This window comes from Homalodisca vitripennis, chromosome 2 (assembly GCF_021130785.1).
Source record: "Homalodisca vitripennis isolate AUS2020 chromosome 2, UT_GWSS_2.1, whole genome shotgun sequence".
Lineage (NCBI taxonomy): Eukaryota > Metazoa > Arthropoda > Insecta > Hemiptera > Cicadellidae > Homalodisca > Homalodisca vitripennis.
Window position 1 is genome coordinate 99,779,855 of NC_060208.1, and position 222,589 is coordinate 100,002,443.

The 222,589-nt window shown below is 34.2% G+C and overlaps 4 protein-coding genes across 6 annotated transcripts; 2 read left to right on the forward strand and 2 right to left on the reverse strand.

Moving 5' to 3' along the window:
* Positions 1-13,579: 13,579 nt before the first annotated feature.
* Positions 13,580-14,237, forward strand: LOC124356313 (huntingtin-interacting protein K). The gene has a single exon (XM_046807499.1). It carries the CDS (start codon positions 13,794-13,796, stop codon positions 14,172-14,174), a length of 381 nt encoding a protein of 126 aa, XP_046663455.1. The 5' UTR covers positions 13,580-13,793; the 3' UTR covers positions 14,175-14,237.
* A 13,009-nt stretch (positions 14,238-27,246) lies between these two features.
* On the forward strand, positions 27,247-86,949 carry LOC124355745 (protein timeless homolog). Its single transcript, XM_046806903.1, has 23 exons — positions 27,247-27,602; positions 30,537-30,690; positions 34,978-35,158; positions 37,629-37,760; positions 40,829-40,924; positions 44,543-44,706; positions 45,000-45,117; positions 50,684-50,830; positions 54,243-54,355; positions 55,268-55,400; positions 59,637-59,791; positions 60,920-61,047; positions 67,817-67,976; positions 70,893-70,973; positions 74,340-74,446; positions 75,778-75,819; positions 76,867-76,936; positions 77,862-78,060; positions 79,842-79,987; positions 81,552-81,643; positions 83,794-83,894; positions 85,877-85,967; positions 86,942-86,949. The coding sequence occupies exons 1-23, from the start codon at positions 27,506-27,508 to the stop codon at positions 86,947-86,949; spliced, it is 2,715 nt and encodes a 904-aa protein (XP_046662859.1). The 5' UTR covers positions 27,247-27,505.
* An 8,398-nt stretch (positions 86,950-95,347) lies between these two features.
* LOC124354432 (nucleolar protein 12-like) lies at positions 95,348-104,999 on the reverse strand. Its single transcript, XM_046804877.1, is given in 4 exon segments — positions 95,348-95,544; positions 97,841-97,946; positions 104,769-104,809; positions 104,811-104,999. Coding segments are annotated over 4 exon segments (387 nt in total). The 5' UTR covers positions 104,880-104,999; the 3' UTR covers positions 95,348-95,373.
* A 5,981-nt stretch (positions 105,000-110,980) lies between these two features.
* Positions 110,981-214,955, reverse strand: LOC124354433. Of its 3 annotated transcripts, XM_046804878.1 has the most exons (6): positions 214,687-214,955; positions 140,651-140,830; positions 123,920-124,120; positions 120,309-120,462; positions 118,598-118,742; positions 110,981-116,707 (listed from the first exon to the last, which is right to left on the reverse strand). In XM_046804878.1, exons 1-6 carry the CDS (start codon positions 214,775-214,777, stop codon positions 116,291-116,293), a joined length of 1,188 nt encoding a protein of 395 aa, XP_046660834.1. In that variant the 5' UTR covers positions 214,778-214,955; the 3' UTR covers positions 110,981-116,290. The 3 variants fall into 3 exon arrangements, with proteins under 3 accessions (XP_046660834.1, XP_046660836.1, XP_046660835.1); XM_046804880.1 differs by lacking the exons at positions 140,651-140,830; positions 214,687-214,955 and adding an exon at positions 140,421-140,470; XM_046804879.1 differs by lacking the exons at positions 140,651-140,830; positions 214,687-214,955 and adding an exon at positions 139,961-140,356.
* Between the last annotated feature and the right edge of the window lie 7,634 nt (positions 214,956-222,589).

Genomic DNA, 222,589 nt, shown 5'->3' on the forward strand with positions numbered 1-222,589 from the left:
TGTAGCTAATTCTTTTGCTTTACTTTTCAAAGTTTTAACATCCATTTTTTTTATTTGATCCCCACACAAAAAATTAAACTTATCAGCAACGATTTTTAACGCATCATATCTGTTAGTTAGCTCACTAATAATTCTATCACATATTTGAAAAAGTGATCTTTTGAAAAGCTCTTCTTCTTCTTCAGTTAAATTTGGCCCATCATCTTCATGTGTGTCTCCTGTCATTTTCTCTTTCTTGTTTCCTTGTACTCTGCTGTTATGCCCATATTATTAGCTAAAAATGTTGCCTCATCAATTGCCTCTGAAACAGTTAAATCCCTAGTTGAAGATAATACATTTAGAAGACCTGTATGTTTCTTGCAGCATTGTCTACTGTTGTGTCCTCTCTTTGTAGAAACTTGCTAACTCTATCAATTTTCTTGAGGACTGAATACCAAATCATGTCATAATAACATATTCAAACCTTTTCATGTTTTTAAGTAGCGATTTAGCTTCAGCTCTTGTTTCAGGAGATGAGAACTCATGGGTAGTTAAGTCTTCAAGAGAAGAGAGCACTTTGTCCATATGTTTATAAATAACCTCCACAGAATCAATCCTTGCTGACCATCTTGTTTTACTTTCTGATTTTAACGAAAGGGGAACATGTTGTTTTAAAACTTCCCACCTTGATGTAGAGCCATGAAAGAAGTTGTAGAGGCTGTTTATAATACCAAAATACGATTGTGCTTCAACACAGGCCTCTGCTGAATGAACCCCAATTAAATTTAAGGAATGGGCTGAGCATGGGACAAAGTAGGCCAGTTTCTTCTCTTGCACAATCCTTGACTGGACACCCTTGTATTTCCCAGCCATGTTTGCTCCGTTGTCATACGACTGGCCCCTGCAAAACATCAAGTCTAGACCATCTTCTTTGAGCTTTTTAGCAATGCTTTCAAAAAGCCCCTCGCCTGTTTTTTCACTCACAGTAAAAAAATCTAAAAAGCTTTCACATACCTCTGGCCCTTCGTCAGTATATTTAATGTAACGAATGACTTCAGTCATTTGTTCATTTTTACTTACATCAGGGGTACAGTCGAAAATCAATGAAAAATATTTAGCTTTTTTTATGTCCTAAATTATGTCTTCTCTAATTGCATTTGCAATGAGATCAAGAAACTCATCTTGTACTGTGTGAGAAAAATAGCTGAGCTGCCCTTTCTTATGGCGATCAATATGCTCACGCAAGGTCTCATTATAGTGGGAAATTAAATCTATAGTGTTGAGAAATTTTCCACTATTTGGATCTGCAAAGTTACAAGTTTTGTTTGTCCCTCTGAATGCACTACCCTGTTTTGCCAAAAATAAGACAGCATCTAGTATACAGCGTAGTACTTCTCTCCAGTGGGATTCCTCCTTTTTTATCTGATCCTGCAACTCCTTGTCGATCCCTCCTTTACCAAGTGACGTTTCTAATGCTTTCCATGAAACAAAGGTTTTCTTATGGTACTGGGAGTTTTCATGTTCTGGCAATTTGTCACTGAGTTTTTTCCAATTTGTGAATCCCTCCTTTCTTGCTAAAAACGAAATTGTTGATTCATGTTCTGTGTTCAAATGACGAAAAAGCCTGCATGGAACACAGTACAGAGCATTCATTGTCTCGCTGTAAGCCAAATAAGATCTTTTGACCTTTGAACCATTTTTCAAAATTTTGTAAAACCAATCTTTTGTAAGGTTTCAGCCCTCCCTACCGCTTTTACTCAAATCAGGATTATGATCATCGTTTTCACATCTCCTTTGTATGATGTAACATCTTTGTTTGTCACTAAGCTGAGTTGGCCAAGTTCCAGGGTCATTAAAATTAAAATTGTACTGACATTCACTCTCCTGTTTTTCATGGTTAGGCCCTTTTGAGTCTGAAACTGAAACGGCTTCTTGAAATGACGTAGAAGAGGCCCAAAAATCAGTAGCATGCGAAGTATGTGGTTTTTCACAAATAAAGTCATTGTTGTCTTCTTCCTCTGCACAAACGTCCATGAGATCTTCTCCTCCAGCGTTTTCTTCTCCCACCGCATCCTCTTGAACAGACGGTTTATTTCTCGTTGCTTCAGGTTCGGCTTCGTCTGTAAGCAACAGACATAAATGCACACATGACCAAACATTTTAATTTTTTAAGTAGGTTACATGTACAACATAAAAAAATTATTACATTGTGTAACGTTTTATAAATCATGTAGGCCTAACTAAAAACGTTACAAAAATATAATGTTGTTAAATAGTGCCAATAATGCTAAAAAACATGCTATCTTAATTGGGATACTATTACAGTACTAGCCTACAGCCTATTCGATATATTAATTGTTTTAGTAGTAAGGGCCAAGGGGATATTATTACAATCAATGTATTGTTAACATTTTAGTACGTATGTTACCGTATTAAAACTATCGTTAATAATAGCATAGAAAGTAAGTGAAAGAAGCATTTTATGTATATGTTTTTTAATGTATTTAGTTCTGAATATTTAAATGTGTTTATGCTACGCAAGGTGTGGTGGGCGTCGGCCGACGAATGTGAACGGGAGAGGATTTTCATTCAGGCAACGAATCTATAAAATATCTATAAAATAAAACTATATTTACAATTAATTAATGATCTATAACCACTATTTTTAACATTAAAACTGAAGTTTGTTGTTATTATGCCGCTACAGCGTATAACTGTTTTGTACTCAAAATGAATCTTAACAAATTAAAATACAACAAAAATTAGTTTCCTTGGTCCTTGATATTTTGCAACCATGATGACATTAAAGTTGACGATTTCGCGGCCTCTTGTTGTCTTGCTTTAGCTTTCTTTCTGTGGAAACACCCTGATGGTTTTTTCGACATGTTGATCTATGTTAGTCACAGGTAGAATATTCATACAACTGCGACATGAAATCTAACCTAAAACTCATCAAAAGTTCACGCTCACGTCAAGCGGGAACACTCACGAGTCACTAGTCACGAGCTCCTCACGTGTTAGATTTAATGGGGTGATCAACCGAGGCGGAGAGAAAGAGTGGGGATGGAGGGGCCCCTCCTGCCAACTACAGATAGCCCGTGTGAGGAGCTCGTGTCAGTTTTGGATCCATCAGTATAAACATAAACATAACCTAAATGTGATAGTGACATTTTTTCTAACCACAATTGTTTTAGAGTTTCTTTACTCGTATTCTTTTTACTTACTTCTAAATTTGTTAATCTAGTATCGCCTTTTATACTATTTTCTTCCATAAATAAAGGTAATTCAAAATCCCAGTCATTTTTAAATCCTTCAGTTTCCATGATGTTAGGCATCATTTCAGTTACATTATTAAATGACTTTGGTAAATCTTAAGACCAGCGGCACGTAATTTCACCGAAAAAACTAGTCCCGATTATCGCCGTAGCCGTTTACTCCCCCCCCCAAAAAAATTTTTGAAAAAATAAAATTTGAAAAACCTGACTGACAATGTATTTATTTGTTTTTTTGGTGTTATTATTTCGTAGGGCAGTAGTCCAGGTACTACTTCTAGTATAAACTCGTCTTATCTTATCAGTCATAAACGCGCGCCGGTTACCTTTTGCCTGTAATGAAACCTGCGTTAGTTCTGTCTGAGTTTTGTGTGTGTAAGCAGTCATGGCGTGATCTGGGCTTGGACTTTGCAAGCTCGAGTTAATTTTTTTTCTAAAAGAGCAAGCAGCGCAAAGCGCTGCGCAGCGGGCAAGCATCGCGTGATCTGAGTTTTGAATACGCAAGCTAGGGTCTTTTTAGCGTGTGACAAAAACCATCGCACGCCATTTCAATAACTTCACTAATTATTCCTTTCCTTGTCCATGTGGGTTTGTTTGTTTACGTCTGGCGGTCAATCGAAGCCGTCCTATAGGTCACGTGACCCTCTCGGCCAATCGGAAACTTTCCTGTTTGTCACGTGACTACTGTCAACTCATCAAAACGACCATGGTCGGCCATTGTTTTTAGTTTGATAGTCGTAAATCTTGTTATTTATGTGTTTTGTATTGCCAACATTTTACTGCTGAAAAACTGGTTGTTATATGTTAAGATTTACCATGACTTTATAAATAAGGGTAACTTTTTGGAGTTATAAAGAAAGTTCAATATTAATATAATTAATTCGATATAATTTCTATGTTTTGCAGATATGTTCGTGTAAAGTGTCTTTGGAGTTATAAAGAAAGTTCTATATTAATATAATTAATTCGATATAATTTCTATGTTTTGCAGATATGTTCGGATATAAAACGACTCATTAATTCGGATATAAAACGACTCATTAATTGGTAAGATAATAGAAATCAGAACCGTTCCGAACTGAGGTCGCTATTAGCCGCATGTACAGAGTTTGTCAGGAATTTTCGGGATTTATCGGTACTGCTCGGCTCTGCTCGGCTCTGTCCCCACTCTTTCTCTCCGCCTCGGTTGATCACCCCATTAAATCTAACACGTGAGGAGCTCGTGTCACTAGTCAGGGGCGGGAGCGGGAGACTTGCGCTTGCGCTTTCTAGTCCTAGTCAAGCCGTAGACAATGTTGCCAACCCACAGCGTTAGTTATGAAAATACCCTGCCGCTTTAAAGATATTTCTTACTAGGCCTATGTTCTTTTGGTTTGCGCAAATATAGTTTACTGAAGTAAGAAATTGTATGTACGTAGACTATATTGTGCTATTGACACTTGACAGTAGAAATGGTAAATGTTTTTTTTATGGTGGCCTCATCCCATCATTTGGCGCCCGGCGCGGCGCCCCCCCTAACTCGGCGCCCGGGTCACATGCCCCCTGCCCCTCCCTGGATCCGGCCCTGGTTGGGTTTTAGGATGATCTTCTTGCCAGGGGTCCATCAGGCCTAGTCTATCCCGAAAAGGTTTGGACCGCGGTAGACAGAGCCCATGACCAGGAGACACTTAATTTTTTCTAGTGTGTGTGAGTGATGTTATAAATTTCTTTTACACAATGAAATGAATTGGTTTATTTCCTTATATAACTCTATATCTTCTTGCGCCAGAATGCTACTTAATGTTACATTATCACTAACAATTAGTCTACTGATTTTCTTAAAACATAGTTGTCTTATATAATAATTACTGGGGCATTTGAATATGAAGTGTTCTATGGTTTCTGTTTGTCCTAAGGAGCATTTTAGACACATGGGGGTGAAATATTGTTTCATTTTATAGAGATTAAGGTTAACATTTGCATGACCCAACCGTAGCCTAATGATGTTTATTAGGTTTCCTCTGCTCATGTTCATTGTATTAAACCAAGGTTTATTATTAAATTCACTCTTAATTTGTTAATACCATTTTGCTTTGGGTGAGTCTTTTACATGTTGATTAAATTTGTTGATATATAATTTTTTTTGATAAGCTTTAAAATCTTGTGCACCAATGAAAAATTCCTCTTCTTTATCTCCATCTCCTATCGCTTCTTTGGCCAATTTGTCTACTATTTCATTGCCATCTATACCTGAGTGTCCCGGTACCCATTGAAATGTAATATTTTTATTTCCATCTAAAATAATTTTTATAATGTTCATCATTAGTCCCTCTGGTGTGTTTACCTTACTTGCATTTTCAATTGCTACAATCGATGATTGTGAATCTGAACAGATAACATAATTGTCAAAATTGAGGGTATTTATGTACTGTACTGCTTTATATATTGCATATAATTCGGTTGTATAGTTTGACATATATTTATTCAGAGAAAATTTTTTCTTTATGTTTATCTGTGGAATGAAGAAGGCAGCGCCTGTACCTCTAATGTCTTTGGATCCATCAGTGTAAACAATAATATGGTCTTTATAGGTTATGTGTATACAGTTGTTGAAATATTGTTTTAACATCATGGTATTTTGATCTTTTTTAATATCCTGATCATTTATAGTACTATTGCATCTTAGTGTTCTTTTTTCCATGAACAAGGGCATATTAAATTCCCAATGCTCTATCGGTAGCTGTTTTCCCTTGCACAAAGTTAGGGTTAACCACTTCCATAGTATTGAGTGCAGATATAAATAGTGGAATTTTCTTTTTCTGCCAGTAAGGGTTGATGTTGCACATCATATTCATATACATCATTTTTTCATATGCTGGATGGTTTGCTTCTGATACAATCTTGTGAACTAACCTTTCGTTTAAAATTTGGCGTCTCAAATTTAAAGGTAGTGAAACTGTTTCCAATTGTAGGGCAAGTATTGGTGAAGATTTTTGTGCTCCGGTGCAGATTCTTAGTGGTTGATTTTGAATTGTATCTAATTTATTTAGTATATTTTGTGGAAGGTGACCAAACAAGTGACAACAATATTCCAATTTTGAACGAATTAATGCTCTGTATACTTGTAAGACTGTTTTTGGATGAGCCCCATTTCTCCAGCAGGAAATTATTTTTAGTATGTTCAGATCCTTTTGACATTGTAAGTGTAGGTTATTTACGTGATGTTTGAATGTGAATTTGTTGTCAATTATAACGCCTAATAATCGTAATTCATTTACAATTGGTATTTCTTCTCCACCAAGGAAATATTGTCTGCTGTTATCAAGAACTCTTTTTCTTGTAAATATAATAATTTTTGTTTTGGATGCATTTAAATTGAGCCTTATTTTCATAAATGTGCTTTCCATGATGTTTAGAGCATTCTGCATTTTATCATGCGCAATAATATAATTTTTGTTAAATGTATATAGAAGCACATCATCTGCATATTGTAATGTATATATATCATAGGGCAAATTCTTATTTATGTCACTTATATATATAGAAAAAAGTATTGGACTTAATACACTTCCTTGCGGCAGGCCTCTGCTGGAATTTCTTGATAGAGTGTATTCTGAATAACTTATTGTTAGTACTCTGTCGGCTAGCCATTTGCTGCAATGTAAAATGAACTTAGCAGGAATACCTAGAGTGAACATTTTATTGTATAGTGTGGGGAGATGGACATGGTCATATGCGTTAGCTATGTCTAGGGATGCAGCTATTATATTTTCGTTTTGTGATAACGCATTATGCACTTCTGATGAGAAGGTGGTTAAGTAGTCTGCACATCCTCGTTTCCTTCTAAAACCATATTGTGTAGATGGTATAATATTAAGTTTATTCACAAACCATTCTAACCTATTTCTTATCATGGTATTCATAATTTTTATGAAGTAAGGGATCAATGAGATTGGTCTATATGATGTTTCGTCACTTTTATCTTTCCCTGGTTTCAATATACCAATAATTTTAAATTGTTTCCATACAGAGGGGATGTTAGATTTTCCATTCCATATATCATTATAATATATTCTAAGAATCATTTTGTGCCCATTTTCTGGTAGTAGTCGTATCAAGCTGTAATTGATATTATCCATTCCAGGTGATGTATCTCTTTTTTTGCTTAATACTGCTATTTGGAATTCATTCAATGTAAAGTTGGATTCAAGACTGTGGTTGGTATCAGTAATTAAAGGTGTAGTAATTTCAGTCACATGTGGGACATAATCTGGTATTATATTTTTAATAAAATTTTTCTCCAAGTTCTTCATTATTTTTTATGCAATTATCATAATAAGTAGTTGCATGATTTTTAGTTTTTAATTTATTTATAATATGCCATGCATGAGCTGTGGAGTTGGTAAAGGCCACGCTTTGGCAAGTTTCCTCCCATCCCCTCCTTTTTGCTAGCCTAATGACCTCTCTGGTATTCAGTTGTGCAATCTGGTATTTATGGTAATTAATAGGGGTCACAGCTAATCTAAATGTTTTTAAAGCTAATCTTCTTTTAGCTACTGCATGGGAGCATTCCTGAGTCCACCATGCTTTGGGTTTAAATGTAGTTTTTTTCACTATGGGTTTTATATCAGGAATATTTTCTTCTACAGCCTGGTAAATAATTTCATATAGATTTTCTATGTTGTGATTTAATTCATTTATTTCCAGTTTACTAATTTTCTCTTTTACGTGTTTAGTATACCCTTTCCAATTGTCTTGTTTATAATTTTTCATGTTTGGACAATTAGACTGTTGATTTTTTAAATAAACTATAGGCCTATTGGGGTTATTATTATAATGCTCTTGGAATTGAATGTAAATGGGAAAATGGTCGCTTCCCATAGGGTCATTTCCTACTTTCCAGGTTAGCAGTTGTGCATATAGTTCTGGAGTTATTAAAGTTAAATCAAGGGTAGATTGCCTTTTAAACATGTTGTTTACTGTTGTATAATTGTGATCATTAATTAAAATAAAATTGGAATCATTATAGACCTTAAAAATTGAATTGCCCCTTCTGTCGGCTTTAGTACAATTCCAGAAAGGATGATGCGCGTTGAAGTCTCCACCAATTAGAGTATGTCCACTATCTTTAGAAAATAATTCGTTGTACCAGAATTCTGGATTTATATGTCTATTGGTGCAATATATGTTATATAGTTTAATAGGAGAACTTAAATTATTAATACTTATAGCTAACAATTGTAATATATGATTGTTATATTCTCTAATAATCTTAAAACTTATACTACTATGTATAATAAAGGCTACTCCTCCATACGAATCGTTCCTATCTAGCCTGATTAGTTTATAATTATTATCAGTTAGCCTATCATTTGCCTGTAACCAGGTTTCTTGTATAAGCGCTATATGAATTTCATTTTGTATTAATGTATTAATTACCTCTGGCCACTTAGACTTAAGTGACCGAGCATTCCACTGAATAATATTGATCATAATTTTAACTTATTTTTATTTGTTTTTAAGGTTTGTTTTACCAACTAGCTGTAACGGTCGATTATTGCTTCTATTATTAGGTTTGGCTATTGTTCCTACTGATTGTTTATTGGTTTCAAGAGTGTATTTAAAACACTCTCTTATTATATCATCCACTTTTTTTTTGTTTAAAATTTTTTCTTCCTGAATTCGGTTGAGCAACTCATCAACTTTGCTGCGTAATAAAATGTTGTGTTGTTCCCTATCATTAATCAGGGTTTGATCTGGTAATGAAAGTTTACTTTCAACACTTGGACTTGATTGGCACGATTCCGTTTCTAGATTTCGTATGTTATGGTTAGATTTATTTTTACTTATATAAGTATGTTTTGGTTTATTACCATTACCATATCTATCTCTATTATTAGGCCTATTACCATATATTTCTGGACTGCTATTGGTTTTGTCATCGTTATCAATTATCTGTGACATAAGTGGAAGGTATCTATTATTATGGTTAAATTGGTTTGGTATGTTTCTTAGGGTGGGAAAAGAGCTATGATCATTAATATTAACTTTTGCCATTTGTGCGTAAGTTATTTGATTATGCCTACTCTTTGTATATTTTGATATATTGGGATGATTAAGGGGGTGATGTTTACTAGCTTCTAGATAAGATTCTTTATGTATGCTCATCCTCTCGAGAATACATTTTTGTCTTACATACTCTGGGCACTTTCTTACTATTCCTAGCATGTTCTCCACTGCAATTAATACATTTTGGTGTTATATCGCACTCATTTGAATGGTACTTTTGACCACATATTCTACATAGTCTATCTTTATCACAGGGTGTGTTGGCAACATGCCCATAACTAAAACATATGTAGCATTGTCTTACTGGAAGCATGTAAACATCTACCATCATCCTGACATAGTTTAGGGTGACAAAGTCTGGTAATTTTTCGGAATCAAAAATAATTTTCATGTAATGGGTACTTACCAACTCTTTGTTGATCCATTTTTTATTCTATTTGCACTTAAAATAGTATATTCACATAAACTCTCTTCCACTATTTCTTCTTCGGTCACATCAGGCTCAACATAAACTATACCCGTGCACTCAACCTTATTGGCAGGTACGAATACCAAATACTGTTGCAAATATTGTGAGTCTACAAGATTATTGGCAGCACAATATGTCTTACAAATAACTTTAAGGTTTTTACCTACCCTTATTATGTAGTCTATATCTTCACAATGATTTTTCATTATTTTTCCTACGGCAAATGGATTAATTTTCTTTTTATCTCTACTTTGGATAATAACTTCAAATGGTCCACTAGAGTGTGACTGATAATATCTAATGGTTTTTTTTGTTTTTTACTTGGAAAACTAAAGTTTTTATGAGTGTGTAGGCTTATTGGCGTTAAACAATTTTCATTATCACTCTTTTTCCTTTTTCTTTCATTGTTCTCCTCTACACTAGGGGTAGCCTGATCAATCATTATAAAATCTGATGTATTAGGTAAAAGTATTTTAGATACCGCCAATTCCGTTTCCATGTCGGCTATTGTGGCTAGACTTTCCGCCATGGCGTCCAGTCCAGCCTGACACAGTAATATTAATAGTTGCCTAGTGTATTACTTTTTAATTATTATTATACAATAATAAAAGGAAATTTCTAGTATTAATGGACTACCAAAAGGTAACTAAAGACAATTTAGTTTGGCAACGTCTAATATTGACAGGACACTGACTAACAGGAATAATCAAGTCAATTAAGGCAATCACAACTTAAACTAATTTGCTACTCACAAGTTACGATACTCTCTTAATAGTAGTCACTCGGGGAATGGAACTGCTTAGTTGTAAATATGAAGATTGACATACCGTTACATTACCAAGTCAACAATCGGATGTTCTCATGGTTGTATAAGCTGCCAGCTCTCTCTCTCTCTCTCTCTCTCTCTCTCTCTCTCTCTCTCTCTCTCTCTCTCTCTCTCTCTCTCGTCTAACAAAATTTCAGACGAGAATGCTTTACTTCTTAAATAAAAACAACCAGCTTTCTGAACATCAATTTGGACTCAGGAAAAATAAATCGACGATAGACGCGGTAGTTAATCTGGTTGATATGTTTTTAGAGGGGTTAGAACTTCAGGATCAAACATCAAGTGTGTTCCTTGACCTTTCTAAGGCATTCGACTGCGTTGACCATGATACACTGCTTGACAGAATAGAATCTCATGGCATCCGAAGCGTGCCGCTCTTATGACTTAGAAAATGTTTAAGTCAGAGAGCTCAAGTGGTTCAGATCTAAAACCAATTTAACTGAGTTATGGAGTTTCTCATGGCTCAATACTAAGTCCAATCCTTTTCCTGTTATACGAAAACGACGTAAATTCATCGCTGCTGCATGGTAAAATCGTGTAGTACGCTGATGACATGACTTTGTTTCACATATAACTCACAAGAAGGTTTGGAACAGCAAACCTTTATTGATATCAAGAATTGTGTACAATATTTCAACAGCCTCAACGTTCAAACACATTATTCGAAATACAACGTGCTGAATTTCGCTCTGCGCCCAGTGGACTCCCAATGTGGGTCAGCCGTCATGTTGGCAGATTCCGTATTGGAAGAAGTCTACTCCTCAAAATTCCTGGGAATACTCCTCGATCGAGGTTGACATGAAATAATCACATTGACCATGTGCGCGCCGAAGTGTCCTAAGGAATATATGTTTTGGGGTCCTTGGCCCGATAATGCCCCAGTCAGGTATTGATTGCAGCATTTTATGGGCTAATTCACCCCCACTTTTCCTATGGAGTGTTGTTGTGGGGAGTCTGTGCAAGCAATAATTTCCTGAGGGTGTTCAAATTGCAAATAAATCTGCTATAATTGATGTTGAAAGGCCTCGTGTATAAAATAAAAGTATTGGATAATTGTGACTTTTCTTTAACCAATTATTAGAAAATAGTGTATTCTAATAAGAAGAGCTCCTCCTACAATAACTTTAACACTTTAATGTACATTGTTAAGTCAACGAGAAAAGTACAAGTCAATATTAAGTCCTCATGAATAAATCTTCAGCCCTAAATTAAACGTACTCAAAATCATTAAATGCATTCACTGTTGCTGATTGGTTTTCGTCTAAGCTTCTTCGCACTGAAGCCGTTTGTGCAGTCATCATTGTCTACTTGTCTCAGAATGTCGTGTTCTATACTAAACAAGGGCTAAAAGTTTAACCTGTTTTCTGACACAGAAGTCCGGAGTCTGTTCTTGATCAGTTTCAGCTTAGAGAATGATGTTCCTGCAGAGAAATTAGTTATCATCAAGGAAAGGTACATTCTAAAAACCACATCTACATTAGGAAAGCAATCTTTCCACTGTTTTCCAACATAAGTTAATAAATTCACCTTTCTTGCTTTTTATATTCATTTTGAAACTGGCAGGGAGACTTCTTGAATTGTAAAACTTCATTGGCTAATTCTTCGCCGAGTTATTCGTTGTAGCTGTCTATTAACGTGTTGCTTGCTGCTTACACCTCATCATTAGAGAGAGTAGAAATTGTCAAGGAACCTAAACCTCTTATCGATAAGTTCGTATGCTTGAAACATCTCTGTCAGTGCTCTTTTAAGTTCATCTATGACTGTAATGAAGCTTTGGGTCCGGAATGAAACCGATGGGATTAGGCCAACTTCCGAAACTTGTAGAGTGTCAAGAGGAACTAAACTTACAATTGTTTTCTGTTTACGTTTAGATTAAACTTTAACTTGTTATTATACACAGTTAGTTAATTTAATAGCTTTTACTCATAATCCTCGAAACTTTCCTGTTTACCTTGAATCAGGCTTCTTAAAGATTTCAACAATGATGCGGCTGTCGTCAGGTCGTTCTAGTGTTTTTTCAAAACTAGTGTTGTTTACTTGAACCAAAATATCATCCCTAAAAAGACACAACCCTGCCTCCAACTTGTGTATTTTTCTAAACACAGATCAGCTACTTTTTATGTCCCTGAATTCTCCATATCTTCTTTAATTTTCACAAGTGCTTGCATTATTTCTTGATATTTTCGCAAAAGATCTTTGGTAGCATCGTCTGTAAAATAATCACCGTGTTGTTTTCGTCCTTTTTTGCACTAGCGCGTATATTTCAGTTCCTGCTCGGTTTATGCACTTGGTTAGATTCTGATATCTGTTGGTTAAGGCAGTTAAATATACAAAGATCTCTTCCAAAATACCGAACAAAAATACAAGTCAATAATCGGCTGCAGCTTGTAGCGCTGGAATTGAATAAATGTTCAGCTGCTAAACATTTTTCTTCTAAAACGAGGTCTTGCAACCCTTTGTATAATAACAATTAAACATGAACAGTAACATTATTTTTAAATGTAAATGTGTTGCAGGTCCCTAGGCGTATGCCTATATTGTTTATGCATAATCTGGCCCTATATAAACCATGCTTTGCAGGTCTTAATAGTGTAAAATTATTACAAACTATAATTTGTTTCATAATCTGTTTTACATTTTCATCTTGTTGCTACTATTAATGTTACTGGAAATATAAAAAAAATGTTGTTTTCCTGCAGAAACGAAAGGCATTTTTACCCTACCCATTTTAAGTTATAGAGATAATCCTGATCCTGTAGTGTCCCTTCAGCGGCAACATTGACTTCTGCAATTGCTAATTAACTTTGTCTTCACAACCAATGCTGATACTAACAGAATATCATCTCATTCTTTGAGACCAAAATTATTAAGAATAACCACAAAACATGTGAATAGCTATGCCTCATGGATAAAATCCAGGCTGCCAGATTGTTGACTAAAGTAAAAAAAACTTCTTTACCAGGTGACAGGTGACGCATTACTTTTTTAAGCAGATTTGCCCAATCCCTTCCCTATTCCCAACCTCAATGCCTTGGATGTTCGTGTGTTGTTTTCTTACAACAAACTGTTGGTGTGTTATATACCGTTGAGACATTATACTTCAACTTACGTTCATCATTATTTACTTTGTGGTGTACAAACGTGAACTGTGTTATAATATTTATAGGGCTTTATAAATAACACTCTTGAATAGTTAACAATGGCTGATATTCATAATACTAATGGAGGTTCAGATGAACTGGAATCTAACCTAACTGACGAAGATTTAGCACAGAAGAAAGCGGCCCGTTTTGATTCTGCTACAGCGGGAGATTTGGAAAAAATAACAGACTACGCCGAAGAAAAGGAAATTTTATCCACAGATGAATTTAAAGGTGCAATGACTATAATTGGAGACCGTAGGAATAAGGAAGCTGCAGAAAAAATTGCCAAAGAAAAGGATTTGCTCAAAGTAAACATTAAAAAGGAAGACGTTGATTTAATTGTAGAAGAAATGGGAATTTCTCAGAACCTGGCTGAACGCACACTTCGAGAACATTGTGGGAACGTAGTTCAAGCCTTAATAGCCTTAACAGAATGACAATAAAGTTACATACTATTTCTTTGTACAATTTTCACTCTCATTAAATTATTTGTAAGTAAACTTGTCTGAAGTGACTTATATAAATAACCTCAAAGGTAAGATAAGCTTATTTTACTTTAAAAGGTTAGAGCCTTTGGAATCGTACATATAAGTCTTCCCTATTTTTCATGTTAGTTTATAACATGATAGGATGTATTTCCCCTTCTTCATCTAGTCTCGCAGTTACTACGCAGATGTAGGTAAAAACTTATTATCACATATGTATGTATCAACATATAGACTATAAGTAGAAAAGGCAGACGTCAATAAGTGGCCTACACTCATTATTCGATTATTAGTATTGAACAATTCGATATATTACTCAACTTCGATACCTATGTTAAAATCATACACAATAAAGAGTTTCAAGACATTACCATAACAAAAAGAATCTCGTACATTACAATTTTAAAACCATAAATTTAACACTAACTTTACAAAATAACAGAACCATCTATGGCCTAGACTTAGTATCAAAGAAACCTTACAATATTTATAAGTTGCCCAGCTTGATATCAATAAGTAACCGCTTTTATGAAATGAAGGAAAGAATTCTTTCCATGGGTTACCAGGAACCAAACCCACATGTTGAAGCCACTTAACAAATCTCGGCACTTGTGAGAAATATCTCACATATTTTCCTCTTATAATGTGTATTGTTACATTAAAATTACTATAACTAATAAGTTGGAATCATGTGCTAAGTTAAATAAATTTTAATATTGAATTAATTCTATATATCAAAACATCGAACCATTCGATAAAAACAACCAAATGAGTGTAGGCCGCTTATTAAAGTCTACCCAGTAGAAATCAGCTGGTTTGTCTAAATCTATTATATATCCTAGGTATTACTTAATAATCTTAGCATTTTGAAATTCAGTAACATGTACCTTTAATTTTTTGAGTGCTGGTCACATTTTATAGATAAAGGCCATAGTTAAAAAAATAAGCATGCTTGTACTTAAAACACTAGAACTTTTTATTTTTTAAGCTATCAAGTTAATTATTTGGTTCCAGTTTAGGGTAGGGTACGATAAGCGGACCCGGTTTTTTTATATCGAAGAATGTAGTCATCGATACGTAATATTTGCATCTCAAATCCTAGACTATCAATCGATATAAAAGTATCTATAGTCCTCATTAACAATCATATGTTTTAAATTAAAATATGAATTTAATATTTACAGTGATCAAACAAATGATTATAACCAAAATTAGGAAAACTGAAAACTATCATATTTGCTCCTCTCACAGTTACAGTTTTTTCTTTCCCGCAAATTTCACATACGTTTTTCGGTACGAGTCCAACATGTTAAAGTCACGAAAAACATGTCTTATCATCTTTCAAAGCATTGCATATAGTTTTTAAAATGGACTGCCATTTTTAATAATTAAATGTTAGGCTACTTATATAAAATTGAAATATTACATTAAGAGTATTATTAGAAAGTGTTTACAGCTGTTGATATAGATTATTTATATTGTTCAAAATAATTAATCAGATCGATTGATTATATCGATGGTTATGATTAAGTAATATTGTTTGAAAATTTCGATATAAAAAACCGGGTCCGCTTATCGTACCCTACCCCTAGTTTACAATAACCATGCTAGCTATACGGATCTCAAACCACTTTTATCAATTTCTAGCTAAAGAAATTTTGGCGGTATGATTTATAATTGCACAATAATTGATAATGTGTTTAAAATTTTTTATTATATTTCAAATAGTTTATCAATGTAGGGGACCGATGATAATCAGGGTTTCTGGGTGGAAGAGATACCAAGCTAAGGAGGGGCAGGCATTGGTGGAGGGGATAATTGGGATACCAACATTCAGGCGAAAAAAATACAAGGAATTTTTGAGGTCAGAGTAGGGCTACCAACTACATGAGGATAATTAATTTAGGAGTTATTTGTTTTTTTCTCTTTACCCTCGTTTTTAAAAAATATTCTACCTCTATGGTGAAGATTGATTGACTTTTTTCCTCTATGATCTCAGTCTCATTTAACAATACGCATCGGATTTGCACATGTGGTTATTGAAATATTTTTTCCCGTTTTGTGATTGATCAGATTTTACTGCGTTTTTTATTTCAAATAAAGATGTTCTTTGTGTTTTGTAGTCGCTATTAGTCATTTTGGATAACAGTGAGGTTAAACCTTTGACTGTTGGCTTTTTTCTCAGTAAGAGTGAGTTTTTTAATTTTTATATTTTGTTTTTTTTATGTGATTTGGGTTTACTATGGAGAAGTGTTATGAAGAACACTAATGTTTTGAAAGCATTTTTTTGTATTTATACAGAAATTAATCTAATTATGCACAAAAGTTATTATATTTACAAAATATGAGTTTAAGATTAAATAGGCTATTTAATACTTTCTCATAAACATAGAAAGGTATACGTTAGATACAAGATAGTAACAGTACACAAATCTCCTCAGAAATATTTGATGGTATAAAAGGCGCAGAAACAGAGGGCACACATATCGGAACGTCGCAATCTTGGCACATCCTTGTCTTGTCACAGCGCCGCTGCGACACTCGTCCATCTACACACGTGAGAAGCTCTCCTTGGCTTGTCCACCAGCAGGGATGGTGACGGGAAAATGCTGAGTATTGAGCCTCAGGGGAGCATCTTGGCCAAAAATTCATCTGTGTAGTCTTTCTCGTGCCATTTTACACAATCAGTAATTACACAAACATCCACATTTATTTATTCATACAATGAAACGTTTACAATCAGGTCAACCGGTAACATAAAAGTAAGGTTACAACCTGTTATTCAATACACTAAGAGAAATAAAGTAAGCTGATTATTCGGAACAACTGATTGAATGCTGTCATATGGAAGTAAATTGGGTGTGAGAGAAAAAAATAAAAGAGTAACTGTGATTTAGTGGGAATAACGAAAACTACTTGAAAGAGTTTTTTATTTATTCTGCTAGACCGCATACGTATTCAGGTGAGAGATTATTCATCACAGAACATTATTGTGTAAATTGTTTAGCACCATAGCGCTTCTCGCACGTCTGTCAGGATTACTGTAGGAATCACATAGGGCACTAAAGAATTTGTGTAATGATTACTATTCAAAGGTTAATGGCTGGAGTAGCCAATCAAAATTAACATAATAATTATTTTAATTACTTTTCATGAGTGTGCAGTAATAATTCATTGTTCTGTGGGAGTGACGTAGGCTTGTGATCATGAGTCAATCTCGTATTGGTTACTGTTGACGTCACCCATTACGCCATCTTTGGGTACGTAAATTAACAATAATTCTGAAATCTGGGGAATTTGATCCAAGTTAAAGATGTCTTCGTTAACTTAGACCTTCTAAGAATAAAGTTTATATGAAACTGACACTAGTACCTCCGGTCATCAGCGTGACAAACGAAAAATATCCCTCGAGGTAGTACCTATCACTAAAAGATCAAATTTCGGATGGTCTGATCACTAATGCCATTACTGCTAGTTAGGAAACAGAAATTGAAAAAGCAAACAAATATCATATTCACCTAACCATAACTTCCTATTATCTTGCAAGAAAAATAGTTCCAGTTTTAATGATGTAAAATTCATTATTTGTCATTTTCAGCACCTTTATATTGTGTTGTTGAGTAGGAAGAATGCAATAGGTTAATCTCGTTACCAGTGTGAATAGAAATGAATTTGAAAATAGTGTAAAGAAATTGAACCAAAAAAACTACAAACGAATAGTGTAAAAAACAAACAGGTTTAATAAATAAGCAATAAGGAAGTTATAGTTACATTTATATTAGTGTGGCTGATTTAATATGTACTTACATACTACGTGGTAACTTCCGATCTCATAAAAATAGTTCTTGATTTTAAAATAACACGGTTACAAGACGAACTTTTACTCTCACTGTGAAAAAACAAGGTGGCTAATTTAAAAGTGATAAATTAATTTCCTAATATTTTAACTGCTCAAGCAATCCACAATAAAACATATAAATAACTTTCAAAATTTATTGATGGCATTAGAGTTAACGTGCCATAATCACTTGTAGTTACTCAATTACCTACAAATCACACAGCAGCACTGCTGATCAGAATTACTATCACTGTTGTCACCCTGCTATTTGTGGGTGTAAATTAATTTAAACACTCAAATCTATGGTTTCCACCTTCACAAAAAAACTGATAAGTGGTGGGACGGCTGGCTGGTGGTAAATAACACGCTCTAAACACCAATCTAACTGATCAGAAAATCCCATTTCATCAGAGACAATGTCTGCTATGTCAACTACTATACTATTGTGTGTTTCCAGTGATTTTGGGTAATAGCTTAGAATGGTATTAGCTTGATCAATAACATTGATTCATTCGTACTTGCCATGTCAAATACATCATAAAAGGCGCAATTATCATTTAGCGCTTAACTTATTCGTTCCCTCCTAATAAGGAATGTGTTGATTTCAATACCAGTATACCTCAATACTTAGTATTAGTGGGCATTCTCAATACAGCTCATTTCACTCAATTTTGAAATCAATTACAAAGTATTCTATCACTAAATAATGAATAAAATCTACAAAAATATACAATAATTTAAAATTCACGATATTTTATCTATATGTCTTCATTGTGCAATAAAGCAAATATTTAAAACACTGAAAACCCTGTAGAAAGAAGAACAATGATTAAAGAAGCCCTGTATTGAAGTCAAGTACCATATTACTGATTGGTAATGAAGTAGTCATTTTCAGTCTAGCGGTACCATGTGTAGTATCGATAGTTATACGCCTCTTTATTCCAAGAGAAAAACAATATTTATTTTCTCATTCATGTTTTTAAATAAAAGCTTAAAAAAAATTAACTGTTTGTATTTCTAGTAGCTATTAGAAACTATACAAATCCAACAATTATAGTATTCAAGCAATAAGTAAGTACAATTTTAAATACTAGAACAATTTTGTTATACAGGTATATCATTGGATTTTTTAATTGTGTTATGTAATGTTTATTTTTATTATACAATGACTGTTGATGTATCGAAGCTGAATCTCAAATCCACAGAAACTTCAAATAAGTACATTGGAACACATACAAGGTGAGGCAGTAAAATATGAGATTTCGACTCCAGCTGGCAAGCGTGGTGGTAGGTCATGAGAGTGGGGTAAACATAATGAGCGTCTAGACAAGTGGACATTTAAGTAGCCATGGAGCGTTGGATCAGTGCACAATGTGCATTTGCTATAAAGGCAAATTATTACTAAGGCATAATTATTATTAAGTGCTATTATAAAAACACAGATAGTGTGGTTGATGTTCAGCACGCTTTCTGTTGTGGATTTAATCTACTGCCACGGGCTCCTGTTCTATCAAGAAAAGCGTTGGTGAATAACTTTGAAGCCACTGTTAGCACGACAAAGAAAAGAGGTGGTTGTGTAAGAACAATCTGGACCCCGTTGAACATCGATCATGTGCATTAAGCATTAGGACAGGTTGGTCTGCTCGTTCACCAGATTTGATCGCTCCAGACTTTTTCCTCTGGTGTTATCTTAAGTGCAGTCGATGAGGAAAATCCGTCAAGAACAAAAGAAGATCTGAAAGAGCGAATTCAGTAAAAAACTAGAAACATTCCATTATAGATGTGACAGAACGTCATGGGTGGACTACTTTCTCAAACTCCGACAATATGTGCTAAACCAAAGATGCCACATTACTAAGACTATATTCAAAACATTATTGTTTTACGGTATATAACAATAATTTCCACTCATGTACTTAGGATTCGTATTAAAACAATCATCCTTTTTTGTAAATAAATTATTGGTGATTGTTCAAAATCGTGGCGTTACACTTCCTCACCCTGTATATTAGCAAATCAGCAGTACACAAATTAGTGATTATGTAAATGTATTATTGGTGTTCTTTGTGTATGAAAATACTGATATAAATAAAATAATTTGAAACTGTAGGTTTACAAATGATATTTTCTTAAAGTTTATATCTTAGACACTTATACTGGGTGTCCCATGAAGAGGTTTAAACATTTGATTTTATATGACTTGCCCATTTATGCACCGAACATTTTCAAACTCCACACAATTTATTAAATAGGTTTTAAAAATATTCTCAGCAAATTTCAACTCTAGCATTTGTTAAAACAAAACAACTACTATCTGTCTTAATAGTTTTGTTTTATAATTTAGTTTTGGATTGAAAAATTCACTTAGACTACCTTCTTTCACAAATTCTTTATTTGGCACAACATGACAATGATGAGTCACCAAATCTTTTCTGTAGAATCAAAATATTTTACTATCACTATAAAATACGAACACATTTAAATATTTTTGGATTGTCATTGTATTATAACATGTAATAAAAATTTTAATTAGTTTTATTAGTTTCTTATAAAATAAAAGATGGTCTCCTGAAAATATTTTCACACAGTTTACACTTGTAAAAATAATATTTTTTAGTAGATATTTATTTACAATAATTCTAAGAAATGTAGGCTTTTGTAAAATGTGTTCTTTTGTTATTTAATTAAAAAGGTAAAAATCATAAATAATGAGAATAAAAAATTATTATTTTTATATCTATTTATTTAAAATATAGTATAAATATTTAAAGACTATTGTACAGTCAACATATTTTCACATCATGTTCTTATTGGAATAATATACAGGGTGTCAATTAAGTCTGGAACCTCTTTTAAAATTTTTAAATCACAATATAAAAAAATACCAAAGTTCACACGTGCTTACTGGTGATAGTAACGCACATATCTGCCCAATTACCGACCAGATAATCCCTTTAGGGGACGGTCCACAAGGAGTCAGACAAAATTCTTAAATAGCAGCATAGGTCAAGTTTGGTATCAAATTAAAGGTCTTACTTAGCAGAGTACAATGCCGCAAACCGGACTTAAAAAGGTGGATTCATTCAGTAGTTATAGCTATTTGAATTTTAAAACAATTGAACAATGTAAATTATTAAGTATTACATGTAAACACCAATTTTTAAGTACCTGTGATCAAAGTAAGTGTTCAAAATGTTCCCCTACCATCGTCTGGCAATGTCCTAGGTGGTTGTAAAAGCCATCCACTGCATTTTGAAGGTAGTCACGAGGAATATCTTGAGCTTCTTGGACTATGAGATTTCTTAGGTGCGCCAAATCTCGAGGCTTAGTACAATAAACTTTATCTTTGAGGTATCCCCAAAGAAAAAAATCCAGCGGAGATAAATCAGGGGACCGAGCAGGCCACTATACTGCAACCACGTCTTCCAATACATCTGTGAAGGAATATTGTATCCAAGTATTCTCTAACAAGGAGAGCAAAGTGTGTGGTGGCGCGCCATCTTGTTGGAAATAAATTCTTTGAAATTGTCGACCAAGAGCAGCTTGTAGTGCAGGAATTATCTCATTTTGGAGTATTGCTAGATACGAGTCACCATTTAAATTACCATTGATAAATAATAGGCCCATAATTTGATTTCCTATAATACCTGCCCAAACGTTAAGTTTCTGTGGATGCTGTGTTTGACTCAATCTGCCACTTTCACATTCTAACAGTAGTTGTGTTATTGGTAATAATATATTATTGATTCCTGGCTTCGATTACTACATTGTCAGATGATGGGAGGGGAACATTTTGAACACTTACTTTGATCACAGGTACTTAAAAATTGGTGTTTACATGTAATACTTAATAATTTACATTGTTAAATTGTTTTAAAATTCAAATAGCTATAACTACTGAATGAATCCACCTTTTGAAGTCCAATTTGCGGCATTGTACTCTGCTAAGTAAGACCTTTAATTTGATACCAAACTTGACCTATGCTGCTATTTAAGAATTTTGTCTGACTCCTTGTGGACCGTCCCCCAAAGGGATTATCCGGTCGGTAATTGGGCAGATGTGTAGGTTACTATCACCAGTAAGCACGTGTGAACTTTGGTATTTCTTTCTATTATGGTTCAAAAATTAAAAAAGAGGTTCCAGACTTAATTGACACCCTGTATAATTGTGATATTATTTCTCATCTTAACATTCATTGTAATTTTTTATTCAACACTAGTCTGGCAATATAAGATGTAAATTATTACAGTTAGATAGTTAGTATTTATTTTACATACAGATATAGAGTGATAATAAGTTATCTAATTTTGGGCTTAGATAAAGGATTGTTTTGCCAAAAGTAGGTTTTTTCAGACTTATGTTTATAAGTATATGTTTATGTATATATATATACATACATCATACACCTGCTCTTTAACTGTCCTGCAATAGCAATTGAGCGGTACACCATCTTTAATAGTCTGACAATGGTGGCAAATTTCCTCAGGAGGGCCTGATCGGTTGTTTTGGCGGTTTGTAGAACTTATTGCAAGTACTGTTAATTACATCATTAAAACTGTAACTATTAGTTAATTAACATTCCTGAGCACAGGAGGTGGACAGTATTTTTGCAGTGAAGCATCTAATGAACTAACTCTGAGTCAGACACTGTACTAGACCACTATTACTCTGCTTTAGCACATCAGAATAAGTGAAGATGCCTGGAACCACAAACACCACTAGCTTGATCATCGGATAATGTCATCGAGCTCACTGAGGCCTTTTCACTGTTGTTTTACCATCTCAAGAGCAATGATTTCCATTGGATAACTATCATTGGAGGCAAGTGGACTGGGATTAGTCTTGAATTTATTTGAAATAATGTTTTTTATTTCCTCAGTGACGGAAACTGTTTTGGAACGTACAAATCAATAATAACATTAGCTTTTGTATATCGTTGAAATTTTATTCCATTATTTAGAAAATGACATAAATCTCCTATCTCTTATACAGCTTGTAGGGGAGCATATAAGGTGCTTCACTCCCCTTCTTTTAAAACTGTCAGACAGATCATGGAAAGCAGTGGTATAGTCCTGTTAGCTTGACTTTCCGTAATATTTATTCTTTGTTATAACGCTAAACACTGATGCACTGTTTGAGTTGTTTTGTAGAGACAGATGATGTGTCACATGTATGGTTCGCTAGTCTGGTGGACAAAGGCAGAGCAAGGTCAAAGAGAAACTTGCCACCTTAAAAAGACTGGCTTGCTTGTTAATAATAGAAGATTTAGATGCCCAACAGCTGTACTTGAAATTCTTCTGGGATTTCTACCACAAGACTTGCAGCTTATAAATCCATGTATCGAATTAAAGCTATGGGCCACTAGGGGACAAACTCGTTTTGTAAAGCTCACTGCACTATTGCTAAAGCTATATACCAACCAATATTACAAATGAAAATGAAAAATGCCTTTATTATAAGAGGCGGAGTTAGCCCTCTCTACCATTCAACCTCATATTGTATACAGTAAATTTACAATAGTTTGATACAATTTCAGTCAATTATAAATTAAATAAAAATAAAAGTGTAGTATGTGTGTGTTTTTATATATATATACATACATACATAGAGAGAGAGCGAGAGAACAAGAAGAATTTCAATCACTCTAACATCCTCTGACCACATGACCGCAACAAGCAGCACCACCCGTCACCCCCAAAGGCCCCCGAGCAGAAGGCCCCTAATCCCCGCCCCGAAGCGTGCACGGTTCTCAATAGATCTAATATCATCTGGGAGAGCATTCCAAAGACGACAAGCTTCAACAGTAAAGTACCTATTAAAAATTGGTGATTGATGGATTGGAATTGATAGTAATGTGGCTCCCCTTCTTGTAGGTCGTTCAGTAATATCAGAGATAAAGTTGAAATGATCGGACAGATAAATAAGATATTTTATTTTGATGGTTAAATTTAGAATTGAAAGCTCGTATGTAGAATTTACGTAGTTAATGAAGTTTCATAAGTGACAATTGCTGAAAACATTGTGTAACATGCTTATGACGTCTGAGATTAAAAATAAATCTAATACAGTAGTTCTGAGCACGCTGGAATCTGTCCGATTGCTCAACGGTCATTCATCACGACGTCACAGAAGTCAAAGTCTTATACATATGGTATAAGAGTTGGTATTTAGCAAATTCTTTGTATTAACCACTCGATCCTTGGAGGACTGTAGTAGGAAGGAGTGAGTAGTTTGGAGTTCATCTCCCTAAACAGCTCTCAGCGAATGTCTGGGAGAGCATTGTGCAGTCTTTCAGGCTGAAATATACGCTATTCTAGCATGCTCTAATATAGGATTGACTAGGAATTATGTCGATCAATAGATAGTGTAACAAATGAGAGATCCAGAGATAAGCACTAACGGTAGAGGTAGAATTTCTTTGAGAAAACACTTGCAAGAAGCTCATTAGAGGTACTAACATTCAGTTCACGAACTGGCTAATGAAGGGGCAACGAACGTGTTTGATTCTGCGGGCTACGAGACTGATTAGGTTTAGATATTATCCCTATATTGAACCAATTTGATAATATAGCATGCGTTACAGAGTAAGAACTTGTACTGTAATGTATCAGGTTTACAGATATCTATTCTTCTTTAGAATGAAAACCGCCCTCATCCGTAGACTAATGAACATTAGTCTCGGCTCTTTACCTGATGAATCCCTGTGAGGTTCCAACATGATAAGCAGTGTACATTGAAGCCAGCGTAGCTAAATGCCGAGGCTTAAAAGAGAAAATAAATAAAGAGAACCAAGAATAAAAACAAGGGTATCCGCTAGTCTGGTGTCCCGCAAAAGAGGCAGATGTTTCTTTTAACGATTTAGTGTAATTATAAATATTTTATTTGGGATTGTATAGATTTTTGTACTTCTGTCACGTTAAAGCTACTAAGTACCGTTGTGTTGACATTTCGCATTTACGTTTGGTTATATATTCCTCAGATAAGCCTCTTTCGTTTCAAAAATATCATTTGACTCATATTACTTAATAAATGGCCTCGCTAAGAAAGCTAACAGACCTTGACTTTAGAATTCATTGCTTTGATTAAAATAATTCAAGTGTTACTAAAATAAATGACTTGAGCTAACAAATTAAAAATCGTGGAATGTTGCGTGGATATTCAAATTGGAATGTCTTCCAATATATATCATGAGTAATATGCAATTTAAAAAAATCCTATGATGTCCCTTTTCTTGAATAAGACATTGCTTGCGAACCCGCGGGTAACTGTTAGTATATTGATACACTTTTGAACGGTGGTGGTTTAGGGCTCTTGGATAAGTTATACAGAAAACCTCGGTAAGTGCTATCATAAGGACTGTTAATTTAAATAGGCTGATTGTATATAAAATTGACCTAAAACATAAATAAATGGAATAAAAATTGTAATATTTCGTGAAAAAGCTTCCGGATAATTGTATTTAGGAGGGAGACAGCGTGTCATTACTAACTGAATGACGCTTCATTGGTCAGTTCCATTTATAAAATAAGTCAAACTTTCCTTTAACTATTAATGAAATAATAAAAACTAACACAAATAAATAAACATCTTACGTGGCTGAGTGTAAGTGAAACTTAATTGTCCACTGAATATGTCGAGAAAGAATTGAGCTATAGACTTGAAAGATTGTATATTTTGCTAAAATTCAAAGAGCTATAAAACTACTGCTTTATATGTATATCTGTCTATTTTCCGCAGGATGTGTCGAGACAACATTTAGCCGTATCATTTAAGTTTTGCATAAAACTTCATTTCTACATAGGCAAGATAGAGTTCAATGGTAATGCATATCCCTCGAAAGGATTTGGCCTAGCTATGGCAAAAGTTACTCTCTGCAAGATATCTCAAGAATGAATTGGGTTAGGTTTAGGTTTGACATGACACTTCATTTCTAAACAGGCAAGATCATGATTTTGATGATGTATGTTCCTTCATGAGAATTGGCTGAGCTCTACAAATCCTACTGTCCGCAACTTTTCTAAAGACCCAATTCAGCTGTAGGCTTACATTTGCTATCATTCACAGTACTGGCAAAATTCATCTTTCCTGTTTGTCTTCTGCAGGTCAGGATATCTCGATAACAGATTGAACTAGACTTTAAATCTTCTATGAAACTGCTATCAAGCATGTTTCGTAAAATTTGGTGTGTCATACTCGTGCCTTGTAAAATCAGTTACGAAAATATCAATATAGGTTATGGTATGCGTTGTATCAGCTGTGTGTGCCTTCGTGTAATGTAGGAGTTATTCACGAATATGTGACTGTAATGTATGAGTATTAAAGAGAAAACATGAAAAGCATTTCAAAAATGTGTGACCAGCAACTTCAATTTTATTCGCACGTCACTTTTTATTTTCCAAGATTCACAGTGATGTAAGAACAATACACTTAACAATATCTGAATATGCTTACTGTTCTAACATACAAAGCAAACCTGAATGCATTCCGGGAGCGAATATAAGGTCGAACTACAGACGACAACGCCCCGTATTTTTATTCTATCTTCGTAAATGCATGGTTTGGTTTCGCACCATTTCGCTTTGCTATTCTCTATAATGTGATAGCAGTGAAGTCATCCTGGCCGACCCCAGCATCAAAATGTCTGATTCCATTGACATACTAGAAGCTGCTATCTACACTTAGCTGCTTACTCACGAACATTACTCTCTCGGCTTAACTTAACAACTTCTACAATACCGTCTGTATTTATCTGGATTTCAATATTATCTTGATATAGAAGATTACTTTGTTTGCTTATATTACACGCATTATGGCTATAATCTTGATATCCATTTTTTAAAGAAACTGTTATCCTTTTTACTCTACAGAAACATAATAATAACCCCTATTGGGATTTTGGACACTTATGGTTTCATGGACATTTTTATGAAATCAAGTTGAAACCTTTATAATAACACAAATTTTCCATAAAGAACACTAATAATAAAAGATATTAATAATGTGACATTGAAAACAAATTACGTAAATGTCCACAATTTATTTATAATGGAACTAAAACATATTAGCTACAAACGCAAATCACGCCAATTGGAATTCTCCATCTTAGTAATCACCGTTCACCGGTTGACTCCTCAGCTGTTACTAAAAAAAAAGTAATTTTCCCGCGCTTTTAACTTTAACAGGGAGTGATGAGTAGGTTGGGCTTGTGTTTGTTTGGAATTTGGATTGGAAATTAAATCACTATTACTTAGTCAGAGGTAGCAAGGTAGTACATTAATAAGTTGGTTCATTGTTTTCAAGTACTATTAATGTCTTTCTTTTGTTCAATGGATCTATTTTAAATTCTGGAAGCTGTATGCCTAGTTTTAAAGAGATTATTATGTGATATAGAAAAACCTAAACTGCAAATACCTATATTGACATTACCTCATATAGCATCTGAAAATGTTGTCTGGCTTGCTGTCTGCTGAACTATCAGCGACCTGCAATGCTTTGGGATATTCTAGTGGATCAACATACTATACTGACCCTTATGTGAAAGGTAAGATGTACAGTAAATTAATTGTCATAGGCTAATTAAAAATTTTGTTGCCACAATTATTTAAAAACTACAGGTAGGGTACGTGATAAGCGGACCCGGTTTTTTATATCTCAGAATACAGTACTTGATACCTAATATTCAAATCTCAAATCCTAGACTATCAATCGATATAAAAGTACCTATAGTCCTCAATAACTATGATATGTTTTAAATTAAAATATGAATTTAATATTTACAGTGATCAAACAAATTATTATAACCAAAATTAGGAAAACTGAAGACAACCATATTTACTTATCTCACAGTTACAGTTGTTTCTTTCCCACAAATTTCACATAATGGGTTTTTCGGTACGAGTCCAACATGTTGAAGCCACGAAAAAGCAACGTCGTGTAGTTTTCTAAAATTGACTGCCATTTTTAATAATCAGAATTACTTATGTAAAATTGAAATATTATCCTACGTGTATTATTTTAGAATGTTTACAGCTGTTGATATAGATTATTTAAGTTATATTATAGATTAGGTAATTATCATATTAACCGCCGGGGCGGAAAAAATACGAGTTTTGCGTTCTTAACTTATTGGAATCGTCCTATATATAAAAAAAAGTATAAGGTTTGATGGGGTGGAAATGAGAAATAACGAAGTTCTAGAAAATAAAAAATTAAATAACTTTCCAGTAATATCTCCATGTTCTACATCCACGTCTAGCGTCACGTGACCTTTTGTGGCCAATGATTGAACCTCGTGATGACGTCATCGGTTGCGCCGCCATCTTTGCAAACGTAAATGAGAAATTACAGAAATGAGCAGAATTTTGATCAAAATTAATAATGTTTTTCTTAATTTCGAGAAAAAAAATTAATTACGAGTGCCTCCGGCCATCAGCGCGGGCTTCGGCTGCCCCGCGCTGATGTCAATAAAAGAAAAACATCCCTCGAGATAGTACCTATCAGTAAAATATAAAATTCTAGAGGGGCTGATCAAAAATATAAATTGAAATGTAATGCAAAGGCAATTATGTAAAGTTTAAAAACTAAATAAATCATTAAAAAACTCAAATATATAGATGGATATTAACAGAGAACACTTACCATTAGTGTGTTGGCGGATATAGCTAAACAGCAGCAACAAAAAAGTGGTCTATCACAACGAAACGACACAGTCTCCCGGTTTAAAAACACCACTCGACCGCACGACGAACAAATACACTCATTTTTAAAAATGCCCTGTTCTATTAAAAAAGAGATAATTTCGTTTCGGTTAAAACGTAAGCTCTTTACGTGCCCTACAAAACACTCCGACACACACAATTCACTAGGGTTGGTTGAACTAGTGGATGGTTGATTCATCATTGTAAACTCACTCACTCAATCCGACCTACTGAACACGATATCTTGTGTAGAACTGACCTATGCCCCGGACAACTCAGATAACAGGTATGCTATCAGGCTGCTATCAGTCCCGGCCGCAGATAATATTCAAGTAAACAGATTATCCAGACACAGCACACAAACTGAACATTAAAACATTAGAAACTTTACCACTTATCAATATACCCCCTAAAATCATGTTATTTGTCATTTGCACCCCATAGTACTATATATATTTTTTGTTCAGGAGGGTGAGCAGAATACGTTGGTAACGTCAAATTCGTGATTTGCCGCCCCGGCGTTTAATCTTACTGGTACCATAGATTATAATAGTTCAAAATAATTAAACAGTATCGATTGATTATATCGATGGTTATGATTAAGTAATATCGTTTGCCAATTTCAATATAAAAAACCGGGTCCGCTTATCGTACCCTACCCAAAACTACAAATGTAACCTTAGGCGAATAAACATCAAGTCGTATTAGGCCTATATATTTTAACTTCAATGTCCTGTAAACAGGCCCTATTATGGGTGGTGGCCAATTATCAAGGATCTGTATGTAGGTTAGATCAAGGTTTGCAGTCAGTAGCCCATCAAGAGCCTTCTTTTAGACCCTGTAGATTTTCAGTGTAAACATTGATAACGGGTGTCTAAATAATCAATTGCATTAATCGATAACTGAATTATCAAATGCTAGAAATCGATTACAAGAGTGCATTTAAAGGTAAAAATAATTTTAAATAACAAACGGGTGTTTGTTTATTGTGTGAATGGAGTATAGTATGCAGTAACCATCACAAATAAATGAGGGAACCAAATTATTGATTAGGAGTACTAAAACTTAATTACAACAAAATTCTATAATAGGTTAGGCTTATAATTATTTAAAATTAATTAGTTCTAGATCTGTTTAATGTATTGAATAACAATAATGACCAAAACTAACTCGAAGTAAAATTCTTTGCATGGTATTTGACTAATGTCCACAACTACAATGCTGATAAACATGCGTTATTTGTTATTGTTAATAAAAAAATCATATTGCGCAAACAAAAGTTAGCCTAGCCTAAGTAATATATAAAATTTAAGGTCTCTATTAGGAAAACACAATGCGGTAAATCTGACCTGTAAAGGTTCAGTCCATTCATTATAGTACAAGGGATAACAAAAATTTTTTTGCGTAGTTATGTTTTAATTATTAAAGAAAAACACATACTTAACACTCTATAATGTTTTAAATTTTATTTAAATAATAAATAGTGACATGTAGAATCATAACCATTTCAGGGTATGTTTAAAGGACTTATTGCTTAAAACTGTCTTTCATACTTTATATCATATATTTATAAATTAAGTGTAATTGAAACTGTACAACGTTTTTGGTTCAAAGTACAATGTTCTGTAATATTATATTACAGAGTGAAAACTTGGACAATACCCTCTAAGACTTACCCATATACCTAGGTCCAAATTTTCTTTAAAAAGCATCATTTTTAAATTATAAAACTAGTAATTTGAATATGAATAGTTAATGCATATATGAATTCATTGCAGAAACAATCACAGACCTTATTCGCTACCTGCGGAGAGATGACGAAGACCACACCATCAGACGGCATTTGGGGAGTGCGAAAATACTTCAGACAGATCTTCTGCCTATCCTGATCCATCACTCAGAGAAGGAAGACTTGTTTGACGTCCTTCTAAGGTGCTGTAAGCCTAACTTCTTGTCAGCTGCAATTCTTTAATTGTCAAAATTTTACATTCTGGCTATAACAATTCAAAATCCTTAATAATTTTATAACTGTTTAGGCTTGCTCTCTTGTATTTAATGAACAAAATATCTAAGCTGGGAAATCTTACCCTAGAAACAAATCTATAACAATGTGTAAACATGTTCTCCTCTCAGTAAAATGCTGCACTGGACAGGGTTTAGTTTTTAAAATTATAAGTACCGGAGCGCTAACTACAGGGCGTTCTTGAGGTACGCCCAGGTGAAAGGGAGGCCCGATGGAGGACAAAAGGTTTTAGATTTGGAAGTGAAAAAAAAGGTTTTTAGTCTATCTGAAATAATTTTAGGTAACCATTAAACACAACATACAAGCTACATGATTAAGAATTAGAATTAAATAATTGAGACTTTTGCATACCTGTAGGTCCAAGTATGGGTTCAAGGAACCAAATAACGTTCTTATAGTGTATTAGTATTATTATACTACGAATAAAGTTCATTAATACAAAGTATCACGTGAAACAATATTATAAAAGGCTATTTTGTGTTCATAAGCTTTATTCTTGGTACAAAATTGTGATTCCAAACATAAACTAAACACAACTGAAATGACTAATGAAGTAACTTGTATTAAGCAAAAAACTTAATAATTTATTACAGAAGTTAAACGTGTAATAAATTAATAATATTGTCTATGTTTTTAATTAAAAATTAATACATATACAGTAGAACCCCTCATATCCGGCCTCGGTTTTACCGCACCTCGGTTTATCCGGCCACTTCCCGGAAGCCAATATCGAAATTTATTTACCACGGCTTGCAGACGCGCAGTTGCACGTACTAGTCTCCCACGACTCTTGCGTTATTTTTGTGTATCTATTTGTTTACATTTTCCTGTGTTGTCCTCAGTTGAGCTAATAGGTTTAACCTGTAAACAGTTCGTTGATTATTTCCAGTGCGGTTAGTACAGTACAGTACAATTGTTTTGTTTCGTCAAGTGCTGTGTACTGTAGGTTGGTTTATCCGGCCGAATCGTTATCCGGCCAGGGACTCGGTCCCGTGGTGGCCGGATATGAGGGGTTCTACTGTAATTTATCACATCACACATAAAAATACATGTTTTTCTGCAATTTAAAATTATTCAAATGTGATATATTTCTCAATGTAGCATATTTCATAATTTTAAATAATATACAAATGAAGGAATATTTGTAGTTACCGTAGTTCGTGTTCTGAATGGTTTACACCTAAGACTGCCATTATGAACTGCAATTAACAATATTTTCTGTGTATTATCACATAATTCATTAAGAACTGTTAAACTTAAAATGTTAATAAAAAAGATTTCCACAAAACATATTTGTCCTACTTGAATTGTTATTTCTAATTGTTTTGTATGAAATTCATGTTATTTGCTGATTAATTCCTTTTGAAAGCCAGTGTTTAATGTGGCGTGCTAGTTTGTATTAATAAATTTGGAACTAACTGACTTATTAATAATAATTCACACATAATTTCAAAATATAATGAGTAACTTTTGTAAGTCATTCGTCAAATTTTTCACAGAGGAACCTCTTAAGCATTCAGCACTTGAAAGAGCAACTATTTATTTTAGAAATAAACTTCTTCAGGTGTGGAGGCTCTCCCTGGATAGTTTGTATGTTTTCAGAGAAAATTGGTTCCATGCCTTACTTATAAATTCTGAAATCTGTGGACTACATCTTGTGGATGTTTAATTTTGAATGTGTCACAAAGTTTGAAAATATTGCCCTCTTTTTAAGTAATTGGAACATTGCCAGGAACTGGCCAGTAACTAAGATAAACAATTTTACCGTCATTCAAAATATCCTAAAGCATTTCACTCACATTATTAGACCCGAAAATTCTACTAGTCCAATTATTGTTTCTGGTATTTTAGAAATGTCAGGTTTCTTTCAAACAGGGGTACCTTTAAAAGTCATATTACTTATTGCATACTCTGCTTCAATTGAACTTTTTCCACTTCTAGGATTATCGACTCTAATATCTAAAACCTTTATCATGTCTTTCTTGAATCAAGTTTAAGCTTAATTTTTATAACTGCAGAGAAAGATCTTCGAGAGCATCATGCATTAAAGAGAGGTTGTGAACAAAAGATACAGAAGAAAATTTGCTGGCAAGATATAAATATGTAGATTTGTCTTCAGAATGACAACTAGGGTTCCTAGAAGCATTTTGAAAATGCTGATACAAAACATTGTATTATCCCAAATAGCTTTTAAAGAAATAAGACTTGATGTGACCTAGCATATATATTCAGGACATGGCCAGTTTTAAAATTTGCTGTTGTAGGAGTTTTGCTACTTCCTTAAGTTGCCTACTATTTTTGTATGAGTTACTATAAACATTTCTGAATTTATCTATGGAAATTTTGAAATGGTTCACTCTTGATACCTCTTCAATTGGATCATGCACTCCTAACTCAAGTTGGTGGTTCAAACAATACCAAATTTTTATGTTGGGAAAATTCAAACTATTTAACACACCTAAACCTTTACCGAGCATGACAGCTACACCGTCAGTAGTATCATATTAAGTTTTTAAAAATAAATTCTTCAGTGATGCCAATGCGATACAACTGACTCAGGTGTTTTAAAATTCCCACTGCAGACAAATGAAACAGTTCATACTGGGTAAAAAAAGACTGTTTGGGTTTTCCATTCCTTCTATTTTAGTTCTGATGTATACAATCAAACATGATTTGTTGTTTCATAATGTGGACTCATTGATGATAAGAGAAAATTTATTATAATTTTCTAACAATTTATTTACCAAGCATTTTTACATTTCTCCTGACATATATGAATACTAATTTGAATTCGTGAACTGTGCTGCGAGCAGCGATAAGGCACTAGCAGTCAAGTACACTGTGCGTAGCACAAGAAAACTACTGAAAATTGACCTTTTCACTGTCAAATAGCAATACTAATTCCATTCCAGTTCTTTCCAAACATTTTAGATTCATAATAAACATCAATGTTATTTAAGAAAAACAATATCTTGCAGTATGTGCGAAGTTTTAAAATATGAATTTATTTTCTTAGTTATTCATAACTTACAAAGGATTACATTATTCCACAGTTCAAATAGTTAATGACTGGGTTTTGTTCATGATTTAATAAATCGGAACTCTGCTCCAGTACCGTGAAAAGTGCCAGAGCTGTTCTCCAGACTGTTCCAGCTGAAATTAAGCCCTGGCACTGAACGATATCTTTCTGTTATTTACTGTAACAATTTCTTAAATAATTATGAAATTCTGTCAGCACTAGAAATAATTATCAGTTATTAAAATTTCTTTAAAGTTGTAAACTTAATTGAGATGTTTAATCATTAAGTAAGTTGCAGTCATGAATGTAACTCAGTGAGAAAACATGAAAATTAACTAGATCCTAGAACAAGCACAATCTTTTACTCTTTAATGAAGCGTAATTTTACTTGCAGTTATTCGTAGATTGAAAACTGTAATTATTACCTTTTATCCATTTTTCTTTTTGACACATTCATACATTATCCATTACTCCACAATTATGGAGTTCACTGTGGGGTCTTTCTTTACTCAATAACTCAACAAAATAATGCCATTAACCTTAATTGTCTTTTGTACATAGTAAAATATTTTTATAAAAGCTTTAATCAAATAAGAATTATAACAAAAAAATGTATGTTGGATTTTATATTCAACCCCCTATTATTAAAGTTGAATAATTCAACCACATAAAGCATTTTCGTTAACTTCTTAGAGGTTAATTTCCTAGGAGTTGGTGTTTAGAATACTTTATTGGCAGTTTATATCATGACTGTGCAATGTTATGGCATGTTTCTGGTCAGTGTATGTGTACACAATAAAATGCTAAGTCTGGCAATGTGACATAATAAGATATGTTTGAAACAAACTGTTAATTTAACAACTATAGCTTCTTGTAGTGTAATCATAAATCTAGAAATAACTTTGAACTTAAATTTCAATATCTTAAACTATGTGAGATACAAAACCTTCCTTTGCAGTGCTGAATATGGGGAAATGAAAGGTTGTAGCGTGCTGGATTTGGCACACAAAGCAGGCAGTAGTGTACCCTAGTAAAGTTAATTTGTCTTCCATAGCATATTTGAAATAGTGCCGTCACTGATATGTTAAACGTGTAAACATCCTTAGGAAGAGTTTGTTTACTTAGTATACTTGTATAGGAGTTCACTAATGTTAATTTTTCTTGCTATCATTTTCAGGTTGTTGGTGAATCTGACAAATCCGGCGTTACTGATATACCAGGAGCAGTTGCCGACGGAACGGACAGCCAGCCACCACTTTCTGCAGCTGGTGGCTCAATTGCAAGGTTACAAAGAGGCCTTCACCGACCAGCAACTGTGGGAGATTCTGGCCAAGAAGTTAGCAGATCTGCTGCAGATTGTGAGTTGTCTGTTTATCATCAGTATCCACAGGAAAATACCAATTAAGTTTTATCTAGTTAATAAAACTGATGTTTGGGATATAAATAAATAGCAAATAGATTTTGATGTGTAATTAATTTTCCATTTAGCTTAAGTTGTCTCCTTTAGTTCAGGTTATTGAGGAATTTGTATGATGAATTATTTTTTTTTAGTAATAGTAAAACTTGATGTAATCTATAAACATAGTGAGCATTATTTATTTCAGTACTGCTATTTCAGTCTCACAATTTAACTATTACTGTTATTTCAGGCTTACAATTTAACTATCTGCCAATGTCTCTAAAATGTGACTACAAAAAAGTTTAAATGCACTGGCATGAAGGGCATTTATTTCTAAAAGAAAACTAGTTTCCAGAATTATCTAGATTCAAGATTTTATTCATCATTAATCATACAGTGATGCAATAGATTTCGTCAATAGCAATATAACATAATTTTACTTTTTTATTATTTGTTGAATTCTTCTGTAACTACTATATTTAAGTGAAATTTTAAATAAATATAGAATAACATAATAAATAGTTACAACACTATATACTCTACACTGTAATAGTTTTAACATTAAAAACATAAATTATCAATAGGTTAAAAGACATACTATATAACCACTATATTTAAGTGAAAACTAAAACAAATATAGAACATTATAAATAGTCATAACACTATATAAACTACACTGTAATAGCTTCAACATTAAAAACGTAACGTAACGTATTAATAGATTAAAAGACATACATTTACAAATAAATAATTAGACAACAGTTAACAACATAAAAAACAACAAACTAGTAAAATTTAAAACAATGAACAATGAATAGCCTATATACATTACATCAACATTTATAAAAATACATACATTTAACTATCTAATCTGAATTTAGCTTTGATTCAAAATTATTAAAAGATGTCCATAATTTACCATAATCAGTAGCTAGATAGTCATCAACCTTGTAGAAAACTTGTTCCTTTAACCATTTTTTCAAGCAATATTTGAATTTATTAACAGTGACAGTGTGAGCGGATTGTGGCAATTTGTTAAATAATCGATTTTTCATGCAAAATATGCTGTTATTTGTTTTTGTAAGTCTTGCAGGTAGTAAATCTAGGGCATGTTATTTCTTGTGTTATAATTATGTATATCAGATCTAATTTTATATTTATGCAAATTTTCGTTTACATTTATTAGACAGAAATATATATATATAAATATGGGAGAGTCATTATTTTTTATTCTTTGAAAATGGGAAAACAAGATTCACGGTTGTCCAGTCCTGTTATGGTCCATATAGTATATTTTTGCCATCTAAAAACTTGTTCCATATAAGTACTATTTCCCCACAAAGCAACACTATATACAATCTGAGAGTGAAAAAAAGCATAATACACATTGATCAACATATCACTACTAACACACAGTTTAAGTTTTCTTAGTAAATAAGTGATTTTAGATAGCTTTTTGCAAAGGTATTGTACATGTACATCCCATTTCAAACTGCTGTCTAAGTATAGGGCAAGTAGTTTAATAGACTCTGCTTCAGTTAATTTAGTTAGTGAAAAATTAATTGATTCTGTCTTTTTTATTTATATTTAAATGATTTGTTTTAAACCAGCTCTCTGCAATATTTCTTGATACATTCTGATCTACTTCCAATTTTCCCATGTCTTTTCCATTCCAAACTAAAGTAGTACCGTCTGCATATAATACTGATTTGCATGGTATATTACCTGGGTAATCATTTATTGCTATTAAAAATAGGAATGGTCCCAAGAGATATCTGAGGAACACCAGATTTAATTAATTGAAAATTAGATCCATCATTATTTTGATATAGCATTTGTCTCCTGTTATACAAGTAGGATGTCATTAAGCCAAGTTCCTTACCCCCCAAACCATAATGTTGCAATTTTTTCAATAATATTTCATGAGAGACATAATCAAAAGCTTTGGTCAGGCCAATCAGAGTAGTACATGTGAATATTTTATCTTCAAAACCGTTCAGAACATAATTAACAACACATTCAACAGTCTTAATTGTATTCAAGCCTGGTATAAAACCAAACTGTTCAACACGAAGTGGATGAAAGGGTTTGTTTTAGTTTTATCAGTTTAATAAGTGTTACTATACATCTGTTTAAAGTTGTAGTCTTAATAAGCAAATAGTCCTGATGATATATAAAATATTTATAAACAAACAGTTGGTCTATTTAAAAACTCATATTGAGATAGAAAAATTACAAGTTTTTATCAGTATTTTTTTTTTCAATATCCGTGAATTATTTAAGTCAACACTTTTGGCTTACATTTTTATGATATGTTTGTAAGTACAAAGGCAATTATTATAAATTATACTCTAGCAAAGAAAAATATATAAGTTTAACAAAATAACATACAAAGACAAGAGAAGTTAATTTGGATGATGTGTTAAAAGGAGTACCATGAACGTGATGAGGATCAAAGCAGAACGATGGAGCGAATTCTGATCCTGGCAAGAAACGTATTGCAAGTACCTACTGATGCAGATGAGAACAGACCAGATAACGATGCAAGCATCCATGACCAGGTGATGCAGCCTTTCACTTGTATTTGTCTTCAGTCTTATAATAAAGTCAGACTTGCAATTCAGCAATCTTGTTCACAAGTCCAAATTAGGTGAATACACTGCAATCCATGGGCAATTTAGATTAAGTATTATATATATATATATATATATATATATATATATATATATATATAGCCTAATTGTATGTTTTTAGTGTTTAGAATGAGGGGTTGAATTCATGTGTATCTTATTTTTATTATTATCGTTACCACGTGTAATAGTTTTGATTACCACAAAGTCTGCTTGGCACGGATTTCTCTTCAACTTCTATATTCTCTCCTGATACACATTTTGTATGTACTGTTTTGATTGCTCAAATCAGATTTTGAAGTCGTGTTTTGAAATTTAAAAAACTTGCTGTGCTGCATTTTAATATATCTCCACTACATGTTTAAATAGGCATAATTTCATATGAGGTTTGGTTTTCGGGAACAAAGAAAGATGCAAGAAGCAATAAGCAACTTTGCTCATCAGCAACTGGTGAAGGAGGCTTCACTAAACGCTCAGCCAATAACTACACATTCATACTGCATACTGCAGTTGTTAGACATTCCTATTTATCATAACATAATAATGAGAATAAAATTAATTGTGAATTAAATAAATAACTGTACAAAACATGTTTTTGAAATCATTGGCACTATATTTTGATAATAACTATTTTGTAATAGAAACTAACATAATCAAACAACAAATACAAATGTTATTCATGCAGATATAGTTATATAAACTTAACTACATAATTATTAATTAACTATAACTTATATAATTTTTACTTTTTGGAAAATTTTAAACTTTAGCATGATTACATAATTAATTGGTGATAATAATGGATTATTATCATGAAATAAACATAATTACAAAACAATGGTTGTACTTAGTCATAACAGCCAGAACAATTTTTTGGATTTGGCTGTAAATGTTTTTCTAGGCTTGATAGTGGCCAAACCATTAGTCTAAAATGTAACTTAGAAGGTTTTCAGAAATAAAGTGATCTACATTAGAGGTTCAGTAGTTTTGCCGTATTTCCAGTTAACCCATAAGACACTCATAAAGTCAAACTTTAATACAATTTTGTCAATTTTTCCATGCAGACCTTTCGTAAAAGACTGATAGTGGCCAATTGCAGGTCATAGTTTAAATTTGAATCCTAAAACAATTGGAGTGAATTTTTAAACAAAAAAGATTTATTTACTTTTTGTCATATCTCAATGGTAAAGCCATATAATGTACATAAAGCCATAAAATGTACACAAACTTGAAATTTGTAGCTAAAACATATTAGTATTTTAAATCCATATAAAATCACATCTTTGTCTATTTTACTATCCTGGTTCACTAATCTTTTATCAGATTAACCTTACTCCAATTTCAACTAATAACCTAATTAGGCATATACTGGAATCTGGAAGTACCCTCAGTGTAACATCAATCAAAGGGACCTAGGTCAAACTGAAGAAGAAATATCTAGCCATATGATAATATATTTTGCAATTTGAGATGTTTCAGTCTTGAATCCATTAATAAACATCTTGTCTACTTAACCCCTAATGTTCTAACACAATCTTATCCAAGATAATTGATTAACAATTTACTACTTCAAGTTTTCTCCAGGTTTTTACCTGTTTTGATACAAACAGAATAAACTATTTCTCTCGTTATGACACCAGACAGTATAAACCTCTCAAAATCCAAATATTTATGATCGTATTAACTCCCATTAAGCTTATCTCCTTGGTTACTTTATAATTCACCCTCCTGTATAAATTATAATTGTTTACGTGTTTTGTATGTGTATTAATTTATTACATGAATAAATACTATTTATTTGTACTATAATTTAACATAGTTGGTGTCAAAAAAGAAATCTTTGTCTGATTTTAGTTGGAAAATAATTTTTGGCTGTCTCAATTACTTGTCTAGTCAAATGTGGCAAAGATGTTGACTGCCCACAAAAACCGCCGAGTTGCTTCAACTTTGAGATTCCTTGAATTTGACATTCGGCCATCTTTAAACTTTTGATGTGATTCACGCACAACACCATCACTCATGATTTATCCGTGAACACAGCACATTCTCCGATGGATTTCTGCTCCCTTCTGCTTGCAGGAAACAAATAATGCTACTCAATTTGGCGGCAGAATCAATAGAGGCATGCAAATGTTTTCGACTGTAGCTCGGCGTAAACTGACTACTTGAAGGTAGTGACAAGTTGTATCAACTACTGCGCACACTGCTGACACCTCACTTGTCTGGCCGTCATGGCGTGAGATCGGAGGTTAAAAAAATTGCTCTTGTATTTCTTTTAGTCAATCTGACATTCTCTTTCAGCACTCAAGTTGGTGACTAAGATGTTCTTGCTCCTGTACCTTTGTTTCATCACTTAGTCTTAGCTTCATTTACATATTTTAATGTTAATGTTATTTCATAGTAAAAATAATAACTATTTTACTACAAAATGTATAAATTTAGTAAGGAAATGTAAACAATTAGAAAAATTTAATATTTTTTAAGTACTACGTCAAATTAAATTGAAATTATAAGATGGTGTCAGTCAATTTGCAGAAGACAATAATACATTTTTAAGGTGAGGCTAATCCCTTTTCAGCCTCATTAAGCCTGTCCTCATGGACTATTGGTATGTGCAAGGATTGTATCAAACAAAGTAAGGAAGAAAGTCAGTAAAGTACAAGGCCAATGGTAGTGATGAAAAGTTAAATTGTCACAGACAGGATTTTAACCTGCGCTATCTCTAAATCAGATTTAAAGCCCATTCATCGCCTTAGACTGTGAAGCAACTGGCGATTTTTATTTTAAAATGTTTTAAAAAGTATAATTTTGATTTGTGAATTATTATCCTATGTGAAAATAACCTGCAATAAAAACATACAATATTAAAACTGTCAGTTAGGGAAGAAAATAAATTTGGGTATGACATTTTGGAATAGTGTTTTGAGTGAATGTGTTATGGTAGGATGTTATTTATTGGGCAAAAAATTCGTTCACGTACTTTACCAAACAATTTACAGGTGCTATGGGCTCTACATCAAGGTGGCATGGTTGATCTGTTCCTGTACATTGCCTCCACGGATCACGAGCAACAATACTATATGCATATCTTGGAGGTTAGTTTTTCCTCTTTTTGTTTAGATTATTACCAGCAGTTTCACCATTTACATAAAATAATAATGTCTTAAGTTATTTTTCTGGATCCAAGAGCTAATTTGCATTGCATAAAGCACATAATTTAGCTTCTCATAAAATCTATAGAGTAAGTTTTCCTGAGAAATAAATAAACTGTGAACTTTGCTAGTTTTTGTGGGAATCGATATGATGGAAAGGTATGAAATGGCTTAAAAATAACAAACAATAATTATATCTCAGATAAATTTGTCTTACTTTGATTGACTTGAACCCAACCATCAGATACAAAAATTACAGTTAATTCAGATCAGAATTTATTATGCAGTTTTCATGATTTTGTGACTTTTCTATCTATTGAATGGTGCAAATAGATATTAGATTAACCTTATTTTTACATGGATGCAGAATGTGGCCATCATATGAACATTGCTCTCGGAAACTTTTAGTCAACTCAGGAAAATCTGGGAAGATTTGAAAGAAAATAACAAATAATTAAAATATAATGAGACTAAATAAAAAAAGTAATAAAAATGGGAAAAACATAAATAAGATAAAATTACAACAAATAATCATCTAGCGCATTGTGCGCTAGATTAACAAGAAACATATGACATTCAGATGAGGTAATGTGTCTCAAGGGTCTCAACATCTCACTATGTGTGTGAGTAGGTCTCATCACTGTGCACCTGTTAGAAGTCTCACAACCCGATTTTGCTGACTGTACATGCAACCGGACATAAATGTTCATTTGAATTTCGTTACATATACAATGTGATTAACACGTTCGCTGCTAAAAATTAAGTAATGTATGTTGCTAGAGGCTAATTTTTTTTTATTAGTATTCACTTACCAATTTAGTTGTTGTGACACGGGTTGGTACAGAAAGGTCATCAAACACCAAAAGAGCCGAATTTCGCCATTTTGAAAACGTGCAGTAGATCTACCGCACACGCTCCTGGGGCCAGTCTCTCTTCGAAGCGCGCACCGTTTTCCTTATTGTTTTTGAAAAACAGACCACTAACGATTGTTTATAATAATACTGGGAACAAATCACTTAGTATAACTAAAAATATATTGATAAAAAACACTAAAAACTACTATTTACAACCCAACCATCCTCCCCAAGGTACGCTTCATTAGTCATGGAATTGGTCAAAACAATGTGGGACACACAACCCAGGCTGTCCATCACATTCTAAACACTGCCACATCACGTATTTCTTTCTGCCATTTGCATAGCAAACTCTGCACCTCTTTTGTTTACTTCTCTTTCCACAAGCCACTTTTTCTGTAATCCGTGAGGGTACATGGGGGACGCGGCGGCGCTTCAGAGGTCGAGGAGGCTCGGGAACGTCCGGGAGTAGCTTGTCAATAACCTCCAGACGGAAGTCGTACAATGGCATTTTGTTTTCTCCACTTGATGTGCGAACTTCGTTATAGAGATAGTGTGCATTCACTAACATCATCTGAATTACGTGGACAAAAATCTTTTTATACCACCGCAGTGTTTTCCTTTCGCAAGGATAATATGACATCATTTGGTCACTGCGGTCCACGCCTTTCATAAAATGGTTGTATTGAACAATTGGTAGTGGTTTTAGTCTCTCCAAACCACCTCGATTAATTGAATTCACCATGTCATTTTCAAATTCAGTGGATATGTAAGAGACAACGCGTTTGTCTTTCCATTTGGCGACAACAACACTTTCGGCGTAGCGGGCGATGGTTTCACCCTTTTTCAGGGTTGCCGATTTGACTTCAGGAGATACGTATTTTCTGTCCAGCCGAAGAGTTCCAGTGCAATATGTATTCCTACGGAGCAGGCTTGAGGCAAGAGTAAAACTATTATAATAATTATCCATAAATAAACTGTGGCCACAATTGAGTTTCCCTTGCATCAGCTTCAATACAACATTGGCTGCATGCCCCTTACCACCGTAATCATCTAAAACTCCGCAATACATAAAAAAACGAAGTATTAGGCCATGGGGGTCACACAAACTGTACAGTTTGATGCCGTACTTATGGCGTTTCCCTTTTATATATTGCCTAAAGTACAACCGTCCCCTCCATAAAACCATTCCCTCGTCAATGCACAACTTTTTTTGAGGATAATAAATTGAGTCCATTTTATTGTTGAAGTAGTCAATTAGAAACTGTACTTTAGAAGCTCTGTTGTTTGGGTTAGGGTACCTTTCAAAATTAATGCATCGCAAAATAAGCATGAATTTGTCCCTGGCCATGAATTTGGGGAAGCACGTTGAAAACAGCTTACAAGTTTTCCAATAGTCTTGTATTCGGGGTAATTGTAATATTCCCATGTGCAGCAATAGGCCAATAAAACATTTGAGATCCTCCACGGTAATGTCTTTCCATTTATGGATTCGTGAGCCTGGGGTTGTAGTAGGTCCACAGAATAACTCCAACGCGTATCTATTCGTAGTAGCCACAATGCCCTCCAAAAAAATCACATCCACCAGCAACAAGAAAAAATTGATTGGGGTAATCTCATTAGGCAAAGGGACTAAAAACTTTTCCTCTTTTGTAAACGGTACATCTTTCATACCTATAGTTTGAGGACTCCATTGTGGTGGTCTTACGTCATAGTCTGGGTCTTCGACCTCTGACTCATCAGTCTCGTATTGTTCATCGTCGAGGTCCGGAGCATAACCAGGGACACCAGGGTCGTCTTCATAATCAGAATCACTATTAGCCACAAACTGACGTCTATTCTGGATTCCACTAGTTCCAGGAGGCAAATCCATGTCTATTGTATTATAAGAATAACACTAAACACACAACAAAAACGGTAAAATTTGAAGTAGTCTAAAAACAAACCACAAAACGCTAACTGAGAACGGCGACCACAAAAACGCGGGAAAAGTATATCCCCACGAGCGGCAAAACGGACAACCATACACGACGAGTGCTGAGAGCACACTGACTGGGTTTCTAAACAATGGCGCTGTGCAGTAGATCTACGTCATGCGCGCCTGGCGCGAGGCAGCCGTGCAGTAGATCTACCGCAACCGCATTGAACGTGTTAAAAACATCAATAGTAGGCTGATAAAAGCATTGTGGTAAAAGGTTAACTGTTTATCATTATTTACATCATGTTATACAACTTTTTTTATTATCAATTGGTATGTTTTTTAAAATAAACTTAAATATGAATAAATTACGATATATATAAAAATTACTATAAAAGAAATATCAAACATTTTCAAGATGAATTTTAGAAGTATACAGATTGTAATAATTAGAATGATAATGTTATTTCATAGTAAAAGTAATGATTATTTCACCTCAATATCTATAAATGTAGTGAGATAAGTTATAAAAGTGTCAGACAATTCTCATAAGACAAACAATCACATTTTTAAATATATTTTTTTAATTATTAGGCAAATTTTAACTAATATTGCTTTTTAACTAATATTTTAACGAAACATGAGACTCTGTTGACATTAACACTGCAGTATCAGCCTAATCCTTGTCACTTGTGTAGATAGTTTCTTTCATGCTTGAAGGGTGCAGAACTCTGCCACTCTGATTTCAGCAACTCTCCAGTATCAGTCTAATCTTTGTAAGTTGTATAGATAGTTTCTCTCATGCTGAGGGAGCAGAACCCTGCTACTCTGGCATCAGCAGCTCTCCAGAGGTCCCAGCAAGAGAAAGAGCGGGATGAGAAGGAACTATTGGAGATCAGAAGGCGGGAGATCAAAGAGAAACAGGCCAAGGTCAAGTTATACACCGGATCAAGGTAAAATTTTTTTATTAAATTTGAATGCAACAGGAATATTTCTAGTTTCTTCTATTCCAGAATATATACCTTTAAAATTTTCTTATTTGATGTTCTAAACTTTTTGTAGCCTAAATACCTTTTATATGTATCCCATGTTATGACATAGATTAAACATTTAACCTCAGCAAATTTTTATATAGTCATTAAATAGTTCATTTTGTCATACCCAGTATAATAAAACTTTTGGTAGATCTGTTGAATAGTTTCAGTACAAACCTGGGGAAAACAATAATATATTTTTTATGTTGCAGACATTCACGGTTTGGAGGAACCTTCATCATCAAAAACTTTAAATCCATCAGTGATCGAGACTTGATCTATCATAAACCTCCGACCAAGGGAGTGACATTCTCTGTTGGCAATGAAAAAGTATATTTTCAGATATGTAGTACTTTTCTATTTAGTACAAGTATATATGAGTATTTAGTATAATAGCACACACAGTCTTCCCCAACACCAACAAAAGCTACCTTCATTAGTTATGGTGCTCTAATCTTTTGAGGGATCTTTAAAATTGTAATGTGGTTAAGAATTTGGCTACAGATCACAAGTTTTTGATACTGGATAAAAAATAATAACCAAAAGCTTACGTACTGTCAGTGACCTATAATAGAAGTATACTGGTAGTGGCTGGTGAGATCAGTGGAACTATAGTTTATTCTAGCAGATCTATTCAGCTTAACAAGCTGTAACTCAGTCCAGCAGGAAGAGCAGAGTGTCCAGGGGAGGGTAGTGGCAAGGGATGAGGATGTGCGGGGTAAAGGGAACGGCACAGTACAGCCCAATCTAGGGTGGTCTGTCAACACTATGACAACTTCTACCATATGGATAGGCAGTATACTTCTTTTGTTGGCCTCTGGTATTGTATACAATACTACTGGGAATAACCCGAGAATTCAGCGCAGCTGAGAAAACCGGAAATTAGCTGAGGTTCTCATTATAGATAAACAAATTTTTCACTGTCAAAAAAATTATAAAATAAAGAAATAATTTGAACAGCTTCTTGAATAGACAGTTGAGTAATCTCAGACATTATATTTTTCGCCACATGATCCATGAAATAATGAATGAAAATGGATGATGTTTGGGCGATAATATCATTGAATTGTTTACTTAGTGTGTTGACAACATATGTTTGCTGCAATCTGAGGTGTGATCAATGATGTGTGTGCAAAACTCTACCTGACATCTTTTTATCCAAGATTGCCTCCACTAGTATAGTGGAATGTATCTTGGTTAGTCCTACCATGTTCCATTAGGTTTAAAGTGATGGTCCATTGGATGACAGTTGGCCAACTGATCAATTCGATTTGGTCTGTGGGCGATTATTTTGCACACACATTAGAATTGGTCATCAGATTACATAGGTCAAAACAAAGGAAAAATTTGATTATGTTTTTATACTAAAACCACGTCCAAACCTCGACTGAATAAATATCTTCGCCATCTGCAGAGAGCTGTCCTAAATTAATATGAAAATCATTTTTATTTTGAAGGTCTATGCATTTTTATTTCGTAATTGTCACGTGACATATCAGCTGACTGCTGCCAGTCAGTGCTCAATCTTTCGTTGTTTATTCTTTATGCTTCAGTGTAATTGTATTATTGTATGCTGGATTCTTCTTCATTATTTTACTTTGTGGTTGTAAATATTAGTAGTTTTAGTTGTTACGTGCTTAGCTATTGTGTGTAGTTATAGTTTGTTCTCGGTGCAATGAAGGCTGTCATGGCACTTGTTTTGTCAAGCAAATTTGTAAATAGAAAAAGTGTAAATAAATTTCAAATAAAATTGTGTAAATATTTCTTGGTAAATAGTGTTTTTTAACTGTATTGAAACTATGGATCTTACAATCATATGTTTACCGGTACATCCATAATGTGAGTATTTATTTTGTTTCTTGCAATGTAAGAGTCAGTTGCTTTAACACTTATAAAATGTTGCGAAGTACAATTATGCGTATTTCTACAAAATGTGTCATAAAAAATTTATTTATGAGAGAAATAAAAAAAATTTTGTATGGATTTTCCTTTAAAAATGTATAATATAATAAAATTTCTCGCATTAAAATTATTTTTACGTTTTTAATTATTTGCAAAAAAATAATATAAAATTTTTTAATGTAATATATTAAAACATTTTTTTAAATTAATTAAAACAACATTTATATATTTTTTGTTGATAGTATATATCTATACGAGTAATTTGGTGCAACTTTTAGGTCATAGTCTAATTTTTATGAATTTTAATCTAAGAGACTGCAAAATCACCAATTTTATCCTGGCACTTTTGACTAGTCACAAGGAGATATGAGATGTGAAAAAATTTTTCAACATCTCATATTTGCTCCTGGCCCTGAAAGGGTGAACTTTGTAGCTGCAATTTGTATTATTTATTGAAATTGGTAAATGTCTGGTGGTGTCACTGTGATTCTATTCTTGTGCAAGATATCATCTGTAGGCAAATATATATAATATTTAAGAGCCAATAATTTATTATACTTGCATTCTGAGGATACTGTACTGGTCAGTACCAATACCTACTTATCAAGAATTAACCACACTTTGTAGCAGTTAGATTTCTGATGCATTTTTTACAAGTAGTTCGGCAGTGTGACATATTCAGACCCATGGTACTTCTGCTAAACCATAGATGAAATATTAGCATTTTCTGCTGAAACTTAGATACATTAATATTATTTTGTAGTAAAGATTCTATTAAATTTACAGCTTGTGGTAATATATTATAAAGCTATTCTTTTAAATTAGATGGGTAACAACTACTTCTGGGTATATATCCAGTTATATTTTTATTTTGGTTTTCAATAACTGACGTCTACTAATCAGCTGTAACAGAGCAATACTTTAAAAAATTAATCTAGTTACATGTTCCTACTGAAGCTGGACTCAAAACAACGTTGTAATAATTATAACAAATTAAATATTAAGACATATTTCATTTGATCCTATAGTCCAATTAGAATTATAAAATTAGCTTTATTAATTTAGCACTTGGAGCAAGGGTTAATTACAGTATTAAAATAAAGTTTAATAAAAATGGACTAGAGAATCTGACAAACCCCCTATAAAAAGAATGGCAGTGATCATGACATAAATAACTTTCGTCCTATAGCTATTTTATCCACGTTTTCAAAGGTATTCGAGAAGCTCTTTCTTGCAAGTTTATCTTCTTTTCTGATTTCAAACAATATTCTTTATGCACATCAGTATGGCTTTAGAGAGGGTCTGTCTACAACAAACGCAATGTTTAGTCTTATATCAGACGTAACAAAGGCTCTAGATAACAAGGAACATGTGCATGGGCTCTTTTTAGACCTATCTAAAGCCTTCGATGTGGTAGATCATACTTTGCTTTTGAGGAAACTGGAGTATCTTGGGCTGAGAGGCAATGTGTTTGAATGGATACATTCTTATGTGACTGGTCGAAAACAGATGGTTGAGATTCCCTATATGGATGCTGACGGACTGCTAAAAAAAAAACTTTCTCAAGAACTAATTGTCAGAACCGGGGTGCCCCAGGGATCGGTCCTTGGTCCTGTATTTTTTCTCCTCTTTGTAAATGACGTAGCCGGGTGTATTTCGGACTCTCACTTGTACTTATTTGCTGATGACACATCCCTCGTAGTCTCCAGTAAGAGTAAACCACAGCTGGAGAATCAAATTTTCATAGACGGGAGCTCATTATTTCAGTGGCTGGAGGAAAACTCTTTATGTATTAATACAGCAAAGACCAAGCTAGTTGATTTTGCAATCAGAAACCAGTTGGATAATGAATGTTTGAATATTATCATAAGGGATACCGAGTTTAGTCCGTCAGCCACTGTTAATTATCTTGGTGTTGTTTTTGACCGTAATCTGAACTTCTCAAACCATATTGAGAAAGTTACAGGTAAGCTAAGTAGCAGTATTTTTTTATTGTCTCGACTTGCCTGTTTCAAAAGTGCTGACATCCTCTTGTTGGCTTATCATGGTTGTTTTTACCCTTATTTATCTTATGCAGTACCAATTTTTGCCATGAAAGCACCAAGACGCAGTATGTTTTCAGGTTGCAGAAGAGAGCTGTTCGGATAGTTTTTCACTTGGCCGGAAATCAGTCATGCAGATCGCTATTTCGAGAGAAAGGCATACTCACTTTTCCATCAATATACATCCTCAACAGCCTGACATTTCTAATCAAGAATTTTGGTTTATTTACTTCTCATATTACACATACTCATAGATACCAACTCCGTCACAACAATAACATAACCCTACCTCGCCATAGCACCTCTTTTTTCAGAAATAAAACATATTCCTCCTGCATATCATTGTTTAATTCTCTACCACAGTATCTAAAGAATGTTAAGGAGCCCAACAAATTTAAAAGCCAATTGAAAGAATTTTTAATTCAAAAGGAATATTACAGTGTCCAGGATTACTTACTTGAGAAGAAAGACTAGTTTTAGTATGTTATGTTTTGGTTCTGTATGTAATGTTAAATTTAGTAATTTAGATAATTTTACTTTAATTTGACCTCTGCCTGTGCAATCCTTGTATTGTTTGTGGCAATAAATGATTTAACTTTGACTTTGACATTTTTTAATGGAAAACCGTAACTTTTAGAAAAGGTTTTAAGTGGCCAGTCTCCAACAGTTTACAATTATTTAATGATACAACTTTTAATGGAAAATTATTGAATTTTCATTAAAAAAATTAACGTTTAAAAGTTAAATAAATGATGGGTTGACTCAGTAGTTATTTAGTGTAATGGAATGATCAAAGAATCACCAGTTTTGCTCTTCCATTGGATTAATGAACTTTTATTTCCTCATTTGTATGAACTTTCCTGTTTTGACAAGCAAGTTTAATGTAAATTTAAAATAAAGTTTTAGTATATATATATATATATATATATATATATATATATATATATATATTAATTGTAGTATCACTAGATAAAGGAATGCAACATTTTCCAATATATAATTTTTTATTTTGTGCAAGGCTTTTCTGAATCAAAGATTCCATCATCAGGCACTTCACAAATTATCAAATGTTTACATTTTTGTAATAATAATTAATTTTATAGTAACATATGGTAAACAATTTGGATGTACGGTTAGCCAGTATAAAATATTTAATCAGAATTAAACTTTAATTTTTTAATAAATTGTGATGAGAGTAAAACTGAATTTTGAATTGATCTGTCTTCGTTATTGATAAGTTTTTCTTGATTTATGTGAATGTAAAATGTTTCCCAAGCATTTAAGTGTATTGTGTTTGTAACTTCTTTTAATAATCGTAAATTTTTATTAGAGATTGTGTGTCCAGATTCAATACAGTGATTCGCCACAGCAGATTTTTCATGATGGAATCTTTGATTCAGAAAGGCCTTGCACAAAATAAAAAATTATATATTGGAAAATGTTGTATTCCTTTATCTAGTGATACTACAATTACTCGTTTTTCCAATGCTCCAAGATTTGACATACATATATATTAATGTTACATTAGTTATCCAAATGTCACGATTTGGTGTATTGAGCAAATAATATATCCAATTTTGTGACTATTCATACATAATTTGTATTATAGGCATCAAAGTTTTCTTAATTTCGTTTTTTTTTTTACACTTTACAATTTCTGAGACACCTAATGCTGTCCTCAGTGCTCAGGTATTCTTTACAATTCTTCATTTTTGGACAATTTTAGTTCTTTAAAGCCATTTCTGGGCAATATTATACTCTTAGATGACACTGTTGTTGTGTTAAGCCAATTCCCTCTCAGGTTTTCTTTATCTGTATGATCATGTGTGGTCTAATGCCAACTATTATCAAATAAGTAAATCCTCTTTTTGTGTAATTTCTCTGCAGCTAGTACAGTAATCTTCCAATCTGAATGAATGATGAAATTCTACTATCGCATTGTACTTTTACAGGAACGTTCCAAAGTTCCGAAGAATAAGCAGGCTCTTACGCACCATACGTCGGAGAGAAGATCGGCCTTCAGTGTTCGGCTGTTCTTGAAGGAGTTTTGTGTGGAGTTCCTCAATGGAGCCTACAACCCACTCATGTACAAAGTCAGAGTAAGTAAAAATATTTCTCAATTGTTTACGATGGGATAATGAAACAAGAAACATTTGCCTTTACAAAGCATTATAGAAGTTGTAGAGTACAGAATTCAAGATACAATTTTAACGTTTAACTCTATATCATAGATAAAAAAAGTAAAATTATCGTCTTAAATTAAAAAAAAAATTAAGAATGCCCTGCAAAACATTTTTGAGTCTTAATTTGATTTTAATAGTGCAGTTAGGTTCTCAATTCTGATTTCTTAGAGGGATTTATGTGTTGATTACCAGTCAGAAATAACAGTCAAGATTGGGTCAATTTGGAGATGATTAAAGGAACTGAATGTTTATGAGAAAGATGGTAATTGGGATTGAGAAAAGTTCTACACAAATATAAGATTGTCTATTTAATTTTGGAATTAATTTTTTAACTAACAACACTATTTTTAACAAACATTCTCTCAACAGTTGGTATGTGGGAGAGGATGCTACTATTCAGACAATACTACTGGTAGACAATACTACAGTGCAGACCTAAGGGTGCCTACCCTTTCATGAGTAGCGTTACCTGACATAATTAATATTTAATCATAAAAATAGTAATGGTTTTCATATTTAGTATTTCTATTAACAAGGATTTTTATAATATTGTTGTAGTTTTATTTCAGAATGACATGCAATTTTAATAAGAACATAAATACCTGAAAACAATGCCATTTGTTTTCACACTTATAATAAATTAGGATAGTGTAACACAGGAGAGAGAATGTCTGAGACAAGTTTCCTGTGTGAAAATTGTTGACTGATTATAACCATCAATGACCAAGGAGCCTTTTTCTCACTATCTATTAGAAACTGATACGAAATACTCTTCAAAATCTGAAGTCACATTCATTTATATTTTTAGAAATAGTAACTTTGTATTGTTCCTATGTTTATTATTCTTAATATTATGATGATTTAAGACAGTTACTTAAGTTAATTTTCACCTAAAATTAATACTGCTTTTTCAGTATTGTGTGGTTCCATTAAGTGTACTTTTATGAACCAAGTAATTACGTTCCAGAATGTCTACACTTTCTAAAGGCGTAAAGAAAGTGTTTTGTACACCGGCCAAAATTACAGACAGTTTGCAGCTATTGCAAACTAGGTCAGACTGAGTTAACGGCTGATAATTGCAGAACACCATTGTTGCATATTGTCAGTCTTTTAAACATTAAAATTTGTTACATAATTAATTAAGTTAATAATTAGCTGAACGCTAGCACAGCCTATCTTTCAAGGGGATGGAAAAAATTTGATTTCTGTCTGTCTTATCTGTCTGCACGATATCTGGAGAATGAACTGACCAATAGAATTCGTTTCTATGTAGGCGATATTGAGTTCGATGATGGTACATGTCACTCCATTGGACTTGGCTGAGTGTTGCGAACATTTTTACATTTGGTCTTAACCATGATAGCAACGAGAAAATCACAGAATAATATACGAGGTGTGATCAAAAAGTTCCAGGACTGAATTTTTATACATTTATTCACACAACATACAGATTATTCGAATTTGTCTCCTTCAAAGTACTTCCCTTGGGAAGCTACACACTTTTCCCACCGGTGTTTCCACTGATCAAAGGCCCCAGAAAACTCTTCTTTTGTAGAGGTGTTTAGCAGCTCCGTTGTTTTTTCTTTAATTTCGTCAACTGTTTGAAATCTTCGTCCTTTCAGGGGTCTCTTGAGCTTCGGGAAGAGAAAAAAGTCTGCTGGAGCCAGGTCAGGTGAGTAGGGGGGCTGAGGAATGACAGTCATTGCGTTTTTTTACACAAAAGTCACGAATAACTAATGCAGAGTGAACAGGAGCATTGTCATGGTGAAGGACCCAATCACCACTTTGTCACAGCTCAGGTCTCTTTCTTCTCACAGCATTACGCAATTTTCTGAGGGTTTCAAGATAAACAAAATGATTAATTGTTTGACCTTGTGGAAGGAATTCAAAGTAGACAACACCTTTACAGTCAAAGAAAACCGTAAGCATGACCATGAGCATCACACTTGATTTGACGTGCTTTCTTGGGTCTTGGAGAGCCTTTTGATGTCCATTGTGATGATTGGGCTTTTGTTTCCACATTGTAACCAAAAACCCATGTCTCGTCTCCCGTAATGACATGATCCAAGAAGCTTCGTCGTCATTTAGAAGAAGTTCCTCAGAAACATGAATTCGGTGCTGTTTTTGGTCTTCAGTCAACAGTTTTGACACAAACTTTGCTGCAACACGACGCATTTGAAGTTTTTCAGTTAAAATTTCCTGACATGATCCAAATGAAATGTTACACTCTTCTGCCATTTCACGGATTGTTAGTCGACGGTCTGATCGTATGAAAGCGTTCACTTTAGCAACATTGTCATCATTGATTGACGTTGAAGGGCGTCCGGAACGAGCATCGTCGTCTGTGGATGTTCGGCCATCTTTAAACCTCTTGAACCACTGATGGCAGCATGATCGGCTTAGACATTCTTCACCAAAAGCCTCTTGTAACATCAAAAAGGTTTCAGAAAACGTTTTGTTCAGTTTCACACAAAACTTCACACAATCACGTTGCTCTTCTTTCACATTCATTTTCATTAAACCAAAAAATAGCCAAACTCTATAAAACTAATCTCAAACAAACTGTGCTAATGTTACTTTCAGTGATGTTATGATTGATCTGCAAACACAGCTGTGTTACTGTTGAGTCAGGGAATACAATGCTGCCAACCGCATCGCTGTGAGACCCATAGTATATAAAAAGTCCTGGAACTTTTTGATCACACCTCGTATTTGTAAACAAACTGAGTACAGTCTTATGTTATTTGTTATGTGATAGTAATACAGTATATGCAGCGTAATTATATGTAAGATCTCTTGAGAAAGGTTTCATCTGTTGAATTTACATTTGTAATAAAACTTCATTTTTTCATAGGTAAGATTGAATTTTATGATTGATGCATGTTCATTCATGGTATTTAGCTGAGTATCAAAGAGCTGTGATAGATCTAGAAAAAACAGCATGCTGTTATACCGTCTTGCTTTTCCTGTGCTAAGGAATAAAAAATTATTTTGGACACAATTATCTCTGTTGTGTATTCCCACCTAAACATTACACCATCATTCTGTGCCCAGACTATTCTTCTAGTTGAAATGTCTGTCACATGGGAGAGTGAGCCTACTCTCTTAGTAAAATTAATAAAAATGAAACATTGGTGCTTGGTATGAGTAGTGTTTTTCTGTCAAATTTCTTTGTAGTTAAAGTAGGCACAACATGATTGCTGAAAGTCTCTCCTTAATTTTCTGAAAATTTTAAGACTGTCTAGGATTTTTCTGCCTGAGTATAATTTTTGGACTTCAAAAATAGTTTGTTCTGGCATCTTAAGTGGAATGTTGTTTAATGTTGTAGGAGAATTTAGTGAGAGCAGTTGGCCAACCTAATGATGAAACCTATTACTTCTGGGCTATGAAGTTCTTCATGGAGTTCAACCGTTTATACAAGTTTCAAGTAAAATTAATCAGGTAACCTTTTAGAAGTTTTGTTAACACAACCTAACCACTATAGTACTAAGATATAGACTACTAATATAGAATACTAGCTATTTTGTAAATAAATACTATAATATAATCTTTAAAGATGTAAAATGCACCCTTACGTTTTTAACCATGACATCTTTTCTGCTTATGATGTATTAAGATGCATTGTTGATTGGATATAAATATTTGATACATATTAATATTTGTAATTAAAGATTTGTCAAGGCTGGATTCTGAATCTACAGAATCCTCAACAAAAATTTGGATTCAAGAATCAATCAGCGGGATTTGACAATTGAATCTTAGTAGATCCACCACGTCATTAACTGAGCTACCAATACCAATCATACAAATTACCAATTGCTAAAACAACTCATGTTTTTGACGTACTTCATGTTTAAAAATCACAAATAAATAATCTGTTTGACAAATTATCATATTTTTGTCAATTATATTTTGCTTATTTTTATTAATTTCTATATTTACGTTCACACAACACCACAAGCTGCTTTATTTATTCGTGGATGACAGTTGATTGGCAGTATGCAACTTACAATTGCAAAACCGGGGTTTTGGTGGACTTAATGTGATCCGTTTATTAAAATGTGTTTGTCCTATCTCTATAAAGGTAGTTCTTTATACTTCAGAATTAATCCCAGCTCTCAAAAATTTGTTATTGAAGATTAAATGTTATTAAATATATTAATTTAATGTATCAAGTCCAATCGTAAATCCGATATAAAATTGTAATTTGAGTATTTAATTTAAAATAAGTTCAATTAATTAACTTTGTCTCTTGAGTTTTAGTATTCAGGAGAAATACATTTCTTATCTTCTCCCCATTTACAATAATTGCCTTTACTATAATGTATAATATCATGTCTGTTGTGATAACAGTGAAACAATGCATCAGCAGATATTCCACTTCGTCCAGACCCAGATGGAGAACTGGCTGGAGAATATGATTGTTGATAAGAAAAAGATTCCTCTTTGGTCACGAAGGATACATCAAGCGCTCAAAGCATACCAGGTTTGTTTGTCATTTGGGGCTTACAATGTAAGATACTAACAGTTCGGTTAGGTACAAAAATTCACTTAAATTCATATAACATTATAGTGGCACAAACCACATTTAATTTTTAGTTTGATTTTAGAATGTCCCTTTCTTAATATTAATTACTCTTTATTCTCTCACCTATGCTCTAAGGAAGACATTTATGGTGAAATGTCAGTGTTTATTATGACTCACTATATTTTGTAATTTTATTACTATTCAATTTAGTATAGTAAATCTTGTTGGTTTCTTATCATTAATAAAATAACATTAACCTTGTTGAAGTCTAGAGTGCTTGGCAGATGATAGTTGTTGAGTTATGTTATCATTATAATATATCAATCCACTTCAATACTCTATTGATATCAAGATATTAATGGTCATTTTATGTTGGTAACTGTGAAATGATTATAAATCTGTGTTAGTAAAAACAAAGAAAAGCAGTACATTTAGTGCCCTACACCTATCTTTTTACTTGGTGTAAAAATGAGCGCACAAAATTACAAACAAGAAAAATTAAAATGTTTGTACTAAAGCAATTTATCTGATTGACCTACTAGTTTATGCAGCATTAGAATTGCACAGTAAATCCTATTATTTTGGCCCAAAATGGAAACTTGTGCTTGAAATTCTGTTGTTTTAGTTGTGCTTTTTTAATATAGCCATTATAAGCTACATTTATTGTTAGACAAATATATAAGATATAGTGATAATTTAAATTTTGTGTTATAGCAATAAAAACATTGAATTTTTAATTTAAAATGATTTTTATGTATTTTAACGTCTTTAAATATTTACTAGTAAGGGTTAAAAATATGAAATGATAATTTTTTTCTCACACCATATATTTCCTCTCTATTTTGACACACTTACAAAATAAAATCTCTTTTATCTACTTATCTGACAGTGATGTAACTATTGTTTTTGTGTGTGACGGTCGGTTTTAAGTATCTCAAGATAGAAAAAATATAATCTGAGAAAAGAATATTCTATTTTTAACCCTTTTAATACCCTCCCTCCCATTTCGCCCACACCAAAATTAGCATGGCTGATTGGTTTGAGGACAAATTTCTGTATTAATTTGAAGAGTGTTATATAGTGCTATATTGCTGGTTGTGTACATATAGGCCTACAGTCCAAATTGGCTCATGGTTCCTACACTATAACACAATTCTACTGTTTTACTCAAGTAAAATAAAATTTTAGTTTTATTCATCGTTTCCTTTTTCAGTGGTAATTTAATGTTAGTGATTTTAGTTTTTTAAAACAAATGGATCAAAAAAATTTGTATCAAATTTTGTGTAAAAATTAAACACGTGTAACAAAGTGTAAAAAATAAACCCTTTGAGTGCCAAGGGCCGATTTTATCGGCCTAGCAACGTTTCCGCATAGTGCCAAGGGCCGATGTAATCGGCCCGATGGTATTGACGAAAATTGCCAAGGGCCGACTAGATCGGCCTTTCCAATATTGGTCATCCTGTTGCTAAATATTGACGTATGATATCGTAAAACGTATCAAATTAAAGCCCAAGAAATGTACGACATAATTCACGTAGTGATAGTTTGTATGTATAGTATACAATATTTTTATGTAGCTGATATCTAGAAGCCTGTGGCGCGAACCGCCTGTTGTCACGCTGCAGTCGTTTTGTTTACGTTCAGTTGTTTTTGCTAGCTGTCTATTGTGGCTGTGTTGACATTTTGATTAATGTTTTAAAAGTTTCCTACTTTTATTACTTCAGTTCAATTTCATTATTGAATAAGGTATAGTTTGCCGAAATGAGTAAAAGGAACGGATCGCCTTTAAGCGAAAATAGGTCAGATTCCGTTATATGCCCCCAACGCTTAAACTTTTTTCAATGAACTTAGAACGTTATAACACGATGTAGTTGAGGACAAAACTAACATCATGCCCCCAACGCTAATTTAACTAAACTAACCTAAACTTAAATAATCATGTGATGCCGCGCGCGGCCTGTCGTAATCGGAATTCTCGAGAAAAATAAGATAACAGCGACAACAATACCGATCGCAATACCTGGAAATGCTTGTTGATTGATGGAATGTTAGTTCTGTTACTCAACTACATCGTTTTATAACGTTCTAAAGTTCATTGAAAAAAAATTAAGCGTTGGGGCATATAACGGAATCTGACCGCGAAAATACATTAAAACACATTAATTTATTCTTGTGATAAAAACACTCATTCAGTTATTTCATCTGAAGGATTTAGGCCTAATGAAATAAGCCCAAAGTAATTAATTTATGTCTGTTCATAATAAATAAATAACAGTTGTATAATCTACCTTGATTTAATTTCTTAAAACTAGTAAAAATATATTTTACATGAACAAGAGTAAGCGTGCATGTTGGGGCAGGTTTTCAGCATTTTGCAGCAATATATAAAAAAAATTCAAAACTCAGTTATATATAAATGTATTTTTATGAAACTTGGTACATGTATTCCAACTAACATGGGGAACATAAAATTGGCACATAAAACTCATAAAACAAAAATAAATAAGTACTTTTTGTATCTTAAACAAAAAAAATGTGTTTTTTTATTTTTGCTTACACATATATATAAATATATTTTTTTATTTATGGTCAAAATGTATATACATGTATACCAATTTGTAGCCTGTATCTTGCCCTAAGTAATAAAGCAAAAAGTGTCCCATTATGTTAATATTTAAGGAAGGTGTTAATTTTTTAGTAAAATACTGCAGTAACATAAAAATAGTGCTTGGCACTGAGGGGAATGGCCTGTCACAAATGACTGGCACTGGCTGCATGACCTCCCACCACTTCGCGTGGCACTCAAAGGGTTAATAAAAGGCTTATTGTGAGTCTGCTATAAATAAAACAAGGGTTTACAACTGGTATGGACGTGAAAACATTGGATATGACGAATGCTCTGAAGGCTCCTCCTCATGAAACTTGAAAAAAGTGGAAGAAATGGTTATGAACGGTTGTCGTATTACGATCAGAGAAGTTGCTGATGATGTTGGCTCATGCCATGAAATTTTTTCAAATGTTTTAGGTATTAAACGTGGCAGCAAAATTTCGTCCAAAATTGTTGAATTTTGAACAAAAACTGAGATGAATGGAAGTTGCTCAGGAGTCTAAATTAACTCAACAACAATGCAGAATAACTGAAACATGTTATAATAGGTGACGATGGGTTTACGGATATGACGTAGGTGCAGTCAAACATGAAGGTTATACTGATTGTGTTTTTTTATTTTAATGACCTAGTGCATTATGAATTCTTGCCACAAGGTCAAATGGTCAATAAGGATTACTGCCTGTAAGTTAAATGCAAGCCAAAAAGAGTACTATAACGATCCCTCAGCCTCCATATTCTCCAGACATGGCTCCATGTGGCTTTTTTATTTCCAAAAATTAAGAGAACCTTAAAGGGCCGTTTTACAAATATAGTGGACATTAAAAGCTGAAAGAGTTCAAACCTATACCAAAGATCAAGCTTTAATAGTGTTTGAAGGAATGGAAGAAGCGTTTGCACAAATGCATAATATCTAATGGGGGACTATTTTGAAGGTGGTAACAATACATTTTTTTGAACATACTTCGTGAAGCTCTCATTTATATCATAGAACTAAACAAATAACATTTCATGTGTAAACTATGGCATGGCATTCAAAGTATCAAGAAATTGTACTATGTCTAACAGATTGTCAATATTGTAATAAACTATTATTGCCATTGTAGGGAAATGCCAACTATTTTTTTCAGACTATTTTCATTTGCTAGGTTGGGAGGCAGGTTTAGCACTGCTGGCTGTTTTCAGTTGTTTACACAGGAAAGGGTTAACTTCGATTTGCACAGCATTTCTCTAACACTGAGTTTCAGCTGGTTTAACATTTCTCAGTGGATAACAAACAAATCTCACAGTCGGATGGTTCTTAAACCGTTTGAAGTTTAATTATTACAGGAATATAAAACACAAGACAAATCAGTTAGTATGGGAGAAGAGGCGATGAACTAGTGAGACTCAGCATCATAATGAAATGATGTTTGTTTCTGAAGATACGTCTGATAAAGGATAGTGTTTTATTTCCCTCTACAATGATAACCTAAGTATGTTGTGATATTTTAAAACACTCCCACATTAGATCATAACTATGTTCAAGAAGAACAAATAACAGTTCCTTAGTGTGATCCCTGTGTTCAATTGTGAAACTGTTTCAGGAGCTGTTGTTGACTCTCCAGGCCATGGACAGAAGCCCAGATCAGTCGGTGAGGGAGTCAGCAAGGGTCATCAAAAGTAACATCTTCTACCAGAGCGAGTATCGGGAACTGATTATCTACCTGTTCAATGTCTTCACAGAGACAAAGTTTACAAGGTTAGATTTAGTTGAAATCACTAAAAATAAACAGTATCATAATATAGCACAAACCTTCATCTTTTTTACACACCAGATCACGAATTAAACAGTTTCTATTCTCTACCAGACATATTTTATTGGGACACTGTCCCATGGTTTTAGTAGCATATTTACAACAAATCAAAATAAACTTTTTATGAGAAAGAACTGTTACGTAAATGTGATTTGTATAATTTTAAATCTTTTAATGCCTTATAATAAATAATGGTATGGATTTATTCATAATTCATTGAACTATTTTATGCACTGCTTTATATGTGTGTAATTTTGCATGACAATCTTAATTGGTTTAAAACTTATTAGGTTTGATTTAATAGTTGTTAAAATAAGGTTCCTCCAGAAATGTTTATAAAATTTGACAAACTTGTTGAATTTGATAAAATCAGAACATTAGTATGGTTTCTACAATGGTTTTACTTGTATTTTACTCAATATTACAATTCAATTAAATCTTCTATAAGTTCTGAACAAACACGTTTTATAAAAATCCATTTTGTGTCATTTGTGTGTCTATAAATGGTAAAAATGTAATAAAAATCCACAGAACAGTTTTTAAAATAGTTTGGTGTTTATTGGTTGAAAAATTGAGTAATTTTTAATTTGAAAAACAAAATTATAGATAATTTTCTTGGTACTCGTGAACTTTAATACACCCAATTTGTTACAAATCTATCCATATGTTGGGCCAGGTCAGTTATTACAGATATCCAGATATCCAAACCTATATGAACATGTTCCCCAAAGGAAAATCCCATCATCGATAACTAAAACTCCTAAACTAGTGCATATGTGTGAAGTGACAACATTATTGCTGTGATGGTAGTACAACAAAAGGTACACAACAGTTGCTACCAGTGGTAGTGGAGAGAGAATGAATTGCCTAAACTAGTGCATATGTGTGGAGTGACATTATTGCTGCGATGGTAGTACAACAAAAGTGTCTGCTTGCCATAAATGCCTTGTACTTCAAATGTATGTTTTCCTTGAAAAATTTCTTTGTAACATTAAATAAGAGTCCACTCAATGTTTTGTAGCAACATTTATGCAAGTGTTTGGCCAAATATTTTATAGGCTGTTATTTTTCAGATCATATCTCAAAGATTTGGTGGAAACTGCCCACATCTTTCTGAAAATGTTGGAACATTTCTGTTCACGTCACCAAAACCTTATTGTTCAGGGCAAGGCAAAGAAGAGGAATCAAAAAAAGAAGAAGAGTAAGTGTGCTAATATTAACGTATTTACATCTGCTAGTAAACATTTCAGTTCTTTTTGAATACTATACTATATATATATGTTTGGAGATCAAAGTATCGAAGTAGAATATACGCTTATGATAAATCACTGTAATATAAAAACTCCCATGAACTATATGACATATACTGCAATTATATCACTGGTAAATGATGTATCTAATAGTGGATAGTAAAACACACTCAGTCATATTGCAATTAATTGGTAAACTTACAGCTCACCAAAACAAAAGAATCTTATAAAGCGCCCACTGGGTCGGAACGGTCGTCACGATATTTCTTAGAAGGGGTGCACGCACTGGATCAGGTGTTCTGTACTGTCCTCCATCCGCCTCCGCCAAAACAGATGTCAGCGTGGGAGAGGATCTGTTGAAAGATGGATGTGGAGGAGGAAATTGTGGTTGTGAGTGTGTTTTTGATAGAAGAAGAGAAGAATGTTAACCCTGGAACTGGCGGTCATATTTCTCTCAGTGGCAGAGTGTTTTAGTACTTCATACATTGCCTTATATTTATTTTATTATTACATGTTTACTATAAAGTACCTATAACTTATTATATATTTCTTTATTCAGCATTGTTCAAGGAACATTTTTCACATAATATAATTAAAACAAAAAAAATACGCTTACTCTACCTCTTCAGGAAAAAAATGTTTTTTAGAAAAAAGAAAAGTTAGTTCAAAGTTTTTGATTTGTAAAATTGTTGTTGTTAGTGATACGCAAAATCCAAAATATACAAAAGGAAGAGCATTTAATTCTGAGTAAAAATAAAACAACACATAGTTTATAAGGTATTTATTTTTACATGTGGTAAACGATACAAAAATCATACACTGACATTCGAAAGTGCTACTTACCAACAAAAGTAAGAACTTCAAAGCTCACTTGGACTTGGACAATCTTGTAACTATTAGTTTATATTAATTTTCTATTTTTTAATTTTTATTATATATTTTTTTAATTATGTTCTGATTGAATGTCTAAATCGGAATCCTCATCGTTGCTTATTTCATGTACAACTAGTTCTCGAATGTCACTTGAACGATCGTGGAAATTACGATCCATTATGTAAACACGCACAAAAAACTTACTATTATTGTGTCATATACACAATCATCATTACAACGACCTCAAACAAACAATAAACCAGACAAAACACCTTGCAGGTGACGAAATAACAATAGCCGAATGAACCAGTTGACCCATCGCTGCGCGCGCAACTAGCGCGGTAGGCGGGAGAATAATAATAATAATAATAATAATAATTTATTTGCCGTTAAGCAGGGAAGCATTGACAAAGTCATAATTCACATGTATACATACAAGCATGTCAAGTACAACTAAGTCTAATTAAAATTATAACTATACAAAACTTGAATAATATTAATTCAAAAGTCTATGATATTCAAATTAAAAAATTCGTCAATGGAATAAAAGGGATTATTTATCAGCCATTTATACAACTTTTTACAGAAGGTTTTCTCAGGATATTTAATGATTAAGTTTTGTAATTTATTATATATTTTTAGTGAGATGACAATGTGGCTATTCAATGTTTTAGTCAATCTACAAGAATTAATGTTTGACTGGTTTTTAGATCTTGTGTCATACTTATGACTGCTTGGTTTAAGCATATCAGAGTTTTTAAAAACATACAGGATCAAGTCAAAGATATACACATTGATCACTGTAGGAATATTTAAGCTTACAAATATGGGTTTACAATGTTCTAAGGGCCCTGCATCAGAAATGGTTCTGACAGCTTTTTTCTGTAGCACGAGAATTTCCTCTATCCTACTGCAGTTTCCAAACAGAATTATTCCGTATCTGAATACCGATTGAAAATTTGCAAAGTACACTGATCTAATGTAATTTTGATGAATGCAATAAGTTAACCGCTTTAATAAAAATATTACTCGAGATAATTTAATACTTAAATAATCAATATGTGGTCCCCAAGTAAGAGTCTTGTCAACATAAATTCCTAGAAACTTTACGTTAGTAGAAGGGTTATCTTTTAGAAAGTTTTCATTAAATTTTCTCAAAGAAAATGAGATTTTTTGTGTTTTTTCTTCGTTTAAATGGAATCCATTCGACATGAACCATTCAGAAGCCTCTTTTAAAGTATTTAGACAAAGAGATCTAAGTTCTTCAAGGTTTTTATTAGAATTAAAAAATGTAGTGTCGTCAGCATACATATAGGTTTTACCTTTAACCGAATTTGGAAGATCGTTAATACTAATTAAAAAAAGGAGCGGCCCCAGTACAGAGCCCTGAGGTACACCGTATGAGACCACTAACTCCTTGGACCATTCTCCATCTATACAAACCTTTTGTTTTCGATTGCTAAGGTATGATTTAAAAAAACTTAATTGTGACCCTGAAACACCATAGTAGTTCAATTTCATTAACAGTTCTGAATGATTTACACATTCAAAAGCCTTGCTCAGGTCACAAAGGGTGGCCTGAGCAAAAGCCTTGTTCTCAAAGGCTGATAGCACATCTTGCACCAACATATCTACAGCGTCAATAGTAGATTTTCCCTTTCTAAATCCAAATTGAGAATTACTTAAAAATTTGTTTCCTTCAAAATACGCATTTATCTGGTCATAAACCAACATTTCAAATATTTTGGATAAAACGGGAATAATCGAAATTGGGCGATAACTCTGCGGCTTGTCCTTGGGCCCCTTCTTAAAAACTGGACATATCCGACTTAACTTCAACTCGTCAGGAAAAATTCCCTCCACAAGACATAAGTTAAAACAGTAAGACAAAGGACTTGCAATGGATTTTATTATATTTTTTAAAAGGTTATTGGACATTAGATAAATGTCACAACTATTTGAGTTTTTAAGACTGCTGGCTAATGTAATTACTTCATTAGGAGTAATTGGTCGCCATGCAAAATTTTGAGAATTCACTGGCAAATTTTTAATAAGCTCCTCTGAACCATATCTAGGGCAGCCCATTTTATTTTTTATTTCGTTTCAATGTAAACAAACAGTTTAGAGATTACAAAACGTATGGACGTGTAACGAAACGATAAAATTATTTATTAGTGTATTATTTACATAAATTGAACCTTCCTCTTTCGATTGGTATCAATGTACAACTAGTTCTCGAATGTCACTTGAACGATTGCGGAAATTACGATCCATTACGTAAACACGCACAAAAAACTTACTATTATTGTGTAATATACACAACCATCATTACAAAGAACTCAAACAAACAATAAACCAGACAGGACACCATGCAGCTGACGAAATAACAATAGCCGAATGAACCAGTTGACTCATCGCTGCGCGCGCAACTAGCGTGTTACGCGGGAGAATGTAAACAAACAGTCAGAGATTATAAGACGTATGGACGTGTAACGAAACGATACAATTATTTATTAGTTTATTATTTACATAAATTGAACCTTCCTCTTTCGATTGGTATCAATACCGATACTCTTTGATCGTGTTTTAAGTACGTAATATTGAGAAATAAAAGACGTATTAAAACGCCCGATATCGGGCGCTGCCATCTAGGATGCGACTAAAACGCCCGATATCGGGCGTTTGCCAGTTCCAGGGTTAAAATAAGAAAAAGAAGGTTTTGGATTCATAACATTAACAGAAAAAGATTGATTTGTGGTGAATTTCACACTTTGTTCCCGGACCTTGTGGAAGATGACCTTAAGTTTTTTGAGTACTTCAGGATGACTCACAACAAGTTTAAACATTATTACTGTTGCTGGAAACAGAATTATATAGAGAAGGGACTAATCGAACTTAGAACAGATTATTGACTCCTAATGTATTAAGAAAATTAAAAGAAACCTGGTAGTTTCATCGCAGCTCCAATTTCTTCCCAGATTGTTAAAATATTCCGGGTGCCTGATATTGTATAGTTCTCTTCATTTTTTTCAACAAGCACTATCAGTGTACTAACATCCATCCTTGTTGCGTTTAGGATTTTAACTGACCAAAAGCACAACAAAGAACAGATTGCTTAGCACGCTAAAAATACTGTTATGATCGTTCCGAACGCCCGAAGTGCGGGCACACTGGATTGGTCGGCGGATCCGCTGTCACGAAAATGTCCTACAGTTCATAGCTCCAGACTTTCTATCGGACATGCCTAAGGTGCGGAACACCGTTGACGGCCATAACGATGCAGTGGGCGCATGGCCTCATTTAATTCAATGTTTTCAACTTTTGAAAAATCCCGTACCAACCGTACTGACTGTCCGTGACGACAATGTGCTGTCCAACATGCAAATGTTGCTTAACACATTCACTGCTGAAAAATAATATAAAACTCATGCACTATGCTAAAATATTTTGTTACAAATTATCATACCTTGTTGTCATTAGAATCCAGAAACAGCATGGAAATAATTCTCCGGCAACAAAATGGCGGCGCCGGTGACGTTAAGTTTTTGCCTCCTATCGGAGGCGTCCGCACATCGCACTATTCTTCATGTGCCTCCGATCGGAGGCGTTCCGCACATGGTACATAAATCCATAGGCCTCCTATAGGATGCTTACCCCCAATGACACGTGAAACACGATATATATTCACTATTGTTTAAGTAATCTTAGAATAAAATGTCACTAACCTAAATACAAAATTATTATTTACATATCTACATGTTCATGAACTGGTTTAGTTCTTCACGGGGTATGCCACTTATCGAAGCAAGCCAAGGCACATAATCCTGGCTCTCCAGGACACTGAGCACAGATACAGTCATTGTTTTTTTCTTGTCCTTTGCACACTGCCTGCACCTCTTTCTCAAGAACCTAGTTCCTTGTGTGTCTCTTCTTTCAGTTTTTGATAGCACATGTCTGACAGTAAGAGCTTGTCGGGGGCGAAGTGGTGGTGTAGCAACATTTGTTGTCAGCAATCTTTCAATGACTGCAATTCTGAAGGAATACAAATTTGTTTTTTTTCTGGGATTTGCTACAAGATACAATTTGAAACTGTTTATCATGACCATTTGTAGAAAATGAATAAACATTTTCTTGTACCATCGTAGGCTTTTGTGCTCACAAGGGTAATAGCTCATTAGCTGGTCATGTCTATCAACACCTTTCATGTGAGCATTGTAATACACAATGGGCAATGGCTTTTGTCGTGGTTCACCATACCTATTATTAGACATTGCCCAATCATTTTCGAATCTGGTAGAAATATACAATACGTTGCGTTTATCACGCCATTTTCCTACCATTACGCCGTCTGCGTAACGCTCTATTTTTTCTCCTTTTTTCAGTTTAGCTCCTACTACTTCTGCAGGGAGATGTCTTCTATTTGTCAATAATGTTCCTGTGCAGTAGGTATTATGAAAAAGAAGCTCAGAAGCCAGTGGAAAACTGTTATAATAGTTGTCCATATATAAAATGTGGCCAACCCCTAATTTTCCCTCCATAAGGTGCATCACAACTTTTCCGGCATGCCCTTTGCCACTATGCTCTCCCCCTTTCCCAGAATAGACCGTAAATGCTAAACAAAGGCCATCAGGCTCACATAAAGAGTACACTTTGATGCCGTACTTATGACGCTTTCCAGAAATATACTGTCTGAAAAGTAGACGGCCTCTCCATAGCACAGTACCTTCGTCTAGGGAAAGTTCACAGCCAGGGTAATAAACTTGTTTCATTTTATTATTGAAATAATCTATTAGAACCCGGATTTTTGATAGTCTGTCATCAGTTTGTTGTTTATTGTCTGAGAAATGGAGACATCTAAAAATTAATAAAAATCTATCTCTGGACATTTGTTCTCTTACGTATTGGAAATTGAACATTTTATCAGTTTTCCAATAGTCATTTATCCTATTGAGTCGAACAGTTCCCATGTGAAAAACCAAACCTATAAATATTTTTAACTCAGCCACAGTGAGGTCTGACCACTTGTTTATTCTGGAATTAGGTTGTAAACTGTCTGAAAAAAATACTTCCCAAGCATACGCATTTGTTTTGTCAACTATTGTTTGTAAAAAATCATCATCTAATAAATAATCCCACCAACCAAAAGGTGTATTATCTTCAGGAAATGGAACTAGTATTTTATTTTCCTTTGTAAAAGGTATATCTTTCAAACCTGCAGTTCGGGGTTGCCACTGTGGATCGTATACTACATCACCGGGATCAATGTCATTGATGGTGTCGTCCTCCTGGTCAGACGCGGCATATTGTTGGGCTTCGTCGAGGTCACTGTCATGGCGGATCGGGGTGTCCAAGTTATCCGAAGCTTCTGACTCACTAGAATAGTCAATATCGTCACCACTGTCTAATAGCATTCGGTCTATTTCACTACTTCGTTCTACTCGTTCCATGATCACAAATAACAGAAACTAATACACTAAATATATACACTGTGCATCATCAGTTATCTCAACCAGCCTAAACAAAGAACAATACGCATGTCAACTACAAGCTAACAACGAAACAACTGGCTCACACAACCTCTGAGGGAACAATGACTATTGAAACATGCTATTGCCGAATGCCTCCGATCGGAGGCGGACGCACCCGACGAGAGGCCTCCAGGCCTCCGATCGGAGGCACCCGCAGTGAATGTGTTAAGAGAGTCATGACCAGGAAATGTTCAATCAAGTGGCCACTCTTAGTATAAGGATCTGAGAAAAATCAAACAATCAAATTTGTTAGAAATATTTTCAACTTTGTTTTGTTTAAAGCATTATTTTATTAATGTGAACAATTAATACCTTACAGAAAGTACTCCTAAGACGAGTGCAGCGACGACACAGAACCTGGAAGCAATCTGGGATCAAGTGGGACCAGAGCTGTCGGCTGTACTGCAGGGCCAAGCTGAGATACCCTCTGATCTTACACCCTTTGATGCTGCCTCTGACCTGACCATGGATCAACAGAAGTTAGTACATATGGAGATAACCAATCTTGCAGACTAAATATCAGAATGTTTCAAGTTGGTTACTTTACTATTTGAATTTTGAGTCAAATATTTTGAATAGTAAATTGTAATTTAAAGTAAAAAGTGTCACTATAAAAATTGACGAAATCGTAACAAGAATGAGTATTGTAATTTGCTTGTTTTTAGCTGGATAATGTAAATTGCAACTTATTTCTACATTATGTTGCGCCAAACTTTACTTTATTCGTTCAAGTCAACTCTTGCCTCACTGATTATCATGTTGGGCTACGTTTCTGTCTCGAATATCATGTTACCCATTTAATTTATGTTGATTTTTTATCTATCCATTTTTTACCTTTCTGCCTGAAACTGTGTGACTGAAAATTAAATATCAACTTTTAAACACTAAGTGTTTGCTTAGGGCAATCAATTCACTGTCAACTTGATGAAAGGATTGATTCTATATTTGTCTTGATATAGTATTGTAAGCCCTTGCTTCTAGTTCATTAATGATGATGGATAAGTGAAATGATAAGAGAGTTATTGACACATTTGATGTGTTATATGTAACGAGAACAGAAACAATGTTTCAAGGGCTAGCATCTGCTTTATTCAGATATAAAATCCTAAAATGTGGTAACCACAACAAAGTCGATAGCATAAATGTTTTACCTAACATTAAAAAAAATATAAATGTATATCAGCTATTCAGTACCATTACAGATTGAAACACAAACAAAAAGTTACTACACCAAAAAAACAACTAAAGCATGTGAAGCATGCACAACATCAGACAAGTTGAGATTAAACAGTGTCTTTGCATTAACAATAAAATAATGCCTAATTCTTTAAATAAGTAATATCTATATATATAAAGATGAATGTTTGTATGTTTGTCCTTTATGGAATCGTGAACTATTGGACCGATCATGATGAAAATTTGTACGTATATGTATTTTTCCACGGAGAAGGTTTATAAGCTATGCCCATCCCTTTCCCGATTCAGGATTCCGCCCCACTGGTTACAGAAATACCCATAAGAAATGCATTGCAGCAAACATATGTTAACGTCTTTTCAAATTTTTAATCAGCTGTTCTTTGTAAACATATATTACACTTATAGTTTTAAAGCATAGAGTAAGCTTAAGAGAAACGACAAATTTTGTTTAAACTGTTTCTGCAATCACTGTTAAACATAGACTTTACTATCCAGATAATACAATTCAAATTTGACGTAAAAATTCACCTTTAACTGCAATATTTATTTAATATAAACCATGCTCATGCTTGATCAGAAGAGCAATGCAGATATCATAATTACTATCTTACGTTGGCTACAAATATAAAGAATGTTATAAAATCAACCTTAGTTGTTTTTTTTGACAGAAGTATGGTTCTCAAAACTCCGTGTGTACATATTCTCTCGATCGAGACAACAAAGCAAGCTCAATCGTGGCATCGGAGATATAACTAATTTAATCTAAAATTTATTATAGTAAAAAAAAAAATTTACTAAGTAATATAAGGACTTCGGTTCTTAAGATTTGCGTGCGAAGCCGTGGGTAACAGCTAGATAGAGGCAGGAATATGGTACATACCTTCATAATACGCCCAAGAGGCTCACGATGGAACGACTATCAATTATCTCAGCAATGTTTAGAATGTGATAGAAAAAGAATAAGTGAATATAGTGTACTGTTTTCAACGGGAAATTGCGTGCGAAGCCGCGGGCAACTTTTGCAAAAAATTATTGAAATGCGCAGCAAAGCGCGCCGGGCCCGCTAGTTTTTAATAAACTATAACAATTTGAAGTATTCATTTCATACTGTATTCTTTATAGTAATAATTTTGTGACACTACAAGATATTTATGGACCTAGCCTAAATATTTAACTGAATTAAAAGTAATATTAATAAAACTGGTATTGTGACTATAGTAAATTACAACTAATAGAATTTAACATAAATGAGTACATTGTTTATATTTCTTTACTAATTTGTTGGTGAACTTGGCAATATTTTATGTACTGTTCTCTTTATTAAAAAAAGAGTCAGAAATAATTCAAATTTGTTTAGTTACAAATTAGAGTAAGATATTGCTACTACATTATGTTTGGTGGTTTCGAGAATTAGAATGAAAATAACACAAATGAATTTTCTTTATTCATTTAGAAGCACATGACAAGTTATCAAATAATAATTGTAGTTTATACTATCCCAACAAAACCATAATATTTTCAGCTTGAGGTGACTTAACATAAAACCATAGGTTACATCAGATACCATTCTGACAACAATTTCAAAATGGTATTTGTGTTACGTGCATGCCAACGTACAAGAGGACCTCATTTTTCATATGTGAAATTGGAAGGTTCTATGAACATACTGGTGTATTTATTTGTAGTTTTTTTTATTAAAATAAATCTCTTAATATTTTATTCAGAACTGGTGCTCTTTTTGAATCACCCTTTATTTAAAAAAATGGTTGAGTTGCACATTATTTCATATTATTTAAATACAATGTCAAATTATGGCTGATGTTCTAAATTTCCAATTGATAAGAAGTTCTTATTTTGTTCTGTATTGAATGGTTGTATTATTATTTATAAATAAAATATGTTTTTTTGAAAACATGAAATAAACAAGGATAGTTTTGGAGTATTATCAGAAAGGTGGAGGCTGATGGTTAAAAATACAATGTTTAGCATTATAAGCATCTGCAAAGTTGCATAGACAACACTATTTTCAAGTTGCATGAGTATAATTTTGTAGTTAGTATAGGTAAAAATAACCTGTCAAATGTACTGTAACATCAATACTTTCTATCTTTTTTAGTTAACAACTCATTATCTGGTGTACCTCTTTAGTTGTATGACAACTTTCAGGTTTTTATTTGAAGCTATTTAAAAATTTTCAGAGTTGAAGCCATGAAAAGAATACAGTTGGAGCTGAAGCAAGGAAATTTTGAGCAAGCAGTTGGACTTTTACGGGCATCTCGGTAAGCGATACACAAACTTTGTTTTGTTCTTATGGGTAATTTGTCAATCTGTAAGTGGGCGTAGTAAAATACTGAGTACAATAATTATATATAATGATATACTTATTTTATGATATATATACAGGGTGATTCAAAACTAAACGGCAATCTCTCGAGAGCTTATTCTATAGCTAAACACAAGTAAAAAAGTTCATATAACCATATGCCCGGATACGCTTCGTTAGCGAGTTACGCCTAGCGAAAGATTTCGCCCGGATTTCAGAACCCTTGGTGAAGTCAGGCTGTATAAAAATGGTAAAGGTAGTTACAAAGATACAAATACGATTGTTTTTTATGTTTTTATATCTGACAAATTTATTAAAATTCGTCCCAGAGCTGTAAATGCAATACTTTCAGAGATATCTTACGTAAAACACAAGAATTGGTGCAAAGAAATAACACATTTTTGTGTTTAACGTAAGATTACTTCCATAAATGTTAAATAAAGGTCATTTTTTTCTTAAACAGATTTGTAGAACATTTAATTCTGAAAAGATTCATGTGAATTACTTAGGAAAAAAATTAATAATAGGTATTGAAATTTAGCTTTATTTAAAAATAAAACAGACGCACAAAAATGCATATTCTTATCTGCATAAAATATTAACTAATGTTTAGGTTGTGAGTAACAGCTGATCATTTATTCAGCACTTTTTATCGTCATATTTTCTTTGCAAAGGTTGGCAATATCAGCTGATCAACAATTAAGTTCATGAAGTAATATTTGAATAACCTTTATGGAGGTTTTTGTATTGTGGCGTGTAAAGATTGTATTTTGTGAGATCCTGTGATTATTTGGAAATATTTTATACAAGTGTATAATGTAAATGGTATGTATTCGTTTGAAGAGAACTGATTTACGGCAAAGTTAACAAGAATGGTTTAGCTGCAGTTCAGGAATATCGTGATACTTTTCCACATCGAAGAACACCTGATCGCAAAACATTTGAAGCTGTGGAGAGACGACTTAGAGAAACTGGTAGCTTTAAACCGAAGCGAATAGATACTGGTCGTCAACGTAGCGCAAGGAACTATAATAATGAACAAGCAATAATAAATGCTGTAGAATTATCACCAACCACAAGCACCAGACGATTATCACGTCAGTTAAATATTTGCCAGTCAAGCGTATGGCGGACACTTCATGAAGCACAGTTGTACCCATTCCATATAACACGTGTTCAAGACTTATTACCGCAAGATCTTAATAAACGGAAGATGTTCTGCCGCTGGTTAAGAAGAAATTGTTTACGACATCAGTATTTTCTTCGGCGTATTCTCGTTACTGATGAATCCTGTTTTACTAGAAATGGAATTGTAAATTTTCGTAATACCCATACTTGGGCGTACGACAACCCACATGAAACTGCGACGAGGCATTTTCAACATACATTTTCAGTCAATGTATGGCTTGGTGTTCTGGGTGATAATTTGATTGGTCCATTTTTCCTCCCTAATCGACTTAATGGAGTAGCGTACTTAAATTTTTTAAGAACAAACCTGCCTACCCTCTTGGAAGATATTCCTGTTCAAAACAGAATAAATGCATGGTTTATGCACGACGGAGCACCTCCACATTTTTCTAATGATGTGAAAAACTATTTAAATGATACATACGGTAGACAATGGATTGGTCGAAATGGACCAGTAAAATGGCCACCACGTTCTCCTGACCTCACGCCAGCAGACTTTTTCTTATGGGGTTGGATGAAGTCAATTGTTTATTCAAAACGGATTAACACCATAGAGGAGTTACGTAATCGCATTACAGAGGCGGCAGAAACTATCAAGAATGCTCCAAACGTTATGAAACGCGCTAGAAAAGAGTGGATTCGTCGTGCGAAAACATGCATTGCTAACAACGGAGGACACTTTGAGCAACTATTATAGGTGATTATTACAGTTTTATAAAGGTAAATACATTTTATGTTAATGTTCAGTCTAGAATAAATGATCAGCTGTTACTCACAACCTAAACATTAGTTAATATTTTATGCAGATAAGAATATGCATTTTTGTGCGTCTGTTTTATTTTTAAATAAAACTAAATTTCAATACCTATTATTTATTTTTTTCCTAAGTAATTCACATGAATCTTTTCAGAATTAAATGTTCTACAAATCTGTTTAAGAAAAAGTGACCTTTATTTAACATTTATGGAAGTAATCTTACGTTAAATACAAAAATGTGTTATTTCTTTGCACCAATTCTTGTGTTTTACGTAAGATATCTCTGAAAGTATTGCATTTACAGCTCTGGGACGAATTTTAATAAATTTGTCAGATATAAAAACATAAAAACAATCGTATTTGTATCTTTGTAACTACCTTTACCATTTTTATACGGCCTGACTTCACCAAAGGTTCTGAAATCCGGGTGAAATCTTTCGCTAGGCGTAACTCGCTAACGAAGCGTTTCCGGGCATATGGTTATATGAACTTTTTTACTTGTTTTTAGCTATAGAATAAGCTCCCGAGAGATTGCCGTTTAGTTTTGAATCACCCTGTATATATAGTATATGACACATTGTACAAGATATCAAAAACTGTTGGATATGAACAAATTTGACAGTCAGTTCCACGAGGGATACCCAAAAGAAGCCGGAACTATGTTTTAAAACCTATATAGTTTCAAATTTTTTACACAAAAACCTTATCCACTTTAAAATACTCTCCATCACAACTAACAGTTTCAGCAGCATGTTTAAACACGCATGCATTTCACAGCTGCACATTGTTCACTTAAACTTGTCATAAAAAAAAAACAAAAAAGAACAAAACAGCACTAGCGCGAAACAATCACTGGAGATTAACGGAACAAGCCAGATTGACAATACAGGCGGCACTAAACTGGCTATGACAATGCCATCATCAAACATTAAAAAACCCATTATAATCGCATAAAGCTTTTAAAATACAATCTATCAAATTGATAATAAACCTAGCTGAGATCAAACAAGTGTTAACATTCTCCTTATTGTAGACAGTGTTACTATATTACAATACCAAAAATTTTAAATTATAATAAAAATTAATGTAGTTTCTTGTGTGCGTTTATTTGTTGTACTTTTCAGATGTTCTTTAAATTTAGATAACTTTGTCTTTAATAATTTATTTTTAGTAAAAAGAACTTAATAATTATTATTATGTTGTAATGCTTCCAAAGTAACAAATTAGGTAGCTCATTAAAGTAATTATTTTTTTGCTTGAATGTTAATCTGTAAATTTATGATTTGTATAATATTCTATGAAACTGTTCTTAGCATAAAGAAAAACTAATGCTAAAAAGTTAGAAAAGTAATTATTACAAATCATTGCTTATTTGCAGAGAAATATGGCCTGAGAATGACAGTTTTGGGCATACCAATATGGCACCAGATGAAGAATTCCTGGCAATGCGGGAAATTTTCATGACTGATATTGGACTACCTGCAGGTAAGCTACTGAATCGATATCTAGAACTGGACTTGGACAACTGTTTGTGCCATTTGAATGGTTGATGGTTTAAGGTAATATAGAAGTATTTTTTTATAATTTCGTATAGAAAAATGTTTTAGATCGGATTGGTTGAGTATAGTAAGCAAGCTGATGTTGGTTATGTGATGGTGTGGAACATTTCAGTATGGTGACTGAGGTAAGCAAAAATCAAAATTTCATACAAGACAAAGTTAATGGTTTTAGCATTTTCATAAATGTACAAGGTTAGAATATAGCTGAGAATGTTGAAGGGATGTTGTCGGTACTGTCTGACCGCCAGGAGAAAGATAGCGACATGTGAGTGTACAGGAAGGTATTTCCAAGAATCAGGTCTGGCCATCTTAATTCACCCTTTACTCCTTTTCCTTCTCACCCCCCCCCCCCCCCCCGGCACTATTTCGCACAACCCTCCACTGCATTCCTGTCACCTACTTTCTCCTGGCAGTTGGACAGCAATGTTGAAGAAGTTCTACCTCACAATTTCATATCTTTGCACCTAATCATATTTGCAAGGTTCATGGACTTGGCAGAGGACAGGTAAGTGCTCTTGGTGGTGATGAATTTTCTTCTCTCCTCTGGTTTAAGGAAGTCATTACTATAGAAATGTGTCAGCATTAATTTATTTTATGTTTTAATTTTTCTAGTGCTCCATTTAAAATGAGTTTTAATTATTTTTTTTAGTTTGATTAAAACACATCAATAACACTCCCAGTTGCAGTTGCCTCTATTATTACAATATAAATTAATCGTGATGTAGGTAATTAAAAGGTTACCTAATTAAAAGGTTTTAGCATTAGGGTACTAATGCTAAAACACCCTCATGTTTAAGGTCATACATATGTATTTAATTGAATTCTTTTACTAAAACTAAACATTTGTTCTGAATGACAATAACTGATATACAAGTACATATAACAAACAGTCCTCTAGCTGGTCCTTTCTTAATACCATCATTGTGACAAATGCATATAAATAGTCATAGTACAAGTTTTCAGACTTGCCACAATTTTTGTTATTTGATTCTATATTCAGTTTTTGTTTGAGTTTTAAATATATTTTGCTCTATTCATACACCTAACACATTTAAATACAATACTTGTTTTTGTTTCAAGTCAACAAACAGATATTATTATTCAAGTATGTTTGAAAATGTCTTATATTAGCTTGTCAGATTGCAACTGTGTTTTAGTACTGTCATATTAATAAGCTCAGGTTGTTAACATTTTGCTAACAGGTGATTTTTGTCTTTGATTTAAAACTATGAATTAAAATGTCCTCTGGTTTTTCAGAGTCTGCAATAGAAAATGGAAACAATGAAGAAGAAAGTGAAGGTAATGTTTACACTACATCCTTCTAACATGACTAAAATTAATTTTTAGAAATATCGAGCCATTTGTCAAAAAAGTACAGTAGCAAAAGTCAGCATGTTTTTATTATTATTATTATTTTAATTGATAAAAGTAAATTTAGTTTTAGTTAAATGACTAAATTGTAAAGCTTAAAGTCAGGTGTACATAATAAATAGACTTAGTTTCAGTTCAATGCCTCTTATATACCATCATGTGTTGACTTCATTGACACTGTAAAAGTCAAAACAAAAACTAAAATAGTATGCCAGTAGTTAAAATAATTACATACTCTGCTTTATTATTTAAAAATCTAATTCGTGAATTTTGTTTGAAGTGGATGATTATCAGCTCATGTTAGGTTGTACTCACTTTTTATATGGCTTGGCAAAATATAACACAACAAATTTTCAGAAAATAAAATAAAACATTCATAATTCCATTAAGAAACTAGATTTTAAAATCAGTAAATTGATGGAAAAGACTCATTTGCACAAATGCAGATTGTATTGGGCTATGCATAGTTTTGTTGTCAACAATAAAGATATTTCTTAAAAACATTTAACAAAAATCTTTACATTCCATTTTAAATGAAAACTATGAATTCCTTTATTTAAAGCAGAGATGGGTTAATTCCTATTTTCCAAGTATTTTACAAAACAATGAATAAAATCAACAGTGTTTAAAATATGTCTGAAAAGCCACAATAGTGAATTAATGCCTCCATTATTTAACCTTCTGCAGAGCAAACCATCCAAATGTTGAACACAAGCTACATGTGCTACTCGATGCAAGATTCCAATAACGTAAATTGCTTGGGTTTGAGAGGTTCCTGCAAGACAATATTATTGTAAAAAGAGATTTGCTTAATTAAGCTTATACAAAACTTGTATTTAGGTCAATTTTTCTTGCACATATTCTTTATTTGGATTTATTGTTGTGTCCTATAAAATTACAATGTTTTAAGTATCTAAAAGATAAGACATGTTTTGTTTAGAGAATAGTGTCATTATATTTATTTTTATTTTCCAGATGAAGAAGAGGATCCAAGAGATATAGTTGTACCTGAACAGACATTCAAGTTTATGGATTTTGTTGGAAGGCAAGTAAAATCTTCTTGCCTGTGGTTTCAAAGTACCTTTCTATGAGTGCGGTGTGTTGCCATTGTAGCAGGTATGGTGGTTATCATGAGATAACTGAATCAAGTAATGTTGAGTGTGGCTGCTGCTTTGATGGGTGACCACTGAGTGTTCCTGTTCTTGCAAACAGTCTGCCTGACCGGACAATGATGGTGGTTCGGAAGTCTTCATTATTCATCTTCAAATTGTTTAATTATACTTTATAATTTTTAAGTCCATTATAAGTCTGCTGGTTTCACATCATCATTGAATAAAGTGCTGGTTTGCTATGTACTTTATTTACTTCATATTTTATGCTGTTATATGTGCATAAAGTAATTTAATTGGTCTGTTTCTTACGGTTTTACAATAATTTAATCGCATAATAGCTATTTTGGTAATTTCTACTAAGTCATACAAGATAATAATTTGCAATAAATTAAATTTGTTTTCCAGATTAAAATTAATTTCATTATTTATTACAAATTGAAAGAATATTGGTGAAAAAAATGAAGTTTGGTTTTATATATTGGTTTTTCACTCTTGACAACATAGCCAATAATATAATCCATGTTATTTACATCCACATAAAAATAAATACCTCTATGGTTACCACTAGTTTGTTGATGAATGAAGTTGGCAAAGAAGTAACAAGTTTAAGATTACATGTTATTTATCCTTTATACTCATTACTTGGTAATATTCACTGATTACTATTCACTATACTTGTGTATGGTGAGATGTCAAGTTGATATTGATAAGGTAAAATAAAATAGTAATAGGTTTGTTATTTCTGTGTTTATAGCTCTGTTAGACTACAAAGTCTTTCATTAACTACTTTTCTTTATAAACACTTATTTCTGCAATATTTTAATTTTAACAGTATTCCCGGTTTGTTGTAACCTACAGGTTTGCTAGCCCTCGAGTGCTAGCCCCTGTCTGCCTACTGCTGGAGCACTTTGAGAAAAACTCCCATCACACAAACCACTGTGCTGTGAAGATACTCCATCGTGTTGCATGGGATTGCAAAATGCCGGCTCTGCTGTTCCAGGCCTCTCTGTTCCGGACATTCCAGCGCATATTCCAGTCCAGTGTTCCAGAGCATAAGGTACATAGATCAAGATTGAGTCAGAAATACAGACTTGTTATATATAAAACATTACATTTTCTTATAAATATGCATACCAATGTTACCTTTCTATCTAAATTAGATTTTTCTAATCTTATGAGTATTTTGCTACTCTTAATGTGTTAATTTAAAACATAAACTAATACCAAAAGAAAACTGCATTTTTATATAATATAATACTTTATGTGTAAACGTTATCTTATGTTAAAAAAATGTTTGACACATGAAATGTTAATACTGTTGCTTATAGTTAATTAATTCATAGCTGAAAATTTTAATATTGTTATTCATTTTAGAGTTTATTTATATTATGTTAACTAAACATTTTAATTGAAATATTGTTGGTATACCAGTAATATTATTACAACTAATATATTAACAAGAGACCAATCAAACAAAATTGTTTAACATATATGTTTTTTATTCACTACATTGAGAACACACCAACCAAAATTAATAATCTTTTAAGATCTTTCGATAGCAAGGCTATCTTCATCAGACACATGACAAAAGTAAATACAAAAAATAAATTTGTTTTTAATGATATATTTTTATTTATCTGAGAATAGTATTAATGATACCAAGATTAGACAACTTTCAGTGATTATTTTATTAATGTAATGTGTATACAGATTTTATATGCATCTTAATAGTAATGTTTAGTTTTAAATATCATATAATATTATGTAGTTGTAACAATATTTATTATCTATTATTGATCTATTTCTGATTATGTCATCGGTCTTAGCAGCATAGCTTTATCTTGTAAAATGTAATATGACAATAAATATGCATTCATTCATCGTAGTTTGGTTTATTAATACTTACTTTACTTGCTTGGCCACTGAAACTTGAGTGGATTTTTGGCCTTACAAACAATATCTCTCAATCCCATTCTATCATTCTTTGCTGCTTGGAGTGTAATTACCATTCTATCAATGTCCTTATCAACTAGGTCACTCCACTTCATTCTTGCTCTGCCGAACAGTCTTCCTCCTTTTTGGTTCTCTTCATTATCGCTGTTTCTTCTCTCCTCCATACGTGACTTATCCATCTTAATATTCAGCTGTTAGCCAATGCCACAATGCTAATACATTGATGCGAATATATTGATGTCTCTTCCTGATTCACTAACCGCTTTCATCTTCCTCTGTACAAAAGATTTTCCTCTATACTTTATTTTAAAAAACAATACATTTTTCTCTGAGCCTCTGTTTATTACCCATTTTTCCAATACATACAATAATACTGAGATGATTATTGAGTGATACATATTTACTGTGGTTTTTTTGGAAAGCCATTTAAACTTGAACATCTATTCTAAAGATCAGTATGTGCTTGATGCTGCAGTTAATATATTATTGATTGAATGTAGATAGGGGAAATTTCCCTCTATAGTCATTTGTAATAATTACACTCAGATATGTCAGTTCTGTCACACTTTGAAATACCAAATTATATACTTTCAGACTTCTCTGCTCATAGGGCTCTTCTTGCTTCTTTCATATATTTTGTTTTGATTAACTTTACACTTCGCCTCTGCAATTAATGTCCCTTTCAACTTAGTGATGATCTCTACCATCAATGCTGTTTCAACATATTCTAATTGTCTAGTACATTTTTCTTATCTCCACTAATTATTCCACTACTTTCTCTTTTTTCTATAGGACATTTTCCATTATTAGATTAAACAATGAAGTTACATTTCTTATGTGGTTTATTAATTGCCAATAGAAATATAAATTCTATTATTTTATTAGGAATTGGTCAAATTTGCTGTCTTTATCATGAGAAAGTTCACTGAAATGGCAAAAAAGAACAAGAAGATATTCATGGAAATTTTATTTTGGAAGAGTAAAAAGGAAGAGGAAGAATTAGAAAATGGTTATGGGAATGTTAAAAGCAAGTAAGTGTGATTTTTCAATATGAATTGTATAATACTTCAACGATAGATATTATTGTATTATAGAAGTTTTGTAAGTGTGACTTTAAAAAATTAACCCTTAAAGCTCTGTAGAAAATGTGGCCTTGGTTCAATTAGTGTAGGTACATTTAGAGATTTTTTAAATAATTCTATTTTTGCCAAAGGTAAATTTATTTTTTGTTTCTTGGAAGAAGAAATAACAAGCAGCTAAATATTTTTTAAAAGCTCTACAGGTACTGGTGACAGTGTTATACACGTAAGCAAAACCTTGTACAAATATACCCGCATGACATGCTTTAAGAGTTATCAGTATTCTTGTGTCAGTGTGAAAATTAATATTGTTATTAAAAAATTAAATTAACTTATGAGACAGTAAAACATTATATCTCCTGGATCATTATTCGTTAGTTCTCTTCCTGTGAATGACTTCATGATTAATGGTTGACCCTACTCACTTTTAAGTAATATATTCATGTATTTAGTGTAATCTTTCATTTAATTTATTTCAAGAAAAGGCATTCTTTGTCAGTAACAAAATAATGTAGCCTTGAAGATTTATAATGGTAAGGGAATATTCATTAAATGATTTAAATGTTGTATACTAAATGTTATAAGCATTATTTGATAAAGAAAAACCAAACATTGGTTTAGAGATAAATGCAGAATAATGATGTTTAACCTGTGAGTGGTCACTAATCCTCGTGATGGTGTGAAATTTACGGCAAACATACCTGTTGAGAGTAAGGAAACACTGCAAGCATCAACAGTTGTGTAATGTATACTCTTTGGTGATACTGTATGTATTATGGAAAATAAACTGCATCAATTATATGTCAATAATAAAAAAATAAAAAAATAAAAAACAAAAAAACACACACATAGGAAATAGAATGTAAATCATATATCTACAACATTTTCTAAGTGAAAACATCTACATTTTGGAAAAATTCACACAGCACCATATTAGGCTCACAAATATTTTATAATTATACCGGATCATCACTTCATTGTCACATGTGTTGAGTAAAATTTGAGTACTTTCCTGAGATTATGTGCAAGTCAGGATATATCCACCCTCTACATCCATTATAAAACCTTATCTTCTTTGCTTGGTTGTGTGCTAAGGAAATTAATGAAAAAGTTTCAATAGTCATCCTTCCTTCGGTGTCTAAATAAGAATTTTAACATTTCAATTATCTATTAAGCTTTTCTGAGTTTATATAGAGTTTCAGAAGATTGTGATGACCAGTACTTCAGAAAATACTAACAAATCAAACTATAGTTGGATTTTTAAGTGAGATAAATTTAATGGGTTTGAAGTCCGTTATCGTCTTTTCGGCTATTCAAGCTTATACCCTTAGCTAAGACATTCGTTTGTACAAAATTCCACTGGATGTAACATACATTTGATACTTCCCTTATAAAGTAGGATATTGTGTGAGGAGACTTACAATCAGTTAAATGTTTTTATGTTGTTTAATTTTTAATAATTGTGATGTTTTACATAATGATAACATTGCTTTTTATGATTGATGAAATGGTACAGGTCACACTCTGCAAAGAACGTTTGGCAAGAAGAACAAGAAGATGAGTTGCGAAGGTTGGCCGCTGAATATGAACGTGACACTCTAGAGCCTGGTAGGTACCTTAAGGTTTCATAAAAAACTAAAAATTTAATTTTCTCTGAACAGTGCAGTACGATTTAGAAGAAAACGTCTATAGTATTTAGTATGGGTAATATGATAATGAACATTTACCATTGTTATATTATATTACAATAGAAAAATGATATTTTTAATACTTGTCCTGTATCTTCCCTCTTCTTCAGGTGTTAGATTTAAACACACAAGATTATTAATCCTTCAACAAGGTTGTTTTAGTGGAAACTGTGACCCCTATCATGATCTGACTTTTATAAACAAAACTAGAATAAAAACATAGTGGTTTGAAAAGCGCTTAATCATAGCTAATTTTGTCAGATTTTCCTAATTTTGTACTCAATTATTCACAATAAATCCATAATATTTGTTTCGTTTAATCATTTTTGTATGCTTAAATTATCCCTGGAACTGGCAGTCACTTTTTCTCATATAGCAAGCCATTTTTGAGTGTTTACCCGTTTTCTTTTAAATTTTGTACATATACATTTATTACTACATATTAATGTGTATTTATTAATATATTTTTGCTACATCAATACATATAAATAAAAGTAGCATTTTGTGTTTGTCTGTTTGTGCATCAATATTTTCTAAACTACTCTACGGATTTTGATATGGTTTTTTACCATAAGCTTCGTTATGAACTAGGGCAGGTTCCTAGGTATCATACGTCAATATTTTAAACATAGAAAGTAGAGAAAAGTTTGTGTAATGCAAAAATTGATATTTTTTAGAATGCTGGAAAATAACTATACCATAATATTTACAAAATGTACTTTTAAGTTAACTCACACAAAAAGCTGTTAGCACTGTTAGCTGAAGTTCACCAAAAAGGCAGAAATATTGATTTATATTTAAATTTTATAATATATTAAATATACAGTCTTGATCGTTAGTGTAATGTATATTGCTAGATAAAGTTACTATCTATTTTTTACTGCATATTGAACTAGTGATGAATGTAAACCGTCTAGTGCATTTGAAATACTATTTAAATGCTGTTATAAAACCCACATTAATGAACAAAACCGTAAATGTTTGCACTTACAATGCTTGAAACTGATTGGCTCCCTTGATATTGTGCATGACATTTTTGGAATACAAAGGGATGGCAAACTTTTACCGGAAGGATAGCGACAAAAGCACAAGCGACGGAAGTATATGATTTTCAACTGAAGTAGTCTTTTTATGCTTATGTATACATACATTTTCTTTATCGGGGATATATGTCTACTTATGTTTGAAAAGATCATAGTGCTCCATAATATTACATTATAATTGATTTCACTAAGTAGGTTACGTTCTTTAATCTTGAAAATTGTGTGTGAAGCTGCGGGTAACTGCTAGTGTGTAATACATTATTTTATTCAAGAGAATGTGGAGATAATTATAGTATACATCATGCGTAAACCATAAAAAAATATGACTACACTAATTTTTTTTAAAGGGGTGGGACTGCACCTGGTAAAGTGTGATAATACCGAGTGTTTCAAAAAGGACTTTAAAAATTTGAAAATTCATATAATTTATTCAAAAAAGGTAAATTACTGGTTTTAGTATTGTTTTAAAGGATCCCATCAAGTTTTTTTTACCTTAAACTAAAGATGTTCTATGTAGCTTCCATTGGTTATCCTGAAGACATCCCATCAGTAGTTGATTTCTTCTTAAACTTGCCACTAGCATTGTAGGTGTAACTTGCTCAGCGGTGGCGTAGATTCTTACTGGAAGTTCTGAAAAAGTTTTCTTCATGTTCAACTCACAAATTATGTTCAAATGGGGCTATCACGAGTATGTTGCAATGTTTCATATGGATTTTCACTGCCCCAAATCGTACAGTTATGTGTGTTAACCTTGCCACATAAGTTCAGAGAGTCCTCAGAAAAGACAATGTTGTCCAAGAAACATTCATCATCATTCAATTGATTTAACATATCCGCTCAGAAGTTCTTTTTGTTTCTTCAGAAGTGTCTTTAATTGCTTGTAAAAGCAACAATCTGTATGGTTTCAAATGCAAACATTTTCTCTGCACTTTCACTGCACTGCACTAAAGCTTATATTAACCTAGGATTACTAATTATCACATATTACACATAAAACCATGACATTTCTAATCTCTGACCTTACTAGATGCTGTTGCTTGGATTATGAAAAACATGATCGACCAGACTCGAAGCCGGAAAGCAGTTATCAAGAAATTGAAGGAGCTCTATCTTGTTGTTGGCAACATTGTGAGTATGAATAACAATGTCTTGAAACTACTGTGCCAAAACCAGAAAATAATGGAGTAGTTGTTATTTTAGAGAGGCGTTTGATCTCAATTTATTATTAGCAACATATTAGTTATGATGAAGTTACTTTTCTTCAGTATTTATTCTGCTAGCTGTACACTTATTTATCAATATGGAAACTGTGAAGCAATTAGAAAAATTATACAGTAAATTAATTTATAAAATACAGGAAAATGTTATTTAAGGTTTCATTCAATTACATTAGGATATCAATTGCCCAGCATTCAATAGTTTCAAGTGGTCTATAATTCGTATAATGTAGTAATTAATTTTAAAAATCTCTGTTTCTAGTGAAAACCTTGTGATACAACCATTTATGTTACACATTTTAATTATTTTTGCAAGTTGTTTTAATGCTCGTAACACTGAAATAATGTTGAGTCGAGTTAGGTGTTTATACCACTATGATTTGTTCCACATTAAACTTTATAACTCATTTGTCAGAATTGAAAGAAGATAGTTGGAAGTTGTTCTTATTGAGTCTCTTTAGGGATTATCTTCAGATTTATCATTAGAGGCTAATTTTTGTGTACTTAACTAGGATCAGAACCACTCAACCAAAGCCAATTCTCTCTTTAACATGAGAACAAGAAGAATTTACTTCCTCCCTCTCAGCACTGCACAAACAGATATATGTTCTGTGTGTCTATCTATCTGTCAAATAAAAAAATACTGAATTTTTTTAATTATTTTCTGAGCTTACTCAATGTAATATCCTTAATACATTTTTGTAATATATTTAAATCATTGATTCTTTCATTTGCCACTATAAGGCATGCAACTGCATTTCAAGTGATATTTTAGTATTGGTTGCAATACTTTCTCAGGCTATTGCATAATCGTAGGTAATCTTACAATCTTGTCATCCTTTCAGATCATCCATCAACAATAAAAAATATTAAATCTATTAAGGCTAGTTCAATTGATGCTGTTTGGGATGGTGGTGTCCTTAGCTCTCAGAAACTTCAGTAGTTGTGGTTGGTTTTGTTGGTTGTTGTTGTAATTTAGTTCACCAAGGAGTCATCTAAGGCTCCTGGAGTTACGGTCAGATGTATTTTGTCATGTTTTGATAAAGCTGCTTAATGTGAAACTCAGCCCATCAGCATGGAATGCGTAACACCTTTGTTAAACTTAATTTAAAGTTATAAGTCTAAAGATGTCTTACTGTACCATGTAAATTAGGGTTAAGAAGCCCTCACCAACACTTAACCTGAGGACCAACGGCTTAAACTTAAATTCCGGATCTCATCAGCAGCAGCATGATGAATCTTGTGATAACTCTGTACTCACTAGACTGCAACAGTGGCAAACACACATTATTTGTGGCTGAAACACAGGATAGAGAAAAATTAATTAGAAGAAGCTTTTCTCTGAGTTTATTCTGTCTATAGTTCAAAACCCCCAGAACATGATAAGATCAGGATATCAGGAGTCTTAGTCTGTCCATTGAGTCTTTCAAGACATCGTCCTAGATATATTGGGATTATAAAGACCAGAACTACAGCATTATGGATGTGACAAATTATATCTGCACAGTGACATAAGATTACCCAGGGAGACCAAATTTCCAACCAGCCAGCCCTTAGCCACTTCCCGGATTTATTTTAAAGTGTGTTGGGTTACTGAAAACAAAGAAACCTCCAAACCAAATCCAAGAGAACAGTCATTTACTTACTTCCAAACGTTATTTCTTCATGTTGTACATAATGGGTAATTCCACCATCACATGTGTATAGTTTTACTGAGTAAGTAATAACATTAATGAACTATTAAATCACATTACCAGAAAAAACTACTCTACATTGAGTTCTGAATATCTTTAAGAACCAGTATTAATGAGATGGTTCATTTATCTTCTACTTGTTTTTATCTTTTTTTATAATTTAATATGTCATATTTTAATAATAGCCACATGATTTCAGAAACCGAAACCAGTATCTAACACAGTAGAATTTAGTGAAGAAGAAATAGCTGAATTAAGAAGCCTATTTGAACAGTATAAAAATGCCCAAGGTAAGTATGTTTTGTTTTGCTCACTTGGCTTTTCTATTTGTATTTTTTTATATTCTTTTGATCTATCCATTTGTTTACGTTTAGAGTTCTAAATTACAGTCTAAGAAATAATATTGATAGGTTAAATTTTGTATTATATTGGTATTATATTTTTTAGACCTGTGTGCCATTTACAAGACATTGCCTAAGAGTGTTTTGTGTTTTCAAAAAACGGTTCTAATATTATATTTCCTGCCTACTCTTCTAATTTTCTCTGATAATTTTGACAATGCCTGGACTGGACTCCAAGCAGCTTTTGGGTAAATTTGAACCCTTTTCTTTCCCTTCTTTTCTTCTTTCTGTTCTTTATTTTTGTATGTATAAATACCTCCCCTACCTGATGAAGAATAGATTCCAGTCCTCGAAACATTGTGTTACACCTTTTGGAACTGAATTGAATTTATTTTGAATTGAATTGAATTGAATTGAATTTATTTCATGTCTTTAGGCCTTGTGAGCAATGGACACAGTCATCTTACAATTAATCAGTCAGCATAATATTATATACTAGAGTAACTTATAAACTAAACACCAACAATGTTGAGTCAACAAGAAAACAAATAATCAACAAGTCAATAACAAAAAATATAAAAAATCTATAAAATTAATAACAAGATAAAATCCAAAAATATAAAATTTAACAAGACAAAATCAACAAGATAGAATCAACGAGATAAAATTTAGTAGATAAATAAAAATGTGGACTTTCTTAAGTTAAAAACTACAATCTACATCTTTACAAGTCAGGTACTCATTGATTGAATAGAAAGGGTTTTTTACAAGCCAAATGAAAATAACCTGTTTGAATTTCTTTAAGTCTACAGAATTTGCCATACGACCGAGTTTATTAAAAAAGGTAATGGATAAATAACCAAAGTTCTTTTGAGTTTTGCTTAATCTACAGTAATCTTTGTCTAGTAAATGCCTATTTCTAGTATTGTGAGAGTGCACATCACTCCTATGGACAAGATCATTTGAATTCTTCTTAACATAAACAAGACAGGTGTATATATAAAGATTTATTACTGTAAGAATGGATTCTTGTATAAATAAAGGTCTACAACTAGCACTTCTGTCTGAGTTTGTTAAAATCCTAATTGCTTTCTTTTGTATTAGAAGAACTCTATCAATTCCAACTCCGTTTCCCCAAAAAAGTTAGCCGTATAAGAGTATGCTGTTAAAAAAGGCAAAATAAGAGTTTTTTAAGTATTCTTTAGGTACAAAGTGTTTTAGCTGTCTTAACAAAAATACAACTCTAGATAATCTAGAACACACTTGGCTAATGTGATCTGACCATGTTAGTTTACTATCTAAGACAATTCCCAACAGTTTGACATTAGGTAAAAAAGTGCACTGATCGGGTTGTAGTGCAAATAATATTTGTTGTGTCTTACATTCATTCAGAGCAAGTTCATTAGCCTGAAACCATGTCTTAGCCTCGAGGCAAGCCTCGTCAATAAACTTACATAAGTTAATGGTATTTTTGTCAGAGCTAAACAGAGTAGAATCATCGGCATACAGAATGGCGTTGGCCTTAACATTACAAGGGAGATCATTAATAACAATTAAGAATAACAAGGGTCCGAGTACCGATCCCTGCGGCACGCCAAACTCGACTGAGCGATAGGCAGAAAGAACACCACCAACACAAACTCTCTGCCCACGCTCAGCCAGGTATGATTTTAAAAGCGCCAATTCAGGTTGTTTTATGCCATAAAAAGATAATTTAGAGAGCAGGATTTCTCTCGGGACACAATCAAAAGCCCTGGTAAGATCGAAAAGAGTCGCCAAGGTGGCAGCTTTAGATTCAAAACCATCGAAAATCGATCTCACCAAAGCTCCGACCGCATCCAAAGTACTTCTTCCTGCTCGAAAGCCGAATTGAGAGTTTTGAAAAAGGTTGAAACATTTCAAAGTATTTACCGAGTTGATCATTCATGATGAATTCCAAAATTTTTGAAAAAACGGGTACCACAGAGATCGGTCTATAGGAACCGGGTAAATCTTTGGGACCCTTCTTATAGATAGGCACAGTTTTAGATGTTTTTAAAGATTTTGGGAAAACACCAATACACAGGCACTGATTTATACACCAGGTGAGAGGCAATATGATAGAGAAACAGATTCTCTTTAAAAGAACACTAGACAGGCCATAGATATCTTTACTATTTGAAGATTTCATATCTTTCACCACTTGCAAAACCTCATCACAAGACACTGGCTTCCATTTAAAGGTGTTAGGAGTACGTGGAGCTTGACCCAGGAGATCCTCAGCAGACACGTTACTGGGAGATATGCTTTGTCGTACCTCTTTCACTGTCTCAACGAAGAAGTCGGAGAAAGCCTCCGGCGAAATATCTGGACTGGATGGAGGGGTAGGGCTCCTTACTGCAGCAATAATGGACCATGCAGTTTTACAAGGATTAGACGCAGAGCTGATTAACCTCTCATTTGCTTTAAGCTTTGCCTTCTTCAGTTCATTTTTATACTTGTTTCTTTCACCGACGTAGGCCCTTCGTGAAGGTTCAGACTTGGTATGACAGTAGACTGTATAAATTGCCATTAGATGTTTCTTAAGATCCCTTAAATGGTCGGTATACCAGTTGAGTTTAACGCTTTTCAACTTAGAGTTGCTAACGATTTTAAGATTTTTTGTTTTAACAGGGCAACATAGATCAAAAATAGTTAAAAATCTGTCCAAAAAAATGTCAAATAATATTGTTTCCTTGTTATTTACTGCAAGAATGGTTGGCCAATCAATCAATGTCAGATGAGAGATTAAGTTTTCAATATTGCTAGGAGCTAAACATCTCACCTCGATTTGCTTCTCCTGACAATTCTTCTTAGTCTGGGGTTCAGGAACGAAAGAAATTTCAATCATGTTGTGGTCGGACAGACACTCATTTAAGACCTTAACTTGAAAGTAATTATCATCCCGATTAGTCACAATATTGTCTAGGCAAGCATTGCCTCTTGTGGGAGTATTTATAGTCAATTTACAGTCCACTGATCTTAGAATGTCTTTCAAACCACGAACATTGGAAGAGTTTACATTCAAAAAATCAATATTGAAATCACCACAACATATAATAAAACATTTAAACTTAATCAGGTGGTCAAACAATCGTTCAAAGAGACTCATAAAAGTGTCCATATTCCCCCCAGGAGGTCTATAGAGTGCAAGTAAGATAATTTTATACTCCGTTAACATAACTGCTGCCACTTCAATGTTCATCTCACTGCAAAATTCATCAACATCTACAACAGTGAACTTGATTCCCTGCCTCAGAAGTACACCCGAGCCACCCCGTTGACTAATTGATCGGCAGTACATGCTAGCTGGCACAAAGTCTTGGATGTTAACCATATCAGAAGTTAGCTCCGAGCACCAGTGTTCACTGACACAGAGTCCAATAAAGCAAGATTCCGCCAAAACAATCTCAAGCATGTCACGTTTGTCCATCAATGACTGAGCATTTAAATAAAGTATTTTAGCATTGAAGGTGTCTACAGATGTAATGCAGGAGACATCACTCGAACATACTGATAGGTTGGGTGAAGCCAAACCTAACCCCGTTATTGGCCTAAAAAATCGTTTTGGTAACGCCGAGGGAAAAACAAACTCCTTGACTAGAATTCCCTCCTCCCAAAACTCTGGATTCAAGATGACAGTAGCAGTGTCTTCACTTACGCCTATTCTGAAGGACTTGTAGTCGCCAAACTTAGGTTTGAGTTCCACACAAACAAAATCGGATAGATCAGAATCTCTAAGATACTGCTCCATAACCTCACATGTCACAGTAGTATTCAATCTAGACACAAATACCCACGACTTCCTCTTAACACTGGCTACAGTTAGTTTTCTGTCTTGAGTGGATTTAGTACCCAAAACAATCTTCTTTTTAGCCACAGGTGGGCTAGGTCTGACAGGTTTAAGAGAGTTGTTGGGAGCTGACTTAGACTTTTTGGGTAAATCTGCCTGATAGTTGTCATTGGTGTCCATACCATCCTTAGAGACCATCTCAATGGTCTGGTTTGAACCTTGACCGGAACTGTCGTTAGGCCTATGACTGAAGGAACTATTTTTTACTGCCTCTGAATAAGTTAAATTATCATTTTCACTATAAACGCTGTTAACTCTAGTCCCAGTCACTTGTTTAACGCTGGATTCTTTGACTGTCAGTGGCAAGATATTCTGTTTATTAGGCCTATCGCCAGAAGAGATGTTGCTCTGGTTAGAACCATGCCTCAGAGACCTGTCAGGTTTGACCAGTAACTCAAGCTGCGAATATTTACTCTTCAGATCCGTTAATTCTTTACAGACTCGTTCATATTGCTCGAATAAGCTGTCCATACGCTCACAAAGAGAAATACTGTTTTTACCTTGAATGTCAAGTTGGTCAAGTACTACATTTAATATACTAGGCCAATCACAGCCTTGGTCAGGTTTAATAGAAGAGTTGAATAACATTTCAAGCTTTGTCAAACACTTGTGGCAAAACCACTTAGTGTAGTCAGAAACAGGTTTGTCGTTAATTAAAACGAAAATGTCATTATCTATATCAACACAACCGGGATGGAACGAAGAATGACAAAATCCATCGCATAACATTGCAAAATCATTTGCAACTGGTTGATTGCAATGTCCACATGACATGTCACAGACTTTAGGGTTCTCTGTAATTTTTGAAACACCTTGTAGTTCTACTCCGTTTCCACTGCGAGTCTTCATTCTCGACCTAAGTTCGAGAAATGTGTGACTTATTACTTAAAGATTTAAAAAGACAAGACAAAGAAATATAAAATTTATGATTTTGACGAAGTCTACAAAGTAAGACAAAATAGTTTGATTTGCACCAATAAAAGATTAAAACGATGCACAGAAAACTAGAACAACTGTTACAAGGATATAGACATGCACTTTCAGCTGTGTCAGTAAACAATTAAAAACATGGATGATTAACTAGGCAAATATTGAGAATGTCACTTAAAATAACACACTTGCACAGTCAGTCTCAATAAAATAATATTTGATATAGATATGAACTCTCAAAATGAAATTAAATCATTTTGAATTTTCAAGCAAAAAGATATTGCCTTGGGTGGGATTTGATCCAGGTTCCTTGAGGTTAGAAGCAGGATACTATTCCCCTGAGCTATGTCAGTACGTGATAGCCAGTTGTCAGATGCTGGTAAGATTATTTAGTTATCCAGTAATGCTTACTTGTTATGACAAGACAGGCCATATGGTTAAAATTAGAGTTATCACTAAGTGGAAATAGGAAATAAAAGTGTTCACACGGGTATGACAATCTTTAAACTATTTCAAGCTGTTAGATTTAAAAATTTTCACTGTTCATAATCATTAAAATCTTGTCATGCACTTAAAAAATTCATGCAGTATACATTTTCTAGGTTATAGTTTTCATGCAATTGTCTTTGGAGAAAATAAATTCAATGCTTAGTAATTATGTGATACCTACGAATTCAGTTCGTTTATGAGATAAAACACTCACAAATTTGGCGCAAAAGTGAAAACTTTGAAAAGTTTTTAAATGAAAACTGTCAAAATATTGAGTACACACAAACCAGTACACACAGACGACAAGCGAAACATCTCTAAGCGGAACATGTAACGATGGAAAATATCCAATATCCTGTTATCCAACCATCTACATGTTGTTGTAGTTTTAAATTTTTAGCACAATTATAAATGTTAAAAACTGCCCAAACTGTCAAAATGTGGAATAGAAATTTACCGTAAAAATATTTTGTTAACACAATGTAGTTTATTTTTTAGGTTTGTAGTCCAGGATTTAGGGTGTGCATAAATAAATCCCCACCCCCCCCCCCCCCCACCCCCCCCCCCCCCCACCCCCCCCCCCCCCCACCCCCCCCCCCCCCCACCCCCCCCCCCCCCCACCCCCCCCCCCCCCATGGATTATTAACTTATTGAAGAAACTATCAGAAACAATTTCAGGTCGTTAGCCATGAGGATAATAGGCATGAGGAAACAAAATTGTTTGATTTGAGTACTCATTTTTTGTAATAAACCAAATCTTCAACGATTCTTAAATTAAAATAAAGGTGCTTAGAGAATGAAATGAAAAATGCCTTTATTTAAGTGGCAGTCAAGCCCTCTCTCTCTACCACTAAACGTTCTAGAAACTGACAAGGATTTTACACCTATACTTATACAGTTTTTAATATAATAACACTTTATTCCTATTAATCAATTTGAGAATAAAATTCCATTTGAATACATTTACATATTTTAAGTATCTAAACCTTCCTTCTTTATTAAAGAGAGGGTATCACTTTCTAGTCTGGCCAGGGGTACAAGTCATCTTAGCTACACCACTGGCACAGAATATGCATTAGAATTAACACAAACAAATATTACACGTACAATCTTATGGAATCTGCTTGTAACAGTTTTGTACATGCATCAGAAGTTTATAGTAGGTAATAATAATAATAATAATAATAATCTCTTTATTGCATTTTTCTATAGTAGGTACAGTATCCAAGTGCTTTTGCTGGATCTTACAAGGAAAAATAATTGTCATTTAATGCAAATCTTAAATTGCAGCAAAGGATGGGCTCCTTAGGGAATAAAAAACGATACTAGAATAAAAAAATGTTGTAAAAATAAACAAAAAATGCATTGATACAAAGAATTTTCAAATTAAGTCACATCACCTTCTCCCATTGGATTGAAAAAAGCTAAATTAGTTTTCAAACATTCTTAAGTTGCACTGAAACTACAGTGACGATTTACATGGACTTTAAACTCAATTGTTAGGTATACGACTATTTATAAGTGCCTTTAAGAAGCATGTTACTTTTAGAAGCTTGTTTATCCCAGAGGTTAAGTGGGACATTTGTTTTTTAAAGGTGACTCACATTCAAACTTCAAAACTAATTTCAGAAGTTTGGAGTATCCAGGAGCACAGAGCCCTAGCTCTTGGCCCAAAGACATACGAGGTGTGTCCAAAAAGTATCCGACCTTGACGTCTGGCATGAACTGACGGTTACTCGGCGGCAAACGGCTATCTGGTCCCCTTCAAAGTACTCCCCTCCACAAGCCACTACCTTATTCCAACGCTCCTCCCACTTCCGGAAACACTCCTTAAATTCATTTTTGCGGAATGGCTAACAGGTCCTTTGTCGCCATTTTGTTTTATTTGTTCAACCTCGTCAAATCTTTTTCCTTTCAAAGGAATTTTTAATTTCAGAAATAGCCAGAAGTCACAAGGAGCTATGTCAGGACTGTAGGGAGGCTGTCGTAGTTGGTTGATGTTGTGTTTGACCAAAAAAACGCTGAATAAGATTTGAGGAATGAGCTGAAGCGTTGTCATGGTGCAGGATCCAGTCACGGCTTGCCCACAGTTCAGGTCGTTTCTTTCGCACTCCATCTCGTAGCCGCCTTAGGACCTCAAGATAATACTCCTTATTCTCTGTCTGGTCTCTTGAAGCATATTCGTGATGAACAACGCCGTCCTAGTAAAAAAAAAAACTGTCAGCATTGTCTTGACATTGCTTCGACTTTGTCTTGCTTTTTTCGGCCGTTGCTCTTCGCAAGTTTTCCACTGTGAAGATTGAGCCTTTGTTTCAGGGTCATAGCCATAAACCCATGACTCATCACCAGTAATAACTTTTTTAAATAGTCCTGGGTCACTTTTTATCAAATCCAGATTGTCCCATGCGATTTCAAGTCGACAGTTCTTTTGGTTTTCTGTCAGCAGCTGAGGAACAAATTTTGCCGAAACATGGTTCATTTTTAAATCTTCGTGTAAAATGTAACAAACTGATGATTTTGGTATTCCTAAATCTTCTTCCAGCTCTCGGACAGTCCAATCGACGGTTTTCATTTATTGCTGCACGAACACGTTCAAACATTTTCAGCCATTTTTAAACTGCCTAAACCACTCTTTTATTTGTGTATCGCCCATAGACACCATAAACTTTCCGTATCATAGTAATCGTCTCTGATGCTGAATGGCCAAGTTTTTGGCAAAATTTAGTGCAAATGCGCTGCTCAACACGTTCAGTCATATTGAAATACGACGCACACACATGGCAGTACTGTACGGAACAGAGCACTGTGATTCACTGAGTGACTGGATCGTATTCAATGCCTAATATGGGAAGGAGTAGGCTCGCCCCTCCCCTCCAATAACCGGTTCGAGACGGTCGGTTACGCTGCGGCTGCCTACTGGTCGGCGGTCATACTTTTTGGACAGACCTCGTAATGAAACTGAACCATTTGATACCGTACAACCTGAAGTTTAAGTTGAAATTCCAAGACTTGTAGGACATACAGCATACAGAGACGGTCTCTAAAACCAGAGACATGTCATGAGATGCTGTCTGAGGACTTAGTATTAGTTTTAGGGATATTTATGAACTCAGAGAAAAAAGATAACTTGTTTTTAGAGAGCCAGTGAAAAGGGACATTCTTTACACAATAAATAGTACCTTTCAGTAGCCCACTAACTGTAAGTGGAACATCTTGATAATAGAAGTACACTAAGGGTAGGACAACCTGTGACTGGAAAATACCATAATTCAACATAATCAAAACAAGACGATTTCAGGTTTACAAGCTGTGAAAACCATGCAATTACAAATCCAATTATTGTGGGGGCTCTTTAGTACTGAAGACCTCCAAGAATGGAGAATCTAGAGGCCAGGGGACCTTAAATGTGAGGTTAATGGCCAAAAGGACAACAATCAGTGGCAATTTAGAGGGAACCTACAGGTTGAGGGCATCTATGAGTTAGAAAATCCAAACTCCAGTCAGAGGCTATGTATTCCTAAAGATTGAGGAGTGGATTGAGGCCATGACAATGAAAACCATGGGATACACCAGTAGCATATGCCAGACATCTAACAGGGAGGGTATGACAATTGCTGATCAATAGCTGCAGACTTTTAAGGGGTAATAAAGTAGAAGGTTGAACTGATCCTGATGCTAAGCAATTGTGAGCTCAGTTGTTTCTCAGTCTCTTTCATATTTGTAAATTAAAATAAAGTACTATGCAGCGCTGATGAGAAAATGTGTTCCTATTTGGGCAGCTTCTCTCAATAAAATTTGTTATTACTCAATAATTAATCATAAAAGTAAAATCTAATTTTATCTTATAACATTATGAGAAATCGCACTTTAAAGTTTTGAATACCTCTCAAGGACTATGTTAAGTTATTGCCATTTTGTTTGACGGTGTAATCAAAAATAGATGAGTGAGACTAAAAAGATTTGAACATGTCACACTCAATATCCAGGAGCTTTATCTACCATCACAACTTTATCACTTTTATGCAGATGAGTGACAACTCAGGCTCCAAGATTTCTAAGAACTTGTTATGTCACCTTGTTGGAGCCAATCCAGTGGTTCTTATTCTCCAGGGCGGTAGAGGAGAGCTCCACGATGCTGACGGAATGGTTGGGCAACTCATACTCTTCTGAGTGAAGGTGTTCTAACTCGGGAATAGGTCGGTTGGTCAGTACTAGCTTCTTTATTTCCTCCTTTGCCTGTAAATCAACAAGGATGTATTTTCCAAAATGTTAAATTATATCAATGAAATAAACTAATTTTACAATTTATTAAATTTAAAAAGTTACCCCAAAATTATGTAGCACACATTTTTAATGTTCTTTAAAATAAGGGATCACTTAACCTTTTCGGACAAAACACGGGTACCATCTGCTAGTGGACGAATCACAGGTACTGCACAACTTTCGTACTACATCTCATTTCACTGATGTATGGAATTAGTTAGGAGGGTACTACTGACTCTGCATTGTGCTGCTATCTTTCGGGAATAGTTTGAATTACTTGAAACAATAATGCAGCCATTTTTTCGCAGTACATTTACTGGTTTGTTGACGAGCAACAAAAGTTCCAGCTGAGTGAATTGTCTGCAGATGTAAACCAACTAGTCAAGCCACTGTGAATCGGACTCTTAGTGAAGGAAACAGGATTTTTCCGGACATTTGCCATCGTTCAGTGAAACAAGAAATCAGTAACACTACGTTTCGAGATCTGCAATCTGATCTCTTCTTCAGGTAAAGAACTAACCTAATACATAATATTACAAACTAGGTTAAAATAAATAAATCATACCAAAGCGTTGTGGCACGCCTAAGTCAGGAATCACAACCACCATGTTGTTTGTCAACTTCATTAATTCTAAAAACATGCACTTAATAAAAACTATACACAACACTAATCATTAAAACTGAACTACGGAATACAGGTCACAATACGTCTCTTGTAAAAACTCGTAGTACTTTTATTGTTGATTTCAACGTAATTCAAATTTGTTTTAGTTTTTAATCTATTGTAAATATAAGGGTTAAATTCAATTAAATAATGTAATTAGGTTTAGACCTGCTTTTCACGTGATAACACGTAACATTTATTAATTTGGATTGAGTTGCTAGGTTATAATGTTGAAAATTGTACTAAATGTGTGAACTATTCACTAGACAACGATTTAACATCCTGTGATGAAAAGACCGATTTTCCTCCACCTGATCCAGTAAGCCTACATATAACAATAGTGATTTGTTAAAATGTTATTTTTTGCAGTTAATTGGAATAGAAATAATATTACAAAACAAAAGAGATAAGTTAGATACACATATATTCAATAAAACAAATATGACTTGATGCATCAACATCTTTAAAATATACATTAAACCTGGGATTTTGGTTTAAATAGGGACAGATGATACATAATTAAAAAACTAAACTATTTAAGTTTTTGTACCACTCATTTTGCTCCGTAGCCCCACACATGAGAAAATGTTGAATTCTAAAATTTAAAAAAAATGGAAAGTGCAGTAACAAGATACTCTTGTTTAAATAGAATTTAATGCACAATTTAATAAAAATCAGATTCTTATTTAACAAAACTCAGGGGTTTTCACCAAATATTTAACAACAGAGACCTTATATTTATTTTTAAATGAATCTATTCTACAATCAAATATATCTGGTATCAGTTTGCAAGTAAATGTTTTTGGTAAATGTAAAAAAAGGCTTGGTGACCTCTAAAACGTATTTACCTTTATGATGAAGAACTTTACTAATATTGTTATTGTGTGATGTTGACATTCAGGTAGACATCTTTGAAGAGTTAGTTTCTACTACTTGTAAAGGTAGTAGCACTACTTTTCTACTTAGAAGATAGAAAAAAAATTTAAAAACCGATTGCTCAATCAAACCTCTATGTCTACTATAGTATTTTATAATTGTTAATGGGTTGTCAGCTAGTAATGTTAGAGCAACAGCAGTTCACTGCCATATATTGACAAGACTGCAAGAATGGTGTACATGGTGATGTAAATAATTAAATCTGCATCTGGATTTTGATACATTAGTTTATGTAAAAGTTATAGTAATTTTACATATTTTATAATAGTAAATAATTTTTTCACCATATAAAAAACTAACTAATAATAAAACATGCTTGACAATGTTGAAAAATAAAAAAAAACAATTTTTTCTGTTTTCAGAGGATTGATGAATTTTATGTTTTGTTTTCTATACACATTCATTTGTAAACATCCTGTTAAAAATCTTTGAAATATCACTTTCTATTTTTTTACTTCCTGTAAGCTTTATTACAGATTAAGAAGTAAACAGATTCCTGTAATATGTTATCTTCAGAAATCTCAATTCAAATGGAACTTAAAAAAATTAATATTATTTTTTTTTAAGAAAATTGCACACTAGGGGCAAATAAAGAAATTTATATTCAGAAGGCTTAAGCCAAAAATGTCATGCCAGGCTCCTTACTTCTTTTAAAAACTAAAACCTCACCTCTTTCTTTATACGCTTTTTTTCTTCTTTCAGCCATTGTTTTAGCTCTTCTTGTGCCTTCCTTTTTCTGCCCAATTTCCGTCTATGAAATCCAGTTAAAAAATCCCTGGTAAAAACAAAGATAATTAAAAGAAATTGTCATTCTTTAAAAATAAATTAATTTCTAAATACAAATTAAGGTGTATTGAACTTGTTTTGAGATCACTGATGTATATCTGCTTCTCTGTATTTTCCACTAAAGACATATTTTAGTGCACTACGTTATAAAATCACCACTTGGTGGGTCATATCTGGCTAATTAACACAATCACTACTTTACACGTTAAATTAATTAATGAAAAGAAAAACTGATGTTGCAACTAGCGTCTGTTAGATTAGATTTCATTGGTCATCAATCGCCCTTGGACCACAAGATCTAGGAGGTATGTAAAAGCAATACTCCCTTAGACCTGAAAACTTCCACGACAAATAGACGTGGTACTCAGGTTGGTTTGACACAACATCAGTGATTACTGATGATACAAGATCAATGATAACAAATCACCTGTTCTCAAAAAGAAGAAGAAGAAACGTTTTTTATTGCTGTTTACTTCGACTATACAATATCAAAATAATTAAGTGACAAAAGATAGTAGGTGACTGTTACCTACAATAATTCAACATCGGTTAGTTTACTTGATACTCCACACAGATCCCCATGGTTCTGATACTGATCTTTAGAACTTTTTATACCTGAATTGGAAAACCCATGTGGAGATTCCCCTAAACAGCCCAACTGGTAAAACTCTTGTCTTCTAAAATGTCTAGTTTTATTTGATGAAATGAAATATGCCTTTATTCAAGAGGCGGAGTTAGGGCTATTTAGCCCTCTCTGCATTTGATTGTGCAGATGGAAATTTAACATCTGTACTGTACCTTTAACACACAGCTAGCCCCAACGAGAAGTTATTCTCATACTTAACCACCTTCCAGGTGTGCAAACCATTAACTACTGTGTGGTGCAAACCATTAATCTATGGTGAACAATAATTGTTTTTGTGCTACACCTCAGCAAAGACCAGATAAAGCCATTGCTACTGAGTAGTATAATTATAACGTACTGTAGACTGCATCTGTGCTGTTTGATGCGATCACCATGTGTTTTGCAACAGTTTTGTATTATATGAACAGCAATCAATGTTTTCTGTGCAGGGCAACCCGGCATTGCACTTAATGTCTATATTTGTCATATTTTATTGAAATAACAGTAGCCATTAATGTATCTAAACTAAAGTACGGTAAAGTCAACTGACCAACAATGCTGAATTTTCTGGTTCTTTACAAAAATTTAAAGTGAATGTATTTTGCAGGAGCTTAGATATTGCTCAAATTACCAGATGTTTTGACAGCATGGTCAACATTCATTTAATCTTTTTAACCCCAAATTACTTTACAGAAAAAAGTGACGAACTATTTTTTCAGCCAGGAAGTTTTGTCAGAAGTATGAGGATGATGTTTTACATGCGTTAGAGACACAAATAGTGAGCTTCAGAAATATTGCTTCAAATGACAAAAAAAAGAGAAATGAAAAAAGTTAAAAGTTAGCCTCATTATAATGGTAGAAAACATTACTATATCAAGCATCCTTCCTGACTCTCCCAGTTATGCCAGTATCAGCTGAAAGGTTCGTGATTACCAAAATGTCTTAAAAACTCCTACAATTTTTCGAATACACATTTTTCAGATCACTTCATTACAAATTTGCATACGTTAAATGTAGGGTTTAAAAAAAATCTGTTAATTTTTATTTTGGAAATGTCATACTCGTTCGGAACAACGTTTTTAATCTTATTTTAACATTTCTGCTCAAAGTGATCAAGACTTATGTGAGAAACACGATGACCAATCCCTGGCTGAGTACTTTAGGAGTTTTGAACATAGAAAAAGTGGACTTGAAAAAGTTAGCTGAAAAATATTTCAATTATAAGAAAAGAACAGGTTTTAAATAGACATAAATAACCATCACCTACTTCATTATTACTTACATTAACTATTTGTTTCCTGTATCTTATGTTTTCTAAATTATATAACGCATAAATAAATCTTGATGTTAAATAACGTCTTTTAATGTTTTCTCTTCCTTCTTACAGAATCTATGCATACTGCAATTGTACATAATATATAATATGTTTGCACAACTTCAACGCATATATAACATCATGAGAACAAATGTAACCCAACAAGGATGCATATAGGCTACACATAGAAAGATACAGGCAGGTCAGAAGAGGTGGTGGGGGCTACTGGAACAGACAGGAGAGATGCATTTCACTACGCAGCGGGGAGGGGGGAAGGCACTCTGTCTAGCTATGCCACTGTTCACAGCCACCAAAAAAATCATGCAACGAAGCCTATAGCACAGATGTAGAACAGGGAGGGAGATAGCTCAGCACGAGAAAGTAGCTCTACTTTAGACTATCTCCTGCTGAGAGTGGATTTTTGAAGTTCTTTAGGCCTTTCCTCACTTTTATTTAATTATTATTATTACTAACCCAGTAACTTTGCATTCTATAAATCAACAATCCGGAAAAAAATATGAGAATTATAGTAAAAACTACTATTTAGTTTATGAAACCAACTACTTGTCACATCTACTCTAGGGTTTGTTTACCACCCTATTCAAGAGCTAACTGTTCAAACCGAGGGCCTATCACCCTATCCGAGAGCTAATCGCGAGCTAAATGTCCTATCTAATATTTTACCCAAGAGGATTTTCCCCTTAACCCTTTGGATACTAACTTTTGGATATCCGGACGTTTAGAGAAATGAAAATGTCCTGTTAATGGACGCACCTGTAACTGACAAGAAATACTAATGTCCGATTAACTGGACATGTACTTCTTTAGTCAAATTGATCATATTTTGTACTGGTCTAATCAAAAGATATATGTAATCCTAATTTATGTTTAGATTAATGTAATTATTTTCTTATGTTTATATATATACAGGGTGTAACTGAAATACACCGACAAACTTCAGGAGGTTGTTCCTGAGGTCAAAACAAACCAAAAAGTTCCTATAAATGTATGTCCTAAAATGCATCGTTTTCCGTCTGTCCGTCTGTTTGTGTTTATTACATTAAATTTTTTTTTAAACAACCATTAAAGGTACAAAGTTAAACTTTTCAACATATGCTAATCTAGTAAAGATTGTCAATTTAAAAAAAAATTGAAAATTTTTACTCAACCAAATTCAAAATGGCGGCTAGTTAAAATCTTTGATGGTGAATTTCTCAAAAACTACTTCCTGTATAAAAAATTTACTAGAATATAAAAAAAATATAAATTTATTTATAAAACGAACGGTACCTCATTTTTTGAAATCGCTCAAGAAATAAAAAAGTTTTGGCATTTTTCTTAACCTAGTAACATATCACATTTACAAGTTTTTTTTCTTGTTTCAAAAGTTCATGTAAGTATTTAGGCAGTATAAAAATAAAACAGTTCAAAGGTGCTGCCGAAGCCCGCGCTGATGGCCGGAGGCACTCGCATTTTGGGTGGCTGAGTGTGATCAAGAATAAAAACAAGTTTTGTGTGTTTTTTCAATAAAGAGTTTAGTTTTAGTTTGGTAATGTTTGTTTTTATTAAATTTTTGTGTTTGGAGAAATGTAGAGCTAAACACGGAAGTACAACAAAGCGACGCACCAGCTGAATGGGCGGCGAGACTCTGCAATCACGTTATCTACTAGACCGCTCGACTTTGACCTCTGTCTGAGGATGGGGAGGGGTTTGCGATAAGACAATTCCTGTTTTATATTGTTCTACGCTAATCTAGTAATCAGTAGAAGCAAAATGTCAGATAATGATTCATGTCTGGGTGTGGTCGGTATAATCCCAAAGTACCCATTTTTGGTTTTTATTTGTTTCATGTAGTATTATTTTTTTGTGGTACTAAAAAATGTCTTCTTGTAAACCTAAAATTAAAAAAATGACGAAATTTAACCAATAAATAAGGAACTAGCAGGCAATAATGTAAAAAGGTTTCTTTAACATTGCACCAACATTGTATTTGCGGCTATTAACCAAATGATTTTACTTTTTTTAAATGGTGAGACTTTAATAAGCGGCCTACACATTTGGGTAAATATTAAGATCAGCGACTACCGCTCCGATCGCCGTAAGGTTTTTCGTACTAACACAGGTTAACGTAATTTCACCGAAAAAAATAGTCCCGATTATCGCTAACATATAAAAACCAGTTTTACGGCAGTACAATGTTGGCAATACAAAACACATAAATAACAAGATTTTCGACTATCAAACTAAAAACAATGGCCGACCATGGACGTTTTGATGAATTGACAGTAGCCATGTGACAAACAGGAAGGTTTCCGATTGGCCGGACGGGTCACGTGACCTATAGGACGGCTTCGATTGACCGCCAGACTGCTTGCTCTTTTAGAAAAAAAATTAACTCGAGCTTGCAAAGTCCAAGCCCAGATCATGCATGACTGCTTACACACACAACACTCAGACAGAACTAACGCAGGTTTCATTACAGGCAAAAGATAAGCGGCGCGCGTTTATTACTGATAAGATAAGACGAGTTTATACTAGAATTAGTACATGGACTACTACCCTACGAACTAATAACATCAAAAAAACGAATAAATGCATTGTCAGTCAGGTTTTTTTTAATTTTTATTTTTTTTTTCCAAAAATTTTTTTTTTGGGGGGGGGGAGTAAACGGCTACGGCGATAATCGTGACTATTTTTTTTTTTCGGTGAAATTACGTTAACCTGTGTTAGAATGCAAAAAATTACGGTGATCGGAGCGGTAGTCGCTGAGCTTAAGATTTACCCACATTTGTTATTTAAACGTCATTATCAAATGATTCTGTATATTATCCAACTTCGATACTATGTATGATCGTACAACAAGAATTATTATACATTACTACAAAAAAAGTTAACAGTAGCATTAAAATAACAAAACCAACTTTTACCTGGGCCACATGTTAGATACTTTTCAATACTTACAGCCTGCCTGATAGCTGTGAGTAACCGCTTTTGTGAAATGGAAGGAAGGATTCTTACCCGACAGGCGCACTTCTCTGCGGTATAAACAATTACAAAGATAGTCAACTAGAAAGTCTGGTGATATTACACTTCTCAAGCTCTATGACTGTTCTCGAAGAACTTTCAATCTATATTCATCGCCATTTTCAAAATCTAAAAAAATAGATATTATACTCGTTGTTTATTGTTTACGTTAGACGTTATTATAATTTATCAATACGTCGAAGATGTTTAATTAAATAAATTGTAATATCAAACTATTAATTTGATGGAAACAATTGATGAAAATAATAGAATAATGAGTGTAGGCCGCTTATTAAAGTCTACCTGTTTAAATTAATTTGAACAATATTGTTATTAAACTTAAATACATTAAAAAGAGAGGTAGCAATAATTAATTGTAAATATCAACAATTAGAATGGGTAATTATCATATTAACCGCCGGGGCGGAAAAATACGAGTTTTGCGTTCTTAACTTATTGGAATCGTCCTATATAAAAAAAAGTATAAGGTTTGATGGGGTGGAAATGAGAAATAACGAAGTTCTAGAAAATAAAAAATTAAATAACTTTCCAGTAATATCTCCATGTTCTACATCCACGTCTAGCGTCACGTGACCTTTTGTGGCCAATGATTGAACCTCGTGATGACGTCATCGGTTGCGCCGCCATCTTTGCAAACGTAAATGAGAAATTACAGAAATGAGCAGAATTTTGTTCAAAATTAATAATGTTTTTCTTAATTTCGAGAAAAAAAATTAATTACGAGTGCCTCCGGCCATCAGCGCGGGCTTCGGCAGCACCTTAGGTGCTGCCCCGCGCTGATGTCAATAAAAGAAAAACATCCCTCGAGATAGTACCTATCAGTAAAATATAAAATTCTAGAGGGGCTGATCAAAAATATAAATTGAAATGTAATGCAAAGGCAATTATGTAAAGTTTAAAAACTAAATAAATCATGAAAAACTCAAATATATAGATGGATATTAACAGAGAAACACTTACCATTAGTGTGTTGGCGGATATAGCTAAACAGCAGCAACAAAAAAGTGGTCTATCACAACGAAACGACACAGTCTCCCGGTTTAAAAACACCACTCGACCGCACGACGAACAAATACACTCATTTTTAAAAATGCCCTGTTCTATTAAAAAAGAGATAATTTCGTTTCGGTCAAAACGTAAGCTCTTTACGTGCCCTACGAAACACTCCGACACACACAATTCACTAGGGTTGGTTGAACTAGTGGATGGTTGATTCATCATTGTAAACTCACTCACTCAATCCGACCTACTGAACACGATATCTTGTGTAGAACTGACCTATGCCCCGGACAACTCAGATAACAGGTATGCTATCAGGCTGCTATCAGTCCCGGCCGCAGATAATATTCAAGTAAACAGATTATCCAGACACAGCACACAAACTGAACATTAAAACATTAGAAACTTTACCACTTATCAATATACCCCCTAAAATCATGTTATTTGTCATTTGCACCCCCTAGTACTATATATATTTTTTGTTCAGGAGGGTGAGCAGAATACGTTGGTAACGTCAAATTCGTGATTTGCCGCCCCGGCGTTTAATCTTACTGGTACCTTAGAATGTTTATGTATGACAGGTACATATTACTAACTGAAAATTTGAGGGTACTTCGGTACACTGATTCAATTGCGATGGTGGCCACTTGCTATACTGTAGCATTTTCCTTGTTCCTAGATGAGATAGTCCTAGTGGTTTTGTATTTGTAACTAATGTAAACACAATTACTAAACCTATGGGTTGAAAGTCAGATTACTGTAACCTAACATAATTTGCAGTTTTATATCAAATTACTATAGCCTATTAATACTATTACTGTACTTACTTTCTAGCGTTTTCGTTGAACACTATACTTAATTTAGTTTTTTCTGTTTATAGGCTTGTGGCGTTTTGCGACACGTTTCTCTTCGACTCCTTCATCTCCAGAATCCATCATTTAGGTTATGTTTATCTTGTACTGCGTAGATATAAAACTGAACATGCATGCGACGTGACTCATAACCTGATATGGTTCACTTGTTTGGATCTGGACAGGATCATGCCCATGCGGTTGATTCTTTTTTTTCTAGTTTGTCGTTATAACAGGCTAGAAAAATAAAAATATGCAGCTGCGCAGTTGTCCTTTTTCGGTTGCCTTCTCAATATTTAAAAGTTATACATTTGTGTTATATGAATATATAAGTTGTGTTATATAAGATAGGGTTATATTACCCCTAACCACATCAAGAAAAGTTACTGAGAAGGATATTAAGAAGAATATAGCTAAACAGTAGAAATCCAAATAATAAGGCAAACTTCAAAAGGGTAGTTCAACATCTGAAAATATTATTGTATACTTTAAAAAACTAGTGGTTTGAAGAGTACACCCAGTCTCTCACCGCAACTGAAGCTACATATATAATATAAGTACATAATTTGATAATAATAAAACGAAAAAGGAACTGCTAGTAAAATTATATTATTTAAATATTGCACAATTACATTATAACAATAATTTTATAACTTTGCAAGAAAATTCATTAAATAAATTGTTTTATCTAATGTTTTTCTAATCAGCATTGCAGTTAGACAATTTGTTTTCTACGTTATTAATTACCTATAGAATAAGGCAGTGCATTTACGGCACTGGCTCTGAAGAAGCACACTAAACGATTTAGAAATAATGAATATATATGTGAATATTTACAATGGATACTTATATCTGAAAAAGTGAACGAAACCTTCAGAAAAGTTTATTGCATTATTATAAAATATATTTTATTGAAGTTTTAAAACTATAATTAAAATTACAAAACGTGCCTTGAGTCATATCCATAATTAGTTTCTTTTAGCATATTTTCGTCAGCAGTTGATTTAGTTAATGAACTGATAGTTCAAAACTGTTTGAGTTGTAAAACGTTGAAATGTTGCATTATTAGTCTTACTTCCACGTAACGTAGTGCAAGAAATAACACTTTTAAAACATGTAGAACACGAGAATCAATAAAATTATTGTTTAAAAACAATACAGATTATATTATAATTTGTTATTGAAATGACAAGAACTATTTTTATTTTTTCCTGCCGAATTTATATTAAATAAAAAAGAGATGTACTATATACGGTATATATATATATATATATATATATATATATATATATACATATACATACATAAGTACATATATATATATTATTTTTGAATATACTCGTACATTAAAATGATTTCATCAGGATGTTCTATTAACATTTTACCATTTTAAGATTGTGTAATGCATCGTTTTCGAAGAAGGATTTCTCTTGTCTGAAACACCAAATAAATTAAATTGTTTGTTAAAACCAGGATTAGCACAAGCAAGCATGCATTATTGTTAACAGAATGCAATTTTGTAATAACATTCGTATATTATATCATATTGCTAGACTGCGATCACACATAATTGCTTATATTGTATACTGTAGTTAAAAAAGTATTAGTATACTGTATAACGAATTCGCTATCAAAAAGCATAGTAGTGGTGTGTGATCACCCTCGCATTACCAGACATTGAAACTCTTGGTAGCTCAATGTGTTTACATTGTACAGTATAGCTAGAACAGTGTTGGTATTCAAATAATAAAATGTAATGTTCAGAAATAAAATCACCCAAACTTTTCAACTTGTTACAATTAAAAGTAGATCAGTGTAAGTAAAATGTAATTAGATTTCAAGAAATAAATGTTATAGCCAAATATTGGAAGTTTATTAATATCAGTTTTGTTAACCAATAATTCAGAGTTTCTTTAAAAACAAAAAATAATAATATGAACTAAAGCAGGAGTAAACTTTATTAATAGTATTTCTGTTCGAATACTAATTGAAGGTAAAAGAGAAGGTCTTAATAGTACATGGAGTTTTTGTTAATTATTATGTTTTTGTATAGAGAACAAAGGTAATTCGTTAAAATTAAAAAAAAGAAAATACGTACAGCTACGGTCTCACAAAGGGCGTAAATGAAAAACCGTGTGAAAGCTCATATGTATTTAAAATACAATACGTTAGTAAAATTTACAGCTATGTATACAGCCAAACTTTTCACACATGACACAATATTTAGAGTGCTACAAAAATTGAAATGAGAACAAGTTACCGTAATTATTTATTTTTCTATTGTAATAAGTCTACAGGCATATACTCTCAATTAATTACTGTTAGTAATAAAACATTGATTTATTCAACGTGGCTTATGGACAAAAACTAGTTATTAATTTTGCTGTATACTTGTCCCTTACTGCTTAGATTACGGAGTAAGTACACAGATCTTTAACATTGAATTCATTCTTCGGCGGCAATTGATCAACCTTCAAACTGTATACACATTGGAATAGCGATTCTTACCGTATTTAGATGGCTATTCTTCTCGTGTTTAAACGACGAAACAACTGTAAAAAGGACGTTTACGCTGAAAATTGGCCATATTTTTAGTCTATTTATATTGTTCATTTATTTGTTTATCGGGGTGGTAGTATGTAAATTTAATATTACCACAGTGTAATCTTAAAAATTACGCCAAATAGTGCTATCGATAGTAAGCCTTAAATGCTATACTGAAAAATGTTCTTATAATAATGACATTTACCCACGGCTTTGCCCGCAATTTCTCTGCAACATTCCACGTGTTTGATTAAATAGCCCCCAAAAATTCTCTTAAACTGTAGTGGAGGAACCCCAAAATCAAAGTCTGTAGCTTTCTTAATGTTAAAATCGTAGGATGTGCGTAATACAAAACAGGGGCCATATTGAAAACCTTTTGTAAATTAAAAGCTTCTAAGATCTGAGTTTTCTTGCAAATTCATATTACATAAAACAGTTAGGTTATTTATTATATTCTTTTTAGTTATAATAAACCAAGTAGAGTTAAAATTGTATTAGGTTGTTTAATTATTTTATATGGATATTTTTATAATATCATAAAATATGATACAATTTGAAACTAACATGTTATTGTGCTAATCAGTCGCAAACGTGTAAGTAATAGTTATTTATAGACTGAGCCTTTCATGTAATTTCTATGTTTCAGCTGATTCCAACACTTTTTTTTCTCTAATTGTTAGCTCTAGGCTAGTAGGCTTCGGGAAATCCCATGCCGCCTCAATGTACTATTTGTTTCTTGACGTAGGAGCCTTGTAAGGATCTAGGTTATCTTCTCGCTAAGGGTCCATCAGGCTTCCTAGGTTGAAGCACCTTATCTAGGTTACATTTAAGTTACCAATATGCAGATAGTTACTTTGTTTTAAATACATTTCTTAATTGAGTTCATAAATTTAAGTAATTCTTTAAAAAATCTCTAAATCGTTTGACTGGAGAATTTTAGTTAAGTTTTGAACATTCATCCCATACTTATTCTTTATTAATTTTAAACCTTGGCTTCTAGCTTGGTCATATGCAGGGCACGTAAAAAAAGATATGTTCCAAAGTTTCACTATGACCTAAAAGTACATCTCAGACATAGTGGAGTGAAATACTGACCAATAGTATATAGGTTTTTATTTATATTGGCGTGACCAAATCTTAGTCTTAGAATGTTGATTTCCCATCTTTTCATTTCAACATTTTTGAACCATGTATATTTTGGTATCGTTACAACAACCTCTTTATACCACCGAGCTTTATCTACTCCTAGAAACAGATCGTTAGTTTTTGAGAAGTATAATAAATTGTTCTATTTTAGTGCCATCTTTGATTGCCTCTTTTGCTAATTTGTCAGCTTTTTCATTACCTGAAATACCTATGTGACTTGGAATCCACTGCAGGACAATATTTTTCCCCCCCCCACCCCCCCCCCCCCCCACCCCCCCCCCCCCCCACCCCCCCCCCCCCCCACCCCCCCCCCCCCCCACCCCCCCCCCCCCCCACCCCCCCCCATTGTCACTTTAATTTTTGCTCATTTCGTCCTATGACAAGGTTCTAACTGCATTTAGGCATATTTTATATAAAATCATACAGCGTAAAACAATTTTTTCATAAAAACTAAATGAAATTTTGCACTATAACTATATTAGATAATGAGTAAAGTTTTGTTAAATTATATTCATAATGAACAAAATTCTAGCATTTTTTGAATTTTCAAAACTTGTTTCCTCTAAAATTTTGAGTTGGACCAGATAGAACCTTGTCAAACCCAAGGTAGCGATATGGCTGAACCATGAGCACTTATATAGTCAACCATTGGAGGATTAAACCTTTATATGATGAAAACAGTAGAGATTAAAAGGCAATCCAAAATGGCATGTCAATGAGGTTAGTAAATAAGACAAGTCATCAGAATTCACTAAGTACATCAGTTAGTAGTGGTTACTATAGATAAACCGCTCGAAAAGAAACCTGTACAGAAGCAAATATATGATCAGGAGGGCCCTCCTTCGGCGGAGGGTTGTGGTGGGGATTGGGACCTTCTTGTCTCTGTTTATCAGCTGTGTGGATTGTGTCTCGCTCCTACAGTTTTGTTTACACTGCAGCTACTTTACCTGCTCTATATTATATTTTTGTATGTAGGCCTATACAAATGTCGCTGTCTAAGCGTAAAATATTAATTGAACAGATTAATATAGCCATAGACTTATCCAGGGAGCTTGCATTTTGTGTGAGGTTAGCCACTCAGTGGCAGTGGTCATTAGAGATTTGTCATTCGGTCTGGACCCGTTCACCTTAAATGTTTCATTAACTTTTTCTTGCCTACTGAATAAATTTGATATTTTTTCGAATCATATATTATTTTTTATATTTTACACTAGGTCCCAGAAATCAATCAGTCATTCCTTCCGTTCACTGCTAACCGATTAAGAATAAAACCGTAATCATATAACTCAACGGGGGGGAATAGGGAGCCTGGGTATTATGAAAAAAGTGGTGGGAAGTTAATTGGTTGGATATAAAATATCTTGTTATTTATAAAAATAAATTATTTTCAAACGGGCAATGTGTCTGTTTAATTTTTAGTAATTTATTTAAAACATTTGTAAGGGAATAACTTTACTTATGATAAATCAAGGGCGTATTAATCAACAAAATCCATTAATTTTAAGTATTAACATTTAAAGTATTTAGTATAATGTATCTGGTAACTTACATCTAAATTTTTTTAATCAGTTGTAATAGATGTATTTACATTTACTAGATTTCTGAAACAATACATTTATTGTTATATCATTCATTTTATCTATCCATTCACTACGATGTGCTTTTTATTCCTCTATTCGAACACTTTATCTACAGGCGGATCCTTTCGTTCACTTGGTTGTTCATTATGTTCGGTTAACACGATGACCGGTATAACACGCTCTAGTGGGAAGGCTTAGTAACTCTGTACTGACCGGTTCAACTGAACGAATTGCAGCAGTGAACGAGATCAACTGAGCCAGATCAGTCAGATGACCCGATAGAGCTAATGCCAAGCAGTGGTGGGGATACTGGGAGAGGGCGGCAGAGGTGGGTTGGGATTTACCCCCCACCCTACGTGAACTCAAATCACCCAGAGTCTTTTTGTAAGCGGTTTACCTATAGTCCTAGTTGTTGAATTGTGCTGTGAACAGCTGTTTCAGTGGTACAGTTATTCTGTCAGGAATGCAACAAAAGAAAGCATTTTACACAGAACAACCCATTTTAAAACATATTTCTCTTACAATAGCCAGCCAGCATTTCTTTTTATATACTAACTGTAGTGTGGAGGGAGATTCCTATGTTAAAGGCTTTCAAATAAACTATTAAAGAATATGTCCTTCAAACTGAAATTCTTTTGATGGTCTTTGTGCGAATTTACCAGAAAATAATTAAGAGGTTGAATATCATACTTCACCTAGTTTTAGGTATATGTCACTAGTTTTAGTGCATTTATCATTATTTAGTGTTTTCATATTTTGACAAGCCTTATAACAGTGTAATGTTAATTTCTTCCTGGTGTCACATCTTCGAATTACATTAATTTATATAATGTTGTTTATCGAAATCATTAATAAAATTTGTTTAACTGTTCATTTTATATTGACTGTGCTGAAGGGGAAAGAAATTAGAACATCAGGTAAGTAATAATACTGTAATTGGTAATTATTTATCAATTGACAATAAAATAACAAAGGCACTAGAATATACAAAAGTATTTACACAAAAATATAAACAAACAACATATTATACAAAACAGTTAGTTTGACAATAACTATTATAAATATGAAAATAATGATACAAAATTATACAAGCGATTGGGATGAATTGAGAAGAGATTATTACTTAACAATTACAATGATCACAATAATGTGTCTTTCAAAGATTTGTTTAAAAAAATCACAACCATTTAAAAGTCTGTTACAAAAATTAATGTTACAACTTCTGAATGTTCTTAGGAAATCCTTTTATAATAACTAACTCATAAAAATACAAGCAACCCTCTTACATTTTATGTATTTAAAAAAATTTGTATTCTGTCGATAGCCCACTGAACACATATCACGGAATGGTTCCGAGATAAGTTCACAGCTTCTGTAATATTTTGTTCAACTTTATTATGCACTTAATTATATGTATGTAGAAAAATTAAATTCAAATACTGCACTATGTGTATACAACAAGATATACAATATCATTTGTTTTCTAAGATGAAGAGTTTTCAGCACTGTGTATATGAAAGATTGATATTTTACCTAATGGAACCTTTTGCTATATTATCGTGGGTGTAACAAAACCACATAGCAAAATAGTTTTATAGTATGATTTATTATTTTATTAGATAAAAAGTGTCAAAATGTAAAATTTTAGATTTTTTTCATGATAATATTATTCAAGCTTTGTTATTTTATTTTAGTTAAAAAAACTCCTTTCATATCATTTCTACGGTAGATTTAGTAAGTGCAAATGTTCGAGACTTCTTAAAGAAAATTACATATCATAAAATAACACATTAAAATTGGTTCGAGATGTTTTGCAGTCACATTTTGCTGGAAAATTAAAGATTTTATTTGTATATATTTATATTAAATATTAAAACTGTGTCAACATAAATTACATTTTGGTAAATTTTAAGCAACTCTTTCCAATTTACCATTTTAAATTAAATCTGTCAAGTAGATCAGAACTATTAATGGCCCTGTAGTTAGTCAGTTTTATACAATAATGGTAATTATAAAATGAATAGTTAATTGTTCTTTTTGGATGTATTTTACTTGAATGATTTTGATTAGCCTGTTACTTATCATACAATGTAATATTCATGTTATGCAGTTAAATTATATTGATTTAATTATTTTTTTCCATCATTGAAATCAAACTACAAAGAACAAACTTTGCACTTAATTGAATATGAAACTGCTACAGAACACCATTTGTACCATTAAGGGTGTTAAGTCACAATACAAAAAAAAATTAAAATCTATATTATGATATAACACTCAAAATAGTGAAAAAGTGTTATGTCCAATTTTAGAAGCTTTAAATAATTGGATACTTATTCAGTACCCAAAGTAACATAATTTATATCTTTTCAATTTTATCATGCTGATAGAAGTATGTGACATCCATAAAAATACAGTAACAACCACTAAAATATAACTAAATATTTATGAAATTTGTTTACACTTCAAGTAAATTTCAAAATTGAAACAATTAGATCAACTCAAAATTTTAGGTTTTTAAGTGAAATTGTTTTTGAAATTGGACAAGAAATGTGAAGCCCTAGAAATGATATAGGAACAGTAAATAAGACTGATTACATTATTTAATAGTATATTATTCAACTTTATAGTATATTAATTTAAAATGATTGAAATAACTATATTATATGTAAATCAAATGTCATAAATAATATATATATACATATATGTATATAATAATATATGTACATAATAATAAATGTATATATATATACTTTATTGAAATTTATATAAAAGAGGAATAATGATGATATAGACATTTACAAGATTAATTTGTTCAAACAGCAATTAATTACTTGTATAAAAAGGCTGTAAGGCTAAAAATTTAAATTTTTACAGTATAAAAACTTTAAAAATGTATCAAAAAGTACCATATATATGCTATATAAATGACATAAAAATTTGTAAAAATTACGAAGAATATAAGTGCACATATATAAAAGTGAGCAATCCATTTACAATAAGGTTGAGCTTTAATAGTTGTAGAAAATAGTAATAAGCTAGAAAGTTTTGATAAAGACATTATTCCCCACTCAGTCTGTATGGCAAAGATTTCAGATGTATTGTACCATATTTAATACAAATGATCTATAAGAAATAAACAATAATATTTAAACATTAATACAACCATTTTCATTTTATAGAACATAATATATATCAATTACTATATAACTGTATTATTTAACTATGTATGATTAACTATCATAACATCTAAATAAATCAATTAAATCACTGAATGAAGATGCTATTTTTTTAAAATATTTTTTAGTATTTAATTAATTTTTGAAATAAATAAATATATAACTAAATCAATTAAACCCTCCCAACACTGTGCATTTCCACCTCTACTCTTTTAACTATTTTCAACTTTTAGGAGGAAATGATCTAAATTAATACAATAGTTATGAGTAACTGTACAACATTACATTGCAGTTTTCCTCCATAAAACAATGTTACATTTTTATTGAATTTTTTATTATTCGTTGCAGACTTTATCAAGTGTTGTAATTTGAATGTGAAACTTATAAGAGTTCACCTTTATGGGTTTTACAAAAATTTCTTACATGTTTCATAATTAGGCATTTTTATTTTTTGTTAAATGACCGGAATAGTGCACCCAGCATGTTGTTTGATACTAAACAAACGAGCACAGCACTTGTCAATCTACTGCTGAAAGCTTACTTTCTTACTGATATTCTAGCTGAGTGTATCACTGTGTACGTATGATGATGTTATTTAGTAGTAATGATGAATCTATTCTACATTTAATTATTGGCATGCTTTCACTTCTCAGTGATGAGTTACTGCAGGGGATAGTGCACTCGTCGCAGGGTTATGGTTTGGTAATCAGTACAGCTGGCTCTTAACATGTATTGTTGTTACACACCTTTTTTCAGCATAAGATTATACGTTAAAATGTACAACTTATTTGTTCATTATTACCTTCATCATTATTTTTAGTAAAAAAGGAATGTTTTATACAAGAATTAGTATTTGGTATAAAAACATTCTGTACAATTTACATTGCATTAGTTTTTAGTCCCATGACAAAAAAACTTTTCTCTATTATCACAATTTTGTCTATTTGATCCATGTAAATTATATGGAAATAAAAAGGCACACATTTATGTTTCTATAATGTAGCTTGAATGCTATGAAATTTAAAATTATATTCTGCCAACATCAAAATGACATAAAAAAATGTTTAAAGACTACAAAAGGAACACAATTTCATTCAGTTCTAATTTCCAGTGGCGAACAAGTAAACAGAATGTGGAACACAAGACTAAGTTCTATATGATTAGCATCAACAGTGCACTGAGGGTAAATAGTAGATTAAATTAAAATAGATCAATATAATCTTATGCTGCCTCTTGCAATAGACAATTACAAGAATTGTGAAGTGTAAAGAAAGTACATCACTTCTCTTCATAAAAAACTGTTTTACAACTCGATATTGTAACTAATGTATGACTAGCATTTGTGATATATATTTATATATACATTTTACACTTTGGTAGTGTTCAAGCAACTAAATACAAAATTGATACAAAATACAGTAATATACAACGGCACTATATACAAAGTGTTGTACTCTGTGAAAATGACGGAAACTCAGATTTGTACCTTAAATTAATTATATTGCTAAATTATACTTTATGAAAATAAAGCAGAAAGAACACAAAGGAAAACATGGAATAACATTTTTACTTCTCTTGACTATCTGGAGTTCTCATTTCTTTAAATGTTTTTAGGCTAAGAGATGTTAGCATTATTAGATGCTCATTGTGATGTTCTGTTAATATTTTACTACTATTTTATTTTTCAAACTGTAAAAATGTGAATACAAACTAAAGTTACAAATATCGTCTGCAATGGAAATATAATATTCTGAAACCAATAACGTTACAAATTGTCTGTTATTTATATCTAGAACATCCAACTGATCATGCTTATTGATTTTTTGAAATTGTTTAAATGAATAAGTTAGAAACTTTAAGTGAATTATGGTGATAATGATACGCAAGGCAAAAAACGTTGATATAATGTACTAAATGACTATTTTAAAACACTTATTTTTCTTGCCATCATCAGCAGAAACAAAAAATAAAGATCTTGATAATTAATATTACTGTAAAAATATTTCAAGACAAGAAAACAACCTATAAACTGTTGGCTGGTTAAATTCAATATATACTAAATTCAGTCATACAAAATACTGAATTGAATTCATTCATGTATCGTTTAATTCCCAGTGATCAAACTAAAGTAAGCTAAATAATGATTAGCTAATTCAAGTACATTTAATAACCTGTTAAAACACTAACAATTATTATTATAATGATATAGAGTGTGTTTAAACTGATTTGAAGAAATACTTAGAATTCATTTGGAATACTTATTTCTGAAGAGCCATCATATCAATATGACTTCAAGCAATCAACCAGGACCAAACTCACAAAATGTAGAGCATAGACAATGCTACTGTGACAGACTTCTTCTAAAATACTTTTAATTCTTTGAACAAACTATAATTAAGAAGTATAAATTGCTTCATCAAGTTTTATAACTTATTATTTTGTAACATGTGTAAACACACACAAAGAATTCAATAATTCTTCTAACAAAGAATACAAATAGAAATTACAATAGTATGTTATACTTTGCATGTTACTAAAGATTAACTTTAGTAATTTTTTTAATAATTTTTAATCGAAATATTGTGAATTAACAATATTAAAATATACTTTCATGTGGTTTATAGTTTATACTATATTTTCTTCCAGTAATAGTACTATTATTAAATGTTTCTTTTGTGGAGAAAATATAAATCAACTCAAACCCAATTTATACTTAATATTAGTCTTTGTTTATTTCATATCTTAAGTTAAAACTGAATCGTATAGATTTTATTTGATATTAAGAAAATGGAGCAAAATTATTTTATCTAATCAATTTTGTCTCTAAACTGAATTAGCACAACTTGAAATGTATATCAGTGGTCTAGTACATCATATGATATTTATTAATATTTTGTATTATAAAATAATCTGTTATTTGCCAAGTGTATCAATCAATAAGTTGCTTACAATTTACATAAAATGTATTACTTGATAATTGGAAACTAGTTGAGAACAATTAAATGTCCACTTAACGACTAGAAATTAAAATTACAAAACGGATGAGACATCATAACTCTGTTGTGATCTCATCCTGCGGTCGGAAACCTAGTTGGAAAAAGTCATCATCGAACTCCGAGTAACTTGGTTCTGGTTCTGATGCTGTCCATTCGGCGAGTATTGTGTAGTTGGTGGGATTGAACTCCCAGGAGGGGTTGAAGTCCACTCCCGAATCCAGTAGGGAGTTCTGGTTGAGAGCGACGGCCGGCGAACGATCCTCTCGTTTCTCGTACTTGGCGTCGAACGCACTGATTGCCAACTGCTGCATGTTGGGCGATGGTGAGGAGGGAGTACCTGTAGAAGATGAGTCTGTGTGGGAGGGTGGCTTGTGGGTGGGAGTGAAAGTAGTAAGAGTGGGAGGGTACGGAGAGGGAGGAGAAGGGTGCGTCTGTACTGGCACCTGCAGGAAGTTCACCAGCTGAGCAACCTGCAATAGAAGACTGCTTTAGTCTTCCATGTCATCAAACAGATATCCAAAGCATTATATAGTTTACCTAACTGTTTATGTTCTAACTATTCTATCCTGTTAGTTATGTAACATTCATTACATCACATATGCTTTTAAGAGTCCTTAACTTATGACTGCATTATGATGATACAATATTTGAAGAGATTAATATAAGGCAAACCAAACTATCCATCAATTGCTAAAATATTGTTATCAATGTAAAAAAAGATTCTATAATCTATTTTTCAGCTTAACACCAAAAACATCTAAATTTGATACAATAGTTACATCAGAATTGGGTTTGAAATGTTACAGATAAAACATCCCAGTTGAATGTCTATGAAGGCAGTAGTGACACAACCGTTAGTTTTGGTTATATAATTAGGTATGTCTCATTTTAAAGATTACTCATCCAGACGCTGTTGAGTTTTTCTTGTAAAGTATGTTCTATAAGTCAAAAAATAAAGTAATAAAAGTTAAATTGATTTTTCTGGATAACCAATAATACTATGAATACAACGAATGTTGTATGTATGCGAATCATATCTTTAAAACATCTTCCACAACTCTACAACCAAAAAAATGGAGTAAAAGTGTTTGAGGTTAACATTATTCTTATGATGTTAAAATCTAAGTGGGTGCCAGTACAATATCTTCATTATAAAATGTTATGCAAATAAAAATTAAAACATGATGCTTTTAGGTTTGATATAATATGTTGTCTGACTGCAAACAAATTTTACTGATCAAATATTCTTGAAAAGGACCACTGTCACAGGTATCATCAATTGACAACATAAACTTAAAATGAGCTACCTGCTACTTAACATATTTCACCTTCATAATATATGACAGTCACAAAATTTTAAATTGGGAGAGAGTAACACAGGATTATTTAGACAATTTTAAATTAATTTTCAAACCATAACAACTCTTTATTGTAAAAAACAGATTATAAGATTCAGGGTGGAGATAAATGTGGTATCATTATGTGTTGAATAATCAATTATAGCTATAACTAATTTTAATCTTATTTTTCAAACAATGATGGAAATTAATATATTGAGGTTAAAGCTATTAAATATTTACTAAAAACTTTTATTGGAGGGAGTACACCTTTGAGGTGTGTTGGTATGCAATGGTATTTCTCTTATAAAAATGGTTTATTTTAGATTTCCTTACATGTTTTGGTACAGATGCAACTTGATTTTACACCACAATAATGCGTAGTCAATCCAAAATTCACAGTTTGTTTATAGTGTAAATTATCTTATTTACTGTTTTTATTTGTTAAAATAATAAAATGTATTACCCTATCTGGATGATTTGAGGAGAGAACATGTTTTTTCCTAATTAAAATTAAAGAAAAGCATAGCCAAAGAATTATGATAGTATAAATTGTAAATGGAATGGATGGTATGCAAAAATACAAATTTTTATTTGTTCACTATAACGTGCACTAATACATATTAGTTCCCTAACAAATTATGTAATTTTCTGTATTACAGAATAAGTGTGAAAGTTCCAGAGCATACAATGACGTGAAGCTGAGCATACAAGACAATTTGCTAACAGGCAATTTTATAAACATGTTTCAATGAAAATGTAACCTATACATATTAAAATTAATACCACTTATAAATTTATGTACATTTTTATCACTAACTATATAAATATAACTATCAATATGTAACTAAAAAAGTCAATTCAATAAAACATATGAATTAAAACTAAATGTATTAAATTCTTGTTTATTTTCTACTACCAACCTATATTAATATATTTTAATATTAAAAACCTAGCTATGATCTCTCAGCCAGAGTATTTTTGAAGGTATGGAATAACAATGGCAATGTAGTGAACAGTTACCTGGTTCGGATTGTGTTTCTTGTATCTCCTTAGTACTCTTTCCCCCCAGGCCAATAGTGTCTCCCAGTCCGGAGGAGGGGGTCCCAGTCTCTCCTCCCGCCTGTTGAGCAGGATTAGAATCCTGGACAGATCCTTCAGGACTGGCCTGGAACAGATAATACTCTGTAACTAAATTTGTTACATAAACATTTGTACTGTAGTACAATATTTGCAGAGAATCCAAATTGTGAAAATTTCTATCTGAAAACAACATTCTAATATCACTGGTAAGCTAAGGAATCTCTGTCACCTCAGTAACTACACAGAGACAGATTCTAATATAGTGACAGAAATGTAGCAAATGTTAAATACTGTGTATTAAATTCAATATAAAATACCCAAAAAGATAACCACTATATTTAACTTCAGTCTTCTGATTTACACTGCATCAAGACTTTGATTATACAATTATAAATTAGTCACCCATTTAACATCTATTGAGTGAAAAATGCTCTCCACGTCAAAATCAAAGTATTTCAAGAATTTAACTTTGTAAGCACTGTTCCGACAAGGTGTGGACTAGAAGAATTTGATATTGAGTTATAACATTGGTCTCATAAGTCTAAAATATAAGATGCATATTATTTTAATATTAAAAAGATAATGTTGAAATAAAACAAAAATAATAAATTCTATTTTTAACCAGTGGTACTGTTGTGAGTGCATATGTTCTTTAACCCATTATCAAGTCCACTGGGTTTACCTGAACTAATAAATTGACAGTACATGGGTCTTACAAATATTCCATACATTGGCACTGGTTTTTAAGTAGATTGGCTATTTATACCTGCATTCATTATTTATCTGTATATAATACAAATGGCAAATCCTTGGACTATGGTATAATATAAATAATGGCAACAGATCAGAGGTGGTTCATAAATGAATGAGGTTCATCTTTCTCTCCCATCAGTATGGGAGAGATCATACTGTCAAAATGGTAACTTGTTACAGGGAGTGAGTAAATTCATCAGCAAAATTTGGTAGAAGAGGTGAATGTCATAAGGCTTTACCTTATCAGTGTAAGTGTGTGTAGCTTTATAGGTATTTTCATAGATTTTTTATTTGAGAGAGAGAGGGGGGGGATTCCTCGAAAGGTAGTAAAACATAAGGCAGACTTTGTTCACTGCAGCAGGTATAACAAGCAAAATCAGCAGCAGCCATTTAGTTATATTCTAGAAGGCGAAAGCTAATCTGCACTGTATAAGCACGTAACCTGGTTTTCCTTGAAATTAATTTTTCCTAAGAAAGACATTTGTTGTCAGCCACGCTAATTTTGGTGGAGGTTGAAATGAGAGGGTATCAAGAGGGTTAATATGAAATGATAATGTTTTAGGGGAAATTTCTCGTTTTGAATAGAATCCAGAATGGGTGGAATAAAGAATATAAGGAAGAGTGGATAAGCTTTGAAAGAGAAATTTAAAACAGGATAATCACTAGTGTAAAGATGATCATTAGTGCAAGGAAGCAATAGTAAGGGGAGAGAAGTTTGTTAGGGTGTAGAGAAGTACAGGATTGAGGGAAAAGATTGAAGGTGAAGAGATTATAGGAAATTAGCCAGGTAAATAAACAAGTCAAAGCAAACAAGGATAAGAGGTTGGGGGAAAGGTTTTCAGCCAAACATCTTCCCCTAACCAAATGGATTTCCCACGGTTAACCAAGTGTTACCAACTTGTAAGCCTGAATGGTGGAATCTTGTCTGTTGGGCCGCCGCAGCTCCCTGACCTGTCGTCTTGTCTCGTTCAGCATCGCTAGGAACACCGGAGCGTCACTGCGTAGCGAGGAGAGATGCTTCAAGAACTCTGGTCTCTCACTGTCGTCGCTATCTATAGGCAGAATGTACAATAACCATGTTAGAGAACTGGTTTCATTCATAAATACATACAAATATTTAGTAAAGCAACAAAGCAAAGAGTTTCGGCTTACGTCTAGTCCAACTGCATGACGACACCCATCTGTACTGAGCGCATCCAGTACTACTGCTACCTGCCTAGTGATCCCATTGCTGTTGTCCCCCCCTCTAAAAAAAGATTCTATGTATACATAAAAGTCCTCCATGGTAATAACAAACCAACCCACATGCAAAAGCTGACCCACTCTGAGCATCCTGCCCACCCCCTACCCTAAATAGACACAGTTCCCTTCACAGTCCCTTTGTTGTTCCTGTTTAGTACAGAACTGCCTTTACTCCCTTTAATTACTGAAATAAATGTCAGGTTTAATAATAATAAATAAATAAACTAAGTAATAGAGTTTATTAAACTTTAAAAAATTCATAATTTTTATCGTAAATATGTTGTGACATAGAATTTTGCATCAAATTGTTAAGCTAATTTATCATTTTGCCAAAGTCTTTGTTTATCTTATTTCATTCTCGAGATATGGGAAAACATTCCAAACCCATTTGAAAATACTACTTCCCGAGAACAAGGGCTCCCCAAAATTTTTTCCTGGCTAAGGTAGTTCTTACCCGAGAATCGAATATGTCAGAACCTGCAACCTTGCCCCTACAAACAAAATGTGGCTAATAATTAATCGAAAGTTCACTGAAAATACAGAGCAATCCCAAATTTATAGTAATTATTATGTATCACTAATTTGTCTGTAAAAAGTATCCATTAATTTTGTTAATTATAAATAATACTTTTTTGAGGTTAGTTGAAAGAGAGAACTTCATAATTAAAAATCAACTCTAAACCCTCCAAATGGGCAGTAATTTTTTCTTTAGATGGCAGTAAGAAAGTTTTTGGTGGGAATGGTTTTTCTTCACATTTTTTAGTATTTTGTACCCATACTTTAAACATTTGTAAAATAAACTATAAACCTATGCATAGATCATATTAAAAGACTACACTAATTTTGTTTTTAATGGTGAGACTGCCCCTGACAAAGTGTGATAATATTGTAAATATTAGAATCTGAGATAGCCAATTTATTCTTCATTTTATCTAGTTTCAGAAATATATAATGGTATCCAGGTGCTCTTAAAGAAACACTATATATATTACATAATATATAATTTTTACATTAAACATTTTCAAATTTAGCATAGTATAGCCTAAAAGAAAGGTATAAGAAGCTATAAACCATGCCCATGATATATCACTAATTTTCAAAATGGCTAGATGTGATGAAGACGATCTTTCTGGGAAGTTTAATTACGTCACTGTGACATCACTGTTGCCAAAACAAGAAACAAATTTCATAATTGAAATCATCAATTCGTTCTATTTGAAATGGCATATAAATAGTGGTGGTAGTGTTGATTTATGTACTGCTGTATATGAACTGTCAAAACACTGCTTGTCAGATCAACATTATAGTGTCTATTACCAGTTCAAGGATGTTTTAATTGTATATAACATCCAACCACGAGTATTTAATAATACGATGAATAATAATACGAAATTAAAATAAAAACCAAAATAGTACGATATCAGAATTGAAAGCACGGGCAGACGTAGTGACTGATTGCTACGGAATGTAGGAGTGAGGCAAGGAGAGAGAGGAAATGTTCCGCACCAAGTCGTTACGTTGCCATTACATTACTCCGTCAACAGCCTCTCAGCCATTGATTCCTGGAAGTTGAGCAACTCAGAAAGCTGGAGCATCGGTTATGTATTTTACACCTACTTCCTCTTCCATCGCTGTAATAACTCGAATATATTCCAGTGCACGCCTAATTCTTCTCCCTACACTGCTCTACAATTGTGACTGTTACGTCGGCTCTCAGTTTTTCCAATAGATTCCAATGGATCCTTCATGTTTTTACTACCCGCGATATCTCGGTTAGAAAGCCGCAACCGTATCTCCCTACACTTTGGCGAAGATCTACAACTATCAGCACAATGTAGCCGAAATATCTTCACTTAATTCTATACTTCTTTCTAACTATACTCTCAATGATAATAATTTTTTGTATACTACATTTTTCGCCTTTAATGGCTCCAATGAAGTTCATTGGATTCTCCATTCTTTTTCCTCAACAGCCTCAACATATCTAGCGAGTTCGCCGTCCTTAGTCCTCAACGACAATTTATTCAGTAGTTACCTCATCTGTTGACCCTCATTGGCTCAAATAAATTCTGTGGTTCATAAAGAGTATAATTACAAGTAGAATGTATTGACTTCTTTAAGTACGATACCCATTTACAATTGATTATATTAACATTAACACGACTGTTAAAACTATACTGTACTAGTCGTCTTGCCAGATTTATTGAAGGACACCTAAACCCGTTCAACAGTAAATTTAAATTATATTTATCAACATTACGAAAAACCGTTATTACTTATTAATGGGTTTAAAACAAAACAAGTTTTTTTATTAAATTTCTATAGAAAATAATAGGATTTCCGAGGCTAAGCCCGTTCGGGACCTCTATCAATTAAGTTAAACTCTGATGAAATTTAGATATAATAAATATTTCTGAACCCTTAAAAACAGAAAGAAATTGTTAATTACAAAATGTTTTGGATGTGTTATGGAAGTATTCCAGAACACATAATATGGTATTTTCTCAGGTTCATAACTAGCGGAGTTGTAGATTTAAAAACATTTAAACGAAACTGTGTATAAAGTTTGCACGATGAACCTTTATTATATACTCGTAGTTATCGGTTCCACAAGCCGCGTCATACTGTATATAGCATACGGGGGTGGTTAGAGTTTTGGGGATCATGTTCGGTGAAGTTATGCAGAAATGTTCGGTAAGTGCTATCATGAGGACATTCGCAATAGGCTGATTTTATGTACAACATTTACCTAATAATTGTTTCAAATCTGATTTTCTTCGTCTCCTGGTTTTTAAATCAAATTTATAATATATAAAACACCTGCGGAAAGACTGTTCTAGAGCTTCAGGTAAAATGTAAAAACATGGACCATGTAGGCTACTTCTAACTTCGTCTCATAGTTTTAGTTGTCTCTTACAGCATTACTCCACAGCTTGGTTGTTACAGAGGAGGTTATCAAGCGTATATATCCCTACAAAATCTTTGTATGATTTTTATAACGTATTATGTTCATGTAAATATTATGTGCATATATATCTTTTTAAAGTGTTAATAACTTCAGACTCATTATAGCCTATCTATTTACGAGAACCGTCTATAAGAGTATGACTTTTCTTATCGGTCAGTTCTTATCAGTATATTTTGTGTTAAAAATACAATGTACATAAACATTTTTCACCCAGTTTTGCCGAAACGTTATAGGGATTTTCGATTAAAAGAGCTATGGCTGCTTAGGGTTGAAAATACAATGATTGTTCTGTACATTACCTTGACTCCTCTGAGTGCCTGTGAGATGTCCGAGACTGGGACTTTGCCTGGCTTTCTCGCGGAGAGTGCGGTAGCGGCGATACTTGACACAGACCCCAGCCGTCAGTACCAGTGCCAGGCATATGACAGCTCCCGCCAGAGACCCCACCACCACGGCCAGGGTCTGCCCCGACAGCGCGATACCTCCCAGGAACAGGCTCTCTGGAACACGGCACAGAACAGGTTCAAGGACTTTTTCTCAAAGCGTTTCTGCAACATCTTCCACGTGCCCCTTCTAAAGTAAGAAACAACAAAATCCATTATCTACAGCCCCAGAACTGTGTAAATAACTAAAGTATTGTACTCTACCTTGTATAATAATAACACATATAATTTTTTAACTTTGATAACCCCAAGTTGAGCACATTTAACTTTTTAACCGCCTGATGATGGAACGATTGTTCTTAAACAGTTAGTATGAAATGTAGAAATTCACCCAAACTTATAAAAAGACATGGTAAATTATTCTAAGATATTGTAAGGGGAAACTTGGCGCTTCTTTAATGCCCCTAAGATTACTAAAGTCAGTTAAATATCATAGAAATAAGGTAAAGGTTGATTTTGGGTAGAACAGTAAGATCTTACAATGCCTATCTTGTTTCAAAGAATCTCTTTCCTACACGTTTAAACAATGAGTATATTATGTACTTTGGAACATAGTATTAGGTTTCAAGAATAGGGTTATATAGTTGTCCACGGTAAGTTACAGGGTTTTAAAAATTTGTCATTGGTATAAACAAAACGGTTTAATATATCAAAATAACATACAGTAGATCTGAATTGATTCTAATATGGTTCAGTTTATAATTAATTCTAAAGTTGAATTCCACTGCAAGCCACTACAAAGTAGAACTATTCTTTTTATTTTTGCTACTATAATAGTGAAGTTATAAGTTGGATAAAAATACTAATATATAATCAATTAATACATTTTCACATAGTACATGTTTCATTTACATTTACATATTTTCATACCTTGCCGTATACTTTCAGACCATATTTTGAGATCGGTTAATTATATAGGAATGATAATTTAGTAGTTTTAACCATATGATTAAATATTTTCTTGTACTGCAAGTAAATAATGTACTAAATCTGCTGATCAAAATTGCAAATCAAGAAGAGAAACCCAGTTTTTCCAGATTAGATTATCGTAATGAGAAATGCTTTAACAGCCATTACGTACTCACTCCCTGGAAGCAATTAATTGGTCATCAGTTGCATCAGGCCGCTGATTACGACGACTATCAGTTGTGTGATAACTGATAGTTTATCAGTCCAGTTGATAATTGGCTGGACTTCACTTCCCGCGGTCTTCCCGCCTGTCCACAGCAGTAAGCTAAGGCTCCATAGGTGTTTATTAACTGTATTCCAGTGGCATTCGAATTCACTGATATAAAATAAATTCAAATACAGCACTGCATTGCACAAGTTTCAGTGTTAAAGCATGTTTTCGGATATACTTTTGTTTGTGTATTACCCAGTATCTTATAACACGCGTACACCTATTGGCCATAGTATCTAATTTCAGTTAAATAAATTTGTAAATCCCAATAAATACTGTTATCCTATTGTTGTTCTGTTTTATTTTGGTTCTGACCAAAGTCAAAATATGTATGAAATCAAGTTTTGTAGTCTTTAACTGTAGGAGTAATCTCTGAGACGACACAACAGGAAAAGTTCAATAAGGGTTTTAGTCAAAGCATCCAGACTTCAGATGTTTTGATTGACCTTCCCCCAGGGAAGATTATCAACAGTCCTTAATAACCTATGGAATGTAGACCAAAGAGGGCTATACAACTACTTCTATTGCTTCGGGCAGTAGACGAGAATGGAGTGAAGACGGGGAGGGGTTGTGGTGTGGTACGCCGCAAGGCTCGACGCTGGGCTCGCTTTTATTCCCCACAATGCTCCATAACCCCGCTGTAATTAAACGATCGTCCGGACAGTAGGGCCGCCCACGCCATCACGACCAACTCACCGCGCACGCCCTGGGCAGTAGTAATACTGGGCTGGACAAGTCGCTCGTGACCGTTCTAAATGGGCCGCGATTGTTTTTCGTTTCATAACTCCCAACTCAATAGGCGACGGTCAAGGAATATTCATTAGGTTCCGGCAATTATTTCTGGAGCCAAGTCTTCTCGGTAGTATGTACCCGTTTTTCTTGTCGAATAATGAAAGCTTCGGACGTAACGGAATTTAAATACCTTATTCTGTTTGTACACGAGGGTGACAGGATCCAGTCTGGCCACCACAAAAGGGCACGACTAAGAAGAATGTCGTGTTTAGGATAATATTAATATACACTTTATAGTTTCATTTATAGAATTGTCGTGACTATTATAATTTAAGATTAGTATAAGATAATAATCACATGAATGTTTAAGGGTAAAATTGAACTGATGAACCTGTAACCTCCTGTTCATGATGAACCTGTAAAATTGAACTGTAACCTCCTGGTTACACTCGTTGCACAGCGAATAGGGCACCCACCCATCGTTGCCACTGTACGTTTATTACCAACTGACTTTAAACCGCATTAAAACAATAGCTGTAAATCATGAATTAATAAATGTAATCATGAAGTAATAACAGTGATATTAAATATTTATCAACTTTTGAAGGATAAGCAGTAAACACCTTAAGAAACGAACACGTTTGGCAATAACGGGAGTTGTAGCACGAATAATTTGTGACCCATTTCTTGTTCCGCTTTTCAAAACAAACAATAAACAAGATAATAATTAACAACCGGTATAACGATCCATAAAACTACTTTGTTCGAAGCAAAACGGACCGATAGTTGAAGGCCGTTCATTGTTGCGGTTTACAAAACGGCACTTTCATGCAGTTTTCTCGCTAACGGCTCCATCATGTGCCGTCCATTCGTGTAACCTGTTGCACAAATGGGTTTTACAAATAATACGTTTGGTAGGGCAATACAATATCATATATTGGGTTATCTGCCCATTCAAAATGCAAACTGAAAATATAACACTTTGTTAGTGTTAGTTTAGTATTAATTGTTACTTTTTTGTAAATTAAGAAGCGCTGAATTAGAAGTCTAACATGTTATTTATAATGTTGCAATTCTTTTACATAATTACAAATCTTTATTTAAAAAATAGTAAAATCAAGGCAGTTCGGCTTTCATCATTGACATTTACGCAATGGAAGTAAGCACTTTGTGTCCGTCGTGTTTAGCACAAGAGATAACAGTATGTATACAGTATAACTTGTCTTATATGAGAATAGTGCGATAAATGGACGAGTCTAAATTAGGACTACTTTTACACGCATTTAAATTACAGAAGTCTCGACTCGTGGTCTCGCCCGATGCTCAGATTGCAGCAATCTCAGGTCACTACATTAAAGTTGAAATTTAATAAAGAATTTATTAAAGAGATGGAGTTGGGGATATCAAGTTCTCTCTACCACTCAACATCGTGTGTAGTGTTGAGTGGAAGTAATCAATAACAATGTATCATTTGCTAGAAATTATTTTGAGCTTCAAACACTGTGTGGAATCAAATTCTATTTAATACTCACGTCATTATCAAAAGTATGCAAATAAATTATTTCCCCGTTACCGGAACATTAGGATCTCGACTGGAAGCAGCGTCCTATGTGTTCATTCTGTGATCAGTGAAAACAGTTCTAGTGAAATATAAGTAACGTGCAATTTTAATTTACCAGTGACAACGTTGACTAGTAAAATCTGTTCAGCTTAATATTTTAAACTATTAGCCCGTGAACAGCGAACTAAAAAGGTGAACGGTGAAATCATTCGCAACTGTCAATATTACACTTTCACTGAATAGCGTTTTAAACTTCGAATAATTATTATATAACATAATTATTGTAGTATTTAGTATCAGAAATGGATGTTGTTTTGGAAAATCAATATTTTCCGAGATAAACGATTAATTATTGACATAATTTTTTATTACCTGTTTATTTTTGTAATATACATATTATGATAAATTATTGTTGACAGATTATGTAATGTTGTTTTAACTGTCGCAGTTCTTATCATTCAGCTAGTAAAATATCACCAGAGTAGTGGTCACAAATATATGTGTGAAGTTTCAGTATCGAGGTCCGTATTTCATTGCCCACCACTTTACCTCGCGGATCCTCTGGCACATTCCATTCCAGAAGGCGTGGAAGTCTAGGGCATAGAGCAGAATCCCATTGTGAAGGCCGAGTGTGGACGGACTGGTTCCCGCCATCTCCGCCAGACAACGCTTCTTCTTCTTTATATCGCCTTCTTTCACGGGTCACTGCCAACTCGATCTAATTGCCGGACAAATTCTCGCCTTTTCGTGAACTATGTAAAGTCCACCTACGTTACTGTCACCACGACAGAGCATTGGTGTTCTTGAAATACTTTCAAAATACTATTAATTTACGAATTTAAAATAAACAGAAAGTTGAAAAGTTACTTTAACCTTAATTTGTACCTCACTTTTGTCCATCGTCTGCCCGGAATTATTTGTTAGAAGTTAATACTAAACAGTTTATTAGCTCCGCCAATTTGAGATAATTTAAAAAATGTCACATTGTGATGTAGTTACTGATTTTCTAAGTGGCAATGTATATTGTTGTTACTCATGAAAATAAAAAAAATATTAACACGAATATTTAAAACCTGCAATTTAAGATGCAACATAATTTTTTACATAACATATTATTGCCAGACAATAATAGTTCCAATTCAGTTTGCAAAATTTTGGATAATTGTTTCCAAGCTTGTTAAATGAATGTCATGTTTATTTCAATGTCAAGGAAACTAGTTCTTTTAACGCTATTGACAAAGAAATAATCGATAAAATTATCATCTTCGTAAAAATGTGCTGTAAACTCCGGCGATTATTAACACTGGTCATCAACATTTGGAAACAAAACATCATTTTTATTTTGCCATTATGTTTTAATTCTTTAATTGTTACTGATTTTTTAATATATCGTATATGAGAATCAAGAGACTTGAGAAATTTATTTCTGTCTCGTATATGTCCGTAGGATATATCAAAAAAGAAATGATTTAAAGATCTGAAATGTTTAATGAAGCTTCATTATTATATAATTATCATTATGGTTTAAGATTTTCAATCTGATCTCCTCCACAGTTCTTTTCCGTACGATTATATGTCAGTATATCTGTCAGGTCGTCTCGAAAATGAAATAAGCTACAGATATGAAATTTTGAAAGTGACTTTAGCGAGGCCCGTTTCGTGACACGTAGTTTGGCGAACTATATACCTTGTATATAATATAGAAATAATATAGCTACAGTAAAGCGATTTACGTTGAGTACGGAGATCCCCTACCAATTCCCTTAGACCCAGGGGATACTGTGTCCCCGACAGGATGTCCATGGTTCCCCTAACTTCATTGATGACAACAGGAAAATTCCCCCCATTCCCCCGTGTACGATAACAAATAAGCAATCAAGTCAACAAGAGCGCGGGTTACTAGCGCAAGGCTGCAACTGGTCCTTTGAGGCCCGTGAGCATTTCAGTATTTTCCCCTCCCATCGAATCAGCAAAATTCTTGTACATCCAGGATCGGGTATTCTTCCTGGACTTTGAACTTTTTTACTACGTCTGCATTTGACCTAAGTCGCAAATATCCTACTCGAATAATACAGTTTTATTACGATTGGTGATCGTACAATTTGTTATAATTCATTATATTTAATTCCTGTTATTTTTACCACCCCGGCAGCCAAAACCAGTGTATTTTACGGTGTAGCAATAAACATTCCTAATAATAATAATAAAAATTATCCTTTGCAAAAATTACTTGATTTAGAAATATATATCTTGGCAACATTCTGAGCAGTATTATACTCGGCTATTTATAATACATGTCGAAGTAATAATAAGGCTAACAAAAGCACTAAATTATATACTGGGCATGATCTGAGTGAAATTGGTTCATTATTGATTAATTTAAACTACATCTACAACCCCGGGCCAGCCCACCCCTGCAGCGATTACCTGAACTCGGATCGCCCCCTTTTAAACAACAATCCGACTTGACAGCCCTGATTATGTTAAAACAGCCTGAGGCTGAGGGCGATGCCATTGCTGCCACCTGCTGACGCGAAAATTTACATACTGTGCTGAATAGTACCAACATGCTCACCAGAAATATCCCTTCACAAACCTTTTATTACCAATTTTCTTATGTTTTAATCTTATTTTGTCCATGTATGCCACAGGCATGTGTGAGTGTGAGCATGTGATCCAAAAGGATGGTTTTGTTGATGAGGGGGAGTGGGTGCAGTTCAAGGTCAACAAACCGACTTACTGATATAAAGTAATACTGTCACAGCCGGGATTCTAGCCAACAGAAGATAGGACCCAAAGTTCAGACAATGAAAGTCACTACATAATAAGTAGTTTAACGATTTAATATGTGGTGATTTAACGTATGATAATACGCAACGGTAGTACAACTGACACATGTTGGTGTACAACATGATAGAGCCTTATTATTGCAAGTACGTAAAAAGTGAAAGCTGTTTTCCGCACAATCTAGTAATCTTTCTAATTACTACCTGTCCTATATAACATTCTAATGTTAAGCACCTACATAAATAACTAAAAACCTAAAATTCTGCAAGTTTTCAAACATATTATTACGCAAATTACGAGCATTTCGGCTTATTGTACAAGTCAACATGAACCATGAATGTTACACGCCGATATTATAACTACTATATTACTATATCACATTTCGTGAGCCAAACTAATAAAGGCCCTGCTTCAGGCTACAGCTGTCTGTAGCTGGTTGGTAGTAGTCGGTAATTTGTTTTATGCAAGCAAGGTTTTACATTTAGTAGAGAAACGGGATAAATAGTTATGTGTCTGGTGACTGCACCACCTGTAGTGCAAACTTGACCTACTTCATAACATTCTCCTGATCAGCTGTATAGTGTGGGTAGAAACGGAATATTTTCATTGTATTCACTCATTTATGAGGGTATAGCGATGGTATATGCACGAGAAAAAGTTGAATAACTTACAAAGAGGTTAAGTAATAACAACAATGAGAAAATAATCGCACATTTTTTTATTTTACAAACTTGTAATCAGTTAGTTTAAATAATTAACACTTTTTGGAAATTCAATCGAGAAACCGGGCACAGTATCTAATTAGTCTTGGTTAGAAAGCATATTATTATAATAGTGTTAACAGAAGAGAAACTTTGAACTTGAAAATACTGTCTCCCTTTAAACCACCCCTCCTCGTAAATTAGGTACGCTTGATGTGTATCAGATTCGACCCCCTTGACGGCTTAATCCTTTATCGTATGCTACTTCCGGGAGGGGAGGCACGCGTCAGTGGTGCCACCTGCTGTTACATGAATATTGTATTACTGTGTCCGCTATTGTGGTGCCAACTTTACCGCGATAAAAATCCATCCGTGGATCGACAAGTCAGGGGTGTTGTAGACAATACCGTCCATTTGAAAAGAGGGAGAGGGAGAAGACGTGAATTTGAAAAACACATTTTATTTAGGGTGCGTGCACAATATATTCCTGTTCCAAGTTGAACGTTGTTTCAAGTTAGTGTTCGATGCTCGTACACGTTTTTAAACACACTACACAATTATTTTTAGTTAAAAGATCATCCAAACTGAGAGGATGATAATCCTGAAGAGGATGATTGACACTCTCTGCCACAGGCTCAATATCAATATCTTGTCGTGCCTATTTTTACAACAATAAATTTTGGTAAAAACTAAACTAAATTCCGATCGCTCGCCTGTTCGATAGTTCTAAAGTGTATATTTAAATGGGTTGGAAATTTCGATTGTTTCACATTTATTTTGTTTGGAACCTACTACACGACTTAACCAATTGTAGGCATTTGATGTTTGTTTATTGTTGTGCTACTCTTATCAAAGTACAGCAGTTTTAAAACGTTATAATGAAAGAAGGATTGTCAGCGTGTAATTCAAATGGTATGCGCTGTAAAGCCTGTGATTCATCATTTAAAGCCCTTAGAAGGTAATAATTCGGTGCATGATAAAATTGTATTTATTAAACTTCTGTAATCAGAGCAGCGCTTTGTACATGAAACACACGTATTTAATAACGCATTATTATTAAAGATGTATATCATAATGATACATGTAGTGCATTGACAATAATGTAATGATAAAAACATATACAAGGATTTAGTGTAAGACACAATAAGGCCGTGCAGCGTACTACTTAAATATGCCGCGCACATACTTGTTAAATAGTTAAAAATTTAGAAATTGTATAGCACCAGCTTACATATTAATAAATATGAATAGGAACTTGGCGTTACTTTTAAAATAAAAATAGTCAACCATTATAAATCAAACAAAGTTAGATATAACAGAGAAACATTTTAAAGCGCCTAAATTATACATATTTGGACACAAATAGTCAACTTGTCCGAATTTAGTTATGATTCCAACAACATTTGTAATAATGTACAAATTTAAAATGGGTGTCACAAGGCGTTCTTAAATTTGTGCGCGGGCGAAAATGTTAGATTCAGGTATAACAATATGTATGGCTCTAGATAACTGCAGAAACACGTATATTGTATTTTACACTTACTACACACAACAGAAATTTACAATGATTTAAAATTAAACACCCTGTTTAGACAAACAATGTTTGTTTGAAAGAGATGAAGGCCTAACAGTTTCAAAACCATACGAAGGATTAGCGAAAACGTCTAAAAGTTCAATTTATATCAGCATTTTAAATCTTTGGACAGATATAGTATTTGAGATAATTACTCGTTACAACACTTAAAGGATTCGCCCAACACATGATTCCTTGCCCCATGAATTTACTATACATCATCTAAAATAGTAAAGTATTACAATCTTCATGAAATCTTTTGTTTTTTAAACGTATTATATACAATCACGTGGTTATAAACAACAAACATGCATTTTAAAGCAAACAATTGCATAAGAGGCGTGTTTATCTATTTCTCATAACATGGTTACTGTAATATTGTCGTCAATAAATATCGGAATAAAGTAAATTTCCACAGTTAAAGTAGTATAAACCACCTAAAAAGAGAGCAACGCCTGACTTTGTTTAAAACAATTACGATACATTAGCGTATAATGAATAATGAACAAATGCGTTCAATACAACGTTATTAAATTACAAGACAATATTACGTACGACTACAGAAACAACATTATGCTTCGTTCTGTTTGGTGAGAGCGAACTCTAGTCGAACATAAACCTGAAACCGTCAGCAACGGTTGGTGTAGGCGAGGGAGCGGAAAGCGCAATGATTGGCTGTCTAATAACAGAATTGATAATCAGCTGGCCTCTGAACTCGAAATCTGTGCTCAGATGATAAGTTAATTGTTGCTAAATTACGTCATCAGCTATTCGAGCAGTTTTATTGCCTCAGCGGGAGGCCAGTCTCGGTGGGCTCATCCAGATGGCACACGAAGCGATTGAAATTTACGATGTAGTAGATGTCGATATCTCGCTTCCGTCTCGCCAAATGTTAATAGTGTGTGCTAGATAGCGATGAGAACATTTAAATTATTATCATGCGCTCTGTATCCTAGAGACAAATAGGACATGTATCAATCTGACTTGGATCCAATACAACATTAGTACAATAAATTTACGATGTAGTAGATGTCGATATCTCGCTTCCGTCTCGCCAAATGTTAATAGTGTGTGCTAGATAGCGATGAGAACATTTAAATTGTTATCATGCGCTCTGTATCCAAGAGACAAATAGGACATGTATCAATCTGACTTGGATCCAATACAACATTAGTACAATAAATTTACGATGTAGTAGATGTCGATATCTCGCTTCCGTCTCGCCAAATGTTAATAGTGTGTGCTAGATAGCGATGAGAACATTTAAATTGTTATCATGCGCTCTGTATCCAAGAGACAAATAGGACATGTATCAATCTGACTTGGATCCAATACAACATTAGTACAATAAATTTACGATGTAGTAGATGTCGATATCTCGCTTCCGTCTCGCCAAATGTTAATAGTGTGTGCTAGATAGCGATGAGAACATTTAAATTATTATCATGCGCTCTGTATCCTAGAGACAAATAGGACATGTATCAATCTGACTTGGATCCAATACAACATTAGTACAATAAATTTACGATGTAGTAGATGTCGATATCTCGCTTCCGTCTCGCCAAATGTTAATAGTGTGTGCTAGATAGCGATGAGAACATTTAAATTATTATCATGCGCTCTGTATCCAAGAGACAAATAGGACATGTATCAATCTGACTTGGATCCAATACAACATTAGTACAATAAATTTACGATGTAGTAGATGTCGATATCTCGCTTCCGTCTCGCCAAATGTTAATAGTGTGTGCTAGATAGCGATGAGAACATTTAAAATTGTTATCATGCGCTCTGTATCCTAGAGACAAATAGGACATGTATCAATCTGACTTGGATCCAATACAACATTAGTACAATAAATTTACGATGTAGTAGATGTCGAAATCTCGCTTCCGTCTCGCCAAATGTTAATAGTGTGTGCTAGATAGCGAGATGAGAACATTTAAATTATTATCATGCGCTCTGTATCCAAGAGACAAATAGGACATGTATCAATCTGACTTGGATCCAATACAACATTAGTACAATAAATTTACGATGTAGTAGATGTCGATATCTCGCTTCCGTCTCGCCAAATGTTAATAGTGTGTGCTAGATAGCGATGAGAACATTTAAATTATTATCATGCGCTCTGTATCCTAGAGACAAATAGGACATGTATCAATCTGACTTGGATCCAATACAACATTAGTACAATAAATTTACGATGTAGTAGATGTCGATATCTCGCTTCCGTCTCGCCAAATGTTAATAGTGTGTGCTAGATAGCGATGAGAACATTTAAATTATTATCATGCGCTCTGTATCCTAGAGACAAATAGGACATGTATCAATCTGACTTGGATCCAATACAACATTAGTACAATAAATTTACGATGTAGTAGATGTCGATATCTCGCTTCCGTCTCGCCAAATGTTAATAGTGTGTGCTAGATAGCGATGAGAACATTTAAATTATTATCATGCGCTCTGTATCCAAGAGACAAATAGGACATGTATCAATCTGACTTGGATCCAATACAACATTAGTACAATAAATTTACGATGTAGTAGATGTCGATATCTCGCATCCGTCTCGCCAAATGTTAATAGTGTGTGCTAGATAGCGATGAGAACATTTAAATTGTTATCATGCGCTCTGTATCCTAGAGACAAATAGGACATGTATCAATCTGACTTGGATCCAATACAACATTAGTACAATAAAAATTTACGATGTAGTAGATGTCGATATCTCGCTTCCGTCGTCTCGCCAAATGTTAATAGTGTGTGCTAGATAGCGATGAGAACATTTAAATTATTATCATGCGCTGTGTATCCAAGAGACAAATAGGACTAAATATATCAATCTGATTTGGATCCAATACAACATTAGTACAATAAATTTACGATGTAGTAGATGTCGATATCTCGCTTCCGTCTCGCCAAATGTTAATAGTGTGTGCTAGATAGCGATGAGAACATTTAAATTATTATCATGCGCTCTGTATCCAAGAGACAAATAGGACATGTATCAATCTGACTTGGATCCAATACAACATTAGTACAATAAATTTACGATGTAGTAGATGTCGATATCTCGCTTTCCGTCTCGCCAAATGTTAATAGTGTGTGCTAGATAGCGATGAAAACATTTAAATTATTATCATGCGCTCTGTATCCTAGAGACAAATAGGACATGTATCAATCTGACTTGGAATCCAATACAACATTAGTACAATAAATTTACGATGTAGTAGATGTCGATATCTCGCTTCCGTCTCGCCAAATGTTAATAGTGTGTGCTAGATAGCGATGAGAACATTTAAATTATTATCATGCGCTCTGTATCCTAGAGACAAATAGGACATGTTTCAATCTGACTTGGATCCAATACAACATTAGTACAATAAATTTACGATGTAGTAGATGTCGATATCTCGCTTCCGTCTCGCCAAATGTTAATAGTGTGTGCTAGATAGCGATGAGAACATTTAAATTGTTATCATGCGCTCTGTATCCAAGAGAGACAAATAGGACATGTATCCAATCTGCCTTGGATCCAATACAACATTAGTACAATAAATTTACGATGTAGTAGATGTCGATATCTCGCTTCCGTCTCGCCAAATGTTAATAGTGTGTTCTAGATAGCGATGAGAACATTTAAATTATTATCATGCGCTCTGTATCCAAGACACAAATAGGACATGTATCACAATCTGACTGGATCCACAAACAACATTAGTACAATAAATTTACGATGTAGTAGATGTCGAATATCTCGCTTATCCGTCTCGCCAAATGTTAATAGTGTGTGCTAGATAGCGATGAGAACATTTAAATTATTATCATGCGCTCTGTATCCTAGAGACAAATAGGACATGTATTCAATCCTGACTTGGATCCACTACAACATTAGTACAATAAATTTACGATGTAGTAGATGTCGATATCTCGCTTCCGTCTCGCCAAATGTTAATAGTGTGTGCTAGATAGCGATGAGAAATTTAAATATTATCATGCGCTCTGTATCCTTAGAGACAAATAGGACATGTATCAATCTGACTTGGATCCAATCCAATTCGTACAATCGATAAATCGATGATGTCGATATCTCGCTTCCCCGTCTCGCCAAATGTTAATAGTGTGTGCTAGATAGCGATGAGAACATTTAAATTATTATCATGCGCTCTGTATCCAAGAGACAAATAGGACATGTATCAATCTGACTTGGATCCAATACAACATTAGTACAATAAATTTACGATGTAGTAGATGTCGATATCTCGCTTCCGTCTCGCCAAATGTTAATAGTGTGTGCTAGATAGCGATGAGAACATTTAAATTGTTATCATGCGCTCTGTATCCAAGAGACAAATAGGACATGTATCAATCTGACTTGGATCCAATACAACATTAGTACAATAAATTTACGATGTAGTAGATGTCGATATCTCGCTTCCGTCTCGCCAAATGTTAATAGTGTGTGCTAGATAGCGATGAGAACATTTAAATTATTATCATGCGCTCTGTATCCTAGAGACAAATAGGACATGTATCAATCTGACTTGGATCCAATACAACATTAGTACAATAAATTTACGATGTAGTAGATGTCGATATCTCGCTTCCGTCTCGCCAAATGTTAATAGTGTGTGCTAGATAGCGATGAGAACATTTAAATTATTATCATGCGCTCTGTATCCAAGAGACAAATAGGACATGTATCAATCTGACTTGGATCCAATACAACATTAGTACAATAAATTTACGATGTAGTAGATGTCGATATCTCGCTTCCGTCTCGCCAAATGTTAATAGTGTGTGCTAGATAGCGATGAGAACATTTAAATTGTTATCATGCGCTCTGTATCCTAGAGACAAATAGGACATGTATCAATCTGACTTGGATCCAATACAACATTAGTACAATAAATTTACGATGTAGTAGATGTCGATATCTCGCTTCCGTCTCGCCAAATGTTAATAGTGTGTGCTAGATAGCGATGAGAACATTTAAATTATTATCATGCGCTCTGTATCCAAGAGACAAATAGGACATGTATCAATCTGACTTGGATCCAATACAACATTAGTACAATAAATTTACGATGTAGTAGATGTCGATATCTCGCTTCCGTCTCGCCAAATGTTAATAGTGTGTGCTAGATAGCGATGAGAACATTTAAATTATTATCATGCGCTCTGTATCCTAGAGACAAATAGGACATGTATCAATCTGACTTGGATCCAATACAACATTAGTACAATAGATTTTACTTCAAATTTACTTCTATTGGCGAATGCAACAACCGACCATGATAGACCGAATTCTTCAACATAATCAACATACTTGTAGAGGCAGTTAAATAGAGCATTTACTTTCAAATTAGAAGACACTTAGCACTGTAGAAAAAAAACAAAAACACCGGCACAGGTGGTCTAAATATCAACGACATATGCAATGGTGAGTTTTAGCTATTTTAACACTGAGTTTGTTAGTTCTCTTTCAAGATTCTTCGTGAACAATATCATATATCCTTCACAACAGAAGGCGATGAATCAAGTGATGGGAATATTACCATGTAGCCACAGATCAAAGCGTTATCTTCTAGATAAACCTATAACAAAATAATTTATATAAAGTACATGCGGAAAGAACTGACACATGCTTTTCAGCGCCAAATATTGAAGGCGGGAAGAATAAGTAATTAAGTTTTTAGAATTGTATCAAAAAGTAATTTTATCTAGATAAACTAAAATATCCTTGGATATATTCAATGTGTATACGGTTGGATGTTTGAATATAATCTGATTCATCAGTTGGTAACCATTTTACTGTCCATTGTTCATTTATATTATGACTTACTTATGTGATGTGTAGGTAGGTCATCTTCATGAATAGCAAGCGTTCATTCGACTTCATTTTTTTAATTCTCTAGTCAGTGCTGCAGAGCGTGGAACATGTGGTGGCAAGATATTTCTCTCCTTACTGGAATTGATTTAATGGATGCAGATATTATTATTATTATTATTATTATAGTGTAATTTAGTTGAACTTCGACCTTTTTGGTATGAGCACTACTTAGCCATGATACACCTCATTAAATTACAAACGGAATGTGTACAACCATATCGCGATGTGTACTAGGATCTTGTAAGGAACCTAGACAGTAAATGATGCATTCTTTTGTTGATACTAGATATTAAAATTGGTATTAAATTCTGCTTCCGACATAAGTCGTCATAAATTGCTGAAGTAAACATTATTTTCGTATGAAAATTGTACGGCTTTCACTCATGCGTTTTCAGTACATGTTAAACTTACACGGCAAGAACATCAATGGACTGGAAGACAGCAATCTATGCATAAGATTTATCATCCAGTTGACAAAGAACATACCTGTAGAACTGGATGAAAAAATTGTCGTATATATTGACTTCATTTTGTACACCTCTCGAAATATAGCAGAATAAACTTTACAATCCCAAGATTATAATTCCTCTAGAGCCTGCAATGACTGACACTCCAGGTAGACCGATGTTTATTGTAAAACTAACAATAAAGATAACAAGAGCGGCCGACTGTCACGACTGGAACGTTACAACAGTCATGTCTCAGATATGCTGATGACCCTGCGTCGGTATGGTTCTAGCACCGACCCCACTTTCTCTAACCCACATCGTTAGGCGTGTCCGCAGTTTAGGTTCGGGCGCCAACTGGCCTAGCTCAACTACTACAACAACAAGTGAATTAACACAAAACACCCATGGCCTATATGGTGAAATACATACTTAATGGCAGAGAAGATGAAATTGGTTAGAGTAAAACAAATCGTAAAGTCTCATGGGATCGTGGAACTCCAATGATCTAGAATAAAAGTTTATCGTGATAGCAGACATATGTAAAAATGTAAAATAAACAGCAAATTGTGAAAACTCAGAGCCACCACTCACGCATGCTGATTCTAAACGTGTGAAGAAATGGTTGAATGTCTGAACAAAAAAGTAGATTATGAATATTAATAGAAACATGTAATTTAACTAGACAGAAAAAGCAATTTCATAATTAATTATGTCCTTGAGTGGAATAAGCGAAAATTTTGCTTCCATGAAATGTATAAGGGTCTTCTAAACTCAATCACTCTAACACCTTTATGAATATGTGATCCAGACTACGACAATTTATATCTTTTTTTGGTTCACAACGTCAAGCACAGAATCGTAAGATCTTGTTTTTATCGACAGAACGAGAACGGACTATACAGTAAAAAATGACTGCGCAACTATAAGAAAATGTGCTCCACTCTTGCGAGTATCCGGGCGAATAAGAATCCACACACTGTCGCCTACCCAGGACTATCAGCTAAGAGTAACTTACCTCTGCAGACTTTGCCCATGTAGTCGATGAGTGTGCTCCACTCTTGCGAGTATCCGGGCGGACAAGACTCCACACACTGTCAGCTACCCAGGACTATCAGCTAAGAGTAACTTACCTCTGCAGACTTTGCCCATGTAGTCGATGAGTGTGCTCCACTCTTGCGAGTATCCGGGCGGACAAGACTCAACACACTGTCGGCTACCCAGGACTATCAGCTAAGAGTAACTTACCTCTGCAGACTTTGCCCATGTAGTCGATGAGTGTGCTCCACTCTTGCGAGTATCCAGGCGGACAAGACTCAACACACTGTCGGCTACCCAGGACTATCAGCTAAGAGTAACTTACCTCTGCAGACTTTGCCCATGTAGTCGATGAGTGTGCTCCACTCTTGCGAGTATCCGGGCGGACAAGACTCAACACACTGTCGGCTACCCAGGACTATCAGCTAAGAGTAACTTACCTCTGCAGACTCTGCCCATGTAGTCGATGAGTGTGCTCCACTCTTGCGATTATCCGGGCGAATAAGAATCCACACACTGTCAGCTACCCAGGACTATCAGCTAAGAGTAACTTACCTCTGCAGACTCTGCCCATGTAGTCGATGAGTGTGCTCCACTCTTGAGAGTATCCGGGCGGACAAGACTCAACACAGTGTCGGCTACCCAGGACTATCAGCTAAGAGTAACTTACCTCTGCAGACTTTGCCCATGTAGTCGATGAGTGTGCTCCACTCTTGCGAGTATCCGGGCGGACAAGACTCCACACACTGTCGGCTACCCAGGACTATCAGCTGACGGCACTTGACACACTTCACGTCGCTGGAGTTGCGCGTGTCGCACTTCAAACAGCTCCTGATGCCGCCGCACCCCTCTGCAACAAGAAACTCTGATTAGTTTTCGATTATCCAACCAAGTCACGAAAAGTATTGCACTAATTGTTCCGACAGTTATAGAACTATTAGAATAATTAGTTAACATGTTTGCCATACAATTCCATCGACTTGAAACTTTAGTAAATTGTCGAGGATTTATAAATCACTAAAAACCAAAAGGTATTAGACATCGACAGTTTAACACTGCAATTTCAATCATCACAAATAAGAAAAAATATATTTTCGTTTGGAATTTCATAAGATCTACGTCTTAATTTTATTGAACTAGTTTAGAATGTCGAAATCTTCAAGATTATAGGGACTCATAAGATTGGTATTCCAATGTAGAAAGCTCTACAATTGTGGACTGCGAACCCGGGTAGTTCTGCCTGTAACTTGTTCCTGCCTCTACTTTGAAAGCCTTGATTTATACAAAACGAAGCGTATTTTGATTTAATAGAATAACACGCTAACTTTTAAGTTACATATACGATATTAACAATTCAATTATTACTATGAAATATTCAGAGAAATTTATGATTTATATTTATAATGATTTTGAAATATTCTCTTTTATTACAGTGACGAGTCGTGGTCTCCAAACTACAATAAATATAGACGCACAATATATCACACTGAATACTTCAGTTCAACAAAGATTAGTGGAAACAGAAAACGTCTACATTGTTTTATTTTATATATCTAGTCTCGAATTGATAAAATCGAACCTATACGAACCTATTAGTTCATATGAAATCTCTAATTACCTGTTCATAACAAAATATTGACCCTGCTTTCAGTTGATTAACCGTTTATTAGCAAACAACCGATTAACCGAGCGAATCCTTCATGTTCCTTTACGTGAAAAAAAAAAAACGTAATTAGACAAGTAAATCATGTTTCGGTAACTCTTTTATAACTGAGAGTGGTTCGGGGTCTAAATTAAAATATATTGTGCCATAGTTTTTGTCATAGAGGTGAGGTAACGCTTCAACGAACACGGCAATCAAACTTTCTAGTTGTTACAACGGTCGCTAATCTAGTGTCATGGCAATCCAATAATCGTAACAGTCCAATAACAGTTTAATAATCAGAACAAGCTAGCGTCCAGCAACTCCGTGTAAACAGTTCTCGATCAGTAGATTGCAACTGTACTGTTAGACTAAGACCGGTCAGTTAGCGGACTGTGAGCTGTGACAGTAACCGGGTCGGTCGGTACCACTCCCGCAGATATCTGGACACAATGCTCTACTTGGCGGCACACTCGCCACACTGAATACAGATGTGCACGATACTGCGCCGTGCCGTCAACAATATACAGTACTTATTATAGTGGGTGGGCTAGACACGGTAGCATTAGCTACAATCCAAACTGGCCTGATATCATCACTATCTACTACATCGGAACAAGAGAGCGGCAAAAGAACTGTCGCAAGCGGTTGTTTTTACTTGATCTTGGCACAAATCTATTTAAAAGTGCATAAATTACAATAAAAACAATATGACATAAATTTCAACAAATATTTTATTGCGTTCTTAGATGAGGTAATATTACACATGACTGAAAACACAACAAAAGAAGTCGACACAGAAATGTCCATGACAGACTGCTCTCTTAGCTGATTTATAATCAAACCTACCTGAAAACGTATATTGGATAAAACTACTTCCACTACTGATTGTGTTTTTAGCTGAAAGCATCACGCCTTTTTTTTAACTAAAGATATCCCGAACATCAGAGAGATTGCCAAAAAGGAAAGTGCAGGGCATGGCAGATAAATATTGCAGACGAGATAGTTGAAGACTCAGATAGACTTTGTGAGCATTTCAAAATGTTTTACGAATATAACCGAGCAAACTCTACTTCAGAACAACCCATCAAGAGCCAGAATTTGTGTAATGTAAAAAAAGTGTATAACATAAATTCAACGACTGATTCCATTCTTAGGTGATCTTAAACCTGTTTTTAAACTATCAACCTACATCTAAACTCGTAACCCTAAATCGGAAGTAACGAAAACTAGGCAATACAACTTACAAGAGCCATAAAAAACGTACTACTTATTTATCAGTTCATTCTCGAAAATAAAACATTAAAAAACTCTAAAGAAACACATACGTTACTTACATAGAAATGTAGTCCAATTATTACAGTATCGAATCATAAAACAAACAACACCACAACAATAACTAACACAAACGAATAGACGGACCCACCGTTTGAGAACATACATCTCTCATGCTTTTACACGTTCTAACATTCGTACGGAAGTCATTGTTTTCTTTTGTCCTTAAATCAGGACGTCTATCCTTCGGCGTATATTCATAGGCGTCTTCATCTCAAAGAATCTAATTTGTAAAATGATTGTAGGCATCTTAAGCAATTTGCAGCATTCTACCAGGATTCCATTATTAGGTCTTTACTTGACAGTACATAGTGAAGGTGTCACGCAACACATAGTAGACACAGCCAGGATCATGTATCTTAAAGCACACATTCTACGTAAAAGGGTAATCAATACATATAGTATTCATTAAAGTAGTTTTTTGTGTTGGTCTGTTTGTACATAGATATTTTCTAAACTACTCAACAGATTTTGATACGGGTTTCACTGTTGGCTTTGCTATGAACTAGGGCATATTCCTAGGTATGATAAATCAATATTTTAGTCATAAAAAGTAGAGAATAGTTTGTATAATGGGAAAATTAATATTTTAGAGAATCCTGTAAATTAATTATAATATTAATAAAATGTAATTCTAAGTTAACAGACAAAAGCAGTTATTAGCACTTTCAACTGGAGTTTACCAGAGAGGCAGAAATATTTATTTACATTAACATTTTAGAATATATTAAATATACATTGCTTTATCATTAGTGTAATGCACATTGCAAAGGCGAAGTTACTATTTAATTCTTACTACATATTAAACCAGAAATGAATTAAGTAGAAAAACAGAGAGGAAGGTTTGAGAAGGGATTTATATACAAACAGTTTTTAACGTTTCATTTAAAAATTGTTTTGTTTCCCTTAAAAGAGAATTCTCCCCATTCTGAATACTTGACTTAATTGGTGGTACGAAATGTTGGAAACTTTATAGTGGACATCGGTTACTTACTAAAATAAATGCTGTCAAGGTTAGTATACGATTTCGAGTAGCTGTTTACGTCTCATAACAAAACAAGACAATTGGCCTACACAAAAACTCCATTCAATCACGTCATCGCTTCTGAGCAGCTAGGCTAGACAGGATCAATTTATCGAAAAGCTGACAGTATGTGATATAAAACCAATATTGGTCGTTCATTTATAGTTAATTAGTTGAGCTTCAGTCAATGAGATATCTTGGTAAACAGATGTGAATAGCCCTGTCAGTTTTGTTCTAAAAAGATCATTCTCACAGTAGGCAGAAATATTTCAAATTTTATATTTCATGCATTTTTAAATTCCATATTTAAATTTTAATTGTATTATCAACTTTATGTGGTGGTGCGAACCGGAAAATTTTGTCGATATAGTAATCATGATTACAATTAGCCGAATAAAAGCCAATTTTGTAGTAGTCCTAATATGAGCTAATCTTACACATTTAATCACTTTGCTTCTTAATATTTATATTTTCGTCTAATTGGTCAATATACGTTATAGAATTTCTTACAGCTGTTATGTATTGTTTGACGTGGTGAAACATAGATAAACATGTAATTAATTAGTCTACGTACATGGGTTTTTGCTAATTTTAAATCTCTTCGTGTAAAGAAAATAGAATTATAAAAAGCATATTTTGCTAACAGGGATTTAATTATTAGAATTTTAAAGTGTATTAATCGTGTCTGGCCAAATAACAACTGAGTTAGTGGTAATATCTGATACTAATTTGACAGTTCACACTGCCATTGTATTTCGGTACACAAGAATACAGTCCTTTAATTCTTAAAGTATTTTAAAATTTGTTGGAAACAAGTTCACTCATCTGTTGTTACGGGAAGAATCAGCGTCAACCTAGTCTTAGAATACACACTTTACATGACAATTGCTTGTCATTAATTCCAGAAGTTAAAGTTTCACCACGCGGAAATGCAACTATAAACTGTCATTCAGAACAACGCGCTGGGCGCCGGATAAAGGGAGTAATCAAGGATGGAGGAGAGCGACCAGAGCGGTTTCAAGGGTGAATATTAAACAATAGCACATTAACAGAAGTGATGCCGAATGCCACGTGTGGGGCGGCGGGATGGAGGGCGTGAATGTGAACTAACACACATACATAAAGCTATTATTTATACGTGAGTGGCATTCACTGTGATATAATAGAGCGAACATGTTCCTGGCCTTGAGTTGAAATCGGCTCCCCTTAGCCTTTCACTGCAACAGCTCAATCGTCCAACAAGTTCCTTTAGTTGGTCGCGATAGTAGAACTCCTTACATGTGAGTTTGCTAATCGCCGCCTCGCCGTGGAGATTATTACCCAACATATAAAGGATTAAGTAATCAAGGTTCTCGCTAGTGGTTTAGAAAACAACAGGCCGTACTCTAGGAAAAGTAGTTTGAACTTTAGAAAAGTTAGACAATATTCTATAAAAGTACAGTTCTATATCAAAGTTATATTCTATATAAAAGATAGGTTGTATTCTAGAAAAAGTTGCGTAGACCGTATTTCATAATGAACAAGTTATAAAAATAATTAAACTAGATCATGTGCTAGAAAAGCAAACCATATTCTAGAAAATTTAATTAACCACGAACGGTATAATAGTGTCAGTAAGGCGTTATACAGTTTTATGTGCTGTACCTAGTCAGGTACCATTATAAAATATCGCGAACGGTATAATAGTGTCAGTAAGGCGTTATACAGTGTTATGTGCTGTACCTAGTCAGGTACCATTATAAAATATCGCGAACGGTATAATAGTGTCAGTAAGGCGTTATACAGAGTTATGTGCTGTACCTAGTCAGGTACCATTTTAAAATATCGCGAACGGTATAATAGTGTCAGTAAGGCGTTATACAGAGTCATGTGCTGTACCTAGTCAGGTACCATTTTAAAATATCGCGAACGGTATAATAGTGTCAGTAAGGCGTTATACAGAGTCATGTGCTGTACCTAGTCAGGTACCATTATAAAATATCGCGAACGGTGAAATAATAGTGTTGGTGAAGCGTTATATCACATTACGTACTACATCTAGTGAGGTAAAACACACGTTATAACTATTGAGTTGAGTTGATGTACGCATATAACACTGTTTATTTTTCTGTATAGTTAGTCAGATGTAAGTTAGCACAAAACTTTCCAGTAAGGACACGTGATAAACGATGCGAAAGTTGGCAGTTCAAAATATGCCGCAGGAGTAAAAATTGCGATCAGCTGCATCTTTCATCCGTAAATGTCCAACAAAATTTGAAAACCAAACCAATGTGGCTCAATGTTCTATGTTTGAGAATAAGCTCCAAAAAGTCACAGATTTGAAGTTAATAGTAAATACATTATTGCGACTTTACAATTAAGCTAACGTTTTAAACAGAAAATTAGAGTACAATTTTTAAGGGATTACTTTAAAGTAATACAATGCTATGTAAGGTACAGACTACACAGGAAACTGTTAACCGCTTGAAGTAACCGTCTTGATTTTAGCCCTACAAAACAATGTTCACTCCAGACACTTTCAAGACCCAATTTTTAATCATAGAATAATGGAACATGTCCATTTTAAAGGTATGATCAATACGCATACACACTTTATATTTTAATGGTTTTTAGAAGGTTTCAAGATAAACTGTGACGTGTTTGGGCGCGTATTGACATCTCTCATTACTATACACACCAAAATAAGGACGTAAAAGTTTTTGTTTTCAAAAAGAGAAGGGAAGGCTACGTCTAAGAGATCCTACAGCCGGTGCGAACGGTAAGGGTATCCCGGAAAAGCAACAATCACGAAACCCTAGTGGCATTTCCGGCGCAATGGAAACTTCCGGAAACCGACACTTCCGTAACGTATTTCACTCACAATGGCTACCATCTGGTCTACACAGAGCATATACCCGGCATAAATTTCCGTGTTTTGATATGACAAGCTCATTCTGCACAAAAGACGGAAGTGTAACACTGTCATTTAAAAAGGTTTGAATTCTATATGATATTCTCATGGTAAATTAATACAATAAAATGAAGTTTATTTAATGCACACAGTAGTACTCTATTTCACTGTAACACGGCTGTTTTTAACTCCAAAGCCATTGGTTCATTTCTCTGCTGTTATTGTTACCCGGTTTAGAAAGTTTCAACACCACTTCTTCATTGTCGCTTTGTACTTTTAAGACGTGTTTTAGGCTTTAACACCATTGTTTCATTGCCACGCTGTGACAGTAGGACGCCTGTGTTATGTGTTTTAACGCCAATGCGTCATTGCTTTGCTGTAATTGTAGGTCGGGCCTTTTGAGAGTTCCAGAGCCACTGCTTAATTAACGTGCTATAATTGTAAGATGGATGTTTTGTATGCTCCAAATTCACTGTTTCATCGCTGTGCTGTAAATATAAGACGGGTGTTTTGTATGCTCCGGAAATCACTGCTTCATTGCTTTGGAATGTACGTTAGCTGTTTTGTGATTTTCTAAGCCACTACTTAATTAACGTGCAATAGATGTGTAAGACGGCTATTTTGTGAATATGAAAGCCACTGCTTCATTGTTGTACTGTAGTTATAAGACGGGTGTTTTGTATGCTCCGGAAATCATTGCTTCATTGCTGTGCTGTAATTATTAGAGGGGTATTTTCTATGCTCATTTCATTGCTTTGGAATGCACGTTGGCCGTTTTGTGATTTTCTAAGCCACTACTTAATTAACGTGCAAAAGATGTGTGTAAGGACGGCTATTTTGTGAATATGAAAGCCACTGCTTCATTGCTGTACTGTAATTATTAGAGGGGTATTTTGTATGCTCCGGAAATTCACTGCTTCATTGCTGTACTGTAATTATTAGAGGGGTATTTTTGTATGCTCCGGAAATCACTGCTTCATTGCTGTACTGTAATTATTAGAGGGGTATTTTGTATGCTCCGGAAATCACTGCTTCATTGCTGTACTGTAATTATTAGAGGGGTATTTTGTATGCTCCGGAAATCACTGCTTCATTGCTGTACTGTAATTATTAGAGGGTATTTTTGTATGCTCCCGGAAATCACTGCTTCATTGCTGTACTGTAATTATTAGAGGGGTATTTTGTATGCTCCGGAAATCACTGCTTCATTGCTGTACTGTAATTATTAGAGGGGTATTTTGTATGCTCCGGAAAATCACTGTTTCATTGCTGTACTGTAATTATTAGAGGGGTATTTTGTATGCTCCGGAAATCACTGTTTCATTGCTGTACTGTAATTATTAGAGGGGTATTTTGTATGCTCCGGAAATCACTGCTTCATTGCTGTACTGTAATTATTAGAGGGGTATTTTGTATGCTCCGGAAAATCACTGTTTCATTGCTGTACTGTAATTATTAGAGGGGTATTTTGTATGCTCCGGAAATCACTGTTTCATTGCTGTACTGTAATTATTAGAGGGGTATTTTGTATGCTCCGGTCACTGGTTCGTTGCCTTGGCTCAATGCTTAAAATACCTCCATATAATATTGCAGTTATTCTTATGGTACAAAAGGCTGCTTAAAACAAGAACTTATAATACAAATAATAGTAGGTATTGTTATTAGGTAATAAATGTATCGTGTCTGAACATGGACTCGATCTAGTGAAATAACATATTTAAAGATAATCTATAAGGAAAATCTAAAGGAGCCAGCCAGTCAGTGTCCTTTCTATCCTTCCTGTTATATAATAATAGTATAGGCTTCGAAGGATTCTGGATTTGGAGTTTTGCCATCATCATATATAAAAATCTGTAATATTGCGTTTCAAGAGTTGAAACAGAATTTCTTCCTCCGGTGTAAATACTACCACTAATATAATTGGAATACTACCCGACAACAGCTTGCAGTCCTGGGAGTTCGAGTGAAGTCCTGAGTGAAGTCGGGCATGATTCCAATGTTTGTAGCGACAGTCCGTTGCCGCACGTTACAAGTACATTTTGATGTTTTTTTAACACCCTGAGAAGAGGATATTTTTCAAATACCTTGAAACGTAGTGCTATACATTTCGTAAAATATAAACGATGGCAATTGTCCGAAACCATAGTATCCTTTGAAACCATCCACCGCAAATAAAGACATTGAAACAAAGAATCGTAGGCTTGAGTCTACTTTCCCAAGACATACAGCCAGATAGTCAGCCAGTCCCTTTTCGTTAAATATTCATTTTTCATCAACACTTCATTGCTCACAGTTCACCTCCGGCAGGTGAGGTGACAGCATCATTGCCAGCTGAAAATCAGTGAACACTGTACATTTGTTTGGTTACCATAGACTATCTATCTATGATCCGGCGAGAACCCATAAGGGAGGGGAGTATCTTACGGGTTTTTTTTTTTAATTACGTACAGTTACGGACTTTTACTGTTACAATATAGGCCTACACTTAGCAAAATTTGGAATTTTTACAATACCTAATAGAGTAGTTATTGTTTAAAATAGTTTTACTTAAAAACTTATTTGTTATCTTTGAACTATAAGAATGTTTATTTATTAACTTATTATTAAATCAAACTCTAATGTAAGTGTGTGTCATCGCTCTATACGATATGTATAGCAACTCTCTGAAAAAAGAAAAACAACGAGACGGTTTTTATTGTTTATTGTTAAAGAAGCAATAATAACAGGTCACATTAAATGATAAAATTATAGATTAGTGGTGTAGTTATATAAGAGAAGAGTATTTTTGAAGGCTGAAACAGATTTGTTTTTATGCACGCAATAGCATTAATGTTTTACCTTTTTCCCACATTACAGCGTTGATAAAACGGCCATTAGCGCGACAAAGGATTCCGCGGCGATAAACGGAACCGGCTCTACAGCAATGAGCCGTCAGACGGACGGACGGACAGAACAAGGGGTCAATCCGCAAAGGTCATCGAGGTTGTGAGGAGGGGGTTACCGCTCGACGGTATCCATCCACTGCCAAATACAAGGTCACCGACCCGAGTTGCCATTCATCTTTATACTCTTTGTAGAGCTGTGGTAATCTGTTATCCTCTTTGTTGCGGACCGTGGAATAGTGGCAAACGGCAGAGCTGAGTGGTTTCTCATCACGAGACCAAAACACACCGTTACAACATAACCCGACCGCGAAATGTCCACAGCTGTTGACAATTTTACTGTACAATAACGTTTTGCTAACGGTTCAATTTACCGCACATTAACGTGTGCTAGTTGAGATTAAAGTTCTTCTATATGTAAATAATCTACTACGTAATTAATCTCATACAGTATAAACCGGCAGTGTGTCGAGAGAAAGTCCCATATCGTCCGGAACAATGGGATTGGCAAGGTGAATCAATATTACAGTACTTTCTCGTCATCATTGGAGGTCTAAGAGTAATGTGAAATTCTTACTGTGCTTGTTATGAAATACAAATCTTTTGTGATGTGTCTGAAGAAGATATCCTTGATATCGAAAGGCCTCACAAAATAATAAAAGTATTAAATATTTGGTTTTATGTTTTAAAGTAAGTAAGTCATATCAATTGTGTATCCAGTAACCGCCCAGTGTAGCCATATAGACACTGTAGTTAACGCAGTACTTAAAAAGAACATGGTCATGGACTACGTAGTCATATCAATTGTATATCCAGTAACTGCTTAGTGTAGCCATATAGACACAGTAGTTAACGCAGTACTTAAACAGAACATGGTCATGGACTAGGTAGTCATACCAATTGTATATCCAGTAACTGCTTAGTGTAGCCATATAGACACAGTAGTTAACGCAGTACTTAAAAAGAACATGGTCATGGACTACGTAGTCATATCAATTGTATATCCAGTAACTGCTTAGTGTAGCCATATAGACACAGTAGTTAACGCAGTACTTAAAAAGAACATGGTCATGGACTACGTAGTCATATCAATTGTATATCCAGTAACTGCTTAGTGTAGCCATATAGACACAGTAGTTAACGCAGTACTTAAAAAGAACATGGTCATGGACTACGTAGTCATATCAATTGTATATCCAGTAACTGCTTAGTGTAGCCATATAGACACAGTAGTTAACGCAGTAGTTAAACAGAACATGGTCATGGACTAGGTAGTCATATCAATTGTGTATCCAGTAACTGCTTAGTGTAGCCATATAGACACAGTAGTTAACGCAGTACTTAAACAGAACATGGTCATGGACTAGGTAGTCATATCAATTGTATATCCAGTAACTGCTTAGTGTAGCCATATAGACACAGTAGTTAACGCAGTAGTTAAACAGAACATGGTCATGGACTAGGTAGTCATATCAATTGTGTATCCAGTAACTGCTTAGTGTAGCCATATAGACACAGTAGTTAACGCAGTACTTAAACAGAACATGGTCATGGACTAGGTAGTCATATCAATTGTGTATATCCAGTAACTGCTTAGTGTAGCCATATAGACACAGTAGTTAACGCAGTACTTAAACAGAACATGGTCATGGACTAGGTAGTCATATCAATTGTATATCCATTAACTGCTTAGTGTAGCCATATAGACACTGTAGTTAACGCAGTACTTAAACAGAACATGGTCATGGACTAGGTAGTCATATCAATTGTGTATCCAGTAACTGCTTAGTGTAGCCATATAGACACAGTAGTTAACGCAGTAGTTAAACAGAACATGGTCATGGACTAGGTAGTCATATCAATTGTGTATCCAGTAACTGCTTAGTGTAGCCATATAGACACAGTAGTTAACGCAGTACTTAAACAGAACATGGTCATGGACTAGGTAGTCATATCAATTGTGTATCCAGTAACTGCTTAGTGTAGCCATATAGACACAGTAGTTAACGCAGTACTTAAACAGAACATGGTCATGGACTAGGTAGTCATATCAATTGTGTGTATCCATTAACTGCTTAGTGTAGCCATATAGACACTGTAGTTAACGCAGTACTTAAACAGAACATGGTCATGGACTAGGTAGTCATATCAATTGTGTATCCAGTAACTGCTTAGTGTAGCCATATAGACACAGTAGTTAACGCAGTACTTAAACAGAACATGGTCATGGACTAGGTAGTCATACCAATTGTATATCCAGTAACTGCTTAGTGTAGCCATATAGACACAGTAGTTAACGCAGTAGTTAAACAGAACATGGTCATGGACTAGGTAGTCATACCAATTGTATATCCAGTAACTGCTTAGTGTAGCCATATAGACACAGTAGTTAACGCAGTACTTAAACAGAACATGGTCATGGACTAGGTAGTCATATCAATTGTGTATCCAGTAACTGCTTAGTGTAGCCATATAGACACAGTAGTTAACGCAGTACTTAAACAGAACATGGTCATGGACTAGGTAGTCATATCAATTGTGTATCCAGTAACTGCTTAGTGTAGCCATATAGACACAGTAGTTAACGCAGTACTTAAACAGAACATGGTCATGGACTAGGTAGTCATATCAATTGTGTATCCAGTAACTGCTTAGTGTAGCCATATAGACACAGTAGTTAACGCAGTACTTAAACAGAACATGGTCATGGACTAGGTAGTCATATCAATTGTATATCCAGTAACTGCTTAGTGTAGCCATATAGACACAGTAGTTAACGCAGTAGTTAAACAGAACATGGTCATGGACTAGGTAGTCATATCAATTGTATATCCAGTAACTGCTTAGTGTAGCCATATAGACACAGTAGTTAACGCAGTACTTAAACAGAACATGGTCATGGACTAGGTAGTCATATCAATTGTGTATCCATTAACTGCTTAGTGTAGCCATATAGACACTGTAGTTAACGCAGTACTTAAACAGAACATGGTCATGGACTAGGTAGTCATATCAATTGTGTATCCAGTAACTGCTTAGTGTAGCCATATAGACACAGTAGTTAACGCAGTAGTTAAACAGAACATGGTCATGGACTAGGTAGTCATATCAATTGTATATCCAGTAACTGCTTAGTGTAGCCATATAGACACAGTAGTTAACGCAGTACTTAAACAGAACATGGTCATGGACTAGGTAGTCATATCAATTGTGTATCCAGTAACTGCTTAGTGTAGCCATATAGACACAGTAGTTAACGCAGTAGTTAAACAGAACATGGTCATGGACTAGGTAGTCATACCAATTGTGTATCCAGTAACTGCTTAGTGTAGCCATATAGACACAGTAGTTAACGCAGTACTTAAACAGAACATGGTCATGGACTAGGTAGTCATACCAATTGTATATCCAGTAACTGCTTAGTGTAGCCATATAGACACAGTAGTTAACGCAGTAGTTAAACAGAACATGGTCATGGACTAGGTAGTCATACCAATTGTGTATCCAGTAACTGCTTAGTGTAGCCATATAGACACAGTAGTTAACGCAGTAGTTAAACAGAACATGGTCATGGACTAGGTAGTCATATCAATTGTATATCCAGTAACTGCTTAGTGTAGCCATATAGACACAGTAGTTAACGCAGTACTTAAACAGAACATGGTCATGGACTAGGTAGTCATATCAATTGTGTATCCAGTAACTGCTTAGTGTAGCCATATAGACACTGTAGTTAACGCAGTACTTAAACAGAACATGGTCCATGGACTAGGGTAGTCATATCAATTGTGTATCCATTAACTGCTTAGTGTAGCCATATAGACACAGTAGTTAACGCAGTACTTAAACAGTAACATGGTCATGGACTACGTAGTCATATCAATTATGTATCCAGTAACCGACCAGTGTAGCCATATAGACACAGTAGTTAACGCAATACTTAAAAAGAACATGGTCATGGACTACGTAGTCATAATCAATTATGTATCCAGTAACCGCCCAGTGTAGCCATATAGACACAGTAGTTTAACGCAGTACTTAAACAGAACATGGTCATGACTAGGTAGTCATACCAATTGTATATCCAGTAACTGCTTAGTGTAAGCCCAAATAGACACAGTAGTTAACGCAGTAGTTAAACAGAACATGGTCATGGGACTAGAAAGTCATACCAATTGTATATCCAGTAACTGCTTAGTGTAGCCATATAGACACAGTAGTTAACGCAGTACTTAAACAGAACAAGGTCATGGAATACGTAGTCATATCAATAATGTATCCAGTAACCTGCCCAGTGTAGCCATATAGACACTGTAGTTAACGCAATACTTTAAAAAGAACATGGTCATGGACTACGTAGTCATCAATTGTGTATCCAGTAACCGCCCCAGTGTAGCCATATAGACACAGTAGTTTAACGCAGTACGTAAACAGAACATGGTCATGGACTAGGTAGTCATATCAATTGTATATCCAGTAACCGCCCCAAGTGTAGCCCATATAGACACAGTAGTTAACGCAGTACTTAAAAAGAACATGGCCATGACTAGGTAGTCATACCAATTGTATATCCAGTAACTGCCTTTAGTGTAGCCATATAGACACAGTAGGTTAACGCAGTAGTTAAACAGAACATGGGTCATGGGACTAGGAAAGTCATATCCAATTGTATATCCAGTAACTGCTTAGTGTAGCCATATAGACACAGTAGTTAACGCAGTAGTTAAACAGAACATGGTCATGGACTACGTAGTCATATCAATTAAGTATCCAGTAACCGCCCAGTGTAGCCATATAGACACAGTAGTTAACGCAGTAACTTAAACAGAAACATGGTCATGGACTAGGTAGTCATATCAATTGTGTATCCATTAACTGCTTAGTGTAGCCATATAGACACTGTAGTTAACGCAGTACTTAAAAAGAACATGGTCATGGACTACGTAGTCATATCAATTAAGTATCCAGTAACCGCCCAGTGTAGCCATATAGACACTGTAGTTTAACGCAGTACTTAAACAGAACATGGTCATGGACTAGGTAGTCATACCAATTGTGTATCCATTAACTGCTTAGTGTAGCCATATAGACACAGTAGTTTAACGCAGTAGTTAAACAGTACATGGTCATGGACTACGTAGTTATATACAATTGTGTATCCAGTAACTGCTTTAGTGGTAGCCATATAAGACACAGTAGTTTAAGACGCAGTACTTAAACAGAACATGGTCATGGACTAGGTAGTCATACCAATTATGTAATCCATTAACTGCTTAGTGTAGCCATATAGACACACAGTTAACGCAGTACTTAAACAAACAAACATGGTCATGGACTAGGTAGTCATATCAATTGTGTATCCATTAACTGCTTAGTTGTAGCCATATAGACACTGTAGTTAACGCAGTACTTAAAAATAGACACTGGTCATGGACTAGGTAGTCATACCAAGTGCTAAATATCCAGTAACCGCTTAAGTGTAAGCCGATATAGACACAGTAGTTAACGCAGTACCATGGCCATGGACTAGGTTAGTAACGCAAGTAGTTAACAGAACATGGTCATGGACTAGGACATAACCGAAGTAACTGCTTATAGCCATATAGACACAGTAGTTTTAAACAGAACATGGTCATGGACTAGGTAATCCAGTGCTTAGTGTAGCCATATAGACACAATTAACGCAGGGTACTAGCACATGGACTAGACATATCAGTTAACGCCCAGAGCCATATAGACACAGTAACGCAGTAGTTAACATGGTCATACTAGGTAGTCTGTAAACAGTAACTCTAGTTGTAGTCAGTACTTAATCATGGTAGGTAGTCATCCAGTAACTAGTGTAGCCATTAGTGTCTCATAGGTAGACACAGTACTGCTTAGTGTAGCCATATAGACACAGTAGTTAACGTTACTTAAAAGAACATGGCCCCGGACTAGGTAGTCATATCAATTGTGTATCCATTAACTGCTTAGTGTAGCCATATAGACAACTGTAGTTAACTGTAGTTAACGCAGTACTTAAACAGAACATGGTCATGGACTAGGTAGTCATATCAATTGTGTATCCATTAACTGCTTAGTGTAGCCATATAGACACTGTAGTTAACGCAGTACTTAAAAAGAACATGGTCATGGACTAGGTAGTCATACCAATTGTATATCCAGTAACTGCTTAGTGTAGCCATATAGACACAGTAGTTAACGCAGTACTTAAAAAGAACATGGCCATGGACTAGGTAGTCATACCAATTGTATATCCAGTAACTGCTTAGTGTAGCCATATAGACACAGTAGTTAACGCAGTAGTTAAACACAACATGGTCATGGACTAGGTAGTCATACCAATTGTATATCCAGTAACTGCTTAGTGTAGCCATATAGACACAGTAGTTAACGCAGTAGTTAAACAGAACATGGTCATGGACTAGTAGTCATACCAATTGTGTATCCAGTAACTGCTTAGTGTAGCCATATAGACACTGTAGTTAACGCAGTACTTAAAGAGAACATGGTCATGGACTAGGTAGTCATACCAATTGTGTATCCAGTAACTGCTTAGTGTAGCCATATAGACACAGTAGTTAACGCAGTACTTAAAAAGAACATGGTCATGGACTAGGTAGTCATATCAATTGTGTATCCAGTAACTGCTTAGTGTAGCCAAATAGTAGTTAACGCAGTACTTAAACACAACATGGTCGTGGACTAGGTAGTCACAAATCATCAATCACGCTTGCATACAGTGAACGGTTGGAAATAAATAATGACAATACAAAGTTGTTATATCTTTTAACTATTTGGGCTATTCTTAATTCGTATTTTTAGCGAAAACTTTCCCTAAAATTAGGTTGCATTGCAGTCTTTGAAATAATAATGCATCGCTAAATGCTAAGCGCTAATCTCGAGAACGACTGGAACATTTTCGAAAATTCTAAAAAAAATATTCTTTGAAGTCTGCGAAAGGTTTAGTTGAAGAGAGATCAAAAAAGTTTCACGAAATAAATTAGAATTCGGAAGGAAATAATGATATTATGTTTTATAATCCAAAATTAACTGACACAAAACATCTGTTTACATTTAAATTTGATATAATACTAAGTATACAGTGTTTGGTCAGTAGTGTAATGCACACAGCAGACAAAGTTACTATCTAAATTTTACTCCACGTATTTACAACAGTTACGAATTCATATTAAATATTATTTAAACGCTGTTATAAAACCCACGATAATGAACAAAGCTGTGAATGGTTGTCCAAGGGAACAGAAAGGTAACCCAGGGGGTCTAAATAATATTTAATACGAATTAGATGTTTATATGTATATATATATATATATATATATATATATATATATGTATATGTATATATAAATTTCTTGATTAAGGAGCACTAGCCGGATATAGCTACTTTTTGAGCGGAGTAGACTTTTTAGTCGTATTTAAATATAACTGTATAAACGTACGAGTATTTCCTTCGTCAGGACAAGGCTAACTCATCTATAGCAGTGGAAATACCTTAGACCAAAAGTAGAAGATTATAAGGACTGGAAGTAGGTTTCCAAGAACTAAGTTATATATTTTTTTTCTTGATCAGGATAACAACTCAAACTCAGCTGTGGCGTTGGAAATATAATTTATTCGAACCAGAAATGCATGTACAAACCCAGGACATGCGAAATTAAAGCACTTCAATACCTGGTTTAAAGGGGTCCCACTGTATGTCGCTCATGTTAAATTAGGCTTTTTGATGTTCCGTTTCTAAGAAACTCTTACACTTAGAATCGTGTATTTATACTTCTATTTTTACTCCTAGCCTCATGTTCCTACTGAGTTTTTTCTGCTTCCAACAAAACATTTTTCTATACACAAAATATTTTCCGAAACATAAAAAATAACTTCTTATTTTATTAAATTGTAATTTTTTAAATATAAAAAACTTAGAGATACTTTTACAAACAAGTAGCTTCCCACTGTCTTAAACTTAACTAAATAACTGGTTAACATTTCAAAGATCTAGCTTGAGAACATTTTGAGATACAGAAGAACATAATATAGAAATATATTATAAACTATATTGTACCCAAAAAAGTAACTTTTGGAAACAAGAATTTTGTAAGACAATTATCTCTTTTAGTACAGTCCTCTTCCATAGGAATCTCCTGCCTAATGGCTGGACATTTTTATGGCTTCTAATGCATCCTTGGCTTCTAATGCTTCCTCTTAGAAGTACTGGGCTTCACGGTCACTTTTTGTGATACGGTATATGTCTAGTGTCTTCATTGATTTTGAGCAAAATTTTCCTGGACGGATCCCAATAGTCTATAGTAGATTGCATTATAATATTATTATCGTCATTGTAGGTTGCTACAGCCTCATGAACACCAAAGCTTAGAGTGTCAAACTGTACAAAAATGTGTTTGGGTATTCGGTTACATATAATAATATTCACTAGTAAAAAGTTCACTGTAGTCATACAAAGAAACTGTAAAAGTCCACAAACACAACCTACCTATCTGTTGAATAATTAACTACGCCAGCTGTTTCTAACCAAAATTTGCAACTGGCAATGTTGCCAACTACAAGAAACAATAATATTCCAATAACTATGTAAAGGTGTTAATATATAAAACGACAGCAAAGTTACGCCAATCAACAAAGTTCACCACTGCAGTGGATATTTCAAAACGAATTTGTGACATGGTTCTTTTACTAAAATAGTGCATATTATATATAACTAAGAAACGTAGATTAATAAAAAAAACATAAAGCAAAAATCAAGTTTTTCTGATTGAGATTTTCTCAGATTAATTGGAGTACACAACCCTTTTAAGAGTTAGTCGCAATTTCCCTTAACCTCTGATCCTCCTAACCATGAATACTGAACTAATATGTGCCTGATGTATGCCTACTTACGTTTGAAAAATATCATAGGGCTCAATTATATTACATCATAAGTGCTTTGGAATTATCCGTAGGTAACTATTTTTGGAACAATTTTTCTTATTGGCGACCTAATAAAACTATATTATTAGAAAGAACGGGGTTTATTAAACTTACTGTGGAAAAATACGTGTAATCATGACGAGATTCTTGTATTTTACCTCCCCAAAACGATGTCGGCGAGAAGTAGGCTACTAAGTTCCTATCTATTTTTTGTTATTACGCGATATAAGTGGGTTTAGGTTGTTATCATAAATATGTTACCAATAGTAACAAATATAAAGATAACCTTTACGAGCGCTTGCGTGTTATGAGCTTAAATTTAAGTACTACCTGAAAGAGGCAGAAAAAAGAATGCATCGTCATAATGACATGTAATCTTCACAGTAAGTCAAATAAGTCTGTTCTTTCTAATAAAGTAGTTTTTATAAGTTACCGGTAAGAAACACTGTTAAAAATATAGCGGCATCCGATAATACCAAGTATCTGTGCCTTTACTAAGTACACTACGGACTTCGATTTTTAAAATTGCGTACGAAGACGCGGGCAACACATCGTTTGATAACTATTTGCGTAAACATCTAAATCCTAAGCCAATGCCACAAAATGTTTAACACCATCGCACATTGCATAGTTATTGATTATCCTTACTCAATCTTAAGTGCATGCCAACTTAAGATTCAGTTCTAGATTATTCATCTATTTGAGAATAATCTTCGCGTACGAAAGTCAAAACTTTTACACCGTAGCTACAAAATTTCTGGAAACCTCCATCCATACAAATTATGGGACTACTGCACCCATCGTTTGGACCATCATTATTCATAACATTATTTAGCAAGATTATAATCCAATTCACCGAAAACAAAAGAGGAATATAGTTGTATCTTTAACCATACAGACCAGTGCAGCAGTAGTACAGCAGTATCGTAGTGAAGGTCAGCGTGCCACAGGGTCACACACTGCGCCAGTTTTTGTCTACAGTTCCTGGAACTGTGGCTCTTGTCCTGGACAAACTATTCCAGCTCCAGTGCAGCCTCTAGATCTACACGCTAACACGCAATTCTCATCACCATCACAAACAAAAATACCGAACTGCTTCCATATTAGAACCCGTTCTACTTTTGCTTCTAGAGATCACAATAGTAGTTAAAAAAAAGTGGTGTCAATATATTTTTCTACAGTTGAGGCGTTTTCCCTTTACCTATGGAGATTACATTGTTTTCTAACACTGCAAGACGTATTATCATACACTATTCTGTTCTAAAACAGTTTTAGTTTTACCTCTGTAGATTGCGCTACTTTGCAACTTTATATACATACAACCCTCTTCAATTACCTCTGGAGATTGTAGCAATGTGCAACTTTGGCGATGGTATCACACCCTCTTCAATACTAGAGACATTTATTTTTACATCTAGAGTTTGCACTACTTTGCAAATTGGACATAGTATCACATAATCTTCTATACTAGAGAGATTTTATCTTTCTGTCTAAAGATTGCTTAACTTTGCAACACTGCAGTGGTGTCATATAATTCTTTACGTTGCAGGAGTTTTATCTTTACTTTGGAGATTGCTATTGCAACTTTACAGGTTTCTACAAAATTCATTTTTCTCATTTCTTTGCAATTACAGTTTACCATGCTTGTGAAAGAGAAGAACAATTCAGGTTCCTAAATATTATTTTAATATTCCGTCCCTATTTTATATGAAAATTTATGAATATATGCATTGTTTTGTCTCTTTCATACAAACGTTTTTAATTTAAGTATGTTTTATTATATATTGCCTTATCGAATCAATAGCATAGCCAAAATACAATATCTGCAAGGTAAGTCTGTACTGGAGAATAATGGAGTAATTGCCCTGATACAACCACCATCTTTGGTTCGGTCAGGGATTGGTTCTTCTTACTATTAAAAAATCTACCACTGTGTGATTTAAAATGTAGGGAGATGTACACACATCCCGATATATTCTATTGCTACATTCCTTCGTTGAAGAAGTAATTATTATTCAAGGATCAAAGATTTGCCATAAAGTGTTTAAAGGCAAACCTTGCCAGTAGAATGAAAACCCCCATTTTAGGCCTGTAGTGGTGTTTTATGTAATTCCAAAAATAAATTTTTAATTTTAGTTTCAATCAAACATTTTTGTTTCGAACCAAGTTGATGTGCACTAACAAAAATTGGAAAGTAACTTACACAAAACAGCAAACCTTGCTTAGAATTCATCAAAATATGACTCTAGATTAAGAATTTGGCAAATGAAATTCAACTCATTCATACGGTACCATTATCTATCTAATCCCCAGTTCTTTTGTTCTAGCAAGTGAAGACCGCAATCGCGCCAAGGATTCATGTGGAATCCGACTCTAACCGCCCACTACACCCACTGACGCACGCGCGCACACCCACCTCACGTGGGCGGGTTACACCATACATCCTGGGCTGGCTTCATCCTCAGTCTGCGACTGTATTGTACTGTGCATCATCGCTCAGTCACATCGCTCATTGAGAGCCATCCAAGTGGAAATACCACCTCCGCACCCAGGACCAGACTAGGATCGGGAAGTGATCCGACCAGTATAGCGTCTGACTGCGTTACACCATACATCCTGGGTTTGCTTCATCCTCAGTCTGCGACTGTATTGTACTGTGCATCATCGCTCAGTCACATCGCTCATTGAGAGCCATCCAAGTGGAAATGCCACCTCCGCACCCAGGACCAGACCAGGATCGGGATGTGATCCGACCAGTATAGCATCTGCCTGGGTTAGACCATACATCCTAGGTTTGCTTCATCCTCAGTCTGAGACCAGGATAGCATCAGCCTGGGTTACGTCGCTCAGTCACATAGCCATTAAGAGCTATCCAAGTGAAAATGCCACCTCCTCACCCAGGGCCAGGAAGTGATCCGACCAGTGTATAGCATCTGCCTCATGCCAGCTGCAGATGAACAACAATATTACACATTCGCCTTTAACAATAAACGGTGTGTTATTAATTCTGCAATAATGAAAATTTTTTAACAGGCTATATGCTTTACTTATTTAGAAGATAATCCATCAGTTAACCTTCATCCACCCTTACTGGTAGAGCTCAGTAATTTGTCCATTAACAAGTACTGAATCCTCAGCTCGAGGTGGTCACACACTCCATCCACCCTCACTCTGCCCAAGCACTCAATTATACTAGTCAAGAGCAGCTGTAAGTACAAGCTCTGCTCTTGTTGCCTGTAACTGTAGGGTACAGTGTTATTGGACTTGAAGATGCGTTTTGATACGCATGGATACCAACAAATCTATTAACACAAATTATAATACCTCTACTCAAACAACCTACCCCTGACAACTGATCAGTGGATAATAGTAAATGGTGATCGTCAAGGCAGAGTGAAGGTAAATGACACCACACAGGAAGTCCCGGAAAGAATTTTGTGTTTACAGATGATATGACTGTTATCACATAATAAAAAAATTGTGATAAAAAAAAAGATGTGTTTGAGATGAATACCTTTGTAAATGAGGCACAATATTTTTCAGCTAAGAGACTGAAATTTAAAACAAACAATACAAATTAGTCTACATTGAAACAAGTGAAACAAGAACTTAATAGTCACCAAAGAAGTAGTTGACTTTCTGGGGGTATATTGGAGGATGAGTTGGACTGGAGTTAACAGTTGGGAAGGATTGAGAGAAAATTAGCCAAAGGAATAAATGTTAGGTTATGTTTACAAACAGACGCTGTTGTTAACAGCATATTAACCAGCCTGTCACGTACTACGTCACGGCAGTACAGGGCAACACACCACTTTCAATACTCGATGATTACTGCATAACTTCAAACCACACTTGTCCACAAATATCATAGCCTCAAACCATCCTCGCCCACAAACTCTAGTCTCAAACATCCTCATCCACAAAAATTCTAGTCTCAAACCGTCATCGTTCACCAACACTAGGATCATCCTCGTACACAAACACTCTAGCCTGAAACCATCCTCACCCATAAACCTTAGTGTCAAACATCCTCACCCACAAACACTCTAGCCCTAACCGCCATCGTAAAATAACACTAGGATTATATCATCCTCGTACACAAACACTCTAGCCTCAAACCATCCTCATCCACAAACCTTAGTCTCAAACATCCTCACCCAAACCTTAGTCTCAAACGTCCTCACCCACAAACACTCTAGCCCCGACCGCCATCGTTCAATAACACTAGGATTAAATCATCCTCGTACACAAACAATCTAGCCTCAAACCATCCTCACCCATAAACACTCTAGCCCCGACCGTCATCGTTCAATTACACTAGGATTAAATCATCCTCGTACACAAACACTCCAGCCTCAAACCATCCTAGCCTAAACTCATCCTCACCCACAAATACCCTAGGCTCAAACTATCCTAAATAATCCTACAACAATCCTAAAATCAAAACCACAAGTAGTTGGATTACCCAGCGGTCACTGATTGTGCGATTCGGTCATTGTATAGTTGTTTTTATTTTAGCTTGACAAGTTCTAACGTTGCCTCTGAAGATAGCACTACTTGGCAACACTTAAGGGTTACCATTAAAACGATTTTGAAATGAAATGAAAATATCTTTATTTCTTCTGAAACAGTACACTTCATGCATCATATAAAGTGGTAGAAATATACTCGACCATCCTACACAGTTTTGATTGCCGGCAGTCATACAAAATACACTATTATCAGTCACTAATTTATGACACTAAGAACTGGTGTTCGGCCTCTGTAGTGTTATCACTTGATTCATTGTCAAACCACTGTGGACAATCTGAAACCTTATCTATAACCATAGCATTAAGCAACCAACACGTAACTACTAACGACATTATTACACGCTTTTTATCAAATACTGTTACTTTCGTAGTTATTTATTTTATTGTAACCCCTAGAAACCTAAAATTCCCTATACTTTATGTAAAAAATGGTATGTACCCACAAATATACATTCAGAAATATGTTATTAAATTAATTTTCTTTTCATTTCTCCTATATCTATATATCTAATTAACATATCTGCAAAATCTTTAATCCATCCAAAATTATGCATTTGCTATGTTGCACGTTTAGGTTGTAGCCAGAGTTGTTTACAGAATTAATTAGTCAGATCTATGCACAGTACGTAGAGATTGGCTGATGAAAATCGGGATCGAGGGAAATGTTCTGGACTGTCAGACTTGTAGACTTAGTGACCTGTGGTTTCAACTAGATGATTGTTTGTTCCTTTTTACATTCCCGGTAAAGATGGTGGTAAAGAGATCTCTTCTGGTTCTGCAGGGATAGAGCCGAAGGTCAAGGACCACTTGACGGAGAGGGGACGGGGAGACAGTCGCTGGTCACACTTCTCTATCTGACCAAGGTCTCCGGTAAAGGTCACGTTCCTGCCGCAGTAGTCTGTAGCGGCCGCTGGAGTTACAGAAGAGACATGAAGCAATCTCGCCGATTGGATTACACTGGCATCTGGCTAACGTCTTTAAGAGACATATTGCGTTGTGAAACCCTTACGACGAAACACGGGCGCCTACCATAAAAGTCTACAACCCAATGGTATGACCAAGTTTATAAAACACATACTTTTCAGAGTTAGGTTTAGTTTATACGTTTAAATATTTTACATTTTGTATACTTTTGCAATAATGTAGTGATTCGCTAAAATCTCTTTTTATATTTTGCTAACTTATCACCAAAGGATTAAAAAAAAAAAACAACAACAAATAGCATATTCATAGTCACAAACGTTGCTGGCTAAGATGATATGTTATAGTTTTGGCAAAACATTCTATTGAGTAAGTGAAGTCCCACTTTCGAAGACGAAGTCAGGGAGCCAAGATAGAGAGTGAGACATACGTATGCTTCTCACACTGAAAGCCAAAGTGTATCTATATACACAATGTTGAAGATACGAAGTTTTATAAATGAATACATACAAATGCAGTGTCGTAATGTTGTCTCCCACAATATGGTACTTTTTTGAAGGAACACATTTTGACATTGTGGCTCTAAGCGCGCTGAGGGACCTTTTGAAGAGTAAAGATTTAGTTTTTTTTATCTTTCTTTCGCTCATACTGTCGATAATTTGCCGTAATTTATTACTGCTATTCTATTAACGAAATAGCATCCCGCGAGGTGGATTTGATGGCATCCAAGAACTTAAATAATGTTCTTCGTTCATTGTCAATGTGAAACGATTTATAACTTTATCGGGATATTGTCTCTTTTTCCCATGGAATCCGGCTGCAGTATGCCACAGTGTTGGATGGTCCACAACGTGTTATAACGTAGGGAACCACAGTACATAAGTGAGAAGCTGTTATTCCTAGAAGAGGTCCCGAAACACATCAGGCACGATGTCTATCAGGAAAGTTTTCGTAAATTCAAACCCGTGAACCTTTACATACTTCTGCTCAAATCTGTACATAGGTTTCCCTTTAGCCTTAAACAATACAGAAGTCGCCTACTTGAAGTCAAATGCAAAATTTAAAAAAATATTGACAATTAATCAACTTAGTTTCTCTATTTAGTTTTAAAGCTTTATACGAGTACATGACGAAATTATACTATATAGATTGTGCTACAAATATTAGTAATAGAACCACATTGATTTTATTAAAATTTGTAGGTTACTTTTTTAAATGTAATTTAATAAATTTACCATCGATCGACATAAATTTATTTCCAGAAAGCAGCACGAATACAATGCTAGAAAGTCTTCTGAATAAAGAAACTTTTTATTTTTTATTTTATTTGAATGAATTGCGTCAAAATGTTCATAATCACCTTACTTCAACACAGACAATAATGTCAAGATTATGGATAAAAAACAAATAAGAGAATAATATAAAATTACGGTATTTATTTACAATACCGTGACCATGGAAAATGGACTTTTTTCATGGGTTGGGCATTTATAGCCTAGTTTTATTATCACAGGTGCATATAAACTGGGGGGAAAGAATATTATTGTATTATATTGATGCCTTTCGGGCATTATTGCGTTAAGGAGCAGGGGCATCACGTGATCTGGGATTTGACTTTTGCAAGCTCGAGTTAATTTTTTTTCTAAAAGAGCAAGCAGTGCGCAGCACTGCGCAGCGGGCAGGCATCGTTGACAGGATTAACGTACAAGTCACTATCATTTCAGTAACTTATCACTTACCTTAATGTTCAGGTGGGTACAGTTTTGCAGCCGCAACCCAGAAATGGTGGATCCGCTCATTGAGGTTTGGGTATTTCGCTTTAAAAAGGTATTCACCACAATGCCTAGTCCGGATATAAGCCCTGTGGTTTACGTAAAATTGCAAACTCCCTACTCGTCTTTACGAATTGCTTCCACGTAAGATAACAAACATCCAACACAAAGGTGTGCCATTACCACTACTGAACTAGGAGGTTAAGAATAGACACGGAGGAACAAAATAGTTCAAAATGGCGTCCCTTCTTTAATTTAGAGAACCGCGGAGTAATACCAAACTGTCAAATATGGATAGTGTTGCCAGAGGTACTGTCAAAAACAGAGTTTTCAGAGAATTTAAAAAAATCGTAACTGCTTTGATTTTTGTTGCCTACAAATTTTTTCTTCACTATTGTTTTCAGGAAAAATTGTACTTTTCAGGAAAAAAAATGAACATACCTTTTCATGGTCACGGTATTGTAAATTGATACCAAAATTACAAATAAACTACCCACACTTAGATATCCCAAAACTCGATTAAGCAAACTTCTGGGTAAACATTCTTACTATTTCATTTATATTGAAACATTTTATAACGTCCTTACGATAAATAATGAATAAACCAAAGCTCTATTATCGTTTAAGTGGATTGCCTAAATCACGTGAAAGCCACGTGAATCACGTGTTATATGCGACTCACTCATTGTTATAAGTGTAACAATGATGCTCACCAAGAATTATGAACTTATTCATTCTCCAACGATCTCGACAACCATATAGCCCGATAATTATCATAAAATCTACTATAAACGTTATGGATACACTGCAAAGTGGAATTTCGTTTGTCCGAATCTGGACATCTTTTCCACTATCTTAAATGCCTTTTATCTACATCATATTAGTTGTTTTAAAAACATTAACAGTTTTTCTGTGGCAAAAGGTTTATTTACAAAAATCAAAACTATATAAATTATACAATCATCCAAAATTAGACCATTTGATTACTTGAAAAGCTACAATTATGCAGTGGAATAATTACTCCAAATAGTGTAGAATTTCCAAATTTGTTGGACCGGATCGCCGACTCTACACCTTGGAGCGAGTTGAGATAAGGTCGACGCCCCGCAACATCAGCAACTCTGAGCCTACGTCAGCAATAGGATCAGCAGTACACCGATGCCGTCACGGCCGAAGACGACATGTTTCATTCATAACTTCCGCCGCGGCGTATGTGCGACAATTGGCCATTATCGCGGCGCTACAACTCTCCCGTTTGTTCTTAGGGAGGTGAACGCCCGAGCAGTCGACACACGGTTTAAATGATCTTAAAATATTAGATGACTCCGTCAGCATGAAGTGAGATAATTGGAATAATCATTAGAATGAAAAACAAAAAGAGTCAAAGAAACCAAAGAGATCTTCAATGATGTACCATAGTATTATTAAGGTACGGATATAATTGCCCTCGATGGAAATCGCCGTGTTACAGAAATCTCAGGGTTCTGAACGGCACTGTGCGGCGCGGAGCGGTGGGACTACTTACACTACTACGTACCGTAGAGGATACCATACCATGTGGTCTCAAGGTCGTGGGAACCTCGCCCTCGCCCTCGCCACGACACATGCCACGTTTGCTGGAGGAGGAAACAGAATCTTCCCATCTCTATCTAAGACGGATCTCACAAACACGGAAGAACTTTGAACTTTCCGTTTCCATTCCATCTGCTTCTCACATGTGACTTACATATGTAATGAAATAGAACTGTATAGTACGTATGTGGAGTTGTTAATGACCATAATTAATAAAACTGGATGATTTGAGCACGCACTTCAACAGACGCAATAATGAAAATCGTAAAATGTTCCAAAAACTAATTTTAAAAGGATATTTCTTTATTTATTTATTTTTGTACAATGGCTACAGAAATATTATCCTAAAACAGCTATATTGACAATACAAGTTAATAATAATAAACAATATAATATATAAATACGTATACGAAGAGACTCAATTACAAAACCATTATTAGGCTGAGTAAAAATTAACCGTTTTCTATTACAGCACGAGAAAAAATAAAAAATGTAATACAATACATAACAATCATTAAACACTTAACAAAACTCGGTTACTACCTTAAGTTTAAAAAAATAATATTTAGCTTATTTATAAATGAATTAAAATTGTTATTAAATATATCCAATTCATTTTTATACATGTTTAACAATATAATACCTTTAAGACAATGAAAAGTTATAAAACTGCACTGTATGACAACGTGGTGTCAAAAACTAAGGAGGGTCTCTGATTACTTCTTGGAACATGCAGGAAAACCTCTCCAACTAAAAAAAGAGCTATCAACTAAGTTATGTTAAATTTTATAAATGTATAACATAATAGATCGGTCTCGTCTTGTTGACAAAGTTTTACAAGAACAAATACTTCTTAAGACAGTTGTTGACAATTTTCGCTCACAAGAAACATTAAATCTTTTATATAAATCTTAAATATAAATACCTTAAAAACTTGTTTTGAATTAGCTCCAGAGAAGCAATGCTATGTAATGAAAAATATGATATTGATGGTATTTTTATATTGACTGGTTTTGTCGATAACTGCAAGAAACATGTGGAAAGGTAAAATGACCGAAGAAGATGTTTCTAAAAGGAAAAGGAGAAATCACGATGGTTGAACGGAGAAAACATACTTCACATAAGATGTTAGTACAGTAATTAAATGTGGTAGTATTAAAGTAGTTTTATTCTTTCGAACTGAAGTAAAATGCCACCAAAAACTCTCCTCCAAATCAGTAGTTGATTATACCTAATGTTGCGTGAACACATAAGCAAAGAACACATGGATTTGTAAGTTAAACGGGAAACGTAGAAATACTTTGAAGGAATTATTGGGTTTAAATTTATTCGTCTCTAAAACCTTCTACTTTTCATAAACAATCAGAATGAATTTGGTAACAAAGTAAAACCATTGTCTATCCAAGCCTAAGAGTTCACCACAAAGATCAAAATAATATTCCCTATGGACTCATAACTGACAGTCGCAACAGTTTTTCTGGCACCGTCTTCAAAACTCGGTACTGCCAAAAGAAACGTTCTCCGGAATGCAGTCTGTCTGCCATCTGGGACTGATAATAAGCGACCTGCCGTCTAGAGGCCCAGATGCGTGTTGTTAATACTTCAAGTGGAGCACGTGGATTGTAGCCTCGACAGGTGCCAAAGTATGCAATCTTTGGTGAGTTCACGAGGACGAGAGTGCAGTGACATCGTACCCGAGTTATCAGCGCGAGTGTCTTATACGCTACCGACAGGAACATTTAAAAATGAGTAATTTTGTTTGTAATAAATGGAATAACCATTCACAATTAATGTATTTCTGTTTTAAAGAGTAAAATAAACATAAATATGCTAATTTTGGAATGCACAAGCATTGTATTCATCCGTATGAACGTAAACCTCTGACAGTTACGATCTCAGCGCAAACCCGAACACTGAGTCGTAATATTTGTGAATTAGCACGAATTTTACTCCGAACTTTATTTTAGATGTGACCATTGTTCGACTGTCGTAAACTCGTGTTTATTATATAAATGTGCAAGAATGAGAGTAGTGTGAATCTTTAAATCCATTGCCTGTATGATTAATTTAATTTAAATATACATATAAGCTTACGGATATTTACTACACCTCCAGGAAACGCACTCGGATATAGTTCCGTAGACAACCGCTACTCCTACAAATTTATCTAAAAGAGTATGAAAAATAAACATGGTTGTGTCCAGGTTAGGTTATTGCTATACATACAATAGGGGACGTAGGGAGAGGAAGAGTCATTAAAGAGAGCGAACTCATACAAGGCAATACAAGTTTGTTAAATTTTAAAATCCCGATGAGTTTATCCATATTTTGATACAATCTTATCCTCTAACACTCGTACATAACATTCGGAAGGAACATGTTCTACCGCTTGCCTTTTCCTCAAACCTAACCAATTATGAATGAGGTGATGAATTTAACCCCTCCACCTAAGACAAATCCTGGTTCCTTCCCTCGGCAAGCTGAATCGTCAATGGCATACATACAATTTCCCTGGTCCAGATCTGGTGGATCTAGAGGAATAGGAAAAGGTTGCCGATTACGGTACATTTATGTGTGTCACTTAGCCGGCATGATTGTGTGCAACCACATCCTAACGTCACACTAGTTCCGGAATAACGGGAAACCCTTCGACGTAGTGTGGCACGGAAGTCTAGCGAATAGATGAGGCGACAAGTAGCTCTACAGTATGTGTTCTATTGAGGGGGGAAATATCTCGAGATGTGGAATTTCGTTCGTGATACTGATGTAACCCACGGAGAAATAACAGAGACTCTCGCCCTACTTCCCGTTATCTACTGTGTATTGTATGTTTCATAAAACAGTAGAGTACTCAAGGTTTTAGTGTGGGAGGGTGACGTCTTATATTTTGTGCGATTTGACACATTGATATTATAAAATGTTTGTTATTATCATACTGTACTATTTACGACAAGGTGTTTGAAAATTGTGCTATCTGTCCACGTCAAAACACTGCTTAAATGTATTAGATTATACGAAAAGGATGTTTCTACAAATCTATAACCGATAATCTATTTAGGATCTACGAGAATTATGTCCTTATATCATCAGTAGTGAGCATGGAAGTGTGTCCCTATCGACTATGTTGTGATGACACAACATAAACTAAATAGCATATTAATATCATTAATGTTACATAAATCGATGTTCTACGCAAATATTTGACTCTGGTTGGGTACGTTTCTAAACTTAAACGTATGTAACATTTTAACCAATGATGAGCATATAACAACAGAGCTAAATTAACGTCTTAATTTACAACAAAGAAACACTTTTGCCAGAATAAATGTAAGGGTTTTTAATTAATTTACTATTGCCACCAATAATGTAGTATTATGATACTACGTCACTTCTGTCTACTGAGGGACTGCTCCGGCCTTAGGATAAGATAGAAGGAGGACATTAATACAATCCTATCATTCTTAAATCAATATTTTGTCTTTAGTTATGAACGCACGAAACTTCTTTTAAGTAATTCACGAAATTTACAGTTACATTTAATATTACAGTTCTAATTAACATTGCATTCTTTAGAGAGGATTTTATTTTTATCCCCAAAGGTTTTGGAAATATTGTAAAACCTCCCCTCTGAATACACAACCTCATAAACATTGATTTAATTTAACTAACAATGAATGGTTTCATTTTAGAATATATTTAAATCAGTAAATTTATTTATTTCTATTTAGCATTCAAACAGGCTTACTGCTAAACGGTGCCACTTTATTGAATACTTCAGAATTTGATGTAAAGATTACTTTTATAATAAATAATTTATAATAAAACCAAAGTATTTCATGAATTACTAAGTCTAACTATTAACAAGACCATTTGGCTTACCGGCCACAAGAATATAGGTATATATCCGTTAAAGTTTGAAAGTTCAGTACCTTGAAATTACGTCACTTAATCACCTGGTTCCGTAAATGTCACAACAATGTACGTTAAGCGAACTCTGAACACTCTAAGCTCCGGACTTCTAAGAATCTCCGGCCTTTTTGTCAGATCACTGACTTTGGGACATATTACGCTCCGAGAGCTAACAGCCTCTAAAAATTCCGTACATACCGGCCCTCTAGAAGCTTTCAGTCTCTGGAGGCACCGGTCTCAAACAGGACCCAGACAGCTTGGTGGATGTTCTTGCGCTGAACCAGTTCGAACTTGAATCGACAGAAACAGGGCAACACCGAGAGAAGAGAGGCTGGATAAGGTCAGCAATCCAAGCCTCCCGATGGTAATTTTACACGAAATTATAGGATTTAATTTCAAATTAACACTAAAAAACTTTATTTTGTGTTCTAAATGCCCTATCTAATATTTACTTAGAACAGTCAAATATAGACGTACTAGGCCAAAGTAGGCCTTTTTCAGTACATCCAACGAGCAGACTTTTGTTACATTGCTTGCAACCTTTGAGCAAAAGCTGTCGGTGTGGTCTTTCCAGGCAACTGGTAGGTCCCTTCCAGTACCAACTCCACACCTTTGATAGTTCCAGATATTTGGGAGATCTTCGCTTCAGATCTCCAGGCTTGTGGCATTTCTCGCACTCTTATAATATATTATATATATATATATATATATATATATATATATATATGTAATATATATAATATATGTATGTATATATATATATAATATATATATGTATATATATATATATATATATATATATATATATATAAAATCGTAAGAGAAAGTCTACCCACAAGGTTTTTAGTGTAATTCTACATACTACGGGTTTCATCCGAGGACTCCGACTCCCTTGTCTAAAAAGGCGCTGAACAATCATTCTTGGTTAACATCTATCATATAAGGTTCGTGCCAGTTATGGTGATATTATATCCAACCACAAGGTGTCTATAGGACTTGTAAATAAAACTGATTTGGCCTAGGAGCTCCGCATCTTTGGCTCTAAAGCCGGATATGAGCAATAATTTGTTATTACTTGGCCGCCTGGCGTAATTGTTTACACAATGGTTTTAACCCTAGGGCTCCACTTCTTTGTCTCAAAAATATGTCTAATAGTAGTTGTGTGGAAAAAGGTTTTGACCTTGAGCCTCCGCCCCTTTGGTCGTATAGGTCCCAACAATAATTGCCATTCACTTATAGAACGTTCATATTAAGTTTCAAGAAGATGCGTAAGAATCGCTGCAGTAACCGTGATGATACATACAGATGGTTAAACAACTACGGAACTGTACCTGTTCATTAGACTAACACACGATAGCTGCAATTCAAAGATTTTAAAAGGAAGTTACTTATATTGCCGTACAATAACCCATCATACTTCGTCAAGTTTTTTGAGCTTCACGACAACTATGTGTTTTTATTGGTAGTTAAGTTTAAGTTGTTTATTCTATTAAATTGTTTCCTGGTTTACACTGTCTTTGCTTAACTCTTCTTTTAATGTGGAAATTTAGTGCCGGAGGTTTACTAACACTGTTTTCATTGTTAACTTCTTTTAGCTAACCTTTTAACTTTCACAGTTCAACATATATTTTTAACTATTGGTCTATGTTGTTATTTAATTTTGTTTATTTTTATTAACCTGTTTAATGGGTTTATGATTGTCACTGCCTTATATTATTTCGTGTTGAATTAGTTCTTATAGTTTTCCGCACAGTTGTTGTTTATTTATTTATTCTATGTATTTCAAATACATAGAAAGATAAAATTTTATCAAACGAAAGAAATGGAATAGCGGTAGATTTTGAACTTTTAAATGTACAAATAAGTTTACGCTCTTATAAGTGTACGTATCTTATACATATTGTTATGTAACTGGATAAATAAAGATTGAACTCCATGGAATCCACTCAATAAAAGTAAAGATAAAAAAACATGAAAGATTTGCATATTAGATTATTACTACCCTCCCATACAGACGGGCTAACAAAATTTCTGATCCGTCTGTTTGTTTGATAGTTTGTTGTTCCACGATATCTCGAAAACTAACAGACCTATAGACTTGAACTTTTGCATAAAGCTTCATTTCTATACAGGCAATATCGGGTTCGATTATGTGCATGTCACTCTATGGTATTAGCAAATATTTTAGAATTACTCTTAAGGGAGTCGGATGGTGAAAGTTGTAAAAAATCAATATTTTATTTCTTAGCTTATATGAATATACATACTTTTTTGGCCAAATTTGACACAAAGATTATTTTAGTCCTTAGTAATTTCAAAAAGTTATGACCTAAAGCGTAAGTGCGTGCAAAAGACTTTTACACAGTACACATTTCATTTACTCTAGTAAGATATTTGTAGAGTTATGATGGCAGCATATGGATAGAACAATTGAAGCCTATATGAAGGACTTGGCAAACATTGCCCTGCTCCGCAGATGCTTATATGGCGGAACTCAAATTGCTAAATAGTAATATGGTCACGGGTGCCAAAAAGCACTTTTGTACAAAAATTACAATTACATTAGGTGTCTATGGAGCCATACATTCATACAACCAAGGAAATACTAAGATGTAAGATTCAGAAGGAAATTACAATATGTCCTCGAAAGAACCGCATTAAGCTTATGAAAAAAGCTGATGAGATTAGAATTCGGAAAGCAAAGAAAGCGGTAGAAGAAATTAAACAAAAACTAAAAAAAGCAAACATTAGGAAACTTATCAGCTTCAATAACTATTAAGAGGATCATTAAGAAGAGTAGCAGAAGCCGGAGAACCCATCATATGGTCCAGGCATGTACTAAGGTAGGTTTTTACTTTTATACGTAATTTCATATATTTTACAAAGAGTTCAATTTCCGAAAGTTTTATTTTTTTACAGTCAATGTACCTTGTCTCAAGAACCACTCAAGATATTAAGGTAATTTTTTTGTTCTGAAAATTAGATTTAACATTTTAAGCAGAGGAAAATAAAGAGTTTTGAACAAATTCTAAAATAAATTAAAATACAATGTTAGTAGTAAGTTTTATTTCTAATCTTTAAAAATAGGAATCATAAAACAGTAGCTTAAAAACTGTATTTTTTATTTATTGTATGATAAAAAAACTGTTTGCTCATATAAAAGATCAAGGCCTAAACTTTAAAATACAACATAAACTAACATTTTATCTTCTACTCTTTGTACGTAAAACGGTATACCAAACTTGTTAAATTTAATATGAGCAGGATTTGCAAAAAGGAAATCGCAGAAATAGATTTGTAAACAAACCTAGTACAATTATGAAAAAAAAAAATATTTCAGTCTGATTGTGTCTGTACTCAGAACATATCGAAAATGAAATGAGCCTGTAACGAGACATGGGGTCTTGGGTACTTCTACATTGTTATTAACAAAATAACAACTCTAGTGTTAAATTTAAATTCCTGAAAAATCTATATTAAATTTTATTTTATTTTCTAGCATTTTGAAATATATAAATACCTATTCGAACACATAACAAATAATGTCGAAATTGTTTAGTATACAAATTTCCTTGATTTGAGTTTAAGTGAACGTCGGAAATACGAGTATGTACACATACATTTGTTACTTGGAGGGAGATATACAGCGCGACCACTCACATAACTTTATCTATGAAACTGAATGGGACATCAATTTCCAATTTCTCGTTTCTTCGTGCACAGAAATACAAACAATACTTCGAACAAACGATCAGTCACTTCTAGAGAATGGGGTTTTCATCGAGTTTACCGCTATTCACTAGTATTCACCTCCGGCACTAAATGTCCATATTCTTCGTGTTAAAATGACCAGTAGAAAAACGAGTTAGTGAAAACGGGAATCAGTAAGAATCAAGCTACCATTTTACTTCAAACCAAATTTTCCATTCCAAAATATCACACAAAATTTGCAAATCTATGAAAGTACTCATTCATATAGTACACTTAAGGTTAATCTTGACTTGTAGATAGACCTCAGTAGGTAACGGTGTAAACTCAAATATAGAAATGGTTGTACCTGTCTAAGTATAACTGAGGCATGATCTTATTAGCAATAGTTTTAAAAAGATGAACCGGAAGAACTCATATTCTACAGTAGCTTGAGGAGATACACTGCCACGCTCAGTTCTCTAGACGTATGTCAATGTCCAATCAGTCTGATAGCGATCTACTGTATGGCCGAAATGTCATACGGAGACATCACGGAATCGGACGAGATCAAACTAAGACAGTTGGATGAGCAACTGTGTGCGTGTGTGACCGCGTGTGTCGGTCACATTGTTGCACAATCTCGACATCTGACCGAACACACTCCACGGTCTGGCCCCCCGACACAATGTGGGGTCACGGTGTCCGCTCTTGTCCCCATTGCTTGCCAACTTCCTCCACAATTGTTTATCCTTACCAAAGAGAAACGTCTGCTTTTTGCAATTGCCTACTGTGCATCAATTTATAATACTAGTTATAGGAGACGGTCTTATCGAATTATATACTGTAATTATTGAGACAAAGATAATATTTTTTTAACTATTCATGAAATAAATGTTTTGAGTAAGAACATTACTCCAGATAACACAGAACAAACCAAACAGCGAATTTCACTATTCCTATTATCCCCAATTTTTTCACGGTTTTTTGATACTTCATAACACCTGTTGCTAAAATGCATTTTTTATTTTCTTCACAGGAGTAAAAACCGAGTTATGGACAACCGCGATAGTGATGTCCACCCCGTTAACGTGTAAAAAGGGGCTAATTATACCATATCACGGTCCATGACCTTATCACTTGTGTATTTACTGCTGTATCACATAATGTTTGCTTTTCGTGCAAATTTACAAGCTGTCTTTGTCACCTGTAGAGTTTAATACTGCTATAATGTACTTTATGATTGTTGTGAAAATTCAGATTCTTCTTTACTACATCACAAGTTACAGTTCTTGTTTCTTTGATAACGTAAAAAGAAAAGTATATGTCTATATTGTTTTCCTTTTTGGAATCAATACTATCTATGCTTATTTCAGGGATAGTGACCACGACTCCTGTAACTATGTTTTCAATTTGTTTATTTTACTAAAAAATTTTTTTTTCCGTTCATTTAATTAACTATGCAGTTTGTATAACACGAGCTTAGAGAGCATTGAAAAGAGGGTTTTTACTCAGTTAATTCATGATAAAGGTGGATAATTCATTTAGTCAACTTAGTGTTTTCACCTTCAATACAACCTAACGTAACTTGACAGTGAACACTATCGTTAGACTCACTGTTCACTTTGCGTTTATTCTTTTGTTTCCGGTTGTTATCACTAATTTATATAGAGGAATATCAAGGCATTCCCAAAATACAAGTATACACATATTTGCATTTCCTAAAAACAGGGTTCATTGAAGAAGAGGGTTAGAAGCGTTCAGCCAGTGAGTTCACCCTAATACTTGAATGAATCAGCTGAGCGACTAATCCGGGATCTTGGCGGGTAATAATAAAACTGGCGCTAAAGAGAGCCGAGTTCGTGCGTGAGTGAGTGGACAGAAATAATCCACTGCACTGCCCAAAAACACTGCATTACGTTGTCCTAGTCGCACACATACCCACGTCTCCTATATATGTCCTCCTCAAAACTGCATCTGAAAAGTCAATTTCCAACACACAAGAAAGATTTGCTTGTTTGGACATCACAGGTATATCTTTCTGTATATACTTTAATGATGGCCAATGTTATTATTTACACAAACAACAACATCAATAACGATGATGCAAATAATAACTGCATATGCTTCATATTAACTGTTGAAAAGTGAAGTCTCTAAGCAACAACTCCTGTTTATACGAAAAACGGAAAGTTTGAAAACAATCTCCGAGACTTATTTAAACAGCAATTAAAATTCTCTTCCTCCTCGTTTTTCCTCCCCTACCCGTCAACAGCACGCCTGGACCACATTTTCTCCCTGAAGGTTTGCATCTTTATTTTAGCGCTTACTACAAATCAACTCCTCCCCTTCCAATTCCCTCGGGACCCTTGGCTCCAATCCCGACATATTTATTGCTTCCACTGCACTCCCTTCCGGCTCAATTCCCTCCCTTGTTCCCGCATTTATTTATTCGGCTTCTCATTACATGTTTTCCGCATTGCTGCAAAAAAGCGCACGTGCTAACACAACCAAAGCCCTAACAAAATAAATGTCTAAATACTTATGTGTCTGAGTTAAAAACTCACTCTTTACTGAAATAATTGAATAAAATTGTCACGTTCAACAACCATAGAAACAGTCCCGTAAGGATTGTCCACTGCCACCAAACGTCTACGCCCTCGCTGGAGCCACTACATCAGCAACTTGTTTTGCCTCAAACAAACGAGGGACTGTCAAACTGATTACTTGTCAACAGACAACAGTCATTAGTAAAGAGATAGCGCCCCAAGTTTACGGCTACTTCATCGCAAAGCATCTCTTTCCAAATGAAATAAGCTGAAGTCTGTAGAAAAATAGCACTATAAAATATTTCAATCTTATATTGATTGAAAAATCAGGCTTATCAATAAATAAATTTTAAACCTATTAAAGCCTGGTAACACCCAATAAATACTCAATTAGAAAATTAAAACATTGTATACTTCCATTACGGGTTTATTGTATTTTTTTTAACCTAATCATTAATGTTAAACTAAATTAACGAGTATGATACCGCTGTCTTACCTTTAACAGCTTGTAATAATAAGAGGAATGTTTGAGTGTGTGAGACTTTACCAGTGCGAGTGACGATATTTGCTGGAAATATCTTCCAACCGGGTTGTTGAACCGACTAACAGTAATAATATTCCTACGCGGTTCATGTAGGATCAACCAAGCATGAAGCTACAGCACTACGATTTCAATTGACGTATCCTTTTATTTTTATTATAATCATATTGTTTGTAATAAACATATAGGAGGTTTGATCAACGCGACCTAAGTTACGACTACTCTGATACTGCTACCAAGTACCGTGGATCTACCAATGAGGTAACCGGGTGCAAATATCTCAGTTCCGGTGTTTTATAATTGGGTAGAAGTAACCGATGTAAAACCTAAATAATTGTTTTTTAGTTTTAAACTGAAAGTATATAATCTGTATGAATTGGTTTAGCGCTATTGTTTTTCTTGAGAAGGACGGTTGATAGAAGCGGGTGATCCTCCAGCTCACTCAGAGTATGCTGCTGCCCAAGAATCCATGAGAGGGATCTCAGAGATTCCCAAATAGACGCGGTGGAAAGCAACGCCATTGTACTCGAAGTTGAAGGCCGTTCCGAGTCCTTGGTCTGTTGTTGGACTGAGACGTGCGATCAGTGCGTGCGCGTGCGTGCGGAGTGAACGACCGTCGATCAGCTGATGTGGAAGAGGGGAACAGGGAGGGGCTGGACAGATGCCATTATTGTGGTTGTCACCTCGAATAATCAAGGACACGACCTCAACTCCCTTCAAGAGCAACCCGAATACACTCTGAGCTCTAGCACTTCCTTGGCTTTTGTTGTTTTAGTTGGTGTTCCCCGGAATTAAAGAAACCGAGAGCTCATGTAAGCTGGCCGCGTCCTGGAGCTTTGTTGTCAAAGCTGTTGTAGTAGCACAGAACTGGACTGCAGGATTGGGCTGGCAGAGAAGAAGACACGGATGAGTTAGCCCGGGAGTATCAATATGATTTAGAAATTAACGAAGTGAGATTAATCCTAAATAAAATTTGAAAGGTTAAATTAGCAATAGTGTGTTATTTAATCGATTAACTGTAGAGAAGGGTTACCTTTAGCACTCCAAATCTGGCCAAGACTGATGATCATTATATTCAGCATTCATCAACGAGTACAATTAGCATCTTTTGTCTGTGCCCATCAATACACCTTCATGTGTTCGGTCTTTCTCAAGCGTTTCCCTCACTGTGTACTCGCGTACGCCGAAGTTCTCTCAGTCTCAAAAGATTTTACTGACAACAATCTCATACTAGTAAATATCTATTAATTGTTATTTGATTTTCTGAACTAAAATTCCTTAATTTACATTAGTATTGATAGCGGGAGTGACGTGTATGCCGATGAGAGCAGAAACAACTTTCACATGGAAGATCTGTCAGAAGCATTTGGAGTCACCTTACATATTTTCAGTTCTGGTTACTCACTTGAGTAAAAACATTTGGACCTCTCTAAGTAAGAATGGAAGAATGTTTATGTTTTACTCCAATGCATAATTTATGTCATTGTTATGTATTTATACCATATTTATGCCATTGCTGGTGGTATTTTTACAGGTGTTATCAAGAAAATACGAAGCTAAATGGATTACAGAAACTACAGTAACATCTTGCAGTTGTAATACAATTTTTAACAAAAGGAGCTTCTACGGCGTTGCTGAGTTGTGTGGACCGAGAGCGTTAACTCATACGAGTTAGCAAGTTTTTCATTTCTGTACTTCACTTTTGCTATTTGACACTTAAGAAGTGAGTTATATAGGTCGTTACCAAGAAACATCTGTAGCCAACAACAAGAACAAGATTCGTGCTAAAAAGACGCCATTTCCGTCGATAAAACTGAGGTTTACTCAATTCGTGCCAAAATTAAAAACTTTTCTGATAGCCCAAAAATAACATTCTTCAATACGGGAATAATCTTTAAAAATACCTTTATAATGGCATTTTTAACGAGTACCTATATTACGATATATTTGATTCTCATATCAGTCTCCTAGTGAGCAACATATAAATTTAATCTCTGAAACGATTTTCGGTTTACATTAAAATTTGTTGATTCATAATTCGCTGTCACGTGTCACGTCTGTTCACCCATGGCGTGTTTACTCTACTTGCCTACATACTCTACTCTCCCACTCCTCCAGCAGAGCGAGGTCGAGGCCTGCGTGGCCAGAAGGAACCGCAATTCACGAGCGTCCCTGAGATTGCAAATTACTCCAGAACAGGGAGAAGGCGACAGCGTTCCTCGACGAAAGCGAAAACCAGGCCACCGCCCACCTTCCTGCCGGTACAATCTTCTGTACAAGCGGTCGAGGTATGTCGGACGCGAGGAATCCTGCGCGGCACACATTTCCATACCACCGATATCTTCCACCTAATTGGTGAAAGTCCAAGTGGATTTCGCTGTTTTGGAACCCGCAAAAAATTCATCTGATAACAAACATAGTACATCTGGACTGTTGGCAAACTTACGCGAGTTCGGCTCGAAACCATGCGGGTCACTAGAGATACAAAGCACTGAAAAATAGGAAAGGAGATAACAATAGAAAAAAACTTACATACTATGGCAGATTTTACATCTTCTCATGTGAAAAGAGAGGGGTATTAAATTTATTATAAAGAAATCTAAATAGTTCGTAGGGAAATACTTCGAAATCTAAATACTTATACGTAAATACAATTAATAACTTGTAACTAACAACGTGGTGGCACTTGTCTGTTTAAAGCCCGTAAACTTGGCAGCAGGCTGTTTTCTAGTATTAGGGCGTTCCCTTAATAGAAATGCCCATATACTCGTAAACCATAAACAAGCATAGGCCCATGCAAAACATTATAACTAATCTTTTTAGCACGAGAATTTAAAACGTGCCAGTGTGTCTTAAATTATTTTCTAAAAATGTGTAATTTTGACAAAAATCTAGTCTTATAACTGATACAACCGACTTGCACGGAGGAAATACTAATTTTAATAATAAGATCAGTGACAGTAGCTCTGGTAACAGCTGTTCCTAGCTTATACTGTCCCATTCCCGTAAGGCTGAAAAGGTCGGTCCAACAATCCACAGGGGTTTTGGTGTAGAACACTACTCGTATGTTCCTTGACATTTCTGATTGGTAGAGAGGACTCATTAACCCCGCTTCTGAAAAAAAAAATACTATTTCATTGTTCAACTCAGTAACGATTCTTAGGGCGGAAGCTTGTAGCCTCCATCAGGGACGTTACCACGATCCGTTTAGAACCTTTAGCACCACTGGCTGGGGAGTTCGGGCATCATGGTTCATGACCACTTGAAGAATACACGTATCAGTTTTATTTTTCATGATTTAATGTACAGTGAGCATTGGGAACCAGAGAATAATAGACAAACATTTGCATCAAACTCGTTTAAATAATCCCCATCCTCCAGGAAGTGCAGGCTGAAACTCTACATGCCAGATCGGTTCTCATCCATTCTCCAATTTGGACAAGGCCTGGATCTAGACTTCCATCACATTGAGCGAGTATAGTAATTCCCTTCCCCCGTGCAAACTGCAATAACTTTCTGCTCCAGTAATTTAAATGGCTTTCAAACGTTTATTCATTCTTTACTGAAACTAAGTTTTTAGTTACATTAAGGCTCTTGTTTAATAACTATTAGTTGAGTTGCAGCTTTTCTTCCCTCGAAACGTCAGAGGGCTGATGTAAACTTAACGCGACGATAGTAAGAAATAATAATAAAATGTACTGTTAGTACTGAACACAATCCCTCACGTGTCATGCCTCAACAATGTATTATTTAAATCTCAGAAACGAAAATGATTGAAAACCAATTTAAAACAGTATTTCAGTTAATCTGTAATCATCGAAGAGGGATACTTAAGGTTCCATGCATACGAAAATCAAGTTACCCACCTTATTATAAGGAATACAATAAAGTTAGCGTGCGTATATTTATAGAATAGAATATAGAATAGAATAGAAATTTATTTTTGAAAATATTACAATAAACACATTATATACATTGGTATACACAATGTAATACATCAATAAAGTAAGTAAACAACCAAATGCATACACAATGTACAAACCTAATGAGCAAACTTAAATAAAAATGTAACATTCTTGTAAATAAAATTAAAACAAAAACACTCGTAAATTAAAAGAAATATTTTCAAAAATAACTAGGGCCTCTAGAGGCAAGTGCCTGTGGAGAGGTTCCTTTTATTACAAAAATATTTTTTAGCTCAAAGAAAATTTCAATAAAACTTTGATTTTTTTTATAAGCTCCTAAAAAAATTTATTAAAAGTGTGCTGCTGCAGTTACAAAGCAAATGAAAATCCACTTAAATAAATTCAAACTAAAATTTACTGTTACTTTCTTTAATTAACTAGGAATCTATGCAGAGAAGAAAATCTAATTTATCAAAAACCCAATAACCACTTCTTTAATGTTTTTGAAAATAACTTTATATTCTCACAACTAATAATTGAAGAAATTATACTAAACATTTTAGGTCCCAAAAAACAATAACTATTTGAAAAAAAATGCTAGGTTAGGCTTTGGGAACTGGTATTGGTTCTTGCTTTCTTAATTTGTTTTTGTAATTATTTTTTAATTCTGGTAAATTGCCACTTATGACATAAAATATTTTTAAAACTTTATAAACAAACATATATTTAAGGGGAAGAATATTTAAATCAACAAAAAAGAGGAAAAGATTTCTCCATTCTTCGTTTTCGTTTAATCAACCTTATGAATTTCTTTTGTTGAGTTAGAAGTGGCTTTAGATTTGTTTCATAGGCTCCACCCCAACAAAATATTCCATAGTCAAGCCTACTATTGACCAAAGAGAAGTACAGCATTCTTAACACTTCTTCAGTGCAAATGTATTGTAAAAAATAAAAAAATCTTAAAATATTGTTTAGTTTGCGTTTTAAAATTTTCAATATGTGTCTTCCAGTTGATTTCTCTATCTAGCATGACTCCTAAATATTTTAAATTTTCGCACTGGGATACTACAGCACAGTTCTGTTGGGCACTGACTGTTACTACACAAACAATTGACACATCGATACAAAATTGAATTACTAAAAATTTGCTGATCTGTTTTTAAACTAAAATTGATGTTTTGTTTTCTCTGGGCTTAATAACATGTTATTTTTTGAAAACCACCACTGCAGTGCTTTAAGGTCTGAATTCATCTCTTGCTCTATATCATCCCAATTTATTTTTTACATACGATAAAGCTGTATCGTCTGCAAAAGATGTAATATTTCCATTTAAATTTGAATCACAAAGATCATTTATGTAGATTATAAAAAGTACTGGGCCTAAAACTGACCCTTGAGGTACGCCACATTGTATAAAACCCGAAGTCACTAAAAGAATTATTAATTTTGACGCATTGTTTTCTTTTTGTTAAATAGCTAACAAACCAAGAATAAATATTCCCCCCGAATACCACATCCGTATAAACTTTTGTAGAGAATTGTGTGATCTACAGTATCAAACGCTTTTTTAATATCTAAAAAATAAACCACTAACTTTCTGCCCTGAATTTATTCCTGTATACACATTATCTATGAAGCTTTTTAATGCTGCTTCAGTATTTAAACCTTTCCTAAAACCCAAATTGATTGTTGCTGAAAAAATTAGTTTTTTCTAGAAATTTAATTAGCTTTTTCTTCATTAACTTTTCAAACACTTTAGCAAAGGTAGAAAGTAAAGAGATTGGTCTGTAGTTATTTACAGTCGGTAATTAGGCCACTCTTATGTAAGGAATCACTACAGCTGTTTTTAAAATTTCTGGAAAAATACCTTTTTCAAAACTTAAATTTACTAATACAATAAAACGTTTACTAATTTTGGGTATATTAACTTAATTAAAAAAGAATTGATGTTATCTATTCCTGGTGAAGTACTGTTTTTTAAATCTTTTATTACTGCACTTAAATCTTCAACAAAGACCATGCCCCATAAACATAGAGTTGAAAGAGTATTTTGTTTGAAAACAATTTCTATAGCATAAAGAGTCGAAATTTGCAGGTTTGACTCTCTGTATATTTAATTGATTTACTATAGATAGAAAGAATGTATTAAAACTCATTACAAATAACTTTAGAATCATGTACTAAATTACCATTTATATTTAGAGTTTGTATGGGAGTTCTTTTAGCCTTCTGTCCTGTCACCTCATTTAAAGCTTTCCATGTAGCTTTGGAATTAACCACTGCAAATTTCCTAAAAATATTTTCGTAATAATATTTTTATTCGTAAAAAAATTTATTTCACAATCACATACAATATTTCATGTAAGTCGTAATTTAACAATTTGTAATAATGTTGTTATACAACATATACTTTCCAATTATGAGTTATTTATAGAAAACAACTTGTTGTGAACGGTTGCCAGCAAATCGGTACTGCTCACCAAACTATGGCGGCAGAACAGAAGAGAAAGGGTAAGGATATGAAATTCAAAACTTACCGCAAATCGACCACAAGCGGTCGACCGTGCACCGATTTCTTCCACATCGATACCGCTGTTCCCATGCCATACGGACTACGGAGCTCCTCATCCCGAAGGTACGAAGAGACAAACTCGCTAAACGCCAATTAAAGTAATTTACAACGAGGATCACTGCCGATTCAATCATGTTGTCCCACATTAACGGATATTAAGGCCAACAAACCGGTCCCGACCCGTTATACCACAGTGACCTCTTGAGCGCGGTTCTTTCTTGCTTCTTTTTCTTCTTCTCTCATCGGGTTAAGTGGCCCAGACGCGGTAAAAACATTGCCCAACGACGACGCGCCTCATCGCCGGCGATTGGGCCCGTAACTTTTTCTCGTTTTTGGATGGCCCACCAGCTGTTCTCAATGGAACCGGTTTTTACGCTGTTTTTAGTGATCTCCGGCTTATCAGTCTATTATTCCATTCACTCTTCCAGTTCCACAACCCTAATCCGAATTATTTGCAGCGTTCCTAGAAAACATCATGACATTCACTCGCAGACATCCGCATGTTCACCTGCATGACATCATCATCCATCCATAAATGTTCGTAAACGATCAAAACTATAATTGAATAATAATGATATTTTAAAATAAACTTAATTTGATTTCGTATGAAAATACCTTTGAAACCAAAGGGTTCTCTTCCTCTAATATACACTCTCAAGAACTCCCTGGAGAGGTGGACGCTAAAACTTAAATACAATTACTATGCAACACATGATATTTGTGTCATGTTATTTAGCAATATCCTCTACATTGGATGTGCTACGTATAATCAAAATTAATAGTTTTCATAGTTTGATCACAATCACATATATTGTCAAATACAAGTAATATTAATCACCTTCGTAAAAGAAAAACTACGACGAGAAAAGCTAAAATTTAATTATGAATTGGACAATTTAAAGCTTCATGACGAATGATTCGTACTATGGTCGAACCATAGAGCGAATATTTGAAATACCTGTAATTGTAAAATAGACCAAACATTTTGGCCTGTAAATTTTGACCAAGGCACTGAGATTGGCCAGATTAATTTGAATTGAACTAGATTTGAATATTCTACACGTTGATTCCAGATCAAATTCCTTTAAAATTCAATCCCCAATAACAGATAAGATTTTGCGCCTCATACAATAACGTCAAAATATTTTACTGTTTACATACACATTCTACGTATCTATTAATTCTTAGAATAAAAACTTACAAACAAGAAAATTATTCGTAACTTTTTAACATGTTATTTATGACCATTGACAAAGGTGGATTAGTGTGACCAACGGTTGGTATAAACGATCAAGTGTCTTTGTATGCAATTCACAGGGACGCTACTGTGTTTTCTTAATAGTATAATGGAATGTAATGGGTCAATTGTTGAAGTCGAGACTCCACTGCCCACATACTACGCTGGGTGGTCGCCATTATAGCCTATGTTCTGATTTATTAATTTGTCCACAAATGGATGCCTGGGTTACAACCTGGTTTGTTCGCAAGTCAGCGATTGTTTCTTTTCAACTTATCAACTATAGTTGGGTTTTCAAATTAAAATGCCTTTATTTAATTCATATATACATACAAAAGGGCGAATTTAGGGCCATAAGGCTCTGTCTTACAATTAACCCTAATACAATAATACTTAGGTCACATAAAACTACTACATTTAAAATAAAACAAAAAATATTATAAAGGTCTCTTTAAGAATTTAATAGACACACATTCATACAATACATTCATACACACATTCATTAGCACCCTATCCGTCCTCCAAGACCTACCCCATCTAATCCAGCGCTGACATCGTTTCTAGCAATTGAGCTTCCAGGTATCAGTGAATTCTTTTCAATCGGAAGAGGCCAAAACATATATTTCAGTGAAAATATGGAATGGAGAGACTGAAGGCGAAGCCAGGGCGAGTGCTACGATCAGTATATTCCAAGCGAGTGTGCAGATAAAGCGAAATGTCCAAATGATGAAGCATCCCCTTCACTGGCTTCACTTCTTACGGCTGTTCGAACCAATGGACATACCCAAATAATCTTTTCTACATACTCGAGCTTCGTTTTACTTCAAATGTTATCCAGACGTCGATTATGAATTTTAGAAAAGAATGTTGCTAGAAACGGGTTAAGATTTTGATGTTAAATGGATAACTCAGTGAGGCCGAAATATTTCTATAACTTAATTGCTTAAGCAATATTTCGACGCGGAACCAAAAAACGACGGTAGTTGTGACACCGGTCGCGTAAGGCTCAGAACTAAGATTCTTAAAGCATAGCTCCTGTGAGATTACTGTAGTTAATACAATGGCGGTTTACTGTTAATCATATGTTGTAAGTACTGAAAAAACAAAATATGGTTATTTTTAGTCTTAAAAATTGAAATTATTAATCCAACCTTTTTATACATGTGCATTGTATAAGGGAAATCAGTTTCTGTGCACAAAATCAATGTAAGCTTTTGAGTAAAACTAATGAAATACACAAAGTATTTTGGGTTTTTAGATAGTGCAGTAAATTGGAGAGTCCAATTCAGTAAACTTAAGTAAAATAAACAATGCTCTAAGGTATTTTTATTTTCGACGGATTTTTGTAACGAAAGGGTATTGCGTATGTTATACTTTTCTGTAATTAAAAGTCGCATAGAATATGGTATAGCATTTTGGGGTAATAACAATGAATCTTATATAAATCCAATAAACGTCCAGCAAGAGTGTCTAATTAGACTAATATAATATAGAAACATGTTTGAACATACTCGACCTTTATTTACAAAACATGGTTTACATTATTTACAAAACAATTTTACCTCTAAAATATATTTCTGTTTTTACGGTGTTAAACCGTTTTTATTCTCAAAATGGAAATAGTCCTATATATATATATATATATATATATATATATATATATATATATATATATATATATATATATATATATATATATATATGCTGAAATTGAGACATGCTAATCACTTTGAAATTCTAAGGCCTATGAACGCTTTTTTTTACTAAAACCTTCAGTTTTATACCACGTAAAATGTTTAATTTAAAACCAGAAAATATTAAACTATCCAAAAATAAAATTGTTAGCTAAGAAATTGAAAATGTGGTAAATAGGACAAGAAGCCATCAATTTTCTACTAAATATAATAAGTTAATAAAATAAAAAGCTTTTTACATAAAAGAAATGCTGTTTTCCCAATATTTACAGTACATTTTTGAGTTTTTTTTTTATTCTTAATAAGGCAAATATTTATATTTTAGATTCATACCAAGACCAGTGTTGTAAGTAATTTGATATATTGTCTGATTGCTGTTTTTATATTGTAAGAAATTTATGTAAGATGGAATCTCTTATCAGGTGTTGCCTTAGACGGGCCATACATTTTTCTCCTCAGAGTCTAAATCAATAGTTTTTTTAAAAGGAATAAATAAAACTTAAATAGTTTATCTTTTGTTCAAATGTTATATGATTTTGTGTAATCTTCTATTGTTATACATTTACTAGAAAAAATGTGTAGTTAAGAAATAGCTTAGTTACTTTAAGCTAATTCTAAGTTAGTTGGTCAGCCTAAAATTGAACATGGAAATAAGTTTATTATAATTTATTGTAATATTTTGATAAATAATGCATCTAATTTTTGTTTGTAACAAAGGAGAAAAATAAAATCTTTCTTAAGTCCAATCCAGTTGGGCTATGGATCCCGCAGGAATCAACTCTTAGTCCAATTCTGTTTCTCATATACCAATGGAATTCTCATTCCAATTCTGTTTTTATATCCCAATGATATTGGGTCATCACTACTACTGCAAGGAATAGTCGCGCAATATGCTGATGATATCGACTCTCTGTTTCAGTGGAAAATGAAAATCTCTTTTTGAAGAACGAACTTTTGTTGAAATCAACAACTGTGTTCAATTCAACATTTCAACGGCCTCAATCTCAAAACAATAAAATCCAATGTCTCGAATTTAATATGTGGCCTGTACTCACAATATGGTCTTGCCGTCATGTCGGCAGATTCAATTCTGGAAGAAGTCTTAAAGCATTAAATGGAATGATCATACTGACCACGTTTGCGCCAAATTATTCTCAAGCATTTATGTTTTGATGTTTTTAGCCAAGCATAGCCCAACTCAGGTTCTGATGACAGCGTATTATAACTTGATTTACCGCCACCTTACGGATTAATTTTGTGGGGTGCCTGTGCAAACAACCAGTTGACGAGTGTTCAAATTGCAAAAACAAGCGAATAATCGAATAATTACTCATTTGAATTTTACCTTCAAAGAACTGCATCTCTTAACTCTGCCAAGTCTCAACATTTTCGAAACAACTCAGTTCTGCATGTCTAAATGTGCCATGACACCTGGCCAAGACATTCATTCGTATGAGACCACATGCAGGGGAAACTAATGAACTGATAAAAACAGAATCGTAGTTTACGAACATCTGTCCTCACAAGCAGGTGTTCACTTCATAAAAACCTGCCCAATTAATTGGGTAAAGAATGTTGCAGCACCCAATGTGCTCAAAACTTATTTGAAACTATTTTTCGCATCAAAATCATTTTATATTTTACCAAGTTTTTGGCATTTGACTGAGAGATTGCCCAACCAGGACATTGACTTCGGCGCTGTAAGCGAAACATGGTAAATGAATTAAAGATCGACGAATGTTAAATTGCATGTTTAGCTTTGAACCTTTAATAATTATTGACGTTTGCTATATATATGAATCATGTAATTGTAATACAATTAATAGACAGAAAATAAGGGCTAACGGCGGAAAATCAAAATAAGTTGAAATTATTGAAACAGAAGGAACGGAGAAAAAGAATAACATTCCACGATTCATAAAAATAAAGTGATATACGAAATATTACACAACACAACCTGGTACGTTACAAGTGAACCACCTCAATAATGTAAACCCTTGATGACACAACATATCATCGGGGCAACAGTAGTAACGTATTGTTAGTTAACTACATAGTCACTACATCATACAATAGAGTTCAATCAATAGAGTTTTACTATTAAGACTGTTCATTCTTTACTAAAATCTGTTACAGTTTGAAACGATCTGGTTGCGCGCAATCTAGTGGCAAACACAACTCAAACAGTTATAGTAATTGTGTACATGCATTCAAAAGTCCTGTCATTTTATACTGAATTAACTCTGACAACAATAACTAAATGGAACTTCAAATTCACTTCATGCAGGTGGGAAGATACACTAACGCACAAGATTACAAACGCATTTACAACTCTTGAAGCAACAGAGTTGAACACTGTCACACAGTCCTCATATGGATGCGAGTTCAAGTCTCTTGTAGAGCCAATGGTTTACCAGATCGGCGTGTTAGATCATTCTAACAGATGGTCGGCCAGCCGTGCAAACAGACTCGGTACACCAGCTGTTTACTGTAATGGCTGTTACGAGTAGACATGTGCGGGTTTCCCACCTCCACCGCGCTCACACGAACCAGCCAGCTAGCTGTCCCGGTTAGCAGAGTCGTGTGGGGCTCGGGTTCGAATCCCAGTTAGAGTTTCAAATCATCCCCAGAAACCAGTATTTACACATGCTACTTGTTCCAGGTCCGCACAGTGAACAATGATAATATGCACGTGAGAGTTCTCTATATGCCTACGCACGCACCGCACAGAGGTTACCTACTAATTGCGGCTAGTCACCAGATATCGCGGGCGACGTACTATGTCTCGTAACTCACAACGCGGATAGATCTGGTGGTGTTGTGGCGGATAGATCTATCCGTCAGATCGCGTATACACACGTGTTCCAATGAGACCTATCTGCGTTTCATCGTTTCTGTGTCGTGCTCGATTAAACTCTTGGAAGGCATAGTTCTATAATCTAGTTTAAATTGGTTTTCTTATCGTTATAACAATCTATTTCATTAGTTTATTCAATAAATAAAGTTATAGGAAAATTAACATACAGCGACTTGTGGAAACTTGTAATGATATCCAGTAAGCTGTTGAAATCATCACAGTTTTCTTGGGCCTAAAATTAAAATAATAGGGTTTAATTATCCAAGTTACATTATTCCTGTCTTCAGTGCTATAAATTCTGTTACAAAAAAGTTGTTGCTTCAACTTTCCAAATCAAATTTGTATACAGCAAAACTGAAAATAACTTGATAATATAAAAAACGTTTGTACGATTATTTTTAATGCTATTTTGTAATCTTTAATAAATGCCGCCTGAAAAAATGGATACAAATGACTTTGTTGATATTTACAATATAAATAAAAGCAGTTTTACACAACAGTAATTAGCTGCATTTCTGGAGTTTATCATTACATAAATATTGTACCTCCACTCCAAAGTACAATATTATAATCTGCTGCCGTAAAGAAAATAAGGAGTTATAATATTTCATTACTACTAAACAGTTTCTCTTACATTAATGAAATGATTATATGTTTATTATAATGTACTTGAACCTGGTGCCTATCGACCACCGTGGCTCTGGGTACCCTCATCACTTTGCTTCACAGTTATTTATTACTTCGGTGCTCGGTGCACACTTTCCAGTGCGGCGCTCTGTGCAGGACACCGTCTAAACTAAAATTCCAACCCTGTTCCTTATAAAGCTATAGAAAAAAGATATTTTGAGTTCTGGAACGATTATACAATTTTCTAAACCAATTGTTATAAAAAATGTTATTTTTACCTCAAACAGTTTTCGAGATATTGAGAAGTTGTAAATCCCGTGAGAATAAATTAATAATCTTTTAGTTGTCACAAAATATACATATTCCTTTCGACTGAAGCGGAAGGTCAGTTTTTAATTTTATGTTAACCTTAAATAGGCATTTACTAAGACGTAATAAATTGGTCGTCAATACCTAAAAAACAATGTCTTCCAGTACAACACAATCCCCCTACCATGCTACATGCTAGTATAGTAGCAACTAAAGTTAAAGTCTTACAGAATAGGTTTAAACAAAATTTCCCCGTATAGGGGTAATCGCCGCCAGAAGCGACCTCCGTGTGCAGAAGGCAATCATCACACTTTCGCCCCCGGCCATAGTTCCGATCCGGGCACTTTCGCTGTCTCCGGCCGGTCCACTCGCTCGCCGCTGCAGTTGTCATCATTATCCCCGCAATAATTACCATCTACAGGAGATGTTATCGGAACTGCGCTCGTGGGATGTGGGAGTAGAACTCTTCATTGTACTCTCGTCTTACTAATTAGTAGAAAGTGAAGATTAAACAGGATGTTTTCCTTAATCCCACCCTATTGTTAACCGATGTAACGAATTCTCTCTTGCGCACTTGTTAGCCGTGGGTGCTCCAGGGGTTACCATTTAGAGTTCTCTACGATAGTGCTACTCTAAAAGGTATTATGATAATGCAATGTGTTTTACCACAACGTTAAAGCCGGAGCTGTAGATGCTGATACAGGTTCACGTGTGAGGGCAGGACACAGATGTTTGAAAACAATTAGCAACAACAAGAAAGCATTAACAACATTTCCTCCACGAAAGAAAACGGGTTTTTTCAACACAAACCTGCGACGAAATCCAACATCTAATTAGGCTATGATTTACAGTGTATCCGAACTGCTTGCGTTACCCGCTGTTCCTTTACATCATAAAGTTGGATATTCGCACAGAAAATTTAACGCGCCGTTAATAACTACAAACACAATTAATGATCTTAATCCCAATTCCATACGTGTCGTTGTCACAAAATAAATAAATTTCAACAATAATTCAATTAAACTTTAAGTTTTCGTGGGACAGGAAGAATAAATAAACTCTTTATTGAAGAATCTTTATAATAAATGATTTATTATAGTCACATAAAATGTATAAAAATGATACAGTACATTCGAATGTGAAGATAATATGTTGTGCAACTTGTAACAATATTAATCGATGAAATTAATTTGCCGTAATCGATTACAAACAGCCATATTTACATTTTATACTTATCTATATACATTATAGTACAGTTTCGCTTTTATAATGTATATTACATTATATAAATCCCACTATTTAAAACCGAATCAGCGGTTTTATCAGCTAGTAGAGTAAGTGAACAGGGAACCGGCAACAGCGCAGCGGAAGGGAAAAAATCTCGTGTAAACAGCCAACGTTACAATCATAAGACCTAACCGCATCATAACGGAACAAGCTAACTGGCTAATTAGAACACTGCGATACGTGGTAACACCGTCATTAGTAATACACTAGTGATTACTCAACTGACATGTGGTGGTAAAGTGAGGTTAGGATTCAACTAGTGGGTTCTCTCCGCCAACTGTTAATGACAAAAGAATAACGATGTCATAGACTACAAAAATTCATTTCAGGAGGTCGATTGTTTGCCGACATCGATGTCTTTTTATCACAAAGAAACTGTTTTATCCGTAATGGGTAAACGATCTAATGTGTAGGTATTTTTCATCGACTTAAATCAAATGCAAAACTGTAGATAAAGTTATTCCCGATTTGTTTTCCTTTGAACAACATCAAACGTCACATGATAGATCATATTTATAAAAAATACTAATTTCATCATTGTACTTTGCTGTAGCAGTAAAATGCTAGGCCTACATGTATACTAAACCCACTTAATATGATTTCTTCAGTAAATGTAGAGCATTGATTAATAAATTTATCATTGATTTAATCCGTGATTACCATTTTAATTCTTTATTGTTATTTGCGTTGTTTGCGACTCATTTTTTTTTAATTTTGTTACATACGAAATAGTCTTTTTTAAATATCTTAACCACTGCACAATTAATGAATAAGTCGCTCATAAAATCATGTAAACTGGAATCGTAATACATATTTTTAGAAAGCATATGAAACATTTCATCGTTCCTTTTTTTTATAGTAAGATTATTAAATTGACTATACAGGGTGTCCAAAAAGTCCCGGGTCGGTTAAATATTTTAGAAAAATATTTAAAATAGAGGTACAAAACCTTACACAAAGTGACTGGACATAAAAATCTATTTTATCACATTTTCAGTGATCCGCTACTTCCTCAGGGGGGCGGCCCGCTAGGAGTCAGAAGAAAATCTTAAATGTAAGCATAGGTTGATATGCATATCAAATGAAAGCTCTTTATTAGTAGAGTTCAGAGCCGCAAACCCGACCTCAAACGGATGACCGAGTCAAAAATGACAGCCGTTCAAAGATGGCTACAGTTTGGGTCCAAAAATTCCCGGGTCGGTTAAATATTTTTCAAAATATTTAAAATAGAACAGCAAAACCTTACACAAAGTTACTGGACATAAAAATCTATTTTATCACATATTCAGTGATCCGCTACTTCCTCAGGGGGGCGGCCCGCTAGGAGTCAGAAGAAAATCTTAAATGTAAGCATAAGGTATGCATATCAAATGAAAGCTCTTTATTAGTAGAGTTCAGAGCCGCAAACCGGACCTCAAACGGATGACCGAGTCAAAAATGACAGCCGTTCAAAGATGGCTAGAGTTTGCAACTTAGATTAAATAATATATTGATAAGCTCAAAATAATGAATATTTTAACATCTGCTATCACTATGGTTACTTAGTGGAGATGTGGTGTTTACTTAATACTGGATTCGCCTTGCCTTCAACTACATTTTGGCAAGATTTACTCATTATTGGTAAAAAATGGACATGAGATGTTTCTCAAAAAACTCTAGCCCAGTAACTTTTTGTAAGGTTTTGTACCTCTATTTAAAATATTTTGAAAAATATTTAACCGACCCGGGACTTTTTGGACACCCTGTATAATAAGCTTAAGATTCAATTTAAATAAGAGCCAAGGTCATCTCTAGCTACCAAAATGGCCAGAACAGAATGTAACAGGTGTTTGACATCAAGTAACTACGAGACTTCCACCACTACCTGTTTCATTATCACAGCTTTCCCGCCACGACACGCGTTCACGCCTGTCTTTTCCTCCCGCAACGACGGTGGCGGCGGCACAACAATTTCCATTCTTTTCGGCGAGAAATGTAGGCTACTGTGAGTAGAAAGTCGCTTTGTTCGACACGCGAGTCGAGATCGAGATGGTGATGGCTTGGCAGGAGATCCGCCTTGTGAACAAACACGAAACACTCGGTACAGTAACGTAACAGATCAGTGTTACCAACCAACCTGCGGAAGGAGTAAAACAGGACGTGAAAGTATATAAACATAAAATAATTTCTAGAATTCTAAAAGCAACTAAAATTCTGAAAAAAATACAAAAAAGTGTAATTGCTACCTTCTTTATCAAAAACATATACCAAAGTCGATGACCTTTGCAAAGAAGGCGTAGCCTAAATAGAACAATATGGCTAACAATTATCATTAGTTTTTGAGAAAAATTAACTTGCAATTAACATTGATTTATTAATTTTAAATGTTTTACATCCAAACCATGATTTCCATTATGTATTTAACAACACAGTTACCAGCAGCTTTGCACACAGTTTCGAAAGCTTTGCATTTGTATGAGCATTTCTGGTTCGAGTGATTTACAGATAACAGTGAATTACCTGTATATTTATCGTCGCCAATGTTGAATTTTCTTTGTTGCAACGATCAAGAAAACACAATTCGTTCAACATAAACACAATGACAGTTAGAGAACACTTTTACGCCGTTTCTAGAAAAATTTAAGGGCAAAAACAGAAAAAGGGGGGAATATTTGTATCCTTCAAAAAGTACAAAAAAGTATTTTAATACATATGGTGAAGATTTTACATCGATAACTCAATCCATTAGGAATATATCAATGCGTACCACAACTTAATTTCCACCATTACAGTATCGACCAAGCACTACTTAAATAATATTTGCTAAAATGTACAGTTAAAAATATACCTATATTTACAAAAGCTATTAATTTGCTTTCCTGGATACTTTCTTATTTTTTGCTCAACAGTAGTTGCAGTAAAGGTTCAAATAAGAAGTGTTGTTACAAGCTTACTGTAAACTTTCAAGACTGTAATAATTAATTGTAAAATAATTTTGAAACTACTGGTTCAATTAATTAAACATAATAGTTGTGCTGTCTTAAAACAATGTTTACACATAACAGTTGATAACGTTTAACTGGTTCTTTCAATCTATAATACTATATAAAAATATCTTTTTATATTTACCTGACCCTGATTTCTGTTAACTTTTACGATATTTCAATAGTTATTATGTTATGCGGAGCGAAGACGATTCCAACAAATCAGAAATCATTATAATCAGTACAGCCATTCTTGAGTTATAAATTGTGTAACTAGTCCGACTTTTTTATGTATATGACTGGTATAATTAGGACATCCAGTAGGCCTATAGTTGTTACGGACACTGTCTCGGATTGACCAATGATCCGCGATAAAATAATACTAAATTAATTATCTAAATCAACGGGATTATAATTGCCCACAGAAATATTCAATATATAGTCAACTACATTTGTACATACAATTTAATATACTTAAACGATGTAAAAATTACTAAATATGCATAGATTAACAGTTTTTTACAATGTTTAATTTCAAATGTGCAAAACATGAACCAATATTATCTATATATTACCATATATTACCATATATTATATTATATATATATATAATATTACCAATATATATATATATAATATTATATATATATATAATATTATATATACATATATATATATATTACCAATATTACTCAAAGCGTTTAAAATTTATTTTGAATGAAGCTGCTTGCCGCACTCAATTATGAAAATGACTCTTGTTCGTAGTCCTATAAGGACCGTTGCGCTGCTTCCGGAGTGACAGGATATTCTGGATAGGGGCCGCCTGCTGCCGAGATCCATGAGGAAGAATTCAGAGCACTAATCTCAAGTCATGTCCCCTCGGAAGAAGAGGAAGCCAGCTCTGAACCAGCCTCTCAGTCAAAGCACGCAGGCGTGGCACACCTTTATGTCTAGGCAAGCAAGGACCTTTGACACCTAGGGAACGAATCGCGCCAACTCCAACAGTATCTCCCTCAATAAAACAGACGTATCGCATTACCCTTGTACTCCAGGATCTTAACATTTGCGGTTAGTGATGTGCCGCTCCTGGACATCCATAAGGTTGCCCAGATTTAAGTGACACATCGGGTTTAGCTGTGTCCAGTGTGAGGTCAAGTGGAAGGTATAAACCAGTCAGAAGTGACCCCTGCAAGGTATACTGCCTTTTTACTTATACAACATTGGTTTACGCTATTCAGGTTATATCTTTGCTTAGTCTACACATAAAATATTTTAGTTTGTGAAGTTTCTATGGAAATGATACCATATTTTACAGTGTTTAAAAAAATACGAACTTATTCTTATTCATCTCAGAAAAATGATATAGGTGAAGTGCTTCTTATACGATTTGTGTTAGAGGTGATATATCGCTGCTGTCTCATTGAAAAGTAAAACCATAAAGGACAGTAACAGCTGTTTTCTGCGAATTGCAGGAACAGAGCGGCAGGAACAGAATTGTAGAAAAAAATAAACAGCTGACGATGGCGATGGCGGTGCGGTGCGGCGCTCACGGACAGGTGTGGCAACTGTAATTATTACCGCGTCAGCTAATCCACCGCGAATGGACCCGAAAGGAGCCGACGTGCGGCGGAGACACCCGAGGTGTATAATTAAGTCCGTGTTGGTGGACAGCTAGAGTTGCCAATGAATGTCACTCATATTATTGTGAGAATGCACGGAACCACCATTATCTGCATCCCAACTGCTTTAGGCTCTAATATACTACTAATTATCTCCCGATATTTTACGATCTCGTGCTGTCATTCTTTTGTTCCATATCTTCTTAAAAACGTGAGCACTACTTTTTATATGCACATAATAAATACCAACAAGTTTGTGTTAAATATTACAAAATTTATTTTTTATAATTTTTAAAACAAAAATATACTGTACAAAAAGCTTAGTTTTACCATTCACTTATATTTATTGTTTCTTACTAAAAAATTGTCCAACACAATGGAAGACAGTCCGTATCATATTTTGCCATTAATTTGGAACGACTAGAATGGATTCTAATATTGTTACCACGAGCTCCCAATATGCAGTTTATTCCCAATAAGCACAAACGATCATTACAACCTATACACATTCGACTAGGAACTAGGCTTGACTGTCTTGATAGACCATTCAGTCACGTGACTGAGGGCCTGTCCGCCCGCATCTGTTAACCACATGTCTCGTCTAAGTACCAGTTCACGCACGCGAGTCCACGTCCTCACGAGCGCGCCCGGGACTCCTCATGGCCAGGGCCGTAGTTATCAATAAATACATGAGAGAGAGTTATTCCCAGAGGACCCCCAAACGGCACGAGGCAAATAATAGGATGATTATAAATAGATATAACTTTAGTATTAAACATACTCGTATCCTAATACAAAATATGCACACAGCCTTAAAAGTAAAAGAATGTGCCGATGAACTCGCCACACACTAAAGAAAATTGAAAACAAAAAAGCAATTTATTGGACTGGTGTGACAGTAACATAAAGTCCAAAATAGTAAGAATGAACTCAAGCAACAAAAAATATTGTTTAAGTTTTTTTAACCTTACGTATAGGGGAGGTTGACACCTAAGGAAGAGTTAGGTTTCAATCCTCGGAACGTTGTGGTCTATTTTTGTAAAAATATAACGATAGAAAATATCTAAAACTCCATTATCCTTACACACCTTGAATAATATAAAATCTTCAAATGAGTTTAACGCCCGTCCCTCGATCAAGTTAACTTCCTGGTCAACACCAAATTAGTTTTGGAACGTAGATAGCATATACTAATATATTGGGGATTTAAGACCAAAACGTCTACATTAGTACTGCATAGCTGAACGTGATTACTACATCAAACTGGAATTTGCGATGTGCTGTAAACTTGAAATGTTGATATGACTTGAACTAATGTGATGCAATTTATGGTGTAGTGAAAAATTATGAAGTTTCCATTTTTTAAATCTAAAAATCACACTTTTACAGCAAAAGTATCACACATTTCCAGTACATATAAGAACCCCATGAATATATCTAAAATATACCAAATCTTGCATGCATATCAAGACGTGTACATTTTAGAAAACAATAAAATGTTTGATATAGGCCTATATATTTTATAGCATACTTTACATTAACAATTGCATGGATAATATTAATACATCATAAGAAACCAAATATCACGAAAGACAATTTTTTCTTAATTGCACTGAAAATTGTCAATTTTAATAAACAAATTAAATTCACCACATAACAACATTGTTATTTTAAGTTTACTTATGCAAAAAACAAAGTAATTCAAACTTTACAGATTGTTTTAATGTTCAACACATTCAATATTTGACATACCGTCAAGGATATAGTAAAATCATTAAAATGTACGGTTTTCACCTAAAATTCGTTACAAATTAAACCTAACGTTGTTCAGCGTTTATAGAACAAAATCATGCTATGAAATTGCAAAAATGCAAATTTGAATTATTTATTATAATGGGCAGAATAACCAACGCCATAACGAACTAATTGAGTTGCATATATCCTCCATATAATCATGGCTCGACTGTCCTTGTCTGTTCGCAAAGCGCTTAAGTTATGAAATAGGGTCAGAAAATATATATTTTATTATTTACAGTAATGCCATTATTTACCGGGATCCATTACAGAAGTATGTGGAGTGTGACTAAAATCCTTTTTACAATTCAAGTAGTCTCCTAAAATGAGTGGCTACTGCAGTTAGTTCCAGTGTGAAATATTGAACCTTAACAGGGGGAAATTTGTGAAGATTTGTGAAGAAAATATTCAAATGAGTGGTCGGCTGAGTTGTTTAGTGGGTCCGCTACTGAGAATGCAATAATTAACATTACAGCCGTGATGATTGCAGGGTTGTGGAGGCCTACTTGTGTAACTCAGTGAGCTGAGATTTGCCAGACATTGAATGTGCTTTGTTTTACCATTACAGTCCCTGTGTGATTTGGAAGGTAACAGAAATGATAAGGACAATTGAGATGATTTTGTAACAAAATTACTAAAACTCAGCTTTCTTAAACTTTTATAATATGCACTCTTATTGTGAAACCTATACAATATATATATATATATATATATATATATATATATATATATATATATATATACAAATACACAAATGGTGGTTAAAAATATTCTTCATGTTAGTGTACGTAACCGTGAGGTAGGGTTTCACCTAAATATAGCTGATATGACTTCTTGATAACGAAATATTGAGGTTTAGCTACTTCGTTCCGCGTACAAATGCCAAATATATAATATTTCTGTTATCCGTCGATCCGTACTCTAGCGAAGTGAGTTAGGACCGATTCAATCCTAATTATTGCTTTCTTAGTTGAAATCAGTCATGTAGAAGACAATCAACCAATTTTCCAAATTTCATAATAATTTTCTTAGTATTCATCGTGATAATTTATTCAATCAGCAGATCATTACGATTATCGATGCCAAATTTGGAAACTTGGTTATGTCGGTTATTTGAATCGCTGCAGCATCTGCAATGTCGATAACGATGCCGACAGAAATAACACTTTATGAACGATTTTGCATAAAATCACTTACTACTCGTGTTCACAACCTACAGGTACAGGAACTATCGAAGTAAATTTGCAGCAGTTACTAAAATACGGAGAAATTTTCTCAAATTTATCACCTTGTTCGCGAGTTTATGGGTGGTAATTACGTGTAACGGGACTTTATGCAAGGGACATCGGGTAATTATGGTTTTTGTAGTGACTGTTGGCGATACTGATGACGCGATGACAGAGCTTTCTCCCGACAGCTGTCGCTATGCGTTCCCCATTATTACCGCTTTCTATCTGTTCTATCTGGTCCGATGACATTTTTACCGAATGAAATGGCTTGCTAAATAATCGCGGTTTGTATAATGACTGCATTTTGTGCCTTTATCCGGTCTCTTTCTATACAAAAACATTTTCCTGCTTACATCTGTTAATCAGCGTATTGAGTTCTAGTATATTCTACGATAGTGGCGCAGTCAGAGGGAGAGGACCGGCCCTCCTCCCAAAGAATTAATACAATTATCTTTCTCTGGGAAGGCTATTCGTTTACAAAATACAATTTGTATATTTATAAATGTACAGCTTTAACCCTAAAATATGCTGTTCTGTAAATGTTGTGCTCAACTTTAAAACCGGGACAAAAATTTTAACATGACGATCGATTCAGCGGTGGTCGCGTTACGTCGGGTGCTTGAATACTCGGGTACTTGAACCCAGCATTGTCTGAGTTATCGTAATTTTAACTCTTAGTGTAATTTAAATTCTTACAGCATTAATGCGTTGAGATTATACTTTTTGACAGGATATCACTAGTACGGTCATATGCCGTCGGTACCTGTTCTAAATACAGCCATCCTTTTAAAACATCAATGTTCAATAATGATATTTAAACTACGTATACGCCTAATTTTAATACGCCTATCGAGACGAGTTTACGAAGGGCACTGCCACCCATTTATCGGAATGGCAGTAAAGGGAAAATGCGAGAAACAAAGAATGATCATTAGTAATTAAAATGTTCTCATATTTAACAGCTGTTCTATTGCTTTGTTTACTGCGCGTTTCTGTACTAATGGTGTACAATACGATTCCGTAATATTAACTATGATTTGATTTAATACGGCTCCCGGCCGTTCTTTATTAATATGTAGGCCTATTGATTGTCCGACTGACAATGAAACAAGAGCGAGAATGCTCATGTAATTTTAAAGGGTGTAAAGATTTGGCCTGAACGGGGTGGAATAGTGACCGCGGTCGTGGTTGCTGAGGCCACAGATCATCGAGGCCAGGGAACCTAGGGCCTGCGCCTCACAGCATCGTGAAACATTGTCACAGGATGGCTGGAAACAGCTGCATCTACACTTTCCATTGCTCGGGCCAATGTGGAACAACTATTTCTCTCCACTATATTTATCTGCATGAATTGTCGTGATTTGATAACTACTTTGTTCCAAATTACTACAAAGGTTTGTAGTTACAAGTTTGCTTTTTTATATGCAGATTTAAAATTCACCAATTGATAGTATGCTTAAATGTGTTTATATATATATAAACAACATTTTCTAATATGAGCTGAAATTAAATTTAAGCATACTATCAATTGGTGAATTTAATATATATATATATATATATATATATATATATATATATATATATATATATATATATATATATATATATTTATACAGGGTGACCATTAAGTCTTAGGACGACTTTATAACTTTTAAACGACAAGAGATATCGCAACCAAATTTGGTATATCGTTACTGGAAATTGTAAGCTACTTTTCTGTGTACATGGTGGTCGTATTTCACCTTTGGGGGACGGCACGTCGGGGGTTATAAGAAAATCTTTAATGACAGCCTATGTTGAGTTGTACATCATTTTAAATGTCTACTTGAACTGAAAACATTGCCGCAAACCGGACTTCAAAAGGTTGATCCAGTCGGAAGAAATCGCTGTTCAAAGTTTAAAAAATGTTTAATATCATTATTACGTAAGAAATAACTAATACTGTAGCTGTTAGAAGTTAAGGGGAATACTTACTGAAAGTCTTTCAAAGTAGGTGTTCAAAATGTTCACCATCAGTCGTCTGGCAATGTGCTAACCGGTTATAAAAGCCGGCTACTGCATTTTGTATGTATTCTCGTGGAATAGCTTGAGCTTCATGTGATATCCTATGTCTGAGTTCGTTCAGATCTGTAGGCTGAGTTCGATACACTTTGTCCTTGATGTAGCCCCATAGGAAGTAGTCAAGCGGAGTTAGGTCAGGGGAACGAGCCGGCCACTCAATCGCACCACGTCTTCCAATCCACCGGTGTGGGAATACTGCATCTAAGTATTGCCTTGCCTGAGCACCATAGTGTGGCGGTGCTCCATCTTGTTGGAAAAAAACATGTTTGGAAGTCAGCGCCCAGAGTAGCTTGTAAAGCAGGAACAATCTCAATTTGGAGCGTATCATGATACATTTAAATTTCCATCGATGAAAAATTGTCCCATAATTGAATTATGTACGATAACTGCCCATACGTTTAATTTTTGGGGATGTGTGTGACACTCACTCATCCAGTATGGGTTAACATTATCCCAATACCGGCAGTTATGCCTGTTAACATGGCCATTCAACATAAAAGTCGACTCATCTGAGAATACAATACCGTCTAAAAGTATTTGGTTTTGGTCAATTTTATTCATCATGAATTCCATCCGGCGATCACAATCATCTTCGCTTAGTTCCTGCAACAGAGTAACACGGTATGCTTTGAAACCAGACTTCTTTAATAATTTGCGAACTGATTCACGACCTATTCCATGAGATTGTGCTGCTGATCTAACTGATTTTTTTGGATTTTCAATGAAAGACTGAAGAATGTCTAATGAGCCGTCTTCGTGTCACAGTATTTGGTCGTCCAGATCTGGCTCGATCCTTAACACTACCAGTGTCTACAAAGCGAGCAACTGTGTACTGTGCTGTGGATTTAGAAATAGGAGCTCTATCAGGAAAAGTAGCATTGAATAAATGTGTTACTTCTGCAAACGGTCTTACATTATCACCCCAGCCGCACATCATTAAGAGTGTAGGCTAATTCTTTCAAGCTCACTAAGCGACATCTCTTAAAACTTATAACTTACAGTAACAGGATATGGCTGCAAAAAGTACTGTGCTTGAGTGGAACTGATAAGTGAACTGATAGACAGATAACAGCCATTATGGGGAAGTCCAGTGGATGGAAAACCCTGACCTAGAGGCACTGCTTTCACTTTTCATTGTACTTCTTAATGAAAGTACAGCAGCAGGTTTTTCTGATTACACGTAGCACATTGTCAGACGGCCGAAAGGAAACATTTTGAACATCTACTTTTAAATGAGTTCACTAAGTATTCCCCTTAACTTCTAACAGCTACAGTATTAGTTATTTCTTACGTAATAATGGTATTAAACATTTTTTAAACTTTGAACAGCGATTTCTTCCGACTGGATCAACCTTTTGAAGTCCGGTTTGCGGCAATGTTTTCAGTTCAAGTAGACATTTAAAATGATGTACAACTCAACATAGGCTGTCATTAAAGATTTTCTTATAACCCCCGACGTGCCGTCCCCCAAAGGTGAAATACGACCACCATGTACACAGAAAAGTAGCTTACAATTTCCAGTAACGATATACCAAATTTGGTTGCGATATCTCTTGTCGTTTAAAAGTTATAAAGTCGTCCTAAGACTTAATGGTCACCCTGTGTGTGTATATATATATATATATATATATATATATATATATACAAATAATTGAATCGTAAAAAGTGAGGGCTCTGTGGTGTAATGCTGGCACATTCACCCGGCAAGTGAGAGATCCGGGTTCGAGTCCCGGCGGAGCAAGTACATTTTGTGATTCAATGTTTATTGAAAAAATTAAATTCGGCTATTGCCATTTATACAGATTTAATTAATGTAAACAAAAAGTCGTTTGACAGGTATTTGGTCTTCCGATCATATGTTAGTTTGGTTATTTAAACGCATATGTGACAGATAGAGCCAAATACAAAATAATTGAATCGTAAAAAGTGAGGGCTCTGTGGTGTAATGGTAGCACATTCACCCGGCAAGTGAGAGATCCGGGTTCGAGTCCCGGCGGAGCAAGTACATTTTGTGATTCAATGTTTATTGAAAAAAATTATATATATATATATATATATATATATATTATATATATATATATATTTGAGATTAAATTAACAACATAGAGTTAAAGCAACATGGCTACAAAAAATCCTTACGTTCATTTAAATATCTATATTTGAACTAACTGTTTAATCTACTCTAACTATGGAATTGGCAGTCAACTTTTCCTCATATGGAAGGTCATTTTTGTGTTTTGAACCTCAACTTAAAAAATGTTTTAATAAATATATTTTACTAAAAACTTATATGTAATGCAATATTTTTTCAAAAAAATTAGACATAATTATGGTATAAGACCATTATGCATAAACCATTAAAACAAAATTCGACTACCAATAGGTTTATTTCATTTTTCTTTTTTACGGTGGACTGTACCTACTAAAGTGATATAATATAAATATTAGAATCTGAGATATCCAATTTATTCTTAATTGTATACAGTTCCAGAAAACATATAATGGTATTCAGATTCTCTAGAAAAAAATATTGTAAAAACCACAAATGGTACACGGAAGGATATAGGTTGTTTGAGTCTAACACGTCAACAAGTTCTCTAATGTCAAATATTAGAAACAATTGGGAATATTATTGAAATGAGAGCCTGAAACAAACCTATTTAACCCGTTATAAACCAACATAATAAACCATATCCATGATATATCAATAATTATGTAGCTCCCAAACACGTTCACTGCCACTACACAATAACCTACATTGACCAAGGCTTACTAATTACAACATATCACATATAAAACGATGAAAAAACACACTACCTATTGATTTAACAAGCTCCTTAATAAACTCGTTTATAGCTATCTCAACACTATTTCACGAAATAAATACCTTTTGTGACTAAGTCTTAAGACCAAAATAGACAGACACTTGCTTCAAAACGGCTAGATGAAGACGATCGTTCTAGAATGTTTATGACTTCACTGTGACATCACTATTCATAAAACAGCAAAACAAATTTCACCATTGAAATTAGTAATTATTTCTGTTTTAAATGGTATATAAATTGTAGTTGTAGTGTTGACTGATGTACTGTATGAACTGTCAAAAAAGGTGCGTGTCAGATCGATTGCCACTTGAGAATCAATTCAGATCGACATTATAATGTATTATACCATTTATTTAAAATAAAAGAAAGTTGTGTATATGTTACACTCAAACACCGAATTCGGACAATGTCCGAAATTTTTACTCACTCCGCGATGTGGACAACGTGAATTACCCACGTCGCGGATTGAGCATTTTTTTCGGACATTGGCCGAAGCGAAATACCCAGAAACGCGTTGTGGGTAAAGCGAAAGTACTCAAGAGACGAAATAAACACGTTCATCGGAGATTGAGCAAAACCCATAATACCCATAACCCGACGTGGGTAATCTAATTTGCCCACGTCGGGTTGTGGGTATTTGTAATTTGCGCAAACGCCGAAATCCGTTTCCCACAGTCCAGACGTGCAGGTCGAGACATGCGCCCCCCCCCCCCCCACTATCGTCACTGTTAGCAACAAATAGGCCTACTGTCTATTTTCATTGACATTAGTGCACTGTCGTTATACACAAGCAGTTTTTCTTTGTTCTGTGCGTAAGTGGCGTGTGTTGACTTATTTTAAAGTGCTGTTGTGTTTTGTGATTTTGTTTGAAATGAAGGAATCATTTCACAGTAAATTGGAAGATCTGATGTCCAAGAAGAATGGTCTCACAAGTCGAAATTTTATTAATCGAGGAGCCACGCTATGAAGAAATTATCAGCGAAGTAAAGGAGGCAAAACAGAAGAGGAAAAATGGTCAGTCCTTGATGTCTAAAGATTATCGCCGAATCAATCGGTTTGATGTCATAAACATTGGCGATAAAGAAATGTTGATTGAAAAAAACAACTGAAGAAAATGACAGATATAAAATATTTTCTGTCGCATTGATCAAATGTATGACACAATTCATTCAGCTCACTTACGAGTTGGTCATAAAAAAGAAAAAGCTATGGAAGCCGAGCTAAAAAAGAAATTTTGTAACATTACCAGGGAGGTAATTAAAATATATTTGGATCTTTGCGAACCTTGCGCACTTAAGAAAAAGTCAAAAAGTAAAGGGCTGGTTGTTAAACCCATCATTATGACAGCATTAAATTCACGCTGCCAGGTAAGATATCATAGCATTTTCTCTAAATAAGACAGTTTCTCCTTTGCAGACAAATACCTAAGCGTATTACGCACTGGCAGTTGTTATAATGAGGTATATGGGTATAGTTGACATAACATTTATGTTGAGTCGATTTATGTATTTTTATTGTATTTTAGGTGGATCTAATTGATATGCAATCAGAGCCTGACGGCGAATACAAGTTTATCCTTAATTATCAAGATCATCTCACCAAGTTTGTTGTTCTACGTCCTTGAAAACTAAAACTGCTGATGAAGTATCCGACATCCTTTTGGATATATTTTGCTTATTTGGGGCTCCATACATACTTCACAGTGATAATGGACGGGTATTTTGTAACCGGGGTAAGTGGTAAAAACAAATTACTGTAGTGAAAAGATTCCACCCTAGAATTTAGTTATTTTTGTAATGGTAATGGTACGGTTTTCAGGTTATCGAGAACCTAGCCAGTAAATGGAGTGCCATAAAACTAGTACATGGAAAACCAAGACACTCGCAGAGTCAAGGGGTCTGTCGAACGGGCCAATCAAGACGTTCGAGATAGTCTTGTGGCTTGGATGACTGATAACAACACCTCAGGATGGGCAAATGGTCTCAGGATCATTCAGAATACTAAGAACAACAGTTACCACAGTGGGATCAAGAGAACCCCTTATGAGGCAATGTTTGGTTCACCACAGAAAAATGGATTATTAGATTCCCCTTTGGACAGCCGACGTCGTAAAAAAAATTACTACTGAGGAAGAACTAGAAGGAGAGTTCTCTAAGCTTGAAAAAAGTTTTAATGAAGAAGACAACGAAGAAATAAATGCTGTGGATGAAGATGCTTCGGAGATTTTGACAAGGACTGTAGGAAAACAATGAACACGTAGAAAAAGAAACTATGTCCAGCGATAACTTAACACTCTGTAATATAGATTGTGACAAAGCAATAGATTGTGACAAAGCAATAGATTGTGACAAAGCAAACAGCTGTTTTGAATGTGGTCAGCACATACATTATGAAGTTTTAAATAACGAAGACCTAGGCTTACCTTTGTGCACTCTTTGCTCAAGAAAATCTGCCATAGACACAATACGAGAAAACTGTGTAACTGCATTGAAAAGTCAGGCAGCCAAAATGTTAAAGCGTACTGAAAGAAAATTAAACTCCAGTCTCAGTCGGCGATAACGTTTTGGTAAACATTCCTGATGTCGACCGGGGCCGACTAGCTCCAAGAAATGTAATGGCTGTTGTAATAAATAAGAACGATGATTCCTATACCCTTGGTACAAAGCATGGAGTTCTTGACAAACAGTTTTCCAGAAACCAGTTCCAGGTTAGCTCCTAATAAATTTTATTAATAACATCGATGTACCTGATGAACAGCTCAATGTCCGTAAAGAAGCAATGAAGTCATCCGGGGTCCAAACAAGGTTTTCATCAGATGTGGATGCAAGAAGAAGTGTTCGGGCAGATCTTGCAAATGTGTAAAATCAAATTTAAAATGCAATTTCTAAATGTCACGGTAGCACTTCTTGTGCTAACAAGTAAAGTGAATACTTTCTGAAAAGAACTTTAATAAACATTGAAAGTGGTACATGTGTGAAAAATAACTTTTTTTTCTATTTTCAATAATAAGATACTTGTATTTTACTGTTTAGTTTTTTGTTTTGATTGAAATAAATGGAATTTCAAGGAAAATTTGATTTTATTTTACTTGTTATAATGGAATTAGTGTAGGGTATGGTATGGTTGTGTTTGGAGGCTTTTCGGCGTTTGCGCAAATTACAAATACCCACAACCCGACGTGGGCAAATTAGATTACCCACGTCGGGTTATGGGTATTATGGTTTTGCTCAATCTCCGATGAACGTGTTTATTTCGTCTCTTGAGTACTTTCGCTTACCCACAACGCGTTCTGGTATTTCGCTTCGGCCAATGTCCGAAAAAAAATGCTCAATACGCGACGTGGTAATTCACGTTGTCCACATCGCGGAGTGAGTGAGTAAAAATTTCGGACATTGTCCGAATTCGGTGTTTGAGTGTAACATATACATAAAATGATTTCACTGTCAGAAAAAGACAATAAACGAAGGTAATAAAGTATTTAAATACGTAGAAAAGAAATGCAATGGTAGATTGGGCAGTGAAATAACAATTACACTGGCATCTGTTTAATTCGCCCGACTCCCTAACTTGTACAGTCCCTGTAGGTCTCGCCCCACCAAGAGAGAAACCCTGGATGTGATTCTCAAAGCTTACAAGACTAAGGTCCAAACTCACCAGAACTTCGCGCTCAGAGATGACGGAATCCCGCGTCAAATGGTTTTATCTGTACATTGTAACACTGAGACACAGGCAAAATTGATGATTGATTATTTTGATATTTATCACTTTCGCAGCATGCATCCGCCAAGACTACGTACCACCCACAGGTTATCTTCTCTTTTACAGATCATATCGGTATTACGGTTTATATCTTCGATGTCGAATAACTAGTGAATTATCTCGTAGCATAGCGTTAACTTTCAGACAAACACTAACTTTATAAGGCGCTATAACCGACAAAGCGTTTGCCCGAATCTTGTTTGCCCAAAAACCTTAAAGAGGGAAACAGGAACTCGACATTCTCTAACAAAATAAAAACCTCCTGCCCACCAAATAAATGAGAAGAGTATTTTGTTTGTCGCCCAGTAGGCTACGCCTCGCTGAGAGCTAGAAACTATCAACTCCTACAAACATGAACAATTCCAATGATCGTATGCTAACAAAGGAAAATGACGTAGGTACAGTAAGTTAATCCATTATCCTTCCATAAACAAGAGGTGATTTTTCCAATCAAACGGTAGCCTATCCCTAAACAAGAGGCCTCCGAAAATGGAGCACAGTTAAGAGAAATCAGAATAAATGTATGATATGGTTTATGGTTTTCCTCTCCTTCAAAAGGCTTTACTCACAATACCGAATCTTTCATCTAAATTTAGTTTAGTAGCTAAAATAAAGCTTATGTCACAAGAAGGCGGATGAAGTCAGATGTAAAAAAAGGAAATCGCGTGTAAGCAATTATGACGCGGATTTATATAGTTAGAATAGCTGTCATCTAATGTTGAAGACTTGGATATTTGAGGTCAGTCCTGAACACCTCCAGACGACTCAAACAAAATGATGGCATTTTCACATAAAAGTGGAAGACGTCAGTCAAGTTAACCTCAACACGAATGGAATGTCCATCTTCTTGTTAGCAGGTGCTCTACGTACCGTTATCCAACAACCGCCAGCTGATCGCTACGCAGTCGTGCCAACCTATGCGCGAGGACACGAAAACACGTCATTTCCCCGCCATCATCGGACTTGGACATTCGGACGGAACTTGTTATTGAAGTTTCTCCCGAGAGCGAGCAACTTTCACTTAATAGTCGCAAATGGTCCATTTCACAGCCGGGTAGGGTGGGCGGGCTGGTTGTCTGTTGTCGGTGGCCAACTGGCGGATACAACCGCAACTCCCACTCCACTCACTTCCACCTACGGAAACTCCCAACATTCAACATAACCTTAAATGGTAAACCTCGACAATTCGACAGTCTCTTAGGCAATGAAAAATCATAACTTCTTGTCGATTTCCCAACAGACTCAAATCTATTGTGCTCGCATCTCTCAAATCCCCCAGCTTTAGGCCCATTCAATAATAATACATACAACAATAATAATAACAATAGTTGGTTATACTCTTATGTAAATGGACTCAAACCGGGAACCTTTTACTACATTACTTCTGAGATCATTTGTTCGTTTGAGAAAAATCATACCTATATAGGGATTCGACTTCAAGATCCTACGGCAACAAATACTAAAACATATAAAGCCATACCCTCTCAAATACCAGAGAAAACACGCCAACTGGGTATACTAAACCATGTTGAAACAATTTAACTAAAACGAATAGGCTAATAAATTATATTACACGTAAGATAAATACCAAGCCTGTCAGTAAGGAGATGCTGATCAATCGACATGTCCAAGACAGGTAACGAAGTCATTAAATTTATTCGAAATTCCACAAGAACAATTATGTCGAAACAACAAAATTGAACAAAATTATACCTCTGAATATAAAACCACAGCACCATATTATAATATGTTGCATTAATAGGCGAGCAAATAAACTTTTTTTTTCCGACTAGTACAATCAAGTTGAGCAACAAACTCAAAAAAGCAAAAAAAATTAAATAGGAATATGAATGAGGTTTTAGTAAAGTAGGAACAGTTCCGTAGATCAAAATTATTTTTGGGGGGAGGTCCACCAGAGGGTCTGGGATTAAGCGACACCCTCCCCCCATAGCATAAAGGTGGCTCGGGGACATTCCTTCGGAGAATATTTTAACACAGTGCACTAAAGATATCCATCTCAGCTATATAAACACTGAACACGTTCTATAGAAACATCATTTATTAAAATATAATTTTTTTATTGTATTTGACAATTTGCATGTGGTTTTAAAGATTAAGTTTGAGCCTAGTTATAAGTTTTGTAATTCAGTAAGCTAACGTACGTATTAAACATAACTGATGAGAAAGTCTACACCCTCAAGTACCTTGTAACGTATCGATCATAGTTCTTTATATGTAAATTTGATTTAGAGAAGATTAGGCATTTGTATTATTGCTAACTCAAGAAACAAAGAAATTATAAGAATCTACTGAATGGCGTTTTTTGCCAATGTAATAGGCCTTAAAATCCAAACATATTTTCATATCATCAAAATAAGTTTACATAAAAGCCAAATAACATTTACTGATTTATCACGAAATGTACAAAACTGCAGAACGGATTACATGGAACTTTGTAGGCCTACACATGTTCGTCCTACCTCTTAGATGCTAGGTAAAAAACGGGATTGAACATTGGGTAGTCTAATCACGAAAGTCCGCGATATTTTTTATGAGAATGTATATCACATTCAGAGTTGTTAAAACATTAAAATAACCAATTGAGTCCCGCATGAGTTACGGTATGTAGATTCACTAACAAGAGCGTTTATGCACATAGCCAATCGCGAGGACTCTTGTTTACCTTTACATTTTTAATTTTTGTTGCTCTGAAATCCGTATCGGATCGCATTATAATTTTAAAAACGTTTTAGACTCATAATGTAATAACTCATGAAAAAACAGTTATTGTACATTTTCTAATGGAACGTTTCTTGCCTTTGTGGGCCATAACATTAATTTTTACTATCGCTTTAATAGTTACGGATTTTATATTTCAATGTTGTTATGAACGGTAATGAATCCCATAATTGTAAAACAGTTTGTATTTGTATCGGTTTCATGAAATGATGCATTGGCTGGTCATGAGTGGGTAAGACAGTTTGGTGTTGAGCAAAAATCACAATTTTGATCACGTTAGGTATCAAAACTATTTTTAAGTTTATAAGTGCGATATTTCCGCCATCCTATCAATATTATTATCACAAATATTTACAATAAACCATACAATATTTATTAAGTTAATTTCTTGTTCATACATTCCACAACCATCAAGCCTACAATATAACAGAACGAAGTCCGGTATGTAATTTTATTGGAGAATCACACAACATATTTATAAAATAGCTAATTACTTAAGTAATATACAAAAACGTTAATATTTTCCAATAAGTTATTCTGGAGTGCCGCCATGTTTAATAGTTGCGCAGGACGCAACAGTAGGACACCCGTTTCCGGGAAAGGCCGCCTTTTCGCACACATCTAACCGGCAAATATTGATAAAGCTTCCTCTATTAAATGTGGGACAGTCTTATTTCACCCTCGACTTAGTAGTGAATAAATTAATAACAATGCTCTATCATATCATTTCCGTCGCAACGTCACTTCCTTCTGCCATCACAAAAAATGTCAACAGGCGGTACCCTAGAATCTCTCACATCTGGATAGATAATCTGGAACTCTGAAACATGAATGGTCATAAGCTTTACTTTAGACCAGGAGAAAATGACTGTTGCCATACGGTTGCCGGACCGGAGTCTGAACAATTATAGACCCTAGCCCCTGAATCACTCAATAACCGGGGGCTCCGATGTATTCAGGGGTGGTTCTTCCAAAACTGAACGAGAAAAATAAGAACATCACTAGATAAAGCTAAACTTTTACTAATAATATTAATATTAAATCATAGTGTATATTACTCACACCATCAGTTTAAAAATCAAGTAAAGGTAAAACTACTGATTTAGAAATAACATTCAGACTTTCATGGAGTTACTTCCACCCAAGCCCAGCCCTGACACACGCCGCGCCGAGGGCTGTGGAAGCGGGTATGTATACATGTATTCGTATGTATGTTTCATTACTAAATAAAAACATCTTTAATTTTATTATTAATATGTTAATGTGGATATCATACAGATGAAATAAACGTAAACAAAACTCTGGAAATCATCCACTGATAATTATCTTTCTTTCAGCTCAAATCACGAGTACATCAAAGAACCAGGTGATTGCACTCAGATTGATAGAACACAGATTGATAAGCACTCACTGCTTCATAAAGAAATAATGTAACTTGTCCAGACAGAGACGTCTCAGAAATAACGGGTTACCCATTCCAACCGCCCCGTGTCGGTAAGTGGTAAAAGAGTCCAGAATGTTTTATGTTTGTACAAACAAGGGGCTTGATAAGTGAAGACAGCAGCTGACACTTTTACAATGTTTGTTTATTTGTCTCTCTGGTCAAAGACCTGTGAATTTGTTAGAATACAGTCTCTATCATTTGCTAGAGCCGACACAGGCAAAATATAGAGAAAACCGATGAGACGTTTTTAAAACTTAAAACGTATTAGGCGAAAATTTAAATTTAAAACATTGCTTCCGAATCGAGTTGCATTTTATCCGACAAAGTTATCAGAAAAACACCGTGCTTGAGTGAACCAACTAGTGTCAAGTTAATTTGTGAGTTCCAATTCTCGACAAAGAGGCATTTTTGACTAAAAGATAAATCAGACAACAATTTAAAAAAAGTATAATTTAGACATAAAAACCCATTATATTTTAATCATAAACTAAACTTAGGAATGTATGCAAAAATATATATTTTGCCATCATTAAAAAAATAAATGATAAAACATGTTACAACCTAGTGTTCGGGTGCTATAACAAATATTTTTCTAATCCAGCTTACATAATGATTGGTAAAAATCAATGCAAGAATGAATGTAGTTTGAACCAATGTCACACTATTAATTTTAATTTTATTTAACTTCATTCATAAAAATATTTTAGTTGGATGGATAAACACCAAACATTACAAGTTTATACATTGCAAGAAGCATTTAGTTTACAAATTACAAGTGCGAACATTAACTATTTTGTTTACTTTCAATGAGTTCTAACCTAAAAATGGAACAAGTATCAAGTGACTGATAGGACTGGTTCAATTAATCCATGCAAATTTTATGATATTGCTTAGTAGCAACACACTTCAATAAAATGATAATACTTTGCACTATTATTATTATCACTAATCTAATCAACTAATCTAGAAACATGTCTATACAGGGCACACAATAATTGAAATAATATCAAACAAAATAAAACCCTAAAAAACACGGGTTTCTTTTATTTTTTAATTTGAAAACCCGTAAATCTTAAATTAAATATATTTCTCAGTATGCCTAGATAAAAATGTTTTTAATTGATTATACACATTTATAAACTTTAGGCTACTTTTGCAGTTCGGTACGTTAATTAATTTTTATTTTGAAGGATGGCATTTTGAAAATAAGTAAGACTTTTCTCATTACTAACTGTAACTGGAAACTATAGCAGAAGCTATGACACATGTGAGTTTGCCACGTTATCATACAATTTCAATAATTATCCAAATGGACGAAAAAACATTACTCAGCTTCAACTATTAAATCTCAAGATTATATAACATTTAAAATAAGACAAACATACATTTTAACGTAATATGAACTAATTAATAATTTAATGTAATCGTTTGTTAGGACGAAGGTAATGATTGTTTAGAGATTAAAATTTTAAAACAACAGATACGCTAAGACAAAAAAACAAAACCAAACTGAAAATTTTCAAATTGAGCTATTATGAAAATATTTGGAAAGTGAATACTATTAATAAATAATTAAAACTCACCCTCTTCAGTAACCATACACATAACTGCACATATGAACATAACCAAAACACAACACCAAACATGGAACACAAACTTCACAGATTGGCCCATGGTCACTACACATTCTTCGAAACCGACAACGATGAATACCACATTATTTACACAATTAATCAAATTATAACTGGTAAATGAAACACAATCGGACACATTTTCTGTGATGCTGTCACAAACTCTCGACTAACGTAACCTTCCCCTCGACACTTCAGCCTCGGACTGATTTGATTTCTGAGTTTAGTCGTTGGAGGGGGAAAAGGAGTGAACAGAGAACATCGTTCAGTCTCCCCTCTCCGTTGCATTTATTTCACTCCTGCAACTCGCAACAGCTGTGAAACACTGCAGCCAACACTGGAAAAACATCTCTTCATATTTTCATATAAATAAAACTGAGGATTATGTTGAATAGTGCAGTTCTTCAAAAGACTATTATACACTAGACAATACTATCTCATTTTGTAATGAATTTTAACCTGCCTAACCAGTGTTTACCGTTCAAATTTTGTGCAGTTAACATGCAATTAGCAGGTATTGCAAAAGTTGTAGTTTATACATAATATTGACTACAAAAAATACGTTTCCTATTAATTGTCAGACTTTTATAAAAGACAATGTTTAATAAATTTGATCATTTTACCTCTTATCTAATAATTTTTTTAATCAGTATGGGATTTCAGTTCCAATTTTGTTATTTGTCTACAACTTACAGGTTGTTTACAACTTATATAAAGGTTACTATTCTAAAGTTAGTCCAAAACATAGTTGCAAATAGATTATTTATTAAGTAAAATATATATTGTTCTGTGCCTTACAAACATTTTATTTGTTAAAACTATTAATTTAACATAAGTCCTGGTACTGGCTTTAATTAATTTTCGATGCATCAAACATGTAATATAAACCCTCACACTACCTCTATTTTTTATTTATTAGGATATAAATTTGTGTCAATTAAGATTCAAAATTTTGTATAAAACATAAAGCTTTAATGAATGTGTTATACATTTGTGATCATAAAACTATAAACTAGTGATACATTGGTTTTGGCAAGCACAAATCACTTGGTTTTATTTGTTATAAAAATTACATATACCGGCTGTCTTGGGGGATGTTTATATGACCATCTGCGGAGTTTTTTTATGTTTGAAAATTTTTTACTCCTTCCCAAGTGGGGAATTTGGGGGTAAGTTAAAATTTTAAAATAGGAACCCCTAACAAGTGACACCTATTTTAAAGGTATTATAATAAGTTTATTTATAATCTATTATTGCATAAAACTCAATTACAACTAGGTTATCATTTTCTTTATGTGTGCATAAAAAATAGTTAATAAAATCCTAATAGTTTTATAAAATGATAAATATTAGATTGTTATTATTTTGCTGTTATTCAAATTATTTTTTATACTTTTCAAGGCAAATAAATATATTTCAAAACTTTATACAGTTCAGATTTTGTAAAAAAATCAAAGTAACTAAAAATGTGCAACCAACCTTTGGAAAAACTTATGTATTTCTACTATCTGTGTTTATTGTCGAGATAAGTTTTCAAGCGTGGTTGTAGTTTGGATACATTCATTTATATTTATGTTATATTTTAAAATTCACTTCTTTACGAACACAATAAAGTTTGAAGATATAACTTGAAAAATAAATAAACAATGATTTACTTTTAAAACTTTGCTAAATTTCGAAAATCCACTTCACTTTATAAAAAATATTTGCTGGTACTAGAGTTTTTAAATTTTGTTTTTATTTCAAATTTCACATTTCTTAAAGTATTATTACAAGATAAAAAGATCTTACCCTAGAAATGTTCAATTATCTGTCAGAGAGCACTACACATCACAATCACAGTAGGGGAATAGACTGTGTGACTGATGATGGTTATTTTGTCTTAGACAAATTGTTTGAAATATTTAAGATTTACAACAGTATAGGATAGATAAAGCTTCAGACATGGCTTCCAAACACTAATAACCCCCAGTCCCCCACTATTCTATACATCAGAAGTATAGAAATAGCATATTCTGTATGCTCACCATAAAAAAACTTCTAAATTGTATGGATTTATTCCACTATAACACAAACTTTATAATAAATTATTTTCTACTCTTACACCACACACTTTTTGAAAGGAAACTATTCAACAACAGGTTAATACTATGGAACTACCTGTACAAAGCAACAAGCCTACATCATGTCCAATTTAGTAGATTAGTGAATATGAAATACCATTAATTTTTTAACAAGCTTAAAAAAACTATTTGTGTTAGTAAAACGATCAGGTTTTAATGCTGTTAACACTTTAAAACTTTGCTGAATTTTTAAAAGCTGGCAATTAAATTATCAACATTCCAACTATCCAAAATAATATTTGAATACCTGAGCTAATGTTATATCTTACCTTGGTAGTATTTGGTAAAGCAGTGAGTCTGATATCTATGTTGTAATTAAATGCTATTTTTAGTTTCTCTTTACTGATAGTCTGAAGGAAATTGTGGCTCAATGGCATAAAAATAAGCTCATAAAATCATATTTAACAATATGCTTACATTTGTAATATTTTATTTACACTACTAATAACAACAAGAATTTAAGTAAAGCATTGCCATTACATAAACTGTCAAATCTAAACAAAATTCTCATTACTATATAGCATAGACTAACGATGGATTGTAGCAGAGTCGAATTAGAAGTATAATCTAAAAAATATTTCTTTTCATAAATGTTGGTGTTATTTTGTAGGAATATCTGTACATATAACTTTTTTTAACCGGGCCTTTCTGATCTGATGCCTTCATTTTCATATACTGGTTAAGAAACCTGGCCAGATGAAGACTGTTCACTTGATCCAGCAGTCTTTGTAACTAACACATTGTCACTGTCATCTAATCTATAGCTTCAATTGACATAGATGGTTCTTGAATACGGGTTTTCACGAACCTCTCATTCCTGACACACACAGTTCATTTTCACCATCCTCCATTTCATATGAACCATATACTTGACTATTAACCATTTTACCCCCTTTCCACGAGTCATCTTCAAGCCTCTTCTTGTACCAAACCTCTTCACCAACAGGTAGATCTTTTCTCTGGACCACATTTTTATATGTTTCTGCCTGTCCTGTTTTTAGCCAAACTTTCCTAAACATCTGCCAGATCCATAATTTCTTGACTTGCTCTGATGTTTGGAACTCGCATCTTACCCACACACTACACCATTCTTTGTACTGGGCTGAAGTTGATCTTGTTGGGTGTGTTTCTTTGCAGCAGCAACATCTTGTAGAAGTCAGTGTTTTCTTCTATTGCCTTCTTTACCATATCCTTTGCCAGTCTTATAGACACCTCAGCCTTTTCGTTGCTCTGCGGATATTGAGTGATTTGTTCAAACTCCCTGTCTTGAGCGAATTGTTTGAACTCCCAAGCTAAAAAGTTGGTTACATTGTCTATGAGCACTGTTAAAGGGATCCCATATCGACTAAAGTTCCTTTTGCATGCCAGAATGCCTTTCCGTATGAGATAATTTTTGGTGTGATATCATTCAATTCATCGACTTCAAAGAAATCCAAATAGTGGTCAACTGTTACCAGAAAATAACGAAGTCTGTCATAGATCCTGATCTCAAACACATCTATGCTAATTCTTTCAAAAAAGTGAGTAGGCAGCTCATCTATATATATAAAAATGAAACTGTTCGTGTGTAACAGCATCACTCACAAACGGCTGGACGGATTCGCCTAATTTTTTTTTTAATTTGTTCGTCTTGATCTGTAGAAGGTTATAGGATACTTTTTATCCCTTTCCCGATTCAGGATTCCGCCCCACTGGTTACAGAAATACCCGTAAGAAATGCATTGCAGCAAACATATGTTATTAAGTGAAAGAGTCTTTTCAAATTTTTAATCAGCTGTTCTTTGTAAACATATATAATGCGACAAAAAATATATTTATATATAATTTAATTACTACACTTATAGTAATATATAAAAATGAATGTTTGTGTGTTTGTCCTTTATAGACTCAGAAACTATTGGACCGATCACTATGAAAATTTGTATTTTTCTATGTAGAAGGCTTATATGCAATGCCCATTGATGTAACTCACCACCAGGCTGTACTGCAAGATATAAAAATTATCAAAGCGCCTGCACATTATAAACTGCAACTACGACACAGTTACGTATATTAAATAGCCAAAGACTATTTGAAGGCAAAGAAATATACGGGCAAAGCTTAAGAGACGCGTGCGAAGCCGCGGGAAACAGCTAGTAAGATATAATTTCTATTGATAGTTTATTTGCAGCAAACTTAGCACAGAACTTCTTACCACACCTTCAATTTCAGATATCATGTTTGACTAAAACACTGCTTCTCCAGCAAGTTTTTTTGTCGATTCTATGTCTGAATAACTACTATGAATTTTCTTCAACAACTCTTTTCTTAACATTTTGGGAATCAAGATTTGGTTACCTTTCAGAATCACCCCCTCTTCAAGAACTAAGTCCATTCTGTAATTTCAGAAACACGCTAAACTTGGTGGAACCCTCTTCTTATCGCGTATAGCCAACTGAGATCTGTTTGATCAAATCCTGGATCTACTAAACTTTGGCTGTTTCTTCAATGATCTTCTTGATGACTACATTGCTTAGTTTTACTGTTTTGACATGGTCATAATAAACTCCTGCTGCAAGTTTTTAAATTTTACTGGCCTGATCAAACCGATTCAAGTGACGGTAAATTTTTTAAACGTCAAACTGTTTTTCTTAATTTTCTAAACTCTTTGGTGCTTGAGTTAAAGCATCAGCCATATACATGATCTTTCCTTGCTTGTACTTTACCATGATGCGTATCACTGGAGAGTCAGGACCATGTTCTGAACTCTTTTTGGATATTTCATCGGGGTTTATTAAAAATACTGACCAATGGACTGTGATCGGTTTCCACAATTATATCTGATCTACCACAAAGATATTGATCAAACCGATTGCAAACATCTCTTTCTTTATCGGGGCATAATGTTTTGATGCATATGTGACTAGCCCCTCATCTTTAAGAAGTGTACAGCCAAGGGCAAAAGATGAAGCATCTGTTTGGATTGTTAGTGGTTTGGTCAGATCATAGAATTTGCGAAGGACTGCTGTTAATATTTGATCCTTGATATTTTGAAAACATACAGAATGCTCGTTTCTCCAGACAAAAGGTTCATTTTTATGACTAAGCTTCTTGTACAGTTCACTCTAAGTAGACAAATTCGGAATGTACATGGAAAGATGGGTAACCATACCCAAGAAACGCAATACATCCTCTTTGGTTTCTGGTTGAGACATGTTTTGAATTGCAGATACCTTGGAATGATAGGATTTCACACCCTGTACAGTTAGAACATGTCGATAGAATTTGATTTAGGATTTGTACAGGTTGAATTTTTCTTTGTTGAGCTTCACATTTTCTTGATCAAGCCTTTTCATTAATTTTCCAGATTTCTGTGATGGTCTACTTGTGCTTCTTCAACAGATTCACCATAACCCAATAGGAGGATGTCGTCTACCAGAACATGAACTCCTCATTCATGATAATTTCAAGCACCTTCTTCTGAAAAATCTTCATAGCTTTTTGTTACGCCAAAAGAAAGCCTTAAATACATAAACTTACCAAATGGACTCCAAAAAGCTGTCAGCTTGCTGCTTTCTTCAGACAATTGTAACATCCAAAACCCTTCTTGGCAGGAACGCACCGACGGAGTGGGGACAAACAGGTCCAGTCCCTCAAGGGCATTTTATTTCGGAAATCAATCCCCTATTAGTTTATTTTGTACTAAAAACATTTGTGTTGAAACTTTGAAATCAATTATAATCAAATATATAAATTCAAACTTGATAATTATTTTAATTTACGAAATACACAACACTGCACATATAATTCAATTTAGTTCAGAACACAATATTTAACCATCATGCAACAATTACTTAAGTGTGGTTAGTTCTTAATATTTCTTGTGGCTTCTCCCTGTACTCCTTACTTTCAGTAACCAAGTGCAAATTGTACTCGAACTGATGTAAAATCATACGTTACAAAGTACTTCTAAAATGTTCGTTACTGTTACTACTCGTTTTGTAACATCATTGACTATTTAATTAATAACCATTTACAATTAGGAACATTTACCAATGTTTTAAAAACCACTAAAGTCCATCCTATTTTTTTAAAAAAGGTAAAAGGAATGAAATAGGAAATTACAGACCTGTTGCTATTGTAACGGTTTGGTGTAAGGTCATGGAAATAGTTATTTGTAAAACAGTCATAAAACTTTTTGGAAATGGAACATCTGCTTTGTAGAGAACAATTTGGATTCTGAAAAGGGTTATCAACAGCTCAAGCTGTTATTTATTTGGTTGATATAGTTCTGGACTATTATGAAAAGAAAGATTTTGCAGTTATAACTTTCTGTGACCTTAGCAAAGCTTTTGATCGAGTGTTTCATAATATTTTGATAAAAAAAAATTAGAACATTATAATATTAAGGGATAGCTTTAGATGTATTTAGCTCTTACTTTAAAAAATAGATCTCAATATACAGTATTAGAAAAAGATATATCTCTGTGTAAACCCACAACATGTGAAGTCCCACTGGCTATGTTTTGGAGCCATTGCTGTTTTTAGTTGTAGTGAATGATCTGAATGTGAATGTCCCTACAAATATTGTTTCATACACAGCTAATACAACTATAGTAACAGCAAATAGAGTTTATAACACACTGTTAGAAGACTATAAGTTAAACATTAATATTGTAGAGAACTGGCTTACTGCCAATAACTTGATTCTAAATAGTGATAAGACAACTACTGTAATATTTAGCCTCCGAGAAAATCTTAATAGGATACAAAAAGATATATTTCCAAAATTTTTAGTTTTAACCTTTGATCTTAATTTAAATTGATATCAGCATATTGTAGGGATTAAAAGTAAACTTAGTACAAGTGTGTTTGCAATTAAACGTTTATATGGTGAACTTGAGAAGAAAGCTCTTATAGAATCTTATTTCGAGCTTTTTCACTGTCATTTAACTTATGGTTTGATCATTTGGGGCTCTTCTCCTCATGAAGTATTCATCATCAAATATCTGTCAATATTGGCTGAGTCCATAAATATCATAGTTGAAGAGAACTTTTTAAACGCTTTAAAATTTTGACATTATTCTCTTTATATGTACAACAACGCCTACTTTACCTCCGAGCTAATTTAGATAAAGTAAACCTAAGGAAAAATGTTCACAATTATGAAACAAGAAGTTGTAACAATATCAACCTACCACAAACTAGACTAGCTAAGACTTACAAAAGCCCAATGATAATGGCTATTAGACTATATAATAAGTTACCATGAGATATAAGGATGCTGAGTGATAATGAATTTAAAGCTAAACTAAATCATTTTCTTTGCAAAAGATCATTCTATTCGGTAGAAGAGTACATCTCAAAAGTATGGACGAAGCAAGATTGATCAAATATCCATTATTTTACCAAAGTTGTAACATTTTATTGACGTGCCAATGTATTTGTGTGGAATATTTTCTGGCAGAATAAAATTCTTATTCTTATTCTCACCTGATTCACTTAATCCTCTTAGGTTCAGCCATGAACCTGTAAACGAGCCTGCAGGACTCATCGCCAATGATGCACATCATTGAAGCTACTTTAACAGAGTGATCCTCTTCACAGAGCCTGGTTGCTAAGGAATAGTTGCTGAACATCTTCCTAAAATGTTGAATGTTCTCCGTCATCTTGCCCTCAAGCTTCAGCTTGCTGGGTACTGGTACTTGTTATACCACGTTGTTTGCCTGCAGTGGAACCTGATATGTTGTTGA

What these genes read in the sequence shown, in the direction of transcription:
- LOC124355745 (XM_046806903.1), top strand. Translation starts at nt 27,506, where the DNA reads ATGTTGTCTGGCTTGCTGTCTGCTGAACTATCAGCGACCTGCAATGCT. An exon ending in TTTCAAGTAAAATTAATCAG is followed by an intron (nt 54,356 to 55,267) that starts GTAACCTTTTAG and finishes TTGTGATAACAG; the next exon opens with TGAAACAATGCATCAGCAGA. An exon ending in CCAGTGTTCCAGAGCATAAG is followed by an intron (nt 78,061 to 79,841) that starts GTACATAGATCA and finishes TTATTTTATTAG; the next exon opens with GAATTGGTCAAATTTGCTGT.
- LOC124356313 (XM_046807499.1), top strand. Translation starts at nt 13,794, where the DNA reads ATGGCTGATATTCATAATACTAATGGAGGTTCAGATGAACTGGAATCT.
- LOC124354433 (XM_046804878.1), bottom strand. Translation starts at nt 214,777, where the DNA reads ATGGGCCAATCTGTGAAGTTTGTGTTCCATGTTTGGTGTTGTGTTTTG. An exon ending in GTGTATGGTTACTGAAGAGG is followed by an intron (nt 140,831 to 214,686) that starts GTGAGTTTTAAT and finishes TTCTTGTTGCAG; the next exon opens with AGGGGTGCGGCGGCATCAGG. An exon ending in AGAAACACAATCCGAACCAG is followed by an intron (nt 116,708 to 118,597) that starts GTAACTGTTCAC and finishes CTTCTATTGCAG; the next exon opens with GTTGCTCAGCTGGTGAACTT.